The 288,358-nt window shown below is 44.0% G+C and overlaps 1 long non-coding RNA gene across 1 annotated transcript; it reads left to right on the top strand.

The window, feature by feature from the left end:
* The first annotated feature begins 152,091 nt into the window (after positions 1–152,091).
* Positions 152,092–277,822, top strand: LOC122459752. Its single transcript, XR_006280629.1, has 2 exons — positions 152,092–152,239; positions 277,709–277,822. It is a non-coding gene; the product is annotated as an uncharacterized LOC122459752 (long non-coding RNA).
* The last annotated feature ends 10,536 nt before the right edge of the window (positions 277,823–288,358 follow it).

Here is a 288,358-nt window from a genome sequence, read left to right as displayed (position 1 = left end):
TTGAGACCTCAGTTTGGGACTGTTCTACAGATTTGTCACCTACAAAGAATAGCTCTGATGTGGGGATCTCCCTCACATCCTCTGCAGTGAAGAAAATGCAAAGAATTCAGTTAGCTTCTCTGCAGTGTCCTTATCTTTGTTGAGTGCTCCTTTAGCACTTCAATCATCCTGTGCCCTCACTGACTGTTTGGCAGGCTTCCTGCTTCTGATGTATTTTTTTAAAAAATGCTGTTAGCTAGTTGTTATTCAATTTTGTCTTAGGCTGCTTTATTATACTTTCACTAGGATTAGACTTCCTATTTTTAAAGGATGCCTTGTTGCCTCTTAGGTAGGGTAAACCCACATTAGGCACCTCACAACCTGATTTCACTTCCTGTCATGCAGCGTCCAACCATTTGAGCATCTCGATATCTTAATATCCATAGCAGAGAGCATATTGAGTTCTTTTCTAGTGGTCTGGCTAACTCTCTGTACCATATATTAGGATGGACCAAATTAAAGTTTTATACATTCTACCATTTAACTTAATTGGCATCTTTTTATCACAGAGAACTGGAGTCAGCTAGCACCATTTGCAGCTTTGGTACAATGGCAGGCATCACTCAGGAGGACACCATTATCAGCAACCACTGATCATAGATGCCACAGTTCAGGGCAACTGCACCTGTATTCCCCCTCCATGGTCTACTAAGGGCACCCGCTCTAGGCTCCTGACTCCTCAGCTGTCACATCTCTTGAGTAGAGACCTATGACTCTCTCTCTCCAAGCTTTTCCAGGCCCCACAAGTCCCTACCTATCCTGTGATAATCCCAGCAAGCAACACTGCCGAAACAGGCCAGTGTCTGTGCTTTTCTTTCTCTCTGAAGGCTATGAACAACTGTAATGGCCAGCAGTCAAAAGTTCCCACATACCTCATCAGTTGGTCCAAACTTCTAGTAATCTCTGTCACATGCCTCTGCATGATTTCTTCCACAATAACACCAACAGCACTTCAGGACACTGAACTCCCTGAATAGTAGATTTTGTAACCCTCCACCATGATTTTAACTTTACAAACTTTTGTTTTAGTCTCTTACACACATGCCACATTTATTCTTTGCCTCTTTAAGATCTTTCATAGCTCCAAGCTTCTTCTGGTCAGTGTTCCTATGGTCCAACTTACATATCTCAGTTTACTCCGCTTACTCTCTGGCTTCTTTAATTGTAGAGGCCCTTGACGAACTGCAGTAGTCAGGCAAGGCTTTTGTACGCCACTTTCAGGGAATGCCCTAGCCCTCTGGAGTACACTTGACATGGACATTGGTTCACATGAACATATCTGTTGGACAAGCTTTAGAGGTCAGCTGTTCGAGTCTGACACCCTTGGTTTGAAATCAGAGTTTTCCTTCTCCTAGTTAAACTGCCTATTGAGGCTATCAAATCCCACCTGTGCAAGACTTATTTTATGATGGTCTTTATTCATCTTTACATCCATATTGTAGGGCTATGTGTCATTTTATAGAGGTAGCTATGCCACCAGCTACCCCACCAGAACTGGCTGAGAGATGTCACCAGGTGGTCCATGACTGTTTATTGGATATTTGCAGCTGTTATACATTTGCAGGATGTTCTTCTATCCACCAGCTGGGGTCACTCCTGATGGGAATTGGTCTCTCTTTCCCCAGTATTTTATAATTATATATGTAATATCTCTAGGTGTTCCCTCCTGTGTGGTTTGCATTTTTCCACAAATGCTCTAATTTTTCACATGTGAGGCATGGTTAATCACTTTGGGCCGCTGTAGTGAGGCAGAGTGGCTTCTCACGGAGCTGGAGGGGGAGAAATCCTCTCTGATCCCTAGTGGGAGGCCTCCGGCTCGGCTCACCCCTCCCGCTAGAAGCCAAGGGGTGGGACAGGAGGTATGAAAGGTGAAGCCTCTAACCCAGTTGAGTCTGAGCCAGGGAAGGGAGCAGACGTCTCCAGGCTGCTGCAGAGCCCTGGAGTTCAACCCGCTCTGTGCCACGCCCTGCACCTGAAGGAGACTGACCCCGCTGAAGAATTGCCAGGTCTGCTGCTTGCTGCATATTCTGAAAGGATGGAGTAGACCTGTGGAGTGCACAGTGACCCAGGGAAACCAGACTGAACTCCGGTTTGGTTGTTGCCTGAATATACGGCAGCAGATTTTGGGTGGATCTCTGCTGACCCAGTGGCAGAACACTTCGACACGATTAGAACCCTGGGCTGGGACCCGGTGGAGTAGGGTGAACCTGTGTTGCCAACCCTATCCCTGGGGTCAGCCTCCCCACCTTAGGCCAAGAGGCCTGTGTTTGTCCTCCGTCTACAGAGCCCGGATGTCAGACTGTTTGTTTGCTCTGCCCTGACTAAGGGCCTGAGCCTCAAGGCTGTTTGTTGGCCCTGCCTAAGAGCCGTAACTCTAATCCCTGACAGGGGGCAGCACCCCAGAGATGTAATGAGGCAGAGTGGCCTCCCACTGAGCCAGAGGGGTAGGGACTGCCGCTAACCCATTACAGCTGCACATTGAAAACACCACCAGAGCTGGTGCTTGAGGAGACTGAATTCCTGGGGTGATCACCTTACCCACCTGGTAAAAATACGACTTGGGGTAGTCACAAAACTGTCTCCTGATGTCACCCAAGTTGGACAAAACCATTCTATGAAGCGAGCTTACTGGATTTTATTTGACAAGAGCAGCAATTTCAGCTACCACAACATCGCTTAGCTTAAAACCATGGTAAGGTTTCTGTGAAAACCATCATCTCAAACCTCCCATTTGTAGGTAAAATCATAACTAGTGATTTTTTTTATTTTATTAGTATTACAGGCGTGCCTGATGACCCAAAATGAGATCAGGCCCCCATTGTGCTAGGTGCTGTACAAACAGTTTAGTAATCATTGTATCATAAAAATGTAGGGTTGGCAAGGACCTCAAGGGATCATCTAATCATCCACCCACACTGAGGCAGGATTAAGTAAACCTAGATCATCCCCAACAAATGCTTGTCTAACCTGTTTCTAAAAACTTCAATTGACAGAGATTCCACAATCTCCGTAGGTAACCTGTTCCAATGCTTTGATCTCTCATACAATGGGGATATAAGCACTGCCCTATAAATATAACTTTGTGGCTAAATACCCTGAAGATTGTGAGGTGCTCAGACCCTGTGATAACAGGGTCAGATAGGTGACTTAGCTAGATAGGCACCGGAGAGTTTGTCTATTAAGAATAGAAAAAGAAGCAACATTACTTCAACTGCATCTAACCACCTTGCTAACCTCACTTGTTAAAAAATCCTGATGCAGACACTAAAATGTCATGATAGTGGCTTAAAAATAATGAGATTTTAAACAATCATTTTGGTGGGTTCTTCTGATTTTTGGGCTTCTAGGTGTTATATTTCCAACCTTTTCCCTGCAGGGCTAAAAACTCACTTCCTATTTTAAAAATCAAAGCTGAGATTTTCACAAAATAACATGACTCCAAGATGTGAAGCTTAACCCCACCCCCAAACATTGCAAAATTCACTATAAAATCATGAGAGTTGGCAACTCTGCCACTACCAATAATCTGGTCCCCTCCAAGTCAGGGTTCAGAGCAGGCCATGGCACAGAAATGAAGCTATGGAAGGATGTGACGATTGCTTTCAGCTCCAAAAAACAAGTCTCTGAAACCTATGCTAAAGGAGAGTTCATTCTTAACTGAACTTAACTCTTACTTAGCAGTAACAAATCTCTCTATATTAGGTGCACTTTCCCCACGTTCAGTATCCAGCACTGTTTCACATCCCAGATTGAATTTGCAGGTCTGACAATTAGGGGCAGAATAATATCCTGTTTTTTTTAACTGAGCATGTTTGTTATCAGTGTTAGTGAGAAACAATAAACATTAAGGTGCCACTTCTACAGATCCAGTTTTCAGAGCAGGCTCTCACTTCAAATTTTTATCTCCGTAACGTTCTGATTCATCAGCATGTCAGAATCACTTTTTGTAAACATTAGAGAGTCTACATAGAGCTGCATCTGCTAGAACCCCCAGTCCAATGGGGTTCAGGATACACACGGTCCAGTGGCCTCTTTGATAACTTGAGCTGATAAGTCTCCTCTGCTGTGTTTTGGAAACTGTTGTTAAATTTCTCCCACCACTATCCCTTTGCTTGGTATATACAGAAGTGTGATGATCACAGCAAATTTCCAAGAGTTTGAAAAGCAAAACAGGAGAAGAGAGAGAGGCGATAACAGGTAAGAGAAGAGCAGTCAGGGGAAGTGGGATGCGCAGGTGCAGAGAAGCATGGTCAGTTTCATTATGAGAACAAAAAAGCCAAGGGTAAATATACAAAGGTTAGTGTGGGGAAAATAATGTGAAAACCAGTAACACTCTTCTACAAGTTATCTGTAAATTAATAAAGTGGGAACTGGAATTGGAAGATCCAAGATGAGGGATTAGCTGGGGAGATAAATTCTAAAGTAATTCAACCGATGTTGCCCCAGATGTTTATGCAAGAAATTAGGTCCTAAAGCCTATTTCAAATGATGATTAAATCTTACACATACTTTCTAGTTATATACTTTTCAGTATGAAAATATATTTTAAAGGAGTAATTTATTTTATTCATTCAAGCGAATGACTGTAAAAATTAAAGGAAATTGTACTTTTGTTCCTCGACATGTAGGGTTATGTTTGTTTTTCTAAAAGCCATCAATGCTGCAAACACATACACACATGAGTAGTCCCATTGACTTTATTTGTAAAATTAAGCATATACACTAGCATTTACAAGATTAGGGCCCAGATTAGTTCATACATCTTTTATGTTACCTTGTTGGATGAGAGCCTTCAACACCTCGATGTCCCCAAAGGTAGAACAGCCTTAAAGGGACAAAAATACCAAATGGTAACATAGTCCCGGTGTGTCCAGTGTCAGAACAGTCAATTCATGGAAGCCTACTGGTTGCAAAGCAAGTTGCTATTGTACCGTGGAAGCTGGCTATACTAGACTGCTGCAGCTCCACTAGAAACCACATTGAAGTTGGAAAGTCCACTGTTGGGGTTGTGGTTGAAGAAGTTTGAGGCGATTAACACATTGATGTCCCCACATTAAGCCCAAAGCTGCCTGCAAAGAGTTGCAAAGGGATCTCAAAAAACTGGATAACAAAATGGCAGATGAGTTTCAATGCTGGTAAGTGCAAAGTAATATTAATTGAAAAAAATACTCCCAGCTATACATGCAAAATGATGGGTTCCAAGTTATCTGTTACCCCTCAAGTAAGATCTTGGCGTCTTTGTGGATAGTTTTCTGAAAACATCTGCTCAATGTGCAATGCAGTCAAAAAAGCTAACGGAATGTTAGAGAAGGGATAGATAATAAAGTGAAATATTATATTGCCACTATGTAAATGATATATCCACACCTTGAACACTGTGTGCTCTTCTGGTGGCCCTCTCTCTCTCTCTCTCTTAGAATTGGAAAAGATGAAGAGAAGGGCAAATGATGGGGGGTATGGACCAGCTTCTCTGCAAAGAGAGATTAAAAAGCCTGGGTCTATTCATCTTAGAAAAGAGCCAACTAAGGGGGAATCTGATCGAGGTCTATAAACTCAGACCGGTGTGGAGAAAGTGAATAAGGACGTGATATTTATTCTTTCACATTACACAAGAACTAGGGGTCACCTTTTGAAATTAAAAGGCAGCAGGTTTAAACAAACCAAGGGAAATACTTATTCACTCAATGCAATCTGTCGAACTCATTGCCAGGGGATGTTGTGAAGGCCAAAACCATGATTTAAAAAAAAAAAAAGAATTAGATACGTTCATGGAGGATAGGTCCATCAAAGGCTCTTAGCCAAGATGGTCAGGGACACAAACCATGTTCTGTGTGTTCCTAAGCCTCCAGCTGCCAGACTGGATGGCAGGGGACGGATCCTCGAAATTGCTCTGTTCTGTTCATTCCCCCTGAAGTATCTGGCCCTGGCCACTCTCAGAAGAGAGGATAGTGGACTAGATGGACCATTGATCTGACAAGTTTAGCTATTCTTATGGTCTTATGTGTGGTTCCCATAACAAACATTCCTGAAATAGTCGCTGTGTGATGGTGTAACGATGCTGGTTGTGGCGGGACCCTCAGGACAAATTGCTTAAAGCAGGGCAGTCATAGCCCAAGGCTGGGGTTTTGCCATCTCTAAGGCAAACCAAATCAGCCAGATAGAGAGGACTTTGGTTTTACCCCATTGGCTAACCACAAGTCACACAAGCAACTCCCTTAGAGACTCCAGTTTCTCAGTATCACCACCAGTGTCACTCATTATGGGGACAGATGGTTATGAAAACCAATACCCCAGTAAAAGAAAAAAGGTTCTCTCGATCCCAAGGGACCAAGCCCCAGACCCAGGTCAATATACAAATCAGATCTTACCCACAAATCATGCTGTTGCCAATCCTTTAGAATCTAAACTCTAAAGGTTTAGTCATAAAAGGAAAAAGATATAGATGAGAGCTAGAATCGGTTAAATGGAATCAATTACATACAGTAATGGCAAAGTTCTTGGTTCAGGCTTGCAGCAGTGATAGAATAAACTGCAGATTCAAATCAAGTCTCTGGAGTACATCCACAGCTGGGATGGGTCATCAGTCCTTTGTTCAATGCTTCAGTGGAGCAAAGTTCCTCCAGAGGTAAGAAGCAGGATTGAGGACAAGATGGAAGAGCTGCAGCAGCTTTTTATATTCTCTTGCCATGTGGTCTTTCTTTCTTTGTTCCAAAGACAAGCTGTCCATCACATGGCATGAAAAACCTTAGAGTTCTGTCCATAGGCATGTCCCTGCCTGCCTTGCTGAGTCCCAAGGCGTGTCTGCCTTCTCTCAATGGATCAATTGTATAGCTGATGGTCCTTAATAGTCCATCAAGCAGGCTAGGCAGGGCTGACACCAACTTGTCTGAGGTGTCACTCAGAAGCATAGCGTAAGTTTGAAATACATACAGTATAGTGCCAATATTCATAACTTCAACTACAAAAATGATACACACATATAGAAAGCATAATCATAATCAGCAAACCATAACCTTGTCTTAGATACCTCATTTGACCCTCTTTATATAAGATCTGGTGCCACTACAGGACCTTGGTTGCAACGATGATCTATACGGTTCCAGATTATGTCAATAATGTCACAGATGGGTTACATAAACTCCATACTGGGCGCAAAAGGGCTAAAGGACAGTATTGTGCCTAGTAGCCCCACCTCTCTGGGCCTGCAGAGCATGGTCCTACTAGACGAGCAGGTTAAAATTAGCTTAGAACCCCAGACAAGGGGGTAAGAGGGAATAGGCTGGAGGAAGACAGGCCCTTCTCTTGAAAACCACATAGAAGGTTGAGCCTGACATAGGACTACGGTTCTGGTGAGCCCCACAGACACTGCCTTGTCCCCCACACTCCTTTTTTGAGAACCAGCAGGTGTTGCAGGGTTCTGCTCATTTGAACATGGTTAGATTCCTGATTGTTTGGACTGTAGGGGACAATGCCTCAAGCTGAAGGAGAGTGTAAGTAGTATGTGGCCCAGGGCAGCGGCTTGGATTCTCTGTGCAGAAGACTCAGCTGAAGCTGCCTTTCACAGTGCAGGACCTGCTGGAGAAGGTGGGCCAGGTGCCCCACCATACCCCAAACTGCATTGCTAGGCTCTGAGGCAGGCCGAGACCGTGACTCCTCCAGCACAGGGACAGGGGCCCAGCCTCTCTACCCACCCTCTTTTGGAGGGCAAGAGACTGTAAACCAGATATATTAACCACTAGGCCCTCTGACCCGGTGAACATACCTGAACTGCAAGCTGATTTTCAGTGGATGGGGTTCCCAAACTGTGCAGGGGCCATCAGTGGCACTCATGTGCCCATAATTTGCCTACCACCAGGGGCAAGTGAGTGTGTGAACTCCAAACTATTCCATTGTTCTGCAAAACTTGGTGGACCACAGAGGAAGATTCATGATTAATGTGGGGAGCATGGAAAAGGTTCATAATACCAGGGTGCTGAGGGGATCAGGCTTGTTCTTGAAGGACATGCAGAGACGTTTTCCCCCATAAATGATATTGTTACTAATGGTGTATCTGTGTCAACTGTTATTTTGGGGGACCCACATACCCATGTCTGGCATGGCTCATCCATGGCCCAACAAATATGGCCCTGGAAAAAGGGAATTCACAATTGGTAGGCTCAAGGCTCATTAGTGCTGCCTAGAACCCATCTGGTCACGAGGGTGGCCATCTCCACTTGTATGATCCTGGCCTGCTGCTCACTGCATAACATTGTGAGGATAAAGGCTGAGTGGGTTCAGGACTCTTCTGGTTTGCAAACTCTGTACAGGCAGCCAGATCCTACACATTCGCACAGTAGTCATGAGTCCAGGCAGGCAAGGGAAATTAGAGATGCCGTATGTGCACAGATCCTGGAAGCAAAGGGGCACAGAGGATGACATCTGCCTTGTGCTTCTACTGAGGGCCACCTTTACAGCTTTTCTGCGAAGCTGCTTTAACTGTATAGGAGGGCACATGCCAATATAAGTATGGGCAAAGTGCTTCTGAAGGGTCTTGGTATCAGGTTATTTGCAGTTGCTGAAGTTGTTCAGCTTGTTGTGCATGTTACATTTAAAACCCATCATAACTGGATACCTAGAATGTGCTTACAGACTGGGGTGGGGTTTCTGGTATGGAAGGTTGTGACAATGGTGTGATGGGTTCCTCAATCAGTGTGGTTTTGCTTCTCACTGTTGACACCTGTATGTAACCCAGCTCAACAACTTTGATGTGCTGTCACTATGTCTTGGGATGGGTCTGTGGATGGCAGAACTTACAGCCATTGTTTCATTACATTGCTTCTCACTTTAGATGACTTTATCCAACTGTCCAACTCTGTGGGAGCCCCACTTAACTGAATTTATACAATGGTTTAATGGGTTGTTTCACAGTTGCTGCTAGAAAGGGTTGCCGTCTTTTTGTGACCTTCTGGTTTTGAATTACTTTAGTCAAGAATAATAGCTCCATATAAGCACAGTGGCTTGTCTCTTTCACCAACAGAAGCTGGTATAAAATATTACCATTTATCTTTATTAAATAACACAATTCACAGATGAATGGGACCCTTTTGTCACCTTTCCTGGAAGTGGTTTAAAACAAGTGTTGATCTGTTGATGGTGACAAATACAGCTATTGTGTGTCTTTATTCGTCTTCAGTGCTTAAGTGCCTCCCACAATTTAAACCTGTATGGAAAACCCTGTTTAAGGTGTGTATGGGAGGGTCTGCTGTGGGGAGAAACGCAGCTACGATGTCTCTTTTTTGACTTTGCATTGTCGCAGGAGCCTACTACAACTCACAGTTGTTTTAGACCCCCCATAACAGGTCTATTGGAACGTGTTTGATGTGCAGGTGTGTAGGAGGGGTGTTGGTGGTACAGGTCACAGGCAGTCACCATGTAATAGCTCATGTGTTCTGTTTTTTTGTTTTGGTTTTTGATTCTACATGTTCAGGAAGGCATTAAGAAAGACAAATATCTGCCCTTTGATGACTATTTCGGGGGCATCAGCTCTGAAAAATAGCAACTGGATTCCAGCTTAAAAAACATACCCAGCACTTTCCCCATCCCAGATGTGTGTCACTAAGATTTATAATATTTCTGGTTTCAGAGTAGCAGCCGTCTTAGTCTGTATTCGCAAAAAGAAAAGGAGTACTTGTGGCACCTTAGAGACTAACAAATTTATTAGAGCATAAGCTTTCGTGAGTTACAGCTCACTTCATCGGATGCAGCTCACGAAAGCTTATGCTCTAATAAATTTGTTAGTCTCTAAGGTGCCACAAGTACTCCTTTTCTTTTTGATAATATTTCTGAACATTGGGGGCGATTTCACAAGATTTCCACAGTCATCCAATATCATGTTCTACACTATTAGATAACATGGGGTAGAAAAGCTGGGTCTCATTCCACATCCACAGACACAGCTTCAATTCACCATACACAGGAGAAAAAAGACGCACTCACAGTGAAATAAATGTTACTGGAACTGGGCAAATATATTAAAAGTGTGATGGGTACAAGTATAAGAACAGCAATGTGCACCTCAGTCTTAACAGGCACAGAATCACACAAATGCAGATATCCCTGTGGTAACAAAATATTTCTCGAGGCACATATAAAAATACAGTTTCCCAAGTACAGTTTTCTGTGAAATACTGAGGAAGACAAGAATTTAGAAATACAACAACAAGCCAGTTCTCAAAGTAGAAAAATATCAGCTGAGAGTTGCACCCAAAGTTTAATCTCTTTGAACAGTTCTCCTCCTCAGCCAGGGGAAACAGCGAGACAGGATGGCTGGCAGAGCTCTGTGGGGGTAGGGTTACCAATGTGCATGTTTTCCCAGACAGAGCCTCTTTTTTGAGCCTCCTTTCTTGTCTGGGCAGAGCAGACAAGCTGCAGCTCAGAAAGAGTCCCCGGTTGGTTTGCTTCCCGTTTGGTCCTTCCCCTATAGCCTCAGCTGATTGGTCCATTCCCCGGCAAGCCACAGCTGCCAGGTCCTTCCCATCCAGGCCCTGGCTCCCAGCCTTGGGGAGTGGGTCCAACAGGGAGATGCTGTCTAATGACTGTGGCTATGTCCTGGGTTTGTGCCAGTGACCCTGCCACCGTGACAGGGAGCAACACTTCCCCCCATCTCCAGTGACTGCTCCCTCCGGCGGTGTTCTCATTCTGGGACCCTGAAATATGGTAACCCTACGTGGCGGTTTCTCTGCAAAGCAGTTGCAGGCTGGTGACTGTGGATTTCCCAGCATACCTGCAGGCTTCGTGTGGTCATGCTTCACAGATGGGGTCAGGTGGGAGAGGGGAGTGTTTGGATGCAGAACTGACAGCGTAGCAGCATCCTGAGCTGCAGATGGAGGAGTCCAATAGACGGTTGATGAGTGGGTACTGAGGCCTCAGCAGTAGGTGGGCACTGCACTCTGTCAGATACCAGTCCAGTTAGCCAATCCAGAAGGGTATGTTTCCGTGCTCTACGCTGCCTTGCTTCTCCTCCAGGAACCAGTCCAAAAGCCTCTTATCCTGCCGCTGAGCCTGCTCCTCTTTTGTCCTAATGAACTCAAACTTCTCTAGATTTCTCCCCTCCATCCCAACAAGCGGATCCTTCATGGCCCTTCTACGTCTTTCTCTGCTCTCTCTGTGGTTCTGGTGCTGTGCTCTTGATGGGATGGGTATGGTCTCAGGAGCCAATGGTCCTGCCAATTCAGTGAGAAAGAGCATTCTAATTTGGGACTTGGGGAAACACTAAGTAATTCCTCCCCCGTAACATTGCTTTAGAAGGCTACAGTTTTATACATTTAAGCATCTAAGGAATGTTGTGCCCTGGTTCTCAGAAAGCAGTTGCTGCTGCTGAGGCAGGAGCAGAGGCAACAAATGGTGAGATTCTAACACTTTATATTTTTAACAAATTAAAGTGTCCCCTGTGTCATTAGAGAGTGGGGAGTGGTAATTCCTTCCCAGGGCAGTGTTACCAGTTGCATTTTGTCCCTTTGCCCCTGGTCTACCTTCAGAGAAAATAGTGGTATTTCAAGTATGGGATTAGAAGAAAGAGGTGGCTTTTTCATCCTGTGTTGGGGATCCTTCAATAGCTGTGCCAGGGAGGTGTTTATAAGACTGGACACCCCCACTACTTATTATTGAATTAAAGGGTTTGGTGAGTGCTCCAGGTGAATCTCAAGGACCAACTGAAATCCATGCAGAATAAAACATTCACTAGATTAGCCTTCCAGGCATGGGAGAAAATGAGAGCAGAAATCAACCTAATTCTGTGCTAGGTTGGAAAGCTTTCATCCAGAAGAAGATATGAACCATGAACCCTGCCTTCTTGTCCCTAGAAGCCCTGCCTATGTGCCTGCCTGATGGCTCTGAAATGGAGCGAGAGACACACCGGAACATTACCAGCTGTCCTGGAACCTGGCATAGTGCTATAAAACTTCCCCTCAGGCAATTGTAAAGGTATATTGCATCATTTTCGATTCTCCCATGAGAGAAGACCTCAACATTCTGCTCTGTGCAGCCCCAGAAGCTTGACTGTGTGTCAGGAAGGATAGGAAAAAGCAGTGAAAGACACTGCAACTATATTAACTTTCCTGTCACCCATCACTGCAGTGGAAACCTTCCCTCAGACAATTTTGAAGGTGTGCTGAACGATGTTATCTTCCCTCAGGAGGTGCAGACCTCAAACTTTCCCCCCTTATCCACTACACAGCCACAGGATGCTCACTGCCTGACAGGTGGTTGAGAAATGGATAGACACAGAGACACGCTTATCTTCACTTTCCAAAGTATCTACAGAATGTGGTTTGCAAGGAAAGTCACATGCCCTGTTCTTCAGCAATCACTAAAGTTAAAGTCTGAGAAACCTGTCATGCTGGAGGACCATTTTGGAGTCAGGCATAGCAGGGGCTGGCTGGAGGTAGGTAAGTTTGAGGAGGATCATATAAGTATGGGGCATGACAACAGTATGGCTTCAGCACTATACTGCACACTGACAGAGCAACGCATGGCACGTTATCCAGGGAGGAAAAAACATATGCCTATACCTTCAAATGCTCTTGATCCACAAGAGGGGAGAATGGGGAAGCATTCTAACTTACCATCCTGGGGTTCTGATCCATGCCGAGGCACCAGGCCCTCTTCTCGTCAAAGGTTTCTGCAACCTGTACCTCTAGTTACACCTCTTCCTCTCCTTCCAGGTGTTTCCAGCTGCCTCTTCTTCCTTGTGTAGCCAATTATTTTAGATTATTGTTCATTTATTGTGTGATCATAGCAGATTGGGGTTGGAAGAGACCTCAGGAGGTCATCTAGTCCAACTAACCTGCTATTTCATATATCATCATTGTGTGCCTGGCTTGGACCAGTAGGACATCATGAGCCATGGCAAGCTCAGTGTTAGGGGCCCTTACGAGCACATGGTCCAGTTCCTTGTGTCCACAAGTCCACCTGAACAGACCGTTGGAGTCATGGGCCTTCCCGTACAGGAACCCCAGGTACTTCATCCATTGCGTCACTGCACAGCAGTCCAGTAAATGCCCAACTCCATCAGCTTCTTTGCAATGTCACAGTACAGGTGGATGTTCCTGCTGCTCTGGTCAAAATCATACAGGATGCTGTATGTTATTCAGCCTTTATCACAATTCTGGCATGCTCTGTCCTGATCTTGGACTGCTGCCATTTTCACCTGCAGTAGTGAACTTCCAAAAACTGCAGCAGAATGCTGGTGAGAACTGGTCAGTGCTGCAGCATACTACTGCCACCACTGTAAACAGGGGGAAAGGGACCTTTTATAGCTTGTGTAAGGGTACAGTGCATTGTGGGAATGGGAGTGGAGAACTATTGAAATTTGAAACCTGGTATCCAGGTATTACCTCCATTCACACTGCAAAGTGGGCCAGGTACAGGGCTGTGTACTAAAACGTGTACTTATCCACACCATTCAGGAGACCTCAGGAGACCTGAGACACATACCTCAAGGGTTTGAGAGTGGACAATAGGGGGCTTATGGCCTGGACGCATGTAGAGTCCCCAGTGCAGAGATACCCTTAGAATGCCTCAACCTTACTTCGTTTACTTAATTTGACTCACAGCCATACAACTTTGTTCCACTGAATCTGAGGGCAAGGTGGTATAATTCCCATGAGGAAAGGCCAGAAGAGCGCAGTGTAGGAGGGAAAGCAGCTAATGGGAAGAGGTGGGAAGGTGCCTCACAGTACCTAAACTCACATTGTCCAACTATTCTGCATGTAATGTATACCATCCTTGACTTTGTTACATGTCAGGCATGGGTGGAAGCAAGACTAAGGGAGTTTTAAAGAGTTTAATGGTGTGAGTCTCAGCATCAGGCCACCTGATTGACACCACCTTATATCACCTGAGATTTTGGCCCTCTGTTGCCCTTCTGCTCCATTAAACGATCAGAGGAATGAGTGTGGTAGTGCTATTCCTGTGTGTGGGCATAAGTTTTCTGCTCTTTGTGATGGGAACAGGGATTAGTTACAGTCTAGATTACCCTCTTCTTCCTGCAGTGTGAACAAAGGTTGTATTTCCTTGTCTTCCTCAACTCCCTCTTAAGTGCTGGCTGCTGAGTCAGTCTCTGATGCCATCCTTGCTTCCAAACTTTGACCTTCTAGATGGAGCAAATTCTTGCTCCAGCTTCATCAATGGCCTTTCTCATGATCTCTATTGACCTTTCTCTGAGATGCAGCTATTGTCTAAGACCTGCCTTTTGAGGTAGGGCTGGTTTGTTCCGAGTGAGTGCCAGATACTGCTCCTCCTTTGTGATCTTTGCAAAAGGGGAAGGATGCCTCTATGCAATAGTCTGTCAGTCAAGGAGAGCCATTCATGGCTTAAATATCAGGCATACTAGAATTTAGGATGATTATTATGAAACAAAGGTTATGCTTCAGTCATCTTTATATTCAGTTCTCCTTGGGAAAGCAGAGAAAAGTTGTTCTTTATCACTGAAAAACTTTATACTCCCTTGCCCCAAGGAAGTTAAGAGACCTCACATGGTATTCATTCCTGGCTGGGAAGTATCCATTGCTAACAAAAAATCAGCCACCATGTTGACCAAAGCCCTGGAGGCCTAAAGAACTATGCAGTATATTCAAAGGGGACAAATTAAATAGGAATTAGAAATGAAAGCTGTGTTATGGTTATGTAACCCAGGACAGCCTCATTCTCCCATGACGTTCTGCTCATAAGATCTCTGACCTTCTAACAGTTTGCCAGCTCTCTTGCAAACCCACCAAATGTGTTTTTGATTAAATGTCCCCTTTGAAAGTAGTCCCAAATGAGTTATCCCTCAGTATGAACTAGTGAAAAGGAGCCCAAATAGGCGGACATTACTCTGGGTCAGATTCTGGCACTGTTATTCACATCAAGTAGCACTTTGCTCCATGAGTCATCCCATTGAAATTAATGTGTGATAGTGTGTAATGGTGACAGAACCTTGCCCAGAGTAAGGGATGCAGGATCGGGTCCCTGGCCTTTTAGATGAAGTCAATTGACAAACTGATCAGGTGCTAATAGCACATAGGGAGGGAAGGAAATAGTGATTCCTTTTTTTTCCTTTGTCAATTTGCCTTTATCTTGACTCTTCCACATTTGGAAATAGGGAGGGGGTAAAGCATTGTTATGAGATTTTCAGCACACTAAACAAGAAGGCCATCCACTGATGTCCATAAACAGTGTGCTGGCAGCTGCTCAGTGTTAAGGGCACCATGCATTGATGGAAGGCATCTGCAACAGTAGGTGTCATTTGGAACCTTAACAAAGGATGACAAGAGTCATGAGCAGCTCCAGGGAAATGAAAGATGAGGGATGAGGAATATAGATTACTGTGGAGTAAATAACTGTCAAAACACACTTGATTTGCAACCCCTTTTTATTTTCTGTTATTGGGGAATAAGTCCAAATCAGGTTAATTATACATTTCCTTTAAAGAAACATAAGAACATAAGAATGGTCATACTTGGTCAGACCAAAGGTCCATTCAGCCCAGTATCTTGTCTACCAACAGTGGCCAATGCCAGGTGTCCTAGAGGGAATGAACCTAACAGGTAATGATCAAGTGATCTCTTTCCTGCCATCCATCTCCACCCTCTGACAAACAGAGGCTAGGGCCACCATTCTTTACCCATCCTGGCTAATAGCCATTAATGGACTTAACCTCCATGAATTTATCCAGATCTCTTTTAAACCCTGTTATAGTCCCAGCCTTCACAACCTCCTCAGGCAAGGAGTTCCACAGGTTGACTGTGTGCTGTGTGAAGTAGAGCTTCCTTTTATTTGTTTTAAATCTGATGCCCATTAATTTCATTTGGTGGCCCCTAGTTCTCTAATATTATGGGAACAAATAAATAACTTTTCTTTATTCATGTTCTCCACACCACTCATGATTTTATATAACTCTATCAAATCCCCCGTTAGTCTCCTCTTTCCAAGATGAAAAGTCCTAGCCTCTTTAATCTCTCCTCATATGGGACCCTTTCCAAACCCCTAATCATTTTAGTTGTCCTTTTCTGAACCCTTTCTAATGCCAGTATATCTTTTTTGAGATGAGGGGACCACATCTTTTATGCAGTATTCAAGATGTGGGCGTACCATGGATTTATATAAGGGTAATATTCTCTGTCTTATTCTCTATCCCTTTTTAAATGATTCTTAACATCCCGTTTGCTTTTTTGACTGCCACTGCACACTGCGTGGACGTCTTCAGAGAACTATCCATGGTGACTCCAAGATCCTTTTCCTGATTAGTTGTAGCTAAATTAGCCCCCATGATACGGTATGTGTAGCTGGGATTATTTTTTCCAATGTGCATTACTTTACATTTATCCACATTAAATTTCATTTGCCATTTTGTTGCCCAATCACTTAGTTTTGTGAGATCTTTTTGAACTTCTTCACAGTCTGCTTTGGTCTTAACTATCTTGAGCAGTTTAGTATCAATGTTGTGTGTGCTTGGATGGGGGGTTCCTCTACACACTCCATATGAAAAGCTTCTGTATATAACCCAAAAAAAGAAACACCCTCCTAAACAAAGCAACCTTCTGTTATTTGGCACAAAGCTACAGGCCAGTTTAGATGCCAAAATATCTTTCAATACTCCATGTTAAAGGCCTATTGGAAAACTTAATATTTAACATAAAAGAGGGCGAGGGATTAGTTTAGGCATGGTAGAATAGTATCACAAGGAACAATGAGCTGAGACTAAAGAAATTTAAAACAATAAGTTTAAAGAAAGGAAAATCAATGAACTGAAACTAAAGAAATGTATGCTAGAAAAAATTCTAGCCATACATTTAGGCAGTGGAATAATCTTTCTAAGAGGAATTCAAGGCACCGGGTGACAGTGAAAGACAATATAATTTTCTTTTGGGTGGGAGAAGTGTGAATTCAGTGTCCTATAATATAAGAATGTTCCAAATTATAAGATTTAGCTCAATGGGAGCACATAAAATTGGGCCAATTAGTGTTACAAGCTTTTATACATACTTGAGAGGATTGAGCTTGTGCATATCTTGCTCACAATGGGGAGCATTAATTAAAATGGGACTACACATGTATGTATCGCTACTCACCAACACGATAAGGGCTATATGCCCAGGCCCTTAAATGTTAAGGGAAAAAGCACATTCTGACCTTATGTGCTAATTCAGGAAGGTGGAATAGAAAGCTTTAGAGGCCTCATTCATTTCTACCCAATAACCTGCCAAAAGTCAGTCTGTGTGTACATGGCTAGAATGCTAGCTTGAATTGGAACATCTCTGTAAATTGTTACCTTAATGCAGGGCCAGGTTTGTTATAGAAACCCAGAATGTGGTACATAAAACAAGAATCACCTTTGAAAGAAAGAACAGTAAAATCATCAATACAGAGCACAGTGTGTATTTCTCTGTGTTTTTTGATGCAGGCTACATTTCCACACAAGATAGCAGATACCTCAATAGCAAAGATGGGGACTTGTGTTCATTTAAAGGTGCAGTACTCAAATCAAGTCACAACAGATACGATTTATGCATGCCATCATAGGCTTACTTAATCTTCGGATGAGTGTTCAAACTTGGTTGTAGATTTCATTTTAAGGTGCCCTTAAATTTCTGGAGTATTGCGTCCAGTTTTGGGCCTCCCACTACAGAAAGGATGTGGACAAATTGGAGAGAGTCCAGCAGAGGGCAACAAAAATGGTTAGGGGGCTGTAGCACATGACTTATGAGGAGATGCTGAGGAAACTGGGCTTATTTAGTCTGCAGAAGAGAAGAGTGAGGGAGGAAGTTGATAGCAGCCTTCAACTACCTGAAGGGGGGTTCCAAAGAGGATGGTTCTAGACTGTTCTCAGTGGTGGCAGATGACAGAACAAGGAGTAATGATCTCAAGTTGCAGTGGGGGAGGTTTTGGTTGGATATTAGGAAAAACTTTTTCACTAGGAGGGTGATGAAGCACTGGAATGGGTTACCTAGGGAGGTTGTGGAATCTCCATCCTTAAAGATTTTTAAGGCCCGTCTTGACAAAGCCCTGGCTGGGATAACTTAGTTGGGGTTGGTCCTGCTTTGAGCAGGGGATTGGACTAGATGATCTTCTGAGGTTTCTTTCAACCCTAATCTTCTATGATTCTATGATTCTATGACTAATTCTTCGCAGCCTTTGGGACTCTTATTGTCTCCCGCTGTCTGCATCACTCAGCCTTTTTAAGCAGCAAACTAAACACCTACAATATCTTTGTCACTTAGCTCACAACAGAAATGTGGGTTGGGAAATGTCATGGATTGTAAGATGCTGAGAGATGCCACAAAAAATGCTTTAGACATAGAAATTGTTCTGTTAATTTGTGATTTCCAGTTTATAAGGAGAGAGAGCTCAGACTAGCATCAGAGTTAGACAGGGCCAGAGATATATTTAATGTTTGACTTGGGACACTTTGTGTACTGTGTGATATAAGGGTGATCATGGGGTTAGGTGTAAATAACCCCTGTTATTATTGTGGGTCCCTCTGCAAAACATTTTATTAAGGCCATTCATTTTTGAGCCGTCGGTAAATTTCTAAACTGAGTTTGTAATCAAAAATAGCAGATGTAACCAGGCAAATAAAAGGCAGCTAACACAACTACTGAGGGTATGTCTACACTACAAAATTAGGTCAAATTTATAGAAGTCAGTTTTGTAGAAAGCATTTTTATACAGTCGATTGTGTGTGTCCCCACACAAATGCTCTAAGTGCATGTAGTCAGCGGAATGTGTCCACAGTACCAAGGCAACCATCAAACTTCTGGAGCATTACACTGTGGGTAGCTATCCCACAGTTCCCGCAGTCTCCGCCTCCCATTTGAATTTTGGGTAGAAATCCCAGTGCCTGATGGGGCTAAAACATTGTCACGGGTGGTTCTGGGTACATATCGTCAGGCCCCCCTTCCCTCCCTCCCTCTGTGAAAGCAAGGGCAGACAATCGTTTGTGCCTTTTTCCTTGAGTTACCTGTGCAGACTCCATACCACGGCAAGCATGGAGCCCGCTCAGCCAACCATCACCGTATGTCTCCTGGGTGCTGGCAGACACGGTACTGCATTGCTACACAGTAGCAGTTTATTGCCTTTTGGCAGCAGACAGTGCAGTATGACTGGTAGCTGTTGTCGACATAGTTCTGGGTGCTCTTTTAACTGACCTCGATGGAGTCAGGGGCGCCTGGGCAAACATGGGAGTGATTCAGCAAGTCATTTCTCTTTTAAGTTTCCTTTCATGGCCACTGAGTCCTACTGGCAGTGCACTGTCTTTTAATCTGCAGCCAGCAGAAGACGATGGCCAGCAGTCATATTGCACCGTTTTCTGCCGAGCAATCAGGAGATAACGATGGCTAGTGGTCGTACTGCACAGTCTGCTGCCAGCAAGATGTATAAAGATAGATGAAGTGGATCAAAACAAGAAATAGACCAGATTTGTTTTGTATTCATTTTCTCCTCCCTCCCTCCGTGAAATCAACGCCCTGCTAAACCCAGTTTTGAGTTCTATCCTTGAGGGGGCCATTCAGTTTCTTGCAAAGCCACCCCCTTTATTGATTTTAATTCCCTGTAAGCCAACCCTGTAAGCCATGTCATCAGTCACCCCTCCCTCCATCAGAGCAATGGCAGACAATCGTTCCGCGCATTTTTTCTGTGCAGACGCCATACCACGGCAAGTGATCTGAACCAGATCAGATCACTTTGGCAATTAGGAACACATTAAACACCACACATATTATCGAGCAGTTTATGCAGCATCAGAACCTGGCAAAGCAAAACCGGGTGAGTAGGCGACGTCAGTGTGGTGACGAGAGTGATGAGGACATGGACACAAACTTCTCTCAAAGCACGGGCCCTGGCAATGTGGGCATCATGGTGCTAATGGGGCAGGTTCATGCCATGGAACATCGATTCTGGGCTCAGGAAACAAGCACAGACTGGTGGGACAGCATAGTGTTGCAGTTCTGGGACGATTCCCAGTGGCTGCAAAACTTTTGCACGCATAAGGGCACTTTCATGGAATTTTGTGACTTGCTTTCCCCTGCCCTGAGGCGCAAGAATACCAAGATGAGAGCAGCCCTCACAGTTGAGAAGCGAGTGGCAATAGCCCTCTGGAAGCTTGCAACGCCAGACAGCTACCAGTCAGTCAGGAATCAATTTGGAGTGGGCAAAACTACTGTGGGGGCTGCTGTGATGCAAGTAGCCAACACAATCAAAAATCTGCTGATATCAAGAGTAGTGACCCTGGGAAATGTGCAGGTCATAGTGGATGGCTTTGCTGCAATGGGATTCCCTAACTGTGGTGGGGCCATAGACAGAAACCATATCCCTATTTTGGCACCGGAGCACCAAGCCGGTGAGTACATAAACTGCAAGGGGTACTTTTCAATAATGCTGCAAGCACTGGTGTATCACAAGGGACATTTCACCAACATCAATATGGGATGGCCAGGAAAGATACATGACATTCACATTTTCAGGAACTCTGGTCTGTTTCAAAAGCTGCAGGAAGGGACTTTCTTCCCAGACCAGAAAATAACCGTTGGGGATGAAATGCCTATAGTTATTCTTGGGGACCCAGACTACCCCTTAATGCCATGGCTCATGAAGCCATACATAGGCAGCCACCATTCAGGAGCTGTTCAACTACAGGCTGAGCAAGTACAGAATGATGGTAGAATGTGCATTTGGATGTTTAAAAGTGCGCTGGTGCAGTTTACTGACTCAGTTAGACCTCAGCGAAACCAATATTCCCATTGTTATTACTGCTTGCTGTGCGCTCCACAACATTTGTGAGAGTAAGGGGGAGACGTTTATGGTGGGATGGGAGGTTGAGGCAAATTGCCTGGCCACTGGTTACACACAACCAGACACCAGGGCGGTTCGAAGAGCACAGGAGGGCATGGTGCACATCAGAGAAGCTTTGAAAACCAGTTTCATGACTGGCCATACTACGGTGTGAAAGTTCTGTTTGTTTCTCCTTGATGAAACCCCCCGCCCCTTGGTTCATTCTACTTCCGTGTAAGCTAACCATCCTCCCCTCCTCCCTTCGATCACCGCTTGCAGAGGCAATAGATTCATTGTTGCTTCACATTCATGCATTCTTTATTAATTCATCACACAAATAGGGGGATAACTACCAAGGTAGCCCAGGAGGGGCAGTGGAGGAGAGAAGCACCAGGAGGGGTGGTGGAGGAGGGAAGGACAAGGCCACACAGCACTTTAAAAGTTTAAAACTTTAAAACTTATTGAATGCCAGCCTTCTGTTGCTTGGGTAATCCTCTTGGGTAGAGTGGTTGGGTGGCCAGAGGTGCCCCCACCATGTTCTTGGGCATCTGGGTGAGGAGGCTATGGAACTTGGGGAGGAGGGCGGTTGGTTACACAGGGGCTGTAGTGGCAGTCTGTGCTCCAGCTGCCTTTCCTGCAGCTCAACCATACGCTGGAGCATATTAGTTTGATCCTCCAGCAGCCTCAGCTTTGAATCCTGCCTCCTCTCATCATGCTGCCGCCGCCTTTCAGCTTCAGCCCTCTCTTCAGCCCGTCACCTCTCCTCCCGGTCATTTTGTGCTTTCCTGCACTCTGACGTTATCTGCCTCCATGCATTTGTCTGTGCTCTGTCAGTGTGGGAGGACAGCATGAGCTCAGAGAACATTTAATCACAAGTGAGTTTTTTTTGCCTTCTAATCTTCACTAGCCTCCGGGAAGTAGAAGATCCTGTGATTCTTGAAACATATGCAGCTGGTGGAGAAAAAAAAAGGGACAGTGGTATTTAAAAAGACACATTTTATAGAACAATGGGTACACTCTTTCACAGTAAACCATAGCACATGTGCTTTCGTTCCAAGTTCGCATTTTGCCTCCTCCCACTGCATGGCTAGCCCCTCCCTCTTACCCCCTCCCCATGGCTAACAGCGAGGAACATTTCTGTTCAGCCTCAGGCAAACAGCCCAGGAGGAATAGGCACCTCTGAATGTCCCCTTAAGAAAAGCACCCTATTTCAACCAGGTGACCATGAATGATATCACTCTCCTGAGGATAACACGGAGAGATAAAGAATGGATGTTGTTTGAATGCCAGCAAACATACACTGCAATGCTTTGTTCTACAATGATTCCTGAGTACGTGCTACTGGCCTGGAAGAGTAGTGTCCTACCATGGTGGACGGAATAAGGCTGCCCTCCCCAGAAACCTTATGCAAAGGCTTTGGGAGTACATCCAGGAGAGCCATGAATGCCAGGGAAAATTAATCATTAAACATGCTTTCTTTTAAACCATGTATAGTATTTTAAAAGGTACACTCATCAGAGGTCCCTTCTCTGCCTGGCGGGTCTGGGAGGCAGCCTTGGGTGGGTTCAGGGGGTACTGGCTTCAGGTCCAGGGTGAGAAACAGTTCTTGACTGTCGGAAAAACCAGCTTCTCCACTTGCTTGCTGTGAGCTATCTACAACCTCCTCCTCATCATCTTCCTTGTCCCCAAAACCTGCTTCCATGTTGCCTCCAACTCCATTGAGAGAGTCAAACAACACGGCTGGGGTAGTGGTGGCTGAACCCCCTAAGATGGCATGCAGCTCTTCATAGAAGCATTATGTTTTGGGCTGACCCAGAGCGGCCGTTTGCCTCTCTGGTTTTCTGGTAGGCTTGCCTCAGCGCCTTATGTTTCAGGTCCCTGTTATGGCCTCTGTCCTTCATGCCCTGGGAGATTTTCACAAATGTTCTGCCATTTCGAAAACTGGAACATAGTTCTGATAGCACGGATTCCTCTCCCCATATAGCGATCAGATCCCGTACCTCGGTCCATGCTGGAGCTCTTTTGTGATTCTGGGACTCCATCATGGTCACCTCTGCTGATGAGCTCTGCATGGTCACCTCTGCTGATGAGTTCTGCACTCACCTGCAGCTTGCCACGCTGGTCAAACAGGATATTGAAATTCAAAAGTTCGTGGACCTTTTCCTGTCTACCTGGCCAGTGCATCTGAGTTGAGAGTGCTGTCCAGAGCGGTCACAATGGAGTACTCTGGGATAGTTCACGGAGGCCAATTCCATCTAATTGTGTCAACAGTACCCCAAATTTGACCTGGCAAGGCAGATTTCAGCGCTAATCCTCTTGTCGGGGTGGAGTAAGGAGATTGATTTTAAGAGCCCTTTAAGTCGAAAAAAAGGGCTTCGTCGTGTGGATGGGAGCAGGGTTAAATTGGTTAAAACACTCAACTCCTAGTGTAGATCGAGGCTTAGTATGGTTTTGCTGTCTTGCCTGAATATCTGCACCATTTCTGCAGCACCACATTACTGACTATTGTCGAGGAACATGACCAGACTCATCTTTCATTGAGAGCCTTACCACTGGTACCAATGCTCAATGCTTGCAGGAAACTTTAGTGGACAAACCCACCTCTGACTTCATGGAACCTACTGGTGAGGATGTGTTCCTGATATGAGTATCTTACAGCGCTAGCTAGAGATCTTTAGCTCAAACTGCATGAGCTCATGGTTTTACCTCCGAAGATCCTTGGTTCAGTCCATGGTGTGTTGGATAGGATGGTGGCTGTCACCTATGCATTCCACACAATAAGTCGAAATGCATCTGTGTACCATGCTCCTCCAGAGGCAATGGGGGCTTCAGCAGCTGGTTATCTGCCACTGCACTAGAATCACACTACTACACTTACATAGTAAGACGTTGAATGATGATTGACAGAACAGTCGCACTGTCTGATGGAGCTGTTGGGATTTTTCCATCAGACTGGTTTTCTGATGGAAAATGCTGTTTCTACAAAACTGAAATTATTTGTGGAAAACTTCAGTTTAGGGGAAAAAAAAGGTTTTCCATGGGAGTCGCATGACTGTGGGTGTATCATAGGAGATGTAGTCTGGCAAGAAAGATTGCCCATAGTGGAGAATGGAGGGCTTCGTTCTCCCAATTTACAATTCCCATGAAACAAAGCTTCACAATAGGACAATTGTTGAATTGACTCAAAACAAAGCAATGACATCTCCAAACTGAGATTTTTCAGAATATTTCTTTCAATGAAGTATTTTGATATTTCAGTTTTTCATCCTGATTTGGGAAGAAAACAAATGTTGAAAAATATCAGCATTTCCAATAGGTGAAAATTTCATATTTCACCTAGTTGTGATGTCTAAGAACCTGATATTGGCTGCAGTTGGAAAAATAGGCAGGTGAACTTCTTTATGAGAAACTCCAGTTTTTTAGATGGACACTGGAATTGCTGATGAATTTCTAGGACTCCATGTGTGTTTGAGATTGACATTTGCCTGTTGACTTGCATGGAATTTTCTTGAGAAATGAATGCAGCATTGAATTCTAAGAAGTGAAGAATAATACTGTCATGTTGCACCCCATAATGCTTTATGGGAATATGCTTATGAATGTACATATGACACAATTGGAATATGTTTTATGCTAAATATGCCATGTAAGATATCTATGTAAAGGTTATGTTCTACTGAATATATTCATCCTATTTGTATGCTGTGTCATTATTGTATTCAAAGTTATGAATATTGGCTGTATACTTGTTTGATTTTAAATAGCCTTAGTAAGGCATTTTGTCAGCTTCTTTAGAAAGGAATTTGCAAGTTAAGTGCCCAATCAAGAAGCACTTAACAGACAATGGATCTTGGAAGGCTCCAATCCATATAAGAAGCCTACATGAGGACATTCAAGGTAGCTTGTGAACCACGGCTGCTACCTGTAAGTTCTGAGTCATGCATGGACATGTGACTTGCCCATGTGACTCCAAAACTCCATCTTGTAGCTGGAATTCTACACAGAGGGAGGGAGGGGTATCCACCCACAAGAGAAAGTCTATTTAAACCCCTGGGAGACCCCTCCATTTTGTCTTCAGCTGGCTCAAGAGATACCGTCTCCACCCCCAAGATACCTGAAAGAAACTGGAACAAAGGACAGTAACTACAGGGGGTGTGAGTGATTGCTGGACCCAGACTAGAAGGAGACTAGTGTGTAAAAGGAAGCTTACTGGAACTCCTCTGAGGGTGAGGTCTCTGTTTGCAGGTAGGCCTTCCTGTGAGTCAGACTGGGAGGAATGAAGGCTTGGAGTCTCACAGGAAATGTGACCATGTCACCTGGTACTGAAATCCATCTTAAACCTGGGGATTTTCCATTAAGAAGGGGGGGGACCCAGAGAGACAAAAGATTCCTGCCTTGTGCCAAAGCCATATAAGGGGGTGGAACAGAACAAAGGAGGCTGCAGTCATGAGAAATCCCATAGCTACCACCTGAGCTGGAACAAGGGCTGTACCAGGGGAAAGGATTGTGCCCAGTCTAGGAAGGTGTCCAGTCTGTGAAAGAAACTTATTGAAACATCTCTGAGGGTGAGATTTTTATCTGTATTCAGTTTTATTACTGTTTTAGGCTTAGACTTGCATATTTTATTTTATTTTACTTGGTAATTCACTTTCTTCTGTCTGTCATTCCTTGGAACCACTTAAATCCAACTTTTGGTATTTAAAACAATCACTTTTTACTTATTATTTAACCCAGAGTATGTATTAATACTGGGGGGTGGGAGGGGGTGGCAAATAGCTTTGCATATCTCTCTATCAGTTTTATAGAGGGTGAACAATTTATGAGTTTACCCTGTATAAACTTTATACAGGGTAAAATGGATTTATTTGGGGTTTGGACCCCATTGGGAGTTGGGCATTTGAGTGTTAAAGACAGGAACGCTTCTTAAGCTGCTTTCAATTAAGCTTGCAGTTTGTGGGACGTGGTTCAGACCGGGGTCTGTGTTTGTGGCCAGCAAGCATGTCTGGCACAGCTAGGCAGGGCTCTGGAGTCCCAAGGTGGCAGGGAAAGCAGTCTTGGCACATCAGTTGGCAGCCCCAAGGGAGTTTCAGTGATCCAACCAGTCACAAATATTACATCTGATTAATACTTCAGGAGGAATTTAGGTAGGTAAAATACTACTGCATGTCTAACAAGTTAACTCCTGCCTATTTTAGTAATCTGAGCTGAGGCCCAAAAAGGAAATGCATAGTAAGGCATCTCATTCATATGATAAGGACCACACGTAAACCATATCTCCTCAGATATGCCCAGTCTCTGTCCACATCCTTTCCTAGCTTGTGCGCATATGAGAAATGGGGTGCGGTTGCAGAGAGCTTGTGAATTACTGTAATTCAGCAACCGTGTGCACTTTGCTCTACACCAGGGGTGGGCAAACTTTTTGGCCCAAGGGCCACACTGGGGTGGCAAAACTGTATGGAGGGCCGGGTAGGGAAGGCTGTGCCTCCCCAAACAGCCTGGCCCCCACCCCCATCCACCCCTCCCATTTCCTGCCCCCTGACTGTTCCCCTCAGAACCCCTGACGCATCCAACCACCCCTGCTCCTTGTCCCCTAAACACCCACTCCAGGGACCCCCTGCCCCTAACCACCCACCTGGGAACCCAACCCCTATCCAACCCCCCTGCTCCCAGTTCCCCAAACCCTATCCACACCCCCACCCCCTGACAGGCCCCCCGGGACCCCACACCTATGCAACCCCTCCTGTTCCCCATCCCCTGACTACCCCACCCCTGCAGAACCTCCACCCCATCCAACTGCCCCCTGCTCCCTGTCCCCTGACTGCCCTCTTGGACCCCCTGCCCCTTATCCAACCCCCTAGTCCTGGCCACCTTACCATGCTGCCCGGCCAGAGCCAGACACGCTGCCGCTCTGCTCAGCAGGAGCTTGCAGCCCCGCCACCCAGAGCACTGCCCACGTGGCGGCATGACTGCAGGGGAGGGGGGACAGCAGGGGAGGGGTGGGGACTAGCCTCCCTGGCCGGGAGCTCAAGGGCCGGGCAGGACAGTCCCACAGGCCATAGTTTGCCCACCTCTGCTCTACACCATGCAAAGATTTGCAGGTTCAATGGAAAGTTCTTGAGAGAATTCAAGTAAGATAAGGCACTTCTACCTCCATGCCAGTTTCTGACCATGGCTCATAGCAGAATTGAATTGCTGTAATATCTATTACCTCTTTGGTGATTTTAAGGATTGAGTAACTTTCCTGAACTAGATGGGGTGAAAACAATGACACTTTTGGGATCTGGAGACAAACCACCACCAATTCTGGCTTTGTAAAAACCGAAACCAAATCAAAAAGATCAGGCTTACATCTCAATAATCGTGTGATAAAAAAATAAAAGAAAAAGATGTGCTAAATAGACAGCCACCAGAATCATGCAAGAGATATTGAAGCCAATATGAGTCCAAATTTCAAAAATTACTGTGGAATAAAAATTCCAAAATATTTTGTTTTGGAAACAATAAAACGACCAAATGAAAACTTTTGTTTAGATAATGTCGAAACATTATACTAAAAATAGATTATGCAGCCTAGAATGTTAAATATAGTATATAATATTAAAATTAATTACAAGGTACAAGATTACAAAATTAAAAGAAATATTTTCTGTCAAAAAACATTCTCACAAAATGCTTCAGTTTTGACAGAACAGCATTTACTCACAGAGAACTATTTGAAAATGTTTCAACGATCTCTGATCCCAACAGTCAAAAATAACTGTGAGTGGCTTGACTCCTGGTGGAGGTTGTTTGTCAGGAAACTCAATGGCCAGCTGACAAAATTGCAGGATAATTAAAATTCTCATTTGCTTTAGTTGCACAGTAATTGATATTGATAACTAGGTGTTTCCCCCCTCTTAACACTGGCTGTGTGCACTTATATCTTCTCTATGAGAATTCAAGGGTTTGATCCTGTTATGTGCTGGGCACCCTTGGTTCACACTGAAGACAATGGGAGTTGAGGATGCTGAGTACCTCACAGGAAGTACCTCACAGGAAGTGTAAAATCAGGCCTGAGTGGTGCAAAGAACCTGACTTCTGAGGCTATACAAGACTCATGGTTCCATTTAAATAAAGATGTCTAGCATGGCTAGTGAATTACACACCAAAGGGAGGAGAGGAGAGCGGCTTAATTGGGAAGATGATAATTAAATATTTGTGGCACAGGCAGCATGAATCATATGCTCAAACAATAGAACTGACAGATAATGGGCCAGATCCTCAGCCAGTGTAAACTGGAATCGAGAGGAAGTATCATCCTGTGCTGAGACCACAAGCCTAGAACGAGGAAGATCTCTGTTCAAGTCTCCGCTCCGCCAGACATCCTGTGTGACTTTGGTTCTCAGTTCCCTATCTGTTGCCTCAGTTTGCCCCATTTCCATTTTGTGAAATGAGATAATAATAATGAGGTGCTCAACTACTATGGTAATGACAGCCATATAAGTAGCTTAGAAAGATAAGTCCATTGAAATCAGTGGGGCTATGCTGATTTGTACCAGCTGAGGATCTGGCCTAAAAGGTCTAAAAGAGATTTCTCTTGCCTGCGGGCCCAATCTTTAAAGTCAAATTGGAATAGAGCTTGTTCAGCACCATTCAGGTTGCAGGATCAGGCCCTTAGTTTCCTTTGCACTTAATTATTTTGCATTTGTTCAAAAAAGAACAAATTAAATTAAAAAATAATAGCAGAAATATATTAAACACCAATGCAGTCTAAATAGCTGACAATGAAATCTTGAAGTCTAAAACTGTAAGTAAGTTTTTACTTTGAAGTGTCTTGCTCCTGTTTTCTATTCTCTATTGTAATTGTAAGGTAAAACTTCTGAATTCAGCGTGCCCAAAAATACAAAGGAGAAAACAACTTGATTATCCCAGTGGAAGAGGTAGTTAAGTCTAATAACAGAATCCAGTAATGCAGCCATAAAAGAGGAAGATTTCTTGAGATATCCTGTAGTGTGTAGGGGCTGCTATGCATTGAGCCTACTTCAAAGGAACAAGAAAAAGCTAAGTAAATAGTAGAGATCTGCTATCATAATTTTTCGTAAAAATGTGCATGGAAATCATGAACTGCTAGGTTCATCTATTGCCTTGCACCTGTAAGCTCCTTTGCCTTGGCAGTCTCCTTAGCAGGGACTAACATCATTCCAGATTCTTTCAAACTATCAGGTAGCTCTGCAAAAAGGTGGAATTGCCCCCAGGATGTCCCCAGCCACCTAGTTTCAGCAAACCCAAGCCAAGGATATAAATATGCTCAGTGGAATACCTACAACATTAATACTCTGCAGCAGCATCTAGCTTCCCATCTCCCAGGTTATTTATTACTTATACAGTAGCACCAAAATATTCTGATCAGGATCAAGAACCCATTGTGCTAGGTGCTGTACAAGTATAGAGGCAGACACGAGCTCTTTCCAAAAGGCTACGTCCAGTGCTATATATCTATATTAAGCATTTTCATACAAACGATGATCCGCAGATTCTGTAGAACCACTCTTTGCACTTTAGGTTTATTGAAATTTCCCCCCCAAGTGCATCATTTATATATCTTGAAAAAATTCAACTTTTACTTTAAGGGCCTGGGGCCTGATCCTGCCACTCTTCCTCACACAAGTAATCCATTCACGTGCATCACCTTTACTCACATAAGCAGTTTCCCTGACTTCAATGGGGGATGTGCAGTGAATTGCAGTAGGATTTCAATGTGTGGTACAATCTGATTCCTGATCCAGAGAGGTGAGAACTAGAGGGCTCTCAGCACCTGCCAAGAGGCTTTTAGCACATTACAGGATGTTTACTTCAATTAGACTGCAACCTGCCAGGCTTAAATCCATTGGCATACATGTAAAATGTGAATAATTTGGGCCAGGTTTTTCCAGGTGCTGAATTTAAGTCCCAAGAAGGAACTTGGCATCTTTCAGCATTAGACCCTTTATGATTTACTGGTATTTATCAATTCTTATTCTTCCACTGCTCATGCAACAGAGGGATGAGGCAGCGATCATGAGCACATGCATGCGTGTGTCTAAAACCCAAATCTTACAGCAAGAAAGATGAGCTCATCATCAGCATAATCGTTTGACCCAGATTCCTCTCTGCAATAAATTGCCTATAGATCAGCAGGGGCGCATGGGGAGGAGGGAGAGTGAAGCTTGCAATTAAAGCTGACAGGAAGTAAAACTAAAAGCTATTTATAGCCTACTACCAAGCAAGTGTACAGATGAACTCAGTCAGGTATTATGAGGAGAAGGTGACAAATCATGCAGTAAATGGGAAAAGATCTCAAAGGTGGGACATGAAACTTAATGCAACTTTCCTAATGAGCACTAGGGGCCTGATCCAACACCTGAGGAAGTCAATAGCATTCTTTCCATTAACTTCAATGGAAGCTGAATAAGTATCACTGGCCAAGATAATGATATTATTATCATTTATTATTTGTGTAGCAGTAGTGCTAGGAGGTCCAGTCATGGACCAGAATCCCAATGTGTGAGGTGATGTACAAACATAAGAACATCCACACTGGGTCAGACCAATGGTCCATCTAGCCCAGTATCCTGTCTTCTGACAGTGGCCAATGCTAGGTGCCCCAGAAGGAATGAACAGAACAGGTAGTCATCAAGAGATCCATCCCCTGTCATCCACTCCCAGCTTCTGGCAGTCGGAGACTAGGGACACCCAGAGCATGGCGTTGCACCCAATCTTCCCTCTAATTTTTCACATGTATGGAATGAATTTTGTTATGTGCACCAATATGGAGGTGATGTATGGCGGGGATGGGGCTGAGGGGTTCGGAGTGTGTGAGGGGGTTCAGGGTTGGTGTGCGAGCCAGGGGTGAGGGCTGTGGCTGGGGGTGAAGGCTCTGGGGTGGGGCTGGGGATGAAGGGTTTGGGGTGCAGGCTGCCCCAGGCTGCTGTGGGAAGAGAGGACTCTCCCTAGTCCTCTCTTGCTGCAGCAGGCAGGGCCTGGGGAGAGGCGCCTCTCCAGTGCAGGCTCCTGTGGCTGTGCACCTGCGTAGCCCTTGATAGCCTGCTGCACAGCCGCGCAGCTTAGAGGGAACTTAGGTTGCATCCCTGTCCATCTTGGCTAATAACCATTGATGGACATATCCTCCAGGAACTTAACTAATTCTTCTTAGAACCCTATTATATTTTTGGCCTTCATAACATCTCCTGGCAATGAGTTTCACAGGTTGATTAAGCATTGTGTGAAGAAGTACTTCCTTTTGTTTGTTTTAAGCCTGCTGCTTATTAATTTCATTAGGTGACCCGTGGTTTTTGTGTTATGTGAAAGGGTAAATAACACTTTCTTATTCACTTTCTCCACACCATTCATGATTTCTTAGACCTCATATTCCCCTTAGTCATCTCTCTACCATGCCAAAAAGTCCCAATCTTTTTAATCTCTCATCATATGGAAGCTGTTCCATACCTTTAATCATTTTTGTTGCCCTTTTCTGTATCTATTCCAATTCTAATATCTATTTTAAGCTGGGGTGACTAGAGCTGCTCTCAGTATCAAGTTGTTGGCGTATTATGGATTTATAGTGGTTATGTGACCTTTTCTGTCTTATTATCTATCCCCTTCCTAGTGGTTCCTAACATTCTATTAGCTTTTTTGACTGCTGCTGCACACTAAGCGGATATTTTCAGAGAACACCAAGAATGACTCTAAGATCTCTTTCTTGAGTGGTAACAGCTAATTTAGGCTCACCATTTTGTAGGAATAGTTGGGATTATGTTTTCCAATGTGCATTACTTTGCATTCATCAATGCTGAATTTCATCGGCTATTTTGTTGCCCAGTGACCCAGTTTTGTAAGATCCCTTTGTAGCTCTTCACATTCTGCTGTGGACTTAACTATCTTGAGTAATTTTGTATCTTCTGCAATGTTGCTACCTCCTGTTTACCCCTTTTTCCAGATCATTGATGAATATGTTGAATAGCACTGGCCCCAGGACAGATCCTTGGGGACAATGCTCTTTATGTCTCCCCATTTTGAAAACTGACCGTTTATTCCTACCCTTTGTTTCCTGTCTTTTAGCCAATTATGGATCTATAAGAGAGCCTTCCATCTTATTCCGTGACTGCTTGCTTTGCTTAAGAGCCTTTGGTGATGGACCTTGTCACAGGCTTGTTGCAAGCCCAAGTACACTCTATCCATTGGATCACACTTGTCCACATATTTGTTGACCCCCTCAAAGAATTCTAATAGATCCGCGAGGCATGATTTCCCTTCACAAAAGCGACTCTTGACTCTTCCCAAACAAATTGTGTTCATCTATGTGTCTGATAATTGTGTTCTTTACTCTAGTTTCAACCAATTTGCCTGGTACTGAAGTTAGGCTTACTACCCCAAAAGCATCATAGACTTTAAAGTCAGAAGGGATCATCGTGATCATCTAGTCTGACCTCCTGCACCTTGCAGGACACAGAACCTCACCCACCCACTCTCGTAATAGACCCCTAACCTGTGGATGAGTTACTGAAGTCCTCAAATTATGGCTTAAAGACTTCAAGTTACAAAGAATCTACCATTTACACTAGTTTAAACCTGCAAGTGACCTGGGCCCCATGCTGCAGAAGAAGGCAAAAAAACCCAGGGTCTCTGTCAATCTGACCTGGGGGTGGGGGGACAGAATTCCTTCTCAACCCCAAATATGGTGATGAGTTAGATCCTAAGCATGTGCGGAAAACCAACTAGCCAGACACCTGGGAAAGAATTCTCTGTAGTAACTCAGAGCCCTCACTATCTAGTGTCCCATCACTGGACATTGGGATTTTTGCTACAGGCAGTCACAGATTGACTACATGCACATTGTAGGCAATCTCAACATGCCATCCCCTCCATAAATGTATCAAGCCCAATCTTGAAGCCAGTTAGGTTTTTTGCCTCCACTGGTCCCCTTTGAAGGCTGTTCTAGAACTTCACTCCTCTAATGGTTAGAAACCTTTGTCTGATTTCAAGCCTAAATTTGTTGGTGGTCAGTTTATATCCATTTATTCTTGTGTCCACATTGGTACTTAACTTAAATAACTCTTCTCCCTCCCTAGTATTTATCCATCTGGTGTATTTATAGAGAGCAATCATATCTCCCCTCAGCCTTCTTTTGGTTAGACTAAACAAGCCAAGCTCCTTAACTCTCCTTTCATAAGGTAGGTTTTCCATTCCTTGGTTCATCCTAGTAGCCCTTCTCTGCACCTGTTCCAGTTTGAATTCATTTTTCTTAAACATGGGAGACCAGAGTTACATACAGTATTTCAGACGAGGTCTCACCAATACCTTGTCTAATGGTACTAACATGTCCAAGTCTCTACTGGACATACCTCACCTGATGCATTCTAGGACTTCATTAGCCTTTTTCATGGCTGCATCTCATTGGCGGCTCATAGTCATTCTGTGATCAACCAGTACACCCAGGTCTTTCTCCTCTTTCACTTCCACCTGATATGTCCCTAGTTTATAGCAAAAATTCTTATAGTTAGTCACTAAATAAGGTCAGGAAACCCTGACAAAAACAATAAAAAGAAAAAATGTATCTGTCAGGAGCACAGTTGGCTCCCAGCTTGGTCACTAGGAAACCCATAAAGCTTGGCTGAACCCAGAGAGCTTTCTCCAAATGGCTGTGCATCCTGATTGGGCAGGCAAACCTGCAGCGCACTACTCAAGCCTTGCAGCAGCACACCAGCTGCCCAATGCATACTAGGACCACACCTGTACTAGCCCTGCTCCTGCCTCCAGCCCTTGTTTCAGCCATGACCTCTGTCCCATCCAGGCTAGTCTTTTCTCCCCTGCCCTGCCCCCAATCCTGGCTCTGGTTCTAACCTTTGGCTTAGCTTCTTAACTCTGACTTGGACATACCCTTCAGCTTGGTGTCTTCATCCTGACTCTGCTTCTGACCCTTGGCTTGGCTCCTCAACTCTGGTTCTAGCTTTTCCCTCACTAACTTCAGGATCTGTGCTCACTACTGCTCCAAACTGCCACAACAACCACCTGACAAGGTTCACTCCACCCACTAAGTAGGCTGCCCATGCCCCCGCAACTTACACCATCTAACCTTGTGCTCTTCTCTGGCTCTTCCATTGTGCCTTTTCTGATCTGTATCTGACCTTAAACCTGGATCCTAATCCCATGGAAATCAATGCCAACATTCACATTGATGTCAATGGGTGGAAGGTCTTGCCTTTAGATTGTGTGCTCTTCAAAAGAGGGTCTGGTTTTATTTTTCCATTTTGTACTGTGCCAATCATGTTGTTGGCACATGATAAATAATGAACAATAATGGTTTTTCAGATTCTTTAAGTCCTTCTTTCAAGAACTCAGGTTCAGATTATTGCTGGCTGTGCCTTGACTAGTATATATTTTAAAACTTTTTTGATTGATTGAGGATCCTTTGAAGATCCCTGTCATTTGGTAATAGAGCTATCCAAGGCCCAGTGTGGCTTATTATTTTACAGACCTGTGCACATTTCTTTATTATTCTTTATAAGCGTCAAATCATAGAAACTGGAGATGGAAAAGAAGTATTAGCATAACCTAATGCGTTACCCAGCCAGTCCAGGATTGTTCCCTACAGCATCATATTCCTCCCTGCTTGTCCAGTTTAGTGTTAAATATGTATATAGTACAGACATAAAATTACTATGGGATGAAAAGTGTTCTGTTCTATTTGTGTAAAGTTATTGTGAGCATACACCTTTCCCAAACTGGTTTATAGACAACTTCCAAATAGTATATAAAATCTGAATGCCCTTCTGGTTTGGCTTTATTACTGAAGAAAACAATACAGTCAAAGCTTTTTTATCCTGCATGTTGGGGGAATGGGGGATGCCGGTAAGTGAAAAATGACAGTTAATTAAGAGGGAGGGAGTTTGGGTATGGGGGGGGGTGCGGGGCTGGGGGTTGGGGCATTTGAGGAGATGGGGGGTGTGGGCTCTGGGATGGAGTTTGAGTTTGCAGGGGCAGGGAGCTGGGGCACAGGAGGAGGTGCAGAATGCCAGATCTAGGGGGTGCTCTTCTCTGGCAGCTCCCCACAAATGGCAACTTGTCCCTGCTGCTCATAGATGGAGGGGTGGGAGGTGGTTCTGCGTGCTGCCCCCACCCTGCCCCAAGCGCTGGCTGTGCAGCTTCCATTGGCCAGAAACCGCAGCCAATGGGAGCTGTGGGGGTGGCGCCTGCGAGTGGAGGCAGCACGCAGAGCCACCTGGCTACACCTCTGCCTAGGAGCAGCAGGGAGAAGTCACCGCTTGCGGGGAGCCACCTGAGGTGAGTGCCCCCAGGATCTGGCATCCCGCACCTACTCCCACACCCAAACTCCCTCCCAGAGCCCACGTCCCACACCCCAAACCCGCATCCTCTCATGCACTCTGAACCCCTAGTGGCTGTTCTTCCACCTAGGAGCAGCAGGGGCATGTCGGTGCTTCTGGGGAGCAACACAGAGCCAGGTAGGGAGCCTGCCGGGCCTGTGCCAACTGCATAGGTGGCATGTGAACTGCAGGCTGGGGGAGGCTAGCCCCTAGCCCCACCCTTTCTGCCCAAGGCCCTGCCCCTTCTGCGAACCCCCCCATCAGAGCCTGAAGCCCCTCCCCACTGTGGCCACCGGCCTCTGGCCCAGGCTACCCACCCCCCCAGCTCTGGAGTGCTGGGAGGGCAGGCGGCACAGTCCCAGCCCAAGCCAGAGCAGGCAGGAAGCAGGAGTGTGGGCCTGAGGGTGGGGAGTGGATGGGGCTACGCTTGGCTGTTTTGGGAGGCACGGCCTTCCCCAGCCTATGGTACCTGCCACCCATCACCAACCAGACTATAAACTGGAGTTTCTGTGAAGATCAGAAATGATGGTATATAGAGCTTTCCTGTTGGTACAGGGCCAGATAACACAGCTGTTACTATAATAAGATATCATAAAGTTCAACACAGACATTCTCCTTAGCTTTGGCTGCTCCTGGATTTCCTCACTCAGAATTGTTCAGTGTGCATCCTAGATCCCGTCTCCTCAAAAAGCCACTCCCACTTCTCTTATATTCTTGGTGGCAAATAAGTCACCTATCTCCAATAAGTCAGTAGAACACTGTTAACCATATTCCAGCAGGATCAACACGAAGTGGGATGTTTCAGGAAAATGTTGTCCAACGGGTATAGTTATGTAGATTCCCTCCCCCCCATTCTGATAGAGGATCATACGTCTCACCAGCATCCTATTATAATAATTGGGCCTACAAATTTATCCTAATTGTAAGGTCACTGTGAGAAGTAAGTGAAAAGTCACAAAGCCTCACACTAACCTAGAAAAAACAAATGTTGATGGGAAAAGATGCAAAAGGAAGCCAGAGAAATTGAATTAGTACAAACAAAGAGGCTTGGTGATATACGTCAAGGACTGTGTTAAGATCATGCCATGTAACCAGGAGAAGTGTGGAACTGGAAACCAGTAAACCAAAGTTGGTGTGTTGGAAATGAGGCTTAATTGGTGGACAAAATAATGAGAGATGGACTATTACACTCATCATTCCCTTCTTAAAAGGTAAATGCTTGTCGGGGATCATTAGGAGAGGAAGCTGTTGGCCAGCAACCACTGCAGCAAGCTTTAGCATCATGGCTGCCACTCTCACAGGCTTCTGGGACCCCCAGAACTGCCATAACACCACTGGGCCTTCATAATTCTGATCCAGAGAGCTGTCCTGACCAGACCAGACCGGGGGAGGTGCCCAGATAACATCATTACTTCCACTGGCTCTGGCTACTTCCCAAACACCACCTGGATGTGAGACTTTGTCATCTTTCCACCACTTGTGTGTCCTTTTCCTTCTCTCCTGCCCCCAACCTTATTCCTTTTCTTTCCTATATCTCTCCTTTTGCCTTATGTTTCATAAGAGTCTGGTTTCACTGGCCAAGACTGTATTTTGCAACAAGAAAAGGAGGACTTGTGGCACCTTAGAGACTAACAAATTTATTTGAGCATAAGCTTTCATGGGCTACAGCCCACTTCATTGGAGGCATTCCGATGAACACGGAACACGGCTCTAAACCTGTGACCAGAAAGAGGCAGGTAAAAGCAATGCCCTAAACTGCTGGATGCTGGAACAAGTTTGCCCGGTCTCAGAGCAGCTAATAAGATTGTGTGATGCTCCTGTGTTTCTCCAGCAGTGAAGCACAAGTGAAAGTCAACACAAGAGTCAGAAGCTGCATTTTCTCGCTTTCCTATTGTTTTCTCTACCCTTTTGTGTATTTTTCTCTTGCTTTGTTTTTTAGGAAGCAGGACTGGACTTCAGCTAGAGCTCTAGCCCATTTCAACTAATTTCTTCTCTTTTTCCCACAACGGACAATAATGACAATTTTAATATCATCTCAAAGGATGTCCCTTTAAAATCTCTGTCCAGCTGAAGGGAAAGGGAGCAAGGGAGGCAGTTAAAATAAAAGCTTTATTTAATATTTTACATGTCAAATGCTTTTCCTATGTCTGTAATAAAAGGTTAAAAGGATGTTTAATGGTGTGTGTGCCATGGCACTGAGCAGGCTGCAGTCTCTGTATAGCAAACCCCAAACCTTGTTTACAACTGTTTAATATTGTACAGTGACGGGCTCACGTTAACACCTTTAACTCTTTAGTTAGATGGCCTATTTAGTCCATCAGAATTAATACTATAATCCAAAAGAGAATGGAATTTCTAAATCTGTCATTCAATTTTTCTTTCATATGGCAGCCTACTTCTGGGTCTCCTCGCTGTTCTTATGTAAAAATCAACGATGACATTATTGGGATTTCTACAGTTTAGTGCTCTGTAACGAGTCACATTAATGTGAGCTGCATACATATGCAGTTTTGAATTTGGGGTCTTACAATGAACTCAGACCAACAGCAACAAATAGCAAACCACAATTAAGTGAATTAATTCAGATAACAGCATTTATAAAGCTGTATTTTGCCTAGTAAATGCTATCTTCTGCTCTCAATGCCATAAGGAAACAAATGATAATTAGTTCAGTGGCATGATGAGCTCAAAACAGCATTTCCATTTCCACTTAATCCTTTCAAAGCCTTCCCTGCCCCTTTTCAATTTTTGTTTCCTTTAAAGGATCAGTGTACCACTGAGTTCATTTTATTAGCACCTATCTGATTAGATTATTTTTGCCTAACTGCTGCAATGCCATTTAAATATTTTTTCTTTTTTTCAGGTGTCCAGTTATTAAATTATCTATAGTATTCTTGATTTAGAAGCACAACTTTGACAGTTCTTTAATGACTGGAAGAGTCACACAGGATATTTTATCAATCTTACTTCTTCATATCACACTCCTTTATAGTTTCTGGTCCACCATCAAGACAGTCTGATTGCCCTACACTTTGCTACAAAGAAATTTACAGTGAGTTTTGGTGTTCTTTAAAGTGTGCCTGCTATTATTTCAGGGTGAAATTTCACCAAACATCTCTGCCATTGTAGTGTCTCAACCCCGATCTACATGGTACGTCATATTGTCTGGTTTTATGCACTAAGATCAACAACAGTTTTACAGTACAAAAGATAGAGGTATACAGCAAAGATATCTTCCAAGGTGAGACCATGCCAGTTTCAAATAATGTAAGGAGAAACATAAATTATCTTTCCATGTGCCTCCAAACAAGGTATTTTCTGCATTCAGTTTAAAATAACAAGCTAATGCTAAGAAGAATCCCATTAGAGAATGACAGTGCTGGTCAGAAACCAAATGAGTTCTATCATGGTTCTGCTACTTAGTATTATACAAATGTAGAGCTGGAAAAGATCTTGAGAAGTCATCAAATCCAGTCTCCTGTGCTGTGGTAGGACCAAGTAAACCTAGACTATCCCTGACAGGTTTTTGTCCAACTTGTTTTTAAAAGCTTCCAGTAATGGGGACTCCATGACCTCCCGTAGAAACCTATTCCAGAGCTTAACTACCCTTACAGTTAGAAAGCTTTTCCTAATATCTAACTTAAATCTCCCTTGCTGCAAATTAAGCCCATTACTTCTTGTACTACTTTCAATGGACATGGAGAACAATTGACCACCGTCATCTTTATAAAAGACCTTAACACAGTGGAAGCTCTACCCCAAGTTGAGAGGGTTGGGTCATTGATCTCTAATCAGTCATAGATGAGGAAGGTTGGCAGCATGGTCTTAACTGTCTACATGAAGCCCCAGTGGGCAATGTTTACAAACAAATGTGATTCTTTATTCTTTGTAGGTGTTATTAATCACTTCCTTAAATAATTTAACTGACCCACCAGCCATCCTGCCTTGTGTGTCACCTACTGTCAGGATTCTGAATGTGCTGCCTATGGAGCCCAGTGATTTATCTATTCTGAACTTGAGTATATTATTTCATTGTGATGGTGCAGTGGTGAGGCAACTAGCCTAGGATTTTGGAGATGTGGGTTTAAATCCTTGCCCTGGTACCTGTCTGTGCCTCAGTTCCCCAACTGTACAAGAGGGGTAATAGCCTCACAGGGGTGTTGAAAGGATAAATACATTAAAGACTGTGAGGTCCTCGGATGCCATGGTAATGGGAGCCTGTCAAGGTTCCTTCCCCACTCTGAACACTAGGGTACAGATGTGGGGACATGCATGAAAACCTCCTAAGCTTACTTTTAACAGCTTACGTTAAAACTTCCCCAGGGTACAAACTATTTTACCTTTTGCCCTTGGACTTTTGCTGCCACTACCAAACGTCTAACACCGGTTATTGGGAAAGAGTTTGTTTGGAAACGTATTTCCCCCCCAAAATCCTCCCAAATCTTAACCCCCCTTTCCTGGGAAAATATTTGATAAAAATCCTCACCAATTTGCATAGGTGACCACAGACCCAAACCCTTGGATCTTAAGAACAATGAAAAAGCATTCCGTTTCTTAAAAGAAGAATTTTAATAGAAGAAAAAGTAAAAAAGAATCACCTCTGTAAAATCAGGATGGTAAATACCTTGCAGGGTAATTAGATTCAAAACATAGAGAATCTCTCTGGGCAAAACCTTAAGTTACAAAAAGACACAAAAACAGAAATATACATTCCATTCCGCACAGCTTATTTTCTCAGCCATTTTACGAAAACAGAATCTAATGCATATCTAGCTAGATTACTTACTAAGTTCTAAGACTCCATTCCTGTTCTGTCCCCAGCAAAAGCATCACACAGACAGACAGACCCTTTGTTTCTCCCTCCCCCCAGCTTTGAAAGTATCTTGTCTCTGGTCATTGTGGTCAGGTGCCAGCTAGGTTATCCTACTTCTTAACCCTTTACAGATGAAAGGGTTTTTCCTCTGGCCAGGAGGGATTTTAAAGGTGTTTACCCTTCCCTTTATATTTATGACAGAGCCACATACATATTTAAAGATACTGATGTTATGAAAACGTGAACCATTCAATGGTATATGAGTCTTTCTGAACCTATGTTTGTGGACTGTAAAAATAACTGTGCAATTAATCTTTTTCTAACTGCTACATGATACTGTTTAACATGTAGATAGATGCAAATAAAAACAGTTTGAAAAAGAACTGCAGACTGAAGCCTCAAATGTGAACCCATTTGAATTTCACATGTCATAGTTTCATTATTGGGATCTGTACCCAATAATCTACAGTTTTGTGTCCTGAAAATACTCACAGTTGGAACAGGCCTGTTTTCTAGTTTGGCTGCTGCTGAAACGTAATGAGATTTCTGCCATTCATTCCATCCACCTTGATTATCCAAACCTCATCTAAAATAAGGCCTTGTTCCTTAATGTTCATGAAAAGATCCTTTGCTTATTCAAATGCCCTTTTAACTGAATTACTTAATTATACAATGAAATAAGGGACACTGATCATTTTGCGATACTGCCTATTTGCATATAATTCAATTACATAGGAATGTGGCATCAGAGTTATGTTGGTATAACACCCTGTGCTCATCACTGAAATCTGTAGTGTGTAGTGTACTGAATGAGGTTTGGCCAGCTAATGCATGAGCCTATCAGATCTCCCAAGCTAAGCAGAGATGAGCGGGGCTAATACTTATGGCCAAATCTTGTTTCTATTTAAATCAATGGGAGATTTTAGCCTTTAGAAAAGAGGTGTCTAAGCAAATCCCAGGATGCTGGAGAGTCTGTAAGTATTGGCGAGTCAGTAAGTAATAATGAATGGAAGAATTATATAAGAAGAAGAGTTTCTTTGTGGAAAATAATACCACTGCAATGCTGACAATTATCAATATTGTTTTTAATTCTCCAAAGATATGATTAGAATATTTTCTCAGAGTCTTTTCCAATAGAGATTGATCACAGATCTCAGAGCTGAATTATTTAACTTAATTTAAATTTGAGATAATTAAAATTTGAAGCACCCTTGCCCCCTTACCTAAACCACACAGGTAATCCATGTAGAAAGTACATTAAGATCCTCCACTGAAGTACACTAAGTGCGTGCAAACCCTGTATTCCAATCTTGTGCAGATATAATCAGTAATACTCTTGCATGTATAAGAGAGTAGCTGAATCCTACACAAATTCAGGGTACATTTTAATTCCATTGGAAACACAGGAGGAAAGCATCCGTGTCTGCCAAGGGAAAAGGACAAAAACTCATTGAAACTTTTTGAGGATGGGGCAAATAACAGCGATTTCAGCAAATGACAAATGTAAAGGCATATTTGACTGTGTCCCTTTAAGGAGAGAAGAAGTCAGGAGCGATTGTATTTCTAAGTGCCTCAGGCAACTCTACATGCAAAGTGCCATAACAGAAAGACACACTTGCTCCATGTGCTTTTATTTTATTGGTTTTCTACCATTGATCCACAACAGATCTTGACATCTTTTACTCATGCAGTCCTCTGACAGACTTCAGTGGAAGTTAGCCTGAGCAAGGACTGCGTAAGTACTTCAAAGGAAGAATCCAGAGGAAGACATTAGATGGTGACTTTTCTGTTACTTTCCATGGGGATTATTTGTTAGGACTATATGTCACAGTGATGTTATCTGATTAGAGTATGACCATGCAAATCAGTGTTGCTACTACTGTTAAGTAATTGTAACGAATCTTATACAAAGTGTGATGCATGGCCAGAAAGGGTTAAGCATCCTGCCATTAGAGACGTGTTAGAAAAGTACGTAAATGGTAATTAGGGCCATTCCATTTTAGATAAGCTAGAACTTTGAAATGCAAACCTGTATTGTTAGAGAATTGGAGGTGATACTAATTGTATGTAAATTTGTTAGTCTCTAAGATGCCATAAGTACTCCTTTTCTTTTTGCGGATACAGACTAACATGGCTGCTACTCTGAAAAATAATTGTATGTGTTTACTTATATCTTGTTAGACGTTTGCCATGTAAACAGACAGTTCCTGTCTGTCACTATAGCTATTGATTCAGAGATCAAAAGGGAATATTAACATTTAGATGAATTCTTGGGTGAAATAATGTCATTGTCTACATCTCTTTAAAGTCTGTGAAAAACTGCTTAATGGATAAATTATATTAATCCATGTAGTTAATTACTGGAGATGCTTAGGAAATAGATCTACTTCAAAGCCTCAGTGATTGCCTATTGTTCGCTTAAGGACTCCATGCTGCTAAGAGAAGGCCTGGAACTCTATAAAGATGTCTTGGGTCCTGAACCTTTTTATCTCAGATCCGCTTGATGCTTCATGCAGGGGACGCTTAAGTCCTAAGACTGAGATCTCTAGAGTCCTATTTGGATCACCCTGAATATGGACATTGGACTATAACCTATGAACTATTTCTGAAAGAACTCTTTGCAACTACAAAGCTCACCATCTCTACTATGAATCTGATCTCAGAACTGTACTCATATCTGTATGTATACTGATCTTTTAACCAATACTCTCTCTCTTTTCAAATAAATTTTAGTTTAGTTAATAAAGATTGGCTGTAAGTGTGTATTTGGGTAAGATCTGAAATATTCATTAACCTGGGAGGTAATGTGTCCGATCCTTTGGGATTGGTAGAACTTTCTTATATGATTAATAAGATTTTCATTAATCCTCATCATGTTTGACTTGGGTGTATGGGTAGAGGCCTGATGCTGGGACGCTCTAAGGGAACTGTGCTGTTAACTTCTGGGTAACCAATAAGGTTTTATAGAAGCTGTTTTGTGCTGCTTTGGTAAATCTAAGTATTGGAATATCCACCAGATTTGGGGATTGTCTGCCCCATTTTTTGCAGTTGACCCTAATTGAGTAACCTCAGTGCGGCTCCTTGGGACCCCCGGTCACAGTCACCAAAACCAAACATGGTCCTGCCTGACGCTCCTCATTCACATTTTTAGGAAAACAGAGATGATGTATCCAGATTTACTGCAAAGTCCATTTGAATCAGTGGGTGTATAACAGCTGCTCCCCAAATAACATGATACCTACCATATGGTGGCATTTAATATAAGTTATCTGGAATGAAGAGTCCTCCAAAGATTCATGATGTTACTTTTATTAGGACACATGCCAATTAGCAATGGAAAATTAATTAGGGAAGTTGAAAGGCATTCTTCACCTGCTGCCTTCCTTCTTCATAGGGACAGATATCGTGGTCTGGGATTACTAGGGGCTGGTCCTGCATACACTTACTATCAAGTTGTCACAGGGTAGCTGGTCCCTATGAGCAGACCTGGCCCAGCTCCCCAGTGTCAGAGCAGATGAGCCCAATCCAGCCAGTTAAAAGGGGCAGGGCTACAACTGAGCCTATAAAGGGCTGCTAGAGGCCAGGCAAAGGGGGAGTTTAAGCTGTGTCTAGGGAAGGGAAGCCCTGGAAGATTGAAGCTAATTCCTGTGGTGAGTTCCTGGAACAAGGGACCAGGAGCTCAGGGAGGCATCTCCAGTGCTACTTCTCTAGGAAGGAAGAAGAGCTGACTAGAAATGGGAACCTGCCAGAAGCATGAGCACAAGAGACCCCTGGCAAAGGTGGCCTGGAAGCCTCAAAGCAAAGGGTGAGTTAGATGACTATTTTCTGTTTGTTTACACACTTATGTTGAGAAAATAAACTTACTCAAAAGAGGCTGGGCATGGCAGGACATACTTGGCCAATAGGTGGAGGGGGAAGAAGCATGGTGACATAGGCACAGGCTGAACTATCAGGAGGGGTCCGACTGACTTCTCAGTGACTTTGATGGAATGCTCTTGATCCTATGGATTGTGCTTGGTAGTAAGTGTTTGGCGGATTGGCCTCGTAGTTTGCATTAGCTCATGTTTAGGCACTTGCAGCACCTTTTCCATGGGGAAGAAAGGGATTTTGAAGCATTTTTTTGTAGGAACTGAGGGTATGTGGCTGGGAGCAAGCCCTCCAGCTGGGTGAACAGACATGCACTACCGGGGCTTGAACTAGTGCACTAAAAATATCAGTGTGGATGATGTAAGTCGGGCAACAACTCGGATTCTGAAGTCCACCTGATTCTCTGGGTCTGAGCTCGGGTGGCTAGCCTGAGTCTTCACCATAGCTACACTGTCCACACTGCTATTTTTTTAACACATTAGCTCAAAGCCACTAGTTTGAGGCTGTCCACCCAGCCTGGGAGGCTCGTTCCCAGCTGCAATGTGGCTATACCCATAGTGTGACAGAGTGGGATACACCTGCGTCAAATTAGGAGTTCTATTTTGCAGTATGTGTGCAAATATGAAAAGGAGGACTTGTGGCACCTTAGAGATTAACAAATTTATTTGAGCATAAGCTTTCGTGAGCTACAGCTCACTTCATCGGATGCATTCAGTGGAAAATACAGTGGGGAGATTTATATACACACACAGAGAACATGAAACAATGGGTTTTATCATACACATTGTAAGGAGAGTGATCACTTAAGATGAGCCATCACCAGCAGGGGTGGGGGGAAGGAGGAAAACCTTTCATGGTTACAAGCAAGGTGGGCCATTTCCAGCAGTTAACAAAAATGTTTGAGGAACAGTGGGGGGTGGGGTGGGGGGGAGAAATAACATGGGGAAATAGTTTTACTTTGTGTAATGACTCATCCATTCCCAGTCTCTATTCAAACCTAAATTAATTGTATCCAGTTTGCAAATTAATTCCAATTCAGCGTTCTCTCGCTGGAGTCTGTTTTTGAAGTTTTTTTGTTGAAGGATAGCCACTCTCAGGTCTGTAATCGAGTGACCGAAGAGATTGAAGTGTTCTCTGACTGGTTTTTGAATGTTATAATTGGAAATATGGAAATATAAGTACTTTGCATAAGTCTGGACCCACTGCATAGCAGCCTATTGTACTGCACTCCAGAGAGCTGAAGAGGATGGGAAAGGTGTTTGACACCTCATTGAAGGACTATCACTGAGAGCCACAAAAGCTGCAGGCTGGGCCCATTGACTTTGATTATCTGTTACCACTGGCCTACCCATGGAACAATGTTTTTTCTACATAGGGGTCCTGGAGGATCAGGAACTTCTCAGTGTGAATACATTGCATAGAGATGGAGGCACTATTTATGAGCAAGGCTCCCCTCGGTGAAGGGAGATGGACCATCAGCAAGTAGGAGAAGGCCTTGCAGGAGAGAGAGGGCAGGCAGAACACTGCCTAGTCTGAAACACTGAGGAAAGATGGGCGCACAGAAGGGGTGAGCTCAGGCTGGAGAGGATGCATCCATTTTGTTACATTCAAAGGTCTGCAGCTTTCAAATGCATTAGGAGTAAAATCACAGAGGTCGAGAAATTCCTTTACTAAGCCTATGTTTCCTACTTTCCTGCCATATTGTCTCTAAAGGGGTTAAGCTAGAAGCCCTGAGTGCCCACAGTCTAGCTACAATTCTGGGGCAGCATGTGCAAGTGAGTAGGGAAGGCTCTGGCAGTCTCAGACACTGGTGCCAAGGTCTAGGGTGGCTGAATGGTGGAGTTCCATGTCCCAAGAAAGGGCATCAGACAAGAGCCTGGGTGCTAGAAACAGTGATTAGACTCTTCTCAGACCCAGCTGGTTTGGAAGCATGTGGGACCCAGCAATTGGGTCCACTCGCATCAAACTGGTGACCATACAGTGGAGTACTGGGCCAGTTTGTAACGCACAGAATCATAGGACTGGAAGGGACCTCAAGAGGTCATCTAGTCCCGTCCCCTGCACTCAAGGCAGGACTAAGTATTATCTAGACCATTCCTGACAGGTGTTTGTCCAACCTGCTCTTAAAAATCTCCAATGATGGAAATTCCACAATTTCCCTAGCAATTTATTTCAATGCTCAACCACACTGACAGTTAGGAAGTTTTTCCTAATGTCCAGCCTAAACCTCCCTTGCTGCAATTTAAGCCCATTGCTTTTTGTCCTATCCTCAGAGGTTAAGAAAAACAAATTTTCTCCCTCCTCCTTGTAACAACCTTTCACGAACTTGAAAACTGTTATCATGTCCCATCTCAGTCTTCTCTTTTTCAGACTAAACAAACCCATTTTTTTCAATCTTCCCTCATAGGTCATGTTTTCTAGACTTTAATCCTTTTTGTTGCTCTTCTCTGGACTTTCTTCAATTTGTCCACATCCTTCCTGAAATGTGGTGCCATGAACTGGACACAATACTCCAGTTGAGGCCTAATCACCACGGAGTAGAGTAGAAGAATTACTTCTCCTGTCTTCTTTACAACACTCCTGCTAATACATCACAGAATGATGTTCGCTTTTTTTGCAACACCATTACATTGTTGACTCATATTTAGCTTGTGGTCCACTATGATCCCCAGATCCCTTTCCTCAGTCCTCCTTCCTAGGCAGTCATTTCCCATTTGTATGTGTGCAACTGATTGTCCCTTCCTAAGTGGAATACTTTGCATTTGTCCTTATTGAATTTCATCCTGTTTACTTCAGACCATTTCTCCAGTTTGTCCAGATCATTTTGAATTTTAATCCTATCCTCCAGAGCACTTGCAACCCCTCCTAGCTCTCTATCCCATTATCTAAATCATTGATGAAGATATTGAACAGAATTGGACGCAGAACTGATCCCTGCGGGACCCACTTGTTATGGCCTTCCTGCATGACTGTGAACCACTGATAAGAAGTGGGATCCCACAGGGATCAGTTCTGGGTCCAGTTCTGTTCAATATCTTCATCAATGATTTAGATAATGGGAATGGTTTTCAACCAGTTTTGCACCCACCTTATAGTTGCTCAATCTAGGTTGCATTTCCCTAGTTTGTTTATGAGAAGATCATGTGACACAGTATCTAAAGCTTTACTAAAGTCAAAATATACCACATCTACCGCTTCCCCCTTATCCACAAGACTTGTCACCCTGTCAAAGAAAGCTATCAGGTTGGTTTGACACAATTTGTTCTTGACAAACCCTTGCTGACTTTTACATAATAGTTACATGACATAGGAAGTCTCCCACTGGATCAGACCCAAGTCAGTAGCAAGTCTCTGCCAGCATCCAGTACCAGAAGCTTTAGAGGAAGGTTTAAGAACTTTTTTGCAGGTAGATGTGGGATAATCTACTCCACACATCAATCTCATCCTTTAAAAATCTTCCCATGTACATAGAATATTTCTCCTGATTTCTTTAAAGGTGACTGAAGTTGTTTGGAAATTTTCTATCAACACTTTTTTTTCTGGCAGAAAATTGGGTTTTTGATGAAACAAAAATTTTCATGGGGAGTGCTTTCATCAGAAATGCTCAATGTTTCACCAGAAAACTGAATTATTTTGGTGTTTGATTTGCTACAATCTTCATAATCCTAAATTCCTCAGTCAAGTCCCTTCCTTTTACATACCCTAGTCTCAGATCCATCTAATCAGAAGCCAAACCTCTCTCGGTAGGGCATTCAAAGATCAGGGAAAACAACGTTCAGAACTACTCACTGCTAGGACCTGTTCCTCCATCTTGTTGCATAGCAGCCACGAGTGTTAAGGCTATTTTCAGATTTCACTCTCAACATCTTCCATTATGACAGGTTTCAGAGTAGCAGCCGTGTTAGTCTGTATTCGCAAAAAGAAAAGGAGTACTTGTGGCACCTTAGAGACTAACAAATTTATTAGAGCATAAGCTTTCGTGAGCGAAGTGAGCTGTAGCTCACGAAAGCTTATGCTCTAATAAATTTGTTAGTCTCTAAGGTGCCACAAGTACTCCTTTTCTTTTTGCGAACATCTTCTATTGTGACCTAATCGTTCTAGGCTGTGGTCCCTGCATAAAAGGAGATTTCTTTGAATAACACTTATTTCTGGCAACAGTCTAATGGTTTAAAATGTTCCATACTCAGGAACAAAGAGCAGTGGAACCTTCCTTAAGGAGTGTGTATCTCATTGATAGAGAATGGCTATGGATGAGTCACCCCCTATAATTGTGAGTGAATTGCAACGAATCTTCAGCAGAAGGGCCCATTCATACAATGCTGACTCCCCCTCCCTTTTCCAGTGTGAAATGCCATCCATTGAGCTAAACCGGCTCTCCAAAAGAATAATATTCAATTAAGCTGGAGTGAGTGAATAAGCTTGTGTAAAGTGATGGGGGTTCACCGCACCTTGGCATCGACTTTTGCTGCATCAAATAAATCTGTTTCCATTTCAATTCAATTCAGTTAGATTTTGTTGGCTTGACGAGCTATATGGGGGCTGCCAAAACATAAGGAAAAACAAGATCCTTCAGATAACTGTCAGTGGAAGGGGATAGAACCCCCACATTGTGTCTGGGGTGTGACCCCCTGTATCTATATACAATTACTGTCCCTTACTCATCTGGTACCAGGTTGCTGCATAATGTGATGCTGTCTCTCTCCTTTCTCTTAGGATCAGATACAGTTTTTCCACCTCACTTTTAAATAAGATTTTTATGCTTCCTAATAATTTGAAGAAATATTTTTCTCACACTTCCAGTTTCTCCTCTGTCACACGGGGCTGTACAGTTCCTCTGCTCTGGGTTTGAACGGAGTCTCGTTCCCCCCAGTTTCAACCTCGCGTTTGAAATCAGTGGGAGTTAGGCACCTAACCGCCTTACAGGTGCTTTTGAAAACCCTACTAGGGTCTATCTGCATCTTTAGATGTTTAAAAACGAGAGCTGGTCAAATATTGTCTAACCGAACCGTATCCTGGGAAGGTATCGATTTCATCAATACTTTTGCAGGAAATTATCAAAATGTGTTTCAATGAGGTCAAAAAGTTTCATCTTGTTTTTGACCTTTTTATGTTATACATTATATATTATAAACTAGTAGCTGAAAGCCTGGGCTGTCACATGGGTGTGGCAGTTTAGCCAAGTAATCCACCCTCTGTGCAGTCTCTGTCACACAACCAGCGAAACTGTTGCATGAAAATTAGCTTCAGAATAAGGCTGCTGATTGGTTTTGTTACCTCTGATATCACAGTGGTTTAGGGCTCTTGGAATGGCAGAGATACATGCCTGACTGCAATGACACACTGCATGGGTATGATTAAAATTGAAAGTAACTGACTGCAAATCCCAGTAGTGTTTGAATCTGGTGATATTCTGAAGAAAAAGAGCTCTCATCCCAGCTTGTAGCTGTTTCTGTCACTTCACACTGACTCAACAGACTCTCTGAATAGGCTGCAGAGTGGCTGAATAGGATACAGTGTCACAATCCTGGAATTCACATTAATTATATTCTAGTTTATATTATAATTAATGACAAATTCAAAACAAAATAAAGTCCAAATGAAATGTTTCTACCTAAGAATAGGGTAGGAATAAAATATTTTTGGAATACATCATTTTGTAAAAATGCAGAGACTTCAATTTTTTGCCCCAACTCCAAATGAAACAAAATTTCAAATGTTCAGAATTTCTGATGGGATGAAAATTCCATTTTTCAACCAGCTTTACTAAATACCTTGGAAAATCTGGGCCAGGGTGCACTATGTACACCTATTAAATACAACAAAGATCTAACCTTAAGTCTAGACAGGCCTGGAGGTCCAGTTTGCTCCTATTATTCATATGGAACATCTTCCTGAAAGCAGAATGCCTACTGAAATCCTAACCAGTCCTGACTCTGCTGAGAGTTTTGCCCAAATAATGGGCCTGATTCTCCTCCCTTTTGTGTTGTTTTTACAGGAGTGTAATTTCACTGACTCCAGTGAAGGTTCTCAGGATTGACACTGGTGTGAGCAAAAGGCAAAACAGGCTGTATGATTGCTGTACTGAGTCCAAGGATTGCAGGATTGGGTCTATTCACCTCTGGTGTAACTCCCTTGAAGTAAACGAGTTGGAAGTGGACCCGGCCCATGGTGCGTAGACTATCATTAGCTAAACTACAAAAGTGGTTTTAAGTAAAGTAATGTAACTTATCCTGGTGATCTGTGTGTGCCTCTTTGTATTTTAACTGCAAAAAGCACATTTCAATCTCATTGAAGAAGTTGCACTAGTAATTTCATATTATTCAACCAAAAATGTTGTGTGCAACCAACTCACGTGCACTCGGAAAGTAGACAAATAGCACCCTCTGCAGTGAGCGATGGGGAACTGAGAGCTAATCTGCATCAAAGCACATTACTTGGCACATAACTGGCATTCCTTGCCCTGAAGAAATGCCCACCCCCTGACCTCTGCTGGTAGAACACCATTTAACACTCAGTTCTCAGTTGGTGGCACAGATTGTGCACCATTTGGTGCTCATGTGAGAACCCAGTCAGACAGATGGATCAGGCAGTGGCTCAACCAGCACTAGTTTTATGCTTCATACTGTTTCATTTCAGTCTTGTTTCTCTGTAAAGGTCACCTCCTCTTCTCAAACAGACTCTTCAGCTCAAGTCTGACTCTGGAGCTTTCATAATGGTATGAAGATTTGACCTCTTTGACCTCTGCTGTGTTAACAGAAGCATATCTTCCAGGGGCAAGGGATAGCTCAGTGGTTTGAGCATTGGCCTGCTAAACCCAGGGTTGTGAGCTCAATCCTTGAGGGGGCCATTTAGGGAAATGGGGCAAAAATTGGGGATTGGTCCTGCTTTGAGCAGGGAGTTGGACTTGCTGAGGTCCCTTCCAACCCTGATATTCTATGATATCGAGGCTTCATTCCTCACAGCTATTTCTTTCTCTCCATTGCCACTCTGATCTGGCCTGTCTATTTTGTGGAGCAGGGTGTTTAGCCATTGACAGGACATAGAACCTCATTAACTCAAACCTGCTCCTTTAATAAAGGAGGCCAGTTTGCTCTCTGGAGTGCCCAACTGGTTGTCCCCAAATTTCTTCCCAACCAATTCCAGTAATTTTAATAAAAACAAAGTTTATTTGTCATAGGATAGAAAATCAACACAAAAACAATCATTTAGTAGATGATAAACACAGTTAAGACTGAAAATTGCAAAGAATAGAGCCCTGAGCTTAATCTGTTAGACACTTTGAAGCACTGAAGAAGAACAGTCTTGTAGTGAAGGTACTGGATTGCAACCCAGGAGATCTGGGGTTAATTCTTGATTCTGCCACAGGCTGTCTGAGTGACCCTGGGAAATTCTCTTAACCGCTCTGTGCTTCACTTTATCCATAGGTCAATTAAGGTTAACAATTCTTGTTTCCTCCCATTGTTTGTATATCTTGTATATTTAGAATATTTAGCCTCCAAAGGCAAAGTTAACATAGATTTTATGTTTTCAGTGTTGTTGTAGTTGTGAGGTCCTAGGATATTAGCGAGATAAGGTGGGTGAGGAAATATCTTTTATTAGACTAACTTCTATTGGTGACAGAGACAAGCTTTCGAGCTTACACAGAACTCTTCTTCAGGTTTCTATGTAGGCTTGAAAGCTTGTCTCTCTCACCAATAGACGTTGGTCCAATAAAAGATATTACCTCACTCACCTTGTCTTTCCAATTGATTGTATGCTCATTTACAGAGCACAGATGAAAGGTTTCATAAAACAGCTCCTTGATATCTCACTGGCAATGGTGATGACATACCCCAAACTTGAAATCTTCCAGGATGATAACTAGCATTAACAAGGCTTCAAAAGCAAATGCCCCAAAACTCATCCCCTTATTTGCCTATGTAGGACTTTCACAGGTCATCTCTGGTCCAACCCATATAGCCAGTCACACCCTGAACCCGATCTTTTGCCTCAGTATTAAGATTGATGACCCAGTCACTGCCTGGGATGGACCATCACCTCATTAAGGCAGTGGTCCAGCTCCTAGGCAACAAGAAAGACCAATGTTTCTGATTTGACCGTGAAGACTCATGGACTCCAACAGACTCAAAAACCTGCTAAAGGACAGCCTCACTCCATCCACAGGATGAAGAACCAAGGACCTGTTGAATCACTATCATTCTATACTAGCCTCGACTACTGCCATGCTGGCCCCCAAATGGCCCCTCTATCCCCATTGCCCCACATAGATCTCCTTGGTTTTCTGATACCCTGCACTGGAAGAAGAAAGAGGGGTGGAAACTCAAGTGTTGATATTGAAAAACAAAGTTTGATACAGACAGGATGAAACATAACACATTTCTCAAAGCCTATGCTGAGGCTCAATTACAGGCCCAGAGAACTTTTCTATCAGCCTCTACTGAAGCTGCTCAATCTCTCCCCAAAGAGCTACCCAGGGTGGTAAATTGCTCCATCAATCCTGAATGCCTACTATCTGCATCAGAGCCAATCACCAAGCTCTGTGAAAAGCTCTCATCCTACTTCACTGAAAAGATTGTGCACATTTGGGAAGCCTTAAAAAACAGCATGGATCCTCTTCACCTCCATCCCGCAACCAACAGCTCACCTGCCTTCCCAGAGCTCAATACATTCACTCATCAAGAAGTTCTGGATACCCACAAACGAATTTCAACCCAAGACATGAATGGCATCCATGTCCTTCCTGGCTTGTGGAAGAGACTCATGAACAATGGATGCCACTCCTGACCGACATGTCTAACCATTCACTCAGAGAAATAATCTTCCCTCTCTCATTTGAACACACAAGAGTTCAGCTGATGCTGAAGAAACCCAGCCTGGATACATCAGTCACAACGAATTACCTCCCACGTCTTAGCAGGCTAACCACTACTATCAAGATGGCCTCATACTTGGAGATGATAAGATCAAGGATGAAGACCAGCTGGCTGAAGCTGAACCTGAGTGTCACAGGATGGCACTGGGCCTTTAAGAGAGAGCAGGGTCCTATGCACCTGGAACTCATCAGCTGCCTCACAATTAAACTTAAAAGAGGGCACCTGGTCCTGAAAAGAGACAGACCCAGGGAGTCAGAGCCGCCTGGAAGTGAGGAAAGGGGGCTGGAGAGGGTCGCTTGAGAGTCAACAGATTGATAGCTGCTAGAAGCTAGTGACTGGAGGACATCCCTGGAGGAAGCAGAAGGTGTTTCGGGGGGGAAGGCAGGAGAGTAGCAGAGGGGTTTGCTGGCTGACCTCCCTGAGGTAGGGCCAAAGCACTGTCGAGGGCTGAAGGCCAGAGAGCAGCAGAGGAAGGAGTCTGATGAATCTAAGCCAGAGAGCTGGAGCTGAGGTTGTTGAAGTCAGGGAAGCAGTGGAGGGAGTTTACCTGCTGATGACATAGCTCTGTCTGAATGGTGGGTTAGGGAAGTATAACTACATTGCTCATGGGTATGGATTTGTCATACACCTGAGTTATGTAATTATACAAATATAGGTCTGTAGCGTAGCCCAGACCTTAGCTTTAACCACAAGACCATGATCCTTTCTCTGTGATCAGCTTGAAGAACTTACTTCCTCTCTTTTAACTGTTTAACTTTCCCATCCCCTTAGAAATAACAAGAGTGACTAGAGTTGTATTTTTCATCCCAAAAACATGTAATTAAGGATGAAAGAGCTGAGAACAGAGTCGGGCTATTGAATATCTTTCTCACTTAACTGTATCTCTCTAATGTAATGCTGTCCCAAACTAAATCCACAGTTTGTCATGGAGCATTAACTTCAGAGCTTTAAAGCTTACTTTATAGAAGAACAAAATAAATTAGGATTAAGCTCAAATGTAATTAAGGCAGTCATTTTTCAAATCTGGCTCACAATGATTTTCCACTTCTACTTTATTACCTTTAATAGCAAAGACTTTCTTGTCACCTGGAAGCTACGACTGGGGTGATGCTCTGGGAATGACTCCCCAAGCTACTCCACTCCAACCTCCAATGCGTGCTGTGCCTGCTTTCCATAATCTAGCCCTTCATTGTAGGTTTAGGATGCTACTGTTTTTGCAGACCTCTAACCTGGCATTATTTGGGATTGTTTCTCACGCAGATGAAAGCTCTTATTCCTTTGCATTGTTGCCGTATTGAAATCTCACGACAACCTGCATTTATGCATGTGGCATTAAAGTTGGGCAAACTTTTTTTTTGACCAATAGTTTATTGATGAAAAATACAGTTTCAGGTGATCCAAAGCTATTCATGATTTTGGACAAATAGTTTTGGCCCTTCACAAAACAGGCAGAGGGAGGAGTGTTGCTTCAGTGCGCCTTCCCTCTCCCACTCACTGTGATTTTTAGCCCAGTTAAAGCACTCACCATGGAGATAGAAAACACAGGTTCAGATTTCCACTCTAGCACGGACCTCAAATGGACTTCTTTGATTCACCGATAAATTCTGAAATTTTAGATTTGGTTTGACCCAAACTGATTTTTTTTAAATGGACCTGAAAAAAATAGTTATTCACTGGGCTCTATTTAGGATGTATTCCCATGACCTCACATGCTTTGCTGGTTTGGGGCCAGAAGGTTCAGCATATTGCAGGATTGAGCTCAAAACGGGTATTAACCTGAACTATTCTAGTCTCTGGAAACTGTGAGAATATAGAATTCTGATGTGAAGAGACTCTCAAAATTCTCAGCATTTCCTTCTTCCAGTTAGTCCAGTAATACCACAACAATGTGCTTTCTACCCAACTTTATTTGGAGACTGTAAAGCAGCACATGGAACAAAGTGTACTACCACTTTAAAGGACAGGATGGAGCCTACCACCTGGGGATAATCAAGGAGGCCCTGTCCTGGGACTGAGCCATATAAACAGGAACAGAAAGCAGAGAAAGAGAGGAGCAGAAGAAGCCAGGTAGGCTGCAATGGGTGGCAACTGCTTTCTCAGACACCAGAAGACAAGCCTAAACTGATTCAGAGATATAAGGTCAGGCTTGACAAAGCCCTGGCTGGGATGATTTAGTTGGGGATTGGTCCTGCTTTGAGCAGGGGGTTTGTTTGTTTGTTTTTCCACCAAATGCATCCGATGAAGTGAGCTGTAGCTCACGAAAGTTTATGCTCTAATAAATTTGTTAGTCTCTAAGGTGCCACAAGTACTCCTTTTCTTTTTGCGAATACAGACTAACACAGCTGCTACTCTGAAACCTGTTTGTTACAATGTTTCCTGTCCTGGAAACCTGATTAAAAGGGACATATTTTGTTTACAAATGTGTTTGCTTCTTCTTGCATTGGGCGGACAAATTAAGTCAACTGCTGTCTTACCAAGGAAAATTAAAGTGGGGCACATCTACAGTGCCCCAGCAGGCCACAAGGGGATGCTCTGGGGCTGCCTGTACCTTGCCAGAGACAAAATTACAAGGAAGACCCTAAAAGAGCCTTGTAAACTTGTCATGAAATTCTACCAGTCCAGACACCATCCATCCATTGCCATGATGAGTGATTAAAAGAGAGAGAGAGAAATTATATTCATGTATTTAAAAAATATTATTCACTGTGGGCCAATTCAATTTTGCAAGACTGCCCTCAGTGAAATACAAGCCTTGGTGATGGAACAAAGGAAAAAGCATCAGGAATAAATTCTAAGAACAGGCTCAAAAAGATCTTCTTATAAAAGTTGCTTTTGGGGTAGATTTTAGAATTTGAAGTGGGGTTAATTATACTGATTCTAGCTGCGGAAAAATGTTCAAATGAATAGTTTATTCCCTGGAAAATGCACTTTCAGGCAGACCAAAAGTGTTCACAATTTCGGGTCAAATTTGGCAAATAGTTTCAGCTGAAAAAAAGTTTTGTTTTCTGAAAAAGTCAAAATAGCTAATTTTGACACTTTTTCTAAACAAAATGCTTGGCTTTTTCTTTTGAAACAATGTTTCATTTTGAACTTTAGCTAGTTTTTTTTTAAATTGCAAAAAATCATATTGGGTCAAACCAAAATATTTTGTTCAACTCATGAATGGATTTTCCAGTTCAGTTGTGAACTGGTATTCCTGTGGAACCAACGTAAAACAAATAACGGGCGCTTGCAGAAATCAAAGCTAGCAGGAAGCACTAAGAGCTAGCTAGAAGAATTTGCTGGAGTGCATGGAATGGCTTCAAACATTGGCTTTTGAGGTTTGTTCAATTCAGAAATGCATCTGGATTTTTCAGTTCAGACTCCAAACAAAAAAGTCAGTTATCTGTTCTGCTATAACCCTATTGACCTTTGTAAAGCACTTTGAGAGCCCTGGATGAAAAGCACTAGATAAGAGCATCATTATTATTGTTAGACTTATTTTATTATTAATAATACTAACTCCATAACAGCTGAGTGCATGGAATGGCTTCAAAAATTAGTTTTCTAGCTTGTAGATTTCTGCTTAATATCCCTTATTTGGGTCCACAGACTAGAAAGTTTTCCTATGGATTTTTTCTTTTTCATCTTTATCTAATTTTATGAGTGGATATCACTAGTAACAAATAACGAAGGCCATCACTTCTCAAAGTAAACTAATGGCCTTTGAAAGCAGTAATGTTTTTATATTGGCTTTGGCTCCTGGATATGTCATTCTAAAAAGCAAATCCTTCTAGCTAGCTCTTAGTGCCTCCTGCTAACTTTGATTTCTGCAAGCACCAGTTATTTGTTTCACTTTGGTTCCACAGGAATACCAGTTCACAATTTCTCACCTTGGAAAGCCGATCCCACTTTTCACACCAACATTCCATTCTGACACCAACATTGCCTTCTAGCAAAAGGCTACATTTTTTTTTAATTCCAGGGCTTTGCAGGTCAATTTCCCAGGGGAAATCAGTGAGCTGGTGTCTATATACTGAGTATAATTTGCTCTATTTATATACATACACCAGTCCAGGACCAGAGACAGTACAAACAGCATGGAAGCAAACCTCTGTTCTAGAAATTTCAGCTCACATGCCAGTCCCCAGTTCCCAGGAAACAACTCTGCACCATCTACTAATTCTATCAGAGAGCAAAGCTTCCTGCTGCTTGCAACAGCTTCTCCTGTACAGTGCCTTGCATAATCAAACCAAAAATAGAAGCATTTCTTCCAAGATTAAAAACTAGGCGTAGTGGGGCAGCTGCCCCACTTCATAAGAAAAAGGGCTGGAACAGACCAGAGAGGCTGTGCAGACCAGCAGCCAATCAGCAAAGGCCTGTGGAGAGCCAATCAGGGTGAATGAAGAGGTAGCCAATCAGAACCTGGCTGGGCCCTATATAAAGGCTGCCTAGCAGAGGAGAGGGCAGTCTTTCCCTGACTAGCAAGGGAGGAGGACTGGCACGGCACGGCACGGCACGGCACGGCACGGCACGGCACGGCACGGCACGGCACGGCACGGCACGGCACGGCTGAGCTGAGCTGAGCTGAGCTCTGGCCCAATTACCTGCAAGGCTGCAGCCCCTGCTACAAAGGGTTGAGAAGGTGATTGGGCCAAGGGGAAGCGGCCCAGGGAAGATAAGCGGACAAGAGGGGAGAGAAGGAGGGCAGAGAGAGGCTGCTGCTAGAGGGTCCCTGGGCCCCCCCCCCGCCCCTTCCACCTTGCACTGCACCTGGCCACAGAGGACTGTGGCCGAGACAGACTGCAATTTACCCTGAGGTGAGGGGCTAGACTTTGGAGTTGTGGTTGGCCACTGAGGCAGGTGCAAACCAAAGGACTGCTGTTGATCCCCGCCCCTTGGAAGGGGGTGAGAATGGAGTAGTGGACACTGCTGGAGGGCAGTGTCTTGAAGCATACACCACCGAGCGGGGAGCAAGGTGGTTCTCAATCAGCAGAGCAGACAATGGGCGAGACACCACGAGCAGAGGGCGCTCAGCAGCTGATGAGAGCGAATTCCCCACTCCACCAGCAGTGGTGAGTCCTGACCCATCACACTAGGTCACACACTAAGAAAAAGAACTTGTAAGACTATGTGTAACAATGTAACCTGGTGACTCCTACAAGAACAGTACTTTGAAATCAGTTGTCCACTACCCAAGAGGAAAAACTGGGTTTGATCCATCACCTATGGACAAGGTTGAGGAATCAGTCTTTTGCCTTTTCCCTTTAGTAATGTTGTTGGAGCTGAGATTGAATTTTCCCAAACTTTGTGGGTGCTTGGATACAGTACTTTGGTTCAGGCTCATCTGTAATCATAAAGCTCAAATGTCAAAACATAAAGAGGCAATACTCAAAGCACAACTACCTCTATAAAAAGCTCCCAATATGAAGGGCTAGGTTGTGTTGCTTAGGTACTGGCTAGCATTGAGGGCAATGGAGCACTCCACTGTCCCAGGGGAAAGCTGGGGAAGGGATTATGGTTTTGGAGGTACCAAGCTTCCCCAAGGTCCTGCATACACGAGGAGAAGGCATGCTGCACCACCTGAGGGATCAACCTGCTGTCCATCTGGTGCACCTGGCCAACTTTGTGAGTCACTGCAGAGAAAGAGTCTATGGCTATGCCCCTTCTCTGTCCCTCCCCTCTTTGTACTGAGGTATTAGGAGGATGCAGTCCCTGCTGATGGGTAGGTAGAAGGCTGCTTGTGCCACCAGCCCATCCATGTGCTAGGGCCAGATGCACTCTGTCCTTATATATGAAAGTAGGCCTTTGTGTAAACAGGGTTAGCACTTCCCATGTACCATGTGCTTGAATTGGTTCAACAAGATTACACAGTACTCTTCTGAGGGCACTATATACCCTAAAACAGACCAGGCCCACTTGGAGGTCTTGTACTATTCCTCTTAATGCAATGCATCTTGCTCTAATCTCTCAACTGGAGATAGGTTCTGGGCCTGGTCTCTTCCTGGGATCCTCATGAACGTTGGTGGGTCAGATAAAATAGACCGTGGCTCCAACCAAATCCTGGTTTGGGTTTTGACTTCCATGGTATGTCTGGGTGGAGCCATGGTATGTCTTCACGGGGTCCATGAGTGTTCATTTTCATTAGCTGCACATTAGTGGGGTGGAATATCCATCAACAGTGACGACTTGCATTAGCGTCTTCATTGCCTCTTCATTTAACTAACCTATCCATTAGGCTGTTCTGTAAATTACCTTAACTGGTAGTTTTCCTAAGGGTGGCAGTCAACACAGAGTTGTGCAAGTGTTTGTTTATCTATCACAGACAGCTGCAGCGGCACAGGAGCTAGCAAACAGAGCTCTAAACAGGGGAGTTTGTATTGTGGTGCTTGTTTGGGGTTTGCTTTTGCTGGGGGAGGGGCAGTCTTTTTGGTGTGACTTGTGTTTCCCAGATTAACAGGATTTAGGTGGGAAGGCGATGACAGATACAGAGGCAGCTGTGGGAGTGACTCCTGTAGTGGAAGACACATTGAGGATGACTGGATGTGGAAGCTGTGGTATGTACATGATCCTGGAGGGGGGAACCAGTAAGAGTTTTTTCTGCATGAAATGTCATCTGATAGAGCTGATGGAGGAAAAGATCCGAGGTTTGGAGATGCAGGTGGAAAGTCTGGTTGAGTTTAGGAAGGGATTTGAGCAGATGATGGAGCAAAGATATGAGGTATCTGAAGGGAAAAGCTCAGGCTCATGGATGGAAGCAGGGCTGGGGAATTTTGAGGGGAGACTGGGTGAGGAAAGTGGTCAGTGGAAGCATGTGACTAAAAGAACCAGGCAGAGGAAAAGACGGGCTAGTGAAGGAGAAATAGAGCTTAGGAATAGGTTTGCAGAGTTGGAAAATGAAGAAGGGGTTCAGCAGGTACTTGTTGAAGGTGGAAGGGTAAGGAAGAAGAGAAGAGAGGCTAGTCCTATAGGAAAAGTGGAAGAGTCAAGGGAGACTACACCAAATATGAGCCCCAGGAGGATACAGGATGGGTTGAAGAGGATTGTAAGGGAAAATAGGAATGGAAAGAACTTGCAGCCAGAGGGAACAGGGGAGAGACTGGAGAATAGCACCATCACCAGGAAAAGGCAGGTCTATGTGATCGAGGACTCTTTATTGAGGAGAATAGACAGGCTTGTAACTAGAGCTGATCCAGAGAATAGAAGGGTGTGCTGTCTTCCAGGTGCTAAGATACGGGATGTAGACCTGAGGTTGAAAAGGATCCTAAAGGGAGTGGGAAAGAATCCCCTAATTATCCTTCATGTGGAAATAAATGATACGGCTAGATTCTTGCTGGAAAGATTAAGGGAGACTGTTAGGCTGGGGAAGACGCTTGAGGAAATTGAAGCTCAGGTGATCTTTAGTGGGATCCTTCCTGTTCCTAGAGAAGGGCAACAAAGGTGTGACAAGATTATGACTGTCAACAGATGGCTTAGGCAGTGGTGCTATAAGGAGGGCTTTGGGATGTATGGCCACTGGGAGGCATTCACGGACAGAGGTCAGTTCTCTCGGGATGGACTTCATCTGAGTAGGGAAGGAAATAGACTTCTAGGATCAAGGCTGGCACAACTGATAAAGAGAGCTTTAAACTAGGAATTAGGGAGAGATGGTTGGGAGATGTCCAGGAAATCTCCACGCCAGATTTTAGCATTGAGAGGGAAGAAGATGAAGTAAGAAAGGATACAGCCATGGGTAGGAGAATGTATATAAGGAGCGAGGGCGGTGTGGATACTAGTCTAAAGGTTATACTGGCTGTAGAATGACTGTGCCTAATAGGGTACAAAATGTGAGCGAGGCCAAACAGCAAAAATTAAGATGTTTATACACCAATGTGAGGAGCCTAGGTAACAAAATGGAGGAACTAGAGCTACTGGTGCAGGAAGTGAAACCAGATATTATAGGGATAACAGAAACATGGTGGAATAGTAATCATGACTGGACTACAGGTATTGAAGGGTATGTGCTGTTCAGGAAAGACAGAAACAAAGGTAAAGGTGGTGGAGTAGCATTGTATATCAATGATGAGGTAGAATGTAAAGAAATAAGAAGCGATGCAATGGATAAGACAGAGTCCGTCTGGGCAAAAATTACATTGGGGAAGAAAACTAGTAAAACCTCTCCTACGATAGTGCTTGGGGGGGATCTAATATGGATATGGATAGAGCCCTTTTTAATGTCTTTAATAAAGTAAATATTAATGGAAACTGCGTGATCATGGGAGACTTTAACTTCCCAGATATAGACTGGAGGACCAGTGCTAGTAATAATAATAGGGCTCAGATTTTCCTAGATGCGATAGCTGATAGATTCCTTCATCAAGTAGTTGCTGAACCGACTAGAGGGGATGCCATTTTAGATTTAATTTTGGTGAGTAGCGAGGACCTCATAGAAGAAATGGTTGTAGGGGACAATCTTGGCTCAAGTGATCATGAGCTAATTCAGTTCAAACTGAATGGAAGGATTAACAAAAATAAACCTGCAACTAGGGTTTTTGATTTCAAAAGAGCTGACTTTCAAAAATTAAGGAAATTAGTTAGGGAAGTGGATTGGACTGAACTTACGAATCTAAAGGCAGAGCAGGCCTGGGATTACTTTAAATCAAAGCTGCAGAAGCTATCGGAAGCCTGTATCCCAAGAAAGGGGAAAAAATTCATAGGAAGGAGTTGTAGACCAAGCTGGATGAGCAAGCATCTTAGAGAGGTGATTAAGAAGAAGCAGAAAGCATACAGGGAGTGGAAGATGGGAGGGATCAGCAAGGAAAGCTACCTAATTGAGGTCAGAACATGTAGGGATCAAGTGAGACAGGCTAAAAGTCGAGTAGAGTTGGACCTTGCAAAGGGAATTAAAACCAATAGTAAAAGGTTCTATAGCCATATAAATAAGAGGAAAACTAAGAAAGAAGAAGTGGGGCCGCTAAACACTGAGGATGGAGTGGAGGTTAAAGATAATCTAGGCATGGCCCAATATCTAAACAAATACTTTGCCTCAGTCTTTAATAAGGCTAAAGAGGATCTTAGGGATAATGGTAGCATGACAAATGGGAATGAGCATATGGAGGTAGATATTACCATATCTGAGGTAGAAGCAAAACTGAAACAGCTTAATGGGACTAAATCGGGGGGCCCAGATAATCTTCATCCAAGAATATTAAAGGAATTGGCACCTGAAATTGCAAGCCCATTAGCAAGAATTTTTAATGAATCTGTAAACTCAGGAGTAGTACCGAATGATTGGAGACTTGCTAATATAGTTCCTATTTTTAAGAAAGGAAAAAAAAAGTGATCTGGGTAACTACAGGCCAGTTAGTTTGACATCAGTAGTATGCAAGGTCCTGGAAAAAATTTTGAAGGAGAAATTAGTTAAGGACATTGAAGTCAACGGTAAATGGGACAAAATACAACATGGTTTTACAAAAGGTAGATTGTGCCAAACCAACCTAATCTCCTTTTTTGAAAAAGTAACAGATTTTTTAGATAAAGGAAATGCAGTGGATCTAATTTACCTAGATTTCAGTAAGGCATTTGACACCGTGCCACATGGGGAATTATTAGTTAAATTGGAGAAGATGGGGATCAATATGAACATCAAAAGGTGGATAAATTGGTTAAAGGGGAGACTGCAACAGGTCCTACTGAAAGGCAAACTGTCAGGTTGGAGGGAGGTTACCAGTGGAGTTCCTCAGGGATCGGTTTTGGGACCAATCTTATTTAATCTTTTTATTACTGACCTTGGCACAAAAAGTGGGAGTGTGCTAATAAAGTTTGCAGATGATACAAAGCTGGGGGGTATTGCCAATTCGGAGAAGGATCGGGATATTATACAGGAGGATCTGGATGACCTTGTAAACTGGAGTAATAGTAATAGGATGAAATTTAATAGTGAGAAGTGTAAGGTTATGCATTTAGGGATTAATAACAAGAATTTTAGTTATAAGTTGGGGACGCATCAATTAGAAGTAACAGAAGAGGAGAAGGACCTTGGAGTATTGGTTGATCATAGGATGACTATGAGCTGCCAATGTGATATGGCTGTGAAAAAAGCTAATGCGGTTTTGGGATGCATTAGGAGAGGCATTTCCAGTAGGGATAAGGAGGTTTTAGTACCATTATAGAAGGCACTGGTGAGACCTCACCTAGAATACTGTGTGCAGTTCTGGTATCCCATGTTTAAAAAGGATGAATTCAAACTGGAGCAGGTACAGAGAATGGCTACTAGGAGGATCCGAGGAATGGAAAACTTGTCTTATGAAAGGAGACTTAAGGAGCTTGGCTTGTTTAGCCTAACTAAAAGAAGGTTGAGGGGAGATATGATTGCTCTCTATAAATATATCAGAGGGATAAATACAAGAGAGGGAGAGGAATTATTTCAGCTCAGCACCAATGTGGACACAAGAACAAATGGGTATAAACTGGCCACCAGGAAGTTTAGACTTGAAATCAGACGAAGGTTTTTAACCATCAGAGGAGTGAAGTTTTGGAATAGCCTTCCAAGGGAAGCAGTGGGGGCAAAAGATCTATCTGGCTTTAAGATTCTACTTGATAAGTTTATGGAGGAGATGGTATGATGGGATAATGGGATTTTGGTAAGTAATTGATCTTTAAATATTCAGGGTAAATAGGACTAATCCCCTGAGATGGGGTATTAGATGGATGGGATCTGAGTTACCCAGGAAAGAATTTTCTGTAGTATCTGGCTGGTGAATCTTGCCCATATGCTCAGGGTTTAGCTGATCACCATATTTGGGGTCGGGAAGGAATTTTCCTCCAGGGCAGATTGGAGAGGCCCTGGAGGTTTTTTGCCTTCCTCTGTAGCATGGGGCATGGTTGACTTGAGGGAGGCTTCTCTGCTCCTTGAAGTCTTTAAACCATGATTTAAGGACTTCAATAGCTCAGACAATGGTGAGGTTTTTCATAGGAGTGGGTGGGTGAGATTCTGTGGCCTGCGCTGTGCAGGAGGTCGGACTAGATGATCAGAATGGTCCCTTCTGACCTTAGTATCTATGAATCTATTTAAATGTGTGCACACACTGGCAAATCTAGTCATACGCTCTAGGCACCCTAGATATAACTCAACTAAAGTGCAGCAGAGGATTCCAATATAGCCTACCACCAGCAAATCAAGAGCTCAAGTGGAGAGGAAGCTGGGATCCAGTGCATAGGGTATTAACTAGGATGTGAGAGACCTTGCTGCAGCACAGATTACCTATGTAACTTTGGGTTCGTTGCTTAGCCTTGCTGTTCCTCAGTTTCCCTTGTGCACAATAGCACTGCCATGCCTCCCTCGGGTGTTGAGATGCTCACTTACCAGCGCACAAAGGACCATATAAGTACCTTAGATAAGTAAATCACACTCCTGCTGAAGCAATTCCCCGTTCTTTTAACCCGTCTCCCAGACTTCTGTATTCCAAGGCTATCAAATTCTGACTATTTGGGGAAACAAATTCCAAAGCTGTGGGTTGCTAGCAGCTCCATCTTTCCTTTATGCATAGATCGTTTAGGAGTGAACAGACAATGAAAACCTTTGTATATTTTTTTAATCCTACTGTAAATCTCTACAGCAGGATATATCTCTTGTTAGAGGGAGGTCTGGTAGCAAGCACCACCTTGTATTAAGGTAGATCATTTTCCATTATAAGATACCTATTTTCAGTTTATAAATTTGCCAAACTTTAACTATTTGGGCTGAAATTTTCCATGTGGGGTGTCATTCTCACTTTTGTGGAAGATTTTAGCCAAAATGCTTGAGCCATTTCCAAGAATGAGGCTAGGAAAACTCAATTGTTTTGCCAATGTTACATTTTTTTGGATGCCTTTATGTGAACAGCTCTTGGACCCTCATGCTTTGAAGCAGAGACTTGAAATTTGGCAGTGAGGTGGTCTTTGTGTTGGATGTGCCCAAACCCATCACAAAGCTGATGTCCGCTACCTGCATTTTATATTAGTTTAGGACTAGTCTTGCTTGTTTTTCTCTTTTCAATTTTTATAATAAAACAAACTTCCCTCGGGTTTAGATTTTGTTTGGCAAGAAGAATTCTTTCTGCACTAGCCCCTGTCAGGCCAACCTGTCACAAGTGCCAAAGAATAAACTCAAACAACCAAGTCTGGAAGCAAATCTTCCAAAGAAATCTTTTAAATCTAGTATGAACCTCATGTTTCTTTGGGTAAACCAGGGGCTTCTCCCCCCACAGCATCTCTCTGTGTGTACATTACATGGATTGGTGTGGTGGAGTTAGTAAGAATCCTGCACATAACAATTCTAGGAATTCTAAAATATTTCTTTGATACATATGCAGAATATTGCGTATGTTGGACCTTGTACTGATTGGTGATGCAGTCTGGGATAGCAAGACTAGGAGTTCAGGATTGCAAGTCAGACAATTCCAGATGGAGGTCTTGGTGTTGCATTTTAAGGAGGTGGCTCAGAAATACTATATCTGGCATTGTTTTGGAGGAAAAATAAGGCCTGTGAAATAATTGTTTTAAAATAATAACAATAACAGTGACTGTTAAATAACAATTCTCCATATCTCATTCATTGGGATATTTTCATTTGTTATGTGCCCAGATGAGTGCATAAAACTCATTAGACAATGTTTAAGGCCTTGATGAATTCTTGTCTAATTATGAGTATGGGGGAACACTGTTGTACTTTTTTTGGTTGATTGGTTGGCTAGAAAGGTGCTGGATTGACAGCTGTGGCACCCCCTGTTCAGTGTGTTCTCAGCTGTCCTTGACCTGTTAGCTTTGGGACAGAAAAGCTGGATGCTTCCGTTTGGCATTTAGACCATTTCTGACCCTTTGGGATAGGCCAGAAATTTTCTTGCAATAACCACCCAAAACATGCAGAAGTGGTCAAATGACTGTAAAATAATAAATACTCTACATCTTTGTAGCAACTTCCATCCTAGTTGCTCAAAGTGCTTTAAATCTGTCAAATAACTTCACAACCTCTGTCAAGCAAGTATTCTCATTTTACCAATGGAATGGCTTAACCTCTCCTACAAGCATCATAATCTCAGGAAAAATCGAGGCAAAGGTTTATTATGAGCAAGGACATTAATCAATGAGAAAAGCATGAATTCACAGTAGCCTTGTAAACATGTAAAATATGTAGTTAGTAGAAGAGAGAGAGCAGGAAAGTAAGCAACGTGCAACAGACAGCTTGGGTGTTGTGTGTGAACAGCTCCTGATCTGTGTAGAGACTGGTTCCCAGAAACTAATGAACAAATCATAGTGTGATCCAATGCAGAATACAAGGCACATCTGGCGTCTGTTTTAGACTGTGTTTATAAGCTGATTAATAACTATAATACTTTGGATGTGTTGTATACCCTGTACCCATCCCTATTTGTGAGTCTGATCAGCTCTGTGTAGTGAGATTGCATGCCAATAAAGAATCTTCAGTGACTAGTTTGGAATCAAGCTGAGTTCTTGGGAACTGAGTGGATAAAGCCACCCCAACATACTCTTAACTGGATAAGGTCTCAGAGGCCACCCTAGAAACAGGTAAGAAAAATATAGAAAGTGCCTTGCTCAACTTCATATAAGAAGCCCTTGGCAGTGCTGGAAATATAACCCTGGTCTGACTCTTAGCCCATGCATTCCACTAGGGGAGACAAACCATATCATACCCATCATTCCTTTCTCATGCACCCACCATTTTGGTTCCACATTTCCCTTAGAACTTGACTTACCCTCAACTTGGTGGCACTCAGCATCTTTCAGGACCAGGCCGCCAGGCACTACACTAAATTAGGCTGCAAAAATCAACTGATCCAAGCCTGAGGTCCTGTCCCTCACTAAATTCTGTCTGACAACAGTCTTTGGTCAATGGAAACTGTCATATGTGAAGAAAAATCTGCAGTCCCCTAGAATGAAATAAAACAGAGCTTTCAGGAGTAGGTCAGACAATGGGACTGAAGTTATGTATTATAGAATATAAGGGTTGGAAGAAACCTCAGGAGGTCATCTAGTTCAACCCCCTGCTCAAAGCAGGACCAACCCCAACTAAATCATCTCAGCCAGGGCTTTGTCAAGCCAGGCCTTAAAACCCTCTCAGGATGGAGATTCCACCACCTCTCTAGGTAACCCATTCCAGTGTTTGATCACCCTCCTAGTGAAATAGTTTTTTCCTAATATCCAGCCTAGACCTCCCCCACTGCCACTTGAGACCATTGCTCCTTGTTCTGTCATCTGCCACTACTGAGAACAGCCGAGCTCCATCCTCTTTGGAATCCCCTTCAGGTTGTTGAAGGCTGCTATCAAATACCCTCCCCACTCATCTTTTCTGTGGACTAAATAAGCCCAATTCCCTTAGTCTCTCCTCAAAAGTCATGTACCCCTGCCCTCTAATCATTTTTGTTGCCCTCCGCTGGACTCTCTCCAATTTGTCCACATCCTTTCTGTAGTGGGGGGCCCAAAACTGGGTGCAATACTCCAGATGTGGCCTCACAAGTGCCAAATAGAGGGGAATAATCATGTTCCTTGATCTGCTAGCAATGCTCCTACTAATGCAGCCCAATATGGCATTGGCCTTCTTGGCAACAAGGGCATACTGACTCATATCCAGCTTCTTGTCCACTGTAATCCCCAGAACTTCTGCTTAGTCAGTTGGTCCCCAGCCTGAAGCAGTGCATGGGATTCTTCCATCCTAAGGTCAGGACTCTGCACATTTCCTTGTTGAAATTCAGCAGATTTCTTTTGAACCAATACTCCAATTTGTCTAGGTCACTCTGGACCCTATCCCTACCGTCCAGCCTATGTACCTTGCTGAGGGTGAAATCCATCCCATCATCCAGATCATTAATGAAGATGTTGAACAAAACTGGCCTTAGGACCAACCCCTGAGTCACTCCGCTTGATACCAGCTGCCAACTACACATTGAGCCATTGATCACTAACTGTTGAGCCCAACAATCTATCCAGATTTCTATCCACATTATAGTCCATTCATCCAGCCCATACTATAACTTGCTGGCAAGAATACTGTTGAAGACTGTATCAAAAGCCTTGCTAAAATCAAGGTATATCATGTCCACTGATTTCCCCATATTCAGAGCCAGTTATCTCATCATAGAAGCAATCAGGTTGGTCAAGCATGACTTGCCCTTGGTGAATCCATGCAGACTGTTCCTGATCACCTTCCTCTCCAAGTGCTTCAAAATGGATTCCCTGAGGACCTGCTCCATGATTTTTCTGGGGACCAAGGTGAGGCTGACTTGTCTGTAGTTCCCCAGATTCTCCTTCTTCCCTTTTTAAAAGATGGGCACTATATTTGCCTTTTTCCAGTCGTCCAGGACCTCCCCCGATCGTCATGAGTTTTCAAAGATCATGGCGAATGGCTCTGCAATCACATCACCCAACATCCTCATCACCCTTGGATGCCTTGCATCCGGCCCCAAGGGCTTATGTAAGTCCAGCTTTTCTAAATAGTCCTTAACCTGTTCTTTCACTACTGAGGGCTGCTCACCTCCTCCCCATACTGTGCTGCCAAGTGCAGCAGTCTGGGAGCTGATCTTGTCTGTGAAAACTGAGGCAAAAAAAGCATTGAGTACTTCAGCTTTATCCACATCTGTCCCTAGGTTGCCCTCCTCATTATGTAAGGGTTCCACACTTTCCCTGACGTTCTTCTTGTTGCTTACATACCTGTAAAACCCTTCTTGTTACCCTTCACGTCCCTTGCTAGCTGCAACTCCAATTGTGCTTTGGCCTTCCTGATTACACCCCTGCATGCTTGAGCAATATTTTTATACTCCTCCCTAGTCATCTGTCCAAGTTTCCACTTCTTGTAAGCTTCCTTTTTCTGTTCAAGCTTACTGAAGATTTCACAGTTAAGCCAAACTGGTCACCAGCCATATTTGCCATTCTTTCTGCACATTGGCATTGTTTGTTCCTGCACCATCACTAAGGTTTCTTTAAAATACAGCCAGATCTCCTGGACTCCTTTCTCCCTCATATTAGTTTCCCAGGGGATCCTGCCCATCAGTTCCCTGAGGGAGTCAGTCTGCTTTTCTGAAGTCCAGGGTGCATATTCTGCTTCTCTTCTTTCTTTCTTTTGTCAGGATCCTGAACTCAACCATCTCATGGTCACTGCTGCCCAAGTTGCCATCCGTTTCTACTTCCCCTACCCATTCTTCCCTGTTTGTGAGCAGCAGGTCAATAGAAGCACAGCCCCTAGCTGGTTCCTCCAGCATTTACACCCAACATTTTCCAAAGTTGTCTCCAAAGTTCTAAAGAAGTTTTCCCCAACACTCTCCAAAACTTCCTGGATTGTCTGCACTTCCTGCACTACTGTATTGCTCTCCCAGCAGATGTCAGGGTGATTGAAGTCCCCCTGTATCAACCAGGGCCTGTGATCTGTATCAATTGAATTATACAGATGGAAATACCATGATCTCAACATCTGGAAAATAGTTAATATGGTTTTAAAACAGCCACTGAACTGCATTTTTATTATTTATCCCAACTGATTCATTTGCTCCCACCAGAGCATTTCCACATAATGGGAAAACAGGTCTCAGAAATTCTCAAGACAAATTAAAGAAAAATCCTTTGCAACAAAGAAGTATGGGAGGTTCCTGGGGCCAGATCCCCAGCTGATTTGATTTGATGTCAATGGACTTCTGATAATTTTACATCAGTTGATCTGTCCCTTGCCATGTAACAAAACTGACTTTAATGGGAGTTGAGGATGTATTGTCGCATCACAGGAGCAGCACTAGAAGTTTTGGTATGGCCAAATCTCAATATTTAATCATTATTAGGCTGTTTTGTTCAATTATCAATATCTGTGTTACAGTACCATCTCAGGGCCCCAAACACGAGGGTCACCCATTGCATTAGGTTAGGAATAGACACATAACAAAAAATAGTTCTTTCCCCCCCCCCCCCCCCCCCCCCCCAAAGTGCATGCAGTCAGAGTTCAAGATACAAAGTAAGAGGCGGGTGAAATAAACTAAGAGCTAATTCCTCAAAGCACATAAGCATGTGTTTAAATCTACTCTGTTTTGCAAAGCACTTAAGCGCATGATTAAAAGATAAGCACATTTAAGTCTGTTCTTGAATGTCCTTCTGAATAGGAATGCTTTCCTGAATCAGGGCCCGGCAGGGGCAGAAAGTGGAGTAAGTCAATCAGAGCTTTATTTTTTGTTCTGATTGTAATGTCCAGTAGTTCCAATGCCAGGGAAAACAGTGACATTGAAAGTCAAGCTACTTTTTTGTAATTGAAGCTTTTCTTTCTTTTCTCTAATTTAGTCACCTGATAAAGCATGGCCTGTACATGTTTTCTCTATCTCTGAGTTCTTTTTTGCCTTCCAAAGGAAGGAGTCTACAGCTCATGAACCTAAATTTAAGGCTTTTAGTGGGGATTACATTGAAATTCCTTGCCTGGCCTTTGCACAGCTGTTGCAAAACCAACTTTATTGTTCATGCAAAGTCAGCCGCATGAGGATGAACTCTCATTAGTCTGATGGCAATTTATCCAATCAGTCTAATTGATCTGGCTTTATAGGACCAGCCAAGAGCTTCCACTTCTCCCACTTCTAAGAACTTTTTTAGTTAGAGTCTTGATTACTCTCTTCCTCAATAAAACAAAAATGTGTTTTAATCCCTGGGGAAATTATTTCTCCCATCAAGTCGTTCACAAGGGACCCGGGGGGGGGGGGGATTGTAATGGATCCTTGCAGAAAGTACATGAGTTTTCAAGGCCAAGAAAACACTCCCTTCCCACAGCTGGGGATCAGCAGCAGCAGAACGATTGTGTTTTACAAGGCACATGAGCCAGACAGTGCATCAGTTTAACCATCCCTGTCAATTGTTCCTCATTTTGAGACCTCACACATTTTAGTCCACATAGGAAAGCCTTTACTGGGTATATTTATTGCATTGCAGACAATGCCTAGTTTAATTCTTTGGATTTTGAATAAAGCTCTGCATTTGTAACTATTTTATAACTTTGCCTGGGGGAAAACTTTTGTTGGCTCTTTCTTAACAGTGAACATCAGTTAATTTAGTAATGGGGGGGGTTAGGGGGAATCTGAGCTGTTTTCCGCCCAGTTGTGGATAAATGCTATACGTGCATGTGATGGGAAGCGATTTCTCACGGATGAGCATTGCATGGAGCTTCAGAGAGCATGCCTCACTGGGAAGAGGCTGTTACTGTCAAAGGAATTTTGCATCTAAGGGCCAGATCCTCAACTTGTGTAAGTCAGCATAGCTCTCTTGACATCATTGGAGCTTGGTTTATTCATCTTGGGATCTACCTCTAAATCCTTCTAAGTGATAGAACTGATGTGGGCAGCATGTCTTCACAGGAATGCTAACTTTCTTGTTTCCTTCCTGTGCCACCCTAATAAAAAGGTATGCATAAAAAGGTCTTGCCCTACAAATAGGTGGGACAGTCAAGGGACTGAGTCTTCAGCCCCAGGTAGGCTTGGTGTCTGGGCAGCTTGAACAAAGCTGGGTGTGGGGACGAGAGGCAGCGAGGGTCCATTGTGACCCCTCCTAGAAAAGCACTGCATTGTCCTTACTCCATTTTGCACAAGGAATGTCCCTTGCCCTTCTGGACATTTTCCAGTCCCTGGACACTTATGCAGCAGAAAAGTATTATTTCCACTGCATTAGGGTCTTGTAGGAGTGGAGCTGAATGAATAATTCCTTTTGCATGTTTCAAATTGACCTTTCCTTTAAAGTTGTTTCAAAATGATATTTTAATTAGAAAATGTAATTTTTAAATGAAATGCTGAAATGGTTCATTTCAGAACTGTTGAAATACTCTCAGATTTTAAGGCCAGAAGAGACCAGCATGATCATGTAGTCTGACCTCTTGCACATCGCAGGCCATAGAAACACGCCCACCCACTCCTATAATAAATCCAAAACCTCTGGCTGAGTTACTGACTTCCTCAAATCTTGATTTAGAGACTTCAAGTTACAAAGCAAATCTACCATTTACTTTAGTTCAAATCAACAAGTGATCCAGGCCCCATGCTGTAGAAGAAGACATAAAAATGCTAGGGTTTCTACCAATCTAACCTGGGGGCAATTCTTTACCAGCCCCAAATATGGTGACCAGTTAGACTGCTGAGCATGTTGGCAAGACCCACCAGCCAGACACCTCAGAAACAATTCTCTGTAGTACCTCAGAGCCCACCCCCTCTAATGTCCATCTCCAGCTGCTAGAGATACTTGCTAATAGCAGTCACAGGTAGGCCATGTGCCATTGTAGGCAATCTCAACACACCATCCCCTCCATACATTTATTAATTTCAGTCTTAAAACAGGTTAGGATTTTTGCCCACATTACTCCCCTTGTGAGGCTGTTCCAGAATTTTACTGCTCTGATCGTTAGAAATCTTCATTTAATTTCAAGCCTAAACTCATTGATGGCCAGTTTAGATCCATTTGTTCTTGTGCCAGCATTGGCCCCTAACTTAAATGGATTTTTTTTAATTGAAAACAATTTGATAATTTGACCCAAATTAGCTAATAGTTTCAGTGCTCAAAAAATGCATTTTTCAACAAATTTACTGTTTGCAGAGGTGAAAGTGGGCTGGTGTGCTGTACCGGTAAGAAGTGACCACCAGTACTGGTCCGTACACAGCTGACATTAAAGCTCTGCCACGGCGGCCCTGCCGGTAGGGACCCTACTGGCAGGGCTGCCAACGGGGGGGGGGGGGGGGAGAGGGGCAGCTGCCCCAGGGCATGGCAATTTAAAAGGGCCTCGGGTTCCAGGCCGCCACTGATGCTACCATGACAGCAGCCGGAGCCCCAGACCCTTTTAAATCTCTGCCAGAGCCCCAGGAGGTGTGGGCCAGGCAGCGCAGATGGGCTGCCCCTTCTAGCCAAGGCCCTGCCCTTTCTGTCCAAGGCCCCACCTCTTCCAGGGCCCCATACTGTTAAGACATCTGTGCTACTTTCACCCCTGACTATTTGCCAAAAACCCTTCATCCAGTTCTACTTGTGAGTTTACTTATGGCCTGTTCCATAGCCCATTGAGGGTCTTCCAATTGACTTCAGCGGGCTTTGGATCAGGATCAGAGGTGCTACAGGATTTGGGTGTCTCTTTGCAGTCCTGAAATACTGCCGTGCTCACAACAATAACAATGTACTTGGTTTTGTAAGGTGGCTTGCATTAACAAAAGGCAAACTGATTAATCAAAAAATGCACAATTGTACATGAATGGTTGTGCAACTATACTTAAGACTAACAGGGCCTGGCTGTCCCCTCACACCCATCTTATATCAGTTTCATTCTATTGACCTCAGTGGAGCTGATCTTGATTTAGTGAAAAAAGATCAGAATCAGGGTCCAATACATTAGAAACATTACTGAAAGTAGTCTGGAGGTAAACATGTCAAGCAATCTGTATAAGAAAGTATCAGTCAGCAAAGTTAGTTCTTAATGTGGGACTCCACAGTAATTTTAAAAATGGGAGTGGAAAATTACTTACCACAGGTCTGAAATTACATGAAGTATAAATCAGTGTAAAATGTGTCTGCTGTCCTTTCTTGCACTCATTCAGTCAAATTCCATTTCCCAGGGAGTCCATGGTTTCATTTTGTACTCCAAATCCCAAAGTAACAAAGCTCTACTCATCTTAAATCAGTTTAAAATATTGCCGAATGCCATGTGTTTACTACACTAGGGAGAAAACATGTCTGGTTATAATGCTATTAATGTTTCAAACACTAGGCACAAGTTGTGACTGAAAAGATTTTTTTTTTTAAAATTGCATGCAAATATTATACAAGAAGAAATTTATATTGAACCACATCATTACTTTGCCATTACAAGAAGACTACATATACACAAATATTCAGCTTGTAATAAACCCTGTTTAATATTTGATGAACATTTTTCCCTGCCAAAGTAGGGTTTAGTAATCTCTGAACAGGGCCATCACTAAATATAGCCAGTTTTTTTTTTAAAGAAAATTCAATTATTAAAACCCAAAGGATGCACAAAGTCTTCAGTCTTGAGCATGAACTGTTACGGTGCCAATGGGATGGGTCCTCCATATATTGTGTGTCCACTACTGTCCTCTTGTCTCTCCCCACAATTTCCCTCCCTCATTATGTTCTGCACACAATACCCATCATGACTTGGGTCAATTTAGATGGCAAGCTCTTAAGGGTAAAGACTGGCCTATATTTTATACTTATGTAGTGCCCGGTACAATGGGACTCCAATCTTCATTGGGGTTTCTGGACACTACTACAGTGAAACAGTGGCAGACCATTTGTGTGCTGCACTCTTATGTGCCTCTTAAAATCTTGGTAGGGAAGTGACCCAAGATCTAAGCAAGCAGGATGGGATGGCTCGACTCTTCTTTTGTGGAAGAAATGTCATTCTCTAAGTGAAAGTGAGAATACAAAGTATAGGCCTTCAATATCTCTAATGACATGCCTTCTAGAAAGCTGGAATGCCAAGAACTGAATTCTGCCATCTGCACTTTGAATATAACAATCAGGGCTCCCAGTCATATGGATGTCATCTGAGTTGGTTACAACATGCTTATAATTTATACCACAGGCAGACCCTAACCTAAGCATATTGCAATGTTGGTCTGAAAAGTGTTATGAGTGCAGAGCATTATCATCTGTGGTGATCTGGGGAAGCAAGCTGGCAGTGCACCTGTCTACAATACATTTCAGTGCCATTCAGTCTTTTACCATACCAAGTCCCCACAGAGTTTAAAGCTCAATATAAACTTGGCAAATGTTTTGCCCATGATGGTCATTAAGGATAATTTCTACCAGCTGTAAATCAGAAGGACCACTAGTTTTGACTTCTTCTTTTGGCATGCTGTCCAAGTTTTCTGGGAAATCAAGTATAACAAGCTGGGGTTTTTTTTTTTGTTGTTCCCCGCATCCAGTATACATACTGTTTGTGTGTCTGTGTGTGTCTGTGTGTGTTTGAACTCCCCAGTTCCTTAGATCCAGAGTGGTGTTGGATTGCTACATTTAAGTGTGCTTATTCCTCTGCAAGATTAAAAGAAGACTAATTGTATTTCTGTGAGATTTTTCTTACATAAGACTTGTAAGGACAATTCTAGTAATTCAAACCACTAGAACAGTGGTTCTCAACTCGCGGCCCTTGGGCCACTTGCGAACCAATCAGCACAGAGCTGCAGCCCATGTGACATCCTCAGGGCCATACAAGTCATGTATATATTGTGTGGATGTGGCTCAATGATAAATAGGTTGAGAACCACTGTTCTAGAGGTATCTTGGCAACCAGAGATATGTGGAAATCAGGTGTTCATGCTGATGCTTTTAGATCTTTTACTTGCTTTTGGTACCACTGGTCATGAACTGTCATTGACTTACTATAGTATTTGCATTTTTAAATACCATCCAGGACTTCTATATCCAGGGAGAGTTGCACTTATACCTTTGTATAAATCAAAGCTATCCCAGCTGTAATCTGGGGGCAATTCGAGGCAATTTAGGTTCTTATTCATGGGATTCAGCTGTCAAGAATTGCTACAAGGGAGCAGCACTTGCCCACACCAAGTTTTTGCAACTATTTCATTTGCATTGCAAGAATCCCCCCACCAGCCATTCTCCATCCCAGAGCCTGGACTGGGGAAGTGTAGGCAGCTCTATTGTAACTCTTGCACCTGGTCCACAATGGGGGGAAAGCACTGAAACATCACCACCATCAATTTTAGTGCGAACTCTACTCTCCATTTTTTCCAAGGTGCTGATCCGATCATGTTGTTGTTGTTTAGATGACAATAACTAGAGATGCCAGCTGAGCTCAGGGCCCCACTCTACAAACACTTTCTGAGAGAGTTTTCCCCCAAAGAGCTTACAGTAAAAACTGATAAATGGTTGGAGGGAAACAAAGGCACAGAAAGGACACTCAGAAAATCAATGGCAAAATTGGGAATAGAGGCCCTGATGAGTGGCCTATCCATTGCTTCCAGTCTGTGCAGATTTACACTCCTGTGAAAACCTTTTGCACATGTACTTCTTTACACAGGAGCTGGACAAAAGGCTTACGTGCCTGAATTGTATTTCTTTGGCCTTGTAATTCATCACCATGACTATCTAACTGTATGGGTCCTGGGACTCCAACATTACCAGAGAATACATACAATGGGACAAGGAGAGTGTAAATTATTAATTTTATTGCAGTGTCGACGCATAAAGGGATGCGGCACTTCCTATTGATGCAGGAGGAAATATGAGAAAAACGAAACTTGTAGAGCACAGCCAATCAGGGCATGTTTGTAAAATCTCATGATCAAAACAAACAAAAGCCACCCACATAGTCCATTTTGCAGCACTAGTTAAACATATGCTCTCAGAATTCCTTGTTGTGCAAAAATGACAGCTTCTTGGTCTTAGAAAACAGACACTACTGGAGGCACCATGAACCAAGTTGCCATGCCAAGCAGAAGGGCAGCATACCAAGAATGACTATGCTCAGGTTCAGAGGGAATAATATGATTTGTTCTTTCACCTAAGATGGAATTTAAAAAAAAGACAGGTGAATTTATGCCATTTCTGAACATTTTAATATCTAATTTAAGGGAGATGCTTTGGGAAAATACTGTCTGATTGGATTTAGTCTGATTTTTACTGATGTGAGTAAGGCTGAAAGGCAATCATGACATTAAAGTAATCCTGGCAAATAAAAATGTTTGTAATAAGGAATTTTTGGTGCCACTTCTCTGCAGGACAGATTGTAGGGTTTGAGCGAGTGGCTGTTGCTGAAGGAGCAGCTGAGCCATGCTGCAGCGGGAAACCCCAGGAGGAAGTTTAGCTGACTTGGCCAGAATTCCTCTGGAGGCTCCCGGGAAACTAGCATATGCATTCCATGAGAGCAGAGGTGTGCATCTTCATTTCAGTCGGCTCACTCAAACGGGCCATGCAGGGGGCAGGTGGAGTCCTGGCCGCAGTTTTGTTGTGATACTAATGAGGAGTGATGGGGTCAGCCGATTTTTTTCCCCCCCTTTCTTTTATCTTTATAAGTGGGATGGTTTGAACCAGTCAATATATAAGTGGGCATGGGGCGGAATGAAAACACCATTTTCATGCAGAGAAATGTATGCAAAGAACTGCAAATCCGTCTGCTGTTCAGAGGGATTAAACAGTTCAGTATAATTTACTGTGGCAAGAGTGTCAATTTTAGAATTGCTAAAACTTAAGCCTTGTCTACACTACAAAATTAAGTCGACCTAACTTACATCAGCATGCAGCCACCTCAGTGATTACATTGCTTGTGCGTGTGTACACTTTGCTCCTTGTGTCATCAGTGCACATCCTCACCAGGAGCGCTTGTATTTTCAGTGTGGGGCATTGTGGGATGGCTCCTGAAAGCCAATAACAGTCGACAAAAACAATACAGTGTCTACTGACACTATGTTGGCCTAACTACATCGACCTGACTCTACGCTGCTTGTGGAGGTGGAGTTAAGTCACCAAGGCAGTTACAATGGCAGGAACGAAATTTAGGTGTGGATATTTCCCTAGTTAGCTCAGCATAAACTGCTTTGCATCGACCTAACTCTGTAAACTAGATCTTAGATAATTTCTTAGTGTGATACATTTATAGGCTGAAAATGTATATCAGTTACTTTGTGGGTTTCACCATCGTGTCAGGTGCATAAATAAATTTGCAAAGGAGATTGTTTGGATACTTGATAAGCATGTACTACAAGCACAGACCATACATTTTACTTTATTTGTAAGCCTGTGAAACTAGAAATGTGCTGTTAGGTCTGACTCACTTTAGGTCTCACCACTTTCTTAGACAAAAGATTTATATTGATTTCTAATACACGTTTAAAACCTTTTAAGTGTTTAATAGGTTGTGGGGTTTTGTTTTGTTTTACTAACAATGTTTTCATTGCTCAGATCCAGAAGAATGAGACCCAAATCTTTGGGTTACTAGCATATAAATCAGCTTAATTAAAGCCAGTGAATAGAAGAGATGGAAAAATCTTGGCAGTAAGATCGTCAACTGGTGAAGCAGTCAATTAAAATCGAGTGAATTCCAGAATCAATGAAAAGAGCTTAGTGTAGAGTTTAAATTGTAAGATAATGAAAAAGAGAGCATTTACTACTGCTAGAAAAAAAGATTAAAAGTTAATTAACATAGAGGTCAAAAGGCTTGTATTTAATGCAAGTAAAAGTTTGCCCAACAATGGAAAACTACAATGGCAAATGCTGAGTTTTATGTTTAATGAAGAAACATCAGACTAAGATCACAAAGAAGGCTTTAGCGCCACATAGTATTTCACCTCTTCTTTTATTGACTGGGTGTGTTGCATCACAAATAGAGGCATACTTCCTTCACTGAAGTCCTTTTAATAGTGCTCTGTCATTTTCCCAGGCTACATATAGCAAACCTACATTGACCGTGTTTGTTTCAATGCAAATATGCCAAAGCACTTGGCAAACTATCTACTTAAGAACTGCTTTGACCACCCGCTGTCCTGCAGCCACCTTGGCTATTGAATAGCAACACTATACAATAATGTAGAGCAGAAGGGAGGAAGAGAGCTGTATCCATTGCTGCTGCAAGGAAAGTTTAAATAGGCAAAAGCATAACTGCACAAGTGGATTTGGCTAGGGCGCTGAGGTTACCATCCCTACAGATGTAAGAAGTGCCAGGAGATTTTAAAACAATAATGTGTGGCTAGGACATCATCTTTATCTCACCTGAAAGACCTCACAGTGGGCTATAAAAACTAGCCAAGCTATTACTTCTCCATAAAACTAGCCAAGCTATTACTTCTCCGCTGAATGAGAGAGAAGAGTGGCACCTAATGAACTGTAAGAGCAAGTCCTGCAGCACTGCAGGGTTTCTTTCCCATACAAGAACTGACCTGGCTTATCTTGTGTGACCTTACTCTGATCAATAGTTCTGATGACCCACCTACTGGAATAATTAAGGGGATCAGGACTTGCCCCTGGATAAGGGTATGACTGCTTACGGATCATGATGTTGCTGAAGGGGTTTTCAACCATCATTGTTATCTATAATGACATCCCTTATTGTGCTGAGAGTATACATTTATCATGACTCAAATGTCTGGCTCACATGGGCAGAAACTACTCCACTTTAACCAGAGCAAATCATTCTAAGGAATAGATGAGAGCATCTGTCCACTGTGCCCACCATTGTCAGATGCTCCACATTATAGCTGTCACAGTTATGGGGCTAGTTGCACCTCTGTCCTCTGTCTAGTCTCTGAGTGCACCCCCTCAGGTGTTTGGCCTCTTGCCTTTACCTGTCTCAGGGTGGAACCTCACCATTCTTCCACTCTTAGGGTATGTCTACACAGCACTGGGAGATGTAATATCCATTATGAGTGGACATACTGTCCCTAACCCTGATTGAGCGGGCATGTTTAAAAATAGCAGTTTGGCCATACTGGCTTGGGCTAGCCATCTAAGTATGTACCTAAGATCTCAGACAGGGCCATACTATATAAATGATGGGAGAGTGCTGAATAATGAGGAGGACTGCTCCAGAAAAAATGTGGATCACTTGCTAAGCTGGGTGCAACCAAATAATAGGCATGTTATAATATGTATAAATGTAAAGTTATACACTGAGGAGCAAAGAATGTAGACCATACTTACAGGTTGGGAAATGCTAATCCAGGAAGCAGTGACTCTGAAAAAGACATGGGGGTCACAGTGGATAATCGGCTGAACATGAGCTCCCAGTGCGGAGCGGGGGCAAAAAAGAGCTAATGCAATCCTGGGAGGCATAAACAGGGGCTTCTGGAGTAGAGTAGAGAGGTACTTTTACCTCTGTATATGGCCTGGTGTTCCATTGATTGGAATACTGTGTCCAGATTCAATTCAAGAAGGATGTTGATCGTTGGAGAGAGCTCAGAGAGAGTCACGGGGAATGATAAAGCATTAGAAAACGTGCTCATAGTGAGAGACACAAGGAGGCCAATCTATTCACCTAACAAAGAGAAGGTTAAGGGGTGACCTGAGGGAAGTTCATAAGTACTTATGTGAGGAATAAAAGTTTTGTAATAGGCTCTTCATCAACAGACAAGATCCAATCAGTCGACGTTGAACCTTGGCAAATTCAGACTGGAAATGAGACACACATTTTTAACCATGAAGGTAATTAATTATTGTTATAGTTTACCAAGGGCCATGGTAGATTTTCTGTCACTGGGAACTTTAAAATCAAGACTGGATTTTTTTTCTAAAATATATTCTCTGGGTCAAACAGGAATTAATTCAGGGAAGTTCTATGGCTGTGTTATGCAGGAGGTCAGCCTGGATGATCACAGTGGTCCTGTCCTGGTCCGGCCAATCTGTGAATCTATAAACCGATAAGATCTTACGGAAATGAAATAAGGTTCCACAGAAACTACTCTGTGAGCCTATAGGATTTGATAGGGTATGAAAATTCTAAAAAGGAGTTTACTAGTCCTTTCATAATTACGATGCATATAAATGCAATACATTTCCATAGGGTGGTTTAAAAATGTCTATACATGGTTGGCAACATTTATTACATTCTATAGGGTCTTTTTGTAAGTCAATGGCTAATTATAAGAGGGGAGAAGGGGGGCACAGAAGATGTAAATGAATTTAACCATTCTCATTGGTAACATATTTAAAATGCAGAGGAAGTTCCTGGGGGTACCTGTTCCTTCAAGACAAACTGACCCTTCCCTGCACCCTCTGATTTTCAGACTTATAGCAACTATTCAGATACACAAGGACTACTACCTGATATAGGGCCTGATCCAAAGCCCATTGAAGCCAATGGGAGTCTTTCCATTGATTTCAATGGGCTTGGGATCAGACCCCCACTAATGCATCGCACAGCAACCACAGATCATATAACCTTGCCAGGAACAAGCACAGTGATTTTTCTTGATGATTAGAGCCTATCAGGCTGTCTTTAACCTTTACTCCACAGATGCCTGGGATGAAGAGCCGGCAGGGGGCCATCAGGCATTGTGGAATGGGTCTGCACTTGAAGAGTTGGAGGACGGAAGCAGTGAGATATATAATTCAGTTCTGCCACAGGAAGTTCCGCAACAGCTCGACTGGGAACCAAGTTGCAACCACATCTTCTGTTCCTACATAGCTTTAATTGCCTCCCATTAGACAGACCGCAAGAAAAGTCATTGGGCCTCTGGAGCCAAATGGCAGTGATGTAACGGCCACTGTGACCCCAGTGTTAAAATCCCACTGGAAGGTGGTTCTTAGAAAGTCTCTTGCTGAAGTTGAAAAACTCTTTAAAGCTTCTAATGTGCTGTATTTGCTGGGGAGAATTTTTTCTTCCCTGCTGATGTAACTTTTTAGACCATGGCTGCAACTTTCATGCTGCTTTGTGGTTATTTCTGATTGACATCAACTGGTTATTTTTTAGCCTTTTGTGCGCAGAGTTTGACTTTAGCTGTAGGGTGATTTGTCAGATTTGGTGCTGTCACAATAGCTCTTTGTATACATGAGGTTTTCTGTGGTTAGGCAGCTCACAAACCTGGTGATCATTAACCAAAACCAGGAGGCCGTATCATCTAATGGATAGGGTGCCAGACTGCACTCAGGAGAAATGGGTTCTGTTCCCGCCTCTGCCATTGATCTGCTGTGTGATCTTGAGAAAGTAGCTTTCCCTCTCCGTGCCTCAGTTTCCCTATCTATAAAATGGGGCTACGTACTTATCAAAGGAGAAAGGTCACTGAGATCTGTGGATGATAAAGTTGGGTTACCGTTGTCAAGAGGAATGGCCCCTGTAGGACCCTGGTCCTGTCCCCATAAGCAAGTGGGAATTGAGTGTTCTCTCTATCTTAGGCATTTCTAATGGGAACCTCACCTGAGTATTTAGGTACCAGATACAAAAAAGCGATATTGCCATTGTTTATAAACAGGGCAAGATGAAGGTATCCAGGGCTCTAGGCACAGTATGACAGGAAGCCCCATGCTTTGCCCTGATGTGACTGCCCTCATGCTGTGGCCCTACCACCAATCTGCACCCAAAGGCACAGGAAGCTACTCTTCCATACCTGGTAACACTCCATTGAGATGCCTGGGGCCTTTCAGGATACGTCCACATAGCAAGTAGCATCCTGTGGTGGTGAGTCTCAGATCCTGGGTTTACAGACTAGGGCTCATGCTAGAGTGCTAGAAATAGCCATGTAGACATTTGGACTTGGGCAGGAGCCCGGGCTCTGAAGACCACCCCTCGTCCTAGCAGTGGAAAGTGTTCTTTACTAATAACACACTTTGGGGGGAAACACTTGCCATATTTAGGCAGCTGCTTGAAGACAGAAAAATTACATTCTGTCACTTTGCATGAAGAGTCATCTAAATTCATGCTCTAGAAGATTAACATTGATTTGGGAAGTGATTTTAATTTCCTTAACCACTGCGAGTGACCTCGACCAGTGCTCCTCAAAGTGGTGGTCCGCGGACCGGTGCCAGTCCATGAGCCATCGGCTGCCGGTCTAACGTGCACATGGGGGGGGAGGGAGGGCAAATCTGCCGGTCCCTCACATCAGATAGGCGTCTAGGTCAGTGTTTCTCAAGCAATGAGCCAACGCTCCCAGCTGCTGCCACCGTGGCTCCTCTCTTGTTCCTGGAGATCAAACTGTGAATAAATCATTCAGTTTCAGAAATATACCCATTCCCAAGCCCTCTCTCAATAGCAAATACCAACCACAATGTGCTTAGAACAACAATATGGTACTCCCATCAGCCAAGAGGAGTAGCTTTTAATACAGCAAGTGTGACAGAAAAGGTCTTCCATTTGTCTGCAAACTGAAAGATTATCCAAATCTCTCATGCCACCCAGTCCCATCTAATCCCCACAAGTGAATTATTTCCTGTTTGATTAAGACTGTCTACACTGCATCCGGGATCAACTGGCGGTCAATTTAACAGGTCTAGTGAAGACCCACCAACTCGACAGTAGATCGTTCTCCAGTCAACCCCTGTACTCTACCCCGATGGAAAGAGTTAGGTAAGTCGATGAGAGAATTTCTCCCATTGATAGTCCTGCAGCATAGACCCCCACAGTAACTCGAGCTAAGGTACGTTGACTCTAGCTACATTATTGGGGGGGATAGGATAGCTCAGTGGTTTGAGCACTGGCCTGCTAAACCCAGGGTTGTGAGTTCAATCCTTGAGGGGCCATTTAGGGATCCAGGGCAAAAATTGGGGATTGGTCCTGCTTTGAGCAGGGGGTTGGGCTAGTTGACCTCCTGAGGTCCCTTCCAACCCTGAGATTCTATGATTCATGTAGCTGGAGTTGCATAGCATAGGTCAACTTACTGCAGTAGTGTAGACCAAACCTGAGGCTTCTCTCCAGTCAACACATGGCTCTATTCTCAGCCACTCTTGACTTTTACCATTCACTAGGCAGCAGCAGGTCCTAAGAATTATTTTGGAGAAGTTCTATGGCCTGTGTTACACAGGAGGTTACAATGGTCCCTTGAAATCTCAGAATCTTTCTTTCCTTTCATATCCCAGTCTTCACAGGTGCCGTTTCAGGAAGCAAAGTTTGAATAGCCTTTCTGCTTAGTATTCATTACTTCTCCCTGAAGCACAGCACTCCTGTGTCACATCTGCATTTCACTTGGGAGTGACTGCACTGTGCCCATGCTCTGAATAATAGGAAAAACGTTTTTGCACAGGTACCATGGGTAGCAGATGTGCAGTAGTAATAAAGCTAATGCACTCCATGGGGTTGGCTGCTGTTTTACAGGTTTCCCCATGGAGCAAGAGGCAAGCTATGCCATGACATTTTGCCTTCCTTTTAAGAACAAACATTGAACTGGATAACTCTGATCAAGCTGTGGATGGCACAGGGATGGAGCAGAGACAGTAAGAATGCCTCTGGGCCATGTTTGTGGCTTCCTTATCCTGGGGCCAGCCAGAAGACACAGTTAAACCCTCATTTACACTTACGATACCCCAGACTCGGACATCAGACCCCTGTAATCTGTATATATGCGTCCCAGGCTGATCCCTAAGGACAGGCAAGGCCAAAGTGGGGTTTGCACCAATTGAGAGGAGGCACAAATATCTTATCTTATTCAGTGGAAACTCCAACTAAGGCCCTGGGGTGGGTTTTCTGCCACTCACAGGGGCTGAACAGGTTAAAAAGGACCAATTAGCTGCATAGGCTACACCTGGAGGAGAGCCAGGGCTGGATAAAGTCTAACTGAAGATGAAGACCAGCTTGGCAGGGCAGGCTGGGTTTGTATGAAGACAGGAAATTGAGAGCAAGAGGGAGCTGCCAGGAGGAACTTTTGCTTGGCAAACAAGCTGTATTTTGTTTGTTACATGGTGGAATTTAGCTGACAATCTGATGGTGCATGAGGCAGAATCATGTCCAGCTCCCTCTCCCACATCTGTGTTAGAACATCCCAGGTTGGGTCTGCTTCAGATACTGAATCCTTGAGCTCTGAATCTAAAAGTATGAGATGTTATTGCTTGAGCTAAAGAACATATCATCCTTGGCTTGCAGGTGGTTGCAAACTCAAATCTTTGTGCAATGTGTAGCCACTAGAAGAGAATGAAGAGCCACGTTGCATCAGTCTGAGTTACGGCTTCATGGCCAAGAGGAGTAAAACCATCTGTGTGAGCCAAATCATCCCCTTCCATGGTAATCTCATAGGATGCATGCAGGGGTCTGGGAAACTAGGAGGTGCCCAGTGTGTCTTCTGGAAGAGGCAGTATGCTGAACCCTGCAAACCTCACCCGTCAAGAGTCTGATTCTTGGCTCACTTAAACCAGTTTTACAGCCATGTCTCATGGTCAGGCATGGAATTTCTCCTGATTTACATCAGTGCAAGAAAGAGGAAAATCTGGCTTCAGAGCTCCAAGTCTAACAAGCAAATCTAAACAATCAGTTTCCTACAAATCCATTTTTCAAGGGCATAGGGCTTGGAAGACTTCAAAGAAAGGAGCCCTGGAATTTGTAGGAATGACCCATATTTGCTACACTGTTCCCCTCACACCTTCCTTAATCTGGTGGCATCCAGACATGAGCAGCTGCAGAGGGCACTCAGTGGGTGCGACTGCTGTGGAAAGCAGCATTAATAATCCCCACTGCATTTCTAATCAGACGTATGATGGGTCAGAGGATGATGCCATAGACCAGTGGTTTTCAAACTTTTTTTTCTGGAGACCCAGTTGAAGAAAATTGTTGATGCCCATGACCCAACAGGGTTGGGGATGAGGGGTTTGGGGTGTGGGAAGGGCTGGGGCAGGGGCAAAGGATTGAGGTGCAGGGAAGAGGATTCAGGGTGGGGCCAGGGATGAGGTGTTTGGGGTGCAGGAGGGGGCTCTGGGTTTGGGGAGGGGCTCAGAGCTGGGGCAGAGGGTTGAGGTCCAGGAAGGGGTCAGGTCTCTGGGCTGGGAGTGCAGGCTCTGGGGTGGGCCAGGGATGTGGGGTTTGGGGCATGGGAGGGGCTCAGGCAGGGATCTGGGCTGGCAGTGCAGCCTCTGGGGTGGGCCAAGGATGTGGGGTTTGGGGCATGGGACGGGCTCAGGCAGGGATCTGGGCTGGGAGTACAGGCTCTGGGGTGGGCCAGGGATGCGGAGCCCCATGTGCCCCCCCAGCCTAGGAGCCGGACCTGCTGCTGGCTGCTTCCGGGGCGCAGCATGGTGTCGGAACAGATAGGGACTTGCCTCCTTAGCTGGGCCGCTCCGCCGACGGGACTTTTAACATCCCAGGTGGCAGTGCTGACCAAAAGGACCCAGGGCCTTACATGCCATGACCCAGTACTGGGTCATGACCCGCAGTTTGAAACCCACTGCCCTAGAGAACCATTGGTTCTCTGCTCCATCCCAGCCTGCTCGGCTGTGGATACAAACTCAACAGCACTCCATGCATACCAAGTTGTTCAAGGAAGACATTGACATAGAAGCCGCTCTCCTTCCTTTCACACAGCCTAACCCAGCTCTGCCAGGAGTGGGGCCACGACTGGGATGATTCCAACCAGAGCCAGTGAAATAGGCAGATGCAACAGTTGAGAGACCCACAGAGCAGGTCTATTCAACAAGGGTGCCATGGGGGAGACTGTAAAGGCACAAATGGGAATTTCCTTTCAATAGGAATTAGGAGCCTAACTGCTCTTTGCACACCTCCCCCATTGTTCGTTCAGAAGGTCACTTCTTTCAGCCGTAGAACTCACAGACAGAAGTTTTATTTTTTCAGAGAGACAGACGCCGATTGATCCAAAGTCACACAATGAGTCAGTGGCAGAGCCGGGAACAGAGACCAGGTCTCTGAGGCCAGAGCTCGTTCTACTGAATCACTGGCTGCCTTAATAAAGCTTTTCCTCTGTCTCTTGCTATAGTGCGATTCATAATTTCCTCCCAACCTTTCTCCTCTTCCCCCCCCCACCCCTGTTTAGCTCTGAGGTTGTTCAGATGCTACAGAGGTGTCACTCACCAGCCTCCGGTAGTTTTCTATGCTATCCTGTATCCTCCTGGTGAATCCTCCTTAATTTGTAATAGACATATGTTTTGTTAAACCATAATCAAATTTTAAAGCAATGTGTGAGTGAAGTGCAAAGCTCCCTCCTTAGGGATTTGTGTCCCCCTCCTGCCCCCATATGACAGAGATCCAGGCAGGTTTGTCAGCTCTTACTCACCATCACCTCTCACCTAAGCAGGTGGGGGGAAGGAAGGGAAACTGAAGAAGATGCAGCCTTAATGGAGTGACAAACAAAGCACTGACTGCCAGAAACATGCTGGAGATTCTGTGATTTGTAACACTCAGCCTTGATGTTTCGTTTTTGCCTCCCCACCCACCAATTTCTTACAACGAACTCATGAATACCAGGGAGAGGGATTAGGGGTCCTATCCGTCACAGAGGAGCAACAGGTGGTTTTACCTACAAGGAAGGATAAATTCTCTATGAAGGACTTAAAAGGACACCCTCCATGCTGACCAGATGTGAACAAAATAAGAGTGCTATATTAACCCGCCTTTCCCCTTCCTGCTTTCCTGTTTTAGATCCAGTTAGATTGTTAGATACTCAGTTAGATGCAGTGAGGTTTTCAGTTCTGCTGTGTTAGGTCAGCAAGGGGCAGTGCACAGGGAGTCCTGAGTCCACCAAATGCATCCGATGAAGTGAGCTGTAGCTCACGAAAGCTTATGCTCTAATAAATTTGTTAGTCTCTAAGGTGCCACAAGTACTCCTTTTCTTTCTGAGTTCTCCTGTAATTCTGCAGACTGGAGAAAAAAGCAGGAAGTGCAGTGTGACAGGGACAGGGAGACTCTAGAGGTGGCTGCGAACTTGGGCTGTCCCATGCAGGGTTGCTCTACATGAAACCTCAGCCCTGTGAGGGCAAGAACCCCTAAAGAACGCAACAATGTAAATTTGGCCAAATGATAAGACTGAAATAGTGCAGTGGAGGCTGTACCTTTAGCAGTTAAAATCTGTGAAGATTCCATCTTCCCTGAGCACGCTTCATCCCCTTGCAGCTGCTGTGTACGACTGGACTGTGCGTGTGACATCCCCACAGAGTGATTGAACATGCTTCCTGGAGCCCAGGTCTACAAGAGTGAAGCTAGATCAGGGCATCGGCAACTTTTGGCACGCGGCCCATGAGGGAAAGCCCCTGGCGGGCCGGGCCAGTTTGTTTACCTGCAGCATCCGCAGGTTTGGCCGATCGCAGCTCCCACTGGCCGTGGTTCGCCATCCCAGGCCAATGGGGGCTGCAGGAAGCAGCAATGTTTCCTCATTGGCTTGGAACGGTGTACTGCGGCCAGTGGGGAGCTGCGATCGGATGAACCTGCGGATGCTGCAGGTACACAAACCATCCCGGCCGCCAGCATATTTCCCTCATGGGCCGCGTGCCAAAAGTTGCCGATCCCTGAGCTAGACTTTCCTTTTAATGGCAATCTCCCAGTTATGCTGGACTGGGCACCAGAACTGAGAGCCTGGAGCCTGTCTCTCTTGGTGGTGTCAATGACCCCATCCGCACGCTTAATTTGTGCCAGGGCTGAGCCCCCAGCACCTCTAGGCTTGGCAGTTCAGAGCCCTGGCGCCTCTGGGCTTGCTGCGTCAGTTATAAAAGTTTTTTAAAAAAGTGCTTGAGCCCTCGCACCTTTCATTACAAATTAAGCACTGCCTCCTGCAAAAAACTAGCTGGTGCCCAGACTGCTGCTTGTCTTGAATGCAGAGGAGACAAGAGACAGACTGGGTGGGAGGAAGGAAAGGAGAAGACGACTGGGAATAGAGGAGGAGGAGAAATTGTGCTTGGGATCTTGTGGGGAGACTGGGATTGGGAGCCATTTGGATGTAGGCGGAAACTAGAGATTGGACAAAGAGCTTGGGGGAGGGGAAGACTGAGTCCATCTGAATAAGGAGATGGGACTAGAAATCAGTGTGGAGGGAATAGGGGAGAAAAGACACATCTGATAAGGAGCTGGCAAGTCAAGAGAACTGTGACTGTCTGAGCAAAGAGAATGGGACAAGGAGCCATTTAGGGGGAGAGGGGAACAAGGAGCTGGAGTGCTAGCAGTGGGACCATTATTAAAATTCATCCTTGTAGGTAAAATGTCAGCCCCAATGGTTAAAGGGTCATTTAAAGGGTTGTCTTGGGCAAACTTATAAATAGGCAGCGCTACCAGCCCCATCTCTCTCTCTCTCTCTCTCTCTCTCTCTCTCTCTACTTGAGGCTCTCTCATTGGGAAGGTGAGTTTTAATAGGCTGTAGTGATGACCGTGCAAACCAGGATGGGAAAGGCATTCCATACATAGGGGACATGTAGTGATTATTAATATGTATGATAGGTGGTCACAGGAATGGGAAAGATGGGAACCAGCACTGATACCTTGGGTAGTCCACAGACCTTAAGAGGAACTATGCAGGTTGTATCATCTGAACTTTTGTCCTCTCAGGATTCAACACAGATGGCCATTTCAGAGTAGCCATTTCAACGCAATGTTGAATTGGGTCTTTGAACTGTCCTGGAAATGGCAGGTGTAAGTAACGGTATTTTCCTTGGATGAAGGAAAGAGAACAGCCGTCACGCAGCACGTTCCCCTTTCATGCACGCTTTATTAACACTCTTCATTTGCAAAGAACAAGGAGAAACAAACCATTCGAGATGGAGGCAGAATCAGGGAGCTCTAAACCCTACAGCAAAATATGCTCTCTTACAGTTCAGCAAATATTTACAACATCCTTCAGGTATGTAAACTATTAGCAAAATAGCACAATAGAAGGAAAGAGTGCTTCAGAATAATTACTCAAGGATTTTGGCATTATCCAGAGATGTTGCTCAGTTTAGTATTTGTGCCAGTGGCAGTACATCTAACACTGGATTTAAAAAGTCACTGTTTTTATGATTGATTTGAAAACCAATAGCAACGATAACTTCTGAGTGAAATGTTTCAAAGTAGTCAGCCGTGTTAGTCCTGTATTCGCAAAAAAGAAAAGGAGTGCTTGTGGCAACTTAGAGACTAACAAATTTATTTGAGCATAAGCTTTTGTGAGCTACAGCTCACTTCATCGGATGCACAATGAGATTATTGAACTTTTTGCTCATGCAATTCAGCGGAAAATAGTGTAACAAGCCCTAGAAAGTCCATTCTTTGGACTAACGCAGATGGAATGACAGATAGTACATGTGAGCAGTTTTCATGTAACTGCAGTTTACAGATAAAACCTCTTAACATATAAGTAGTAATATGGGATTTACAGTGCGCCTGACACCACAGGCAGAAACTTTATTTTTGTGTATCAAAGATGTTTTCTTTTGACTGTATCTGCCTCTCGAACGTCTTGTTTTGACGGTGCAAGCAACATGACTGGTCAGTTCTTGCTGTGCAGGCTCGACTTAGAGACATATGCCCTGATTCACCTACTGTAGTAACCATTCACTGATTTTGTTCTGTAAGAGGTGAGCCGGGAAGTACGTCTTGTGGCAAACACACTAAACTTTGTTCAGGAAGTGTCCTGTTCTTATTGGAGAATCTGCAAAGTGTAAACACATATATGAATCTGTCCTTTTGCTGCGGTGAAGTGGTAGCAATATTTTAGGTCTGTGCCTTCCTATATGTGCTTTCGTAACGTGGCAATCAGCCGTGTCTGTTCCACGTAGAGTGTATTCTTGAAGACCCTGCTAACCCTCCAGCATGACAGCATGTGAAGCAAGACGTAAGCAAAGACAGCTGGGCTTTTTCAAATGAGCTAAAAATACAAGACATACAGTTGTTCTCCTGTGGCTGCGAAGCTGTATTTGGACCCGAGAAACATGAGATTCATAGATATTAAGGTCGAAGGGACCATTATGATCATCTAGTCTGACCTCCTGCACAACGCAGGCACAGAATCTCACCCAACCCACTCCTGCGAAAATCTCTGACTTCTGTCTGAGCTATTGAAGTCCGCAAATCGTTGTTTCAAGAACTTCAAGGAACAGAGATCCTCCAGCAGGTGACCTTGTGCCCCATGCTACAGAGGGAAGGTGAAAAACCTCCAGGGCCTCTTCCAATCTCCGGAGGAAAATTTCTTCCCGACCCCAAATATGGCAATCAGCTAAACCCTGAGCATTGGGCATGATTCACACAGCCAAAGGCCTTCAGAGTATTAATGCAGGAGCACTTGAATGTGTAAAATTGTTAACAGAACAGATAAGTGTAGTAAGACAGGATGCCACAGTTCAACCAGGTGTCAAGAAAAGAAAACTGCAGCATACAGGGAATTCTTATTGATGCAGCAAGGGGAAGATAAACTCTGCAGATGTCGAGGTAAACTCTCAACTTCACCTTCCACATCAATTGCATAAATCCAAACTTTGCATGCAATTACAATGCTGGGTGATCTCACCAAAGAAAAAGCATTCGGTGCTGTTCTGGAGATTGCAGCATTTTTTGGAACTCGACAGCCCCAAACAAGGGAATTCTTTAAAGAAACTGTATATTTCATTAAACTTTGCCTGTGTTTACCAGTGTCAGTTGCTGGGTCGGAGTGATTTTTTTCTACCCTCGGTCTCCTTAAAACTAGGATACGTAGCACAATGACCCAGAAGAGACCAACATACTTTGCTCTAATGCACGTACCCAGTGAAATTCTGGACACATTAGATGTCCATTCCCTCATGAAAAAGTCCATCAGCCCGACACCGGAGCGCAAATCCCCTTGGAGCGTTCTGACTGTCTACAACTCCGCTTTTTTATTGAAAGTAAACAAGTCATTTTATGTTCAACTATTTAACTGCAGAATAATATGCTGCTTTTCTTCAAACTTATGTTAAGCATGTTATAAACAATGAAGTTAAAGCATTAAAAAATAAATATGTATTGATATGTGAATGATGTTGGCTTCATTTTATTAACATACTTTAACATAGTAACTGCATAATGCATAGTCTTCCTTCATATTTGGATTTACAGCAGAGGTTCCCATCTGTGGGGCATGCCCCCAAGCAGTGCCCAGAAACATTTGGGGGGTAGGGCTGGGGCCTGGGCCAGCCCCGGGGGGTGGAGAGGGAGCACTACCTGGCTCTGCTTCCTGGCCTCAGCCTGGCTGCTGGCCCTGGCTGCCAGTCCAGGGGACTCTGTTCCTGGCCCCGCACCTGGAGTGTCCCGCTGCTGCAGGCCCCCACCCCGGGGGCTGTGTTCCTGGCCCCATGCCCAAGGTCCCAGCTGCAGGAACCCACGCCTGGAGCTCTGCTCACAGTCCTGTGCCCAGGCTCTATTCCTGGCCCTGCACCTGGGATCCCAGCTGCCGCCGACCCCAAGCACCCAGGGCTTTGCTCCTGGCCCCACATGTGGGGTCCCAGCTGCAGCCCGACACCCAGAGTTCTGCTCCCGCCCCCAGCTGTGGTCCCAACTGCACCCCTCTTGCCCCATCTGTGTCCTCCCCCCACCCATGGAGCCATGGTCCCGCTCCTGGCCCCAGCTCTGGGAAAAGGGGGGCACAGATATGGCTAAGTGGAGGTGTGAGGTAAAATTTTGGGGGACCACTGGCTTTCAAGCAACCCCCACTGGTAAAAAGCCTTCCCACACCACTGCAGACCACCCAGAGGAAAGGGCACAGTGTAAGTTGTGTTGCTGTTATTTGTTTTGGCTTTGAGTGCCTTTTGGGGGGAGGAGGGATAGAACCAGGAGTGAACTCGTGGAGGGCAAAGGCTCTGCAACCCCAAAGGTGTTGGAAGGTGGGCGGAGCGTGGAAGACCAGGTGGGAGACTGAGGCTGAGTGGTTTCTATGCTGCACCATGCTGGAAGGGGGTATTCTGGGGAGGATGTACCACAACCTGGTATTGTATAACAGAGTTGCCTCCAGAGCCCTGTAACTGGGGGGCAAGGCTCGGTAGCTCTGGGAGTCCCTTCTCATGCATGTCTTATGTTCCTAAAATGTCATCTTTGGCACTCAGCTGATTACTGAAGGGGTCAGGAAGGGAATCTCTCTCCCCAGTAAAAAAGAAAAGGAGTACTTGTGGCACCTTAGAGACTAACAATTTATTAGAGCATAAGCTTTCGTGAGCTACGCTCACTTCATCGGATGCATCTGATGAAGTGAGCTGTAGCTCATGAAAGCTTATGCTCTAATAAATTTGTTAGTCTCTAAGGTGCCATAAGTACTCCTTTTCTTTTTGCAATACAGACAACACGGCTGCTAACTCTGAAATTCTCCTCATTGTATTCTGTTTGTGGTGTATGTGTGGCTTTTTTGCTTCTTTCTTCTGAAATGTCATGGCTGAAGAGGGGACACTAGACAGAGAGGGCTGGTGCTTTAGAGGTGGTACAGAGAATTCATTCCTCAGATGCTATGGGTGGGAAACCTGTAAATGCTCTGTCATAAATATAAAGGGAAGGGTAACCACCTTTCTGTATACAGTGCTATAAAATCCTTCCTGGCCAGAGGCAAAATCCTTTCACCTGTAAAGGGTTAAGAAGCTAAGGTAACCTCACTGGCACTTGACTCAAAATGACCAATGAGGGGACAAGATACTTTCAAAGCTGGGGGGGGGCAGAAAGGCTTTTGTCTGTCTGTGTGGTATCTTTGCTGGGAACAGATCAAGGATGCAAGCCTTCCAACTCCTGTAAAGTTAGTAAGTAATCTAGCTAGAAAATGCGTTGGGTTTTCTTTGTTTTTTGGCTTGTAAATTTGCTGTGCTGGAGGAAATGTGGATTCCTGTTTTTGTGTCTTTTTGTAACTTAAGGTTTTGCCTAGAGGGATTCTCTATGTTTTGAATCTGACAGCCTGTAAGATTATCTTCCATTCTGATCTTAGAGTTGTTCTCTTATCTTTTTTTGTTCTTCTAATAAAGTTCTGATTTTTAAGAATCTGATTGGATTGTTTTGGGTCTTAAAATCCAAGGGGTTTGTGCTCATCTGGTTTATTCTCAAGCCTCCCCAGGAAAAGGGGTGTAAGGGCTTGGGGGGATATTTTAAGGAAATAGGAACTCCAAGTGGTCCTTTCCCTGTTCTTTGTCTAAAACAGTTGGTGGTGGCAGCGTTTTACTTAATCCAAGGGCAAAGACTTTGTGCCTTGTGGAAGTTTTAACCTAAGCTGGTAGAAATATGCTTAGGGGGTCTTTCATGCAGGTCCCCACATCTGTACCCTACAGTTCAGAGTGGGGAAGCAACCTTGACATGCTCTTACCCCAGGCTGCACTTTCCACTCAGCCAAACCTGGCAGGGTGACTGCTGCCAGTTCCTGAGCTGTGGTAGTACAATATGTTTGCTCCTCCTTCCTTGGGATACAAGACCATCAGCAGAGGGTGGGAAAGGCTGGAGGAAGCAGCCAGATGGCAGAAAAACTAAAAAAGCACCGAAGGAAGCCATCATTTCAGGAGTCTCGACTGTTGGCGTGAGTGGAAGCAAGCTGCTCTGCAGTGGAGAATGCCTGGGGGAGTGCACTGAACCCACAAATCCTCCCACATCTACTCCTAGGTCAGCTCTACCCACTTTTGGGGTTGCAGACTTCTTGATGAATGAGGGTTCACAGACTTCTTGATGAAAGAGGTTTCATTGTTGCAGCTTCCTCCCACCCACAAAAGATCCTCCCACAGTCTGCACTGGCAGGACAAATCAAACTTTAGTGCTTAGGTGTTTGAAATGTACAGGTCTGAAGGTCCCTGCCCATACACTGCTGACACTCAATCTCTATCTTCCCAGGGTGATTCATATGGCAGAGCCATCTAGCAACTCTTCATGATTTATTTTCTGTCCTACAGAGCACATCACCCACTTCCTACAGTTCCACTCTTGCCAGTTCACCCCAGGAGTCGGAGAGAAGCTGCATACAGCAGGATAGCTCAGTGGTTTGAGCATTGGCCTGTGAAACCCAGGGTTTTGAATTCAATCCTTGAGGGGGCCATTTGGGGCAAAAATGGGGAATTGGTCCTGCTTTGAGCAGGGGGTTGGACTAGATGACCTCCTGAGGTCCCTTTCAGCCCTGATATTCTATGATCACATTTAGGTTAGTGGGACACAATTAACTGAGCGGATACCAGCTCTCCAAGCTGAAGACTGGTATGAGATTTAGTGCATGTGACTTTGTCAAGGTTCCTTCCCTGCCCTGAACTCTAGGGTACAGATGTGGGGACCTGCATGAAAACCTCCTAAGCTTACTTTTACCAGCTTAGGTTAAAACTTCCCCAAGGTACAAACTATTTTACCCTTGGACTTCCACTGCCACCACCAAATGTTCAACTGGGTTTACTGGGAAAACGTTGTTTGGGAACGTCTTTCCCCCCAAAATCCTCACCAAAACCTTGCACCCCCCTGCCTGGGGAAGGCTTGATAAAAATCCTCACCAATTTGCATAGGTGATCACAGACCCAAACCCTTGGATCTTAAGAACAATGAAAAAAGCATTCAATTTCTTACAAGAAGAATTTTAATATACGAAAAGGTAAAAAGAATCACCTCTGTAAAATCAGGATGGTAAATACCTTACAGGGTAATTAGATTCAAAACATAGAGAATCCCTCTAGGCAAAACCTTAAGTTACAAGAAAGACACAAAGACAAGAATATTCATTCTATTCAGCACAGTCTAATTTCTCAGCCATTTAAAGAAATCATAATCTAACGCATACCTAGCTAGATTACTTACTAAATTCTAAGACTCCATTCCTGTTCTGTCCCCGGCAAAAGCATCACACAGACAGACGGACCCTTTGTTTCTCCCTCCCTCCAGCTTTGAAAGTATCTCGTCTCCTCATTGGTCATTGTGGTCAGGTGCCAGCGAGGTTATCCTAGCTTCTTAACCCTTTACAGGTGAAAGGATTTTTTCTCTGGCCAGGAGGGATTTTAAAGGTGTTTACCCTTCCCTTTATATTTATGACACGCCCCCCAAATCACAGCTAGGGTGAAACGCTAGCTGGGATTTCTTTCTGGAGCTCTAGGAAAAAACAGAGTGAATAAGACACATGCACCTCTAAATATGCTACCAAGTATATAATGACTAACAATATTTTCCACATCTCAAGGATGATTTTAACCAGTTGATTCTAGGAAACTTTCACGGGAGAGTGCATCAGCCACTTTGTTAGAAGCTCCTGAGATGTGTTGGATGTCAAAATCAAAATCTTGGAGAGCTAAACTCCACCAAATAAGTTTTTTGTTATTTCCCGTAATGGTATGAAGCCACCGTAGTGCAGCATGGTAGGTTTGCAGGTGGAAACGCCATCCCCAAACATATGGCGGGCTTTTCCCAAGCGTAGACAATGCGTAACATTCTTTTCACTGACTGACCAGTTGCTTTTCCCTCTCAGACAGTTTTTTGTTGAGAAACACTACAGGGTGGAATTTTTGATCCGGTCCTTCCTGCATTAAAACCGCTCTCACACCACTCTCGGACGCATCTGTGGTTACTAGGAACGATTTGTCAAAATCTGGGGCCCTTAGTACAGGGTCAGACATGAGTGTCGCTTTAAGTTGGTTAAAGGCCTTCTTACACTCTTCGATCCACTGAACAGCATTTGGCTGTTTCTTTTTGGTTAGGTGTGTCAGTGGGGTGGCGATTTGGCTGTATTGCAGTACAAATCATCTGTAATAACCGGCAAAGCCTAAGGAGGATTGAACCTGTTTCTTTGACTTTGGGACTTTTGGATAGCATCCACTTTGGCCTGTAGGAGTTTGATAGTTCCTTGACCCACCTGGTGTCCAAGGTAAGTCACTCTGTTTAAGCCTATTTGACACTTCTTAGCCTTAACAGTTAGTCCTGCCTCCCTTATGCGCTCGAAGACTTTTTGTAGATGTTCCAAGTGTTCTGCCCAGGAATCCGAAAATATAGCCACATTGTCAAGGTAGGCGTCTGCATATTCTCCTAATCCCTAGGAGACCATCTACAAGTCTTTGGAAGGTGGCGGGTGCATTCCACAGCCCGAAAGGGAGTATATTAAATTCATACATCCCGACGTGTGGTGAAGGCTGAACTTTCCTTGGCAGATTCATCTAGTGGGACCTGCCAGTACCCCTTGGTTAAGTGCAAGGTAGAGATGAACTGGGCCCATCCCAGTTTCTCTAATAGTTCATCTGTGCGTGGCATTGGATAGTTGTCTGGGCGAGTTACAGCATTTAGCTTACGGTAGTCCATGCAAAAACCTATCTCCCCATCTGGTTTGGGAACTTGAAGCACTGGAGATGCCCATGCGCTGCCAGAGGGGCGGATTACACCCATCTGTAACATATCCTGTATCTCCCGTTCTATAGCAGTTTTAGCTTGAGGAGGCACTCGGTAAGGTTGGACTTTAATTGGGTGAGCATTACCTGTGTTCAATGGAGTGGTATGCCCATTCAGTCAGCCCTGGGGTGGCTGAGAATGTCGGTGCATAGCTAGTGCACAGCTCCTGGATCTGCTGTCGCTGCAAACGCCCGAGGATCACGGAGAGGTTCACCTCTTCCACGCCCACCAGCACTTTCCCTTCATAGTAGACACCTTCAGGCCACTCAGTGTCCTCTCCTCCCTGTGCTGTAAACAGACAAACTTTTAATTGTCTGGAATAAAATGGCTTTAGAGAATTAATATGGTATACCTTAGGCTTTCGGTTGGAGGTGGGGAATGCTATGAGGTAATTAACAGCTCCCAGGCACTCCTGGACCATGAATTGCCCTTCCCATGACACTTCCATTTTATGGGCCTGGAGCATCTTTAAGACCATAACCTGGTTTCCTATTTTGAAGGAATGCTCTCTGGCATGTTTATCATACTAGGCTTTTTGCTCTTTTTGAGCATTCTGTAGGTTTTCTTTAGCAAGGGCTAGAGAGATTTGGAGGGTGTTTTGTAGGTTGGTTACAAAGTCCAGAATGTTAGTTCCTGGAGAAGGTGTAAATCCCTCCCATTGCTGCTTCACCAACTGTAATGGCCCCTTAACCTCATGGCCATATACAAGTTCAAATGGTGAAAACCCTAAACTGGGATGTGGTACAGCTCTGTAGGCAAAGAGCAACTGCTGCAACACTAGGTCCCAATCATTGGAGTGCTCATTTACGAATTTATGTATCATGACCCCCAAAGTTCCATTAAACTTCTCCACCATGCCATTTGTTTGATGGTGGTAAGGAATGGCAAGCAAGTGATTTACCCCATGAGCTTCCCAAAGGCTTTCCATTGTTCCTGCCAGGAAATTAGTTCTTGCATCTGTGAGGATGTCAGAGGGCCAACCTATCCTGCAAACATGTCTGCTAGTGCCTGGCACACACTTTTAACTCTGGTGTTGCTTAGAGCTATTGCTTCTGGCCATCGGGTGGCAAAATCCATGAAAGTATCCACTGACGTATGTACTGTTTTCCTCTGGGTGTCTTTTTCGGAAAAGGACCCAGAATATCCACAGCTACTCGCAGAAATGGAATTTCAATGATGGCGAGTGGCTGGAGAGGGGCTTTGACCTGGTCTTGGGGTTTTCCCACTCTTTGGCATACCTCACAAGACCGGACATAGGTAGAAACATCCTTGCCCATTCCCTCCCAGTGGAATGACCTCCCAAATGGTCTTTTGTCCTGTTCACCCCAGCATGGCCACTAGGATGATCTTGGGCTAAGCTCAAGAGCTTGACCCGGTACTTAGTTGGAACTACCAACTGTCTCTGAGGATGCCAGTTTTCCTGGTGTCCACCAGAAAGAGTTTCCTTATATAAGAGTCCACTTTCTACAACAAACCTGGATCAATTAGAAGAGCTGAGAGATGGTGGGTTGCTCCGTGCCACCATCCAAGCTTTCTGGAGGCTTTCATCTATTTTCTGTTTGATCTGGAACTGTTCCGTTGATGCTGGAGACATCAGTTCCTCATTGGATTGTGGACCTATGCTTGGTCCCTTTGGAAGTGATGTAGGGGATGGGGCTGTTTCCGTTGACTGTGAACCGCTCTCCGCTGGTGCACTATGTTGGGGTTCAGGCTCCAGCTGAGCCTCTTGTGTAGGGTTATCAGCTGCTGCCAGTTCAGGTTCGGTGGGGCCCTCTGGGGTTGGGGTTGCAAGTACTGGATTCAGTGCTGGCAATGGGTCTGGTGCTGGTTGTTCTGCCAGTTCTGGTTCTGGGACTGGCTCTGTCTGGGTCTCTGGGACTGGGTCCTCTACTGCTGTTGCAGACATTGGCCTGGGGTCCGGGTCCATCACCTCTGACTGGGTCCTGGTAGAAGTTTCCAGAACAGCGCTAGGCATGACGGCTGGTTTAGTCTTGCTGTGGATGACCATTCCCACCCTCTTGGCTGACTTCACATGATTGGCCAAGTCTTCCCCCAATAGCATGGGGATGGGATAATCATCATAGACTGCAAAAGTCCACGTTCCTGACCTGCCCTTGTACTGGACAGGCAACTTGGCTGTAGGCAAATTGAAAGAATTGGACTTGAAGGGTTGAATCGTCACTTGGATCTCTGGGTTGATTAAATTGGGGTCCACTAAGGAAGCATGGATAGCCGACACCTGTGCTCCGGTGTCCCTCCATGCGGTGACCTTCTTCCCGCCCACACTCACAGTTTCCCTCTGCTCCAAGGGTATCTGGGAGGTATCTGGGCCTCAGGACCTCTGGTGTGATTCCGGTGCAATGAACTGTAATCTGTTGGGGTTCTTGGGGTAGTTTGCCTTCACATGCCCCAGCTCGTTACATTTAAAACATCATCCAGCTGATGGGTCACTGGGGGTGAGGTGGTTGCTGGAGAACAGTGTGGCGGGACGATAAGGTGTCTGGAGGGTTCCTTGGGGGGTAGATGGGGCCTTGGGCGGCCCCCGGTAGTAGGGTGTGGTCTGAGGTTGTCCCTTATGGTATCCGCTCCAACTGCGACCAGTCCTTTTGTTCTCTGCCACCCCCACCCATTTGGCTCCAATCTCCCCTGCCTCGATTACAGTTTAGGCTTCCCATCTAGGATGTATCTTTCTATTTCCTTAGGAACACCCTCTAAGAATTGCTCCATTTGCATTAGGAAGTACAAAATCTTCTGGAGATTTAACACTTTCTCCTGATATCCAGACATCCCAATGTTTCACAGTGTGGTAGGCATGTTGGGTAAATGACATGTCTGGTTTCCACCTTAGGGCTCTGAACCACTGATGGGAATGCTCAGGCATTAGCCCCATCCTGACTCTCGTCTTGGTTTTAAACAGTTCATACTGGTTCATGCGTTTCCTTAGGCATTTCAGCCGCCACCACTCAGCTAAGGGTCCACTGACCGTGGCCTCAGCTCTACCATGTATTGGTCTGTAGAGACGCGTACCCAAGGCAGGCTTCTCAAGTTTTCTAAGAAGGCCTCAGTATCATCGCCTGCCTTTTAGGTGTGGAACTTTCTGGCAATGGGAAGTGGTACCTGGAGAAGGATTGCTAGGGTTTGTTGTATATTCTGCTGAGCCTTTGCTTTCTCCATCTCCAGTGCATACTTTCCTCTTTGTCTTTGGCCTCCACTTCTTTGTCCTTGGCCTCCATTGCTTCCTGTGGCAGCCGCTGGGGGTGTTCTGCCTCTTTCACTGCCTCCTGGTCTTTGTCCTTTGCCTCCATTTCTCTCCGCAGGAGTTCTATCTGTCTTTCATGTTCCTTTGTTTTTCCTCAGCCTCAAATCTGGCTAATTCCAGCTTTTGTTGAACTGTGGAGTCTGTCATCCTAACCTCTCTGTTTTTAACTAACTTTACACCCGAGAGTTAGACAGAAAACCAAAACAGAAAAAAAACTTGACTTGTAAAATTTTGCTGTGCTGAAGACGATACCTATTTCTCTGATAGTGATTGTCAACCTACAGAGAAAATCCTAGAAAAAAAAAACAAAAAACCCCCTAACACCTTTGTCCTCCAGGCAAATAGGCAGAAAACCCCTCTAGTTGCTCTTAGGAAAAAAAAAAACTTCAGGTCTGTGAAGACTGGTGAAATTTCCCTGCAGGAGGTTAACTATCCTGCCTTAGGTAGAGAAAACTCTAGCTCACAAAAGGCAATTCCCTTTTCTCTCTGTTCTGGCCCCAAAGTAGAGAAAAAAAAACCCTCTAACTGTTTTCAGTTTAACCTGTTTTTACAGCAGCCCAAAGGCAAAAATAGTTCCTTTTCAAATCTGTGCTTCTGGTTCAAAAAAATCTCAAATGATTTCAAGTTGATCCCACCACTCTGCCACCATGTCCAAGGTTCCTTCCCCACTCTGAACTCTAGGGTACAGATGTGGGGACCTGCATGAAAACCTCCTAAGCTTAGGTTTAAAACTTTCCCAAGGTACAAAACTATTTTACCCTTTGCCCTGGACTTCTACTACCACCACCAAACTTTTCCCAGTAAACCACTCGAACTAGAGTTCAGAGTGGGGACGGAACCTTGACAGACTTCCATATATATATTTGGAGGAAGACAATGCTTTTGTCTTAATGGGTCATGCTAATGACCAAAAGAGTGTGTTGTGTCTAAATGAAAAGTGCCTGGATCTTGGCATGTGTTTGTGTTTCAAACATTTGGATTCCATTTGGTGAATTTCACATCACCCAAACTGACAAGCAATAGGGCAGTGACTAAATCCAGAATTATATAGGGCAACACAGGGCAAGCTTTTCCAAAACCCTGCCAATACCCTTCATAGGACATACCAGAGCCTCTCCTGAGCACAGACAGCAGTTCATGCCAAATAACATGAACTGATTCCCCACTACCTTGTGTCATAATTTAGGACCCAATCCTATGCCCCTGAAGTCAATGGCAAGACTCTTCTCAATGTCAGGGTGGTGAGTGCCCACAACCCCAACTCAAGCCAATGGGAAAAGTGGATGTTCAGAAATGGTGGGGCCCCTAAAGTAGTGGCTGCTCTTGAAAACTTTGGCCAGAGAGTTGAATGTTTCCTGAGGTTCAGGGGGCCTGATTCTCAGTTCAGCTAAGCCTCTTTTAGTTATTTAGTTGGTATTGTCCTGCTTTGAGCAGGGGATTGGACTAGATACCGCCTGAGGTCTCTTCCAACCCTAATCTTCTATGATTTTTTGCATTATTTTGGCAGTGGAAGGGGTCTTAAATGCTCAGGAATAACCCCCTCAGAATACTACTGTGCAAGGGCCTCCCTAGCTCGTGTAGTACTGGCATAGGAGTTCTGCTCTCAGCCCCCCTGTAAACCAGAATACACCACACTACAGGTATTCTCTGCTTCCCCAAGCGCATAAGATAGGAAGCCTTGAGAACCAGCGTTTAAGTTGTAGCATCCCAGAGATTGTTGTAGCTTACATGGTGGACTGGATAGGCCCCTGCATGACCTTAGCATGTGAGGAGTACAAAGGATGCTTCAAGATATCTTTGCCACCACATACTCTCTGTCCCTACCCCCAACCATTTGAACAAAGTAACTGAGACCCAGACTCTGGAATTATATCAACCGGAGGAGCTGGCTGTGAGATCTGGGTGGAAAACAGTGTATCCAAGGTAAGATTTTCATCTGAAGTGCTGTAGCATTAACTGATTGTAAAATAAAATAGTAAGATCGAGCTTTTTCCCGGTTATTAACATTTAAGTCTAAGGTGCTGCATTTTTATGAGCCTTTGTTTTTATTAACAAAGGAGACATCTGCACTACCAGGCAATTCTGCCACTGAGGAGAAATAAATTACAAATGGGAGGTAGCAAGTTATATGGCCATAACGCTCAGCAAACTCAATATCCATTATCAGGTATTTGGCTGCAACTTACGACAAAGGCTTCTTGTCTGGAAGATTGTTGCTTTGCATATAGAGCCTCAGAATTCTGGGCAAGCATATGACACAGCATTTGCTTTGTGAAACTGATGAATTGGGATGTCAGCCCAGCACTTACATATGATAACAGCGTGTTATAAAATCATGAAAGCCATCATTAGCAAATCTTTGCACTGCTCTGAATTCCTGCCTGTATTACAGTGGGAGGTATTGTTTGAATCCTGTCCAGATCGTCCCCCTATAACATCTCTTAAATGCACACCTTCATCTCTGTCCTCGCTGACAAAACTCTAATGCAGGCTTCGGGAATTGTGTCTCTGGAGCGGGGAAAAAGAGGGAGCTTTAAATAGTCAATATGTAGCAGTTATTCCTTGTTGAGTATTCTCACTATGTCTCCTTCCCGAGCTGAGCCTGCAAAAATTACACCCTTTCATTGGCATGTTAGCTCTATTGTCACATCTGCTTGTCCTCACCTTCCAACACGTATATAGGATTAGCCCCAGTAAACTCAATGGCACTACTTCTGTGAAAGAAGTTCTCCAGATCTTGTCTACATTATTGGGCTAAATGACCTAAGTTATGCTATGTAGCTTAGTTCGACTTACTACAGGGTGTAAGCTGTGCTGCATCGACAGGAGATGCTTTCTTGTCGACTTACCTTACTCCTTTTGTTCCGGTAGAGTACCGAGTCGACAGGAGAGCAATCTGCGGTTGATTTAGCAGGTCTTCACAAGACCCACTAAATCAACCCCCGCTGCATCGATCACAGCAGTGTTGATCCCCAGTAAGTGTAGACATGGCCATAATCACATAAGTACTTGCAAGATCAGGGCCTAAGGTACTGCTCATGAGGAAGAGGGGCGGAGTCTGGCCAATATACAGTAGTTAAAAGGGTCTTCACCCTCCCAATATGCCTTACATTACTATGGGTTTTCTACTTAGTGCCACAGAGCAGTCTACAGGGGTGTGAAATGCAGGACACTCTAATAGCCCTGAGTTGCCCTGCTGACATGAACTAAAAGTTACCTAGTGAATACTGATATAATCTCAGGCCTATGTTAATGCATACTGGATACCTTTTAGTTTCCTCAGCAGTGTCTACATGGACTCTCAAAGTTCCATCCAAGCTGGGAATCCATACACTGAAAAATATTTCTCCCACAACACTCGAGCGATGGTGGTGGCCTTCTGGTCACACGTGGAATATGCCTGCACATACCATGGAAAGTGGTCAGTTACTACTAAAATGGTACCAAAAGTCTTTCTGTCCACTTCTAAAGTCAATACATATCAGCTCCTAAGGGTTGCTACTGGTGATATTCTTCAGATACGCTGCTCTAGTGGACAGAGTTTTCCTTTGAACAAACTGAACACGTCTCACATTTCCTACAAATGTTCTCAACCATCTGGGGCCAATAGAACTGACTATGAATAAGTTCCTGGGTGCTCTCTGTTCCTAAATGTCCAAAGTCATCACACACCATGGGCCAGGCCTCTGTACTTTTTTGGTAGCACTGGTTGTGTTACTTGATTTTGCAAAGGATTTACTGTGATTTGGTGCAGCACTCCTGGAATCAGTTTTAGTTTGCTCCATTGTCTCAATAGTAATTTACCCTCAGGGTAAATGGAATAATTGCAGCTGGGTTTCTTTCCTCCCTTTCTGCAAGTAGTGTGTCACACCAGCAAAGACACCACAGAGTTCAGAGGTGAGCTCACATGAGTTCCCGTCGAGCAATTCCTTCACTGATGCTGCCGCAACTGGTTCACAATTGCCGCCATTCACTCTGCATTGTTGCCTGCTGCTGCCACTGCACCATCATTCACTCCCCTACCATCATTCATCGGGCCACCCTTCTCTCCACCATGCCATCATCTGCTCTGTCGCTGATGGCCCTGTGCCGTGACTTTCTGCTGCCCCCTGCCTCTCTACTGTGACCTCTGTGAATTGGTCTCTTGTGGTTCCACCCAGCTCTCAGTGATTTCAGTTCTCAGTGAGGGAACCTGATTGCTAGTGCACGCTGGGCAGTCTCTTTTGCAGAAACACTGTTCCACAGCAGATCTAAGCCGCGCTGAGACATGAATATTAGTGATTTCAGCTCTAGTGATCACTTAACAAAACAAAAGAAAAGGAGGACTTGTGGCACCTTAGAGACTAACAAATTTATTTGAGCATAAGATTTTGTGAGCTACAGCTCACTTCATCAGAGGCATCCGATGAAGTGAGCTGTAGCTCATGAAAGCTTATGCTCAAATAAATTTGTTAGTCTCTAAGGTGCCACAAGTCCTCCTTTTCTTTTTGTGGATACAGACTAACATAGCTGCTACTCTGAAACCTAACAAAACAAAAGACTCGAATTAGCTCTATTTTTAAACAGTGGAGAGAGGCAGGTTAAATGGTGCTTAGGACTCTTAGGAGGATCCCACACCTCCAGGCAAGAACACCTGTCCCCATTCCCTCTCGCTCCACTGGGATCTGGCATCTGAACCCCTGGCTTAATGAGGGGCCCCCTCAATCATGACAGGCTAAGTACAGTTCTGCTGCCCTTTACTCATACTGTAAGGATAACAACATTTCATTATCCCTACATTCAATACTAAAGTGATTTGTAACCCCAACACCAGCCAAAATTGATCACATGGGCAACCACAGTTCTGTCTGCTGAATACCTAGGCAAAGTAGGTGTGTTCATGTTAATACAGTCTTGTCCAGAAGCCTTTCCCTGGGAAAGCAGCTTCAGATCTTACTTACACTTCCATTCACATTACAAAACCAGAACCTAAATCGGAGGTCTTAAAGTACTTGACAGAATCCCTTTAAGTCCACAGAGTCATACTGAAGTTTATGAGAGCAAAATTGCCAAAGGATGCTCACTACCCTATTGTCTTTGTTTCCCTGTATTCCTCAGTTGGTCTGGATCCATCTGTTGTCTCTTATGTTACAGTTTGGGTATGTCTACATTGCAGAGGCAATACCAGCATAACACCAAATTTGTTCTGTGCTTCTACAGCCCTTAGTGCAGTGGGGTCCTTGTTTATGGCTGGGGCTCCTAGGTGCTACGGTAATACAAATAACATTTCAGAAATGATATATATTCAGATTGCAGCTACCCTACTTTCCAAGGCAGATGAGCACAAGAAGCTAGTAGTTTGTTCTTCTCTAATATCTCTGTTCCTGTAATCATCACCACTCACAATTCTATGTCCACACAGGGCAGCAGCTATCTAGCTGCAGAGAAAAGAAACAGGCCAAGATATGCCATCTACTTTTGTTTGTTTTTCATATGGATTAACTTCATTGTATCTAAAATCTCACAAAGGCACCTATTACGCCAGTCATTTCAGGAAGTTTATGCCAACATTAATAGCAAAAGATCCTTCCACTATGATCATCTAATACTTACACTGTGCTGAATAGCCCAGTCACTGCTATTCCCTTCAGGTTCTTATGCTATCCTTGTCCCTGTGGTGACATGTGACAAAGGCACAGCTGTTATACAAGTATTAGACCAATGCAAACACTTAGGAACTCAGCAAACGGTGATTCTCCTGGGACACAGTCTCCTTAGATTTTGACACACTGCTAAGATGGTGAACTGGGACAACCACCAACTTGGCTGACACACAAGGGATTGAATGGGGGACTCCAGCACTACAACAATGAGCTACTACAACTCAAACTAAAGAGCCAGGCCTTCAAGCTCAGGGAAGTCAAACTTCTGTGTGTCAGGGAGTGAAGGGGACACAACAAACACTTGACCAATGTGTTACACAACCATCTGTGGACAGGGGAGGGAACAGGGTCAGTGAAAAAGAAAGTATCATTCGATTTAATTTCCCACTATGTATAGGTATTATTTCCTTTTAAATGGCAGTAGGCTATACCCAGACGCCATCTGAAAATCCAGGTCCAGGACATTCCAGATTAAGTCACTGCTGCTTTTAGGTACTATTTCAATAACCTCAGAACAGTGCTTGTTGTGCATGCAAAATTTAGGCACCGCTAGTGGGGAGCTCAGAATGCCCTTACTTATCAGTTTTTGTCTAGCTTTCACATTATTTTAACTCTGTTTTTGCAAATTTGACCTTATGGATAAAACACAGGAGTAGGAGTCAGGTTTCTGGGTTCTATTTGTGGGTCTGTGAGAAATTAACTAGAGTTTCCTGAATACACTGTCTTACTTTTCCATTGTTATGTTGACAGAGAGGATAAGTCTGTACCAAATTGTGAACTACATTTTTTATTGCAACTACCATATTGTGCTATGTGCTGAACACGTCTAACCTTGCCAAACGTAAGTCTATGGTGACGTATTCCAGACAGTGACCCTGCCCAGGAAAGGTGCTTGATGTCTCCTTGAAGGTCTATCCCTGAGGAGGCATACTGGAGCAATCTAGGGCCATCAACTTTGATTGTCTCTCAGGTGCTGGCACAACCCCATGGAACAACTGGTTTTCTACACAGGGGCACCAGCATGGCTGGTAGAACTGCAAGTTCTCAGCATGAGCAAACAGTAAAAAGAGAGAGATTTTATTTAAGAAGGGGTGCTTCTCTGAGGAGCAGGACAGACCATCACCACATGTAATCAGGAGAGGCTAAAGAGAAAGGAGGGACTCTGCCTAGCCTAAAATGCTGAGAAATCTCAGGACTTTTATTATTTTGCAAAGGTATGTAACTCCAGTGGTTTTGAAGAGTAAAGTGACAGTGGTTAAGAAAATCCTTTGGTAAGCCTGTGTTCCTTGCTTACCTGCTACATTGTCTCTGAAGGGATTAACTGGAAGCCAGAGAGCCCACAGCTAACTGGGACTCTGAGGGAGCATGTGTGCTTACAGTATACTGGTGTCACCTGCAAAATTCTCTATATTTGTTGGAACAAATGTCCTGGTTTCTTTCTATTACATGAAAGATACTTTCCTTGAATTGAGAGCTGGTATAACTTGACCTACTGTTTTTTCTTCTTCCTTTCTGTGCTTGTGTTTAGAGGAATGATTGTGTTGATAAAAGCCTGATGGAAACAGAACATGGGTTCTGCTTTACCCACGTGGGGCTTTATTTCTTTGGAGAGGACGTGCACATTCCACTTAACTTCACCAATTTTGTTTTGGAACAGCTTGTGGGATCTGATTGTCTACTGAAGTTGGCACTTGGATGGCAGACCTGCAGGGAAAACTCAAGGACTAGCAGAAATTTTGGTGGTGAATGGCTGGTTGTGCTTCTCTCTCTGAGTCACTGTTAAACTAGTATCCAAACCTGGTATTAGAGAGCAGTTGGCTGCAGAAGATACCGCCTATGGATGAGATGGAATGAACAGATGGTGAGTACAACACCTGCAGTCATTAAAGATCTTAGCACATGTTTCAAAGAACAGAGGTTTTAATTACAGTGTCCTGGCTAAATTCCAATTATATTCTGCCTAAGCTTCCCATGAAGTTGCATTTGGAAATTTTACTGTCCACTTCCTGTTACGCTATGCAATGTGTAAAAAGACATGCCAACAATTCCTGATGTTTCACCCCAGCTGTGTCTGTGAATAGATTCATATATAGACATTTTGCACCACAATCGCAACTGAGGACGGCATTTCTACTCAGGATGTGCTTAAGTACTGTCCGGAATAGGGATGGACTTAAATACATCCTGAAGTGGTTTCCTGAATTGGGAACTGTGACGATCTTTTGGTCTGAAAAAATCTTGCATTAGCCTCTCCATAGTTAAAGTTGTAAACAGCTTCTATTAGAATGCCTGGTTTCAGCCTCCACTCTACTGGTTTGGAAAATGGTTTGGCTGGAAAATTTCCAGATTTACTCTGAAGGCGAAGAGGAATATTTCTGCTAAGTTTAGACAATTGTTGTCAAATGTTTTTTGTGGGCAGGGTGACATATTTAATTACCCTTCATAAAGATGCAAAGCTCTTGTCTTCAGGCATCCTATAGTTAGGGATTATCTACACAGGGAAATTTACTGGCATAACTATACCAATATAATTTATACCAGTTTAGCTAAGCCGCTATACTCCTATGGACACTTGTATCTCAGAATGAGTGGCCTGTTACTACACCTTCAAATGTCTGATAGTGACATCTCTTTACCAACCTGTGAACCTGCTATATTAGAAGAAAAAAGCTCTTCAGATTTCTAACATGATTCTCAACAGCAATCACATGTACTTCCAAAAACCAACACACAACCCGCATACCCTATTGCCCATTGATAACCGCATTCTTTAAGAGATAATATTAATATACTGTATTCAAGGTCATAAAATGAGTTAGAGCTAAAGTTGCTTTTGTAATTAAATACGCATTATTTTTTGCACTTAAGAATAATGTATTTGGTTATGCTGCAGAATGTGTAAGATTCATCATGGCTTTAACTTCACGTCTTTCGTTTAAAGTGTTTGGGTCTCGCAAGTGATTCCCTGTTGTTACTTAGCAACCTTACAGTGCTATTAAAAAGTGTTGTCCTTTAGGAATGTATATGAATATGGGTAAGATCAAACCTTCTCCAGACTCAACAACCAGCTCTTTATGCCAGCAGTTTTCCTCAGATTGGATTTTGCAACCCTATGCGCTGATTCCTGCAATGCGTCAATGAGAATTTTTTTTTCAAACCAGTGAATAATTCATGCAGTGTCATTGAAACACATAAGGCAAACAATACTTTGCATTTCCACAGCACTTCCATCAGAGGATCTCATGGCTTTTTCATCAAAAGCGTCCACTAATTATGGATGCCTTGCTTCTGGGACGTGACACGCTCTGGGTCGGTTTTTTCCATCTGCAGATCCATTCAACTTGGATGGAATCGCTGGTGCTCAACAGCTCTGAAATTCAAGCTCAACGAGTTCAAGCTGGGCACCCAGCTGACAGCAGAGGGCTCTTTAATCTAGCGGACAAAGGCAGAGCAAGATTCAGCGTCTGGAAGCTGAAGCTAGATGAATTCAGACTACAAATAAGGAGCTTTTTTTTTTTTTTACAGTGATGATAATTAACCATTGGAACAACTTATCAAGGGATATGGTGGATTCTCTGTCATCTGAGGTCTTTAAATCAAGACTGGATATCTTTTTAAAGAATACACTCTGGCTCATCTAACACAGATAGGATTGATGCAGGAATCACTAGGTGAAATGTTATGGCCTATGGTATGGCGAAGGTCAGATTGGAGGATCATATTCTGGTTTTAAAATCTATGAAACAGGAAATTACAGTTAAAGGACACTCCTGAAAATGGTCTACTTAGTCAAGTCCCATAACCAGGGGGGCTGGAACAATTTTTATGGTGAGGGTGCTGAGAACCATTGAATCAAACTGCAAACCCTGTAATGGGTTCAAGTCAGGGGATGCGGCAACACCCCCAGCATCCCTAGTTCCAGTACCTACCCCATAACACCCTTGAGAAGCAGGTAGGTATTTTTCTCCATTAACCTGTCACTATCCTTTTGTACTGTCACTAGTCTGTTGCATGTGGACCCAACCATGGGTCCCATGTGTTTTTTAAGCTGACTAGATCTGGGTAGAATCCAGTCACTGTTTCAAGCTCGGAGTCTATAGGGAATACTCCCTGGCTCAGGCTAGCACCTCAGACTTCCAGAGCCCTCACAATCATCCTTCACTTCAGCATCGGAGGGCCATTTGAAAGAAGACCAACAGCTTGTTTCTTAAATTGTATCAGCCTTCAGACAAGGGCATTCCATTGCTATGCACGTGGAAGAATATACCCTATCTTTTTTTCTAGATGCAGTTGTCTTAGGATATTGACCACTCTGCATTCAGGAGCAAGTCTTGCAGCCGAGGTCCAGATTTGTGCTTGCAGAGCTTGAGTTAGTGTAACGCTGACAGACCCCATTCGGTGGTGGCTGGGGTCAAACCTGGGACCTCTGGAACTTAATGTTGGAGTCTGTACTGTATGAGCTGAAAGACGCATCTCTTTTTGCCAAGACTGTGGCAGGCTCACCACTCTCTAGATTGTCTAGCTGCCACTAGAGGGGGACAAAGTACCACACCAAGCAGGCCTGGGTTACACTAGCACACTAAAAGGGCTGTAGAGACATTGCGGCTCTGGCTGTTATGCCTGTTTGCATGTATCTCCTCTCCCCAGGCTTAAGAGCCAGTTTTCAATACTGCTAGGAGGAAAGGTCAAGACACTGCCCTTGACAGAACAGAGTGCACCTGCTTTCAGCACAGAGTGCAAGGCTGTGGCTGTTATGTGTCATTTGCTGGAATAGCATGAAAGAAGTCTCTTCTGTAAGCCCCTCTAGGCAGCAATGATAACCCTCAGGAGGAGCTACTCTGTTACCAAAGCAAGACAAAGAGCTGGAAGAAATGAATTTGGATCTCTGGAAATTTACAAGCTAACAGAGCAAAATAGACTTACATTACCTGGAGAGCTCTCCCTAAACCTAGGTCCCAGTTAGAATGTGCCATGATATGCGCTTCATCCAGTCCAATATACCAGGACCTTTTAGAAAGCTGATGAGTAACCAGCTGTACACATGGGTACATAGCAGTTTATCTATCGGTCATACTTAAGGTGTGGATCACTTAAATTAGATCAGACTGAACAGGGTGGCATTTGAAATGTTGAGTTCTATAGCAAAGCCAACCGCTACCACAATAGTTTCAAAAAGTCCCTTGCAGATCTGTGCACGGATTATTATTATTTTACAGTGTCCATCAAAAAAACCCCAACTATGAATCTTAAGGCCAGAAGGGACCATTAGACCCTGTAGTCTGGCCTCTCGTATAAGGCAAGCCATAGAATTTCATTGAGTTACTCCTCCATTAACCCCCAATAGCCCAAACTTGGTAACTACTTCTTCTTGTTGCTTCACTGAGAAGCTTCTGCCTGGAAACTCCTAGTCCCCAGTTCCTGCTTGGCTCTTTTTTTTTTTTACAGTGTTTAAGAAAGAGCACCTATGCCTATACTCACTACCATAGTATCGCCAGTCCAGAAAGTTCAAAAAGCATGAATCCCTCCCCAAAAGATCATGAAACTGGCTTAAAAATCACGAGATTTTTTTTAATACATTTTTGGTACCTTTTAGTCACTTTTTATGTAGCTTTTATGATGCACTCAATTTTTCAAGCTTTTCTCTGCACCGCTGAGAGCTAGAACCTTAGATTTTAAATAAAAGCTGAATTTCATTTACCCAACAGTCTGCGGTTGCTGGAGCTTTGAATAAAAGCTCAAGTATCACAAGACTTTTTAGCAATAAAATTGAGAGAGCTGACAAAATTATTGCTGGCATGCTGGCTATAATAGTACTCCTGGAACTCTGCTCTGTATTGACTCACGCACTGAAGGTAGTTAGGATGCACGAGAGAATAAGTCAGTGCAGAATTTGGCTTTCTGAGAATTACAAATAAGGAAAAAAATTACTAAAAATATCATATAAACTCTTTAAACATGAATTAATTCATTTTTTTTCAGTGCAATGGTGTGTACATTTTCCCCCTTAGATCCTTAAACCTCATCTCTAAAGGATATGGTAGGTTTTGAGAGATGATGATGGCAGCTGAGGGTGTAATGGCTGGATATTGCTGGGACTGCTCCTCCCCTTCACACTTGAACCCCAGCACCTCTAATTATTATTGTCCCAGTTTTACTTGTGCGTAAACTGAGGCACACAGTGGTTAAGTGACTTGCTCAAGATCACTGAGGAAATTAGTGGCAGAGTTTAGAACAGAACCCAGGAATTCTCGCTGCTAGCTCCCTTCACTAAATATGTTACCAAATAGGAAGTCAGGTACCTAGGGGACAGCGGGAAGAGGTTTAAATTATATTGACCTGAATTCAAGAATTTAGGAATGTAAAAATAGAAATCCAAAGACCCAGCTAGAGGAGGAACTCATATCTAAAATTCTAATCCAAGACAGGGATCAATGAGAGAGCTGGCTGGAAGCCATGAGGCAGTAGAGTGATGAGATCTGGAGAGAGAAATGTCTGCTCTAGAATGGGGCAGTTGACTGGAGATTTGTACTTGTGGATTGAGGAGGAAGGAAGGGCAACACTGTGCTAGAGAAAATGGAGGGAGAGAGCAGATGGTTGAGTAGGGCTGGAGAAGTCTAAGGGGGTAGAGGAAAGAGGGACTGAACTGTACTGCACTCAGGCAGGATGAATAAACTCATTGTTTGATGTGATCGCTGGGGTATTTATTCATTGTCTCCCTCCAGGTCTTTGATGTGGGACCAGAAAACAATGTTAATTAAAAGCAGGTCCCAAAGGCAAGGACAGTTTTTAAAGAGTCCGTATAAACCTGGAAGGGTGTGCATGGCAAGAGACTGAAAAAACAGTTTAAAATTAATTTCCACAGGCGATTTGAAATCTGAGAGATCTGCTCTTAAAAAGCACAGTCCTTGGGCCAAATCCTCAAGTGGTGTAGATTGACAGAGATTATACTGCAGTCAGTGAAGTTATCATGATTTACACTGGCTCTTTCAGGGGTAATAACACTAAATTAAAGGATGCACTTTGAGAGAGCTTCGTACCAAACCAGAAGGTTGAATGGCATCAGAAAGAGGTTCAGGGACTCATTTTTCATTCTAGCAGCTGAAATTCACAGCTGATTGATTTAACCTGTGTGTTTCATTTCCCTTACAAAGCTACCTGGGCTATTGTATTAGGAACTTTAGTTTGCAATATGACTTGTGTTCATTAGTTCCCCAGCAAACTTTCCTATAACATTTTATGAAGGGAATTTGCAAGTGCAAGTACATTTAAAAGGAGACGAAATGGTCCTGAGGAAAAATGCTGTAAAATACCAAGAGAAATATAATATAAGATGTAAATATGTCGTCTTTTCATTGTAGTATTTTCTTATCAAACATTATTTGTATGATAGTAGTGCCTAGGAATCTTAACTAAGATCAAGGTCCTATTGTACTAGGTTCTTCACATACCCATAATCAGAGCCCCTGCCCCACATGGTTTATAATGTAAACAACAGACAAAGGAAGGATTAGTATTCCTATTTTACAGATGAGGAACTGAGGCACAGAGAGATTAAATGATTTGCCCGTGGTCACACAGGGAATCTGTGGCACAGCTAAGAACCCAGCTCCCAACTCTGGTGCCTTATCCACACGACCCTTGCTCTTCCCTGTTCTGCCTTTCCTTCGACCTCATGCCCCTGTAAGCTGGAAATAGGAGGCTTGACATTCCAGATGCTTGGAATTCAGGGCTGGCTAGCTGTAGCCCCTTGTCAGTGACTATTTCTTCTGGAACAAGAAAAGATGTTCTGTGACCTGCAGACCATGTGGGTCAAGACAGTCATTGGCTTTGACAGAGCTAAGACAGCTACAGGGAGCCCCATGGGAGAGATCTGTTTCTGCAACTTTTAAAGAGATATTCTGCACATTGAAAATCGCAGCTGGTTGTAATTAACTCTATGTCTGACTTTGCCATAAGATCTTTCTGGTAACCCTTCACACAAGTCCAGCCCAGGGCTACCCTCTCCACCCAGATCATGATCTGCTCCTCTTCTCTACTTGTCAGGCCAAACCTGCGAGCCCTTATCTTTATGGAGTATCCAAGCTCAGTAAGCTAACGGAACTCCTAGCATCCCAACCAATATGTTCCAAAGGGGAAAAGACTTCACTGTATCTGAATGTGGTTGTCATCTCAATCTTCTTTGTGAGAAAGAATCCTCCTGATTCTGTATCTAAAGCCAATTAACGTCTGAGATAGCACTGGGGTCCAATAACGGTCCATTGTTTTCTTATATCCTAGGTAATGTGGATTCTACCAGCACTTGGGGGTGCAGAAATGTCCTCCAAATGTTCTGAAGTAGGGGAGGCAGGAGGAAACGAATTTCATCTGTTCATCATCATCATGTTCCCATTACACCTCCGGTGTTTAAGGGCAGCGACAAAGCTCCTCCACTCCTGTCTGTTTCTGGCAAATCTTTCAGTGGTTCCCCAGCCATGCCCCAGGTTTTTCAGCTCGACTTCCACAGCTCTTCGCCATATTGTTTTTGGGTAGCCTCGTTTTCGTTTGCTTTCAGGTGTCCATCTTAGCGCTATTCTGGTGATGGAATCAGTTTCCATCCGAAGCACATGGCCAATCCATCTCCAGCGTCTTCTGGCAATGATGGTGCTCAGATCCTCTTGGCTGCACTGTGTCAATAGATCTTGGTTTGAGATTGTTCTGGGCCAAAAGATACGGAGGATTTTTCTGAGGCAGGTTGTACGGGATGAAGACAGTTTGGACATGTCATATCCATTTTATCATAGTAATACTAATGCATACAGCTCCAGACATGAGCATGGCACTTTACAGTCAGGCTAATCTCGGTTAGACTAGTCTAGACCAGGAGCAGCTCTTCTGCAGCCAATGGAGACCCACCTGATTGAAACTAGAAAGTGAGACCAGCATCGGGTTCTTTCTCGACGCATTCTGTGATAAGACCATGTTCTGAATTGCTTGTAACTGTGCCAAACTTAAACTGTTTGCACTTAGATTTCCCATGCTGGGTGTCTGCCTCTGGCTGATTGTGTGTGGAAAACTTCAGCTAGAATGGTTCAGGTGTTTCCAAGAATGAAGTTGAGAGAAAATATGCTGTTTTGCCTATGTAAAAAAATTCTTACAGCCATTTCATTGATAAACTCTTATATTCCATGCTTTGCAGCAGGGAGTTGAAATCTGGCAGAGGGGTAACCTTAGAATCATAGAATATCAGAGTTGTAATGGACCTCAGGAGGTCATCTAGTCTAACCCCCTGCTCAAACCAGGACCAATCCCCAACTAAATCATCCCAGCCAGGGCTTTGTCAACCCTGACCTTAAAAACCTCTAAGGAAGGAGATTCCACCACCTTCCTAGGTATCGCATTCCAGTGCTTCACCACCCTCCTAGTGAAAAAGCTTTTCCTAATATCTAACCTAAACCTCCCCCACTGCAACTTGAGCATTACTCCTTGTTCTGTCATCTGCTACCACTGAGAACTACCTAGACCATCCTCTTTGGAACCCCCTTTCAGGTAATTGAAAGCAGCTATCAAATCCCTCCTCATTCTTCTCTTCTGCAGACTAAATAATCCCAGTTCCCTCAGTCTCTCCTCATAAATCATGTGCTCCAGCCCCCTAATCATTTTTGTTGCCCTCCACTGGACTCTTTCCAATTTTTCCACATCCTTCTTGTCGTGTGGGGCCCAAAACAGGACACAGTACTCCAGATGAGGCCTCACCAATGCTGAATAGAGGGGAATGATCATGTCCCTCGATCAGCTGGCGATGCTCCTACTTATACAGCCCAAAATGCCATTAGCCTTCTTAGCAACAAGGGCATATTGTTGACTCATATCCAGCTTCTCATCTACTGTAACCCCTAGGTCCTTTTCTGCAGAACCTTGTGTGCCTCTTGCTGTTACCATGAACCCCCCCCCACGTTTGGACAAGTTATGAGCCTCCAAAAAAAACCCCTCAGTTTACACATGCTCAGCAGAGACTTCTTAGTATTTGGCAGTTAAATTCTCCAATGAATTCATCTGTACCATGCAAGCTCCATTGCCCATACAGCTCCTGTGTATGACCAGACTACATGTGGCCTCCCCACATAGTGATTGAGCATGGTCTAGGATGGGGCTCCAAGAGCTGAACAGGATATTCCCTGCAATTGCTCCCTCTGGCTGCCAGTGGCCACTGTGGATGGTACCAGGCAGCAGAAGTGAGAGGCAATCAGACAGTGTGAAGCACAAGGAGGCTGCAGCCTGATGGAAATGCAGAGGAGTGAAGATGTGGGAAGAGAATGAGATTCAAAGCAGGAAGACAAAAGCAGGGTGTGGGGAGGACAGTGGATAGGAACAGGAAACAGGCTGCGGGGACACAAGGGCAGGTGGGGGGACAGATGATGGGTGGGGATAGGAACAGGAGTAGGGGAGAGGGGCAGGAACCAGGGGGTAGCAGCAGTGTGGGGATAGGGTCAGGAGCAGAATGGGACAGGAAGCAGCTGGGAGATGGGACCTGTAACCACGAGAGAACACTCCCTTCAGGAGCCTGGAACTGAACCCACTATTCCCAAGTAGCATTGCTCCATGGCCAGCTTTTAACTGGCCTGGCTGTTTTTTTTTTTTTTTACTGCCTTGGTAGTTGCTGGTGAAAATGTGCCTTCTCCTCTCTCTTTTAAGTTGCACACATGTGTGACCATACAGCAATCTTGGAAGTACCATGGTCAAGTCCCATGGCTTCTGGGAGCCTTGCCAGATGGCAGCTGGGTCCTGCTCTGTAGGCTGGACCCCCAACATGCCAAAACCATGGCTCCTGCTCTTCTCAGCACCGGGGACTGAGAAGTGGGGCAGACAGACCCAAGGGTCACTAGCAGGGAGGAGTATACGATTAAAGAGTGTATCATAATGCATATTCTGAATTAAGGGTACAGAGGCATTTCCTACCTTCCAGATATCAGACTTTCCACCTTTCACATTCTTTTAAGTTCTAGATATTTATACTACAAGCTCTTTCTTTAAAACTGTAGCAGGAAGCTAGGCAGGGTACATTCTAGGAAAGGTTATATAGTGTAACAGGGTTTAGAGAGAGGGGAGTACCTTTAGGGATAATACTGTTTTCTTGACTTTAACTGAAGTCCCTTGTACTGTAGTAGAATAAAGTGATCTTTTAAGAGATCCTTTACTAGTAGAAGTGAGTTACTATTGTTACATAATACACTGTGCTTGTTACAATAGTAACTCAAGGTAAAGTTTTCAAAAACAAGGCACTTTTGAATATTTTATCTCACGTGTCTAAAAAACAAGACGGGCCTTTGTTCCAAGACGATAGTCTTACTGCTCTGCAATCTGATGTTTGTTCCCCGGCTCTCCTTTCATAAAACCCAATTCCAATTAGAGAAATAAAATTGTTTATTTTTATTTTACAGGCTTTGTTTTTTTGTGACATCCGTCCAAATGAACTTTTGGCATTCTGTGGTGTTTCTGAACATATTCTCATCCAGGCTTCTGCGTGGGCCAGGCCTTGTAATTGATTCAAAGTTGCATGACGGGACTTGATGTTTTCTTTCTTGTTCTAGAAATCCAAATTGAGGATTTGTTGGTTTGCCTGCTACCACTTTCTTGACACCTTTTCCTTAAAGAACAGATTTGATTAGATGTGAAGAGTGCTGTGGTGTCGTTGCTCTTTTCATATAATTAAAACTTCTGAAAAGTAAAAGCCTGCAACTAGTTCTGTGTTGATGCCAGGGCTTTACCTTTTGGCAGCTGCTGAGAGTAGAACATTATGTCTTCGCTAGGGTTATAATTATTTGCATATAATTGCTCACTTAAGAACACTTTAGATTAACAGATTTTCAATTCTATACAAGATTTTCCCTAATCAGGGAACTGCTAGGTTCACGGGTTTAATTATAGATACAGTGCAGCAGCTATATAGATATAATACAGCATATTAAAACATATTAGGGATATGATATAGATAATATAAATGTAGATTTGGGAGCCTAACCTTGGGCATTCAGGTTGAAAATTTTGGACAAAATAGCAGAAATTTAGGCTTCAAAATCCACATATATAGTTCTGAAGATGTAAGGGTGGATTTTTTTTTAAAAAAATGAGGAAATGTGGCATTTAAATTGGCCAGAAGCAAACTATGTTCTATTGAAATAACATTGATGCACCAAAAGTCACTAAAACTAGCAGGGCCCCAAAGAGAAAATCAGAGCAAGTTCTCCTCTTTTATCTGTAAGAATACTGAGTATTCAAAAACTCTTCTAAGTACCCTTAATGACTATGTGCAAGTTGGGCCTTCATCATCTTCTATCTCATATCAGATACTCTGAGGTTTTTTCACTGTGGATCTCTTCTTCCAGGAGGAAATTTTCAAAAGTACTTTCATAATGGAGGCTTGTTTCACACAGTTTTTGTACTACTGTAACTATTTTGGTCTTAATTTTAACAAATATTGTTATAGCAGTACAAGACATAGTGTAGACACAGTTATAGTGGTAAAATGGTGCCTTATACTAGCACAACATATTCTGCTTCCCATACAGGAATAGTTATACCAGTATATACTGATATAACTGCATCCACACTAAGGAGGTCATATTGCTTTACATATACCAGTGCTAACCCTTTTGGTCAAAGTTTGGGCCTGTTTCTGTTAGGAGGAGAAATTGATGGTGTCTTTTTTATTTACAAAATAAGTGTGAAGTCCTGTTTCTCTGAACATAGGAAGAGGAATCGAACAACAGAAGCTATGGTTGGAACTGGGAGCAAAGAAACTATCGGACAGAACTCAGCCTAAAAACTCTCAAGGCTTTTCTCAGGATCACATTCTCAGTGCTTGTTTAGCCTGTGTCTGCTGTTTTCTTGCAGTATTCCTCCTGAATCCTGATGTTTTTACCTCTTCTCCCACACACACATCAACCAAACAAGACTCAGTGAAAACCCTCCACCTACATAGTTCTATTTCTTGCGCAGACTCATATGCCTTGGCTGGGCAGTGACACATCTACTTTAGTTTGATGCCCAAATTGTTTCTGACATTAATCCTGAATGAAAGGCATCTCTTACATCATGGAAATTGGTGAGTGTTTCACTCAACCCATAACAGCATAGTTAATGTGGTACAATTGGTGTGTGTACACGAGCCCTTAGAAACACAAGTCTGAATGACTTAGCTGCTACTGAAAAATCTCACTCTTAGTTCTTTATCTGGAGTTTTGTGTTTCCATGTACTTAACAGTATTTTATTTCTGAAAACCTTGCCATCCTTAATGATATTTTAATAGAGATTTCATATTTGTTTATAAGCCCATTGTAGCATCAGGGGTATCAGAATGAAGGCAAGACCACATTGTCTTAAAATACACATATTGCCTCTATATTTTATACTTTGTAGTTATTTTTAAGGTTATCAGACATCACCAGTTAATGGAACCCATCAAATGATCACCATATTTGCAAAATGTATTCAAAACCCGTGTTTCTTGTTTCATAAAAGTCTCCTCCAGCCCAAGATATTTTTCATAGCAAACCCTCAAAGATTTGTCAAGCTCTGTTTGAAACCAGGGAATCTCATACCTCATGTTTTGTCAACACACACACCCACCAGATGGTTACTTTTCAGATAAAGTGATTAATAAATTTGCCAGGAAAACTCTCCTATGAAACTTCAACACGTTTGCTTAGTAACTGTCTTTTGGTCATGAGAGCCCTCTAGAGGTAGAATTATGCATTTAAATGTAGAGTTACACTAATTAAACTCAAAAAGAAAAGGAGTATTTGTGGCACCTTAGAGACTAACAAATTTATTAGAGCATAAGCTTTCGTGAGCTACAGCTCACTTCATCGGATGCATTTGGTGGAAAAAACAGAGGAGAGATTTATATACACACACACAGAGAACATGAAACAATGGGTTTATCATACACACTGTAAGGAGAGTGATCACTTAAGATAAGCCATCACCAGCAGCAGGGGGGGGGAAGGAGGAAAACCTTTCATGGTGACAAGCAAGGTAGGCTAATTCCAGCAGTTAACAAGAATATCAGAGGAACAGTGGGGGGTGGGGTGGGAGGGAGAAATACCATGGGGAAATAGTTTTACTTTGTGTAATGACTCATCCATTCCCAGTCTCTATTCAAGCCTAAGTTAATTGTATCCAGTTTGCAAATTAATTCCAATTCAGCAGTCTCTCGTTGGAGTCTGGTTTTGAAGCTTTTTTGTTGAAGAATAGCCACTCTTAGGTCTGTGATCGAGTGACCAGAGAGATTGAAGTGTTCTCCAACTGGTTTTTGAATGTTATAATTCTTGACGTCTGATTTGTGTCCATTCATTCTTTTACGTAGAAACTGTCCAGTTTGACCAATGTACACGGCAGAGGGGCATTGCTGGCACATGATGGCATATATCACATTGGTAGATGCGCAGGTGAACGAGCCTCTGATAGTGTGGCTGATGTGATTAGGCCCTATGATGGTATCCCCTGAATAGATATGTGGACAGAGTTGGCAACGGGCTTTGTTGCAAGGATAGGTTCCTGGGTTAGTGGTTCTGTTGTGTGGTTGCTGGTGAGTATTTGCTTCAGATTGGAGGGCTGTCTGTAAGCAAGGACTGGTCTGTCTCCCAAGATCTGTGAGAGTGATGGGTCGTCCTTCAGGATAGGTTGTAGATCCTTGATGATGCGTTGGAGAGGTTTTAGTTGGGGGCTGAAGGTGATGGCTAGTGGCGTTCTGTTGTTTTCTTTGTTGGGCCTGTCCTGTAGTAGGTGACTTCTGGGTACTCTTCTGGCTCTGTCAATCTGTTTCTTCACTTCAGCAGGTGGGTATTGTAGTTGTAGGAATGCATGATAGAGATCTTGTAGGTGTTTGTCTCTGTCTGAGGGGTTGGAGCAAATGCGGTTATATCCATAAACCTGGAAATCCTGGACGCCCCATCATCTCAGGCATTGGCACCCTGACAGCAGGATTGTCTGGCTATGTAGACTCCCTCCTCAGGCCCTTCGTTACCAGCACTCCCAGCTATCTTCGAGACACCACTGACTTCCTGAGGAAACTACAGTCCATTGGTGATCTTCCTAAAAACACCATCCTAGCCACTATGGATGTAGAAGCCCTCTACATCAACATTCCACACAAAGATGGACTACAAGCCGTCAGGAACAGTATCCCCGATACTGTCACGGCTAACCTGGTGGCTGAACTTTGTGACTTTGTCCTGACCCATAACTATTTCACATTTGGTGACAATGTATACCTTCAAATCAGTGGCACTGCGATGGGTACCCGCATGGCCCCACAGTATGCCAACATTTTTATGGCTGACTTAGAACAACGCTTCCTCAGCTCTCGTCCCCTAATGCACCTACTCTACTTGCGCTACATTGATGACATCTTCATCATCTGGACCCATGGAAAAGGAGCTCTTGAGGAATTCCACCATGATTTCAACAATTTCCATCCCACCATCAACCTCAGCCTGGACCAGTCCACACAAGAGATCCACTTCCTGGACACTACGGTGCTAATAAGCGATGGTCACATAAACACCACCCTATATCGGAAACCTACTGATCGCTATTCCTACCTACATGCCTCTAGCTTTCATCCAGATCATACCACTCGATCCATTGTCTACAGCCAAGCGCAACGATATAACCGCATTTGCTCCAACCCCTCAGACAGAGACAAACACCTACAAGATCTCTATCATGCATTCCTACAACTACAATACCCACCTGCTGAAGTGAAGAAACAGATTGACAGAGCCAGAAGAGTACCCAGAAGTCACCTACTACAGGACAGGCCCAACAAAGAAAACAACAGAACGCCACTAGCCATCACCTTCAACCCACAACTAAAACCTCTCCAACGCATCATCAAGGATCTACAACCTATCCTGAAGGAAGACCCATCACTCTCACAGATCTTGGGAGACAGACCAGTCCTTGCTTACAGACAGCCCCCCAATCTGAAGCAAATACTCACCAGCAACCACACACCACACAACAGAACCACTAACCCAGGAACCTATCCTTGCAACAAAGCCCGTTGCCAACTCTGTCCACATATCTATTCAGGGGATACCATCATAGGGCCTAATCACATCAGCCACACTATCAGAGGCTCGTTCACCTGCGCATCTACCAATGTGATATATGCCATCATGTGCCAGCAATGCCCCTCTGCCATGTACATTGGCCAAACTGGACAGTCTCTACGTAAAAGAATGAATGGACACAAATCAGACGTCAAGAATTATAACATTCAAAAACCAGTTGGAGAACACTTCAATCTCTCTGGTCACTCGATCACAGACCTAAGAGTGGCTATCCGTCAACAAAAAAGCTTCAAAACCAGACTCCAAGGAGAGACTGCTGAATTGGAATTAATTTGCAAACTGGATACAATTAACTTAGGCTTGAATAGAGACTGGGAATGGATGAGTCATTACACAAAGTAAAACTATTTCCCCATGGTATTTCTCCCTCCCACCCCACCCCCCACTGTTCCTCTGATATTCTTGTTAACTGCTGGAATTAGCCTACCTTGCTTGTCACCATGAAAGGTTTTCCTCCTTTCCCGCCCCTGCTGCTGGTGATGGCTTATCTTAAGTGATCACTCTCCTTACAGTGTGTATGATAAACCCATTGTTTCATGTTCTCTGTGTGTGTGTATATAAATCTCTCCTCTGTTTTTTCCACCAAATGCATCCGATGAAGTGAGCTGTAGCTCACGAAAGCTTATGCTCTAATAAATTTGTTAGTCTCTAAGGTGCCACAAGTACTCCTTTTCTTTTTGCGAATACAGACTAACACGGCTGCTACTCTGAAACCTGTAATTAAACTCAAGTGAATCAGGAAAACTGCACACAAACAACTCCACATTACATCTGGCGGGCTGACAACTGGGTGTCTCAGTCTCTCTTCTATATTCACAATTATTTAAGAATCTGGTTCAATAAAGGGTGGAATTTTCATCCCAGCAGAGTTACTAGATTTATAATTTAAAGGGATGCTGCACTTACACTGAATGTGGCTTCTACCACCTATCAACAGTAACAAAATGCAGTTAGTTTCCAGAATAGATGATGACATTTAGGCTTATTTTTGGTCTCACACCAAGTCAGGGCAGAGCTGATCATAATCTGTATACTGCTGGGCAAAATTCTTCCTATACAACTTTTTGGAAAAAATGCAGATTCGGCCACACCAAAACCTTTTTTGAAAATTCATGTTGGTTTTGCTGAATTGTTTGGGTCGGGGGGGGGAACCTAAAGCTAAAATAAAATTGACATATCAAAACATTGTGTTGATATTTTCTAAACACAACTCTTCAGTTTAAAAATTTATTTTATTTAAAAAAAAAAGTTTTAAAAGGGTCAAAATCAGACCAAAATGTTTATTTTGGAAAACCAAAAAAAGCCTTTTGAGTCAAAAATATTTTAGTTTGTTTTAACATTTTTGATTTGCTGAAAATTTAGAAAGATTTTGTTTTCAATTCAACCCAAACCAAATAAACAAAAAGGGGGTGGGGGGTGAAGGGAATTGCCAGCACAACCAAAATATTCTATTATTTTCACATACTATACTGTTGTAAGAGCCAGAATGTGAACTTTCATCCAAAAACAAACTAAAAACCACAATGTTTCTAACCCATATAGTTGTAGACAAAAGATTGAAAATGTGACCCAAATTTGACCTAAAGGGTCAGACACCAGGCAAAGACAAAGAGCCAAAATGTGTGTTTGTCTTAAAAACATGAGATTTAACAAACAATCTCATGATTTAGAAACCTGACTCATGATTTTTGGCACTACTGTAAAGTGTATATGCTACATGAGACGGAATTACTTAGAGCAACATATAAGTTACAACCAATGTATACTATTGCATGAGCATTTCCAAGTCTCACAGTAAGTGTGAGTCATGATATTTGGTGAAAAAGAAAAGGAAAAAGAAAAAAAAGAAAAGTGAGCTACAGCTCACTTCATCGGATGCATGCTGTAGCTCATGAAAGCTTATGCTCAAATAAATTTGTTAGTCTCTAAGGTGCCACAAGTCCTCCTTTTCTTTTTTGCGATTACAGACTAACACGGCTGCTACTCTGAAACCTGTTATGATATTTGGTGCTTTTCTTAGAGTTCCAGCTTTTGGAATCATATGATTAGATTGCAATTTGAGCTCTCTTTGAATATAGATATTCTAGCCTGCATGGTTGCAGAAGCGCTTGGAAATGAGATCACTGAAGGCTCAGAAACCAGAAAGCCAATTAAAAGCATCCACATTTTTTACTTCTAAAACCCCCATTATTTTTAAAGCCAATTTGATGATTTTGGGGTGTCGGGCTCATATTCAGATGCTAGGGATTGGCAATACTGCTTTACAAAATAGTTGGTGAAACTGTATGAAATAAGTCCAAATGCCCTCCATAAGTATTTACTTTTAAAGATAGCTGAATATTTCAGCCACTTGTGACATTTTGGGGTAATTACCCAAATCAGTAAGGCCTGTAACCTTGGGTTTCTTTGTGCTGTGCAGCTTTGGTTCAGAGACCCCTGACACAAGGTCTCCCCATGAGCACGTGGTCTCCCCCTGGCAGGGCCAGATTAAGACCTTTAGAGGCCCTAAGCATGGAAAAGATTACGGTGCCCTCCCCATATATAATTCAAAATAAAAACAATACCATACTGTAAAATAAAATTTTATTTTTCAAAATGACACAAAACTTACATGTATGCTGAAATTAAAATAGTTTCTTTCTAGATTTTCTGATTGCAAAATTCTGGATATGTTCATCGAAGCTGACTCGACAAAGCATGTCCGCTTCCATACACGATAGGGAAAGTGAATCAAGTCTATCCTGACACATTGTTGTTCTCTGAGGGTTTTTTATTTTTTTCATCTGAGAAAAAGAGCATTCTGAGGAGCAGTTAGTAATCATCAATATTAGAAAAATACGTAGTGCAATCTCTACATTTGGAAATACACATTGTATTCCATCTTTCAGTATTATGTCATGAAGATCAATGTGACTGAATTTCATTTTTCCTGTTTCATTAAACTTTGCGCGCATATAACAGTGGAACTGCCGGACTTCTCCACAAAGATTCATGTTCAAGTCAACAGGGTATGAGTCAACTAGCTTTTGGGAACCTTGTGAATATTGTTCGTCAGATAAGTCCATACCATTTAGAAAAGAAAATCTACTTGATACTTCTTTGTACACTTCACCTCTCCTTGTCATATGAGCTTCAAGTGTATCAATTATAGCATAGTAAGTAGATATGTGAAATTTGTCTCTAGGATTCAATGCTGTTTCTGTTGCACTGCTATTATTTGCTTGTTTTTTCCTGATTTGCTTGTAGGACTGGGCTTCTTTGTAGTTAGTATCAGTCAAGATATCTTTTGATATGTCTTCAAATCTTTCAGAATCATTCCTCAAAGTATGTATGTGGTCTGCTAATGATTGACAGAGGTCTGCACATGTTTTCAAATCCAATTCTCTGAGCCGGTTCTGTGTGAACACCTGTCTTGAGAGATGATCCTCCCTGCTCTTAGGTGTGGCTGAAATCATAGTACAGGTTATGAGCACAGTTTTCTATATACATAAATATATAGATTCATAACCACACTCTGTGCACATATCTTAGGACTATCAAGTTCAGACGGTCACAAAGTTTTCTAAAAGACCTTACTCTGTACACTTTAATAGTACAATACAGTGTGTGACAGTTGGTTCAATGGCTCGTTTTGGGGTTTAAGCTTCTGGTCTCCTTGTGGGGTGTCTGGACCCTGATTGCCACAGCACTATGGGCCTGATTCACCAGTTTGACATTGCCATTAAAATTCCATGCTGAACATGTCTGTATTACTGAGGCTCATGTTATGCTTGATGGTATTTATTACTATTTGTGTTGCCATAGAACCTAGCAGCCACAATCATGAGCCAGGACCCCACTGTCCTAGGTGCTGCACAGAGTTTAAAATCTCAGTAAGGATTAAGAAGGTGAATTGTTAGGAGATTTTCATAACATGTGATGATTACTCCAAGGAAACTCAGGATTCTGTGTGTGGGATTATATGTAGATGGCAATAGTGGGCTTGATTTACCACTCCATCACTGCAGGTCTCAGTGCAGTACAATACAGAAATGGAGCTTCACCAGAGACTGCACTTGCCTTGAAGCAGACTGTGCTGTTGAGAAACAGCTCTGAAGGAGATGCAACGTTGTACGCACTAGTCGTGTCAATAAAAATGTGTGCATTCTTCTCTAAGAAATGAAAAGTTGCAAAGGCAGTTGTCAGTCCCCCCCAGTGATGTTCTCCACTGGGGTAGATTGTGCCTACCTCAGGGACAACTTTGTCTGTAAGAAGGTGCCATTTTACATGAACCTAGATTTACAAGTGCCCACTGACCACAACTGGAGCCAGATTTCCAAAAGAGCTTGTTTATACACCAGGACATTTCCTAGTGTTCTCAGCATTCAGCTGTGGCACTTCTGGCCTGACTTCCAGTACTTAAATCATGGCCCCATTGAATTACTTGCATCTTGGATGCTTTGATTTTTCTCTTTGCACTTGTGTTGGCTTCCCTGGAGCCAGATCCAAAGCTCATTGAGGTCAACAGAAAGTCTTCCAAAGCCCACTGAAGGCAATGGATCAGGACTGTTATGCATTATTTTCCCAGTGAATAAAAGTCCAATGCCTTTATACATCTACAAGTACATTAAAGAATGCTGCTGCTCTGTGGTTTTATTTCCCACTTTCAGAGACTTGATAAAGTGTTTTTTAAAAGTGGCTATTTTTCAGTTCTTTTCCTTTTCTGACATCTCACTGAAGAGTTATAAATTGCAATGCCTGGTAAGCAGCATTGTAAGCTAGGGTGGAAAGTCATATATTCTTTTACCTCAGTGTCATTTTTAAATATAATGTTAAGCTGAGGGGTTGGGTGAAACCTCACTGAAGCTGGTGAGCATAACGGCCAGCCATCCTTCAGGATAAATAAAAGAAGCAATTAAGCTTTTTTTTTTGGAGAAAGCTGAAACAACAGGAGCCATCCCCCAACAAAGGCCACATGCAAGGCCGGTGAGTGAGTAGCTAAGCTGTGTGAATGGACAAGTGTCTCTGGAGGCTGAAAGCAAACAGAGGGCTGGGTATTGTGTGTGTGTGTATGTGCACACACACAGATGCAGCCAAATACGCCACAGAAGCAGACCAAAAAAGGCAGCACAGTACAGGACAGCCACAGAAATACCTTTGTAGTATGATCCGGAAAGAAAGCGAAGACAGCTTTTTGGATGAAGTGCTGGCTGGAAATTAGGCTTTGAAATATTAAGCAAGGAAACTGTCTCCTGTTTGATATTTTTACTGTGTTCAGGGGAAACAGGGCTTTGTGTATAGTCTTTGTAAATAAACAAGGTTGCATCTACAAAATACCCGACCCCACCACTTAGTTCTCCTCCTAATGAAAACCACCCACAAGGCCTCAAATATTGGCTAACCCCTTAGCTCTAAAGAGTAATACTAACAAGAATGTTTACACTGATAAGAGGCACAACACATTTATCTGAAAAACTGAGTCATGATGATAAACATGTAACAAATTATGATTCAGATACAAGAGCCAGATTCTGCTTTAAGTTACCTCCATGTTGATTTGGAATAATTCCATTGAAGACACATGATGGTGTAAATATGGAGTAATTCATAATAAAGAGCAGAATCTGGTCCAAAGTACCTAAAACCGTACAGAGAGTAGCATGCAGGCGTCTAAAGTATCGACCGTACGCCACATGCCATCTTTTAAGGTCTTTGAGATGTTTGGAACTATGTGAGGCATTATGCAGCACTTATTTCATTTATGACTAAATTCTCACTGCAGAACTAAATAATTTTTCTGAGAAGGTTGGGGGGGGATCATTTGGTTGCAAGTCCTAATAAGGCAAGGAGGCATTTCACCAAATAGAAGAACATGACTGAGCACTGATGAGACAAATTATAAAAACAGGAGTATGTACATACTAGCCCAGCCACACTTAAGGCAACAATTTAACAATTGAGTAACTCCAGTTTAATAGTTACAGAAATAAAATGTGTGGCATTGTTTTGACACCTTGTGCACAGATACAATTGTTCATAAAATTACATCCCCATGCTTTAGTTTGCCCCGTGCTGAAAAGGCTCATGCTCTGAAAAGTGGAGTGTTCCCATATTTCACCAGTCTTTGAAATAAGTTGTTTGCAAAGTGTGTAGAAGATAAAGTACCATTATATATATCCTAAGAATTATGAAACAATTCATCCTGATTAATGCTCATATGTTTTCAATACACAATCTGATAATCTCTAATCAGACCTGTAATGTTATCATGGAGGATCAAGGGCATGAATGGCAGTTGGGTGCCTGACTCCCAATAGTGTCTCTACAAATCTCCCCATTTACCCATTTGGGTAGTTCATCCAATAAGGAATTTGATTTAAACTTTAGGCTCTTGGAGGCAGAGACTGTCTTTTACTATGTGTAGACAATGCATAGCACAATGTAGACCTGATCTCAGTTAGAGCCTCTAGACACTAATAATAATATTATGGCTTCTTAATCAACTATTTAGTATAAGCTATAGAGTCACATTGCTACAATTTAGTGTATTTTTATTGGTTAATTAGCATGAAGCCAGATAAACTTATTTCTGTTACCTTCACTCTGTCCCCTATGTAAAGTCTTGTTACCCTCACTTAAAGTCATATCTAAAATTATGCCCCAGTCCTGCCATTGGAGTCATAATGGTGGACTCTTGTGCCCATGCATAGCTCCACTGGTTTCCAGAGGACTCCACACAGGCATGAGGGTGCATCCCTGTAGATCCAGCTTCATGATTGGGACCTTTTAAAGCTCTTTGTGATAGAGACTGTCTTTCTATTTGTTGTGTCAAGTGCCCAGCACTATAGAAATAATGTTACCCCTTTCGACGCAAGTGGGTAGCCAAGTTCAAGGTGTTGTTGGGTTGTTCCACTTAGGAAGAGAAATTGCAATAAAGAAAATAGCTGATTCCATCAATCTTAGAAAGTATACCATAGGAACCAAATGTAACCCAGGCCTGCTTGGTGTGACATGCCGTCTTTCTAGTGGCAGCTAGACCAGCTAAAGATCGATGGGCCTGCTACAGCCTTGGCTAAGAGAGATGTGCTTTTAGCTCATAAAGTAGAGGTTCCTGCATTAAGCGCCAGAGGTCCAAGGTTTGATCCTGAGGGCTGGGGTATGTCGGCATTACACGAACAACAGCGGATGCCTTCACTTACAGCCTCAAGCCTCTTTAGTCAGCACCAGACCTAACCACCCCCACTCTAGACTTCTCTCAAAGTCCCACAATATGTTTGTCTAGGCTGTATCTGTTTCTCTCTGTGTGCTGTCTCCTGCTTCTCTTTTCCACCCACCCTCCTCTGGTCAAATACCTAGAGGATCCCTCCACCCGGTCATTCATATTTCTGGGCAGAGCAATGTGACTGTGTTTTGGATTTGTAGGCTACTATTATTTCAGTCACTTCTTCAGATTCATCCTGAATGAAAGATGATGTTATATCCAACCTATAACAACAAGGTTTAACTGAACCTGCAAAAATAATCAATGGGAAGTGTTACTATGGATTTCCTCAACTTTAGGTCTAGCCCTCTAACAATGCTGGAAAAGTATGTCTGCTGCCCTATCTCACTTCCCAGTTTACACACCCTAGCAACAATTGATAATATTTATGTCATAAAGAACAATAATGCTTCCTTATGCTTGAGGACATTCATAAAGGAAACACTGTAATGAAATGCCTATGGAATCACACATTTGATCCAATCTGATCACCAAAATTGTTCATTGCAATTAACATGACTGGAATGGTGACCTAAAAGATGTATTACACCAGGCATGTAAACTTCATCAGCAAACAGCATGCTTGTTTATTTCTCTGCAGCCTGCTAGGTGTAATCTAATTTTGTAAATGGGTTCATGCCATTAGTTTTAAAACTGAAACTCCTTTTTTTTTTTTTTTTTTTTTTGAAAATCTACATTACAGATCACTTTTCCCTTTGCACTTAGGTAAACACATATGAAAACAACAGCTGTCCGATAACACTTAAGTCTCTAGTTTGATGTGGGACATGGAGGCAGCCAATACATTACAAACACTACATTTAATTACTTCCCACTAGCTTTGAGGGCTGCATGCAACCAGAAGCTGACAAAATGGAGGAAGCCAAAATGCAGTTAGGTTTAAAGAAAATATACCAGTGACAGATAATAATGAACTCTGGGCGAGCAATAACGGCTGTTTAATTGTAACAGCAGCAAGACTGTTTGTGTTGTGATGCAAAGCTCTGAATACAGTTGGGCCAAGACAGTGAATTTCCAGCTGATGTCACTTGGTTTTACGTAGGGAAACAACTGCTGATCAGAATCTAGAACGGTCTCTTTTGGTACCATCATGGGCTTAATTCTGTGACCATTCTCCACTGGCCCTGACTTAGCAGCATTATGATTTATAGAGTTTAAGGCCAGAGAGACCATCAGATCTAATCTGAACCCATGAAGAGCACAGGTCACCATCACTACCCAGCATCCGCACACCAAACCAACAACCAGAATTAGGCTAAAGTATTACAGCCCACAGGATATTAAGCTATTGTGTGCCACAGGCAGAGAACAGGAGGGACCAAAGTACACTGATGTCCTATGCCCCTGCACTGACAGGGAATTGATTAAGTGAGACATACCCAGATGATTCTGTATGATGCATGGAACCTCACAGCTATATTAAGAACCTTATTATACACTACCTCCCATGTACACTAAGTACACAAAGAGCACACTCATTGCTAAACCCATTGAGCCATGCCTGCTCCAGACTCCTTTCTCTGCCTCTGGAAGGCACTAGGAGAGAGCCAAGGGGTCTGTAACTATGCCTATTTGATAAACTCTTGGCCTAAGGTGAAGGAAGTTACCACCCATCCACACAGCAGCCAGTCACAACCTGCCTCTGAAATTTGTCCTGATTATTGTGGCCTTTTATGTTCTACCAGACAAAGGACACCTCTCCATAAGCAACAGTGTTTCTCCTTGTACTCATAGATAGAATCACAGATTATCAGGGTTGGAAGGGACCTCAGGAAGTCATCTAGTCCAACCCCCTGCTCAAAGCAGGACCAATCCCCAATATTTGCCCCAGATCCCAAACAGCCCCCTCAAGGATTGAACTCACAACCCTGGGTTTAGTAGGCCAATGCTCAAACCACTGAGCTATCCCTCCCCCCTCATTATATTTCCTTGTGATTTAATAACAGAAGTAGCACTCAAGGTTACCATGCAGTCCTATTAGCATACTGGGGAAAGAACTTTATGAACAAGCCATGTCTGAAATAAATTAGATACACAAACTTATTCTGGGTGAGAATCAAGTCAGAGGCTGGTTAGCATCCCACAGTAACTTATGCCCTGTCCTGTCCTACCAAGTTCCATGCCGGTGAAAAAGTTTAAGTTGCAGAAACTTGATCCTGTGGTTTAAAAATATTCACTAGTGTATGAAAAGATATGGAAGGGAAGGAAAATGATAGATTTTAAATGAGAAAAGTAAACCATTTTCCTTCTCATCTCCAGGCAGCATGTGTTTGGACACAACCCCAAAGTAAAGTTTTGTAGTTGGTATTTTAACTCTGTAAACCCTTCAGAATAAGTAGACAATGTCTATTGTGTGTATTATTCAGATTCTAATATATAATCAGTATTGTTAAATCTATTCACCGAAATCTGGGTTATTGCTGATTATGTACTCTGTGTATCATATGTCTTTTAAAAACAAACTTTATATTTGTAGATAATCTAATCACTATACCCAGATGTACAGACACTCTTTTCCCAACCTATGTATTATATATATATTTTTAACATTAGCTTTAATAAAAATTTTAAATCGGTCCTTCCATCACCGCTGCTGTGCCCATTCCACAGAGGAGTCTTTTACAGCTGCCAGGTAGGAGAGCTCAGAGATTAACGCTGAAGGACCCAAATTCAAAGCCCGGTGATGACCAAGACAAATATTGTTTCAGAAATGCTACATCAAAATTCTCTTCTTCCAGGTTTGTGTAATGTTACAAATAGTTTTCCCCACCCCTCATCCCCTTTCAATTCCTTCTAGGTCAATAATTGATCTCATCTGATCTGCCCAGGCAGAGTTTACTAAGGGTGGCTACACCAAGAGCCAAAGAATTCTTGAACACAATTTCCTTTGTTGCAATTAATAAATCACAAGTAATGAACGTTACTTGAGCTCTCTTTCCAAATGCTTGCAGATCTGAGCTCAGCAGGGAAATTGATGATCTCTAACCCCTGACCCTTTCAGGATCATCAGCAAGTGAAGAGCCAGTGCAGCACTACAAAAACGGATGTTTGATAACATGTGCTACCTTCCTATTACCAAGAGCTCCGACACAGAAACGCTGGGAGAAAATATATTTAAGCAAGTTGAGCCAGCACATAACTCCACGCATCAGTCTATGGTAATTGGCCCAGATAGCTGCTGCAATTACAACCAGGTCTCTCCATGCTGTGCAAGAAAAGTGAATTGCATTAGGGGGCATAAGTACCTCCTTTCTGACTGCAAGGAATCTAGATTCTATTTTCAGTCTTGGTTCCCGTGTGGATACTTATCTCCAAAACAAGCAACCCAAAATATGTCAAAATCTGAAGGGCTCACTTAGATTTACTTTAGGCTAGGACTGTGTGAAATATTCAGTTTGACCTTCAAGGGAACTGAGAGTCAGCCTCCGTTTGGAACCAGCTATGGCTTGCATTCATAAGCTTTCTGTCGGACTTTGGACGCAAAGGTTTTTTCGCTTTAATTAGGTATGTGTTGCTGCTCACTGGAGCATTGCTGTGGAAGATCACATGGTATAGGTCATATGCCATGTTCTGACATTGAATCTTACTTCAGAAGCCAGTGAACCAATATTGACCCTGTACCAATATACTGCATTCAAACAAGCAGAGCCTGAAAACTAGAGCTGGTTGGAAAAATGAGATGAAATTTTTGCAAAAAACTTTATGAAATTTTGTCCCCTTGGTTTTTTGTAGTCTAAAATTGTGATGAAAAAATTATTCAAATTCCGGCTACTATTTTTCATTAAAATGTCAATATTTTGAAAATTTCAACCAGCTGTACTTAAAATTTAAACTTACTGTATTATCTCAGAAAGATATCCAAACCGATTTGCTTGAACTAAATATGTCAGCTGTAAGACCGGGGAGTCCATGAGAACCAGTTGTTGCTATGAAAATACACACAGAATATATCTAGATTTGTTACTGCCTTTGTCCCTTTTATTCTCATTTCCAATTTTGTGGAGCATTGACTTAAAAGGAACTAATCACAATCTTCACTTTAAGGATATATGTTAGTGTTCTGCTTGATCAGGACCAGAGTGCTCAGCATCTTGCAGGATCAAGCTGATGCTGCTTGATTTATGGTTCCTTTGAGCGTCTCCTCTTATTCACACTAATAAATACATCTCCAGCCTTACAGACACTCACTAAAAAAAATTGATAATGGGTTAGCTTCAAGTTTTAGAATATAATGATGAATACAAGGGGCTTATAGATAACTTTTCAACACTAGAGCTTAAAGGATTATGCAAATGTGTGTAAGCACTCTATTTTACAGATGGGGGAACTGAGGCACAAATGGAGTTAAGTGACTTGCCCAAGGTCACACAGGAAGTCAATAGAAGAGCAAGAAATGGAACTCAGCTCTTATTGCTCCAGTCTAATGCCCTATCCATTGAACCATACCTCCTTACATTGTATTTCAGGCTAGAAAGCCTCCAAGAACAGTCTTTCTCATTTCAGAGTGGTAGCCGTGTTAGTCTGTATCAGTAAAAACAATGAGGAGTCCTTTTGGCACCTTAGAGACTAACAAATTTATTTGGGCATAAGCTTTCATGGGCTAGAATCCACTTCATCAGATGCACAGAGTGGAAAATACAGTAGCACGTAGTACATGTAAAGATGGGAGTTGTCTTACCAAGTGTGTGGGGGTGAGGGTCAATCTAACGAGACAATTCAATTAACAGTAGAATACCAAGGGAGGAAAAATCACTTTTGTAGTGGTAATGAGGGTGGCCCATTTCAAACAATTGACAAGAATGTGTGAGTAACAGTCTTTCTTATATTATTTTGACATATTTCCCCAGCCTGGTCAGAATCAGGAACTAAAAATAATTTACTTTTTACTCGAGGGGTGCGTGTTAATTAGCATTAGAATGACACCCCTGGAGACTGAAGAACATATTCATCCACAAAATAGGTGTAGCACAGGCAATGCCAGTGAAAGCTTCTGTACCTTTCCCCAGTCTGAAATCTGTGTGAGGGATAGGTTGCAGTCCTTTGCCTCTCTGCTTAGAGTGCCACTTGTGACAGTATTTTTATTTTTAATGTGGCTACTAGTGCACTGGGGCATGGACTGAGAGCACAGAATTCATTTAATCTGGACCGCTGAACAGCCATCAGCTGGTAATAGCTTTTTCTCACTGCCAGCTCGAGCTTGATTTGAACTGGCCTACAATAGGGTGAAGATTGTGTATCCCATTACCAGTCTCTGAGCTATCCAAACCCTTTTGCATTACATTTTCCCTTTGCTTTCCACAGTAGGTTCAGACTTCTGGTCTGCACTTACAATATTTCACACAATTCCATTCGTCTTAGTATCTCTTTTTCATTTCTTTGTTCATCCACCTTTGCTCCCCACCTAACTGTCCCTTTTGTATCTTGTTTCCATCTTTGTCTTAGATTCTACTTTGTAAGCTCTGTAGGCCTTGCTGGAGCCCTAGCTAGGGTGACCAGATGTCCCTATTTTATAGGGACAGTCCTGATTTTTGGGTCTTTTTCTCATATTTTCAATAGGCTCCTATTACTTCCCAATTTTTCACACTTGCTGTCTGGTCACCCTAGCGAAAAGCATGAACCAAAGTAGGCCTTGTCAGAATAATAATACTAGGTACCAGCTAACCAAGTAAGCACATTTCTGAGAGGATGGTACAGGAACACACAGAACCCTCATAAAGATAAGGATGGGATGACAGGATAATGGATGAGGATGTTGTGTTCAAACTATTAGGTGCAAGGAACATATGGAATGTAATATGTAACATCTTTGTATCAATATGTGGAAGGAGGAGCATCTTTTTATTGGCCTAAGGCAGGATATTATGTTTATTGATCTTATACTTTGTGACGGGCATACATACGTTAGTGTACCTGTAACCTGTTGGACAGGGCACTAGGACCTGGGAGTTCGCCCGGGGAACTCAGTGGGCTCTTCGCCCAGGGAGAGCCCACTGAGGCTTACATCTTGCCGGTTTCTCTGAGTAGTTACTACAACTCCTGAGGAAGCTCGCAGAAGGAAGGTAATATGGATGGGGAGTATTCAGCTGTTGTGACCTGCACTGGATGTGCCATGTTTGTCTTTCTTCCACAGGACAGAAGCAACTTTGTCTGTACAAAGTGCAAGCTGGTCTCCATATTGGAAGAGAAGGTTCAAGGTTTGGAGCAACAGGTATCGACCCTGCGTTGCATAAGAGAAACTGAAGATTTCCTGGACAGATGTCAGGATATGCTTCTATGGACACAACGTTCTGAAGATTCAGAGCAGGCTGCACTGTGGGGACAGGAGGATGGTGAAGAAATTTGGCAGCATGTGACCTCCAGAAGAAGAAAGGGGAGCGTCCATGTACCAGCAACGCAGATACAGGTAAGTAACCGTTTTCATATTCTTTCCACAGGTACTAATGCGGAGAATGGACTAGATGACACATCTGAGGGAAGGGAACAGAAGGAGACTTCGCCGATTGGAAGCCATGAGATGCACTGTCCTAGTGTTGGGGGTTCCACGACCACCGCTCCCAAGAGAAGGAGGCAGGTGGTGGTAGTCATGGACTCTCTCCTCAGGGGGACTGAATCATCTATCTGCCGCCCTGACTGGGAAAACCGAGAAGTCTGCTGCTTGCCAGGAGCTAGGATTCACAATGTGACGGAGAGACTGCTGAGACTCATCAAGCCTGCTTGATGGGAGTCTGCTATAGACTACCCGACCAGGGGAATGAGGTGGACGAGGCTTTCTTCTGGCAACTCACGGAAGTCAATAAATCACAGGCCCTGATTCTCATGGGAGATTTCAATCACCCTGATATCTGCTGGGAGAGCAATACAGCTGTGCACAGACAATCCAGGAAATTTTTGGAAAGTGTAGGGGATAATTTCCTGGTGCAAGTGCTGGAGGAACCAATAGGGGCAGAGCTCTTCTTGATCTGCTGTTCACAAACCGGGAAGAATTAGTAGGGAAGCAAAAGTGGATGGGAACCTGGGAGGCAGTGACCATGAGATGGTCGAGTTTAGGATCCTGACACAGGGAAGAAAGGAGAGCAGCAGAATACGGACCCTGGACTTCAGAAAAGCAGACTTTGACTCCCCCAGGGAACTGATGGGCAAGATACCCTGGGAGAATAACATGAGGGGGAAAGGAGTCCAGGAGAGCTGGCTGTATTTTAAAGAATCCTTAGTGAGGTTACAGGGACAAACCACCCCGATGTGTAGAAAGAATAGCAAGTATGGCAGGCGACCAGCTTGGCTTAACAGTGAAAACTTTGCTGATCTTAAACACAAAAAAGAAGCTTTCAAGAAGTGGAAGATTGGATAAATGACCAGGGAAGAGTATAAAAATATTGCTTGGGCATGCAGTAGTGAAATCAGGAAGGCCAAATCAGACCTGGAGTTGCAACTAGCAAGAGATGTTAGGAGTAACAAGAAGGGTTTCTTCAGGTATGTTAGCAACAAGAAGAAAGTCAAGGAAAGTGTGGGCCCCTTACTGAATGAGGGAGGCAACCTAGTGACAGAGGATGTGGAAAAAGCTAATGTACTCAATGCTTTTTTTTCCTCTGTCTTCACGAATAAGGTCAGCTCCCAGACTACTGCACAGCACAGCATGGGGAGGAGGTGACCAGCCCTCTGTGGAGAAAGAAATGGTTCGGGACTATTTAGAAAAGCTGAACGAGCACAAGTCCATGGGGCCGGATGCGCTGCACCTGAGAGTGCTAAAGGAATTGGCGGATGTGATTGCAGAGCCATTGGCCATTATCTTTGAAAACTCATGGCGATTGGGGGAGGTCCCAGATGATTGGAAAAAGGCTAATGTAGTGCCCATCTTTAAAAAAGGGAAGAGGAGGATCCTGGGAACTACAGGCCAGTCAGCCTCACCTCAGTCCCTGGAAAAATCATGGAGCAGGTCCTCAAGGAATCCATTCTGAAGCACTTAAAGGACAGGAAAGTGATTAGGAACAGTCAGCATGGATTTACCAAGGGCAAATCATGCCTGACTAATCTAATTGCCTTCTAACTGACTCTGTGGATGAGGGGAAAGCAGTGAACATGTTATTCCTTGACTTTAGCAAAGCTTTTGATACGGTCTCCCACAGTATTCTTGCCAGCAAGTTAAAGAAGTATGGGCTGGATGAATGGACTATAAGGTGGATAGAAAGCTGGCTAGATTGTCAGGCTCAACGGGTAGTGATCAATGGCTCCATTTATAGTTGGCAGCCGGTATCAAGTGGAGTGCCCCAAGGGTTGGTCCTAGGGCCGGTTTTGTTCCATATCTTCATAAATGATCTGGAGGATGGTATGGATTGCACCCTCAGCAAGTTTGCAGATGACACTAAACTGGGAGGAGAGGTGGATTCGCTGGAGGGTAGGATAGGATACAGAGGGACCTAGACAAATTAGAGGATTGGGCCAAAAGAAATCTGATGAGGTTCAACAAGGACAAGTGCAGAGTCCTGCACTTAGGACGGAAGAATCCCATGCAACACTACAGACTAGGGACCGAATGGCTCGGCAGCAATTCTGCAGAAAAGGACCTAGGGGTTCCAGTGGATGAGAAGCTGGATATGAGTCAACAGTGTGCCCTTGTTGCCAAGAAGGCCAATGGCATTTTCGGATGTATAAATAGGGACATTGCCAGCAGATCGAGGGATGTGATTATTTCCCTCTATTCGACATTGGTGAGGCCTCATCTGGAGTACTGTGTCCAGTTTTGGGCCCCACACTACAAGAAGGATGTGGAAAAATTGGAAAAGAGTCCAGCGGAGGGCAACAAAAATGATTAGGGGACTGGAACACATGACTTATGAGGAGAGGCTGAGGGAACTGGGATTGTTTAGTCTGCGGAAGAGAAGAATGAGGGGGGATTTGATAGCTGCTTTCAACTACCTGAAAGGGGGTTCCAAAGAGGATGGATCTAGACTATTCTCAGTGGTAGCAGATGACAGAACAAGGAGTAATGGTCCCAAGTTGCAGTGGGGGAGGTTTAGCTTGGACATTAGGAAAAACGTTTTCACTAGGAGGGTGGTGAAACACTGGAATGTGTTACCTAGGGAGGTGGTGGAATCTCCTTCCTTAGAAGTTTTTAAGGTCAGGCTTGACAAAGCCCTAGCTGGGATGATTTAGTTGGGGATTGATCCTGCTTTGAGCAGGGGGTTGGACTAGATGACCTCCCGAAGTCCCTTCCAACCCTGATATTCTATGATTCTATGACCATGCCTTGTTGCAATAAAACTTTGCGAGCCTTCACCACTGAACTGAGCCTGTGATATTTCTTTATACGGAACACCAGTGTCTACTGAATCACAAGCTACAATCTCCATTGGTGCAGAATATGCAGGAGTCCCAAATGCAGCAGCACTAACAAGCTCTTTGGGCTGTGTTTATACGGTGCCTTGCATAGTGAGGCCCTGCTCCCTGACTCCTGGGTGCTACCAAAATATAAATAATCTTCTGGACACATTCCATTCTGGCCCTAGCAAATATAGAGCTCCACATGCACCAAATGACCAGTTGGTCTTCACGGAAATCTTTCCATGAAGCCTTCCAATGACACATCACATGAATAATTCTCATTTAGGGAAAATGAGCCTATAGCAACAAAATTCACAACATTCTTGAGCTTGGATGTTTATGTGGTAACTTGGTGTGCTGTATGCCTGACGTTGTTTGTCTATTTCCCACTGCAAGTGTAATGCTGACAGACGCCGGTTGTCAGTGGGCAGGATCGAACCGGGGACCTCTGAAGCTCAGTGCATGAGCCTCTTCCTCATGAGCTAAAAGACGACTTACTGTTACCAAAGGCTGTAGAGCAGACTTATTTTTATCTCTCTTTCTCTAAGTAGTCTCAGTGCCACTAGAGGGGACAGAACACCACACCCAGGTGGTGTATAGGTTAAACAAGCTCTGTGGAACAAGGACTGTGTCTTTCTCTCTTTTGTATAGAAATAACCATACTGTCTAGCCTCACTAAATAATAAAACATGACTTGAAAGCAAGTGAGGCCACCATGCATGGACAAACATATGTGGGCTAAATTTTCAGCAGCCCGAAACAAAGCCTTTGAATTTACACAATCCTTTGCAGAGTCAAATACTGTGATTGCATATGCAAATAGGGTAGGTAGGCATCTAACTACCTCTTTTGTATAGAACTAAATCAAGATGCAGCAAAGCACTTAAGCATGTAGGCATGTCCCATTGAGTTTAATGGAACTATTCACATGTTTAAAAATAAACACATATGTGAATGTATCACAGTTACAGGATTAGCTACACCTTTGACCGGTCTTCAGCCTCTTCTCAATTGACCTTTCAAGTGACAGGCCCTAAACCTTTGCTCCTATCATGGTATAATCCTGCAATTTTCCCACTAATGAGCAGGACTCCAAGCTACTGCACATATATTTACCAGCCAGGCAAGTCAAACTGAGTATGACACCTTCAAGAGAGTTCCCTTCAGGACATGTGACAGGTAGTATAATATTTGCTTAAAGATAGCAAAGAATTTATTGGGACACTCCAAATAACAACTCCAGCATGCATAGGAAAGACTTACTTCCTCCTAGCTCCCTTCTACTTCCCTCTGAACCAAGGCCACATTATAACATCTAAATGAGACAACTTAACTCTAAGCTAAACATACAGCATCACCTGTTGGTGGAGGTGCTTTCACTGATCATTACAGTCAGTAAATGCAGGTAACTCAGAACAGCTTCTTCCAAACACAGTATTATTTATTTATCCATCCATAGGAACATCACATTCAGAGAAAGGGGTTCAAACATTAAAGGGCCTACATGCATGTCTTACCTAAAGAGTAACATTTCCCTTCCTGCTTAGGCTATTCCAGCTTTTCCGAGATGTAGTGTTCTTTTTAGTGCTCTAATGAAGGTGCAGAGTATGAGAAAGATAATGCTTTATTGACATTAACACCTACTCTGTTCCAGCATGTCTGAATAGGAGGGAGAGCTGCTAAGAAACAAACTGAAACCTTTTCAGGTAAATAAATCAACTCAATAATAATAAGATAATATTTAGTCCTGCCTTGAGTGCAGGGAACTGGACTAGATGACCTCTTGAGGTCCCTTCCAGTTCTATGATTCTATGATTCAAAGCCCCTGGGGAGAAGGGGAGAGAGAAAGAGGCATCACAAACTAACTTTTAAAGAGACATGATCCTCATACCAGATAACCCTGCTTCTGGGAACTGGGGTTCCATTTAAGTCCCTGGAGACACCACTCACCCCTGTTCTTCCAGGGTCCCCTTTTTATTCCCTTCCAAGTTCCTTTGCCTTGAATTTCCTGAACCTAATCAAACTGGTTCATGCACTCCACCAAGGGTTGGGACTAGGATAGACTTAAAATAAGTTAGTTTTCTGCATTGACTGGTAAGTACTGGTGATTGGCTTATCTGAAGCAAACCCCCCCCCCCATGGAGTGTCCTCTTTTTTGAATGTTCAAATATGGTAACCCTAATCTTCTTATAAGGCCTAGCTCCACCTCCTCTGGCCAGGAGGCAATTAGTTAGTCACTCCCACCCCCCAGGTGCAAAGCATGGCTAATTAAAGTTCTTTCCCTGGTTTCGCAGGTGGTTGGGGTTGAACCTCATCACGAAGCATCAGACAAGCAGTATAACAATAATCAAATAAACAACAGTATACATAATATTCATAAAAAATAATAAAGGTAGTTCCTGCATTTTTTAGAGTGCTTTGCTGCAATGGGGCCATGGAAGCAACTTTTTGAAAATTTTGATCTATTGTTATTATCTTGCATTTAAAGTAGATAATTCTGTCTTCTGCATATTTGAGAAAACAAAGAGGAGTCTGGTGGCACCTTAAAGACTAACAGATTTATTTGGGCATAAGCTTTTGTGGGTAAAAAAAACACTTCTTCAGATGCATGGCTCCATGAATCTGTTACTTTTTAAGGTTTAGTTTTTAACAATGCGGATTCCGCATTGTTTTTGTGGATACAGACTAACATGGCTACTCCTCTGATACTTCGTATATTTGTGAAAATTCAAGGGCATCTTGAGGGCAAATAGCATTACGGTCCATGGGGAAATGGCTTTTGTTCTGAGTTATCTGTGACTCTTTTCTAGAGAGGGGTGTCTTTTGTTTCTCAGGAAGTCTCTCTTAATCTTTTTTTTCCAAATATCCACCTAAAATTTCTTAGTCCCACTCTTTCTTCTTCCTCTTATGTGGCATCTCCATTACCGGAGGTTTGCAACAATGGTAACCCATTCTGCACGATGCTCTGCTGATTTTTGTATGGATCAATAGTCCTTCTGATTCACCTAATATACCACATCATTCATCCAAGATCCTCTTTTTCTGCCTTGTGTTCTTCTGCCATCATTTTTTCCTTCCAGTGCCCATAAATATACATTTCCTGTTAAATTCTTAAAAATGTATCCTGCAAATCATTTTTTTTCTTTTCATTAGATCTCTGGCTAGAGTTTCTTGTGTTCCAGTCATCTATAATACTTTTTTCCTTGTTTACATGATCTATCCATGATATTTTCAGAATTCCTCTATGACACCATAATTCCAAGGATTGTAGTTTCTTTATTATCGATAGTTTGTCCATGTTTCAGAGCCATAATTTAACACAGACCACTCTTTACAAAAGGAATTTCTCTGTGTTCCAAATAGTTATATTATGTTAAATAAACAAACAAACAAAACCCCCCAAACCTATATCTAGCTGCATTTTTATTGTAAAAGATATTTTTTATGAATCCTGTCGTCGTCATCCTTTTAAAAAGTCAAGGTAACTCATCTGTTTTAAGTAGATTAAATATATTTTTTCTGTTAAAAAATCTAGGACCCAGTGGGAAACTCTTATCCATTCAAAGGCTTTTAATTTGCCTGCAGAGCAATATCAGAGAGAGAGAGAAAGAGAGAGAGAGAGAGGAGTGCTCTCACCCCCAGTCAGTCTTGCTTTAAAAAAGCACTGATGAGCTTCAGAACAGAGATAGATTTCACATGTGGATTGGGACTCAGATGATTGACCTTTTAGTCAAGATTTACCAAAAAGTCTCTCAGACAATAGCAAATGCCGATTTCCTTCACAACAGGGGATTTAGAGTCAGCATTCTGGGGAGAGATTGACATTTGTGGCATGAACCCACTCTGCACATGAAACTTGTTTTTTTAAAAGAGTGACCCTGCAAAACAATCAAATCACAATTAGTAAAGATTTCCTCCAATAAGGAAAATCAAAGGCAATACGGAGGGATCACTGTTTCTAGATAGTGGCATTTTTGTACGTGGTACTTTATTGACAAATTAAATACAATGTACTTGCCTTGAGATCCAAGGGCCAAATCTTGCTCCCCTTAAACCCAATGGGAGTTTTTACATTGCCATTTCCAGACTTAAAATAATTTTAAAGGAGCAGAGTTTTATTCATCATTGTCATCTAGTGGTTAGCGCATGTGCTAGGTGTTAGGAGCCCTGAGTTTTAAACCCAGCTTTGTTACCGTCGCACTGAGTGGTCTTGGGCAAATTATTCATCCTCCCAATACCTCAGTAAATCCTTCTGTAAAATAGGAATATTGCCTTCGTCACAGGTATGTTGTGACACCTAGGTTATTAGGGTCAGCTTCTGCTATGCTTATTCAGGCTGAGTAGCACTTTACTCCATGGCCTTCAGTGTGGCCAGTCATATGATAAGTTTCAGTGTGAGTGAGGGCATAAGAATCGTGGCCTTTATCATTCATAATGTTTTTGCCACTTCAGAAATACCTACCAGCTTATTTAGTGCTTGACATGTTTAGTGCTTGACATATTTAGCACTGTACATCCTGTTGCCCCTCAATGCTCCCATAAGAGAAGCATTATATTCTCAGCATTTTATAGCTGTAGAAAGTTTTTTTTGAAGCAGGGGGCGGTGTCTGGCCCAGCCAGGGGAGCAGCTGGAGTAGCAACAGCGAGAGCTCAGGGCCTAGCAGCACCAGGAACAGGAGCAGCCAGGCCCTCCCTCCAGGCCAGAGGGCTACAGGAAAGTGATCCTATTGGGATCCAGGAAGTGGGTGGGCAGAATTGCCTGAAGCGTCACTGCGAAACTGGGGCTGTCATAAATATAAAGGGAAGGGTAAACACCTTTAAAATCCCTCCTGGACAGAGGAAAAACCCTTTCACCTGTAAAGGGTTAAGAAGCTTGGATAACCTCGTTGGCACCTGACCACAATGACCAATGAGGAGACGAGATACTTTCAAAAGCTGCGGGGAGGGAGAAACAAAGCCTCTCTCTCTCTCTCTCTCTGTCTGGGTGATGCTTTTGCTGGGGACAGAACAGGAATGGAGTCTTAGAACTTAGTAAGTAATCTAGCTAGAGATGCGTTAGATTCTGATTTCTTTAAATGGCTGAGAAAATAAGCTGTGCTGGAGGGAATGGATATTCCTGTTTTTGTGTCTTTTTGTAACTTAAGGTTTTGCCTAGAGGGATTCTCTATGTTTTGAATCCAATTACCCTGTAAGGTATTTACCATCTTGATTTTACAGAGGTGATTCTTTTTACTTTTTTTTCTATTAAAATTCCTCTTTTAAGAAACGGAATGCTTTTTCATTGTTCTTAAGATCCAAGGGTTTGGGTCTGTGGTCACCTATGCAAATTGGTGAGGATTTTTATCAAACATTTCCCCAGGAAAGAGGGGGTTAAGATTTGGGAGGATTTGGGGGGGAAAGACGTTTCCAAATGGACTCGTTCCCAGTAACCGGTGTTAGACGTTTGGTGGTGGCAGCGAAAGTCCAAGGGCAAAAGGTAAAATAGTTTGTACCTTGGGGAAGTTTTAACCTAAGCTGGTAAAAATAAGCTTAGGAGGTTTTCATGCAGGTCCTCACATCTGTACCCTAGAGTTCAGAGTGGGGAAGGAACCTTGACAGGGGTCAATGCGGGATGAGAACCTAGCTCTCTCCAATTCCCAACTTCTTGCCCATTTCTCAGTCCAGACCAACTGCCTTGAGAGTAGCCCACTATCGAGCGTGGTGCATTAGAAAAGGGCAGACCTCAATAGGTTTTAGACTTAAGTTTTGACACAAATAAGCACCTAACAGTTCAACTACTCATGCAAACACTCCAATCTTCTTTAGTTTGTAGAAACTGAGTAGGAAAGCCTGCAAGATCAAACCTACTCACTAAATTGCTGTACTTCTGCTTTAAACATTTCAGAACCTCAGTAAAGGTTCTATTTCAATGTAGGCATATGTGTGGGGGAGGGGGTTATTTTATCAAATGACAGTGAAACATGCTTTCATTGACCAACCCAGTACCAGCAAAAAATTATCTGAGACTATTCTTTAGCTACAGATTCAATAACGTTGTTCTGGAAACCTTGAGGATTCTTTAAAGTTGATTTTTTAAAAAAAGTATTTCTGGAGGATGTAAAACAGATAACTTGCATCCAAGAGTTTTAAAAGAGCTGGAGGAGGAGCTCACTGGACCATTAATGTTGATTCTCAATACTTTCTGGAACACTGAGGAAGTTCCAGAAGAGTAGAAGCAAGCTAATGTGCCATTTTTTAAAAAGGGAGAACGGGATGACTCGGGTAATTATAGGTCTGTTAGCCTGACATGAATCCTGGGCAAGATAATGGAATGGCTGATAAGAGACTCAAATAATAAAAAATGAAAGGAAGTGAAGGTTGCAGGGTATCCATATGTCTGGATTTTCCCAGCAGCCTCCCACCTGGGTTGGGAGCTGAAAGCTGGAGCCAAAGCCTCTTCCTGGGTCGGGGACTGGCAGCTGGAGCTGCAACCTCTCTACGCCAGGGGGCTGAGAGCTGGAGCTGCAGCCTCCCCACCCAGATCAGGAGGTGACATCCACCCTCACTTCTGCACTGCCTTTGGAGCTGGGCTCCCAGCCAGAAGCCACAGAGCTACCTGCAGCCCGGGGAGATTCCCAGAGGTGGGTCTGACTCGGCTCCAGGAGTGGTCCCTGCAGGGGAAGAGGAAGTTCCATCCCACACCAGCCAAGGCTGGAAGTAGCAGCTGCAGCCCAGCACATGGTAGGAGATCCTCGTTGGGGCACTCCCAAACCTGCACCTCCCCTACAATAGCCAGATTTCATAGGGGAGATCAGATTTCATCATCCGTGACACATTTTTCATGGCCGTGAATTTGGCAGGGCATTACTTATAAGGACAAACTCAAGAAAATATCCCCAGTGGCCAGTGATGGGACATGAGATGGGGAGTGCTCTGAGTTACTACACCAAATGCTTTCCCAGGTGTCTGTTCTTGCTGACATGGTCAGGGTCCTTCTGCCATATTTAGAGTCGGGAAGGAATTTTTCCCCAAGTTAGATGGAGACCCTGGGTTTTTTTTGCCTTCTTCTGCAGCACAGGGCATGGGTCACTTGCAGGTTTAAACTAATGTCAATGGTGGAGTCTCTGTTACTTGAAGTCTTTAAATCATGGTTTGAGGACTTCAGTGACTCAGCCAGATTATAGGTCTATTATAGGAGTGAGTGGGTGAGGTTCTGTGGTCTGCAAGGTGCAGGATGTCAAACTCGATTATTATGACGGTCCCTTTTGGCCTTAGTCTATACATCTGTGAATCATTTAGCTCAATCTATTTAGTTTAAAAAGGAGAAGGTTAAAGGGTGACTTGATTTGTTTATAAGTACCAACACGGGGAAGAAATTTTTAATAATGGGCTCTTCTATGTATCTAACAGAATCCAACGGGTGGAAGTTAAAGCTTGACAAATTCAGACTGGAAATTAATTAATTGAAATTAATCATTGAAACATCTTATCAAGGGCTGTGGTCAGTGTTCCCTCTAACTTTTCCCTCACATGTGAGGAGTAATTTTTGTTATGTGCACCAATATGGAGGTGAGGGCTCCGGCTGGGGATGCAGGCTCTAGGGTGGGGCCAGGGATGAGAGGCTCAGGGCTGGGGCAGAGGATTGGGGTGCAGGGGGTGCAGGCTCTGGCTGCGGGTGTAGGCTCTGGGGCTGGGGCTGAGGGGTTTGGGGTGTAGGAGGGAGCTCCAGGACTACGACAGGGAGAGAGGACTCCCCCCAGCTCTCTCTCCTCACAGCAGCACCTGGGCTGGGGCGGGGAGAGGCACCTCTCCCTGCCGCAGCAGCGGGGTTGGGGCCATGGGAGGTGCCTCTCCCCCAGCCGCGGCAGGTCTGGGGCAGGGCTGGGTTCGTGTCAGGGGACGGGCGCCATGGCAGGTCGGGCCAAGGCTGGATTCATGCTGTGGGAGGGGCACCCTGGCTGCGGCAGGCCTGGGCAAGGGCTGAGTTGGGGCTGGAAAAAGGGCACCCCGACTGTGGTAGGTCCGAGCTGGGGCTGGGTTTGGGATGCCCCTCCCTTGGCCGCAGCAGGTCTGGGCCTGAGTTGGAGCTGGGGGAGAGCCACCATGGCTGCAGCAGGTCCGGCCGGCCGGGTTCCCTGACCACCTGCGGGGCACTAAATAGGCTGCTGCACGGCCGCGTAGCTTACAGGGAATTTAGGTCGTGGTGGATTCTCCATCACTGACCAATTGTAAATCAAGATTTGCTGCAATTCTAAAAGATCTGCTCTAGGAAGTTCTAGGGCCTGTGTTATACAGGAGATCAGATGAGATGATCATCATGATCCCTTATGACCTTGGTATCTATGAAACAACAACAAAAAAGGGGCCCAGATCCTCAATATTCTTTAGGTACCTACTGCCCACTCCCATTGAAAACCATGGGAGTTAGGTGCCTAAATCCCTGTATAGATCTGGGTCTTGGTTGTTAGATTAGGCTTTACTGTATTACAGCGTGTTGCTACTACTAATAATCTTCCCCCTCTTGAATGACATATGACACTGTTTCTTTTCCTTTTTGACTAAAAGGATCCACAGCTGTCCCCCTTCTCAGATAAATGCTTGAAGCGTTGAAGGATAAAAATAACCTGTGGCACTATTCTGTAGTCATGGCAAAAACTATCTTTTGATTATTCCCCCTCAACATTTACGATGTGGGGAATATGAGTCATTCTGCAGTCAGATGATCATCTCCAAAGCTATTTATGGCTTCTCCAGCTATGGCACATATTTAACAGAAACCTGTCACTTTTAGTTCCCTGTGTGCAAACAAACATATTCTCTAGGCATGAATTTAAAAAAAATGTTAATCTCATGATTCGTGACCATTTTTAAAGCCTTTTGAGAGATCAAGGAGGCTCTTTTTTTTCAGTGTGGCTAAACTAGCAACACATTCCTCCTTCAGAAAGAAATGCAGTTTACACTTTGCAGGGAATTAACAGGGAGCAGAGGAAGGTGGAATCCATCCCAGTAGCCGGGTAGCAGATCTGCCATGCTGCAGCTGCTATTCCAGCTACAGGCTGGAAAAGTGAGCACTGCACCCCTGGGTCTGTCTATACTGCGATCATAAGGTGTCATCACAGCTCAAGTAAATATACCTGAGCTAGCTACCTCAGCTACTGGAGCGGTGAAACTGGAGCGCCGAGGTCTTCAACAAGGATTGTGCAAGCCCACCCAGAACCCTGGGGCTTTATTCACAGGGCTAGCCCATGCTCGGGCACTTCACGCCAATACCAGAGCTAGGTAGGTTAAATCTCAAGTATGTCTACTTGAGCTGTAATCACACCCTGTGATTGCAGGATAGACAGACCCTGTATCTACAGACACCCTGTAAAAGCTGTGTTGAGTCATCAGATCAATCGTTACTGGTTTTATTTATATTAAAGTAGCGCCTAGAGTGGAGGCTCCAACTGAGATCAGAGCCCCTCTGAGGTAGCCACAGTGCAGACACACAGTGAGCGAGAACCCTGACCCTAAGTGCTTGCAATCTGAATAATAAAATCTGCATCTTTAGGCACCTGTCTACCTTTAAAAATCTGGCCCTCAGTGACTTGCCCAAGGTCACACAAAAAGCCAGAACTGAACCCACATTTTCTGAGGCCCAGGCAAATGCCTTAGCCTCAAGACCATTCTTCCTCATATATAAGTATTGTGGCCAGGCTTTCAATAATCCACTTTCCTAGCCTATTTGTCGCTGCATAGAGAAGCCCCCCGGCAGTACATATGAAGTGAAAAGGTGGTCGTGACCATTCCTTCCCCACCAAAGGTGGGGTGTAAGCAATGCAAAGGGACTGATGCTGACTTTCCATAGCTGGATACATTTTGTACATGTAGAAATCAACCATACCTGAAAATTTTAAAATAATCATGAAGGAGAATCTAAAAGGATTTCTCTTCTTCATTGAAACCCTAGCCTTGGGCATCAAGTCTCCTGAATGTTACATGAAGAGTTGGTATCAATAATAAGTGGATTACTTTGCAGGTAAAGACTGGAGCTGTGTAAAAAAAAGTGGTGGTTTCAGTGTGGAGTGTTTGTGCAAACAGTTTTGTTTGTTTCAGTTCACCAGAGATCTAACCCTTTGAGTTTTAAGGTTCAAACACCCAATCTCAGTGAATTTCTCCAGATTTATAACAAAAGTCTACAAGACAGTCATTTGTCTCCAAGTTCATGGTCTGTGAAGCTTAGCAGATCTCGCATTGCATCTGGACTGAATGTTGAGTATGAAATGGAACACAAACCCAGTGAATTCATGTGGGTCTGGGTTCCTTGACAAAAAGCGCCTATTACTCTAGTGTGAACACATGCCATGTGGTTATGCTTGTGGCGATAATACTGTATCTTCCATGAATACAATAGAATCTTTCTTCCTAAAGGATCCTGAATATGCAAATTTTACATGGAGATGTAGATATCATTTCACCCATTAAGGCTCTAATTCAGGACAACACTTAAACTGATGCTGAAAGGTTTTTTTTTTTTTCCTGTACCAGGAATTGATGGTCTGAGACTGTGGTATTTCCCTCCTGTAAAATTTATAGTGGAGAGCACCTAGGCTGACAGAAGATGGCCCATGTAGGGGGTAACTTGGAAATAAGAAAGGGGCTAAGGCATTTAAATGCTTTTGCCCTTCCTTGGGGTTAGAGGTAAGAGTGACAGGAATGATAAAGGTACTCTAGGCAGACTGCTGGCCTGCAACCAGACATTTGGTTAGCTGTGTTTTGTTTTGAAGTTTACCTGTATGTGCATGCACTTAGTCCTGAATATCACAATCACATATACAGGATATGACAGATTGGAGGCATGTCTCCATTTTGTTCTCTGAATATCATTTTGATTGTAACCTTCCCTGTAACCTTCTCTTTGCATAGGAGCCTCCAGCGTGGGTAAAGCCATCCAGGTGGTGTTGAAAGCCAGCCAGTCCTGACAAGGACAGTCTATTCTGGACACTATGGGCTTGTGCCAGGGAATGGGAGACTTCTTCAGCCCTAACAAGGGCCTTCGACTCTGAACAACTCTTCCCTAGTGGAACAATGGGTTTGCTGCCAGAAGGGGTCATTAATTTTGGATGGACTCTCTACACAGAAATCAAATGCATCCGATGAAGTGAGCTGTGGCTCACGAAAGCTTATGCTCAAATAAATTTGTTAGTCTCTAAGGTGCCACTAGTACTCCTTTTCTTTTAGTCTCTCAGGAGTGGGCTTGAATCGCCGATCTCAGCACATGGCTGGAAGAGCTGCCACTGACCACCTGATTAAAGAGGAGAGACTTTATTTAAGGAGGGAAGCTGCTCCTCTGAGGAGGGAGGCTGCTCCATCACCACAGGCAGAAAACCAGGCCAAGGAGGCAGGAAGAGCTGATCTGCCTACAGATTTGGCCAGACTCAGGGTGGTGAGAACACGGAGGGGGATTGTGTTCAGGAGTTTGTTATTTTCCATGGATCTGAAAGTCTCTTGTGCTTAGTTAAGAGTAAAATGTATTTGTATAAGAAATTCCTTTGCTAAGCCTGAGGGCCTTGCTTTACTGCCATGTTGCCCCTGAAGGGTATAACTAGGAAACCAGAGCATCCAGTCAGGCAGGCTTCGGGGGGAGGAGGGGAGAATGTGTCTAAGAAACTGGGGGTCCAGGGGGGCTGAGGTGCTGATTCTGGGGTCTGGGCAGTTGGACTGTGGGTCCCATTGTCCAAGAAGGGTGTCAGACATGGGTCTGCACCTGGGAGTGCACCTGAGAGACCCAGAGCCAGAACAGTGAGCATTAACTGCCCAGGCACATGGGTTTTAGAGAGAGGTGGGACTGAGCGGTTGGATCCAATCACAACTGACTGGTGTCCATCCAGAGAGTGTGATGGGACCTGATTGTGGCACAGAGTAATTAGAGAGACAACCTAAGACAGGTAACTCTCTATTTAAACAGCTTCACAAGCATCCATCTTTACGCTCATTTTACCTCTCTAGAATTGCTTCGATGGACAGCCTGGTTCTCCATGGCATTGCAGCTGCAGTAACTCCCTCTAATTCATTTTTTCCTCAGTTCCCCAGTGGATGACTATAGCTCCTCCCCCTGCCCCCATTCCTTTCCTGCCAAAGTCACCTTTTTAGAGTTAGCTCACAGTGCTTAAAAGATGAATGCCCACTTCAGTGAGGAGACAATGTTCTCTGATGAACCATGTGAGGAAATTGCAGAGGGGAAGAATTGGATTCCGATTGCATAATTTCCAAAAAATACCGGCAGGCCAAACACATTTGTATAAAATGTGACCCATAATTGTTATCAGAACAGATTGGCTATGATGAGGCAACAGTAAAAGCAGTTCTTTTATGGCAATCGAAACCCTTTCTGGAAGCTCAGGGACCATTTAAAATTGAGACAAATTTGAACAAGCCAAAGATGAGGCTCTGTGGGATGCCCATGGTTAAGTTATCAGTCATATAAACATGCTTGGAATACTTAAGCTGTGATATGAGCATGCAGAAAAGATATGGCACTCAGGTTAGCATCAGCATGGATGTGAGCTACAGTTGCTTCTTACAAAGAGACAGGTGATTGCACTGTCAGAAGTTGCCTCTAAATCATAAAGTACAATCCTCTTTTAACAGCCACTTTTCCAAAAGGAACTTGACATGATCAGTACGTTCAAGGAGAGCAGCTGAGGAGAGAATGCAGAAGTCTGTATCAAGTCTGATATTCATTAGGATAAAATTACCCAGGACCACCTCAAGAAAGTAATGCAGATGAGCAAAAGCATCCCATGTAGTATTTTTAAAAATTGCCAGTTGGGTTGAAATAAAACAGTAATTATTATTTGAAATCAGCTCTGCAGATAGCACTTCCATGATGTGTGACATTTTGTTCTGGTGACAGCCAGAGAAAAGATACTCAGATGCTTATGAAGGCAAAGATAAGAGATTGTAATAGACAATACTGCCTAATGTAGTTTTCATTATAATATTGGCTGAGTGTATAACAAGTTTTGTGTTTGCTATGTCCCAGGTTAATGAGGAATCAAGTCACTGAGATTCGACAGTGAGCTGAATCTATCTGAATCATGTCAGTACATATATCTGGGGCTTTATTGCTCAGGTTTCCCCAGTATGCTTATTCACATGCATACAGAGAGGATACAGAAAAGAGTCACATCAATGATTTGAGAACTGGAGAAAATGCCTTACAGAAGACTTAAGTGGCTGAATTTGTTTATCAAAAAGATAAACAGGTTCTTCATGGGAAGAAAATAGTGGATGCCAGGGCCAATCAGAGGGGGGCCAGAAGGCCCATTTGGCCTAGGCCTCAAGCTCAAAAGAGGCCTCAGATTTAGACACTTGTTAATTTTTTGGCATCTGATAAGTTTCACAACTTGCTTTTATGCACATGATTTTTCCTCAATAATTAGTGCATGTGCACAGGGAAAGGCTAGAAAAGCATTTGTTCAATAAAACAATATTCAGATTTTGTCTCGCTCTCTTTTTTTGGCGCCTTATTTTGTTTTCATGTGTTGTCATTTTTAATTTTTATTATGGCGAGGGGCCTCAAAAGCTGGAAGTGGCCCGGGCCTCTGTGGGCCTCTGAGAGGGCCTGGGGGGTGCAAAAGCATTCTTTAATCTAACAGGAAAAGTCATAACCAGAACCAATGGCTGCAAGTTAAAATCAGATAAATTCAATCAGAAATAAGGCATACATTTTTAACAGTGAGGGGCACTAACCCTTGAAACTAAGTATCAAGGGAAATGGTGGATGGATCCAACATCCCTGGGTGTCTTGAAATCAAGATGGGATTCCTTTCTGAAAGACATGCTTTAGCAAGTTACTGGGCTCAATACAGGAGCAATGGGGTGAGATTCTTTGGCTTCTGTTATATAGGAGGTCAGACTAGAGGAGGTAGTGGTCCCTTCTGGCCTTAAACCTCTGTGAAATCACACAGCATTGACTAAATTCCCCAAGTCCTACCCTAGCATGCACTGGGTGAAATTTAAAACGGAGGATAGATTATCTGAGATCAGTGTCATTTTGTGTGGTTGGTGCAAAGTCCTGGGCCCTGAAATAGAGTGTAGAGACCCCATGTTGTGGCAGCCAGGAAGGGGTTAATAGATGATCCAGTTACCTTTCCAGCTGTGACTTACTAGCCAATTAACCCCAGCTGGGACAAAAGACAGCAGCTGAGGCAGTGTAGGGTGATTGAGAAAGTACACCAGTAACAAGCTGGGTAAAAGATACATTGAGAAATGCTACTGAAATGCCAAGGTGAGATAGCTTGAGACTACAGCTCTGGGACAGACATCTACAAACAGGCAAAGGTAGGAGTGAGAACTCTGCTTTGGCAAAGATTGTAACTTGCCAGACATAGTTTTAGTCTTAGAAGGTATTTTTACTTTTACTTTACAACACTACCCCCTGCTAACACAACAAACATCCATAAGTAAGAGTGCCAGGAGAGGATAGTTTAATAAAGGGGCATGTGGAGAAGGATGGGCTTAAGGAGTTCAAATTGTGGTGTTTAGTCTTTGATGTATTATAGCTGTGATTGTGGCAAGGTTTGTGCTGGTGGGTGGAGAATTAAGGAGTTTGAGTTTTGTAACTGCTGAGCTGTGTGAGAACTCCTGACGCACTTGTTGGCTTTGCCAGTAAACTCTTCAAGGATCTGCCTGTCCAGATTTTGCTTTGTGGGTAACAGTGAATCCCAATTTCCCAAGGATGTCTTCCTGCAGTGTCCAGGCCTCTCCTGGAAAACTCTGAGGTTGTTAATCTTGTTGCTCCTTTAAAGAGATAATACACTGCAATTCATGAATTTAACTGGGGTTTGACAAACACTCATTTCAGTTTTCAGAGTAGCAGCCGTGTTAGTCTGTACCCGCAAAAAGAAAAGGAGTACGTGTGATACCTTAGAGACTAACAAATTTATTTGAGCATAAGCTTTCGTGAGCCTCTCTTGGCTCAAAAGTAGCCCCAGTCAATGCGGCATAGGCATCAGGAGCCATAGGCTAAATAGTTCAGAAAAAAAAAAGGCTTTCCTGGACCTTTGCTTGTTTCTAAGACTAACTGAAAACTCAGTATTCTCAGTTGGGTACAGATGACTTCCAACATGCCCAAACTTTGATTGTTATTTATTATGATAGCCCCTAAAAGCCCCTATCAAAGACTAAGACCCCATTGTGGTAGGCATTGTACAAACACAAAATAATGGTCCCTGCCCCAAAGAGCTTACTATTTAAGTATAAGAGGAGACAACAACTGGATACAGACAGATGGAGTACAAAGAAACAAAACATTAGATAGCACGATTGGCAGTGATCTCAGTACTCCAACAGTCTGGCCCTTGTCCAGTCATTTTTTTTGTAAACCTCGTGGCAAAGGAGATTTTTAATGAAAGATAATGAGTGAGTCTTCTAACTCAGTAGAGGGATCTTCTCTCAGGTGTGAGGAGCAGCATGGGAGAAAGCACAAAGGTTCTTGGTTTGACAGTCTTAATCAGTGGTCTTTAAATGAGGTCTTTCAAATCCAAATCTGGGTCCCTATCTCAATTTTGTGAATTGTCCAAGTCTTTCTAGTGTCCCTTACCAAAACCTATATCCAAACACGCACTAATTTTGGGATGTCTGCAGTCTTGATCTGTGTTGCAGCTTCAGCTTATCTCATGTTATTTCCAGGTGGATCCAAGTCAATAAGTTTTAAAAAAACACTTGGAGAAACACCATTCTTGTGTGCGTGCCAGCAGGTACTGGAAAGGCTACTGTTGGGTGATTATAGAGGGAGTCTTCTGAATAACTCATGAACGTGAAGAGTAAACCATGACAATATTCTAACTCTAGCTGTAATGATTTGTAAATCCAAATAGTAGATCAGTTTCCATTTTCAAAGTAACTTCTGCTAGGAAAGAGGCCAGATCCTCACTTTTTTCAAATCTGTCCAGAACTACTCAAATTAAAGAAACCCACTCTGTTTTTAGAAGGAAGCTAAGACCTTTGTTTACACTCCGAAGTTCACAGAATCAAAGGCTACGTCTTGGTGTGTGAGAATTCTGAACACTGGCCTGTATCCTTCAAGTTCTATGCCCCTGCCTTGTCCCATTGACTTCACCTGCTCAGAAGTCCATTTGATGAGAACTGTAGTTTGTTCATTTGCATTAGCATCAGGAAGCTGTTCGTTATGCTCTTATGTCTTCATTAAAAATGAATTAGCAGCATGGTAAAATATTAGAGCACTATTTTTATCTAAATGCAGCATTGCTGGATGTTTTCCTTAACTTCTGGGAAAGTGTGTATAATAGACCATGATACTTTGAAAGGTAATTGAATTTACGGTTCATGTAATTTGACCATAAATTATCCTTTGTGGGAGAGGAATTTACTTACTAATAAATTGACCAACTAATTGCTTTTTGCTGAAGTTGTGTCATTTGTTCTGCATGCCAAGTTGCAATTTCTCTCTTTAAAAGTCATACTTGCCCTTAGCATGAGAATAATTTGCTATATTTACAAGAGCATGACTGCCTGTTATCCAGATGCATTAACATTTCCCTAGCAGCTTAAAAACAACAAGTTCAAGTGTAGCTTTTTAATTTTTTTCCCCTGAGCCTGCTCTGCTCTCCCAGGCTGACCTCCGTAATTAAAGCTAAATGATTGTCTACTTTGAATGCCAAGTGCACTTGAGATCCTGACACTTGCCACATGTTTTGGTGAACAGGTGTTCACCTTTCCATTTACAGCTTTGTAGAAAGACCACCCTGTCACAGCCTGTTTTACCTGTGGGCTTTAACGTTAGGAACCTCTAGCAGACCCAGATTCCATTGTGTGCTTTTGATCAACAATATGTCTGTGGTAAGGTGGTCTTTTTAGAGACCTATAAATGGAAAGGGAGGCTGGTCTTGTGGTTGCATCATTGGTATGGGATTCTAGACAGTTGAGTTCAAGTCCTGGCTTTGCCACAAACTTCCTATATGGCCCTGAACCAATCAGCTCCCCTCCATGCCTTAATTTCCCAATATATAAACTGGAAATAATAGTACCTACTGTGTCATGTCTACCTGGAATGAAATTTCTTTGGAGCCGTATTCCTGAGGGCATTCTGCATTAAAATTGTGTCAGTGAATAAGTGCAGAGGCAGGGAGCACAGGCCATTGGCTGCACGAAGGTAGGAGACCACCCTGCAGCCTCCCCGGGAAACAGACTCCGTGGTGAGGCTGCACCTGACCCTGACACAGCACAAGGCCTGGGCCTGCCCCTCTGTACCTTACGCACCAGGTGTGGGGCAGGCACGCTCAAGCAGGCAGTGTGGAGGGGCTCACTGTGGGGGGATCCAGGTGTGGAATGAGAGGATTCTGTGTGGCACAATCTGGGTGCAGGCAGCTCGGGGGGGGGGGCTAGGTGTGGGGTATGTGGATGCACAGAGGTTTATGGAGGGGGGGTTTCAGGTTTAGGGTCAATGGGACTCTACAGGGGTTTCCAGGTGAAAGTGGTTGGGGCTCAGTGAGGGGCTCAGAAGGGAGGGTCTGAGTACTGGGGGAGTGGGGCTTGGTAGGCCTGGGTGTATCTAGTTGGGGTTCAGTTGTGTGGGGATTCAGGGGGGTGAGGCTCATCAGGATGGGGGTTTGAGTGCAGGGAGCTCAATGGGTGCAGGGGTGGGGGTTTGGAGGCAGGGGTTCTTCATGTAGGGGGCTCCAGATGCAGGGGTTGGGGTTCAATGGGGTATGGAGGGCTAGGGGGGTTCTGAGTGTATTGGGTGAGGCTTGGCAGGGTTGTCTGGGTATAGGAGGTCTGGATGCACTGGGCTTGAGCAGATGGGGGAGCAGTTCCCCATACAGTGATCCCTCCCCCCACAGCTGAGGAGCGATGGGGGCAGGAAGCAGGGGAGGATGCTAAGCTTCCTGCAGCTGGGGGAGGTTTCTGGCGATGGGTCTGACACAGCCCCAGCCATTCCTTGCAGGGGAAGAGGAAGTCCCGTCCTTTCCTGCCCTCAGCCCAGCCAGGAGTAGCAGCTGATCCTGACTGAGGGTAGGAGTCACTGGTTGGGGTTGTCCCCAGCCCTGCAGTGACTTACCTCTCGGCCGGCTGCTCGGGGTGCTTGAAACGATGTACCTGCACAGCTAGGGAGTGGTGTGTGACTGCTCTTCCCATTTCCCTGTCAGTCATTTTTCTACAGGAAAGCAAAGAAATCTGCGGGGGACATGAATACTGCACATATGCAGTGGCGCAGAGTTCCCCCAGGAGTAGAGCAGGGATTGTCTTCAGTAGCCGACACAATGGGCCTCTGATCTTGGGTCTGGAATATAGGGGCTACTTTAACACCAATATATTGATTTGGAAAACTGAGGTCTGTTGGAAGAGGGTTTTCAGGGGAATGAGTGGCAGAAATGAAGACCCTAAAAGTGAGGCACCTGAAGGACGAGCTATTCCTGTCAACCTTCCAGAGGCTGGTACCCTACAGTGGTAGTACTATTTCTGCTGGGAATCTTTTTCTGCTGAAAATGCCATAGGAACAAAGCATGAAAGAGATCTGTCACCCCCCCTCCACTTTACCTCTACTTGCCGTGATGAATCTACCACACCTTCATGTTTTTGTTTTATCCTTATCCCTTTACTTGGAGTGACTGCGGAGTAGCAGTCTCCATTAGGCCACACTGGCGTTAATTGGGAAGGAGCCCGATGGAGAGGCAACTGCTCCCAGGAAACTGAAGTCATGTGATCCAGTTGCCACAACAGCCTGAGCGGGACTAGGAACTGCTGAGATGAGAGGAAACCTATTCTTAGCAAAAGATCTGTTCTATTAATTTAGATGGAAGATGTGGGCCCAAAGCATTGAAAGTGTTAACGTGACCATGTTACTGTCCAGCTTTGAACAAGGTTCAGGGTCTCGTATACAGAGACCATAGCCTGCTTAGTACAATGGCAAGTACATTACTAAATGATGTTTAATAAAGATACAGATAAGGAAAGAGTCAAAGCACTTGAAATGTAAGGCTTTTATTTTAATAACATTTCTTGTTTCCTTTCTCTCTAGCTGGGGAGTGTTTAATGGAACCTTAAGGGAGTCTTTTAAATGGTATTAAAGATGGCAATCTTTCTTTTATTGGGTAGTCGGGGAAGAGAATAATTTGGCAGAAATCAAATGGAACTGCTGCTGTTGCTGTTTGTTGAAATCTGATCCTGTTTCTTAAATGACACCACAAGATGAACATAAAAGGGAAGAGAAAAGAACAACAGATAGACAATGCAGCTTCTGTTCTTGGTGTGGCCTCTTATTTGCAATCTCACTTCTGGAGAAACACAGGCCTGGCACATGATCTTATTTGCCATTCCAAAACCTGACAACTTGAACCAGCATCAGGCCAGTTAGGGCATTGTTTGTTTGTTTGTTTTTTTAACTTCCTTTCTGGTCAGAGTTATAGAAGTGTAACAAAATACACTGTCTTGGCTGACTAAGTCAGACTCCTATTAGACAGAAGACAAAAGAAGAGGTATAGGTTTAAAAAAAAGGGGGGGGGGGGAAACAAAACATGGTGTGGTGGGACGAGGTGCCAAAGTCTCTCATCCCTGGAGGTGGCTGGGATTTAACCAGAGTTAGTAGAGGTGGCAATATCATCTGAAGCCCCCTCTCTGGCCAGGTCTGGTCAAGACATCTCAAAGGCCCAACAGTAATGGTAGATAAAAGACAGTGGGGTCCCAGGAGACAGCGAATGGTAGAAGCCACAATGGTAAAGCTTTCTCCATTGGTTGCTGGCAGACAGCTACTGCTTTAGCTAATTTCCCTCTCTTCTCCCCCCACCCCTCACAGTTTCTTTAAGAACCCAGAAGGGAGTGATGCATGGAATAGCATCTCCCTCATTATTTTGTCCACCAATTAGGCTGAATTTCTGACACCCAAATTTTGGGTTCATTGATTTTTGGGTTCTACACATTTTTGTTTCCCTGACATGACCTTAACACATTCCTTGAATTAAATCAGTAGGCCTCTTTGTTTGTACTAATCCAGTCTGTCTCCCTTTTTCACCTTCTCCCATGAAAATTTATTATCATGACACTTGGTGAGAAGTGAGTGGAAGCTCACAATTGAGTTTACAATTAGGGTAAATTTGTAGGCCCAATTATTACAACCGGTGCCCCACATCAGCTCCTTACCAGTGAAACTTCTGGAGTGCAATCTCAACTAATCTAAATAACCTTATTAAGGCTTTCATGGGCCTTCATGCTGGGTTCTTCTCCATTATACCATCCCTTCCTTTGTAGCTGCTGCAGTCATATTTGCTTACCTTGGACCTGGCAACTTCTGGAAAGACCATTATGCTATGGCAAAATCAACTGTACCTAGGAACAGAGAATCTTAACATCTTCCTCCTCTCCCTCCTGGTGTTAAGGTTCTTCATGTATGATAACTCCCCCCGCAGCCATTCTGAAATGAACAGAGGTGTTCAGACACTATTATGTGTGACCAATACCTACATAGACGTGGGCCTGAGCCAGAATCCTGGAACTGGACCATTTCAACTTGGAGGATTTGGATAATTTATTTGCATTACTGAAACACCCTCATCATGGACCAGGACCTCACTGTGCTAGGTGCTATATAAACACAGGACAAAGATGGTCCCTGCATCCAAATAGCTCCCAGTCAGAGCTTTCTTCCAGCCAAGACCACAAGGAAGAGTAAAATGTCCTTAGACCCCAGGAAGCTCCTGTGCTAATAACAAAGATCTTAGGCAGCACAAAGCAGCTCATGCCGCATGCTACACAGTGGAGGAATATGCACATAAACATTACAGTAGCATTTCAGCCTATTGTGGAGTGGGCCCCCTGTATCCCCTCCACACCCACCAAGGCCACTGATTTAACAGCCTTGGTTTTGGCAGCTGTTGTTCTTACAGGGCCCTGGAGGAGCTGCTAGTTGAGAGAGACCAACATCCATTTGATATATTTAAAACTTACAAAAGGTAACTAACTGCAAAGGACTAAACCAAGACACAAGATAGGATCAGTGGCAGATATCCTTTTGGAAAGCTGCCACCTCAAGCTTCCATCACACACTGTGAGGAAAGAGAATGGGCTTTTTTTCTGCAGAGTCCCAGAACTCTTTCCTGTCCAGTCCAGTCCAACCAGGTACCCAGTGATTTTAATTATGGCATAATTATGATTCATTTTGTTCAAGATGGGTCATTTGAGGTGTTATTGGAAAAATAATGAATTGCTGAATATGATTATCCTATTTGTATGTATCATTTTGTATCTGTAGTTATGAATATTGATTATGTATCTGTATTTAAAATGTAGTTACACCTGGGTGACACCCACTAGGCAAAATGCTATTAGGAAAAACTATAGGCCGTAAGAGAGGCTTATGCCCCACCTGATAAGCCTTCTCAGGAAGGTAACTAACTGCAACTGATAATTCTCTAGACAGCGTGTAAGTAATGGCTGCTATAACTCTGCAAGGGCATGTGACCAGGCCACATGACTCTGGACTCCATTTTGTGATATCTGTATTTTTCCACAGACTGGTCTGGGACCCAAGCTTAAGAGAGTTCCCACCATATGCTAAAATTAATAAATCAGGGAGAGACATCTCTCTGGTTTTTTTCCTCCCCACACAAGAAAACTCCTGGAAACACCTAAGGAACAAAAGACTGAACTGGGGGAAATGCTGGACCCAGGCTAAAGGGATTTCTAGCCTCTGTATGAAAACCTGGGGATCCCAAGCTGCAAAGCAAGTGTAGCTTGGGCCTTGAGAATCTGAAAGCCTGCTTGTATTATAAACCAAAGTGAGAATTTGCTAATTCATATCCTAGCTTTCTAGTATCTTAGGTTTAGTTTACATTTTTGTTTATTTACTAGGTAATCTGCTTTGATTTGTTTGCTGTCACTTAATCTATATTTTGTTTTTCCTTCACTCAAACTCACATGTTTAGATAAAAAAGAAAAGGAGTACTTGTGGCACCTTAGAGACTAACAAGTTTATTTGAACCACAAGTACTCCTTTTCTTTTTTGTGAATACAGACTAACACGGCTGCTACTCTGAAACCTGGTTTAGATAAGTGCTTGGAAATCTTATCTCAAGGGGCAAAAGCTGTTGCATTTCTTTTCTACATTGAGGGGGAGGCAAACTGGATAATAAATTCATACTGGTCAGGGTTTTGACCAGGGCAGGATGGTATACTCTGGGGTCCTAGGCTGGGAAGCTGGTGGTTATTTTGGCTGCAGTCTCTCTCTTGTTGGTTCATGAAGTGGGTGGTCAGCCTGCATGTAACAGGTAAGGACACATCCAGCTGCAATATGAATGCTGGTGGAAGTGCAGGACCAGGAACGGGTCTGCAGCTTGTCACAGCAGCACAGTGTCAGAGGGAGCCCAGGCTGGTGTGTCAGAGGGATCCGTGGTACCCCAGTTCCAGGGGGCACCCTGGGGGGAACCCATCACAGATGCTTCCAGAGTTAGGTCAATGTAAGCTGCCTTGCACTGGCCTAACTCTGTAGCACAGAGCAAGCCTTAGTATACTGGGAGCTATAGTCCTGTTTCCTCACAGGCTCCTCAGTAAAGTGGCAAATGTACACAATGGAAGTAAGTTTTAAGGAATAAGTTATTAGACTTAATTTGAGTGATGTTTTCTGTGTAGAAATCCTGCACTAGAACTAAAGGGGTGAAGGAGCAGTTCTGGGATCAGGTGACTCAGCTCAGCTGCACCTCAAAACCATGTCTCAGATGGTGGCAGAGCTTAAAAGGGAGCCAGAAAGCTCAGAAGGGAGCTGATGGCAGGGAGAGACCTAGCCTGAGAGCTCCTGGGAAAAGGCACTGCAGAAACCTTTGGCCAGGGGGGAAAGAGTTGCTTGCTGAGAGCCTAGAGGGGCCAAAGCTTCAGTTATATTTTCTTTTACTGTTGTGAGACACATTGTGTAGGACGTTGGCAAGAGAGTGGCTGGTAGGAAGTGGCCCGGAGAGGCAGACTTAAGGTACTCCTGCCTGCTGGACACTGGTACCTCTTACAGGGCCTTGAGCCTGAGCCTGGATTCCGCCATCAACCCTTGTCATTAGGGAGGGCATGAAAACCTTCACTTTTAGACTCTCCCTGAGGGAAGGAAAGGGCAAAGCACTTTGGAAACCCCTGGCTGGGATTGAATGCCTGCAGGGGTCAATAGATGGATACCCAATCTTCCCTGGAATCCTGTCACAGTGGAGAGGGATCAGATGGACTAGTGACCTGACCGGAGAGTTGGGTCAACCTCCATCAAAAGAACACTACAGGGTGGACAGCGGCTCAGGGAAAAGATTAGAGTCATGGCAAACACAGGTCTTAACCACTAGGCAACTCCACCAGCAAACCCCATCCATCACATTCTCAGTCTCTTTTGTTGATTTTTTGCTGACACTATTTAAAAGAAAAGTAATAATTACTCATCAATTAACTGACTTAGGTCCTCTTAGTGTAATTTGCAAGCACCTGGGACTAACTCATGAGCTCTGAAATATTTTATTACCTGGTGAGCAAATCTTTTGTTTTATGGACTTTTATTTTTCTTGTTTCATGTTGAGGATCAAAGTGCACAGAAACCCAATAAAGATTCCTCAGCTGTGGCTAAAATAAAAAGCATCAGAACAATCCCAAATATGAAAATCTTATTAAAGCTTTTATGATTTTCACTGAATGAGCTATTTCTCTTGACTCACACTAATCGTGTAAGATGTAAAGAAAGTTAATTATCTCCATTCCTCTTGAAATTTCATCCATTAGTTTATTTCTGAATGATAGCAAGGATTTCCCCCACCCCACCAAATTGAAATGGCCATCTTCATTCCTCCTCCTTTGTTATGGTGATTCCTGTAAAGTATATTTGGTACATAATTAAAAATTTAACAGCATTGTAAAACTAAATTTAAACACTTTTTTTTTTTTTTTTTTTTTTTGTAATTCAGATTCCTCTAGGGTTTCTAGAACTTCAAATCCAGTTCTGGTTTTTAATTTCAGCCACATTTGCTCTGCATGCAAGATTCATCTGTCATCCAAAACTACATTTTGGAGGCATAGGCTTCTTTTGATCACCAAGTTTTAGATGTATCTGCTTCCACTTCTTTGATGTTTTTGAACTCCTGGCCAATTATAAAATTTTACTTCTGAGTTTGCTATTTTGAACATTTTGAGATGAACTACAATAACTCCTGAGGCTGAAAACCCTATGAACAAATTGCATTTTAACGGCTTATTCGTATGATATTGGAGCAGCTTGCAATACTAAATATCATCCATAAGAAGAGATGGATAAGTAATTGAACAGAGTACTAATGGCCAGATATATTGCAAATGTGATAAGTCTGCACTCAGAGTAGTCTGATGGAAATGTCCTGCTGCTAGAAAAGGGCCACTTAGGAACATCTTACTTGTGTGAGTAACTATTGGCATTGTGAGAAGGGATCATAAACTGGCCCCAGATCTAAACTGGTTTGTCTCTAGAATAAAAATGGCCAACATTTATACTACATAATGGCTGTGCAATGCACACAGATGGGTGTGTAACAGCAGTACGACCAAGCCCACTTAACAGTGTAGCCTACCTTAATTCATTATTTCTTGTGGATTATTACAAACATTGCAGAAGACCATCCAACGTCATTGAAACTATGCTAATAAAGGCAAGGACAGTGAGTTAATAGTGTTGTCCCACTGTTTTTTTTTTTTTTTGCCACTGAGGCCTGTAGTAGCTAATAATCAGAATTTGGAATATATCTATAGAAGTGAAATACTTCACCAGGAAATCTGTCATCTTCATGACATTATTGGGGGAAGGGGAAAAAGTTAGTGACAGCTTATAGTCATCGGAGCAGAGAGCATAAGGAAAGACTTATCCAGTTACAAAAGTTATTTCAGAATTCTGCCTATTAAAGGTTTCCTAGCCAAGTCATGGAAATAAAAATCCCTGATCCAGAAAAGCCCATCAGCCCGTGATTAACGTTAAGCATGTGAATAAATACCAGTGAAGCCATGTATTGAAGGGCTTTGCTGGACGGAGGATAAAAAGCATTTGAAACACCACAAGGCACCTTGGTGGTGCTTGGAGCTTCTCTGTTATTGATTTGGCCATAAGAGGGTACAACAGGGTGCATGACTATTTGGGCTATTATCTAGATATAGGAATTAGTGGATTGTTTTGTCCAGCTGAGTTTCTGAGTGTGTCTATAATCATTATTCTGTGCCTAGAGTATTAGATAAATGCTCTCAGCTTCTCTCTCAGCTATAGGAATCATATGCAAATTCATTTCTTCCCTCCCCAGTCATAAGTCAGAAAATGGTGCTTACAGGTCCCTTGTTTATATTTCTGTTCTCCACCTCTTGTTCTTCTCCATCAAACTCTCCTTTTAATTGTGCTTGATTTTTTTTAAAGAAATAAATTAAAACTATATTACATGACGGTTTTGTTTTCTTGCTAACTTCACAGATGGTGAAGCCCCAATTCATTGAATGCTGGTATCAACATTAATCCTATCCTCTTCTCTATGCTAAATAAGACTTATCCTGATGGAAAGCCAAGCATATTTGACAAATATTTACAATTCACAGACAAATAGGGTGATGCATAAAGAATATGACTTTTGCTCTTCCAGATGGTGAGTTAAGGTTACAACACTGAAGATGAGCCCCCTGGGGTTTTACTTCCTCCCCTGCCGCTGACCAAATATTTTACCTTTTGCAAGTCACCCAACTTCTCAGTGTCTCAGAATATTCATTTGCCAAATGGGGACAATGCTTATCTACATCCTGGAAGAGCTGTGAGGCTTATTTCTTGAAACTTTGTGAAGTATTTTAGGAGCTTAGCGTGGAAGGTAGCAGAAGTTCAATTCAAATATCTTCAACCTTTGTTAGTCTCTAAGGTGCCACAAGTACTCCTTTTCTTTTTGCGAATACAGACTAACACAGCTGATACTCTGAAACCTTAGGAGCTTTCATTAGAGGATAGTTAATAGTTTAAAATCCATGGATTTGACATTTTCCCAGCAGTTGAGAGTAAATAAGAGGCTGCAGATAATCATGAGTGGTGTTAGCTGCAAAGGGAACCTTCTTGCCTCTCCTTATCATAGGTCTGATGTGTAGAGACTACCTGCTCTCATCCATACTTTCCCCACGCATTGGTACTCCACTCCTCCAGATTGATTTAAAGCAAGAGGGAGCCTCAAACCTTCAGGTCATACATCAATGTTTTATTAGGTATATTTTGTTGCCTAGCATCTAGCTGGGCTGGCTAAGCATATTTGTCTGTATCCTCCAACATCCCTCTGGTGCATAGGTCATCCACCAGTTTTCACCATTTATTTTGGTCTTGTGCTGGCATCTGTCATGTTGATGGATATGGCTCCTTTCACTGTTGTTCTGTGTAACATTTCTCTTGGTTGCCCTCTCTTCTCTTCCCAGGTGGTGTCCATTTAATTATTTTGATGTGGAAGTTGTGTCAGTGGCATCCTTCAAAGTATGTCCTAAATAGGTCCATTGTTTTGGGTTGGTTTGTTTTGTTTTTGCCACATTGGGTGTTTTGTGTTGGGTTGCTCACATAAAATTTCTGATGTTGCAAGAAACTTTTTTTCCAGTGGACTCTGAAGATCTTCCACAGGCATTCACTTTGGAATAAGCTGATCTCCTCAACTTCTGTTACAGATATCCATGACTGTCCTCCATAAAGGGGAACAAACATAACACCAGTGTTAAAAAGATATGTTTTTGCATCAGTGCCAATCATTCTATTTTTCCAAATCTTTCAAGTTTATGGAAGTTGTTTGTTTGCATTGAGAGAGACAAGGTTGGTGAGGCTTCTTTTATTGGAATGACTTCTCTTGGTAAGAGACAAGTTTTGAGCCACACAGAGCTTTTCTTCTGGTCTGGAAAGGATACTCCACAGCATCACTAAAAATGCAAGGTAGAACAGATGGTTTAGTATATGTAGTTAATGCATATTGGAAGGGGCCATTCAAGATAGTGGCCCGTTAACACTTGTTAAGTAATGACTATCAAAAGCAACACCTAGCTTGGTGTCACCATCATTGCATATCTTTCTCCCTAGACAGGTTAAAATGACTTACAAGTGTTTCTCCATCCACTCTGATGGGCTAGCAATATATTTTTGTCGTCTTCTTGTTTTTGCTGGGTCCTTTCTTCCATGTGTTGAACTTAGCAGGAAAATGTCAACAAAAACAAGGTAATCCCAGTTATCAATTGTCGTCTTAGTTTACCTTCCCCATGACTTAGTCAATAGCCAGTGGAAACAACATTGAGAGCATAATACACCCTTGCTTTACGTTAGTTGTCTCTGCAAACCATTGGCCGATGTTGCCATCATCATTTTTGCTGGTATTCCATAATATGCCCTAGTTTTCTAAGGACTTTCTCTGTGTAGGTTGTCAAAAGCCTTCTGGAAATCTACCAAAAAAAAAAAATCTCGAGTTGCTTGCTATTCCACACTTTTGTTCTCAGACATTGTTCTATAAGACATAATGGTCTGCATATGATCTCCGTTATCTAAAACCTTTTTGCTCCTGTGATATCCTGTCCCTTTAAATTTTCTGGGACCCTTTTCTGCCCCTCACCCCTCTCCAGTGTGTTAGTTTGTTGCCAGAGAACACAACAGCATACAGCTGTGTATCTATCTGCTCCCTTTGTCTCCTTTTTTACTGGGTCCAAATATAATAGTTCCTATCTAAACTGGCGATCTAATTCTTCCTTGATATACTCAGGATTATATTGCACACGATTCTTCCAGGCTCTGAGTAATGTGATTCCTCTCCAGTTATTGCAGTTGGTAAAGTCACCCTTCTTTGACAATTTTACTGTAAGGCCTCCTTCCACAGGGTGGGTTCCCTTTCATCATTCCACATTGTATCCAAAAACCCAAGGAAAGTCTGGAGGCTGTTTAGTCACTTGCTTTAACCATCTAAAATAACATTATCCCCTCTATTTACTTTCCCATTTTTAAGTTGATCAGAGATTTCCCTCCCCCCCAACTTATTCCCTTGTAAAAGTTACTTAGCATATTATGTTTCTGCAAAAATAAATCCTTTACTGCTGGTCAGCACCCCCTCAAAGTTATTGTTTCAGTCCATCTACAGCCACAGAAAGATGATGTTGTATACACTTTGCAGATTAACTCTGACCCAGAAGGAGCTAGTAACATGATATTCTGAGTAGTTTCAAACTGGTCAACAGCTAAGAAGCTCATTTAACAATAGGAACAAGAGACCCTGAATTATCAAACTGTGCCAGACACGACTCCTGGTAGAAGAAAGAGATAGCGATTGAACGTACCAGGTTTGTGAAATACTAACCTCTGGAACCTAATCAATGGGAAGCAGAGGACTGGACTGATCCCTGCTGCCCTTTTTGCCTGTGGAAATGATCCACTTCCCAGGATATCTCCCCCTCAGCAGAATTTAGTTTGTGATGTATTACATTAAAAGATGAGTTGCGAAGTAAAAAACAAGGGTGATCTGATGATTGGGGTCTACTGCAGAGCATCTAACCAGGAAGAAGTGGATGAGGCTTTTTTTTTTTTTTGTAAACCAACAAAATCCTCAAAGCACAGGACTTCAGCTACCAAGACGTCTGTTGAGAAAATAATGCAGCAGGGCACAGATTATCCAACAACCTCTTGGAATGCATTGGAGAATATTTTTTTAATTCAGAAGGTGGAGCAAGCTACTTGGGGAAAGGCTGTTCTAGATTTGAGTTTTTGACAAATAGGAAGGAACTGGTTGAGAATTTGAAAGTGGAAGGCAGCTTGGGTGAAAGGGATCATGAAATGGTAGAGTTCATGATTCTAAAGAATGCCAGGAGGGAAAAGAGCCCAATAAAGATGATGGATTTCAAGGAGGTGGACTCTAGTTAAATATAGGAAGTTGGTAGGTAGAATACCATGGGAAGCAAGTCTAAGGGGAAAAACAGTTCAAGAGAGTTGGCATTTTTTTTCAAAGAGACATTAGGAGCGGAAGAGCAAACTATCCCACTGTGCAGGAAAGACAGGAAGTATGGCAAGAGACCACCCTGGCTTAATCAGGAGCTCTTCAATGTCTGAAACTCAAAAAAGAGTCCTACAAAAAGTGGAAACTAGGTCAGATTACAAAGGATGAATATAAACAAAAAACACAAGTATGTAGGGGAAAAATAGAATAAACTAGCTAGGGACATAATGGGTAACAAGAAAAAATTCCTCAAATACATTAGAAACAAGAGGAAGACCAAGCACAGGGTAGGCCCATTACTCAGTAAGGAGAGGAAAAACAATAACAGAAAATGTGGAAATGGCAGAAGTGCTAAATGACTTTTTGTTTTTCATCAAAAAGATTAGTAGCAATGGAATGTCTAACATAGTGAATGCCAGTGAAAATGAGGTCGGCTCAGATGCTAAAATGGGGAAAGAACAAATTTAAAAATTACTTAGACAAGTTAGATGTTTCAAATCACCAGGGCCTGATGAAATACCTCCTAAGATACTCAAGGAGTTGACTGAGGAGATATCAGAGCCATTAACGAATATCTTTGAAAAGTCATGGTAGATAGGAGAGATTCAAGAGAACTGGAAAATGGCACTATATTTGACCATCTATAAAAAGGGGAATAGGGACAACCTGGGGAATTACAGAGCAGACAACTTTTCTTCAGTACCTAGAAAGATAATGGAGCAAATAATTAAACAATGAAATTTGAAAACCTCTAGAAGAAGATAAGGTAATAAGTGACTGTCAGAGTGGATTTGTCAAGAACAAATCTTGTCAAACCAACCTAATAGCTTTCTTTGACAGGGTAACAAGACGTGGATTATGGGGGAAGCTGTAGTTGTGCTAGATCTTGACTTTAGAAAGGCTTTTGATACTGTCTTTCATGACCCCCTTATAAACTGGGACTGGAGATATGGGCTAGTGTCATTCGGTTGCACCATCGAAGGAGCAGCTTACATGCCAGAGGCTGTGTGTGAACAACCCAGGAGTGGGGGCTCTCACAGCAGAACAGGGTAAGGCTGGCTCCCAGAATCAAGGATTGGAGTGGCCTAGCAGATCACCAGTACAGATAACACCAGCGGGGACTGTCACCAAGCTGGAAGGGGTTGCAAGTGCTTTGGAGGATAGGATTTAGAATTCAAAATGATCTTGGCAAACTGGAGAAATGGTGTGAAGTAAACAGAATGAAATGCAATAAGGACATAAGCAAAATACTCCACCTAGGAAAGAACAATCAGTTGCACACATACAGAATGGAAATGATTGCCTAGGAAGGAGTGCTGAAGAAAGGGATCTGGGGGTCATAGTGGATCACAAGCTAAATATGAGTCAACAGTATTTTAAAAAATATTTGCTTTTTTTTTTAATCCTGTATTAGCAGGAATGTTGTAAGCAAGACACGAGAAGTAATTCCTCCTTACTCCCCACTGATTAGGTTTCAGGAGAGAGGTGGAAACATTGGAGAAAATCCAGAAAAGAGCAACAAAAATTATTACAGATCTAGGAAACATGACCTATGAGGGAAGATTGGGTTTGTTTAATCTGGAAAAGACTGAAGAGAGACTTAGCCATTTTCAAGAACACAAAAGATCGTTACAAGGAGGAGGGAGGTAAATTTGTTCTCCTTAACGTCTGAGGATAGGACAAGAAGCAATGGGCTTCAATTGCAGCAAGGGCAGTTTAGGTGGGACATTAGGAAAAACTTCCTAACTGTTAGACTAGTTAAGCACTGGAATAAATTGCCTAGGAAGGTTGTGGAATCTCCATCATTGGGGATTATTATTTTTTTAAGAGCAGGTTAGAGAATCACCTGTGAGGGATGGTCTAGATAATACTCACTCTTGCCTTGAGGGAAGAGAACTAGACTAGAAGACCTCGTGAGGTCCTTTCCAATCCTATGATTCTATATCCGCTTTGTTGTGATCATGGATAGATGTCTAAATGGTCTCTACCAGACAGACTGCAGACTCAGTCCTGTCATACCATCCAGAAAAGATCTCAGTGAAAACAAGCAGAACTGCAGGATATGAAAATACCAGGGACAGACACTCTAGTTACAGAGTCAACTGTCTGAAATCAGATACCCTCTGAATATGTTAACTGAAGGGACTTGTATTAACCTTGCACAAGTCACTAATTCTCTCTCTCTCTCTCTCTCTACTTCAATTTTCCATCTGTAAAAGGGGGTAATTCTTCTTCTTTTCTAACCTTTGTTTTCCTTGTCTATTTGTTTAGACTTTAAACTCTTCTGGGTAAGGACTGTATTGTACATGTATTGTGATGGGGCAAGGCCAGATGGCTATAGAAAAGTAGTCTTATTGGGATCTGGGAAGTGGGCGGGCGAAGCCCGTCCACTGCTAAAGGATCCCCCCTAGCCTAAAAGGGGGATCCACAGGACCTAGATGCCTAAAAAATTCCGGGGGACAACTAATAAAAAAACAGGGATAGGAGTGCGGTCAAAGGGTCAAACGAAGGGAACCGGACGGGGACACCGAGCAGAGAACCCCGGACAGCGCCCACTGCTCCTCAAAGGCGTCAAGGGAATCAGAGGACGCCGCCCAGAGGAACTCTGCCCGGATATGTGAACGGACCGAGGATCGGAAATAGGCCCCACAGTCACAGGAGACTCCATCGGCCAACCTCCTCAATCTGGTTTTGTAGATGGCCATTTTAGCTAGGGCCAGGAGGAGGTTGACCAGGAGATCCCGTGACTTTCTGGGGCCACGGATAGAGAGTGCATAAATGAGAAGGTGAGGGGAGAAGTGCAACCAAAAACATAATAAAATATTGGTGAGGAGCCGGAATAGGGGCTGCAGCCTGGCACACTCCAGGTAGACATGTGCCAGGGTATCCCTCATGCCACAAAAGGGGCAGGTGTCTGGGATTGTGGTGAACCGCGCCAAGTACATGCCCGTGCTCACGGCTCCGTGAAGGAGCCGCCAACTGACATCTCCAGCGGGCTTTGGGACTAAGATGGAATATAGGCTGGCCCACCGGGGCTCCTCACCCTCCGAAGGTGGCAGGAGGTCCCGCCATTTTGTATCGGGGCGGGACACGAGGGTGCGGGCGTGAAGGGTGTGGAGCACGAGCGTGTAGAGATGTTTTCTTGGCACGGTTTGAAAGCAGACGGGCTGCATCTCGTGCAGCCGGCTTCTAGTCAAAGGGTGAAGGGATCGGTTGGGTCCACGGGGCAGGGGTCCAATTAAAAGGTCCGGCGGGCCTGGGGTAGTGGGTGGGCGGGGCATGCCCTCGTGCAGGACCCGGTCGAGATAAACCCGAGCAGTGGGCGGCAAAGCGGCCTTCACCTCCTGAAGTATGCGCCGGGGAGTACAAGGTCTGGAAAGCCCCATGCGCTGAGCGAAGATTAGGGGATCCAGCCAGTCTCCCCGGTCATAGTCCAGGAGGTCTCCGACTCTTGTGACCTCTGCCAGGACCAAACTCTGGCGCACCGAGTGGGACTCTGGAACCTGCAAATGGAGCTGGGAGTTGTGTAGCAGGGGCTCCGCGAGGAGATCTGCCCCCTCGGTGGCCGCCACGGATCTGCTCGTTGTAAAGAGTTTCCAGGTCCGGAGGAGGTCCTGGTAGAAGACCGGCAGCCCGAAGAGGTCTCGCGGAAGACCTCTCGGATGGAGATAAAGGAGCTGCCGGTCGTATTGGAGCCCTCGGAAGTGGCGCAGGAAGGCGTGCGCCAGTTTGCTCCACGCCGGACTACCTGCACCATAAAGGAGCCTCCGCAGGGTCTGGAGGCGGAAGACATGGACCTGAGTGAGCAGACATCTTAGGCCCTGCCCTCCCTCCTCCAGAGGTAGATGGAGAACCCCTGCAGGGACCCAGTGCAGTCCTGACCAAAAGAACTCCAGAATCGATGTCCGCAGGTTGGTCAGGAAAGCCGGGGCCGGGACCAGGGTGTTGAGCCAGTAACAGAGCATGGATAGGACTAGTTGATTAAGCACTAACGCTCTCCCTCGAAGGCAGAGGCACCGGAGTAGTCCTGTCCATTTCCGGAGCCGCTCTATCACCCCGCCCTCTAAATTCTGCCAGTTCTCCGGCGGAGAGGGATGCGTGGCAGAAAGGTAAACGCCCAGATAGAGCAGCGGTCCCGTGCTCCACCGGATGGCTTGAAGCACGGGTGGGTGGGGGCTCGCCTGCCGCCAGTCCCCTACCACCAAGCCAGAGCTCTTGACCCAGTTGACCCGCGCAGAGGAGGCTGCTGAATAGATGGCCTGGCAAGCCTCCACTCGCACCAAGTCGCCCGGTTCCTGGACCATGAGGAGCACGTCATCAGCGTACGCCGACAGGACCAGCCGCAGCTCCGGCTCCCTCAGCACCAACCCTGTCAACCTCCTTCGGAGGAGACAGAGGAAGGGCTCGATCGCCAGAGCGTACAGCTGGCCTGAGAGGGGGCACCCCTGCCGTACTCCTCGCCCGAAACTGACCGGTTCGGTCAGGGTCCAGTTGAGCCTTACCAGACACTCTGCGGAAGCGTACAGCACCCGGAGAAAATTCACAAACCTGGGTCCGAATCCAAACACCTGTAGAGTGCTCAGGAGATACCCGTGATCCACCCTGTCGAACGACTTCACCTGATCTAAGGACAGGAGGGTGAACGACAGACCATCCCTACACCCAAGATCCAATAGGTCCCGGACCAGATATAGTTTGTCGAAGATGCTGCTGCCCGGGATGGTGTAGGTCTGGTCTGGGTGGACCACGTCCGCCAGCACGTACCCTAGCCGCAGGGAGATGGCTTTTGCCGCGATTTTGTAGTCCGTGCTGAGGAGCGAGACGGGACGCCAAATTCGTAAATCACGGAGGTCCCCCTTCTTCGGCAATAAGGCAAGCACGGCTCGCCTGCATGAAAGAGGGAGGACCCCGCTCTGCAAAGACTCGGCCCAGACGGTGACTTGGTCTGGGCCCAGGACGTCCCAGAACACGCGGTAAAACTCCACGGTCAGCCCGTCCATGCCCGGAGATTTATTGGTGGGCATGCGACGGAGGGCTTCCGAGAACTCGGCCAGAGTGAGAGGCAGCTCTAGCCAGTCTCGGTCGCCCACGCTGACCATCGGGAGCTCCTCCCAAAGCACTCTGCAAGCGTTAGGGTCGGTCGGATCCGGGGAGAAAAGGCTCGCGTAGAAGGCTCTCGCCCTCTCGCACATCTCCACCGGATCCATGAGGGGGGTGCCGTCTTCTGCCAGTAGGCAGATGATATGTTTCTTAGCCCCCCACTTTTTCTCCAGGGCGTAGAAGAAGCGGGAGCCGCAATACATCTCCCGAAGGAGACTGATGCGGGATCGAACAAAGGCACCCCGGGCCCGATGGTCCTCGAGGGTCCGAGCTCCTCCCGCTTCTCCCGGCATGCTCCGCAGAGGGGTGGATCCTCGGGGCTGGCGGCCAGACGCCTCTCCAGCTCTAAGACCTCCCGTTCCAACTGCTCTATCGCTGCATCCCTCCGTCGGCTGGTGCCCCGGGTGTAGTCATGGCAGAAGAGCCGGGCGCACACCTTCCCTAAGTCCCATCACCGCCGCGCCGAGGGAAAGGCACGCCGCTGCCCTCGCCAGGCCAGCCAGAACTCCCGGAAGGACGCCACGAAGCCCGCATCCTCCAGCAAGCTGTTGTTAAAATGCCAATAGGCCGGCCCCGGCCTCTCCGCGCAGAGGGAGGCTGTCACGGTGGCTATGTGATGGTCAGAAAACGGGGACGGCCGGGTGCTGGAGGAGTGGGCTCATGAAAGATGAAAGCGTGATAAATAAATGCGATCCAACCGGGAGTGGTGCGACCGATGGGCCTCCACCCGGACAAAGGTGAACGTGGAAGTGTCATCCGGGTGGTGGTTGTGCCAGACGTCCACCAGGGAGTGGTGTTCGACTATCTCCTGGAGGACGGCGACGGCGGCCGGGCTCTGCTCGGTCCCCGAGCGGTCCCGTTCCTCAAGGGTGATGTTAAAGTCCCCTCCCAGGACCAGGCACTCCTGAGGATCCAAGGTGCCGAGGAAGGCGGATGCCTGCTGATAGAATTGCAGCCGCTCTGGGCTCGCTGCTGGGGCATAGATGTTGACGAGGTTGACTACGAGCCCCTCCATGCGGACCCGGAGCTGCAGCAGGCGACCCCGCACAGCCTCGTTGACCCCCAGCACCTCGGGCCGTAGGTCGGGGGAGAACAGGGTCGCCACTCCACCCGTATGAACTGTGAGGCGGCTAAAGTAGACCCTGTCCCCCCAATCCAGCCGCCAGCTGTCTTCGGCGGTCGGATCCGTATGGGTCTCCTGCAGGAAAACCACAGAGTACCTCCCCTCTCGAAGGAAGGAGAGCACCTGGGACCTGCGGAGACCCATCTTACAGCCACGGGTGTTCAATGTTGCGATGGTGAAGGGTGCCATGAGGAGGGCTGGGGGGGATCCTCACCGGTAGGGACGCTCGCGGCTCCCGGTGGGACGCGCAGCAGTCCGTGACCCACCCCGTAGGTGAGTAAGGAGTCACGGAAGTGGCGGACCCGCTGGTAGGCCGCGGCACCCTGTCTCCCGGTCCTTTTCCCATCCCCCATGAGGGCCCTTGCGGCCCGGAGGATTTGATTAAAGTCCCCCCATCGCTGGAGGGCAAGCTGGACTTTGTTGCGGGAGCCACGGACATCTTCTAGGAACTCCCGCAACTCCTCTCGCAGCGTATGGGGGGCTGGGGTTATGGTCTGGTTACTCCCCGACGGTTCCCTTGGTACAGCCCCCTGGCCCAGCGAGATGGGCAGACAGGGTGCGGACCCCCGACGGGGCTCCTGATGGGTTGACCTGGATGCTGGGGTGATAGGGGGCGGCGGAGGGAGGATAGCAGCCCTTGGTGGGTCGGGACGGGTAAACACAAAGGCCACTCCCTGGGAGTCATCTGTTGGAAAGGGGAGGGAGACAGTCCCAGGGGTGGCAATGATATCTCGGGAGGTGGGCGGGATAAGGGCAGGGGCAGGGGTAGAGGTGAGAGTCTGGGTCGAGAGAGGGCTCTCACTGATGCCGGGCGCAAGCTGTCTGGTGGATTTGGCAGCCACGGCATCAGGAGGTGGACTTTCTTCTGTAGGGTCCTCTCTCGGAAAGGAGGTCGAATGCTCCTCACCAGCGAGGGATGCCCTTGGTGGCTCAGGTTCCAGCCACGTGGCACTGGCCGTCGCCTCAACTGGCTCGGCGGCTCTCAGCGGGGTGCCCTCTGCAGCCGGGTTGATGGAGGAGTCCAGGGGCTCCTCGGAGGTGGGAGCAGAAGCAACGGTTAGGGGGAGGGAGTATGGGGAAAGGGGGGCTGGAAAGAAGTCGCCCAGATCGAGGCCCGCTGGCATAGGATCGTCCTCCCCTTGGGTGACCGGGGTCAGACCCAGGGCCTCGATCTCCTCATATATAGAGGGGAAATTATTTTCCGCTACCCCGGGATTCTCCCCGCCGGCACCTGACGCGATGGTTACTTCGGGGCACACGGGGGTTTCAGATGGTGCCTCGGGGGTCTTGGAGGGGAGGGACACCCGTGGAGGGGAGATACCGTCTTCCAGTGCTGCCACGTTTTCCCCAGCCGGCTCTGGTGGGTGGAACACACCCGTGGGTAGAGCGGAAGGCTCGGCATCGGTGCCCCCCTTCCTGGTCTTCCGGGGGGCCTCCGCATCAGATGGGAGGAGCGGAGCTCGAGCCTTCCGCTTGCCCCACTTCCCCTGGACTAGGGCCCAGCCCTCCATGGCATCATCCGGGGGCTGGCTAGCAGGGGTTGTGTCAGGGGGCAGAGGCGATGGCTCAGGGACTCGAGGGGGTAACGGTGGGGAAGCCCAAGGGAGGGAAGATTCCCCTTGGGGTGGGCCCTCTCCCATACTTGGCGGTGTCCCTGCCGCACCCTCCTCCACAGGCCCCGCCAGATTGCAAACAGCGGGGGCGGGGTTCTCCCGCTCGTTTGGGCATAGTGGGGGAGGTACCCCTTGGGCCCGAGCGGGAGCAATGGTGGACTGGGAAGGAGGAGGGGCGGTTTCGGGTGCCGGGCAGCCAGGGGCGTCGGCGATGACGGGGCCGGTGTCCTGCCGGGGCTCGGGTGTCCTGGATGCCCCTTCTTCCCGGGCCAGGGGGCAGTCCCTCCGGACGTGCCCCATCGCCCGGCAGAGGTAGCACCGGGCCTCCCCCGTGGAATAATGCACCCTGTAAGGGGTCCCCTGGTAGGGGACTAGGAAGGACCACTCGAGTGCCTCTCCGTCGCGAGCCGCCGGCGGCAGTTTAAGCTGCACTTGCCGGCGGAAGGAGAGGACGTGACGGAGGGTGGGGTCTTTGCAGCCCAACGGGAGAGGGCTGATGACAGAGATGGGCTTCCCCAGGGTAGAAAGGGTGGGTAACAGGGCGGCATTGGGGAGAAAGGGAGGGACGGAGGTCAGGACCAGGCGGACGCCCAGGTCCTCTAGTGGCTCTAAGGGGACGAACACGCCCCCCACCGCCAGGCCCTTCTCCACCGCCTCCTGGGCGGCGGCCTCCGCTGCTAGGAAGAAGACGACCTTGCCATACATTTTGGAGGCCGCCACAATGGCCGTGGGCCCCACCACCCTCGCCAACGCCTGCACATAGGTCTCCACGTGGGGTGAGGCGGGCACCAGGAGGCAACGGACGCCGTGCTTCCTGGTCATGGTGGGAAAGGGGCCCCGGCCGCTATAGATGGTAGCGGAGGCGGTGGGCTGGAGAAATGATGTAGCGGCAGGCGGGGGGGCTGCTGCCACCTGGGCGTATGCTCTAGGGGCCGGGGGAGGGACACCTGCAGAGCTGGTGGAGGGAACAGCGGGGAGGGGCGCCCCATCTGGAGATGGGGCCGGGGCATCGGGGACAGCCCCTGCCATGGAGGGCCTGGTCTTTTTAGCGGGGCCCTTCCCCTTCTTCTTCCCCTGGCCCTTCCCGCCGGCTGGGAGGACTCCCCGCAAATCTGAGGGGGTGATAGACGTGGCAGCAGTGGAGGTCACCCCGGTGCCCGTCGCTGCTGGTGCCCCAGCGGGGGCGATGGCAGATGGTTCGCCAGCGGAGGTAGAAGCTTGGGGGGGTGACAGAGGGGTAGGCAGGGGAGGGGGCGCTTGGGCTGCTGGAGGGGTTTCACCCGTCTCATCCCCCGCCATCATGAACAAGGAGGAAAGGGGGACACCAACAGGAGGAGGGGAGAGGGGAAGCAGGTCGACCACTCATCCACGCTAGGCTGCAGGCAGGTGAGGAGGGCGCCAAAAGGGGTGGACTGGACGGGGGGCAATCAGGGGTTAGGGGTCAGTCACCGACACAAGGAGGAATTCCGGCTCCTCTTGGTGCACTATGGGGGGGGGGGATACAACAACATTGCGAGTGCAGTGAAGAGGGTTGCAACTGAAATGGGGAGTTGCACAAGCGCATGGGAGGGGGCACGGGCACACGGAGCGAGGGGCTAAGCGGTCTGGGGGTAGAACAGGGAAACCAAGGGGCTAGCTTCAGAGGCTGGGGCGGGGCAAACAAACAAAGGCTGCAGAAGGAAATGGGCGGGGCAGGCAAACAAACTGAAGCTAGTAATGGGGGCTGGAGCAAAAGAGGAGGCAAAGCAAGTGGCAAATGGGGCAGGTAGTAAAGGGCAAAGCTGGGGGGTAGGCAGTCCAGGGGGGGCACATGTGCCCATGTGCACTTGCACAAGTCTTTTTTAGCTTGCTGCTGCTTCTGGCCCAAAGGGTGGAAATGGGCGTGGCAAGCCAAGCAAGCAGCTGAGTCCAGAGGCAGGAGCTGAGGCAGATGGTATACAGCCAGTGGGGGTGGTGGAGGGGGCAGCGGTGGTAGTAATAGTGGTGGGGGTTGGGGGGAACACACAGATGGATCGGGGGGCAGCTCCACGCCACACCCCCGGTGTCCCTACAAACACAGTCAAAACCCCCACCCCAAGAGCACAGTTTGAAATTACTCAGTCTTAGGCCCCCTCCACGGTGGTCTGCAAAGTCTCTAGGTGCTGCCCCACTGGCAGATGATCCTCTTCTTCTCCTCCTCGGGCTTCAGCAGCTCCAGGCAGCGGCCTCTGCAGCAGCAGCAGCTCCAGGAACTCCAAGTGGTCATCCAGGCAGGCAGAATGGACCTCTCTCAGGTGCTGGTGCTGGTATCCACAACAGCAGTTGCTGGGGTCCCTCACTCCTCCCCTCTGGGGAGTGGGCTAGAAGCCCCTTCCCCACCCCAGGGTTGCAGTTGCAGCAGTAGCAGCACCCAAGAGTGGGGGGTCCAACAGCCAAGTAGCAGAGAAGGGGGGGTGGGTGTCTGGCCCAGCCAGGGGAGCAGCTGGAGCAGGAGGGAGAGCTTAGGGCCTAGTAGCAGCAGGAGTAGCAGCTTCCCACCTCCCTCCAAGCTAGAAGGCTATGGGAGAGCAGTCTTATTGGGATCCGGGAAGTAGGCGGGCGAGGCCCGTCCACAGCTAAAGGATCCCCCCCAGCCTAAAAGGGGGATCCACAGGACCTAGATGCCCAAAAAATTCCGGGGGACAACTAATAAAATAACAGGGATAGGTGTGCGGTCAAAGGGTCAAAAGAAGGGAACCGGACGGGGACACCGAGCAGAGAACCCCGGACAGCGCCCACTGCTCCTCAAAGGCGTCAAGGGAGTCAGAGGATGCCGCCCAGAGGAACTCTGCCCGGATACGTGAACGGACCGAGGATCGGAAATAGGCCCTACAGTCACAGGAGACTCCATCGGCCAACCTCCTCACTCTGGTTTGTAGATGGCCATTTTAGCTAGGGCCAGGAGGAGGTTGACCAGGAGATCCCGTGACTTTGTGGGGCCACGGATAGGGAGTGCATAAATGAGAAGGTGAGGGGAGAAGTGCAACCAAAAACGTAATAAGATATTGGTGAGGAGCCGGAATAGGGGCTGCAGCCTGGCACACTCCAGGTAGACATGTGCCAGGGTATCCCTCCTGCCGAAAAAGGGGCAGGTGTCTGGGATTGTGGTGAACCGCGCCAAGTACACGCCCGTGCTCACGGCTCCGTGAAGGAGCCGCCAACTGACATCCCCGGCGGGCTTTGGGACTAAGATGGAATATAGGCTGGCCCACCGGGGCTCTTCACCCTCCAAAGGTGGCAGGAGGTCCCGCCATTTTGTATCGGGGCGGGACACGAGGGTACGGGCGTGAAGGGTGTGAAGCACAAGCATATAGAGATGTTTTCTTGGCGCGGTTTGAAAACAGACCGGCTGCATCTCGTGCAGCCGGCTTCTAGTGAAGGGGTGAAGGGATCGGTTGGGTCCACGGGGCAGGGGTCCAATTAAAAGGTCCGGCGGGCCTGGGGTAGTGGGTGGGCGGGGCGTGCCCTCGTGTAGGACCCGGTCGAGATAAACCCGAGCAGCGGGCGGCAAAGCGGCCATGTGGGAGAGCAGTCTTATTGGGATCCGGGAAGTGGGCGGGCGAAGCCCGTCCACTGCTAAAGGGTCCCCCCCAGCCTAAAAGGGGGATCCACAGGACCTAGATACCCAAAAAATTCCGGGGGACAACTAATAAAATAACAGGGACAGGAGTGCGGTCAAAGGGTCAAAAGAAGGGAACCGGACGGGGACACCGAGCAGAGAACCCCGGACAGAGCCCACTGCTCCTCAAAGGCGTCAAGGGAGTCAGAGGACGCCGCCCAGAGGAACTCTGCCCGGATACGTGAACGGACCGAGGATCGGAAATAGGCCCCACAGTCACAGGAGACTCCATCGGCCAACCTCCTCACTCTGGTTTTGTAGATGGCCATTTTAGCTAGGGCCAAGAGGAGGTTGACCAGGAGATCCCGGGACTTTGTGGGGCCACGGATAGGGAGTGCATAAATGAGAAGGTGAGGGGAGAAGTGCAACCAAAAACGTAATAAGATATTGGTGAGGAGCCGGAATAGGGGCTGCAGCCTGGCACACTCCAGGTAGACATGTGCCAGGGTATCCCTCACGCCGCAAAAGGGGCAGGTGTCTGGGATTGTGGTGAACCGCGCCAAGTACACGCCCGTGCTCACGGCTCCGTGAAGGAGCCGCCAACTGACATCCCCGGCGGGCTTTGGGACTAAGATGGAATATAGGCTGCCCCACCGGGGCTCTGCACCCTCCAAAGGTGGCAGGAGGTCCCGCCATTTTGTATCGGGGCGGGACACGAGGGTGCGGGCGTGAAGGGTGTGGAGCACGAGTGTGTAGAGATGTTTTCTTGGCGCGGTTTGAAAACAGACCGGTTGCATCTCGTGCAGCCGGCTTCTAGTGAAGGGGTGAAGGGATCGGTTGGGTCCACGAGGGAGGGGTCCAATTAAAAGGTCCGGCGGGCCTGGGGTAGTGGGTGGGCGGGGCGTGCCCTCGTGCAGGACCCGGTCGAGATAAACCCGAGCAGCGGGCGGCAAAGCGGCCTTCACCTCCTGAAGTATGCATCGGGGAGTACAAGGTCTGGAAAGCCCCATGCGCTGAGCGAAGGTTAGGGGATCCAGCCAGTCTCCCCGGTCATAGTCCAGGAGGTCTCCGACTCTTGTGACCTCTGCCAGGACCAACCTCTGGCGCACCGAGCGGGACTCCGCCACCTGCAAACGGAGCTGGGGGTTGTGTAGCAGGGGCTCCGCGAGGAGATCTGCCCCCTCGGTGGCCGCCACGGACCTGCTCGTTGTAAAGAGTTTCCAGGTCCGGAGGAGGTCCTGGTAGAAGACCGGCAGCCCGGAGAGGTCTCGCGGAAGACCTCTCGGATGGAAATAAAGGAGCTGCCGGTCGTATCGGAGCCCTCGGAAGCGGCGCAGGAAGGCATGCGCCAGTATGCTCCACGCCGGACTACCTGCACCATAAAGGAGCCTCTGCAGGGTCTGGAGGCGGAAGACATGGACCTGAGTAAGCAGACATTTGAGGCCCTGCCCTCCCTCCTCCACAGGTAGATGGAGAACCCCTGCAGGGACCCAGTGCAGTCCTGACCAAAAGAACTCCAGAATCGATGTCCGCAGGTTGGTCAGGAAAGCCGGGGCTGGGACCAGGGTGTTGAGCCGGTACCAAAGCATGGACAGGACTAGTTGATTAAGCACTAACGCTCTCCCTCGAAGGGAGAGACACCGGAGCAGTCCTGTCCATTTCCGGAGCCGCTCTATCACCCCGCCCTCTAAATTCTGCCAGTTCTCCGGCGGAGAGGGATGCGTGGCAGAAAGGTAAATGCCCAGATAGAGCAGCGGACCCGTGCTCCACCGGATGGCTTGAAGCGCGGGTGGGCGGGGGCTCGCCTGCCGCCAGTCCCCTACCACCAAGCCAGAGCTCTTGACCCAGTTGACCCGCGCGGAGGAGGCTGCTGAATAGATGGCCTGGCAAGCCTCCACTCGCACCAAGTCGCCCGGGTCCTGGACCATGAGGAGCACGTCATCAGCGTACGCCGACAGGACCAGCCGCAGCTCCGGCTCCCTCAGCACCAACCCTGTCAACCTCCTTCGGAGGAGACAGAGGAAGGGCTCGATCGCCAGAGCGTAGAGCTGGCCTGAGAGGGGGCACCCCTGCCGTACTCCTCGCCCGAAGTTGACCGGTTCGGTCAGGGTCCAGTTGAGTCTTACCAGACACTCTGCGGAAGCGTACAGCACCCGGAGAAAGTTCACAAATCTGGGTCCGAAGCCAAATGCCTGCAGAGTGCTCAGGAGATACCCGTGATCCATCCTGTCGAACGCCTTCTCTTGATCTAAGGACAGGAGGGCGAACGACAGACCATCCCTACACCCAAGTTCCAATAGGTCCCGGACCAGATAGAGGTTGTCGAAGATACTGCGGCCCGGGACGGTGTAGGTCTGGTCTGGGTGGACCACGTCCACCAGCACGGACCCTAGCCTCAGGGAGATGGCTTTTGCCACGATTTTGTAGTCCGTGCTGAGGAGCGAGACGGGACGCCAATTTCGTAAATCGCGGAGGTCCCCCTTCTTCGGCAATAAGGCGAGCACGGCTCGCCTGCACGAAAGAGGGAGGACCCCGCTCTGCAAAGACTCGGCCCAGACGGTGACTAGGTCTGGGCCCAGGATATCCCAGAACACGCGGTAGAACTCCACGGTCAGCCCGTCCATGCCCGGAGATTTATTGGTGGGCATGCGACGGAGGGCTTCCGAGAACTCGGCCAGAGTGAGAGGCAGCTCTAGCCGGTCTCGGTCGCCCACGCTGACCGTCGGGAGCTCCTCCCACAGCACTCTGCAAGCATTAGGATCGGTCGGCTCCGGGGAGAAAAGGCTTGCGTAGAAGGCTCTCGCCCTCTCGCACATCTCCACCGGATCCGTGAGGGGGGTGCCATCCTCAGTCAGTAGGCAGATGATATGTTTCTTAGCCCCCCTCTTTTTTTCCAGGGCATAGAAGAAGCGGGAGCCGCAATCCATCTCCCGAAGGAGACGGATGCGGGATCGAACAAAGGCACCCCGGGCCCGATGGTCCTCGAGGCTCCGGAGCTCCTCCCGCTTCTCCCGGCACGCTCCGCAGAGGGGTGGATCCTCGGGGCTGGCGGCCAGACGCCTCTCCAGCTCTAAGACCTCCCGTTCCAACTGCTCTATCGCTGCATCCCTCCGTCGGCTGGTGCCCCGGGTGTAGTCACGGCAGAAGAGCCGGGCGCGCACCTTCCCTACGTCCCACCACCGCCGTGCCGAGGGAAAGGCACGCCGCTGCCCTCGCCAGGCCAGCCAGAACTCCCGGAAGGACGCCACGAAGCCCGCATCCTCCAGCAAGCTGTTGTTAAAATGCCAATAGGCCGGCCCCGGCCTCTCCGCGCAGAGGGAGGCTGTCACGGTGGCTATGTGATGGTCAGAAAAAGGGGCCGGCCGGATGCTGGAGGAGTGGGCTCGTGTAAGATGAAAGCGTGATAAATAAATGCGGTCCAACCGGGAGTGGCGCGACCGATGGGCCTCCACCCGGACAAAGGTGAACGTGGAAGTGTCATCCGGGTGGTGGTCGCGCCAGACGTCCACCAGGGAGTGGTGTTCGACTATCTCCTGGAGGACGGCGACGGCGGCCGGGCTCTGCTCGGTCCCCGAGCGGTCCCGTTCCTCAAGGGTGATGTTAAAGTCCCTTCCCAGGACCAGGCACTCCTGAGGATCCAAGGTGCCGAGGAAGGCGGATGCCTGCTGATAGAATTGCAGCCGCTCCGGGCTCGCTGCTGGGGCATAGATGTTGACGAGGTTGACTACGAGCCCCTCCATTTGGACCCGGAGGTGCAGCAGGCGACCCGGCACAGCCTCGGCGACCCCCAGCACCTCGGGCCGTAGGTCGGGGGAGAACAGGGTCGCCACTCCACCCGTATGAACTGTGAGGTGGCTAAAGTAGACCCTGTCCCCCCAATCCAGCCGCCAGCTGTCTTTGGCGGTCGGATCCGTATGGGTCTCCTGCAGGAAAACCACAGAGTACCTCCCCTCTCGAAGGAAGGAGAGCACCTGGGACCTGCGGAGACCCATCTTACAGCCACGGGTGTTCAATGTTGCAATGGTAAAGGGTGCCATGAGGAGGGCTGGGGGGGATCCTCGCCAGCAGGGATGCTCGTGGCTCCCGGCGGGCCGCGTAGCAGTCCGTGACCCACCCCGTAGGTGAGTAAGGAGTCACGGAAGTGGCGGACCCACTGGTAGGCCGCGGCGCCCTGTCTTCCGGTCCTTTTCCCCTCCCCCATGAGGGCCCTTGCGGCCCGGAGGATTTGATTAAAGTCCCCCCATCGCTGGAGGGCAAGCTGGACTTTGTTGCGGGAGCCACGGACGTCTTCTAGGAACTCCCGCAACTCCTCTCGCAGCGCATGGGGGGCTGGGGTTATGGTCTGGTTGCTTCCCGATGGGGCCCTTGGTACAGCCCCCTGGCCCCGCGGGACGGGCAGACAGGGTGCGGACCCCCGACGGGGCTCTTGATGGGTTGACCTGAGTGCTGGGGCGATAGGGGGCGGCGGAGGGAGGATAGCAGCCCCTGGTGGTATTTATGGGGGTGGTGGAGGGGGCAGTGGTGGTGGTAATAGTGGTGGGGGTTGGGGGGGACACACAGATGGATCGGGGGGCAGCTCCACGCCACACCCCCTGTGTCCCTACAAACACAGTCAAAACCCCCACCACAAGAGCACAGTTTGAAAATTACTCAGTCTTAGGGCCCCCTCCACGGTGGTCTGCAAAGTCTCTAGGTGCTGCCCCACTGGCAGATGATCCTCTTCTTCTCCTCCTCGGGCTTCAGCAGCTCCAGGCAGCGGCCTCTGCAGCAGCAGCAGCTCCAGGAACTCCAGGTTGTAGTCCAGGCAGGCAGAATGGACCCCTCTCAGGTGGTGGTGGTATCCACAACAGCAGTGGCTGGGGTCCCTCACTCCTCCTCTCTGGGGAGTGGGCTAGCAGCCCCGCCCCGGGGCTGCAGTTGCAGCAGTAGCAGCACCCAATTGTGGGGGGTCCAGCAACCAGGTAGCAGAGAAGGGGGGGTGGGTGTCTGGCCCAGCCAGGGGAGCAGCTGGAGCAGCAGGGAGAGTTTAGGGCCTAGTAGCAGCAGGAGTAGCAGCTTCCCACCTCCCTCCAAGCTAGAAGGCTGTGGGAGAGCAGTCTTATTGGGATCCGGGAAGTGGGCGGGCGAGGCCCATCCCTCTCTGGTTTTGTAGATGGCCATTTTAGCTAGGGCCAGGAGGAGGTTGACCAGGAGATCTCGTGACTTTGTGGGGCCACGGATAGGGAGTGCATAAATGAGAAGGTGAGGGGAGAAGTGCAACCAAAAACGTAATAAGATATTGGTGAGGAGCCGGAATAGGGGCTGCAACCTGGCACACTCCAGGTAGACATGTGCCAGGGTATCCCTCACGCCGCAAAAGGGGCAGGTGTCTGGGATTGTGGTGAACCGCGCCAAGTACACGCCCGTGCTCACGGCTCCGTGAAGGAGCCGCCAACTGACATCCCCGGCGGGCTTTGGGACTAAGATGGAATATAGGCTGGCCCACCGGGGCTCTTCACCCTCCAAAGGTGGCAGGAGGTCCCGCCATTTTGTATCGGGGCGGGACACGAGGGTGCGGGCGTGAAGGGTGTGGAGTACAAGCGTGTAGAGATGTTTTCTTGGCGCGGTTTGAAAACAGACCGGCTGCATCTCGTGCAGCCGGCTTCTAGTGAAGGGGTGAAGGGATCGGTTGGGTCCACGGGGGAGGGGTCCAATTAAAAGGTCCGGCGGGCCTGGGGTAGTGGGTGGGCGGGGCGTGCCCTCGTGTAGGACCCGGTCGAGATAAACCCGAGCAGCGGGCGGCAAAGCGGCCATGTGGGAGAGCAGTGGGAGGGAGAGAGAGAGAGAGTCGCTCCAGGCTAACAAATCCCTGGTACCAGGTTAAGTAAAATGGAAGCTGCTCCAGGTCAATTAAGACACCTGGGGCCAATTAAGAACTTTCCAGAAGGCAGGGAGAAGGCTAGGTTCATTGGGACACCTGAAGCCAATCAGGGGCTGCCTGAAACTAGTTAAAAGCCTCCCAGTCAGTCAGGTGGGTGTGCATGTCAGGAGCTGTGGGAGGAAGTTGTGCTGTTGGAGAGGCTGTGTAGTACACACCATATCAGGCACAAGGAAGGAGGCCCTGAGGTAAGGGTGAAGTGGAGCTTGAGGAAGTGAGGGCTGCTGTGGGGGAAGTAGCCCAGGGAATTGTACATGTCATGTTTCTAAAAGGTCAGCTACCATAGCTGATACTATTAGGGTCTCTGAGCTGGAGCTCGGAGTAGAGGGTGGGCCTGGGCTCTCCCCCACACACACACCTTTGCCCCCTGATTAATCACTAAGACTGGGAGACAACAGAGACTGTGCAAGGAAGGATAATTTCTCCTCATCTCCCTTGCTGGCTTATGATGAAAATGGCTCAGTAGACTGTGACCCTTGTCTCTAGAGAAAGAACGGTTACATGGAGGGTCACAGTGAGCTTCTGAGGCTAGTGAAATCTGCCAGGATACGCGGGACCCACGGAGGCAAGGACAGAGCTTTGTCACAGTATATACCACTGCTTAGCACACTGAGACCCTGTGCTTAGTCAAGTTCTATGGATACTATGAGTCCTGTTGTAATATATAAAAAGCTTCTTATTAACTAACCACATGGAATAGGGAAAATAGACATTTGTCGTAGCCTATGGCTAGAGCTGCTTGACGCTAAGATCCCATTGTGCTCGGTGCTATACAAACACAGAATGAAACAAGTCCCTACCTCAAAGAGCTTTCAACTGACAACAAGAGACAAATGATAGCTACAGACGGGTTAGTTCAAGGGAACAATGACACAAAACTGGTCAGCATGATCAGCAGTGGTCTCAGCTCACCAGCAGCCTAACCATTGTCAAGTTTTGTTTTGTGGGGTTTTTTTTGTATACATAACTACAAAGGAAAGCTTTTAAGGAGGGATTTGAAGGAGGTCAATGAACTGGCTTGGTGGATGTTTACAGGGAGTTCCATGATAAATATAACTCTCCTCTTTTTATAATGAAACCTTTATGCATGGACTTACTAACTGAAGTCTATCAGCATGCCTCAGTGTCAGTGGAGGGGTGTGTGTGGCAGGAGAGGTCTGATCAACATAATAAGGAAAGAGAATCTCTGTAGCCAGTCCCTTCTGTCATACAGTACAGAATGTTTTTGCTGGGGCTTGATAAAGTCTGCTGTCTCTCTGTTGAACGAAGTATGAGAACTTGTTTCTTTAGATCCTAGAATAAGGAAAGATCCCTGCTGCACAGAATATACTACTAGAGGGGAGAATATTAATGGTGTGGAAATACTGGCCTGTCACTTCCCTTGCAAATAAGATAAAATAATTGTCTGTAACAGTTGCAAGAACGGGTTTCAGAGTAGCAGCCATGTTAGTCTGTATTCGCAAAAAGAAAAGGAGTACTTGTGGCACCTTAGAGACTAACAAATTTATTAGAGCATAAGCTTTCGTGAGCTACAGCTCACTTCATCGGATGCATTTGGTGGAAAAAAAAAGGTTTTTTCTACCAAATGCATCCGATGAAGTGAACTGTAGCTCACGAAAGCTTATGCTCTAATAAATTTGTTAGTCTCTAAGGTGCCACAAGTACTCCTTTTCTAGTTGTAAGAACATAACTGTAACAACACTGTGCTTGAGGAGGATTGTTTTGAGAATGTTCAGGTGTACTGCACTGTTGGGACTGATCATTTGCAATCATAAGGCAGTGCTAGATGAGCAAATATGATGTCAAATGAAAATAAACTACTTTCTTTAACCAGATAGAACCTCCTTCTCTTCCATTTTCAAAGGCTAGCCTATGGATTATATAGGGCCTTGTTCTGCATTCTTTAGTAACATTACCTAGCATTTATGTATCAGAAAAGTACTACTGAATTAAATGGAATTATTCAAGGAGTAAGGTACCATTCAACATGAGTAAGGATAGCAAAATTGGACCCCAAATTATTGCTACTTGAAATCTGTATCAGATTGACTTAATGTCAGTGGGAGTATTTCACACATTGGAGGAGATTAATAATGTTAATGATTAATCATAGAATATCAGGGTTGGAAGGGACCTCAGGAGTTCAACAAAGCAGGACCAATCTCCAATTTTTGCCCCAGATCCCTAAATGGCCCCCTCAAGGATTGAGTTTTCAACCCTGGGTTTAGCAGGCCAATGCTCAAACCACCGAGCTATGCCTCCCACCCTTCCTTGCTGCCATCTCCCTTAATATCAAAGGCTTGTGACTGGTTTCAATGGATTTACCTACAATACGTACTAGGAATAATTACATGAAATTGAGATGGTAAAATGTGGCTTAATAGCAGGCAGAAAGGTCCTGACACTGAGATGCATTAGAGTACAAAAGTTTCCAAAGGGAAATAGTAGAAGGCTCACTACTTTGAAATTTCCTCAGCAGACTTCACCAAATGATGGCAAATGTATTGTAGGGAAAATCCAGAGGGCATATTGATTGGGTGACCCAATAGGTCTATTCCATTTGTAACTTCCAGGGATGTGGCTATGTCCTTAATGATGCAGTCTAAAATTCAAAAAACTTATTAGGCTAATGGATGAGTTCATGAAATGTTAATAAATGGCATGTTTTTTTCCTTACCTCTTAACACGGTTGCAGAGCCGCCGGGGCGGGGGGCAAGTGGGGCAATTTGCCCCAGTCCCCAAGCCCCACAGGGGCCCTCACAAGAATGTCTGAGGTCTGAGACAGGGAAGGGGCCCCCGAAATTGCTTTTCCCCAGGCCCCCTGAATCCTCTGGGTGGCCCTGCATGGTTGCTCTCTGTACCCAGTCCATTTTGCTTGTGAACCCTCAGGAGCTTGTCCAAAGATGACTGATTTCAGGACCTTAAGTACCACCATCTGTGACAAAAAACGGAGATAGAAACTATTACCGTTGGAGCTGATTGCCATAAATGATTAGTAAAAACTAGTGTTTGTAAGGAACCCCAAAACAACAATGCCTAAAATTCTGGCACCATCTTAACAAGATATCACAAAATAAATTGGTTTGAAAGAGATTTGAATTTCAAAATATCGTTCCTTAATGTTGTTTCAAGTAATATCTGGAGCTTCAACTAGAAAAAATGAAAACATTTATTACTAGGAATAAACGTGAAACCTGGTTTGAGGAATATGGTGGTAACTTTGGCCCACTTGTGGAATACAAAAGAGGACATAGTGGAATCTGCAAAATCTCAGTCTTTGGGTAAAGTGCAATTAAAATAGCTAGCTCCTAAATGTCATTACTTGTTCCATATGTTATCCTTGGATAGCCTAGTTACATTCTTTAAATAATAAGAAACCTCCATCTCAAGATTGTTTTGGATAACAAAAGGCATAGAATAGAAAACTAAGATTCTTGCAGTTGAAGAAAATCATAGCTTATAAGGCTGGTAAGAACCATTGTGGTCATCTTGTCTGACCACTTGTATAATATAACATAGACCATTAGACTGGGCTATATTAATTCTTATTTGAACTAAAGCAGATCTTTTAGAAAAACATCCAATCTTGATTTTAAAATTACCAGAGAAAAAGAATCCACCACAACCGTTGGTAAATTGTCCAATGGTTAATTACACTCACACTGTGTGGGGCGGGAGGAAAGGGGGAAAAGGGAGTCGTTTTTGTTTTTTTAACAAAGTGTGCCCTATTTCTTGTCTGAATTTGTCTAGCTTCATGTCTAGCCCCTGGATCTTGTTAGCTCTTTTGCTATGTTGAAGAGACCATTATCAAAGTTTTATTCCCTAGGAAGGTATTTTGAAATGTGATGGAGTCGCCCCTTAGCCTTCTCTGTGCCAAATTAAACAGTTTGGGGGAGTTTAAAATTATCCAGTGTATGCCTTGAACAAATCCAAATATTGATATCATCACAGACTGTTAGGATATAACAGATCCATGAAGACATACCACTGTGGTCAAGATGTCGTCCCAAAGAACAGGATCATAGGGGGCTAGCGTTTACCTCCAATAAAGAAGGATTTAAACTAAAGCCATGTAGCAAGGCACATCTCAAATCTTGGAATAAGTATCACAGAATTTTGAAAATTTAATCAAGGTGACTTTTTCTTAACTACAGTATTTGGAATAAGTCTTATATAAAAATAGCCAGAAGAAAAGTTGGGAATTCCCATCAATCTCAAAGATTTAAATCTCTCCTAAGATCTCTACTACTGCCATGATGTTGTGCCCCCTCCCCCCGCCCCCATCCTTTTTAGCCATCTAATGGCTGGGTAGAGGGACAGTTAGCTTTGTTTTATTAAATATGTGACAGATTCCTATTGAATGAAAGTTTGCTTGTATTTTATTATTTATTTTCCCCACAACCTGGCTCTGTCTTTGTGTAAGATCTTTTGGGCAGGGAGTGTCTTTATATATATTTGGACAGCACTTGGCACGTGATGGGTGCTACACAAATAAAAAAAACCACACTATGTAGAGTTTATGGGACACATCTCAAATGACCAAAATAATCTAATACCTAAGTGGTTTAAAATAAGCCTTCAGAAAACACAGAGCATACATCTACAACTGGTTATTAGACCTTGAAATCAAAATTTGTTTGAGCAAAAACATCACCTCTAAGGAAAAGGCATGGAATTATATCTGGTCCTCCACCTGTAAAGCATGCTGGAATGCCAATTGTAGGATAACACATCTTGGTCCTTTTGAACAAACTGTAGAGGACCCCTGAAGTTTAATCCCGCAGAAATCAAACACTGTATTTTGTGTCTGCACCTGGTTATTGGATGTTGCCACTGAAACTCTTAACAAAATCTTGGCAGCAAAACCTAGTATCCGCTGAAAAGAGAAAATCTGGAATATCTTTCTGTGCTAAACCTACAGCATAGAAATGGATTCTAGCCTCTGATCGACAGAGTTTAAAACTCTGTTCAAGTTTTACTGGACCCCTGAGCTGTAACAGGCTGGGGCTTCAGGCTCTCTGATCATTGCTGTCAATTTGTGAAACCATTTAAGAACAGCTTTGCACTTGTCTGGGAACCGTACATAAATGAAAGGACCTTGGCTAAACATTCTTTCAAATAAAGTACACTTTTTAAACACAGATGTCATCTGACAATACTGCTCTGTATACTGGGAAATGCATACGCCTTGTTAACTTACAAAGGGAGTGGATTTTATAGTAAAGTACCATTACCAGGTCATTATTGTACATACCATGGAAAGTCATCGAGGAGCCCTACGGAGATCAGCCTCCCCATTGTGTTAGGTGTGTCCGTACACCTAGTAAGAGGCTGTCCCTGCTCTGAAGAGTTTACAGTCTAAATAGACACAGGATGGGAAAGAAAGCAAAAGCGAAGTGATTTTGGCCAAGATCACACAGAAGATCAGTGGTAGAGCTGTGTTAGGACCCAGGCCTCCTGCGTCCCAGTCAAATGCTCTGTCATCTGAATGATGCTGCCTCCTAACTATTACTAATAAATTAATAAACTGGGATTGAAATAAATTAGCAAGGAAAAGAATAGTGGTTGCATTTTGGGGTTTTTTTTTTTGAGCTAACCTCCTTCACTTTCACCCCACCAGCTCCGTTGCTGTTACAGCAGACACTGTTCTATCCCTTATCTCGGCTCAGAACTCCGCTCAGCCTTAGTAGGTGCTCCACATGCTAAACAAAGCTGGACTTTGGCCAAATGAGTGCAAAACCACACAATTTCAAGAGTCGCATTGCAAGGCCCAGTTAGTGTTAGCCCTTATTGTGAATGCATCCTCTTTTTAAATATGCAAGTGTGTTGTGCTCAATATTCCATTGTCAGGTGCCTGATCTTTTAAAGGGAGTGACGTCTTAGCCCATCTGTGATACAGCCAGTTTACCTCTCCAGGTGGAGAGAATGAAATTAAATTGTGACATATGATCAAGTGATTAAACCAGGCCTCTGTTGGGAGTGAGGAATGGGGGAGGCAAACAAAGCCTTGGAACAGCTGCTCAAAGTGGGAGGAGGGTCTGGGCTTATCCTAAAAGGGGGGAGAAGAATGGTCCTCTCCAGAAGCAGGAACCTGGGTAAACTTGCACAGTCTGGGGGAGGACTGTGACACTCTTCACCAGGAACTACAGCCTACAGACCTGCAGGGAGGAGGAATTGTGCCCAGCTGGAGTTTGGGTGGAAGAGACTGGATTATTTCAGTTTAAGTGTTTTAAATCAATCAAGAATCAATTTGAGCAAAACCAAAATAAGTGTCCGTGCCGTCTCCTACGTTGGTTTAACTAAATGGGTTTAAAATCCAAACTCATGCAACTTTTTTTATTTTAGACAAGGCCTAAGAATAATCCATTTTTCCCCAGCAGACTTAGTTAAACCCATTTGGCATGTTAACTACCTGCTTTTTAAAAGTCTTCCAAACTTTTTGTGAGTACCAGATTTTTGTTTACTGGTCTAAAAAAATAAAATAAAATAAAAATGATAGCTCTATGCGGATGAGTAAAGAAGAAATCAATTCATTGCAAAACCTCCTACTTTCACTTATGTTGTCCTGAAAAGGAATAAAAAAAGCACCAGATCAGCTAAATAATGGGTTGGATAAGCCCTGGGAAATCCAACATCAAATCATCAAATCATGAGTTTTCAAATGATATCTTACACAGTATGCTTTGTAACATTTAACATAGTCTTGTAGAAGGGGTGAACACAGAATATACAATTGTACATAAGGCTAATGAGAACTCATTCCTGAAACCAATACTCGTTTTTTCTAACATGAATGAAAAGGTCATAATAGCACCAAAGAGTCTCTAGCTATGAAAAATGGTTCCTGAACGGGAGTCCAAACAATAATTTTTTAAAAAAGTTTTGAAGTATGAAATAACTTGTCCTAGTTTACAGACGGCTAAAAATGCTTATTATAATTAACTTAATTTCATGATGGTTTTAGTTACAGTCATGGACTTGAAGTCAGTAATGGATTTCCAAAGTATGAAATTTTGGCAAAATTCTCTTTTACTGAGATTACTTTGAAAACATAATTATCTAGAATAGATTCAAGTAGTAATAAATTGTGGGGGGGAGAGGAGAGAAGGGGAGATACTTACAGTGTAGGGAAAAATCAAAAGGGAGCTATTTTCCCATCTGTGCAAAAGGAAATTTACTTGTGCAACTCCCGTTTGTTTAACTCCCCCACACATCACTGGAGAAACAGCTCTCTGAGTCTCTAATCTGATTGTAGCTTGCAATAAGACAGAAAAAGATCTGAGACTATAATAACGACTGGATGATCAAACAGGTCCTAAATTGCAAGTTTTCTAATTTATTCTAGTGTGTGCTGCTGTTTGTACAATAGTTAACTTTCTAGGAGAGTTACTTCACATCAACTACTGTAGCAATCGGCTCTCTAAAAATAGTATTTGTAGTAGGAACTGTACTGTTAGAGATTCTGTTCTTTCCTTCCCCCCAGTTCTTACTGAACCACTGGAAGCTAGGTCCATGTGTTAGAGTACGAATGTTAAAAGGTCCTTTTTAGTAATTAATCAGAATTTAAAGATCTGCTTCCCATGTATTGATGTCAGATTAAAAATCATCTTTAACTTTCCAGCCAATTTTGTAAAAACTCTGACTCAGAAATGAACGGCAGTCTTATTGTGGTTTTCTGTGATATGCTAAAAGAGTAAATTCCACATAAATTCTTCACTTGTTGCACACTAATCTTGATTCATTAGAAATTATTATCATCACATGATTGTAGGCATAGGCACTGACTCCATGGGTGCTCCAGGGCTGGGGTACCCATGGGGAAAAAATAATACGTGCTTAGCACCCACTGGCAGTCCTGTGGATCAGTGCCTCTCCCTCCCCCCCCAGCACTTCCCACCTGCCGCGGTCAGCTGTTCAGCAGTGTTCAGGAGGCGCTGGAGGAGAGGGGGAGGAACAGAGGCAGGAACAGGCAGGGGGAAGAGGTGAGGTGAGGGTGGGGCCTGGGGCAGAGTGGGGGTCAAACATGCCCCAGGAATAGAGAAAGTCGGCACCTATGGTTGTAGGATTTTTTTTTCTTTTTGTATTTGTATTTCATGGTTAATTCTGTGGAAAACTGGTGATTAGATCATAGCAATGAGAGATGGAAGATCCCTTTTAAAATCATTGCATTATCCCTCTCCCCTTCAAGTGCAGTGTGTAGTATGTGTGTGTGTATAGATAACTACAGCTCTTCACCCAAGGTTTAAGAATCTGAAGTGCCTTCCAAAATCTGAGGATGAGGTCTGGAACATGCTGTCAGAAGTCTTAAAAGACCAACACTCCCATGCAGATACTACAGAACCCGAACCACCAAAAAAGGAAATCAACCTCCTGTTGGTGGAATCCAATTCAGATGATGAAAATGAACATGTGTCAGTCCCATACTGCTTTGGATTGTTATCGAGCAGAACCTGTCATCAGCATGGAAGCATGTTCTCTGGAATGATAGTCAGAGCATGAAGGGGCATACAAATGTTTAGCATACCTGGCATATAAATATCTTGTGATGCTGGCTACAACAGTGCAACGTGAACGCCTGTTTTCACTTTCAGGTGACATTGTAAATAATCGGGCAGCATTATCTCCTGTAAATGTAAACAAACTTGTTTGTCTTACTGACTGGCTGAACAAGAAGTAGAACTGAGTGGACTTGTAGGCTCTAAAATTTTACATTGAAGTAAAAAATAAAACAGTTATGTAAAAAAAATAATTCTACATTTATAAATTGCACTTTCGCGATAGAGATTACATTACAGTACTTGTATGAGGTGAATTGAAAAATATTATTTCTTCTAACTTTTACAGTGCAAATATTTGTAATAAAAATAATATAAAGTGAGCACTGTACACTTTGTATTCTGTGTTTTAATTGAAATCAATACATTTGAAAATGAAGAAAAACATCCAAAAATATTTATAATAAATTTCAGTTGGTATTCTGGTATTCTGTTATTGTTTAACAGTGTGATTAAACCTGTGATTAAGTTTTTGAATCGAGTTAATTTGTTTTGAGTTAATCACTTAAATTAACAATGATTGACAGCCCTACTCACAATGTAATGAACCTGAAATATTTGAAATACACTTTGAATTCATAAAAAGGACAAGATTTTGAGTGAAATGGAAGATCTAAATTTTCAAAAGTCACTAGTCATTATTGATGTCTCAGTCATTGGGTGTCCAGTCTGAGACCTTTTTGAAAGGCCTGGTTTTTTAGGTGGGTGCTCAGCAATTTCTGAAAATCAGATCCTGAAGGTGTCTCAAAGCAGATTTCCAAAAATTGCCCTTCTGAAAATGTAGGCCAGAGTGTTTTCTCAAATGGTTTTTCCATATCCAGTGATAATCCAATGAAGGGTGTGCGTGTGCTTGCTGTGACAGATGTGAGACCTGGGAATCCTGAGGTCTTCAAAAGATTATTATATTGAAAGGTGCCAGGCAGGCATGGACTACTGGGACAATAAATGTTAAATGTGTTTTGGGGGTCCTGGCTTACTGAGCTGGTTTCCTGGGGAATCTCTGAGCCATGGTTAATGCAAATTCCCCAACACTGATTAGGCAAAAACCCAGAGGTTGAAGCTTCACCCTCTGAGAAGAGGGCCGCTTACTCGTGTTACCTGTTACAGGAGGCAAAAGATCAAGGTCCTGAACCGATATACAGAAATAGCTTCCCCACATAGATATGTATGTATAGACTGTAATGAAGTCAGCCCCTTAAACTTCTTTGTTAAACTAAATAGACTCAAAGAGTTCAATCTATTTAGTTTAACAAGAAGAAGAAGATTAAGGGGTAACATGCTCAGTCTAGAAGTACCTACGGGGAACAAATATTTAATAATGAGCTCTTCAGTGAAGCAAAAAAGAAGTACAACATGGTCCAATGGCTGGGAGTTGAAGCTAGACAAATTCAAACTGGAAACAAGGCAGACATTTTTAACTGTGAGGTTAATGAACCATTGTCTTATGGTGGATTCTTCATCACTGACAACTTTAAATTGAAGTATGTTACCATTCCTGATTTGTGTCTATTTATTCTTTTATGTAGAGACTATCCTGTTTGGCCAATGTACACGTCAGAGGGGCACGGCTGGCACATGATGGCATATATCACATTAGTAGATATGCAGGTGAATGAACTTTTAAAATGATGAATGTCATCAGGAACATGAATACATTTAAAAACAAACAAACTTTTAAAACTATGCTCTAGGCATTATTTTGGGGGAGTTCTATGGCCTGTGTTATACACATGGTCAGATAAGATGATCATAATGGTCTCTTCTGCCCTTAGAATCTATGAGCTGTCCCACGATGGTTCTTGTTAGATTTCAGATCAAGAACAGGAACTTCTAAGTAAGAGCGCAAACCCAGTTGAGGGGTTTGAAAGACTGACATCTACCAGAACTCTATTTTCGAGTTGGGATTACCTTACTATGCATAAAAGACCATTTATTGTCTTGTGTATATTTTATGTGTGATGCTTTTGCCCTAAGAATGAATGTACTTTGCTTTTTGGAGGCTGGTTAATAACTGGTATACACTGTTTTAGCCCCTGGAGAAAGAGCAAACCACAGTCTCGGCCCCCAGTCAGACCTGCTGAGAAAGTCAAAGTGAGGTGCAGAGGAAATGAAAGCCTAAACCGCTGCTCTGGAGTGCAAGAGACGTGAGTTTTTCCCAAGAGAGGTGATAGCTAGGAGGCATGAAACCTTAAGTGAGTGCCATCAAGGATGCCACGGAAGGGCAAGGGATGAAGCTAACCATCTGGAGCTGGCCTCATCTGGAGTACTGTGTCCAGTTTTGGGCCCCACACTACAGGAAGGATGTGGATAAATTGGAAAGAGTACAACGAAGGGCAACAAAAATGATTAGGGGTCTAGAGCACATGACTTATGAGGAGAGGCTGAGGGAGCTGGGATTGTTTAGTCTGCAGAAGAGAAGAATGAGGGGGGATTTGATAGCTGCTTTCAACTACCTGAAAGGGGGTTTCAAAGAGGATGGCTCTAGACTGTTCTCAATGGTAGCAGATGACAGAACGAGGAGTAATGGTCTCAAGTTGCAATGGGGGAGGTTTAGATTGGATATTAGGAAAAACTTTTTCACTAAGAGGGTGGTGAAACACTGGAATGCGTTACCTAGGGAGGTGGTAGAATCTCCTTCCTTAGAGGTTTTTAAGGTCAGGCTTGACAAAGCCCTGGCTGGGATGATTTAACTGGGACTTGGTCCTGCTTTGAGCAGGGGGTTGGACTAGATGACCTTCTGGGGTCCCTTCCAACCCTGATATTCTATGATTCTATGATTCTAACCCTGAAATTGTGACATGAGCACAGTGCTTCTGGAAGGTGCCAGACTGATGGATCTGAATACTCTGTAGGGGGCTGTAATTGACATAGCAAGATATTCGATCATAAAGGATGAGTGCCTGTGCGTTATCAGTTCTAATGTATTTATAGTGATCAGCATTTGAGTCAGGAAATACTTGTTCCAAAGGAGAGTCTGAAAGAACTTTTGTATTTCTCCAGAGAAATAGCAAAGCAGGCTTCAATCAGTGGATGGGTTTCTTTATCTTGGTTGCATGTTTTTGGAATCCACCTGCCTCCATAGATGGTAGAGCAGGATAATTTTTGTCAAAGCAGCTTTTTTTAGCATTGACTTCTTTGCTGCCAAAGAAAGTCATGGAATGAAATTGATGCTTTGCAGAAGATCTGGCAAGCCTTCTTCCTCATCTCTGTAGAAATCCTCACCATCTTTGCAGCAGCCCAATACCAATTATTGCAGAACATTTTGACCATTTGTTTGATCACTGATATTTGGAGCATCAAGTAGGAATATTTTTATTTGGTGCACCTTCCAGGCACAGTCCATGCACTACTTTGTCTCCCTCTCAGGTTTCCATAAACCATAGATTGAGAATCTCCAAGTTATACGGCCCTCTTCTTTCTCTCTCCCTTCAAAAGCGGGGTGATGTGGCTCAGTCAATTGTAGAGCTGATTGAATTCTTTTTGGCTCTTTGTCCAAAACAAACATTTTCATTTTGGTTGAAACTTTCCAGTTTTTCCAATAGAAAAACTGGAACATTTCAAAACACCCAAATATTTTTATGTTTTTTTTTTAAAGTGTCACCCCTAACTAACTCAATATATTCCCCAGACTGGCTTGTGAAAACAAACAAACCTGTAGTCTTGGCTTTAGGTTTTTTGTTGAAAAAATGAAAAATATTTACAAGAACAGAGATGGTGAGGGGTAAGGTAGTGGTGGTGTGGGAAGTGAGGTTCAACACAATTAAAACTAAAACCCATGAAGAATTATTGCCTTTTTTGATCAGCTCAAATTAATTTCTTCTTGCTGGCTCCTGCTCACTCTCATTTATTTCTGACCTTCCCAGCAACAGCCTCTGTTCTTGTGTAGTCTCTTGGATCCTGTTGCGTTACATCAGCTTCAGAGAAGGCAGCAGCTTCTTAGAAGGTATCTGCTCCCCTCAGCATTAAAGCATTAAGGAGGAGAATGGATGTGAGAGACAGCAGCTGGGTTTATTTATCTTAATGAAGCAGCCTTAAACTTCAGCCCCCACAAAGCAGGTACCTCTGGGGCTGAAGATAAATGTTATTTAGAAACCTATTGTTTTGTTGAATGTATCCGTCAACTGATTATTGTGCTTAGCCATGTTGCTTCATCTTTCTCTCTGCTGAAGGTACAAGTGCAGCAATCCTCCATTCTCCTGCTCTACTTGTTGACTTTGTATTCAGGGGAAAAGCAGTTTTTGTTCAGTTACCCAAACATGAATGTAATTGCAATATTAATTCTGGAGGAGGATGTTGTTGCTCTGCTGGATGAGTGACACTTTGGAAAAGAGACGAGGCGGTGAGGTAATATCTTTTACTGGACCAACCTTAGTACAATAAAAGATATTACCTTACCCACATTATCACTGTAATGTCCTGGGAACAACGCCGCAAACAATGTTGGAAAAGAGACAGTTGTCAATGGACAGACTTTAAATGCTGATAATCAGGATTGTTTTTAATTCAATGTAGATATTATTTACCTCACATTGACTCTGGCACCTTCTGCTACTTGTGGGAAACAGATTTACTGTCCATGAGTAGGACTGAGAACCAGGTGTTCCTGAGTTCTGTTACCAACGTGACCATCAATGACCTCTACGGGCTTGAACAAATAACCTATGGCTAGATTCTTAAAGGTATTTAGGTGCCTGTAGATGTAGATAAGCATCTAGGGTGGGATTCACAAAGGTATATAAGTACCTAACACCCACTGGAATCCAATACATTTAAATATCTGGCCCTTAAGCTCTCTAAACCAGATCTTCAGGCATACCTCCTTAGTAATAAGCCCTGATATGGTCCCTTCCATTTGAAGATCACAGATCATTTCACAAACACTAAGGGCCAAATTTTGATGATAATACACATTTTCAGTAGCCCCTTACTCCACAAGTAGTTCTGTTGACTTCAGTGGAAAGGTTTTGTGGAGTAAAGGTATCGAAATCTGGCTGTAATTAACTAACCATAAGTGTCATCCCCAGCTTACAAATATGGAAGCAGAAACAGAGGTGAAATGGTTTACCCGAGATAACATAGCAAGTCAGAATTCAAATTAGAACCCAGGCCTCCTGATGCCTAGTCTTGAGCTCTAACCACTGGACCACACTGCCTCCCTCATGAGACTGTGTGCTGAAGAACAAAGATAAGTACAGTCACACCCTCAGCCTTTATCTGCCAATGCAGCAGCAACCAAAATGGGAAACTTCTCTCCATTTCTTTTCCTGTAACCTACTCCTTATTCCTTGGAATTGCTTCCAGCTCCCAGTGTGTGTTAGTTTGCCTCCTTCTCTTCCTTCAGATCCCTCCTTAAAACTGTGCACCTTCCTGAAAGCCTTTCAGTGATAATCCACTCTAATGTTAAAAACAGGTGGGCCACTTTCATATTGGCCCCTCCACGTATGTCACTGATACCTGAAGTGTGTTAACACTGTCTGCTTTGGGGAGGTACAATGCCTTTTCTGCTGCTCCTTCAAGTGTTTTTTTGCCATGTGGTAGAGATCTGTGCTGACTGGCCTGGACTCAAGCTCTGCTGATGTCTCAGACTATGGTCATTACAGCTGCACAGGCTAAAATGTGGAGGAAGGATTGTCTTGTGGTTTATGACTCAGGAGATCTCATATTAGTTCCAGCCAATGTCATAAGCTCTGTGTGACCTTAGCTGAGCCGTTTCTCTGTGAAATGGGGTGACAGTGTTACCCAGAGTTCTTTCAACCCAAAGCTCTTGGTAACTTTTACTCTATGCGAGGTGGTGTCAGGAAATAAATCAGGGGAGACATGGCCATCCAACCAATAGATGGCCGGCACAAACAGGACAACACAAGAATGCTTTCACTTAGAGCTAAACTTTACTTAGCCTCAAGCACTTACATACATCCACAACAGGTTAGTAAAACACCCCCAACCCTCAATAATTACTGAAGCTGAGTGTGGCTCTTGAGTGGCACAGCAACAGCCCGTCTACTGGTAGGGAACACAAGATGTGTCCAGAGGAAGAGTCCCTGAAGGGCCCCTTCTGAGGAGTCCACCTACCTCAAACTTTCCCCCCTTATTTATAGATTAGTAATACAATGACATATCACTTAAAGAAAACTTGCTAAACAAGCAGTTTCTAAAGGTCAAGCAAGAGGTTTCCTTCTGCTCATCAATTAACCAGCTGTGGGTTTTTTCACAGTGCGCATGTGCTGGAGCCCTTACAAACACATTCCCGTGGGCACATATAGACAAGCTTCCTGTTTTTCTAAGATACATGTATCAGCAGTTTCAGCATTCTTAGCAGGAAGGACGCGGGGTTAAGCTGCCCTTTCTGTAGCACCCAAAACTCCCTCCCCTCCTACCTTGGTTAAGCTAGGGCCGCTGCATAGCTAATTTATGGCCTGCTGACTTGGCTACTGTTAACAATAAGCAATAGTGATCCAGGCACTTTACTGATTTGCCAAAATCTCCCCGTACAATAGCACTTCCCTATCTCACAGGGTGTTGTGAAAATCAATTTATTAATGCATATGAGGTGCTCAGATACTATAACAAGTATCTGACCAAGTAGGCAGTGGGATAATTATACATGAATGTCATTGTACATTTGTATGTTGCTGATTGCAAGTCACAGTGAAATTTGTGAGGTACACAGGCTTGTTTTACCTTCACCTTTACCTTACCTTCAGGTGAAGGTGGAATTAGAGGGAAATAGGTAAGTAGGGAGATAACAAATGAGGAATATAAAGACTTTTTTCCTATGGTAGAGCAAGCAAAACATTGACTTAAACATGAAATGAGAGAGAGAGAGAATATATGTCATAACACATTGGTTTAGAAGAGACTGCACAAATATTTTGATTCATTAACATTCATTCATTTTCGGTCTAAGCTATTTCCCAAGCAGATTAATGTCATCGGGAACATGAATATATTTAAAAACAACGTTACAGCCAGCATAGCTAAAGCCTTGTTTAAAGAATAAATGAGAAACAGCAGTTTGTAATGGCAATTCATCTCCCATAGTGTGTGGCTAATGTGAGGAACAACATTCAAAGTAGGTCTGGCACTGGGGGGGGGTGTGGCGGGGGGAAGACAGACTCTCTGCAAATGGGAAGAATGCTGGCACACTGAGCCTAGAGGCAACATGTCAGTAAATCAATCTGACAAGAGATAAATGAAGGCATCTCGGTATAGATCTGACAAGCAAAATTGTTACACAAGAGAGGGGTGGCTGTGTCATTTAGTCTCTCGGGTTGGGCATCACCCAGATATATGTGGAGAATTGATCCAAAAAGCAGTGGTAGTGTTTCTCAAAATGTGTAAATAGAGCAGAATAAGGGATATAATAATTGTTCAGAACCTTTGCCCAAAACACCAAATGGAAACCCCTGCGATTTTGAAAAATTCATCCATATGTAGTCACTTAACTTTAGGCACCCAGTGTTGAAATTATTGGCCTAGGGATTGAACACACTATTTCCCCTATTATCAGAAGGGTAGCCACGTTAGTCTGTATCCACAAAAAAAAGTGAGGAGTCAAGTGTCATCACTTGCCGCATAACCTCAGCCGTACAGAACGCAACGCCATCCACAGACTCAGAAACAATTCTGACATCATAATCAAAGGGGCTGACAAAGGAGGTGCTGTCGTCATCATCATGAACAGGTTGGATTATGAACAGGAGGCTGCCAGGCAACTCTCCAACACCACATTCTAAAGGCCACTATTCTCCGATACCACTGAGGAGTACCAAAAGAAACTACACCATCTGCTCAAGAAACTCCCTGCTATAGCACACGAAGAAATCTACACAGACACACCCCTAGATCCCTGACCAGGGGTATTCTGTCTGCTACCCAACATCCACAAACCTGAAAATCCTGGACGCCCCATCATCTCAGGCATTGGCACTCTTACAACAGGATTATCTGGCTATTTGGACTCTCTCCTCAGACCCTACACTACCAGCACTCCTAGTTACCTTTGAGACACCACTGACTTCCTGAGGAAACTACAATGCATTGGTGATCTTCCTGAAAACACCATCGTGGCCACAATGGATGTAGAAGCTCTTTACACCAATATTCCACAGAAGGGTGGACTATAAACTGTCAGGAACAGTATCCCTGATGAGGCCATGGCTCACCTGGTGGCTGAGCTTTGTGACTTTGTCCTCACCCACAACCATTTCAGATTTGGGGACAACTTATACCTTCAAGTCAGCGGCACTGCTATGGGTACCTTCATGGCCCCACAGTATGCCAGCCATTTTTATGCCTGACTTAGAACAATGCTTCCTCAGCTCTCGTCCCCAGCACCTCTCCTCTACTTGTGCTACACTGATGGCATCTTCATCATGTGGACCCACGGGAAGGCGGACCTTGAAGAATTCCACCTGGATTTCAGCAATTTCCACCCACCATCAACCTCAGCCTGCACCAGTCCACACAAGAGATCCACTTCCTGGACAAATAAGTGATGGTCACATAAACACTACCCTATACCATAAACTTACTGACTGCTATACTTACCTCACATGCCTCCAGCTTCCATCCAGGACACATCACACGATCCATTGTCTACAGCCGTGCCCCTCTGATGTGTACATTGGCCAAACGGGACAGTCTCTATATAAAAGAATAAATAGACACAAATCAGGAATGGTAACATACAAAAGCCAGTAGGAGAACATTTCAATCTCCCTGGACATTCAATAACAGATTTAAAAGTAGCCATCCTTCAACAACAAAAATTCAAAAACAGACTTCAAAGAGAAACTGCAGAACTACAATTCATTTGCAAATTTAACACCATTAATTTGGGCTTCAATAGGGACTGGCTGGCTCATTACAAAAGCAATTTTCCCTCTCTTGGCATTGACATCTCCTCATGAATTATTGGGAGTGGACCACATCCACCCTGAGTGAATTGGCCTTGTCAGCACTGGTTCTCCACTTGCAAGGTAACTCCCGTCTCTTCATGTGGCAGTATATTTATGCCTGTATCTGCAATTTTCACTCCATGTGTCTGAAGAAGTGCGGGTTTTTACCCACAAAAGTTTATGCCCAAATAAATGTTAGTTTTTAAGGTGCCACAGGAGTCCTCGTCATTTTCCCTACGGAATAAACACTTTGCAAATCCATAGGCATGATTAAGATTCATTGGGTCACACAGGTGTTTATGAATCAAATGCCATGTTTCTTGCTTCTATCTTTCGTTCTTTAGTCCTATGCTACTGAAATGAACAGTCACAGCACTGTCCTGATAATTTTGGGAGAATTGCATACCAAGGAAAGCTTAGAATATAAGGAGTACTTGTGGCGCCTTAGAGACTAACAAATACAGACTTAAACGGCTGCTACTCTGAAACCTTAAAATATCTATCTATCTATCTATCTATAATTTAATTTATCACAACTAATCAGTTCCTTTATGAAAAGCAGCTACTGGCTTACTGCTCGTGATTCACCATAGAGGAAGTGAGTTGTGCACATGCTTTACTAAGTATTTGGGGATAAATTCTGCACTTAACTGCATGTTCAAAGATCCCATCGAAGTAAATGGGAGCTGTGTGTGTGTGCATCAGAGGGCAAAATCTGGACCTTGATTCACTCTGCTAGTTACAGAAGTAAGAAATATGTATTCGTGTTATGGATTTTGTTTTATCATACTGTGTGTGTGCTACAGTATTTCTGTGCTTCAGGGACTCTTCATAAAGAAATATAGGCACAAAACATATATTCTATTAATGTTCATATTGTCTCATGAGGGGCAAATTATATTCATTATGGTGTTACCATGAGGGTATTTTTGTCCCATTTCTTAATTATATTTTAAATATTTATCTTTTCATGAATATATTCTTTTTAAAAAATTGTACTGCAGAAGCTATTTGCTTAAAAACAGAATACCAAGTACATAATTTCATATAAGAAGTTAAGTTTCCTATCATTAAAGTCTTTTAGCCAGTCCTGTCAGTAAAGAGCTATATTTTGCTGAGGTTCAAATGTGAACAAACCCAGACCCATCAGACCAAACTCAATCAAAAATCTGACGTTCTCTAGGTTTGGTGGATTTTTGTCTTTTGCATCAATCATACAAAGCCACAACATTTGTACGGTATAGCATCAATTGTGAAACCATAACATTTGGCTTGTAAGGTTTGCACAAAGCTGACCTGCAATTTTTATAGTTAACAGACCCCACAATGAAACTGAATAGGATCGGTTTGAGTGCTAGTTGCAGAGATTCAGTAGAGTTTTACTGGGAGCTTAAGATGTTACCATCTGATGGCTGTTGAGCAGCCTAGGTCATGAGTTCTCAGCCACAGGGCTGTGAACAGGTTTCAGGGGTTGTGATCATAATTTCTTTTCTTATGGCTAAATGGATAGGTGTAGGGTGGAGGTCTCAATATTTTTTTCAGGTGTAACATGGGGTCTTCTGATGGAACAGACTGAGAGCATTGGCTTATTGAATTAATTTGATTTTTCTCTGCAACTTTACTTTTTGAGTAAAAAATACAATTGTAAGAGACTAAAATGTATCAGCCTCTTTGTATCAGTATCTTAGGCACTTACATCGCCCCATTATTTTAGTAACTGAGCACCCTGTCTACAGCGTATTTATCCTCCACACTCCTGTGAGGAATGGCAGTGCTATTTTCCTCCATTTGACAGATAGGGAACTGAGGCACAGAGAAACTTAATGACTTGACCAAGATCCTCCTGGGATCTGTGGCAGAGCGAGGAATCATACCCGAGTCGCCCAGTCCCAGACTAGTGTCTACTGGGTCATTTTTCCTTTCTAAAAGCTAACGGTTGCATAGCTTTGACTTCTTCCACAAAGGCTTTCCCAGGATTTGACCTCAGGCCCTCTAATGTTGTAAGCAAATGCTAGGCAAGTGACTACACTTGCCTATCTCCATCTTCTTTACTTTATAATTTACATCACATGGTGTTAAGCTGAAGAGAAGAAGGCTCTTAGAATAAGATAAAGAGTGCCCATATGTTCCTGTGTAAACAAGTCAGGGAACATTTGGCTTCTTCACCTTGGAAAGGCCATGGATTTAGCATCTCTTAAATGGAGGACTTAATTTATTTTTTCAATTCCTTATGGTATTTGGCATGATGCAATAACCTGGTTTTCCTCTGGTTTTAGTCTACTCTTCCAAGCGGCATTTTCATTCTGTATTTTGTGAGGTGTCCCCAATGGCAATTCATAGCCATTGGAATGAAAGCCATTATGGGGATTAGGGGAAGCAAAAGTTCTGTGCTTGACACTTTTTATAAGCAGTTCACTGATGCAAAAAGTTTAAGGATGCTATACACTCCCCTTGTACAGATTTACCCTCCTTTTCTGCAAGTACATTCAGATCATGTAAATTCTTCCAGAAAGCAGGTAACACACATGCTGCAGCAATATGAGTAGAGCCAGATGGACGATTCCTGTGTAAAAAAACCCCTTTTTTCATCAAAAACAGGGAAATAAATAGTCAGAAAATCTAAAGTGTTCAGGTAAAGTCTTCTTTCCATGAAGACCTTTATTTAGGTGAATATCCAATTTTCCATTTTAAAAAAACAAACAAAAATGTTGACCAGTTCCCTAAGACTTTCCCTATATTCACCAATATGCCTCAACTTTGAGCAGTCCATAGCGTAAGAGTGCTCCTGGATTTCTCTCTCTGACACTAAGCTCTCACATGGTGGCATTGGTGAGACAGCTCCGTGGTTCTGTCCCATTCTGATACATGTTCCTGGGTGTGAAGCCTTCAGTGCTTGGGGAAACTCCAATTAGTACAGATCACTGCAGTGCATCACCTCCAACACAGGCTACTGCAAGCACAACTGTCCTCTGCTCTCAACGGTGGTTTCCCACAGAATTCCAAACAAAATCCAAGATCTTGGCCCTTATCTTCAAGGTGCTCTATGGTCTGGGCCCAGGGTCTCTAAATGAACAACTCAAGCTTTGCGATGAAGATCTTGCTTGATAACATTGCTCCTCAGCTACAATGGAACTCCCAACAAGGAAGTAACGCTTACTGGGGAGGGAGACAGTGCTTTCTTGGGGGCTGGCCCAAGACCGTGGAATGAATTCTCCCAGGAACCAAGAACTATCACAAACCTCACCACCTTCTGCTCCAAGTGCAAGGCACATTGCTTGATGTTGCCATTTCTATATAAACAAGTGTGTGTGTGTGTGTGTGTGTGTGTGAAAATCCAAAACAAAACACTCCCCTGCACATACTCCTTCCCTTGTGGAGAGGATTAGAGAACTATCACGTGACAGATGTTAGCAATATTGATTGACACATGATTGGAAGGCGCTCAGATGCTGCTCTGATTAACACAGTATAAGAACCTATATAGAATAGAATAGCAGGTGGAACACCATCTATAATGGGCAAACAGGATTGCTTTCAGTGGCCCCTCTCTAGTGAGATCATCTCACTATTTCCCTGTGCTCCCCCGTTTCCATCTGTTGTCTCTTGCCTTACACTGTAAGCTCTTAGGGGCAAGGACCATAAGCGACACATAAACTGCCAGCTGGGGGAGGATATCCCCTAGCCCCGCCCCTTCTGCCCCCCTGCCTGAGCTCAGAGCTCCCCCACAATGGTCACCAGCCCCAACCCCAGGCTAGCCTCCGGCCCCAGCTGCGGAGCATCAGGAGGTCGGACAGTGCAGCTTCAGCTCCTGGAAGTGCGGGCGGCATGGCCCCAGCCTGGGCCACTGCACAGGGGGAACTGCAGAGGGGGGGCCTGGGGTCAGAGCATGGCTGGGGCCACACCTGGCTGTTTGGGGAGGCCCAGCCTATAATACCCACCACCCATGGCAAGGATCATCTGTTTATTTGTACAGAGCCCAGTAGTTGCACTCATTGCACAATACAAATAAATAATCAGTCAATGCCTTTTTTTGTGTGTGCTGTAGCTACCTATCTACTAGGCAGCTAACATAAAACATTAACTTGTTTCAGCCACTGAAGAAATGGTAATAATGGCATTATTATTGAACAGGGTCTAGGATTGCTTAGAACAGTGTTTCCCAAACTTGGGACACCGCTTGTTCAGGGAAAGCCCCTGGCGGGCCGGGCAGGTTTGTTTATCTGCTGCGTCTGCAGGTTCGGCCGATCATGGCTCCCACTGGCCGCAGTTTGGCGCTCCAGGCCAATGGGGGCTGCGGGAAGGGCAGTCAGCATATCCCTTGGCCCACGCTGCTTCTCACAGCCCCCATTGGCCTAAAGCAGCGAACCGCGGCCAGTGGGAGCTGCGATCGGCCAAACCTGCAGACGCGGCAGGTGAACAAACCTGCCCAGCCCGCCGGGGCTTTCCCTGAACAAGCAGCGGAACAAGTTTGGGAAACACTGGCTTAGATATTAGTTGCAGGACATACAATTCCTATTTTTAAAAATATCCAGTGACGGGGATTCCACAACCTCCCTTGGAAGCCTGTTCCAGAATTTAACTACCCTTTATAGTTTTTTTGTACTATATCTCTAATATAAGTCTCCCTTTAGATGGGTTAGGCCCATTATTTCTTGTCCTACTTTCTCTGGACATGGAGAACAATTGAGCACTATCCTCTTTTTATAACAACCCTTAGCATATTTGAAGACCGTTGTCAGGTTCCTCCCTCAGTCTTCTTTTTCTCAAGACTGAATGTACCTGGTTTTCTTAACTTTTCATTATAGGTCATGTTTTCTAAACTTTTGATCCTTTTATTGCTCTCCTCTGGACTCTCTCCAATATAGCCACGTCTTTCCTAAAGTGTGGGGATGAAAGTTGGACACAGTACTCCAGCTGAGGCCTTACCAGTTACCTCCCTTGTCTTACATATTATGACCCTGTTAATAAACCTGGCATGGGATTCCTATTCACTGCTGGGGTGCCTCCTGGTGACTCATCTGAGAATTAGCTCTTGTGCAGCCTGACCTCCTCCTTCAGTTTCTTGCCCCATGGTCTAGAACTGTCTCTGTGTGTCTCTCTCTGGAGCCAGGTTTCTCCCTCTTCATGACACAGGTTGCTCTCTCTTTGTGGATTGGCCCTCTGGCCCTGTCACTATAATTTTCCCCTCTGGAGTATCAAAATCCTCCTGAATGATCTATTTCAGGTAATCTGTCATTCCACTGCCCAGACTGTGCTACTTCCCGGTGGCTGATAGGGGAACCTAAGACTTTGCACTACTCTGGTTTCCAATCAGGGATTGTATGTTCAAAAACTATTTTCTAAGCAATCCTAGACATTGTTGCTATTTCCCTAGGCTCCTTCCTACCTTTCGGTCCCCCCTCTGGGTCACCATAGAGCTTCCTCTGCTCCCTGTGGCTATTTCACTGCTCTCACATTCTTAATGGGCCACCTCATTACCACTACAAAAGTGATTTTTCCTCCCTTGGTATTCTACTGTTAATTGAATTGTCTCGTTAGCACTGACCCCCCACTTGGTAAGGCTCCCATCTTTTCATGTACTGTGTATATATACCCACCACTGTATTTTCCACTCCATGCATCTGATGAAGTGGGTTTTAGCCCATGAAAGCTTATGCCCAAATAAACGCGTTAGTCTCTAAGGGTGCCACAAGGATTCCTTGTTGTTTTTATCAGAATCTGTATCCCAAGGTAGGATCTCAGGGCTTATTCCCCCCTATAACTACCCATTGTCTGTTGCCAACTCCCCTCCTATCTAGGGAGTGACTGAAGAGTTGCTTCCTTTGGTTCTTTTAACACCATCTTCCTCTGTTTATGCCTGTCCCAGCTCCTCCCCCATCTGGGCTTCATCAGCCATTAAGCCTTATCAGTTCCGATTCTCTTCCAGGTGCAGACGGTCATGTGGTTAACTGGCCCTTTTTTCTACTCAGGTCTCATGTGGAGTAGACACCCCATCGCAACACCCCAGAATATTTCCATTTCATAGTTATGCATATGATTTCCCCCCCACTTCCTAAGTGTAGTACTTTGCATTTGTCTTGATTGAATTTCATCTTGTTGACTTCAAGCCAATTCTCTAATTTGTCAAGGGTTTTTTTAATACTACTTCTGTCCTCCAAAGTGATTGCAACCGTTTCCAGTATGGTGTCCTCCTGAATTTTATGAGCATACTTTCCACTCCATTATTCAAATTATTAATGAAAATATGGAATAGTATCAGACCCAGGACAGACCCCTGCAGGACATCTCCAGATACATGCTTCCAATTTGATTGTGAACCATTGGTAACTACTTTTTGAGTACACTCATAAGAGTGGCTGTACTGGGTCAGACCAAAGGTCCATCAAGCCCAGTATTCTGTTCTCTGACAGTGGCCAATGGCAGGTGCCCCAAAGGGAATGAACAGACAGGTTATCATACCCTGTCACCCAATCCCGGCTTCTGGCAAACAGAGGGTAGGGACACCATTCCTGCCCATCCTGGCTAATAGGTCCATCAATGGCTATCTTCCATGAATCTTATCTAGCTCCCTTTTGAACCCCATTATAGTATTGGCCTTCACAACACTCTCTGGCAAGGACTTCCAGAGGTTGACAGTGCATTGCATGAAAAAAATACTTTCTTGTGTTTTGTTTTAAACCTGCTACCTATTAATTTCATTTGGTGGCCCCTCGTTCTTGTATTATGAGAAGGAGTAAATAACAATTCCTTATTTACTTTCTCGATACCACTCATGATTTTATAGACCTCTATCATATCCCCACTTAGTCACCTCTTTTCCAAGCTGAAAAGTCCCAGTCTTATTAATCTCTCCTCATATGGAAGCCGTTCTATACCCCTAATCTTTTTTGAGATGGGGTGACCACATCTGCATGCAATATTCAAGGTGTGGGCATGCCATGGATTTATATAGAAGCAATATGATATTTTCTGTCTTATTATCTATCCCTTTCTTGATGATTACCAACATTCTGTTCACCTTTTTGACTGCCGCTGCACATTGAGTGGATGATTTCAGAGAACTATACACAATGACTCCAAGATCTCTTTCTTAAGTAGTAATAGCTAATTTAGACTCCATCATTATATTGGATGGATAGTTAGTATGTATAGTTAGTATGGATAGTTAGGATTATGTTTTCCAATGTGCATTACTTTGCATTTATCAATGTTAAATTTCATCTGCCATTTTGTTGCCCAGTCACCCAGTTTTGTGAGATCATTTTGTAGCTCCTCACAGTCTGCCTGGGACTTAACTATCTTGAGTAGTTTTGTATCATCTACAAATTTTGCCACCCCACTATTTACCCCTTTTTCCAGATCGTTTATGAATATATTAAATAGGACTGGGCCCAGTACAGATCCCTGGGGGACACCACTATTTAGCTCTCTCCATTTGGAGAGCTGAGCATTTATTCCTACCCTTTGTTTCCTATCATTTAACCAGTTACCAATCCATGAGAGAACCTTCCCTCTTATCCCATGACAGCTTACTTTGCTTAAGAGCCTTTGGTGAGGGACCCTGTCAAAGGCTTTCTCAAAATCTAAGTACACTCTATCCACTGGATCTCCTTTGTCTGCATGCTTGCTGACCTCTCAAAGAATTCTAGTAGATTGTTGAGGCATGATTTCCCTTTACAAAAGCCAACAAATTATGCTCATCTATGTGTCTGACAATTTTTTTCTTTACAATAGTTTCAACCAATTTGCCCTGTATTGAAGTGAGGCTTACTGGTCTGTAGTTGCCAGGGTCACCTCTGGAGCTCTTTTTAAAAATTGGCGTCACATTAGCTATCCTCTAGTCATTTGGTACAGAAGCTGATTTAAATGATAGATTACAGATGACAGTTAGTAGTCCTGCAATTTCACATTTGAGTTCCTTCAGAACTCTTGGGTGAATACCATCAGGTCCTGGAGACTTATTACTGTTTAGTTTATCAGTTTGTTCCAAAACCACCTCTAATGACGCCTCAATCTGCGACAGTTCCTCAGATCTGTCACCCAAAAAGAATGGCTCAGGTTTGCGAATCTCCTTCACATCCTTCTTCTGCCCCTCCACCCCCACGAACATGGTACAGTTCTGTGGTGACCTAGAATCCTATTTTCGACGTCTCCGACTCAAGAAATATTTCCAACACACCTCTGAACAACATACTAACCCACAGAGACCTTCCTACCAACACTTCTAAAAGAAGGATTCTGGGTGGACTCCTCCTGAAGGTGGAAACAACAGACTGGACTTCTACATAGAGTGCTTCCGCCGACGTGCACGGGCTGAAATTGTGGATAAGCAGCATCACTTGCCCCATAACCTCAGCCTTGCAGAACACAATACCATCCAAAGCCTCAGAAACAACTCTGACATCATAATCAAAACGGCTGACAAAGGAGGTGCTGTTGTCATCATGAATAGGTCGGAATATGAACAAGAGGCTGCTAGGCAGCTCTCCAACACCACTTTCTACAAGCCATTACCCTCTGATCCCACTGAGGGTTACCAAAAGAAACTACACCATTTGCTCAAGAAACTCCCTGAAAAAGCTCAAGAACAAATCTGCACAGACGCACCCCTGGAACCCCAACCTGGGGTATTCTATCTGCTACCCAAGATCCATAAACCTGGAAATCCTGGATGCCCCATCATCTCAGGCATTGGCACCCTGACAGCAGGATTGTCTGGCTATGTAGACTCCCTGCTCAGGCCCTTCGTTACCAGCTCTCCCAGCTATCTTCGAGACACTACTGACTTCCTGAGGAAACTACAATCCATTGGTGATCTTCCTGAAAACACCATCCTGGCCACTATGGATGTAGAAGCCTCTACATCAACATTCCACACAAAGATGGACTACAAGCCATCAGGAACAGTATCTTCGATAATGTCATGGCTAACCTGGTGGCTGAACTTTGTGACTTTGTCCTCACCCACAACTATTTCACATTTGGGGACAATGTATACCTTCAAATCTGCGGCACTGCGATGGGTACCTGCATGGCCCCACAGTATGCCAACATTTTTATGGCTGACTTAGAACAAGGCTTCCTCAGCTCTCGTCCCCTAATCCCCCTACTCTACTTGCGCTACATTGATGACATCATCATCATCTGGACCCATGGAAAAGAAGCCCTTGAGGAATTCCACCATGATTTCAACATTTTCCATCCCACCATCAACCTCAGTCTGGACCAGTCCACACAAGAGATCCACTTCCTGGACACTATGGTGCTAATAAGCGATGGTCACAGAAACACCCGCCCTATACCAGAAACCTACTGAGCGCTATTCCTACCTACATGCCTCCAGCTTTCACCTAGATTACACCACACGATCCATTGTCTACAGCCAAGCTCTAGGATACAACCGCATTTGCTCCAATCCCTCAGACAGAGACAAACGCCTAAAAGATCTCTATCAAGCATTCTTACAACTACAATACCCACCTGCTGAAGTGAAGAAACAGACTGACAGAGCCAGAAGAGTACCCAGAAGTCACCTACTACAGGACAGGCCCAACAAAGAAAATAACAGAACGCCACTAGCCATCACCTTCAGCCCCCAACTAAAACCTCTCCAATGCATCATCAAGGATCTACAACTTATCCTAAAGGACTACCCATCACTCTCACAGATCCTGGGAGACAGGCCAGTCCTTTCTTGCAGACAGTCCCCCAACCTGAAGCAAATACTCACCAGCAACCACACACCACACAACAGAACCATGAACCCAGGAACCTAACCTTGCAGCAAATCCCGTTGCCAACTGCGTCCACATATCTATTTAAGGGACACCATCATAGGGTTCACCTGCACATCTACCAATGTGATATATGCCACCGTGTGCCAGCAATGCCCCTCTGCCATGTACATTGGTCAAATTGGACAGTCTCTACGTAAAAGAATAAATGGACACAAATCAGATGTCAAGAATTATAACATTCAAAAACCAGTCAGAGAACACTTCAATCTCTCTGATCACTCGATTACAGACCTAAGAGTAGCTATTCTGCAACAAAAAAACTTCAAAAACAGACTCCAATGAGAGACTGAATTGGAATTAATTTGAAAACTGGATACAATTAACTTAGGCTTGAATAGAGACTGGGAGTGGATGGGTCATTACACAAAGTAAAACTATTTCCCCATGTTATTTCCCCCCACCCTGCACTGTTCCTCAGAGGAAATGGTCCACTTTGATTATCACTACAAAAGGTTTTCTTCCTTCCCCCACTCCTGCTGGTAATAGCTCATCTTAAGTGATCACTCTCCTTACCGTGTGTATGATAACACCCATTGTTTCATGTTCTCTGTGTGTGTATATAAATCTCCCCACTGTATTTTCCACTGAATGCATCCGATGAAGTGAGCTGTAGCTCATGAAAGCTTATGCTCAGATAAATCTGTTAGTCTCTATGGTGCTACAAGTACTCCTTTTCTTTATCCTCAATAGTGAAGACCAATGCAAAGAATTCATTTAGTTTCTCCACAATGGCCTTATTGTCTTTGAGTGCTCCTTTAGCATCCCAATTGTCCAGTGGCCGCACTGGTTGTTTAGCAGGCTTTCTGCTTCTGATGTGTTTAAAAAAAATGCTATCACTTTTTGAGTCTTTGGCTAGCTGTTCTTCAAAATTCTTTTTTGGTCTTCTAATTATATATTTACACTTCATTTGCCAGAGTTTATGCTCTTTTCGATTTTTCTCATTAGGATTTATCTTCCACTTTTTAAAGGATGACTTTTTGCCTCTCACTGCTTCTTTTACTTTGCTGTTTACGGTGGCTCTTTTTTGGTTCTCTTACTATGTTTTTTTTAAATTGGGGTCTACATTTAAGTTGAGCCTCTATTATGTTGTCTTTAAAAAGTTTCCTCGTAGCACTCTTTCAACCAGTTGTGCATGCACCTTCTAGTAATTTCATGTAGACCACATTTCTCCAGTTGGCTTATGAGAATGTCATGCGGGACTGTATCAACAGCCTTACGAAAATCAAGGTCTATCATGTCTACTGCATCTCCCCATCCATTAGGCCAGCAACCCCTTTCAAAGGTGGAAATTAGGTTGGTTTGTCATGATTTGTTCTCAACAAATCCAGGCTGGTTATTCCTTATAACCCTATTACCCTCTAGGTGTTTACAAACTGATTATTTAATAATTTGTTCCAGTATCTTCCAGGTATTGAAGTTACACTGACTGGTCTATAATTCCCCAGGTTCTCTTAGTTACCTTTTTTAAAAAATAGGAACTATGTTTGTAGTTCTCCAGACATCTAGGACATCACTCATCCTCCTATGAGTTCTGAAGATAATTGTTAACAGTCTGAGATTGCTTCAGCTAGTTCCTTAAGCATTCTAGAATGAATTTCATCAGGTCCTGCTGGCTTGAATACATCTAACTTATCTAAATATTCTTTAACATATTCTTTCCCTATTTTGACTTTGTGTCCAAATAGTGTGAAGTAAAACAATTTATAATTTTTGAATTCAGACTCCCTGAAACTTGCTTGAGGCCCCCCAGTTGAGAACCACATAAGTAGAGGACCTACACTTTCCTTAGTCTTTCCTTGCTCATAATGTTTTTAAAGAATCTCTGATTACCTTCTATGTCTCTTGCTAAATTTAATTTATTTTGTGGCTTAGCCTTTCATTTTGCCCCTACATGCTTTTGCTATTCTTTTGTATTCTTCTTAGCAATTCATCCATGTTTCCATTTTTGTAAGATTCCTTCTTGATATTTAGGTAATTTAAAGAGCTTCTGATGGAGCCATGTTGATTTCTTACTATTCTTCCTATCTTTCTTTTGCTGTGGGACAGTTTGCAGTTGTGCCTTTAATCCTGTCTGCTTAAGAAACTCCCAGCTCTCCTATACTCCTTTATTCTTTAGATTTTCTTCCCAAGGGACCTTACCTAAAATTCTCTGAGTCCGTTAATCCTTCTTTTCTGAAGTCTATTGGCCTTATTTTGCTGTGCTCGCCCCTTCCTTTCCTTAGAATAATGAAATATCATTTAATGATCACGTTCATCCTAATGGCCTTCCACCTTCAGACCTTCAATCAATGTCACCCTGATGGTAAGAATCCACCTCCTCTTCCTGATTTCATGGTCTATAGTAGGCCCCTACCATGGGTCACCCCTATTTTTTTTTTACCCATTTTATCTTCGCTCAGACTTTCAGCTGGTCTGTCTCTCACCTCTTTCTGGACCTTAAAACAAGTGTGTACCTTCTTGATGTGCAATGAAACACCTCCTCCCTTTTCCCCCTGCCATCTGTCCTTCCTGAACAAGCTGTAACCTCTATCCCTATATTCCTGTCATGAGATTGTCATAATTTAGCTTATGTACTAATACTTTTAATTCTGCCTGTTTATGTCCCAATCTACTTGCATTTGTGTATAGATGCCTAAGATGTTGTTGAAGTGGGTTTTTTACCCATGAACGCTTATGCCCAAATAAATCTGTTAGTATTTAAGGTGCCACCAGATTCCTCGTTGTTTTTGTGGATATAGACTAACACGGCTACTACTCTGATACTTAAGATGTTGAGCAGATTCCCCCCCACCGATTTCCCTGTTGTTACTCCTCTGACCCTGTGTGCTACCCACAATATCTGGCCTTCTGAGGTCATCTTTTTAATGCTTACCTATGGGCTTTTGTCACTTATCCTTTTGAACTTAAATCCCTCTTCACTAGGTTGGCTAGTTAGTGTGCAAAGATGCTGTTCGTCCTCTTGGCCAGCTGGACCCCATTTCTTTCCAGCACCTTCCCAGAACTGCTCCCATGGCCAAGGAAGCCGAAACCCTCCCATTGACACAATCTGTGTAGCTATATATTCATCTCCAGGCTGCAGAGATATATCCAAAGAGCATTGCTGTGTTCTCTTTCTTGTCAGCTGCCTCTTTAAAGCTTCCCTTAGGAAGTTCCAAGTTAGTGACTGACATAAAAGGGCTGTGTTATCAAATTAGTGTGTGACATTTAATCTGCACCACACCTACTGATACCAAATTCTCTAGGCTCCATTTTGCATTCCTGACTTCCATTTTGATTAAGCAAGAGTCACTCCACCATTGGAAGCTACAGGTCACATGATATTACCAAGCATGTTCAGTCAAAAATAGGGGAAAGGTCAGCTGAGTTTCAAAAGTAGGGGAAAGATCAAATGAGGTAAGCAACCAAAGTAGGGAAAAGAGCAACTGATCATAACTCTGAGGTAAATGATGGCAGTGAGCACGTGTGGAATGTTTTGAATGTTGACACGCATTCAAGAATGTTTGGAATGTTGGTACTGAGTATATGCAGTAAAGATTTGATGTCTTGTCTAAAAATAGAATTGAGAAACGGTATAAAGGTCAGTGTGTCAGTGGGCAGCTGACAGGATAGCTGAAGAAAGGAGTAGGAGGTGAAGAGTGGAATAGAGCGGAGTGGACGTGGTGGAGAAACACGGAGCAGAGCAGAGAAGAACAGCAGTGGCAGAATCAGCAGCAGCACTAACAGGAATAACCACCAGTAGCAGGAGTCCTGTGTCAGCAGACAGAGTAAGCTTGTCAAGTTATAATTGTAGTATAGTACAGTGTAGTGTTAGTGTGTGGATTAATAAGGATGCATGTGTGTGCATTGATTGTGAAAGAAATGTATAGGATTTAAAACATTTAGAAAATGCTATCAGCAACCTGTCACAGACTGGCCATTATGCTTTGGAAAAAACAAATATCTTTGTGTCAGTCATTTATCAGAAGGCTGTATCTGTATCCTCCAGGTATTATCTTAGCCACCTTGGATGCAAACTACTAGCTTTGGAAAACAGATTTTGGTTGTAAAAAGTGCTGTTTTGAAGGACTCCCTTGGTAAACCCAGGGTGGGGGCAATAGATTAGTTATGTTCTGGGGGTACCCTAACTCTGTTTGTGGGGCAACACCACAAGCTGGAATGGGAGTGGAGCAGCTAGAACCTCCATGGACCACTTTGACAATGGTGATGCTTTCCACTTCCTAGCACCTTTCCTTAGAATATCACAAAGGTCTTTATAGCCATTTAGCCTCATCACACCTGTGAGGTATGAATTTCTGTATCAATGTCACAGAAGGATAAACTGAGGCACTGAAGTCAAGTGATTTACTCAAGGTTACACAGCAAGTCAGTGTCAGGACTGAGTCTTGACCTCTTCTTTCTCTAATCACTTGATAAACCTATTTCATATGCTACCCCCATGATCTTTCCTACAAACAAGTTCAGCTTGCTCTTACTCCAGGTGCTAAATCCATGGTCCCATTGAAGTCAAATGGAGTTTTGCTGCTGTCAGTACAGACCAGGATTTGGCTAGGAAGGCCTGATCCTACAATTGGATTGATTTCAGTGGGGCTTCAGGAGGGCAGACCATATGTCCCTGCAGAGCAGATTTGCCCATGCAAAATTAATAAGATATCCTTGTAAGAATTCCAGTGCATCCCAGGCTACACCACAAATTTTATTAAATTCAGATAACATTGATTTTCAGTTGCTGCACTGTCTAAATACACAATATAAATCCACTGAGCCACTCACCCACAGCTCTAGATAGTCCTCAAGTAGAAAATTAAATTTGTTTCCCCAAATGCTCATCTTGCTTCTGTTTGCAAGAAACCATAACAGGCTAGATCCTCAGCTGCTATAAGTGAGCACTGTTCCATTTACTGTGGTGAAGCCATCCTGATTGGCACCAGCTAAAGATCCCACTCACAGAGTGGGTCTAACATATAATTATAAAACTGGTATTAGTGGCTGAGGGCTTCTTATGAGTTCAGTGATGCTTTCACAAGTAGGTGAGCTGAAGGGTAAGGAAAAATTCCTGTGGCAAGTAATTGTTTAAAGGTGCTGTTAGCAAGGGGTGGAGCAAAAGGGTTGGAGAGGGATGTTAGGATATAGATATTCAGGCCTGTCTGTAAAGGCCTATACTCTAAGAATTTAGGTGTATTCTTATCACTTGGCTAGTTATAGAGGTATAAAAGAAAGAATCAAAATCACTGTCTGCCGGTGTAAGGGCCTTCTCTTACTGTGACAGTCTGAGGCTCTGTGCTTAGGCTAAGATCTCTGGCTAAACAGCAGAGGCAGCCATAAGCTGGGAAGCGACCGGTCACCTCCTCACATTCCAAACTAGTCACATTGAAATAAGGCAATCTGGGGCTGTTGGAAAGGTGATCTGATCTATCACCTCCAGAAAAAGGGAAGAGCCTAGAGGATGTAAAAGGAAGTTTAATTTGATAGTTTTCTGTTCAGTAAGAACTCACTTATCAATAGACACAGCGGGAAACCCTTATGTCTTTATAGATGTAGTTGTGAGATCCTCACTTCTGTATTGTTTTGTCATTATAGTTCCCACTTTGCTATTGTTTGCATGGTCTCTGTCTGGTTCTGTGATTGTTTCTGTCTACTGTATAATTAATTTTTCTGGGTGTAAACTAATTGAGGTGGTGGGATATAATTGGTTAAATAATCATGTTACAATATGTTAGGATTGGTGAGTTAAATTTCAGTAAAATGATAGGTTAAGTTATAGCTAAGCAGAACTCAAGTTTTACTATATAGTCTGCAGTCAACCAGGAAGGGTGTGGGGGGAATGGGAACAGGGAATGGGGGTAGGGAAATTGGAATCATGTTTTGCTAAGGGGGGGAATGGGAACAGGGACACAGGTAAGGGTCTGTGGTGTCAGAGCTGGGAAGGGGGACACTAAGGAAGGAAACTGGAATCATGCTTGCTGGAAGTTCACCCCAATAAACATTGAGTTGTTTGCACCTTCGGACTTCGTTGCTCTCTGTTCATGCGAGAAGGACTAGGGAAGTAAGTGGGTGAAGGAATAAGCCCTGTAACAAGGGACACCACTGAAGCTGGAGACCCCATGAAGAATTCTCCCAGACTCCACCTGTGCAGTGGGTGTGCTTCCATATCCACACCTAGAGAGCTTTGTGAGTTGCTGTAGGAGATGGGGCTAAGGGCATGTCCTTGCCTTTCAACCCAGGTATGTGTGGGGCGGTTACAACATAGCAGGTAGCCCACATAATTCTAGTCAACCCCTCTGTAGTGGTGAAATGGGGTATGTGCTTATCTATAAGTACCCCTGTAGACACAAACAGACTAAGGATCTGTGTGCTTTATCAGTATTAAGGTACTAATCCCCACAACACACTGCTGATATAAGGAAGCAGACAATAAATAAAAAGTGTGAGTAGAGCAATGGACTGAAATTTTGGGGACCAGGTTTTATTCCCAGCTCTGTCATTGACCTCTGGGTATTTCACCCCTCTCTGCTTTGGTTTCACCAACTGTAAAATGGGGCTAATGATGCTGATGATCTCTTTTATAAAATGCTTTGAGATCTACTAAGGAAAAACACTGTAGATGAGCTAGTTGTTGTTGTTATGGTTAAAAGATTATGTTTGCTACCATTTGCAATGACTTAATTCTTTCCACTTGCATAGAAACACAGGAATTACCATATTGGAGCAAACCAGTAGCCCATCTAATCCAGTAAACAATCTCTAAAAGTGGTCGGTACCAGGTGCTTAAATAGAAGGTGGAAGAAACTCTGAAGTGGGCAATAGTAAAATAACCAGTCTACAAGGAGAGTTTCTTTCTAACCCTATCAATGACTGTTTTTATTCTATATAGGTTTTTATGCTGTGCTCATCAGTATAGTACCCGAGCACTTCTTATGCCCTGAAGCATGAGGGCTTATGATCCTTCCAAACTTACTTTGTTTTAATCCTGATGAAAGTTGTGGATATTCTCCTATCTTGAGGGGGGGGGGGTCGTGTGCACACTTCTGTAGGCTGAGCTGATTGTGCATACCAGGGCTCCTTGCATCCCTCCATTCCCACCCACAAGTTGCCTGTGTGCCACCCTCCCATCCTCCACTATTTCAGGCAGAGCTCTGTCTTCTTCCCATGTTGGAGTGTAAACACCCTGCACTGGCAGCAAAAGAGTAATCAGGTGCCTGAAGGATAAATTAGCCCACTTGGTGGCACCTAGAGGGTGAAGAAAACCAATTCATTAGCTGGGGAGGAACTCAGAGCAGGGGGAGAGGGCTGTGAGAAAGAAAGCTAGGAGAACGGTAAGCTTTGGGGAGCTCCCCTAAGAAGGAAACTGTGATAAGAGGCCAGGAAAGAAACTGAGAAACCACAGGGACAGAACAGACCCTACAGGGAGCCTTGATAAAGGGCAGGGAATGCCTTGGGAGTTGTTGCTGGCTACCAGAGCCCGAAAGGACTCTGCAGAGCCCAGAAAGTCTCATAGACCCTAAGGCTAGAAGGGACCATCATGGTCATCTAGTCTGACCTCCTGCACTTGCAATCCACAGCTGGAGTGGCTGTTGGCAGAGGCTTTTGTTAGGGGGAGAGCCCCTCATACCACGTCCAGTCATGAATGTATGCAGGGGTGAGTCTACTGCTCCTATACCAGAGTCTCCCATTTTCTCCATGTCAGGGGCTCTGTGTGTCCCCTTCCACCATGCTAATATCCCTCACTCTCAGCACCATGACAGGCAGTCTGGTCTGACTCCTGAAAAGCAGGTTCCCCCATGTTCTGCATCATACCAAGAAAGAAAAGGAGGACTTGTGGCACCTTAGAGACTAACAAATTTATTTGAGCATAAGCTTTCGTGGCCACAAGTACTCCTTTTCTTTTTTGCGAATACAGACTAACACGGCTGCTACTCTGAAACCCATCATACCAAGGGCTCTGTATATATGTCTCTTCCTCCTCCTTCTGCCCCCCTCACCTTTCTTTTCCCCTGATTTGAAAAAGACAGGTGGGCAGTCAGTGCCCTCTCTTCCCCCACCTGGAGGAGGCTTTGAGGAGGTAAGATGTCAGGAAGGAGGAATGAATAAAGCCTTTGCACCCGGAGCCCTCTGCCTGACCCTGCTGGATAAGTATGTGCCCCATGGCTCCCAACAGGCAGAGCAATTATTCCCCTGCCGCCATTCAGGATGCCAGCAGGTTGAACTCTGGGAGGATGAGCAGGGGTATTGTTATGCTACAAAGTGTTAATGGCTGCCACCAACAGATGACAGCAGCTCCATGTGTCCCCCATTGTCCCCTCTTTCAATGTTCTGATTGTCCCACCAATCAATACAGTTCTAACCATTAATACCTGGTGTTCCCTGAAAATTTAGAATAAATTGGATGCGGTATTCAAAAGTTACCATGTTGCAGATGGACAAACAGAAGTGCTGTCCAGTTGAGAATAAGGCCTCACAAGCTTGCCCCATAATAAATGTCTAATTTTCTTTGAGCCCTGTTAAATTCTTGGCCTCTGTCTTGTGTCAGTGAGTTCTATGGACTAATTAGACAGTGTGGGGGGGGAATATACATGTTTCCTTTTTGTCAGCTTTAAATACAACAGAAAGCAATTGTGTTCTCATGCTACCACGCTCCCATTTAATTTACACTAGCAGGAGTCATTCAGCATAGCTTGCTTAGCTGAGTGCTACTCATGTGCATACTGGTGGTAAGGAAGATGGCAAACCTCCTTTTACAATAGACAGTGAGTTTATACCTAACTCTACGCACACTCACATCAGCCTCTATACGTAGCTGCTTGTTTGTTTTGGTTTTGCTTCCTTTATACTGACTTAACGACTTACATAACAGTTGTCATGTTTTGCTCAGCTGAACTGCCTTGAGTATGTAAGGGGACTGTTGCCCCCTTACTAACATTCAGTGGGGGTGTTTTGGTTGGCTAGCTCCCAGTACTAAAAAGGGGAAAGGGTCGATGGGGAATCAGGACCCTGAGACTGACAGCCCCCAGGAACAATGGGGAGAGGCCAATGCTCTAGGTCAGCCTGAATGACAGGGCGAGCAGGCTAATCAGAGAGTCAGGAGGCCAGGGAGGTCCCATCCTCTCTGTGAGCTGGAATTGCCTGGGTCAGACAGAGTGGGGCGGAGCTAAGGAGAAAGCAGGGACCAAAGCTGAGCTGTGCCAAATCCAGAGAGAGCAGACCGTGTCCTGGGAGCAGAGCTGCAGCCCCAAAGCCAGATGCATAGCCCAGAGAGAGCAGACTTGCGCTGGGAGCAGAGCTGCAGCAACCAGAGCCAGAGGGGCCAGAAAAGCAGCCCAGGAAGCAGGTCAATGTTGGGAGCAGAGTCACAGAAGCAGCCTGCAGAGCAGACCTGTCCTGGGAGCAGAGCTGCAGCAACCAGAGCCAGAGGGGCCAGAGAGGCAGCCCAGGGAGCTGGAGGCAGAGCAGCAGCAGCAGCAGTGCAGAGACAGAGTGGTGCAGCTGGGGCTGGAGCAGTCTGGAGCTAGGTGCGGTGAGCAGCTGGGGAGAGCAAGGGGGACCCTGGGCAGAGGGCCCAGCACAGGGAGACGCCTCAGCCAAGAGGCTCTGCAGGCCAGGCTTGGATCGTAACCCCGACAGGGTGGGGGCAACGCTGGGAAGAAGGGTCCTACCACTTAGAGCCTGAAAGCGTGTGGCCACCACCAGAGCGAGGATCAAACCCACAGCATCCCTGCAGCACAGCCAGGGCCTGAGAAGAAGGCCTGGGACTTACAAGGAGCAGATTGTGAACTGCCCGGACATTCCAGAGAAACTATTTGTGATGTTCCCTGCCACAGAGCGGGGTGATGTGTTTCCTTTAACCTTTCCCATTTTTCCTTATTCTTTTTAAATTTCATTGTTGATTAAATAACTTGCATTTGCTTTAACTTGTATATAATGGTCAGTGGGTCAGAGAAGTGCCCAGTGCAGAGAGAGTACCCTGGAGTGGGGACACCCTAGCCCCTGTCCTAGGTCACCACCGCAGGGTTGGGGGTCGAGCCCCCCAGGAATCTTGGGCCCAGCCTTGTTGGGGTTACGAGGACTCTGCGAGACAGGAAAGTGGAAGGGGAGTCCCCAAGGGCAGGTGGGCCACTGGGTAAAGGAAGTGGGAGCGAGGACTCAGATCCTTTCGCTAGCCCACTTCACCAGGGTAGTGCAGAAGCCAGGAAAGTTCCCCACAAGAGTGGGACTATTCCCTCGCTTACATGTATGTTCCCTGAATCCGGATGCATGATGCTTTTCCTTCTACCTTGAATGCTGATGAATAAGTCAGCTGTGCCTTTGACGCAATATACTAAACAATAGATCAAACCAATGCATGTATTTGAGCAGAATTTCTGGTGGTTGGCACGTTTCCATGACAGCTAAAGTGAAGGGTCTCTGGACATGCTTAGTGCACCCTCTTGTGTTTGTTTGCTGTAAATACATGATTTATTTAGAGGTACAGTTGATCCACATTTCATTGATTTCACATCCTCACCGGTGTCTAAATTCTGTGTCAGTCAAGGCTTCTTCATTGGTGTCTCAGCAAAGATTGGGGTGGGAGAAAGAAGAGACACTTGCATTTGGGAGTGGAAGGAGTTCGTGGCAACTCAATATTTGGCAGAAGTTCATGTACGATCCTCAGCTGCTGTAAACTGGCGATTCAGTGATTTCTCAGAAGATTGTGTCAAATCTTCAGCTGGTGTAAATTGGTGTAGCTCTATTGAGATCAGTAGAGCAATGCCAATTTATACCAGCTCAGGATCTGGCCCTTGATATAACTGCTTCATGACTGAGAAAGAAACAAAGTGAAAACAGCCTGGGAAATTAACTCACATGCTGCATGAAATAAAAACTTTTGTTTTAATCTCCAGCCACTCTGAATAATTTACGTATGCATTCAATTCACAATCCTTTTCTTTAGGTCTTAAAAGCACATTGAAAGGCTTTTCAGATCATGATCAATTGTACATGGAATCTAAAGAGATTTTCCAGGTTCTCCTTGGTATGCTTGTTGGCCTGCCATGGGCAAATTGCCCATGTCTTTCTTTCTGTTCGGCTTTTTACCACTTCCAGGCAAGGAAGAAATCCTTCAAAAAATTATCCATTTTGATGTTGTCAGCATAATTTCTTCTTATTGATTTTCCTTTCTGGCTTCAGCCCTACTATTGCAAGTCTACCATAGTGACAGCTTTTGAAAGAGCCTCAACTGGACATCTGAGGTGCCTATTTACAGTGAGAAAATGATTTACAATGAGAGACTTCCATTCCCTTCTCAGTTATGCTAAATGGAAATTTAAACTTACCTGAACAAAGTTGCCCTCAAATTTTCTTGGTTGGTTCATTCCCACTCCTCCCCCTTTGCGTTGACTGATCAAGGCTTATAAGGTGGCCAATAAATCTTTGCACAATGAGGGATAAAGTATATTCTTACTTTATGTGCATGGCACTGTGTCATAAATATAAAGGGAATGGTAAACACCTTTAAAATCCCTCCTGGCCAGAGGAAAAACCCTTTCACCTGTAAAGGGTTAAGAAGATAAAGATAACCTCGTTGGCACCTGACCAAAATGACCAATGAGGAGACAAGATAATTTCAAATGCTGAGGGGAGGGAGAAACAAAGCCCCCCCCCCCCCGTCTGTCTGTGTGATGCTTTTGCTGGGGACAGAACAGGAATGAAGTCTTAGAACTTAGTAAATAATCTAGCTAGCTATGCGTTAGATTCTGATTTCTTTAAATGGCTGAGAAAATAAGCTGTGCTGGAGGGAATGGATATTCCTGTTTTTGTGCCTTTTTGTAACTTTGCCTAGAGGGATTCTCTATGTTTTGAATCTAATTATCCTATAAGGTATTTATATCCTGATTTTACAGAGGTGATTCTTTTTACTTTTTCTTCTATTAAAATTCTTCTTTTAAGAAACTGAATGCTTTTTCATTGTTCTTAAGTTCCAAGGGTTTGGGTCTGTGGTCATCTATACAAATTGGTCAAGATTTTTATCAAACCTTCCCCGGAAAGGGGGAGAGTAATGTTTGGGAGGATTTTGGGGAGGAAAGACATTTCCAAACGGACTCTTTCCTAATAATAATAATACTGGTTAGACGTTTGGTGGTGGCAGCGAAAGTCCAAGGGCAAAAGGTAAAATAGTTTGTACCTTGGGGAAGTTTTAACCTAAGGTGGTAAAAGTAAGCTTAGGAGGTTTTCATGCAGGTCCCCACATCTGTACCCTAGAGTTCAGAGTGGGAAAGGAACCTTGACAAGTGTGGCTGGGTCTATCAGGCCTTCTCTGCCTTTAACTGCAGGCTTCAGTGCCCTGACAAAAACCCATTCAAGTGGCGCTACCAACAAGACTTAGTCCCCCAAAAGCCTAGACACAGACAAATTGGGAGCCAGCAGGCGAGTTAAGAAGGCTTGGCTGGCTGCTTCCTTTCAGATTCCTTCAAACTGCTTGGTTTCCACATTTTAAGCAAAGGCCTGGACATGGCCTTGAGGTTCGGGAATAATGGTGTGGTTAGTACTGAAAACTGAGTTGCTTAAGCAACTTTGCTTAAAATGCAGAAACCAAGCAGTTGCCGCTTCTGTAAGTTTGCTAATTTAAAGGTGCAGACAGCCAAGTTCTGTTGTTTAACTATTTAAAGACTGATGCTGAGCTCATGGTACTTGCTGTTCTGCTCTGGGCAGGCAGCTATAGGCATGCATTGAAGTCAAAGAGGACAGAGAACAAAATAAGGTCAACATGTGCAACACTGCCAAAGTTTTAAGGGGGACTGCCAAAATTCTGGGCTTAGTCACATCCAGTGCAATGTCATACTTTGGCTCATTTATGTATCTCAGGCCTTAATGCTGCTATTATAAAGAGAACTACATTGATAGACAGTCAAAAAATGTCAAAATTTGAAATTTTCTGACAAAGAAAGGGGACAAACATTTGTGAAAATCTTTGCAAACAATATCCCCCCTTTCTGATTGATTTTTGTGATGCAAAACCTTTCAAAGGTGACTGGAGAAAATTCCTTCACCTCAATCTTGTGCTGTCATCCAAAAATCTCTGGGTGTGTCTGAACAGTTAAGTCAGTATCCAAACTCAACGGCAGATTTCTTACACAGGTCTTATGTCTGTTTTGTAAAGCACTCAGCAAACTGTTGGCACTCAGCACAATCACCTGTAAAGAAGGTCAAGAAAGAGGCACCAGGCACTATGATAAAACCACCAAACACATTTCTGCTTGTCAGCTAAACAGGCGTCTCCATCTGGATGAAGGCACAGTGCAAAAATGTGAATAATATATATGATACTTGATGCTGCCTCAGCACTGGGGTCTGGACTCTATGACCTCCTGAGATCCCTTCCAGATCTACATTTCTATGATTCACTATTTTTTTTTAAAGAAACCGGGGTGGGGGGAAGAATTATGGTTAATTTCAGATGAGGCATGAAACATAACTTTGTCATAGTTGGTTACCACAGCAACAGTGGTCAATGTGTCAGACGACAAGTACACGTTAGACAAAATAAACTGTTTCTGAAAAGTGTGGGATAAACAGTTGGATTTTGTCTTAAAATGGACTCTTCAGCATTTGCTTTCTGAAAGAACTTACATGGAGAAAAAATAAATACACATTCACTTCATGCTAGAAGAAAAGGAGTACTTGTGGCACCTTAGAGACTAACAAATTTATTAGAGCATAAGCTTTCATGAGCTACAGCTCACTTCATCGGATGCATTTGGTGGAAAAAACAGAGGAGAGATTTATATACACACACACACACAGAGAACATGAAACAATGGGTTTATCATACACACTGTAAGGAGAGTGATCACTTAAGATAAGCCATCACCAACAGCAGGGGGAGGAAAGGAGGAAAACCTTTCATGGTGACAAGCAGATAGGCTAATTCCAGCAGTTAACAAGAATATCAGAGGAACAGTGGGGGGTGGGGTGGGAGGGAGAAATAACATGGGGAAATAGTTTTACTTTGTGTAATGACAATACACAAAGCAATACAGCGGTGCATAGACAATCCAGGAAGTTTTTGGAAAGCGTAGGGGACAATTTCCTGGTGCAAGTGCTAGGGGAGCCAACTAGGGGGAGCGCTTTTCTTGACCTGCTGCTCACAAACCGGGTAGAATTAGTGGGGAAGCAAAAGTGGATGGGAATCTGGGAGGCAGTGACCATGAGTTGGTTGAGTTCAGGATCCTGACGCAGGGAAGAAAGGTAAGCAGCAGGATACGGACCCTGGACTTCAGGAAAGCAGACTTTGACTCCCTCAGGGAACAGATGGCCAGGATCCCCTGGGGGACTAACATGAAAGGGAAGGGAGTCCGGGAGAGCTGGCTGTATTTCAAGGAATCCCTGTTGAGGTTACAGGGACAAACCATCCCGATGAGTCGAAAGAATAGTAAATATGGCAGGCGACCAGCTTGGCTTAATGGTGAAATCTTAGCGGATCTTAAACATAAAAAAGAAGCTTACAAGAAGTGGAAGGTTGGACATATGACCAGGGAAGAGTATAAAAATATTGCTCGGGCATGTAGGAAAGATATCAGGAGGGCCAAATCGCACCTGGAGCTGCAGCTAGCAAGAGATGTCAAGAGTAACAAGAAGGGTTTCTTCAGGTATGTTGGCAACAAGAAGAAAGCCAAGGAAAGTGTGGGCCCCTTACTGAATGAGGGAGGCAAGCTAGTGACAGAGGATGTGGAAAAAGCTAATGTACTCAATGCTTTTTTTGCCTCTGTTTTCACTAACAAGGTCAGCTCCCAGACTGCTGTGCTGGGCATCACAAAATGGGGAAGAGATGGCCAGCCCTCTGTAGAGATAGAGGTGGTTAGGGACTATTTAGAAAAGCTGGACGTGCACAAGTCCATGGGGCCGGACGAATTGCATCCGAGAGTGCTGAGGGAATTGGCGGCTGTGATTGCAGAGCCCTTGGCCATTATCTTTGAAAACTCGTGGCGAACGGGGGAAGTCCCGGATGACTGGAAAAAGGCTAATGTAGTGCCCATCTTTAAAAAAGGGAAGAAGGAGGATCCTGGGAACTACAGGCCGGTCAGCCTCACCTCAGTCCCTGGAAAAATCATGGAGCAGGTCCTCAAAGAATCAATCCTGAAGCACTTAGAGGAGAGGAAAGTGATCAGGAACAGTCAGCATGGATTCACCAAGGGAAGGTCATGCCTGACTAATCTAATCGCCTTTTATGATGAGATTACTGGTTCTGTGGATGAAGGGAAAGCAGTGGATGTATTGTTTCTTGACTTTAGCAAAGCTTTTGACACGGTCTCCCACAGCATTCTTGTCAGCAAGTTAAGGAAGTATGGGCTGGATGAATGCACTATAAGGTGGGTAGAAAGCTGGCTAGATTGTCGGGCTCAACGGGTAGTGATCAATGGCTCCATGTCTAGTTGGCAGCCGGTGTCAAGTGGAGTGCCCCAGGGGTCGGTCCTGGGGCCCGTTTTGTTCAATATCTTCATAAATGATCTGGAGGATGGTGTGGATTGCACTCTCAGCAAATTTGCGGATGATACTAAACTGGGAGGAGTGGTAGATACGCTGGAGGGGAGGGATAGGATACAGAAGGACCTAGACAAATTGGAAGATTGGGCCAAAAGAAATCTAATGAGGTTCAATAAGGATAAGTGCAGGGTCCTGCACTTAGGATGGAAGAATCCAATGCACCGCTACAGACTAGGGACCGAATGGATCGGCAGCAGTTCTGCGGAAAAGGACCTAGGGGTGACAGTGGACGAGAAGCTGGATATGAGTCAGCAGTGTGCCCTTGTTGCCAAGAAGGCCAATGGCATTTTGGGATGTATAAGTAGGGGCATAGCGAGCAGATCGAGGGACGTGATCGTTCCCCTCTATTCGACACTGGTGAGGCCTCATCTGGAGTACTGTGTCCAGTTTTGGGCCCCACACTACAAGAAGGATGTGGATAAATTGGAAAGAGTACAGCGAAGGGCAACAAAAATGATTAGGGGTCTAGAGCACATGACTTACGAGGAGAGGCTGAGGGAGCTGGGATTGTTTAGTCTGCAGAAGAGAAGAATGAGGGGGGATTTGATAGCTGCTTTCAACTACCTGAAAGGGGGTTTCAAAGAGGATGGCTCTAGACTGTTCTCAATGGTAGCAGATGACAGAACGAGGAGTAATGGTCTCAAGTTGCAATGGGGGAGGTTTAGATTGGATATTAGGAAAAACTTTTTCACTAAGAGGGTGGTGAAACACTGGAATGCGTTACCTAGGGAGGTGGTAGAATCTCCTTCCTTAGAGGTTTTCAAGGTCAGGCTTGACAAAGCCCTGGCTAGGATGATTTAACTGGGACTTGGTCCTGCTTTGAGCAGGGGGTTGGACTAGATGACCTTCTGGGGTCCCTTCCAACCCTGATATTCTATGATTCTATGATTCTATGACTCATCCATTCCCAGTCTCTATTCAAGCCTAAGTTAATTGTATCCAGTTTGCAAATTAATTCCAATTCAGCAGTCTCTCGTTGGAGTCTGTTTTTGAAGCTTTTTTGTTGAAGTATAGCCACTCTTAGGTCTGTGATCGAGTGACCAGAGAGATTGAAGTGTTCTCCAACTGGTTTTTGAATGTTATAATTCTTGACGTCTGATTTGTGTCCATTCATTCTTTTACGTAGAGACTGTCCAGTTTGGCCAATGTACATGGCAGAGGGGCATTGCTGGCACATGATGGCATATATCACATTGGTAGATGCGCAGGTGAACGAGCCTCTGATAGTGTGGCTGATGTGATTAGGCCCTATGATGGTATCCCCTGAATAGATATGTGGACAGAGTTGGCAACGGGCTTTGTTGCAAGGATAGGTTCCTGGGTTAGTGGTTCTGTTGTGTGGTGTGTGGTTGCTGGTGAGTATTTGCTTCAGATTGGGGGGCTGTCTGTAAGCAAGGACTGGTCTGTCTCGTGTCTACTTTGTATAGTAGGGGTGCTGAGACCCATTGAACCCAACTGTAAACCCTATCTATGATTGAAAACACTTCAAGCCAGGGGGTGTGATAGCACAGTAGTTCCAGCAGTCCTGGCTGTGCAATTGTTTCATTGCTGTGTAGACCTTTGGGGTCAGGCTCGAGCCCAGGTTCTAGGACTCTGCAAGATGGGAGGGACCCAGATCTTGGGCTCCAGCCTGAGCCTGAAAGTCTACACAGCAACGAAACAGCCCCGCAGCTTGAGTGCAAGTTGACATACTGTAAGTGACTTGTTTTGGACACACACTCAGCTATCCTTTCAAACCACATACTTTTGTACACCTACCATATACATAGAAACAAGCAGTAGTTGGAACCACTGTTATCTGATTGGCTCCATCACTCAATGGCACATGTTACCGTGGGTTTTTTGTGTGTGCAGAACGGATACAGCCTCAGATATGGCCTTTGTTCCTACTAATAATTGTTAGTGTTTCCAATTTTTGACCAGCTCTGGTAATCAGTATTTTCCATCCCCTGGGAAATTACACTATTTTGACCTTTTGTTTTTACCCTAAATTAGGGGCAAAAAGTTCAAAATTTTTCATGATGCAGAAAGCTTAAAAAAATTAAAATCAGAAATTTCAAATCCTTTTGATTTAGCTTAGTTCGACTGTGAACTGTGTCGGCAAAGTGCTGTGGTGCCTCATGGGAATTGTAGTTCAGAAACCTCATGTCTCTCTTCTCCTCTTGAGTCAGACTGCTCAACCAGATTACATCCAGTGATGAGCTGCCAGAAGCTCAAGAACCAGTTCCTTCACTCGCTCCAGGTCTTTGTCAGCACTTTGGCGGCATGTCCTTCAGTCCCTCCGGGTCTTTGGTGGCACTGAAGGACCCGCCGCCGAAGACCCGGAGCAAGTGAAGGACCCGCTGCCGAAGTGCCGCCGAAGGCACGGAGTGCCGCCGGGTCAGTAAAAATTCACATGGGAATCTCCCCAGTAAAGAGCTCAGGCGGGACGGACAGGATGGTCCCACGGGCCACATCCTGTCTGTCCCGCCTGAGCTTCTCCATCCTTTTAACAACCAGTTCTAAACCGGCTTCAAAATTTAACAACTGGTGCGAACCGGCTCCAGCTCACCACTGATTACATCTCTCATGATGCCCCATGGTTAATAGATTCCTATGATGCCCTGTGACAGTTCAACCATAGGGGAGATTGTGGGGTGTCATAGGTTATTGTAACGGTTGTCTGCCTCTTTAAGGGCCAGAAGTCTGTGCTATCAGCCCTGTTTACGAATCAGATGTGGGTGGGAAGGGGACAGGTGTGCCCTATTCAATGCTGCAGGAGAATTGCAAGAGGGGACAGTTGATGGGGGAGCTGCCAGAGGGATAGGGTCTTCTGTGCCTGGCCCTGAAGGAAGAGGCCAAACCCTGTCAGTCAGATGGGGACAGGCATCTAGCTTAGGAAGAGGCAGACAAGGGGAAGGACTTTAGGGAAGAAGGCTGAGGGTCAGTGGCTTGAGGGGAGGTAGGCCTCCAGGAGAAAGCCCTGGGAGGTTGTGCTCTATAAGAGGAGCAGGGAAGAACTCTGCAGAGCCCAGGTGAGGGGGTGAAGAGTCCATAGAAAACTGAGCCTCAGAAGAGAGCTACACTTTACGTTCTGTTATATTTACTTTCCACTTGGGAGAGTGGAACTGAGGATAAGCCCAGCTGAGGTAGAAGATCTTTTGATCTGGTGGTATGTGAGACATTTGGTTTGGACTTTGTTTACCCTGGTAGTGGGGATGGAACTGAGGGTGAACTGGCTGAAGGGGCCAAGTCACCATACAGGATGCACTGAAGACTGAAGGAGACAGGGCTGAGTTGCTGCAATGCCAGGTCGTGTTAGGCAAGCGCGCTTCTGGAATGGTGAATCTTATTACAGAGATATAGTTCATATTGATAGGAAAATCCCAAACCAGCTCTACTTATTTTATAAACGGTCATGGTGGTTTATAGACAAATGAACGAATGTAGGTCAAAATGTGGTCTGAGTTACACCAGTGTAAATTTGGAATAACTACAATGAATGTAACTTCCAGAGGAAGAACCATCAGTAGTGGCAGGAGGTGGTCAATCCTATGTGGGTAGCTGTGTTACCCTCGATATAATGCAGTTTATGATGGTCTGATGTTAGTAGCATCATCCTAAGACTCATAACAATAAAACTCCTGCAAGGAAAGCTTTGATATTCTCTAAAACCCACAGGGAATTCCAGGATTCAGCATTTTATGCCCCGGGAAGGTTTGTGTAATAAAGGATCACAAGGTACCTACAGGATTTCAAACATTGAACTCTCCACTCTTGCCACTATACAGAATCATACAAATTATAGAAGCCCTGTTAGGTTGTCTAGCACATTTTGTGACAAGGTGGGACTTCTCCCTGCTATCCACTCTATTGCAGTATGTTGTCCAGAGCAGTTTTGAATGTCCCCAGTATTTCTAACACATCCTTCAGGCAGTCGAATACCGCCTGAACCTGCACATTTCTCTTGAGAGGTTCTGGAGTGGAGCTGAGCTGAGCACCTTTCAGGAGGTGCTCTGTCTCTTGAAGGGTCAAAGCCATACATCTCTATTAGAGAATTGCTCCTGACATTAAAGCTCGTGTTTCCCTTTGCTTAATTTAATCCTACTGCTGCTAGTGATGCCCTGTGGGCCACCTTAAACAATTCCTCTCCATTCATGATGTTTACCCTTCAGACTTACTCTCCTTTTCCTTAGTTTGACATCATTGTTCTTCTGATCTTCTCTCAAAAGTCAGCCCCTCTAGCCTTCTAGTCATTTTTCTTCTTGGAATTCCCTCCAATTTGTCAACATGTTCCTGGCTTGAAGGTGCTTAGAAGTGAAATCAGCTTTACGCAGGTAGTCAGCATGGCTGCCTTTTATAGGTGGCTATAGTTTTTTTGCTACTTTGCCTACCATTATCATTTCTAGCTCAACTTTCTTGCTTTTACCATAGACTCATAGACTTTAAGGTCAGAAGGGACCGTTATGATCATCTAGTCTGACCTCCTGTACAACGCAGGCCACAGAATCTCACTCACCCACTTCTGTAACAACCCCCTAACCTATGTCTGAGCTATTGAAGTCCTCAAATTGTGGTCTAAAAACTTCAAGGTGCAGAGAATCCTCCAGCAATCTGCCCTGGAGGAAAATTCCTTCCTGATCCCAAGTATGGCAATCACTAAACCCTGAGCATGTGGGCAAGACTCATCAGCCAGACACCTTGGAAAGAATTTTCTGTAGTAACTCAGATCTCACCCCATCTGACATCCCATCACAGGCCATTGGACATATTTACCGCTAATAGTCAAAGATCAATTAATTGCCAAAATTAGAATTTCCCATCATACCATCCCCTCCATAAACTTATCAAGCTTAGTCTTGAAGCCAGATATGTCTTTTACCCCCACTGCTCCCCTTGGAAGGCTATTCCAGAACTTCAGTCCTCTGATGGTTAGAAATCTTCGTCTAATTTCAAGTCTATGCTTCCTGATGGCCAGTTTATATCTATTTGTTCTTGTGTCCACATTGGTACTGAGCTTAAATAATTCTTCTCCCTCCCTGGTATTTATCCCTCTGATGATTGCTCTCTATAAATATATATCTTCCCTCAGCCTTCTTTTGGTTAGGCTAAACTAGTCAAGCTCCTTGAGTCTCCTTTCATAAGACAGGTTTTCCATTCCTCAGATCATCCTCTGTACCTTTTCCAGTTTGAATTCATCCTTCTTAAACATGGGAGACCAGAACTGCACACAATATCCCAGATGAGGTCTCACTAGTGCTTTGTATAATGGTACTAACACCTCCTTATCTCTACTGGAAATACCTCTCCTGATGCATTCCAAGACTGCATTGGCTTTTTTCACAGCCATATCACATTGGCAGCTCATAGTCATCCTATGATCAACCAATACTCCAAGGTCCTTCTCCTCCTCTGTTACTTCCAACTGATGCGTCCCCAGCTTATAACAAAAATTCTTGTTATTAATCCTTTGCTCTTTTCACTATTAAATTTTATCCTATTACTATTACTCCAGTTTACCAATCTCCTTAAAACACATTTCAGGGTAGCAAAGATTTGTTCTTGCTGGAAACAAGGATGTAGCTGAGGGAGCATATTGAAAACGTTTTCCCCAAACATTCCAACCCCCAACTACATGCTTATAGTTTCTGAATATTTTACACTACTATTGGCATTAAAACACCTGTTGTTACCCCTCTCAAATATTCATCAGAACAGCCTGAGGCAACAACTTAACAAACACTTGGGGATGCTTCCTAAGGTTACTTATGAACATCTGAATGGTTAGATGCCTGAAGCATTAATAAAACGTAAACTGTCCATGTGAAATAGTGCTATTACAGAAGGGCACAGGAAGGACATCAGTTTAGAGAAGGAAAGGGGAAAAATACCTTTCCCAGCCTGTTAAAATGTCAGCTGCAGTCTAATACCCAGACTTAGCCAAGCGCTTTGAAAGTAAATTGCATATGTAAACAATGGGAGGCAGTTGTGGGGGCAGAGAAACCTGTACTGTTTTATTATTTTCATAATATTCACCATCTCTCAAAGTGAAAACCAACAACCCAGCTTGCTATCAATAAATATTTAGCCCTTTCAAATAGCAAAATAAGGCTGAATCTGCATCAGTATTATTCCCCTTTCTAATGTTTTCATTAAGACAAGGGTTACACAATACATATTTTTGATTTATCATGCACCCTTAATTAATTTACATTGTATGAACATATTATTATCTATGAAAAGATACCTTTGCAGAGTCCTTAAAACCTCATTATCTTCTGCTTAATATCCATTTAAACTTGAGTTTTATTCACAAATGCAAATTACAAACATTCTTAATTGCATGTCACAAATCATTGTGATTACAACTCCATTTCCTCTGTCTTGACGTAATGCAGATTTAATATTTTGCTAAATCACCAGCCTAGATAATGCATAATGACTTATCACTTATACGGAGGCAAATCTTTCCCATTGTACTGTGGATTTGGTCAATATGTGCAGCGAGGAAAGATATCTTGCAACTAGCAGGGACAAATTAATATTAGCCATTCTCATGGCCCAGTGTAAAAGCAATCCAGCACTCACTTTCAAATAGCAATCAGTAAGTAATCCTTTGTTAAGGAAAATAAACGCCATAATGCACATTTCAGCTTTATTTTGTGCATCGGTGTCCCATAGAAACGATATCCCAAAGCCTATTCAGTCTTAAATGATACAATTAAAAGGAACATAATAGCCAAGGGAGAGAGACTGGAAGGTCCAGATTGTGTCAATTACATATCTGGCCTGCTTTGGATGCAGCAAAATCAGAGTGCAATTCTAGGCTAGATCGTGTCTTTAGGAACAGCCCTGGTGAATGGGTGTTGCGTAAGATGTACTACTCCATTTGCTGCCTAAGGAGGGATTATGCTTCAGAGATGCCCCTCTCAGTCATAATGCCTCTCCTGTTTCCTCCTTACTCTGAGCGTGGAAGGGTAGTCATTTTTCTGCTGGCCTATACCATTAATAACTTACCACTACTAACCTTCCTCTGCCACACCTGTTCCTTATGAATTTATGCTGGACAATGAGTATGGAGTGTGGAGAAGAGGCTGAACTCAATCCCTGCCCAACTCTGATGGGGAGGGAGCAAATGAATACATAGATCTGCTGACCATTACGTGCTGAAACATGCCTTCTGGCTGAGCTAGAGCCCATCTTTTAGAAAGACATCAATCTTGATTTAAGGACTTCAAAAGATGGAGTCTCCACCAGACCCCTAGAGAAGCTGTTTGAATGGCTAGTTACCCACACTTAAAAATTTTCACCTCATTTCTAGTCTGAATTTGTCTAGCTTCAGTTTCCAGTCTTTGACCGTGGTTATATATTTGTCTGCTAAACTAAAAAGCCCTTTTCTATCAGAAGTCTTCTGCCCACATTGGTGCTTATCACCTGCTTAATCTTCTCTTTGATAAATGAAAGAAATTGACTTTACACATTTGCTGTAAGGCAGGTTTTCCAGACCTCGCATCATCCTTGCCGCCTTTCTCTGAACACTTTCCATTTTGTCAATGTCCTTTTCAAAATATGGACACCAGCCCTGGACACACCAATGCCAGGTGGAACCCAGATGTACAGAACAGTTACAGGTGACAGGAGCTGTAGAGCAGAAGCCTGAATATGATGGGACAGGGAAGCCACTGTTAATTGAGGGAAATTAGCTAAAAGGGGAGTTGAGAGACACAGGGCCTTGAGCAAGACCACTCCAGAACTTAAATATTGTATGTGTTTCCTCTAATGTACTTAGCTAACTTGACAGCTGAAATATCCCTCTGCCCATTTTTCACTGTAAATACTTTATTTACAGATTTATAGCTGGTATTTTGTCTCTTACTATTACCGGCTTATGGAGTTGAAAGTAATTAATCGTAATGAATAGAGACTCTGCCGATGAAGGAGGGATGTGCAGTTCTGCAGGCTGTTAGTGAATAAAGACACTTTAAAGGCATTCTTAATTATTTGCTATTTGTCACCAGTTTTCAAGCAGAAAACCTCCAGTTCACCCAGCTGCAAAATGGGCACCTGATCCATTGGGCTAGGGCAGTCAAAGGCAGTCAGACGTGATGATGGCCACATCACTTTCTTGTGTACTGTTGGCTGTGAAACTGACATGTCTTAACCACATCAGCGCAATGAGCCATTGGCTTGGGGGAATGTGACATTGCCCAGGATGCAATCTGGCCTGCTGTGTCCCCTTAGCTCTCCAGCCTTTACACTGCTTTGCTGGTGAACTGCAATCCCTCCAGGCTCTGCTCAGACACATGTAAAATCACTCCCACCTGAATGCTATGCCCAGCCATCTATGAATTACATACAGGGTGACACCTGCATATCTCCAATCCCAGGCTTTGCTGCCCCAGAAATGTGTGTCCCACGCTGTTCTATATCCTTCTGGACAGAGTAAGCTCATAGATAGTCTATCATTCCAACACTGGGAATGATTACACATCAGGCTTGTTGACTTGAGCACCTGAGAGATTCCCAAGCACTTCAGAACACACTGGTTTAGATAAAACAAGTTTATTAACCAGAGAAAGATTGATTTTAGATGAATACAAGTGATCAGGCTTAAAAATCAGAATTGATTACAAAAGAAATAAAAGGATGAATACGCAAGCTAATTCCTAAACTTTACCAAGGCTAATAGGTTTAAAATAGGGCTGTCAACCGATTAAATAAATTAAACACGATTAATTGTACTGTTAAACAATAATAGAATACCATGTATTTAAATATTTTTGGATGTTTTCTGTATTTTCAAATATATTGATTTCAATTACAACAGAGAATACAAAGTGTACAGTGCTGACTTTATATTTATTTTTGATTACAAATATTTGTGCTGTAAAAAACAAAATAAAGAGTATTTTTCAATTCACCTCATACAAGTACTGTAATGCAATCTGTTTATCATGAAACTTGAACTTACAAATGTAGAATTATGTACAACAAAGTAACTGCATTCAAAAATAAAACAATGTAAAAGTTTAGAGCCTACAAGTCCACTCAGTCCTACTTCTTGTTCAACCAGTCACTCAGACAAACAAGTTTGTTTACATTTGCAAGCGATTATGCTGCCCGCTTCTTGTTTACAATGTCAATTGATAGTGAGAACAGATGTTCGAATGGCACTTTAGTAGCCAGCGTTGCAAGATATTTACGTGTCAGATATGTTAAAGATTCATTTGTCCTTTCATGTTTCAACTACAATTCCAGAGGACATGTGTCCATGCTGATGACGGGTTCTGCTCGATAACGATCCAAAGCAGTGCAAACCGATGCATGTTCACTTTCATCATCTGAGTCAGATGCCACAAGCAGAAGGTTGATTTTCTTTTTTGATGGGTTGGTGTAGCGGGGTGACTACCCTGGTTCTGCCCTAAAGGGATTAAAGCAGCCCGGGAGAGAGCTGTGAATGGGAAAAGTAGACTGATGGGGAAAGCAGCCACAGCAGTGGTCAGTGCAATCAGGGCCCAGCTGGCCCTTATAAGAGGGCTGAGGGCCAGAGGCAAAGACAGACACTCTCTCTAGCTTCCTAGAGAGAGAAGGACCTGGCTGCCTGGGAAGCTAAGAAGGGTACCTAGGGTGGAGCAGTGCTGGGGAAGGGCAGAGGGAGCTGGGGAGCTCCAGCCTAGCAAAGCCCCAGGCTGCAGGCCTAGTGAAAGGCTTATGAAAGGGTACTGAGGCTGCAGAGGGGCAGCCCAGAGATAGGCAAAGGCAGCTGGTCCAACCCCCCTTGCCGATGGTGAGTGGTTCATAGACTGCAGTCTGCCCCAGGGAGCAGGGGCTAGATGGTGACTGGCAGTGGCCACTGAGGCAAGGTGGGGCTAGAGGGTTGGGGGATCCCCTGAGTGAGGAGACTCGGATTGTGGGTTACTGCTGGGGTGGAACCCTGATGAGGAGGGCACCGGGGTCCAGGAGGGACACAGGGGCCAGTGGCAGGTGAGACACAGGGCTGCAGAAGACACTCCGGAGGCTGGAGATCTAATTCCCTGGACAACCAGCAGGAGGAGCCACAGTGGTGAGTTGTCACCCCTCGACAGTTGAGTTCTGTAGTTTCCTCATCAGAGTGTTGCTCTTTTAAGACTTCTGAAAGCATGCTCCGCACCTCATCCTTCTCAGATTTTGGAAGGCACTTCAGATTCTTGAACCTTGGGGTGAGTGCTGTAGCTGTCTTTAGAAATCTCACATTGGTACCTTCTTTGCATTTTGTGAAATCTGCAGTGAAAGTGTTCTTAAAATGAACAACATGTACAGGGTCATCATCTGAGACTGCTTAACATGAAATGTATGGCAGAATGCGGGTAAAACAGAGCAGGAGACGTACAATTCTCCCCCAAGGAGTTCAGTCAAACATTTAATTAACGCATTATTTTTTAACAACTGTCATCAGCATGGAAGCATGTCCTCTGTAATGGTGGCTGAAGCATGAAGGGGCAAACAAATATTTAGCATATCTGGCACGTAAATACCTTGCAATGCTGGCTACAACAGTGCCATGCGAATGCCTGTTCTCACTTTCTGGTGACATTGTAAATAAGAACAGGCAGCATTATCTCCCATAAATGTAAACAAACTTTTTTGTCTGAGTGAGTGGCTGAACAAGAAGTAGGACTGAGTGGACTTGTAGACTCTAAAGTTTTGCATTGTTTTGTTTTTGAGTGCAATATGTAACAAAAAAAATTCTACAATTGCAAGATGAACTTTCATGAAAAAAGAAAAGGAGTACTTGTGGCACCTTAGAGACTAACAAATTTATTAGAGCATAAGCTTTCGTGAGCTACAGCTCACTTCATCGTAATGCATCCGATGAAGTGAGCTGTAGCTCACGAAAGCTTATGCTCTAATAAATTTGTTAGTCTCTAAGGTGCCACAAGTACTCCTTTTCTTTTTGCGAATACAGACTAACACGGCTGCTACTCTGAAACCTTTCATGAAAAAGAGATTGTATTATGGTATTTGTATGAGGTGAATTGAAAAATACAATTTCTTTTGTTTATCATTTTTACAGTCCAAATATTTGTAATAAAAATATAAAGTGATCACTGTACACTTTGAATTCTATGTTGTAATTTAAATCAATATATTTGAAAATGTAGAAAAACATCAAAAAATAGTTGTTAAATTTCAATTGGTATTCTATTGTTTAACAGTAGGATTAATCGCTGTTAATTTTTTTGAGTTAATCGCATGAGTTACCTGTGATTAATTGACAGATCTAGTTTAAAAGCAAGAAAGGATTTTTTTCTCATCAAATGCCTATTGCAGTCTCTTCTGCCTGGGAAACCTCCAGCCAGGACCACTGCCCAATTCAGTTATGCTTCTTTTGTCTTTCAAGCAATCTCAGTGCTGTGAGTAGAGATGGAGGGGGAGAGGGGATGTGGAGGTCACTGTCTCTTATCTTTGTACCCTCCTCCTTTCTTTGAGAATTATATCTCAGACAGTGTCCTGTGTACATGAGGTTTGAAGTGTTTCTGGGATGAAATATAAATTATTTGTTTATACCTTCCCTCCTGCTGGTGTTTGGCTAGTTAAGCAGATAATGGCTCTTTAGCACCTTGCTGGTGTGCCAGTAAGCCTTTGTCTATAAGAAAATGGTTTGTGAGCATTTCCCAGAAATACAACATATTTCAGTAACAATCATATAGCATAATCTCATAATTTTACATGAAGTCATGTTACACACACTTCAACAGGATAATAATATTCAGCAGATTATGAGTTTTCAAATGGTACCTCACAAGGCATACTTTGTACAAAATATATTATAACCTTACAAAAGTGGTGAACATGGGATACATGGTGTCAAAGGGAACTTTGACTTTGAAACCTCTGCTAATGGTACCCTTGCAGTACTTAGGAGTTGTAATCAAATGGAGATTGATACCAGGCAAAAAAGATGATCTTTAACCCATCACCTTTATGCTACATTAGATTTTCATGGTCTCAATTTGAAGAGAAGAAAGATAAGCCTAGGACAAGGAGGAACTGGATGCAAAGATCTAGGTAAAATCTAAGCACCAAATGAGAGAATTAAAGCTAGGATAGTATAGCTAAAAGAGGAGGAGTAAAGGCAGGGAAATAAAGTAAAAAATGATCGGAGACCTAGAAAAGCCACTAGACAGAATTTGTGGAGACAAACTTTAGAAATGTACAAGTCTTTTAGGAAGGACAAAAGAACAACTACAAAACTTCTGGGGTAGAACGCTGTTCCCACACTGAGTTATAATGACCACATCATGACAATAGCTGTGCTCAGGGTCCAGAATGATGGGGTGAAGTTAAGCAAGAAAAGAAAAATGTAGAAAAAATGTTCCAACATAGTAAGATCTATCAGACTGGGGAATATCTTCTAAGGCAGTGGTTCCCAAACTGAGGTTCGCAAAATGTTACAGGGGGTTCTCAGGAAAAAAATTCCCTAATGGTGGAAAGAGCTGTCTCTAGGGACCCCAGGCAGCACGTGGTCAGCAGCCCGGAGCCCCTGGACTTCCAAGAGCTAAGCAGATCAAAGCAAGCATCTCTATCACACTGAGGAGATTTAAACTTCAAAACTCCTTATAAGAAATGGAAAGGGAGGTGGATATTTTTTGCTGCTTTTAAAATTAAATAGGCAGCTAGTATTGTTTTTAAAATTATTATGAAGAACAAGTTTAAGCTTTGTTGTAACTTGCGTTGTTTGCCTGGACTTCTCAAGACCTGAATGCTTGCATAGGAGGAACTCTTTGAGTTGGCTTCTTAAATATCTTCATGTTGTTTTATATCTGATACTCATTGATGAAATATAGGAGCCTTGTCGTATAACAGGCTTATTCAAAGTGATACTAGCTACAAAAGTGAGATCTTGGAAGAGTGTTGCCGTTTTCATAATGTAGTAAAAATACTGTAATGATTAATAATAATAGTGTGTAATAAGCATGTCATAAAAACAAATGTTATATTTCCAAGATCACTGCTTTTATAATTTATACTCAGGTAAAGGAGAAAATCCCTGGAAATATTCATTTTTAGGAGGGGGTTTGCAAGACTTGACAGTTTATTGAAAGAGGTTCACAGGTTGTTAAAGGTGGGAACCACTGACCTAAGGGAACAGATGAAAGACCAGTCACTTCAGGCAAGCCTAAGATGCAGAATCTATAGTGCTTGTAAACTATAATAAATGGATTGTATGTTAGATTGGAGAAGACATTCTAGTTTCTATGAGCTAGATTGTAACTTGAGCTACAGACACATGGAGGAGAATAAGAGGGCGTTATTTATTTGTGTTTATTACAGTACTATCTAGTGGCCAACTGAGAATGAGGCCATACTACACAGCTTCAGAGTAAGAGGCAATCCTGCCCTGAAGAGTGACAACAGCTCCTGAAGTTAGTCGTAGAGTGGTGCAGCCCTAGATTGCACCTATAGTCACAGTCCAGTCCTATTATATTATATATCCTAATATCTGATAAATAATACATAATGGTACAAACAGGGACCATGCTATAAGGCATGTACACAAGGGAGTATAGTTACGGTTGAGTTTTCAGCCTTAACATTGATTTTCTCTGTTTGAATATTTACAAGAAATTATTATATCCGCACTGTAGTAAAGATTATTTAAAAAAAATCATTGGAAAGGCAAGTCCTTCAAGTAAAAATTTGCAATATGGGATAACCGTCAAGGTACAGCACGCTAAGTGTTTAGTACTAACAGCCTCCTTGTAAGTGCCATCAGAGAAAACAATCTTTAACATAATGATCCAGAAAGTAGGCTTTGGAAGCAATTGAAGACACGGCTCTTTGACTCTATAAGGAAGGATAGGCTGCAGATGAGAAATGCTGTGAGACAGGACTGTGTCTATTTGAAAATGGCGTCTGGGGGATGTGTACAGAAACAAAATTTGATACATATGCTATGGGCCCCTTTGGGTCACTGTTCTCTAGTGATTTTTTTAAAAAAAGTCATCCTATCATGGAAGTTTAGAAGCACTGTACTGCTGTTTGCTGCTGCTAAAAGGAATGTAGGTACACAGAGCATCATAGAAGTTCCTTTAGGCTGGCACTCCTTAACCAAATCTCTGGCCTGTAGCCCCATGATCATTCCATTCTGAAGGGAATGTGCTATGAGCAAAACTGCATGCAGTGAACTGTTTTTATTCAAGGCGAATCTTGGGCCTGTCTCCATGACGGTGGAAGCTTCCTTGGCAATGGAACTGCCATTCAGTTCAGGCAGGGCAGGACAAGAGTTGGCTAGTGATGGGCCTATGACTGGGGAATCCTCAGATGCATGTAATCCCTTATCCTCACCAATGGGAATGGAGCATTTCTCCAGCTATTCTTATGCCCACCAGTGCATTTCCTCAGCACCCAGCCCTGTTACTCACGCTACGTGTTGTACAGAGAATCTACCCCGACCGAGTATGGATGTGCTGAGAAAGCTGTTTAGTACACTCCATTTAATCAGTGTGTGCTTAATCGGGATGGCTCTTTTAGTGGGATATCTCCCATGTAACCAGTTTTGCCTAATGATACTCAGTGCAATAACCGATGCTTAATTAGAACAGTCATAGCTATCACAGTTTAAAAATGGATAAAACAACTTAAGTCATCTCATCCCTCTCCCTCTGAATACAGCATGCGACTTAAACTTGTTGCCGTATGTTGTGGTTCTGGCTTTTGAGTGAAGTGTGGCAGCACAGAAAGCAGGACTCTTGACACCAGCTTTTGAGCAAGTAAATACAATGAACCTCAGCATTTATATAAATTGCTTGAATAAATGATCAGCAGAGGGATCAAGGTCCCTGATCAGCGATAGCTCTGCTTCCTCACATTAAAAATTGGAATCACCTTAATCAAGGGAGCCTAACAGGTGATTGGTTGACTGATCACAAGCAATCCCAGCTAAGGGTCTGATCCTGCAGTCCACAGCCAGACAAAGCTCCTATTTATTTCCCTAGTTGATGTTCTTACCTAAGGAATGAGCCTTACATACAGCCACGTAAAATATCACACACAAAGAGACAAGAGCATCCTTATGAGGGAGGTTAAACAAAAGAGAATTGCGCCAGAAAGAAAGAAAAAAATCCAGTGCAGAATGGGCAACAATTTAAATAAAAGAGGACGCATATTTAGAACTATCTGATATGTATTACACTCAACACAGAGGAAAGGAAAGTGAACAAGAAAAGCCTAGTTGCAAACACAGAACAAGAAAATCTGGATTACACCCAAATGAAGCAAGCGCATGCCCATTTCAGTTGGGAGTGAGAACAGAGATCATAACCAAACAAGATACTTCAATGGTAGAAGGTCAAGATTCACATGTGATGGGATCTACCTACTAGTGACTAATGAATCACTTCATTTTATAATCCCTGAGAACCTCAACCCCCTCTGTCTGGTATCAGCTGCCACAAGTATGATGGCAATGTGGCTGCAAGTGTTTTGGGATGGGGAAGTAAAGATTGGTGTTTGAGATTTGTACACAGGAGAAATCTGATAAGAATGAACTAATCAGTTTGGGTAACATAACAACTGTGATCTGAACCTTTATCCACTGCCCTCCCCAAAACACCAAAACCTAAACAAACACCAGACCTTCTGATGATGAAATATTGGTGCCCATCACTTCTATCCCTCCATCCAGGTTCTAATCTAGTTCTTCTATCCTGTTAATTGTGCACCTGAAACTCCCTCTGCAGTCATAGTGTTTGTTCCTCAAGTCATGGAGCGTTGTGCACATGCTACTGACGGTATGAGCAAGCCCTTGGCCTGCTTCTGCTATGGATGTTTGAGTACCTCCAGTAGTATCCTCCACTAGACAGCTTGTCTGGGTGTGGATGCTTTCTGGGGGGGGATGCAGGGTTGTGAGGTATCTCACTACTACCTGCCCTTAGTGGGAGGGATCTCTGTCTGGGCCTCCAGAGGTCAGCTACCTGCGACCTCTGCCCCAAGCAACACAAGCATTCCCCTCTCAGCCCAGTGCAGACTTCACTGTCCCTCATGTAGGCTAGCAATAGGGATGTTCCAATGCCTGAGTCCTCTGTGGCCTCCAGCCCTTGATATACTGGATACTCGCAGAATTACCAGGGTTGCTTTCCCCAAAGAATAGTCTACTGTGGCTTACTAGTTACACCTTAGAACCCAGCTCTGCTTCACACACAGTAATGAGATTTTTTTTATAGAAAAAGCAATTATAACAAGGAATAGAGATTCACGTGATACCAAACTGAACTGTTGGAAAGAAAGGGTTACGTACAAAATCAAATAGTTTTTTCCTGCAGCCCCTGGAATGTATTGATTAACATTTGTTCTGAATTCAAATGGTCATCCATTGTGAACCATATAATACTGAATTTGCACATGTCTGGTCAGAGAGAGAAAGAGAGAAGCATCTCTCCCTCCGCTCCCCTCCCCTACCTTATAGGAGTATGTGAGGTTTCAGAGTAGCAGCCTTTTGGTGACCTGCCATAACTACAAGGCCTTAAGCACATAATTTCCAACATGTGTATACACACACACACACCCCTTCTTAAATATATTCCACACACACATTTTGCAATGACTATGAAGACCAGTCTTCAGTAAAAACCTTACATTACAGTCTTTGGTGAACTAGAATATAAATACCAGACCCTAGGGCTCTCTGTAACTTGTATGCCCTCTGTGCCCTCCACAGTTGGTTGGCATCAAGAAGTCCTTGAGTCACACTGGGCACCTCTAAATTGTCTGTGCTTGCTGTCTTTTCTGTGGTGCTCCTACTAAAGAAATTGCAGAGGAATCAAGGGGGCTGGCACTGCATTCTGAATGGTGAAGGGATGGCTGGAGAACCTGCTGCTATCAATTCCTGCTGCTAGTATAGGGGCCACTACCATGTCTCACCTTTGAACAATGCTACCACAGGAAGGTGAACCTCTGAAGCTGCTGTTAGTTTTATACCTTCCCTGTAGAAAAAAGTACAAGGTCAGTGAGTGGGCAGAGGTTCAGATAACTTAATAATGATTTAAGAGTCATTCATCACTAGCATTTAGGAAGGTACCCATGTTGGAAACTGGCCAGATCTATGGAGTTAATACCCTTAGGCTTGCTTGGGGAAAGTGTCCCAGGATTGTTGGTGATTATAAAGGTCAGGGTCTTGCTTTTTAGAATCTGATTAGTTCAGTCAGCTCCTCTCACCAGATTAGATATCAGTTCCATGCTGATTCAGAGGGAAGAGCACCCTCTACTGAATTGCCAATGCATCTTTGTGGCAGCATTAGGATTTTTTTCAAAAGTCGCTCATCCTGTTTTAGCCTATAGAATCTGAGAAGGGCAGAGCCTCAGCTATTAATGACTTCATTTCAGTCCAGGCAGCATAGCACAGATAATTTGATGTTTACTCACATATGAAGAGAAGCTCTATAGCTTGAGCCTGAATAAGTTATTTTAGATTAATGGAAACAACAAAATAAGAAAGAACGAATATAAAGTCTCCATGAAATAGAGAGAGTGGTGCACAACTCGATCGGTAACAACAGGACCTTGAACTGAATCTGTTCTCCAAAATAGAAACCCTCATAGCAGAGAGATAGGCAGATATCTTAACATTTTGTATGTACACAGCAAATAGGGGGAGAGACTGCTATAAACTTCACAGCTACTTGTTGAGTTAGTTACTTTGTTACTTTTGAGATAAAGTCAGTCCTCATCAATATTTAACAGAATTTTCTACTGCTATATAGTTAGGAGAAGGATGATTCCTGACCTTTTTTCTCATTCATGTGCCCAGATATAAACTATGGTCTATTATATCTCCCATTAAGAGGGAAAGCTAAGTTTAATAACACTCCTGGATGGCTTGTCAGTAAGATGTGAAGAAAGGATCATTTGATCTAAAAGCATCAGCTGCTTCTATTCCAGCTAAAGGTTCAAGGATCTGAGCTAAAGGCCGCTGAATTCAATGAGTCTTTCGTTGACTTTGGATTGAGTTTACCTCCATTATTTGGAAGCTATAGAGAACAGGTAAACCTCTAATGTGGATGAGCCATTAGTAAAGGAAACCCTGATTTGTGTTCATAAGACTTCCATATATTTGAAGAGTTGTTTCTGTTATACACAGCTGACTTCAGACTCTTGTAATTTTCTGTCAAAGATTTCCCTTTCAGGCTGGACCCTTCCATCATTGGTCTCAGCCAAATTTTGATCTTTTTTTTTGACTATCTGAGGCAACTTCATTCAGCCAATTACATATATTTTCCCATTTCAAAGAGAATTCTACCCACACTTTTTTTAAAGTCACAGCTAAAGTCAAAACAGCTGCAGCTTGAAAGCTGGCATGTAACTACCTCTTAATGAGCATTAGCACTTTTGCTAGGATTGGGGAAAAAAGGAAGTTCAAACATCACATTCAAAGAGTTTTGGTGGGTGTGTGATAAGAAATAGAGCTTAACATAGCCTTGTCCAGGAGGAAACTAGATATGTAAATAAAATCATACATTATGTTATTTTAGTGTCTTTCCTATGTTTGTACTGTATCCTTCAATGTTAGAAATTCCAAACTTTTTCAAAAATAAAACCAAAACATAATTGGGTATTTTCTATTGTTTCAAAGATACTACCCCAACTCACATTGGGTGCTTTACAGACACACAGTAAGAGACAAAGACCTTCTGTCCCAAAAAGCTTACCATCTAAATGGACAAAAAGTAGGGGAAAGGGATCAAATATACAAGTGTAACCCTTCTGCCAGGTGGAACCAGCAGAAACCAGGGCTGGGTACAATATCTAGGGGTTCCTTTCCATTGAAACAACACAGAAGTGGATTGAGCCCCCACCCAGTAACCTAGGAAATTTACTCACCACCCCTGGGTGCCTCTGAGAGGCAATACATCCCCACTCACAAGCACAGAGTCTGATTGTAGAAAAGAAACTTTTAATAAAAGGAGGGAAGTAACTGGATGTTAATTTGGGAAAACACAGCAGACAGGGTTCATTAACATAAACCATGATTAAAAGACTCACTCTCAAGTAGATTGGGTAGTGTCCTTTTCCCCTCAGGTCCTTAAGTCCAGCCACCCAAAAGTCCCTTTCACATGACCGTCATGTGCCTAATCCTTCTGTGCATCCACTCATGGTTGCTGTCCTTGATCAGTGCAGACCCAGAGTTCAGAGGGGCATCTGCAGAGTTCACCTCCCACCCTGCGTGGGGTAAAGAGGTACCTTACTCGCTCCACTGCTTGGGCACTCACTTGCTGCCCCTCTCTGCCAGCCACCCTACTGGCCACACTTGCTTGCTGCTTCCACCGGCTGCCTGCTCATCGCTCTCGCCACGCCTCTCCACCAGCCGTCCTGCCGGCTGCTCATCACGCCTCTCCACTTCACCAGCCACTCATTCACAAGCTTCTGCTGCCACCTGCCTCTCTGCTGTGACCTCTGCACATCAGTCTCTTAGTAATTTTCAGCTCTTTGAAGGCTGGGCAGAAACACTGCCCCATCTCAAGTGAGTTGAGCTCTCAGTGATTTTTAGGTCTTAGCAGGCAGGGCAGAAACACAGTCCTACCACAACTGATTTCAACTCTAATTGGGCATTAACATAACAGAGAAGCTCTAAAGAAGCCTATTTAGCTCTATTCTTTGAACAATGGGAAGAACAAGTTAAACCAATTTAGGGAGGACCCTTGATAAGAATTTGCAGCCTCCTGATTGGGGATTCCTGTCCCCACCCCTCTTACTTTCACAGGGCTCTGGCATTTGAGCCCCTGTCTTAAGGAGGTCGTTTCAGCTGAAGATGACTCCCCTCATTTGGGACAGGTTAAGCACAGTCCTGCTTTTCTGTATTCCAAATGACATTATTGTTGTAATTACAACATTTTGGTAACAGCATTTCACTACCTTTGCATTAAGTACTAAAGTGATTTGTACCCAACACCAGCCAAAATTGTTTACTTTGACACTGCTCTATGTGCTGAATATCTAAGCAGAGCAGGAATAAACTGTATTTACATAAACACATCCAAGTCTGTCCCCCTCCCAGCAAGCTGTCAGGGAAGCATTCAGATCCTGCTTACACAAGCATAAGCTTGGGAACTAAGTTGGGGCGAGATTAAGGCCAGGTTTTTCAAAGGAGCCTATCTCAATTAAGTGATCACTCTCCTTACAGTGTGTATGATAAACCCATTGTTTCATGTTCTCTGTGTGTGTGTATATAAATCTCTCCTCTGTTTTTTCCACCAAATGCATCCGATGAAGTGAGCTGTAGCTCACGAAAGCTTATGCTCTAATAAATTTGTTAGTCTCTAAGGTGCCACCGGTACTCCTTTTCTTTTTGCGAATACAGACTAACACGGCTGCTACTCTGAAATCAATGAGAGTTGAATGTTAAACTCACTTGCAATCCTTTGAAAATCCCAACCTAATGGATTAGAGTTAGAAACAGGAAGCCTGGGTTAGAAGCAAGACTCAAACCAAGGTTTCTCAAATCCCTTTCCAGCCCCTTAGCCACAAGACCAACTCAATTGTGACAGTTGTCATGCTGCCCCGTTAACTAGTGGAAGCAGAAAACTGCTTCCAGTCAAACAGTAGCAGCAAAAAAGGCGGGAAAAGTCAGGACAAGGTTGACAGTAATGTCATTGAGTCATGAACAAATGTTTTATGCACATAAAATTTATATTTATGTATGTTATTACTTTAGTTCTGCCTCACATATAGCAAGCAGGGCAACAGGAGTGATTTTGTAGGAAGGATTTGTACGAGGACTTATGAGGAGAGGCTGAGGGAACTGGGGTTATTTAGTCTGCAGAAGAGAAGAGTGAGAAGGGATTTGATAGCTGCTTTCAACTACCTGAAGGGGGGTTCCAAAGAGGATGGAGCTCGGCTGTTCTCAGTGGTGGTAGATGACAGAACAAGAAGCAATGGTCTCAAGTTGCAGTGGGAGAGATCCAGGTTGGATATTAGGGAACACTATTTCACTAGGAGGGTGGTGAAGCACTGGAACGGGTTACTTAGGGAGGTGGTGGAATCTCAATCCTTAGAGGGTTTTAAGGCCTGGCTTGACAAAGCCCTGACTGAGATGATTTAGTTGCGGTTGGTCCTGCTTTGAGCAGGGGGTTGGACTAGATGACCTCCTGAGGTCTCTTCCAACTCTAATATTCTATGATTTTATAATTCTATGAAGTGGAGAGGAATGAGTTTGAGGAGAGGGTTTCAAGTGTAAACCACATGCCTTCTGGATGTGGTGTTCTGTCCTATCTAGTGGCACTGGGACCACTTAAAGAGAGAGATAAAATGAGTCTACTCTACAGCCTTAGCTAACTGCCAGTTGACTTTTAGCTCATGCTCATGCACTAATCTCCAGAGGTCCCAGGTTCGCTCCCGCCCACCAACAACCAGAGTCTGTTGGCGTTACACAAGCATGAGGGACAGCTTAGAAGAAGGCATGGAAGCACCTGTGGGACAAGGAGATACATAGATTATTGAATTCTGATGATACTGCAAGAGCGGAGGGGAGGGTTTGAAACTATACCACGTCCACAATGTAAGCAGAGGCTGCGTGATAAAGGGCCACTACTAAAAGGGAATTACATTAAATGCGCTTTATAAACATGAGGGTGAAGTTATTGCAACATAAATAATGGTAGGGCCTGTGTGAAATTCGTTAGCTGAAGAAGAAAAAACCTAAAATCCTTTTGTTCTCATGTGGTTTTCAATGGGAGGGACTGAATGATTAAAAATAAGACCAAGATTTTCATCTTACTTCCAGACATGCCTCTCAGAAAGGACCTGATCCAAGGCCCCCTGAAGTCAAGGGAAATACTCCTTCTGACTTCAGAGGGTTTTGGATCAGGTCCTAAGGGTATTATTGTCACTTACATTAACTTTACAACCCTTTAACACTGCAAGAGCAATATAAAGCAGTCTTAGTGTAAAGGAGAATCAGGCCCTAAATGAGGAAACAAATAGAGAGAGAGAGAGAGAGAGCGAGAGAGAGAGCTTCCTCTGGAGATGATCCCATACCCTGCAAGCCTCCATTCTTGGTTTGAGAATGAAGTAGCTTCAATGCATCTTGCTTGTAATATTGCCCAGAAGCCATCCAGTATGGAGAGGCAACCTAGCAGGCTCTGCAGATATACAGGTGCATATTGTTAGCATGCTACCTAATCCTGCGTTTATGACTAATAAAATCCAGTATCTAATGCTAGGTGGGTTGAAGCTTATTCGGATACTCTCTTTCCCTGAGTTTATAATTCCTTGCATAGATAACATTTAGTGCCAAAGATAAAATGTGCTTAAAGCAGAAGAATTGGCTGATGAGTAATCCCTGCTTCAAAATGAGAAAGCAATAGCTATTACCCAGTTGCATGGTTTTTTGCTCTGTGGGTTTCCTCTACAGGGTGGTATAAAACTTCTAAACAATCTGCCTAATGATAATATCCACAAAATGAATTTCTTCAGATTGGCAATTAAAATTAAATTTAACAGAAGGTCTGACGTGATTAATGAAACCTTTGGGAAAATTCAATTCCTCTTCAGGCCCTAAAACATACATACAAGCTGATATCAGTACGATATGGGTCTAATTCCTAATTGTGTGTGTGTGTCATTTTTTTTACCCTAATGGTTTATTATGATTAATGGGATCTGTAAACTTCAGCGCCACACAGCAGATATTTTTAAATAATATTGAAATCACATTTCTGATGTTAGCTATCAGGAGGAAAAAAATGGTTCATGGTTAGTACAGTAATGAGGAGGCTAAGTTGATTGAGTGGCTAATTCCACCCTCTTGAAGCAATGCAGTGTGTGCAAGACCATCTCTATGCGGGATTATTACTGGAAAGATATTTGCGATGAGCCTGACCCAAAGCCCATTGAAGTCAATGGAAAGGCTCCCATTGACTTCATTGGATTTTTCCCCTCTTTATGGGTACACAGATAAACCTATTGGCACATTTCCCCAAAATACCAACATGATCCCACAATCATAGAATTCAAAGACAGCTACAGGCTAGACTGGCAGGTATGGATTGGCCCGGCCAGTATGTTCCCATTAAAAAAGTGTGTTAAATACATAATTACATATACAAAACTATATTCAAATAACAGAACATTGTGATGTCAAGCACTCAAAAGTTGAGAAGTGCCAGAATTGAGATTTCCTGTGCAATCTTAATTTGCTCTCCCTTGTGTATATGCATTATGAGATAGCCTGATCGCATGTTATTTTCCCCACAGGATGACTGCATCATTCAGGTCATGGGATGAATGGTGCTCATTTAATGAGCAGTTCTTTTGTTTTATCTTCCTTGTTCACTGTGTGACCTCATGCTGGGAGAGGTAAAACATTGTTAGTAGCTGACAAAATAGCTACTTGCTGGCCTATGTGAAAAGGAGTTCAGTGGTCTCAGTGCAGCTCCTATATGTAATCTATCTATGGCATTCGTATCACCATAGTATGTGAGCACCTCATAATCCTGAATGCATTTACATTCACAGTGCCCCTGGGAGATACAGAAGTGCTATTGGCACCTTAGAGACTAACAAATTTATTTGAGCATAAGCTTTTGTGAGCTACAGCTCACTTCATCAGATGCATTCATCGAATACATCCAATGCATCCGATGAAGTGAGCTGTAGCTTTCGAAAGCTTATGCTCTAATAAATTTGTTAGTTTCTAAGGTGCCACAAGTACTCCTTTTCTTTTTATTAAAATTCACGTAACATGAAAAAAAATCCACCTTGTATGAGGTTTCTACCTTAGCTGACATGTTCCTATTAAAAGCACAGTCTTCATGTGTCATCTGAGTGTAATGTGACAATGTAATCAGACCTGACAAATCATCAACTTGCCACGTCAAGCCAAGGAAACTTGAAGGACACTGTTAAATTTTTTGCAGCTTTTAAATCTTTTACATTTTCATAACAGGCAGTGCAAGTCCTAGGTCTTTTCAAGGTGGCACAATGCTCTTTTATCATTGACTTGCTCAGAAGTCTGAGGCTAGAGACTGGTAAAGAGATGCAGGGTTATTTCAGCTGTCTCACTCTGATGTCAGAGCTTGTGGGTTCTATGAACTGAACAATAGAAGGGGATGGTCTTTTTCTCTGAGGTACTAAGAAGTTTGGCCAGGGACAACCCCTACAAGAAAAATCCTAACAGCCAAGATCAGGAGAAAACTTATATTTCATTTGTACTTATGTTAACATTAAAGGCAAACCTCAGAAAGCAGGCAAGATAGGACTGTATCTAGTGGGTCAGTGCTAATGACAGCAGCATGGAAACTCCACTTTCTTACAATAAAATTTATTTGTTTTAAGTTAACAGTGGATTGGGCACATGGGACAGAAGATAGAACACTTGCATGATATATGGCACATGGCCACTTTTCACTGTCACCCCTTGAAAAAGCCTGGCACTGTCACGGCTAAATTGGGCTCCTTGGAACTATTGATGCTGAAATGGACTCTGGATGATGAGTCTCAAACCTGAGAGGTTTCAAAAGGTCCAGTTTAGGCTCACTAGAGCAGGGAGGGCCTGGGGCATGAGTCTTGAGTGTGACTACTTGTGAATTTTTGGGGAACCTGTGACTCCATCATTGGCTGAGCAGGTCATGGGCCAGCCCCATCTCTCTACTAGTGGGAACAGAATGGGGAAAAACATCTGGTCTCATTCACTCCCCCTACCACTTCCTATCTCTGCATGAAGACTGGAGGGTGAGGAAGTTCACCGCCTGCATAACAACTCTTCATTGGTAATGTGACCTCAAGCATAGACCACTCAGCCCTGAATATCTGCCTGTAGCATCTTGGAATCCTCTCTTTACTGGGAACATGTAACTGTTTGACACAGAGAAGGGCTCAACCTGCAAAGTCCAGTTCCAGATCCTCCTTTCAGATCACTTAAAGTTCAAACAGATATAACTCCAGGATTTTGGCTTGCCCCATGGTACAGACATAGAGGGGGAACTTGCAAAATGAAGGTCAGGATTTTGAACCTTCCTAAGGTTCGTGGATGGATGTTGGGTCTGGGGGAGGTGAGGATTGGCATGGGTTGTCTGTAATGGGAATGTCCAGAAGTTAATCACATTTGGTTTGTGGGTAGTATCTCAGTTCACTTACAGGTCTGATTCTCCTCTTGCTTGTATAGGTTTTGCACTGGTGTAATTCTACTCTTTCCAGTGGAATCACTGCTGATTTACACTGGTTTCAGTGAGAGGAAAATCAGGTTCCTTCCTCTCACTTCTTTTCCCCTCTTCTTCTTTTAGTCTATTTTCACCTTCCTCTTCTCCTTTTTTTATTCCCTCCACTGGCTTCAGTAGCTTAGTCCATGCCAGTTGTTTGGTTTGTGTTCACCTTCTGTATAATTGGTTCTGAAAGGCTTAAGGTAAACAAAGAGGAGCAACCTGATAAACAACTGCTGCCAGAAAGCCAAGCACAATAAAAGATAGCAGTAAGGAGCAATATTTGAGAGTAGGATGTAATTTTAAAGGTCAATAATGCACCAAGGAAATTTTGCCTGAAGCATGGCTCACATTGATAACTGAGAGTTTGGTATCTTTGGATTTTTTTTTTTTTTTGTGAACTGCTAAATGAGTTTAACAGCCTACCTCTGAGTTTATCATTCTATCTCCCATATCTTGCTTCAAGCTAACATCTTTCCTTTTTCTTCTTCTTCTTCTTTCCAATTTATCATCCAAGCTGTTAAAGTCTTTTTGCACGTCCTGAAGTTCATCTGTTTAGCGTTTATTAAAATTATTTTTCATTTCTAGATCTGGTGGAGTCAACATGTGCCAGGGCTCTCAGTAGCCACGATAGCAAGAGTGAGTTTTGCCTTTAGATTGTGAGGCAGTGTGGTCTAGTGAGAAAGGATCAGCCCCTAGCAGATGAGAGCTGTTTCCATTTCTGTTAACATCTTACTGTGTGACCTTGGACAAGCCATTTCACCTCTCTGGACTTCTGGTTCCCCCTCCCATTCTTCCTCTGTCTCTATTTAAACTGTGAGCTCTTGCAGGTAGAGTCTGTGTGTTATACCAATAAAATAAAAACCAGCAGGATCTTATTAAAGGGGATAAGACAAAATGTCACATTTATTGTGAATACAAAAAGAATCATAGTAGGCAGTCAGTTATAGCTATAACATTTCATTCAGTTTCACATTCATTCACACATTCGTTCATACACACACACAGGTTCTGCAGCTGCTGTATAGTTACCAGTCCTGAATGTAGCTTGAGTTCATGGCTTGGGTTCGTAGCTTGTGGCAGCTAACTGGCCAGGAAAGACGGGCACAAGGAAGAGCTGGGTCTCTGTTGGGCATGCACCGATGCCCTTCCATGTTGGCAGCAGAATGTTACCCTTCAAAGTCTTCCATCTCACCCATTCTTTTTGTAGGCTTTAGTTTGAATCCAGAGTCTATAGATCTTGCTCTGTCATGCTGCCTCTGGGTTTGGTGTGATTGATCACCCGTCAATTGCAGACATGACTTTGAGCCTAGGACCTGACTTTGATGTTTCTTCAATTGTACTTTTATTCTTTTCTTTTGAGGGTGGACTCCTCTTACTTTGTCAGGGCTGTTGTCTGCATCTTCAGCTCTTGGATGTTTACACTTTATTTCATCAGGACAGGCTGGAGCTGGAGGTTGATTCCATCATCCATACATACCTCATTCACACATCTAAACTAAACTAATAGTAGGTTTTGCAAAAATGAAGGTTGCAGCAAGCTTTTACAAAATGAAGTGAGCATTTTAAAATGGAGTTTGGGACAAGTTAAAATGGAGTTTGAGTTACAATATGGACAAGTGTAAGGAATGGCAAACAGTGAACAGAAGTTACAACAGAGACAAGTATAATGACAAGCAGTGAGCAGAAGTTACAATGTTGAAACTGGTTTCAGAGTAGCAGCCGTGTTAGTCTGTATTCACAAAAAGAAAAGGAGTACTTGTGGCACCTTAGAGACTAACAAATTTTGAAACAGTGTAAGTTTCAGCAATTTAAGCAGCAATTGGATTGAAAGTGAAACTCAATTAGCCAGTTATTGGGGTAACTGGTTTTATGAATGAATGTTGTTTCATTCATAAAAATTTGCTTATGAAGTTATATTAATAAAGTGAACAATTAAAAACAATTTCATTGATCAGTTCTTACACATGTGTCTTACATTGTGCCTAGTGTAATGGAACCCTGATCTCAGTGGGGTTTCTGTCATTGGGGTCTGATTATCTGAATGGTGTAGGACACATGGATTTCATTCAAGAGTTCGAGAGTTCAGCTAATCAAGAGGGTAGGAGCCATTCAGCAGAGGGATTGCCTCCCCCCTGGCTTGAGGCTCTTCGTTCTCCTCCAGGCAGTCTCTGCTCTATTATCCGCACCGATGCATCATCCAGACTGGGGACAAGGAAGGGATTCGGTTAATGCAGAGGTTCAGATAACATGTTTTCAGATAAACTGGATTATACTGTACTACTCATCATATTAAAAGCAAGCAGTAAAGGGAACCCTCAGAGCATGAGGAAATCCCCAAATCTGCATGTGCAAATGAAAAATGCAGATGCAGAATAGGAAATTAAGAGGCTGATTCTCCACTGCTCAGTACCTTGTCATCATTTGCTTCTGTACAAAATGAGTGTAAAATGCTACCACTCCGATCCAGTAGCATTTGAAACTCTCTTTGTATTCACTTTGCACAGGAGTAAATGACAACACAAGATACTAGGCAGTGGAGAATCAGCCAAGGTGTATGTCTACCCAGTGTTGTGAGTACCTTTGTGAGATGCTCCCTTATCTTCTGCAAAGCCCGGGTCATCATGTATGTGACTAGAACCTTTCAGATGTCCTCAGCAAGGGCCTGGGATTTAGCCCCCTCGATAGGAGCTAGGGTTAGTGCGTGCATAGCTATTCATTTGCCTATGATAGGGGTTTTTTGGCTTGGGTTATACAGAAGGTCAGACAAGATGATCAGAGTGGCTCTTTCTGGCCTTACAATCTATGACCTCCCTCATTGTACCAATATATTTCTACAGACACAGACCACAGGCAGATTGCACAGCTCATGCCAAGTATCATGCCTTAGAGGAAACAGGACTATAAAGACTGAAGATATATTGGATGTATCTTTTAATTAAAGCTTTGGAGAGACTCCTGAGCCAATAAAAAAGCCCATAAAGCATTCAAGTAAAAGCCATTACTATTATAAAGTTCTAACATTAATATTACAAGACTTCTTGATTTTTTAATTTGGTTGTTGGGGTTGGTTATTTTTTAGACTCTTCCTTGTATAGGGCTTGTCTCTGCAAACAAAGGTCAGAGGAAGATTGCATTTCCAACTGAGCTCACTGCATCTGACAGGCAAACACAAAAGGCAGTTAATACTATTAGCACTAATTAATACTGCTAAAAGAACAATGCCCAGAAGGCAGCCACATATGGATCTTAGCAAAGAGAGATTATTTTCTTGTATTAACTAATTATATGGTGCTCTAGGTGATTTCTCTCCATCCTCACAGTGAGATATGGTAGCACAATAAAGTGTCAAGGCTTTAAGTTGGCCCTATCTAGGACTCTGTGAGCCTAACTGCTATTCATATACTCATGTTATTAGGCTTTCATGACACCAATTACCTTCCTATTAAAGATCTGAATTTCCTGTGCAGAAATTCACTTTTGCCTTTTCATTAAGGTTTTATTTTGTACCTAAATACTCGGCTCAGTAAAACTCAGCAGAAAATTCAGGCCAAATTGAAGTGTTTCTCAGGATGAGTAAGGCTATAACTTCACTGCAAAAGAACAACAACAAAAAACCCCAGGTATTGTGGAGTTTTTTGCGGCGGAGTGGGGGTTACAGCTGGATAACCTGAATTAACTATCCCACTGTATAATCATAAGTGGAGACAAGGTTCCTCTAGTTTTTAACCATAACCTTGGTGAGGTCAGTATTACTACCCCAGCATTTGCCTACAATTATGAAGGTTGCGGATTCGAGTCTCACTTGATCTCACGCTGAAAGGCTACTCCAGTTCAGCCAGCTGCAAAATGGGTACCTGAACCATTGCATTAGGGGAGTCAAAGGCGACCGGACGTGATGCTGGCCACATCGTTACCTTTTGTACCACTGACTATGAAACTGACGTGCCTTAACTGCATCAGCCTGCTGAGCCATTGACTTGGGGGACCTTTGAGATGGTTGATCCGGGTAGTTTACCCCACAGTAAGAGAATAGGGCCTTGTCTCCACCAAGATTTTACAACTAGTTAGTTAACATATTAGTTCTCCTATGGTAAAAATGCACCTTTTTTGAAGACAAAGCCTGAATGAATGCCTTATGCTCTGAATAGGGCCCTCAACCTTTCAGAATAAGCCTTGCAAGAATACTAGATCAAGATTGTACCCAGTTAGAGCAGGTCAGAAGTTTTGTTGTTGTTTAACAAAAAATGGGATTTTGACATAATGGAAATGCTCATGAAAAAACATGTTGTTGCTGAACATTTTCTGGTTTTCATTGAAACCCAAATTTCATTTTTCTGTCACCTTAAGCCAAACAGTTTCAGTTTTACACCAAAACATTTAAGTTTTCAGTGGCTGAAAACTGCAGTTTTCTTTTGAAATGAAAGGAAGGGATTGGAGTTATTACTATTCATCCAATCATCAGGTTGTAAAAGAAAAATATAGGGTGGGGACACGATATCTAAGGCTTGCGTATACAACGGTTTTATGATTAGTGACAACACAATAAAGTCCCTCCATGTTACTGGTTACTCTTCCGGCTGATTGTCTCCATTTCATTAACCTGACTTTGCATCAGGCTGTGGTGGCCAGTTCATCTGTCTCATTTACCCCATCTAATTGGTCCAGCACTGTATGTACACTCACCAGGGTTGCAATATCAAAGACTTGCACACTTGCACACATATCAATGTCCCCCAAAGTAACAGTAAGCTGTGTGTGGAGCCCTGCATGACTGTGTTGTTTATGGTAGCCTTGATTTGAATGTGGTCTCATTGACCCCAAATTCTTAATTGTACTAAAAGGTATCTTCTTACATGATTTAATACACTGAGGCTTTTCCTCATTACCCATAGGGGACAGGACCATGTCAAATCATAGAAATATAGGGCTGGAAGGGACATCAAGAGATCATCAGGTCCAGCCCTTTGCACTGAGGCAGCACCAAGTAAGCCTAGACCACCCCTGACAGGTGTTTGTCAAACCTGTTCTTAAAAAAAATACTTCCTTAGAAGCTGAATTTGAGAAGCTGCCCATCCTTTATGATATCAGGAATTTTGCCTTACTTAATGCTTTTGAGTGTTGTGACTATGATGGTTGACACATATCTCCTATAGGCAGAGCAAATAATTTTCCTGCCCAACTGTCGAATCATAAAGTCAGACCCCAGGATATCTTTTGGTTCCAATAAAAGGGGACACACAAAAACATGAAGTCTAAACATTGATCCTGTTGCTACCAGAAGAGGTTAAGAAATTAAAGGAACAAGGTTACTTGTAAAATTTTCAAAAGCAAAGGGTTTTCCTGAAGAGAGAGGAGGAGGAATACGGGGTGGTTGTTGTGGGTGTTGTTGTTGTTTTTACATATATAGGATTTAAAAAAACCCACTATATCTGTTAACATATTAAATGAATCGCCTTCAACTAATAACGTACATTACCAATAAACAAGAAATGAAACATCCTCTCTCTCTCTCTCTCTCTCTCTCTCTCTCCTCTTTCTAATGCTTTCATTTACCCCTAAGGGTTTTATTTTGCTCTTTCTCCTACTTCCCCTGCCATACTTTGAGGTCAGAAGGATGTTGAGCAGGATTTTGTTTTTACCCTATTTTCATTTATTAATTGACCTTTTCCATTTACATCAGGCATAGTCCTTTTAAACAGATGCTGAACTTTATAAAAGCACTGATAGGCTCAAAGGGGCAGCTAATTAAAATGTATAGTTTAATTGCTAAACAACAAAGCCAATTGACAGTAGTTACTTGTGTTTGACTTGCATTTTTCTTTAGAGTTTAAGATTGATTATTCACATTTAAAATAAAAAAATCAATACTTTAAATGTAATTTTTTTTTTTACATTTTTTTGTCTTAGGACTGGGAGCCAGGGTCAACAAATATTAATAGTCATTAAACCAAATTTTAGATTAACAGCAATTTGTTTATCTGTTTCTTTTTTTACAGACAAAGACTTCCAGGAAAGACACTTTTTTTTTTCTTTACTGCAACATGTTGGCCTCTGGCCAAAGAGTCTTAAATGACATTTTTGCCCTTTGCTCTTCACTATCCCTGTCAGCTTTTCAACTTGGACCTAATGATTACGCAGGAATTACACTTAACCGCAGAAACCACAGAAACATTTAATGACTTAATACCTTTATCATTAAATTATATGGTGCATTACTTGAGTAATACCTTTATTCCAACGAGGTTACTTTATCTCACCTTTACACCTTAGAGACTAACAAATTTATTTGAGCATAAGCTTTCATGAGCTGTAGCTGTAGCTCACGAAAGCTTATGCTTAAATAAATTTGTTAGTCTCTAAGGTGTCACAAATACTCCTTTTCTTTTTGTGAATACAGACTAACACGGCTGTTACTCTGAAACCTGTCACCTTTACAGTGATTTAACTCTTTAAGGATTAAGGCAGATTCTTATGGGAATCTTTTGAAAGCCAGTTTATTTTAGACACACATTTTACATACACCTCCATCCTCCTAAGCAGGGAGTTTTTGTTAAAGCCTTCCACAATTGTACAAATGTGTTGCCTCGCCTTTTAAGTGTTCTGCTTAAAATTTAGATTAATTTACTTAAATTAATTTTTAACTTAGACTCATGTGATTACATGGACATCTCACTCCCTCTGCAGAAAGTGGGGTGATGTGCATGGATCACGCCCAAATGTCATTTTGCAAAAGCATTTTATGGCAAATTCACATTTTTAAATTATTTAGTTGGATAGCAGCAATTTTTACCTGCTTTTTAACCAATAGCCAACTGTATTTTTTTTCAACTTAATGTAAAATTTGTTAAAACCACACTGCTTTTCTTTTTAAATTAATCATTTTGGTTAGAATTAATATTACAATTTTCTTTTAGGAGTTTTGTCTGGATCTCTTATTAGACTGATGTTGTTTTTATTCCACGCTGGTAGTTTCTTCAGATAATCTTTTTTATTTGTGCTTGTACTTCTACTCAGTAACCATAGTTGGTCCCACTCATAGTCAGATTTCTGATAATAAGAAATGTTTTCCTTATGGGACCCAGATAGGGTGGAGCAGAGAGTCACAACACTATGGGCCCCGTAGCAGCGATCTGTCCCTTCAATACATGAATTTGCTGCCTTAATTCTTCCTGCTCCTTTTTACACCTGATTCCCCTGTAAAATGGCATAAGTACTTTTTAAATGCTCAGCTTGCTCTTTCTAGGATGACCAGATGTCCTGATTTTATAGGGACAGTCCAGATATGGGGCAGTCACACTTTTTCTTATATAGGTGCCTATTACTCCCATCACATCCTGATTTTTCACACTTGCTATCCAGTCATCCTAGCTCTTTTCAGCTAACCTCCTGTTCTATCTCCTCTCCCCATCCTGTGGTCTCCCATGTTTGCACTGATCTTGGCAGTCTTTTGAATTTCTCTTTGATTTCTTGTACATGGTAGGCTAGTGAAGCATTCAGGCCTCTAGCATTTTTCTAATTGCTATTTTAATTCTACATTTTGCTGCCTTTCCTTCTCTAATTTCTCCCCCAGCTCCTTAAGCTTCCCCTTTATTTCCTTTACCCTGTAGTCGCAAGCTATGGCAACCAGGAGAAGACACTGCATTGCTTTGCCTTTAGTTCTCTGTCCTGTACCTTTCCTTTAATGTCCTTTGCAAACAGTGATTCCATGGGACCCCACGGGTCTGGGTGGCACACAGTGTCCAACGCTCTGTCTGCACCTCCACAGAACCAGATAAACTTTTTAACTAATGACTCTAGAGTTCCCTTAACTTAATAAACTGACATTATGCTACTATTTTTTACTGAGGGTGGTGTTATGCCTTTCTCCCTTCTCTTCTATTGATATATGTATTCATTTTGCTATTATTCCTTTATGGTGGTTCACCAGGCAGTGTTTCACTTAGTTATTTTATATGTTCTGGTTAAGCCCTTATCTCTTATTTTGATGCTTCTGTATCTATGTATCTGATCTGAAAGGAGGGTGTGCTATGCTCCCGAACATCCAGTCAGAGTCCCACCTCTACTCTAACTAGTCCTGCTCCTGGCAGGTAAATTGCAACTCCATCCTGCCAGATCAGTCAATGGCCACCTGTCAAGGTCCCTGATCTTGCACAACTTATTGATAATTAATAATAGATCATTAATAGATAATTAGTAATATATTGATAATCAATAACCAATTGATAACCAATAACTGAGAACAATTTTAACCAAGACTGCATGTTTAGTGAGCGGGGTTTTCCAAGAGTCTCGTTCCATTTAATCCTAACAAACGGATAAATCAGCTTTGAATTTATTGATTCAACAGCAGTTTTAAAAATACACTAAAGATTATTGCTCAGCAAAATTCCGCTTCTTACAATTAGCTCAACTGCAAAGCACCAGGGGACCCTAGCTCCCAGATGAATCTTAAGTTCTCCCTTTGGACTATCGCACAGTTTTTTTTCCTACACACTGTGGACAGATGCATAAAAAGACAGGCATCCTGTTTCCTGGTGTAATTTGGTGGTCTGTATCAGACATCAAATAACATCCCATCTTGTGCTTCATCTATTGGACATTGATCCATAAACATTCAAGATCATTTTCTTCTGAGTTATTAGTGACTTGGAAAAAGGTAATGACATTTTTTGACAAAGCCCTGGTCTACACTATGAGATTACGTTGAATTTAGCAGCGTTACATCGATTTAACCCTACACCCGTCCACACGACGAAGCCATTTTTGTTGACTTAAAGGGATCTTAAAATCCATTTCTGTACTCCTCCCCTATGAGGGGATTAGTGCTGAAATCGACGTCACCAGGTCGAATTTGGGGTAGTGTGGATGCAATTCAACAGTATTGGCCTCCGGGAGCTATCCCAGAGTGCTCCATTGTGACCTCTCTGGACAGCACTTTCAACTCAGATGCATTAGCCAGGTACAGAGAAAAAGCCCCAGGAACTTTTGAATTTCATTTCCTGTTTGGCCAGCGTGGCGAGCTCATCAGCACAGGTGACCATGCAGTCCCAGAATTGCAGAAGAGGTACTGGATCTGATTGCTGTATGGGGAGACGAATCCGTGCTATCAGAACTCCATTCCAAAAGACTAAATGCCAAAATATTTGAAAAAATCTCCAAGGGCATGATGGACAGAGGCTACAACAGGGACCTGCAGCAGTGCCGTGTGAAGAGCCCCAGACATGCCGCTTCTATGATGAGCTGCATGCAATGCTAGGGGGTGCCCCTACCACTACCCCACCCCATCTGTGGATACCTGCAAGGGGGGAGTCTCATGCAACAGGGATGAGGATTTTGGGGATGAGGAAGATGAGGAGGAGGAGGATAGTGCACAGCAGGCAAGCAGAGAAACCATTCTCCCCGACACCCAGGTACTGTTTATCACCCTGGAGCCAATACCCTCCCAAGACAGGCTCCTGGACCATGAACCCGGAGAAGGCACCTCTGGTGAGTGTACCTTTGTAAATATAATACATGGTTTAAAAGCAAGCGTGTTTAATGATTAATTTGCCCTGAAGACTTGGGATGCATTCGCAGCCAATACAGCTACTGGAAAAGTCTGTTAACGTGTCTGGGGATGGAGCAGAAATCCTCCAGGGATGTCTCCAGGAAGATCTCCTGGAGGTACTCCCAAAGCCTTTGCAAAAGGTTTCTGGGGAGGGCAGCCTTATTCCTTCCTCCCTGGTAGGACACTTTACCCCGCCAGGCCAGTAGCACATAATCTGGAATAACTGAATAACAAAGCATGGCAGCATATGGTCCCGGTGTTTGCTGGCATTCAAGCAACATCCGTTCTTTATCTCTCTATGTTATCCTCAAGAGAGTGATCATCCCAGAGAATTGCGGGGGGGTGGGAAGGTGTAGTTGGGTTTGTGCTGCACATTAACCCAAAAACCACAGCCCCTCCTTTTAAATGGCCAACCCAACGGGTGCTTGGTATGGGAAAAGAGGGCACCTCTGTTTGAAACCATTTCCACATGTTATGAAGATTGAAGAAGCCGAAAGACTGTGGCTTACCATGGCTGCCTGCAAGCCGAATTCTGTTGCCCAGCCCTGCATGTGTGATCTCTCATACCAAACCGGCAGGCCCTCAAAATAAGAGGCAAAATGCAACCTTATACCGAAAGCACATGTGCTTGTAATGTTAACAGCTTGGTTCACCGTGAAAGAGTCTACCCATTATTCTCTAAAATGTGTCTTTTTAAATACTACTCTCCCTTTTTTTCATCCTGCAGCTGCAAATGTTTCAACACTCCCCCATCATCTCTGTCACAGAGGCTAGCGCAGATAAGTCAGTGAAAAAAACACACTTGCGATGAAATGTTCTCTAAGCTCACACTGTCCTTCCACACTGAAAGATCCCAGCAGAATGCGTGGAGGCAAACAATGGCAGAGTACAGGAAAGCAGAAAATGAACGCAAGGACAGCAGGGACAAGCGAGATGAGAGGTGGCAGGAGCAAGAGGAGAGGTGGCAGCAGCATGATGAAAGGAGGCAGGATGCAATGCTGAGGCTACTGGGCGATCACAGTGATATGCTCCGGCATCTGGTGGAGCTGCAGGAAGGGCAGCAGGAGCACAGACTGCTGCTGCAGCTCCTGTGTAACTGCCCACCCTCATCCCCAATTTCCATAGCCTCCTCACCCAGACACCCAAGAACGCGGGATGGGGGGGCCCATCCGGGCACCCAACCACTCCACCCCAGAGGACTGCCCAAGAAACAGAAGGCTGGCATTCAATAAGTTTTGAAGTGCAGTGTGACCTTGTCCTTCCCTCCTCCCCTCATCCACCACCCAACCTGGTGCTTCTCTCCTTCCACACCCCTCCCGGGCTACCTTGGCAGTTATCCCCCTATTTGTGTGATGAATTAATAAAGAATGCATGATTTTGAAACAACAATGACTTTATTGCCTCTGCAAGCAGTGATCGAAGGGGGGAGGGCGGTTCGCTTACAGGGAAGTAGAGTGAACCAAGGGGGTGGGTTTTCATCAAGGAGAAACAAACAAAACTTTCACACCGTAGCCTGGCCAGTCATGAAACTGGTTTTCAAAGCTTCTCTTATGCGCAGCATGCCCTGCTGTGCTCTTCTAATCGCCTAATCTGGCTGCACATAATCAGTGGCCAGGCTATTTGCTTCAAGCTCCCACCCCACCATAAATGTCTCCCCCTTACTCTCATAGATATTCTGGCGCACACAGCAAGCAGCAGTAACAATGGGAATATTGGTTTTGCTGAGGTCTAACCGAGTCAGTAAACTGCACCAGCGCACTTTTAAACGTCCAAATGCACATTCTACCAACATTCTTCACTTGCTCAGCCTGTAGTTGAACAGCTCCTTTCTACTGTCCACGGTGCCTGTGTACGGCTTCATGAGCCTTGGCATTAAGGGGTAGGACATCCCCAACAGTTATTTTCTGGTCTGGGAAATAAGTCTCTTCCTGCAGCTTTTGAAACAGACCAGAGTTCCTGAAGATGTGAGCGTCATGTACCTTTCCTGGCCATCGCATGTTGATGTCGGTGAAACGTCCCTTGTGATCCACCAGTACTTGCAGCACTATTGAAAAGTACCCCTTGCGGTTTTTGTACTGGCTGCCAAGGTGGTCCTGTCCCAAGACAGGGATATGTGTTCCGTCTATTGCCCCACCACAGTTAGGGAATCCTATTGCAGCAAAGCCATCCACTATGACCTGCACATTTCCCAGAGTCACTATCCTTGAGAGCAGCAGCTCAGTGATTGCGCTGGCTACTTGGATCACAGCAGCCCCACAGTAGATTTTCCCACTCCAAATTGATTTCCAACTGACTGGTAACTGTCTGGTGTTACAAGCTTCCAGAGGGCTATTGCCACTCACTTGTGAACTGTGAGGGCTGCTCTCATCTTGGTATTCTTACGCTTCAGAGCAGGGGAAGGCAAGTCACAAAGTTCCATGAAAGTGCCCTTACGCATGCGAAAGTTTCGCAGCCACTGGAAATCATCCCAGACCTGCAACACAATGCAGTCCCACCAGTCTGTGCTTGTTTTATGGGCCCAATTGGCATTCCACGGCATGAGCCTGCCCAATTGTCACCAGGATGTCCAAATTGCCAAGGGCCGTGCTTTGAGAGAAGTCTGTGTCTATGTCCTCATCACTCTTGTCACCATGCTGCCGTTGCCTCCTCGCCTTCTTTTGCAGGTTCTGGTCCTGCACATACTGCAGGATAATGTGCGAGGTGTTTAAAATGCTCATAACTGCGGCGGTGATCTGAGGGGGCTCCATGCTTGCCGTGGTATGTCATCTACAGGAGAGCAGGAGAGTTGCAGCAGAAGCGGTGGAGGATGACAGATGCCATGAGAATAGATATTTATAGAGAACGATGAGAGAACCTGCGAGGTGGATCCATGAGAGCAGGAGAGTAGAATTACAGTGGAAGCGGTGGAGGATGACAGTTAGCACCGCGCACATTTCCCGAGGAAGAACACACGTACCCCGGAGCCCATGACAGACAACATGGAGAAATTCGCTATTGAGACAATAGCAGCAGAGCAGAGTTGCAGCAGAAGCAGTTTATGACTATGATTAGCGGTCCTACTGCACCATCTGCTGCCAGCAGCACCCAGGACACAACAGTGGCGGTGTCAGTGAGGTGAGCTGAGCAGGCTGCGTGCTTGCCGTGGTATGGCGCCTGTGCGGGAAAAAAGGCACGAAACAATTGTCTGCAGCTGCTTTCGCGGAGGGAGAGGTGACTAACAATATGTACCCAAATCCACCCACAACAATGTTTCTGCCCCATCAAGCATTGGGAGCTTAACCCCGAGTTCCAATGGGTGGCGGAGACTGCGGGAACTGTTGGATAGCTACCTACAGTGCACCACTCCCTAAGTTGATGCCAGCCAAGGTAATGAGGACACACTCCGCCGACATAATGCGCTTAGTGTGGACATATGCAACTGACTGTATAAAATCAATTTCTAATAATCGTCTTCTATAAAATCAACCTAATTTCATAGTGTAGATATACCCAAAGAGTCCTATTCTCCCTCCTCATTTGCTCACTCAGTCCTTCCTAAATGGGTTATAACCATTGATTTTAGCACTCCAGTTGTGTGCATCATCTCACCAGGGTTCAGTAGTACCAACTAGACTGAATGTATACACCTAAATGAGCAATTCCAATTCCCTTTGTTTGTTACCCAGACTCATAGCATTGGTGTAAAGGCAATTAAGGAATTTCCTCTCTTCATGTCCTTTGGTTCCTTGATTAATTTTGTTCTCAACATCTTGCTTAGGATGTGCATATATTCCCTCTTTTTATCCTACCCTTTTGTTATTAATTTAACACTCTCTTGACTACTCTAGCCAACTTGTCCCCAAGGAGCTTTGTTTCCATTCTACTGAGGTGGAGGCCATCCAAACTATAAAGTCCCCTCTCCCTATAGAAGGTGGACCTATGCTCCATAAAACCAAAACCCTCCACCACTTACCTAGTCAGGGCTTCACTTTCAGAATATTCTACCTTCTGTCTTCCTTTGCTTGCGGGACAGGAAGGATCTCAGAGAAGATTGTTTGGACATTCTAACCCTCTGGCCAGTTCCCAGGAGCTAAAATAGTGCAATGACCCTTGATGGATAGACTGTAAAACATAGAAACCAGAATCTAAACATAAATAAACAAATGACTGAAACTCTGTCAAAAACAAGCCAAAGTGTAGTTGTCCCTAGAGCTTCAGAATGGCAGCAGGTAACCCTCCTGGCCAGGTATGTCTGCTCTGTTCAAAAATCAGGCGTGTTCTTCTGGCAATGCTTCCTGTGTTCAGTAGGATGTACTGTCTGTTCCCAGTTACAAATTAATAGATTGTTCAGGCCAGAAGGGATCATTACAATCATCTCATCTGACCTCCTGCATAGCACAGGCCAAAGAAACAAGGGGTAGGAATAAATGGTCCATTTTCACAATAGAAAGTGGTAAAAAGTAAGCCCCCCTCCCCAGAATCTGTATTGGGACCTGTCTTGTTCAACATATTCATTAATGATATGGAAAAGATGGTGAACAGTGAAGTGGCAAGCTTTGCAGACGATATGAAATTAGTCAAGACAGTTAAGTCCAAAGCAAACTGTGAGAAGTTACAGAAGGATCTCACAAAACTGGGTGACTGGGCAACAAAATGGCAGATAAAATTCAACATTGATAAGTGCAAAGTAATGCACATTGGAAAAAATAATTCCAACTATACATATATAATGATGGGATCTCAATTAACTGTTATCATTCAAGAAAGAGATCTTGGAATCACAATTGATAGTTCTCTAAAACTTTATCTCAATGCGCGGCAGCTTTTCCTAATAGAAAATAAGACAGAAAATATCCAAATTCCACTATATAAATTCATGATGTGCCCACACCTTGAATACTGCGTCCTTTTCTGGTCCCATCTCAAAACAGATATGATGGAACTGGAAAAGATTCAGAGAAGGGTAACAAAGATGATCAAAGGTATGGAACGGCTTCCATACAAGAAGAAACTAAAACAAGTATGGCTCTTCAACTTAGAAAAGAGATGAGTTAAGGGGTATAATAAAGGTCTATCAAATCATGAATGGTGTGAAAAAAGTTAATAGAGAAATGTTATTTACCATTTCACAGTACAAAAACTAGGGGTCACTGATTAAATTAATAGGTAGCAGTTTTATTACTAACAAGAGGAAGTACTTTTTCACACAACACACAACTAATCTGTGGAACTCATTGCCATGGGCTACTGTGATGGCCCACAATTCAAAAAAGAAATGGATAAGTTCCTCAGAAGCTGTTAGCCAATATGATCAGGGGCACATCCCAATGCTTGCGGCAACCCTAGACCTCTGACTACCAGAAACCAGGAGTGGAAAACAGGAGTGGATCACTCTATAATTGCCCTGATCTGTACATTTGCCCTGAAGCTCTGGTACAGGCCACTGTCGGAGACAAGATACTGGGCAAGATGGACCACAGTCTGACCTGGTATAGCAGATGTTATGTTCTTATAGGTAAGATATCCCGTGGTGCACTGTCATTAGTGCTAATGAGAACTCTCACCAATGGATCCTTTACCATCAACTTCAAAAGCCTAACTAATTGTTAGAGTGACTTTTCATGTCTTGGCTTAGGGAAGGGAGCACACTGCCCTGTTGTCTTCCTGTCCCTTCCAGAACATTGTTTCAATTCTTCTGAGTACTGAATCCCCAACAAAGACTGTCCATCTTCCTTGGACTGTTGGAGAACTCTCTGTGGGCAAGCTTGCCTTTCTTACAGATTAGGCCAAGCTATCATCCACAGGTGGGTCCTGTATATCTCTCTGTACTCTTGGACCAGCTGGATCTTGAGAGGTATCTTCCATAGTTTCCACTTTGAGAACCTGATATGAAGTGGAAACTTTTAGCGGAGTGGAATTCCTCCTCTTCTCTCTGGTGGCTACGGCCTACCCATCCTCCTCTGTCTCCAGCTGTGAAGAATACCTACATGACATCTTGTCTCTGGTGGTTATGAATTGCCACAACTCCTCTATGACTTCCCATCTGTCTGATTCTTTGGTGGCCAGCTCCTTTCTTCCTTGAATCTGGGGTACTGATGTTTTCTGACTAGGAACTCTTCAGCTTCTCTGATTCTCAGTAGTGTCTCTACTTGCCCCTCCTGTCCAAAATCTTTTTCTCCAGAACAGCCACCAACTTGCACTTCATGCACAGGATATCCCTTCTGACTTCAGACAGGAAAGAAAATTTGGCTCATCTGTTGCAGGTGAAGACCATTGTCCTGATGCTGGCCATCTTGATACTGCGCATAGAGCTGAACTTGAAAGGAAAGCCTCTCACACTCCCTCTCCAAATGTCTCCTGTTTGTGGCCTCTGTTCATGGCTCTCAAGTTCATCTAGCAAATGCCTTTTTAAACCAAGCCACCCTGCTTAGCTCAGCTCCTCCCCTCACTCTCAGGGAGGTGATAAACTACTCAGAGACTTCAAACAGCAGCTACAAAGATCAGAGCCTCATGGCCTTTACCAAAGGCACCAACAAACAAGACCTCTCTCATCTGCGGACTCTGTGCTTGGAGGCACAATTAAAAAACCCACAGATGGACCAAACGCAACACTCACCAAGTCCTGCTGCCTCCAAACAAAGTCCAAACTACACCATCCAAAACTCTCCTATTAGCTGCTGCTGCTAACAGCTCTCATGTTCACCTAGCAAGTGATTTATTTTTATATCAAGTCACGGTGCTTTCACACCTTCTTTTGGAAGGCTATATTGTACTAGATATCTCAGGCTGATGTTTAGCCTACATTTTCCTTATCTTCTTCCCATTGCTTCCAATTATATGCCCTGTACCTGCTAAGTATTTATGGTTTGTACCTTTCAGCCATCACTTATAGGGTCATGAGGTTTCCACACAGATAAGCTAAGATTCTCCTTTTCTTTGTTTAGAAAGCAGTCCCTTCAGCTCCTTAATCATTACTTTTGAGTGTCTCTGAGCTTCCTTGGCTCTGTCTGCCTCTTTCTGGTAATGAGGTATCCTGAACTGAACACAGACAGGGACAATCAGCTCCTTGATGTATAGCAGGATGCCTCCACATAAACAGACCCAGTTCACATCTTCACACAGTCAGCAGCTTTCATATTGAATGAAAGGTTAGAATCTCCAAAACTCAGCAACAGTTGGGAAAAGTAGCTAAATATGGATTTTCCATGCCCTCACCAATTACTCTTACCTCTGTTAAATGCACTTGACTAGTCCCATTGTTGTTTTGCCATTGATTTCAATGGGCCCAGAGTTTGGCTGTTTCCTTCCTCGATAAAAGCAGTATCGTATTTTCAAAATGGAATGACATAAGCAGATTTTTGTCACAGAGCTTATCATCCCCCTGTCCTTTCTCTGTAGTCTTTGTGTAATAAGCTCTGCACTAGTACCTGAGCCTAAAGAAAGATAAACAGAGCTGGTATTAAACAACACACACAAAGCTATTTCCTGCTGCAGTGAATCACTCCAGATGATTCAGAATTTTCAGTTCATTGGATGTGGCTTAGATACTACCATTAACATTACTATGGACTGCTTCTCTTGCCTTGTCCTTCCTTTACTCTTTCTCTGCTATAATCTGCTGCCTTTTTGCTCAGCGTCCCTTATGCCTGAAAGAGACTCCCTGTTTCATCATGCCAGGCATCCAACACTCCTCCTTGGAATTCCTCCTCAAATCGGATATAATTCCATTACCCTTTCATGACTGATCTTTATTCTTTATGCCAGCCACTCATGCAAGTGTGCGTGGTCTTATCTTTGCCCAATAAAACAAAAATTCCAGTACTAGCTTGATGCATTTGCAATGATGAAATCCTCCCTGGTGGGACTCCATTTAAGTTACTGGGGTACCACTGAGGACAATTTAACTGACTATCTTTGCTATTCCATCCTCTTCCCCTCCCTGCACTGCAAATATCTTAATTAAGCTCTTTGGGGCAGAGATGCGTCATTTTATACATACAAGGCACTGGACCCACCTTATGGTGTAGTATAAATAAATAATAAAGGAGTCCTCCAAATCAACTTGTTGTGTGTTTCCAAGTATGTGGAGCCAGGGGGAAGTTAGTACAACGCTGTAGTAGCACTCAGGCAACGTGCAAGTATGCCCAATCTGCTTTATTATCATTAGTTAGTATTTGTTTAAACACAATGTGCTGTACAGGACAGAATTCCTGCCCCAAGGACCTTACTGCATAGATGTCAAGAGAGAATCGGTAACCCACAGGAGGGAGTTAACTTGTAGCTTAATTTAATTATCTTTTATTATTATTTGCTTCATCACCATCATCATCATCATCATCATCATCTCATTTCTTGAGGGCAACTCAGAGATTGAGCATTTAGGAAGGATTTGAACAAGTAGAAGTTGGAGGCCAATGGGCTGTGGAACGTCATTCAATGCAAAAGGGCAGCATATTGAAAGGCATGGAGATAGGAGTGGGAGAAGGAAACAAACAGGACTTCTAGGTTAGCACCCTTGGCAGAGAGAAGCTGGTGGGAAAACATGGAAGGAGACACTCCATTCTATAAGCCGTGGGAGAATTTTTCAACGCATAGAAAAGGGAGAACATTACTTTATGCTCTAGGCAAGGAGAGAGGAAGGCTGGTCTTATGGTTAAGGTTGAGACTCAGAACAGCTATGTTCAGTTCTCACCTCTGTCTTAGCATCTCTGTGTGACATTGGGCAAGACAATTTCTTTGCGCCTCAGTTCCCAACCTGTCAAATGTGCATAATAATACCTTATTTTCTCTCTCTTGTCCATTTATATTGAATGCTCTTCAAGACAGGGACTGCTTCTTATTATGTTTACATACTGTGCCTAGCACAATGAGGCCCCAATCTCAGTTGGGGAATCTAGGCCCTACTGTAATTACCTGTAGGAATACTAATAAAGGGTGCTAGTAAACTTGTTCAAAGAGGGGAGTGAAATCATCAGATCAACAGGTGAGAATGATCATTTGGATTTTGGAGAGCCTGGAGAAGGGTGATTTGGGAATTATGGAAGTTGGTGAGAAGAAGGTTGCAGTAATGAGTGGGAGATAATTAGGGCATGAAGGAGCAAGCATTTTAGCTGCGAAGAAATGTAGACGGGGTCATATTTTAGATATATTGCAGGTAGCAGTGGTTTGATATGTGCCTGCAATCTCTAGTACAAGATTAAAACATGGCTGATGATTACCTAGACATGTGTGCATTCTCGGGGGAGAAACACACCAATTAATGAGAAATATTGAACCTAGAGTCTATCTCAGTCCTCAAGACCTATTACCGATATTGGCAAGATGGATCATTAAAAGCAACACCTTTTGGCTTGATTTGCACAGCACCTGGAAGCAAAGGCAGCATGAAGATGGATGTGTTTGTTAAAAAAGAAAAGAGATTTCAAATGTCACTGTGAGGGTAGTGGGGGAGGGAGGGAGAAACAGCACCTTCCTAGTCCTGTGATGTGCACACAAATATATATATATATATATATATATATATATATATATATATATATATAAAAAAAGAAAAGGAGAAAGTTTTCTTCATTAATACTGGAAGTCCACAGATTGCTGAAAAGTAGCCCATGTTTTGGCTTCCTCAGAATAGACAGTCTGCTGATAAAAATCTGTCAAGGGCTATACCATAATTACAAAAATTACTCATATCCACACCCTTTCCTGACGGCTTAACTCCATTCTACCACAGCCTGCTCCCCATAATTCTGTTTGGCAGGGGGCAATCTTACTCTGTATTTGTTAACAATGAGATATAAGCATTTAGGAAATGTGAGATTTTCCTCACGTATAACATTTGCAACCTGTTACCTAAGCCCAGATTTCAAAGAGAGTTAGGTACCTAAATACCTATGAGACTCTGGGACAAAATGTCTGGGTGTTTTTAATTAGAAAATAAAGCCTCCCAGATATGAAGTGGGGAGATTTTCCAAAGTGCCACAGGATTCTAAGAGATCTTTTATAGGCCTTGGGACATGTGCTCTTAAATCATTCATTCATTCATTCTCCAGCTCATGAAGCATAGAGTGCATACTTCAGATCACTCTTTTCCAGAGAGCCCTGGGTGCTGCCAGTGTTGCAACCTGCTCTGTTTTAAGGCAGAGTTGAGCGAGATCAAAAGACATAACATCCCTTCAGAGTGTGCAAGGTTGTCCATAAGATCTTCTCCAACCAGCTTGAGTTTGCTCAAATGCATAAAGTTGGTGGACTGGCATATGAAGCAGATGGCGAAGCCACCTAATCCAGTATTGAATCACTTGCGAAGACATTGGAGGCTGGTTGGTCTGACACCAGACATCTTCCTTTGTAACGTGATGAAACCATCATATGCATTCAATACATCTCTTAAATCCCTTACATCATGTTTAAAATCGCCCCGTAAGTGAAACTGGACGTTGGTGGGACTCAAGAACTGTCTTCTTTGGGACCTAACTGGAATCCTTGTTCAACTGCTTCTCTTCTATTCAGTGTAGTTTTCATGACTGACCCATTCATGAAGATGGCATTACTGAAGCTCCTGAGTGTTTGGAGGCAGCTCTTACAACTTGAGGAAATCTCCTAGAAGTCCAGGTCTCGGGCCAAAAAGCCTATGATTATTTTAGTGTTACAGAAAAGCTGTCTGGAATTCTTCCTATCCCCCACCCCCTTGGACCCACTGACTCACTACTTCTCCTTAAATAATCATTCTAATACCTAATTCTAATACCTTACCTAGCTTAACTGGCATAATGATCTACCAACAGTAAAGCCCTTTGAAGATGAACGGTGCTGAAATGTTGAACAGACTGCCTAGCCCATGCCGTCCTGGGCATGACCAGCTCCTGGTCTAAAAGGAGGATTTTCATTCCAGATAATCCCAAAGAGTTGTACAGACTGCAGACAGTCTTTAACTGTTGCCTGAGCAATTGCAGAATGGTGCTCGAATGTGTATCTGGCCATTTGAAAGGCAGATGCTGCTGCTTATGGAATCATTTGGAAGCAGCAGAAAAAATGTCTCAACCATTATCGCTGTGTGCTGCACAATAGTTGTGAGACCAAGGGGGAAAGTATTACCGATGGGCGGGAAGCTAAGGTGCAGAGTCTTGCTCCGTGGTTCGAGCAACCAGCAAGGCATCCCATAGAAAACACTTACACCCAGGGGAATATTGTTTATATTTTTAGTCTCATGCTTGAGCATGCGTAGCTGTATAGCCAGCTGCCAATCTGCATTTGTACCTCAATGGAGAGCAGCATTGTTTGTGCCTTGACTGGGCATGCAATGTCTATTTATGCCTCATATAAAATATGAACAGTAGCCAAGCTTCTTTTCCTGTAACTGTCTCAGTAAACTGTTGTATGTCGCACAAATGTGGACTCCTCTGTTCTAACCCCAAAATACTTTTGTTTTGCTTGAAACCATTAAGCTGGACCTCAAGAAAACCGTTCTTGATGCTTAATTATTATATTTGCTCTTTTTAAATCTAGCAATTTATCACTACACTCTTGAATGAACTCATACAGGAAAATGATACAAGACAATAACACCCTATCACCTGTGGGTGAACAGTTTTCAAAAAAAGAAAAGGAGTACTTGTGGCACCTTAGAGACTAACAAATTTATTTGAGTATAAGCTTTCGTGAGCTACAGCTCACTTCATCGGATGCATCTTTGCTTTTTGCGAATACAGACTAACATGGCTGCTACTCTGAAACCAGTTTTCATAAAGCAATCACTCTGTATCTGACCTCTCAGTTCTCATCCTCAAAGGAAACCTACACCACACTTTTCAAAACTGAGCCTGGGAGCTTAAATTCAAAACTTTGCTAGACACTGAAAACAATGGTCCTAATAAAGACACTAGATTTATGGCTTATTACACCAATCTGTAACCTACTAATCCTCCCTTTTTGACCTATGGCTAGAGGGGTACTAATGGGCCACTTCAGTGTGAATGGTCCTTTAGAATATGTGCTAATTACTTATGCTAAACTATCTGTTCTATCTTGTATTTAACTCTGACAATTGGAATACATTTCCCAGACCTGAAGAAGAGCTCTGTGTAGCTTGAAAGCTTGTCTCTGTCATGAACAGAAGTTGGTCCAATAAAAGATATTACCTCACCTACCTTGTCTCTCTAATAGATCTTTTGATGGCATTCTTGAAGGGATGATTAGTAACCCTTGGGAAAGTGATGAAAATGTCAAGGATATGTGAGAAACAGGCAACCTGCCATTGCTAAGATGAATTCTTTGACTTGTTCTATTTTGCTTTGGAGAAAGAAGCTTATTTCCAATGGTGAATGTTCACTACTATACAGAAGAACAATGTGCCCACGCTTGAATCTTTCTCTTTCTGCTTTTAAACTACTGAGGGTGCTTTTTTGACAAATCCACAGACAACTTTGGCACCAATACCAAATAAACTGCAAGAAATCCTGAAAGCAATCAGCTGGAATGTGAAATATTCTTCAAACCAAACTTAACTCTATGGTTCACTGTCATGGGACCACAACCTTGTAACTACATCCTGCCAGTGAGCCTTGTGTAAAGCATCCCGACTGGAAACATTAGGAAATGCTGCATAAAAATTAGTTGCCAGAATAGAGCCAAACATTTGTCTTGTGAAAAAGTTCTTCATGCTTAGAGTTTGGAGGAGTGATACAGCATCTGTTATAATGAAGAACAGGGGCTAAATTGAAGAGTAATGACACCCTTACTTTTGCAAAGTGCTTTGATGTCTATGGGAGAAGAGTGCTGTGTATGTGCTGAGTGTTAGTTCAGTTAAAGTTGCAAGGAAGCTACAAGATCTGCTCTTTTCTTCTCTCCCTCCCTCCAGGTAAGACATACCCAAGGTTCTCATTATTTGTGATTAAGATTCCAAGTTAGCTTTCAGAGTAGCAGCCGTGTTAGTCTGTATTCGCAAAAAGAAAAGGAGTTCTTGTGGCACCTTATAGACTAACAAATTTATTAGAGCATAAGCTTTCATGAGCTACAGCTCACTTCATCGGATGCATTTGGTGGAAAAAACAGAGGGGAGATTGATATACACACACAGAGAACATGAAACAATGGGTTTATCATACACACTGTAAGGAGAGTGATCACTTAAGATAAGCCATCAGCAGCGGGGCGGGGGCGGGGGAAGGAGGAAAACCTTTCATGGTGACAAGCAAGGTAGGCTATTTCCAGCAGTTAACAAGAATATCTGAGGAACAGTGGGGGGTGGGGTAGGGTGGGGGGGAGAAATAACATGGGGAATAGTTTTACTTTGTGTAATGACTCATCCATTCCCAGTCTCTATTCAAGCCTAAGTTAATTGTATCCAGTTTGCAAATTAATTCCAATTCAGCAGTCTCTCGTTGGAGTCTGTTTTTGAAGCTTTTTTGTTGAAGGATAGCCACTCTTAGGTCTGTAATCGAGTGACCAGAGAGATTGAAGTGTTCTCCAACTGGTTTTTGAATGTTATAATTCTTGACGTCTGATTTGTGTCCATTCATTCTTTTACGTAGAGACTGTCCAGTTTGACCAATGTACATGGCAGAGGGGCATTGCTGGCACATGATGGCATATATCACATTGGTAGATGCGCAGGTGAAGGAGCCTCTGATAGTGTGGCTGATGTGATTAGGCCCTATGATGGTGTCCTTCCACACAAACTTCCTCGTGGCTGGACTTTACAAAAACTAGACAAGCCATTTACAAAACACACTTTGCTTCTCTACAAAAGAAAAAGGACACTAAGGTATATAAACTACTATATGCCACAAGGGGCCACAACAGTGGTTCCCGTAACCCACCCAGCAATATTGTTAATCTATCCAACTATACTCTTAGCCCAGCAGAAGAATCTGTCCTATCTCGGGGCCTCTCCTTTTGCCCCTCCACCCTCATGAACATGATACGGTTCTGTGATGACCTAGAATCCTATTTTCGACGTCTCCGACTCAAGGAATATTTCCAACACACCTCTGACCAACATATTAACCCACAGAGACCTTCCTGCCAACACTACAAAAAGAAGGATTCTGGGTGGACTCCTCCTGAAGGTCGAAACAGCAGCCTGGACTTCTACATAGAGTGCTTCTGCCGATGTGCACGAGCTGAAATTGTGGAAAAGCAGCATCGCTTGCCCCATAACCTCAGCCATGCAGAACACAATGCCATCCACAGCCTCAGAAACAAGAATTATAACATTCAAAAACCAGTTGGAGAACACGTCAATCTCTCTGGTCACTCGAATACAGACCTAAGAGTGGCTATCCTTCAACAAAAAAGCTTCAAAAACAGACTCCAACGAGAGACTGCTGAATTGGAATTAATTTGCAAACTGGATACAATTATCTTAGTTTTACTTTGTGTAATGACTCATCCATTCCCAGTCTCTATTCAAGCCTATTTCCCCATGTTATTTCTCCCCCGCACCTCACCTCACCCCCCACCGTTCCTCAGATATTCTCGTTAACTGCTGGAAATAGCCTACCTTGCTTGTCACCATGAAAGATTTTCCTCCTTTCCCCCCCCCCCGCTGCTTGTGATGGCTTATCTTAAGTGATCACTCTCCTTACAGTGTGTATGATAAACCCATTGTTTCATGTTCTCTGTGTGTGTATTTCAATCTCCCCTCTGTTTTTTCCACCAAATGCATCAGATGAAGTGAGCTGTAGCTCACGAAAGCTTATGCTCTAATAAATTTGTTAGTCTCTAAGGTGCCACAAGTACTCCTTTTCTTTTTGCAAGTTAGCTTTGTTAGAGCAGGAGTTCTAGCCTCAATATGCTGGCAAAATTCCAAATGGATAATTACTCTGTGACAATCTAAATTCCTCCTGAATTTTATATTTGATAAAGCACTTCTCACTTCGCAGAGTTACTGTTCTAAGAGTGCTGTCTTCCAAACCAGCAGTAGCTGCTTTTCAGTTTTTTTTGGGGGGGGGATAAATAATCCTCATAGAAATCTAATTTTTAATGAGTGTTTTGGGATCTTTGACTTCAAGGTGCTATGCCCAGTATAGTAAATGTCAAATATGTTTTTCATTTATTACGTGCATGGAATAAAATCCTATAGTACAAAAAAGTCCATCAAATGTGTGGTTTCAATGAGCAATGTAACCACAGGCGCTGGGGGAAAAAATGCTTTGGGCAATTCACATTTTCTTTCAAAAAAATAATTATATCAACAATCTGCTCCATAAATAGCTTTTAATGAAAGAATATTTAAAATGTGTATGATGCATATAAATATAAACAGCTGTTCACCTGCTGAAAATTCCATGAGCAAAAAATCCAAGCCAGTTCAACTGAAATTAATAAAAAGCTGTGAACTTCCTTGAAATGTGTTTTAAAAGTTTCCAGTTAAGTAAATAATTAATTGGTATGAGTTTCTGCTTCAGTTCAGCAATATAAACTTTTGGAGCAAGGTATACATGTCCTTTACTTACTAATGATTCTAGCGGATCAAAGCCCACCTATTACGATGACCAGATGTCCTAATTTTATAGGGACAGTCCCGATATTCAGGGTTTTGTCTTAAATAGGCGCCTATTACCCTCCAACCCCTGTCCCGATTTTTCACATTTGCTATCTGGTCATCCTACTACCTGTGTTAGGTAAGGCAGAACAGCTGAAGAGAATATGTAAACACCACAATAAAACTGACAGCAAGGATACATTAAGATGTTCAGGGATCTAGGGCAGTCTTCCCAAAATATAGTGCTGGCATTATTGTTTGTTGTCAGCAGAATGCTGATTAGTCACATATTGTTGGCTGTTGTCCTTCTTTCCAACTGATAACTCACAGTAGAATAAGCTAACAGTTCCGTAAAAAGTTTCAGAGTAGCAGCCCTGTTAGTCTGTATCCGCAAAAAGAAAAGGAGGACTTGTGGCACCTTAGAGACTAACAAATTTATTTGAGCATAAGCTTTTGTGAGCTACAGCATCTGATGAAGTGAGCTGTAGCTCATGAAAGCTTATGCTTAAATAAATTTGTTAGTCTCTAAGGTGCCACAAGTACTCCTTTTCTTTTTGCGAGTTCAGTAAAAAGTTTCCTACTGTGATTTTTTCAGAATCTCCAAGATGTTACTCAGTCACCGGTGGGAAGAGGAAGTGGTTCATGCAACCATGAAAGGGAGGGGAGTTGGTCTACGAGACAAAGAAAAAAAATGAAGAAAAGAAACAATTAAAAAAATCCTGCACATCATTCATTGTAACGTATTCAGTTGCAAAATGGGAAACGGAGAAAAAGGGGGGAAGGAGTAGAAAGAACATACTGGTTTAAAACCTGAAATTTTCAAAAATTAAAAATTTCCATGAAAAGCCTGAAATATGTGGAAGGGTAGTTACTTCAAACTTTTTCCCAGGTAGTTTTTTTTCTCTGATCGGCTCTGTGTATTTCTGCAGCAGGAAGGATTGTTTGTAAACAATTTCAAGTGTATACATTAGCTGAGGTGTCCAAAGTCTGCCACTGCTGGGCTTTAGATTTTTCTCCATGCCCACACTGACTGCAGCCAGCTGCTTTTCCAGCACCTTTTGGCTCTGAGGGCCCAGGCACCTCAAGCCCCAGTCTAGCTCTTCTGAGGACAGGAGCGAGATCTATTTCAGCAGCTATGTCCAGAAACATCTGCCCAGTGGTACTGATCCACATTAGATCGGAGCAAAATTTTTCATGCAAATAGGGTTTTTTGCTGAAAAATGCAGATTTGGGTCAAGCAAAAGTATTTATAAATTCGGGTAGATTTTTGGCAAATTAGTTTTTGTCAAAAAAAAGAAAAAAAATCAGAAATATCAAGATTCATTTTGTTATTTCCAAAACAAAACGTTTCAACGTTTCATTTCAAAAAGATGTTTCATTTTTGGAATTTTCCATAATTTTGTTTAAAAACACATTTTATAATGTTAACAGCTCCTGCACCTCAAAATGTATCTTTTTTTTTCTTTTTACTTTTTTTTCCCCTGAAAATTTTTAAAAAAATCATTTTTTTGGTTCAAGTTGAAATGATTCCCCCTGCCCTGGATTTGGCACTCGAACAAACCAAAAAAAAATGGTTATTCACGCAGCTCTAGTCCTTAGGCCTCATTAGGTTCAATACAACATATTGCATTTGACAGAGAGAATAGAAAGTTAAGCAGTATAAACTATAACTAATCTAATGACTGGGCAACAGCAGCTTCAGCTAGGCCAAATCTTGTAATTACAAGATAGTGACTAAACAGGATTAAACATCTTACATGTTAAATTTCAGAGTAGCAGCCGTGTTAGTCTGTATCCGCAAAAAGAAAAGGAGCACTTGTGGAACTTTAGAGACTAACAAATTTATTTGAGCATAAGCTTTTGTGAGCTAGAGCTCACTTCATCGGATGCATTCATCGAATATATCCAATGCATCCGATGAAGTGAGCTGTAGATCACGAAAGCTTATGCTCAAATAAATTTGTTAGTCTCTGTGCGCCACAAGTCCTCCTTTTCTTTTTACATGTTAAAGGCTCCTCAGTCAGTTATTGTACTGACTCATGCAGTGTTTCTTAAACTCCCTGGGTGAAACCCTGACCCCAGTGAAGTCAAAGGTAAAATACCCATTGCCTACAATGGAGCCAGGATTTCACTCCCATCTGATGTTTATATTCTTTACATCCCACCACATAATATCTGAGCACCAATGCTTAAGTGAGCCTTTGTACTCAAAAAGCCTTATTGATGTGGCAGACTTCTAGGCAAATAGCCAAGCACAATGAACTTTCAGACATTGCTGGTCCAGTTTCTGATCCCTAATAGAGAGAGAACAGACAGCTGCAGCGGCACAGGAGCTAGCAAACAGAGCTCTAAACAGGGGAGTTTGTCTTGTGGTGCTTGTTTGGGGTTTGCTTTTGCTGGGGGGGTGGTCTTTTTGGTGTGGCTTGTGTTTCCCAGATTAACAGGATTTAGGTGGGAAGGCGATGACAGATACAGAGGCAGCTGTGGGAGTGACTCCTGCAGTGAAAGACACATTGAGGATGACTGGATGTGGAAGCTGTGGTATGTACATGATCCTGGAGGGGGGAACCGGTAAGAGTTTTGTCTGCATGAAATGCCGTCTGATAGAGCTGATGGAGGAAAAGATCCGAGGTTTGGAGATGCAGGTGGAAAGTCTGGGTGAGTTTAGGAAGGGGTTTGAGCAGATGATGGAGCAAAGATATGAGGTATCTGAAGGGAAAAGCTCAGACTCACGGATGGAAGCAGGGCTGGGGAATTTTGAGGAGAGACTGGATGAGGAAAGTGGTCAGTGGAAACATGTGACTCAAAGAACCAGGCAGAGAAAAAGACAGGCTAGTGAAGGAGAAATAGAGCTTAGGAACAGGTTTGCAGAGTTGGAAAATGAAGAAGGGGCTCAGCAGGTAGTCGCTGAAGGTGGAAGGGTAAGGAAGAAGAGAAGAGAGGCTAGCCCTATAGAAAAAGGGGAAGAGTCAAGGGAGACTACACCAAATATGAGCCCCAGGAGGATACAGGATGGGTTGAAGAGAATTGTAAGGGAAAATAGGAATGGAAAGAACTTGCAGCCAGAGGGAACAGGGGAGAGACTGGAGAATAGCACTGTCACCAGGAAAAGGCAGGTCTATGTGATCGGGGACTCTTTATTGAGAAGAATAGACAGGCCTGTAACTAGAGCTGATCCTGAGAATAGAAGGGTGTGCTGCCTTCCGGGTGCTAAGATACGGGATGTAGACCTGAGGTTGAAAAGGATCCTCAAGGGAGCGGGAAAGAATCCCCTAATTATCCTTCATGTGGGAACAAATGATACAGCCAGATTCTCGCTGGAAAGTATCAAGGGAGACTATGCTAGGCTGGGGAAGACGCTTAAGGAAATTGAGGCTCAGGTGATCTTTAGCGGGATCCTTCCTGTTCCTAGAGAAGGGCAACAAAGGTGTGACAAGATTATGACTGTCAACAGATGGCTTAGGCAGTGGTGCTATAAGGAAGGCTTTGGGATGTATGGCCACTGGGAGGCATTCACAGACAGAGGACAGTTCTCTCGGGATGGACTTCATCTGAGTAGGGAAGGAAATAGACTTCTAGGATCGAGGCTGGCACAACTGATAAAGAGAGCTTTAAACTAGGAACTGGGGGGAGATGGATGGGAGATGTCCAGAAAATCTCCACGCCAGATTTTAGCATTGAGAGGGAAGAAGATGAAGTAAGAAAGGATACAGCCATGGGTAGGAGAATGTATATAAGGAGCGAGGGCGGTGTGGATACTAGTCTAATAAGTTATACTGGCTGTAGAATGACTGTGCCTAATAGGGTACAAAATGTGAGCGAGGCCAAACAGCAAAAATTAAGATGTTTGTACACCAATGCGAGGAGTCTAGGTAACAAAATGGAGGAACTAGAGCTACTGGTGCAGGAAGTAAAACCAGATATTATAGGGATAACAGAAACATGGTGGAATAGTAGTCATGACTGGACTACAGGTATTGAAGGGTATGTGCTGTTTAGGAAAGACAGAAACAAAGGTAAAGGGGGTGGAGTAGCATTGTATATCAACGATGAGTTAGAATGTAAAGAAATAAGAAGCGATGCAATGGATAAGACAGAGTCTGTCTGGGCAAAAATTACATTGGGGAAGAAAACTAGTAAAGCCTCTCCTATGATAGTGCTTGGGGTGTGCTATAGACCTCCGGGATCTAATTTGGATATGGATAGAGCCCTTTTTAATGTCTTTAATCAAGTAAATACTAATGGAAACTGCGTGATCATGGGAGACTTTAACTTCCCAGATATAAACTGGAGGACCAGTGCTAGTAATAATAATAGGGCTCAGATTTTCCTAGATGCGATAGCTGATGGATTCCTTCATCAAGTAGTTGCTGAACCGACTAGAGGGGATGCCATTTTAGATTTAATTTTGGTGAGTAGCGAGGACCTCATAGAAGAAATGGTTGTAGGGGACAATCTTGGCTCAAGTGATCATGAGCTAATTCAGTTCAAACTAAATGGAAGGATTAACAAAAATAAATCTGCAACTAGAGTTTTTGATTTCAAAAGGGCTGACTTTAAAAAATTAAGGAAATTAGTTAGGGAAGTGGATTGGACTGAAGAACTTATGGATCTAAAGGTAGAGGAGGCCTGGGATTACTTTAAATCAAAACTGCAGAAGCTATCGGAAGCCTGTATCCCAAGAAAGGGGAAAAAATTCATAGGAAGGAGTTGTAGACCAAGCTGGATGAGCAAGCATCTTAGAGAGGTGATTATGAAGAAGCAGAAAGCATACAGGGAGTGGAAGATGGGAGGGATCAGCAAGGAAAGCTACCTAATTGAGGTCAGAAGATGTAGGGATAAAGTGAGAGAGGCTAAAAGTCGAGTAGAGTTGGACCTTGCAAAGGGAATTAAAACCAATAGTAAAAGGTTCTATAGCCATATAAATAAGAAGAAAACTAAGAAGGAAGAAGTGGGGCCGCTTAACACGGAGGATGGAGCGGAGGTTAAAGATAATCTAGGCATGGCCCAATATCTAAACAAATACTTTGCCTCAGTCTTTAATAAGGCTAAAGAGGAACTTGGGGATAATGGTAGCATGACAAATGGGAAGGAGGATATAGGGGTAGATATTACCATATCAGAGGTAGAAGCGAAACTGAAACAGCTTAATGGGACTAAATCGGGGGGCCCAGATAATCTTCATCCAAGAATATTAAAGGAATTGGCACCTGAAATTGCAAGCCCATTAGCAAGAATTTTTAATGAATCTGTAAACTCAGGAATAGTACCGAATGATTGGAGAATTGCTAATATAGTTCCTATTTTTAAGAAAGGAAAAAAAAAGTGATCCAGGTAACTACAGGCCAGTTAGTTTGACATCTGTAGTATGCAAGGTCCTGGAAAAAATTTTGAAGGAGAAATTAGTTAAGGACATTGAAGTCAATGGTAAATGGGACAAAATACAACATGGTTTTACAAAAGGTAGATCGTGCCAAACCAACCTAATCTCCTTTTTTGAAAAAGTAACAGATTTTTTAGATAAAGGAAATGCAGTGGATCTAATTTACCTAGATTTCAGTAAGGCATTTGATACCGTGCCACATGGGGAATTATTAGTTAAATTGGAGAAGATGGGGATCAATATGAACATCATAAGGTGGATAAGGAATTGGTTAAAGGGGAGACTGCAACGGGTCCTTCTGAAAGGCGAACTGTCAGGTTGGAGGGAGGTTACCAGTGGAGTTCCTCAGGGATCGGTTTTGGGACCAATCTTATTTAATCTTTTTATTACTGACCTTGGCACAGAAAGTGGGAGTGTGCTAATAAAGTTTGCAGATGATACAAAGCTGGGAGGTATTGCCAATTCGGAGAAGGATCGGGATATTATACAGGAGGATCTGGATGACCTTGTAAACTGGAGTAATAGTAATAGGATGAAATTTAATAGTGAGAAGTGTAAGGTTATGCATTTAGGGATTAATAACAAGAATTTTAGTTATAAATTGGGGATGCATCAATTAGAAGTAACGGAAGAGGAGAAGGACCTTGGAGTATTGGTTGATCATAGGATGACTATGAGCTGCCAATGTGATATGGCTGTGAAAAAAGCTAATGCGGTTTTGGGATGCATCAGGAGAGGCATTTCCAGTAGGGATAAGGAGGTTTTAGTACCGTTATACAAGGCACTGGTGAGACCTCACCTAGAATACTGTGTGCAGTTCTGGTCTCCCATGTTTAAAAAGGATGAATTCAAACTGGAGCAGGTACAGAGAAGGGCTACTAGGATGATCCGAGGAATGGAAAACTTGTCTTATGAAAGGAGACTTAAGGTGCTTGGCTTGTTTAGCCTAACTAAAAGAAGGTTGAGGGGAGATATGATTGCTCTCTATAAATATATCAGAGGGATAAATATAGGAGAGGGAGAGGAATTATTTAAGCTCAGCACCAATGTGGACACAAGAACAAATGGGTAGAAACTGGCCACCAGGAAGTTTAGACTTGAAATCAGACGAAGGTTTTTAACCATCAGAGGAGTGAAGTTTTGGAATAACCTTCCAAGGGAAGCAGTGGGGGCAAAAGATCTATCTGGTTTTAAGATTCTACTCGATAAGTTTATGGAGGAGATGGTATGATGGGATAATGGGATTTTGGTAAGTAATTGATCTTTAAATATTCAGGGTAAATAGGCCAAATCCCCTGAGATGGGATATTAGATGGATGGGATCTGATTTACTATAGAAAATTCTTTCCTGGGTATCTGGCTGGTGAATCTTGCCCACGTGCTCACGGTTTGGCTGATTGCCATGTTTGGGGTCGGGAGGGAGTTTTCCTCCAGGGCAGATTGAAGAGGCCCTGGAGGTTTTTTTGCCTTCCTCTGTAGCATGGGGCATGGTTGACTGGAGGGAGGCTTCTCTGCTCCTTGAAGTTTTGAACCATGATTTGAGGACTTCAATAGCTCAGACATGGGTGAGGTTTTTCATAGGAGTGGTGGGTGACATTCTGTGGCCTGCGCTGTGCAGGAGGTCGGACTAGATGATCAGAGTGGTCCCTTCTGACCTTAGTATCTATGAATCTATGAGAAGGGCCTCCTCCCTTAACTTTTGAACAGTAATTAGCAAATTAATGTTTCTTCTTAGACTGTAAATTGTTCACAGGTGTGGCTGCGTCTTCCTATGTGATTTCACAGTGCTGAGCACAATGGGCCCCCAAACCTTGCTTGGGGTTTTTGAGTGACACTGCAGTATAAATGCAGAATAATAATAATAATAATAATTAAATAAATAATATTAATTATAATATCAAAGGGAACTTTGTATCAGTGTACACATGCATTAGGAGTTTCATCCTAGGTGTTGTTTTCTTTCCCAAAGGCTAGCCATCTCCTGCTGTGGACTTGAGCAAACATCCCATTTTGAATAGGTCTATTAGCATTGTAATCACCTCTTTATCTCAGGAAGTGTCTCTGTTTTCCCTAGCTGAGCAGTCATTTTGCATACTTATTTTAGACACCAGCTAAAAATTTAATCCTGCTGTAATAATTACAGTTTTTTATCCAACAATCAAGTTTTAGGTTGCCACAGCAAGGAAGCTTATCTAAGAAGCAAATTATAGTAAGTAATCTAAATTCCAGGCACTGTTATTAGAACATACCTTGGGACATATTTTAGCTAGCATAGGGCTACCATATTTGAACATTCAAAAAAGAGGACACTCCATGGGGGGGAGGGGGTTAATTTGCTCACACCCCGCCTCAACTCCACCCCTTCCCTGCCCCTTCCCCACCCACATTCAACCCCTTCCCCAAAGTCCCTGCCCCAACTCCGCCCCATCACTGCCCCATTGGACCCCTTCCCGAAATCCCTGCCCTGGCCCTGCCTCCTCCCCTGAGTATACCGTGTTCCCCCTCCTCCCCCTCCCTCCCAGCCACGCAAAATAGCTGTTTTGCGGCGCAAGCGCTGGGAGCTAGGGAGAAAAAGTGGGCACTCTCTCAAGTGATCAACATTCACTTTCTTTCTCGAATGATCAACTTTCACGCTCTTTCTTGAACGATCAACTTTTCTCTGGGGAAAAATAATAATGGCAAAATCCCGGATGTTTTTAGATATTTAAAAATTCCTCCCGGACAGCAATTTAAGAACCAAAAGCCCAGACATGTCCAGGAAAATACAGACGTATGGTAACCCTAAGCTAGCAGTGGAGTGATCGAGATAAGACTGCCTTTTAGCCACGGGCCTGATCCCTAGCCCATTGGAAAGACTCCCAGGGACTTCAGTGGTCTTTGAATCAGGACTGCTAGGATTGATCCATTGAAGTTTAGTGGGCATTGGATCAGGTCTCTTTGGATGGTGCCTTCAACTTATTCATTTCTGTAGCAGTTTTCTGACACATACATTATGCATTATAGCATACGAAAGTATTGAAGGGAATGGTGACTGTATAGCAATAGGAATTTAAAGTGTCCCATATATATATATATATATATATATATATATATATATATATATATAATCTACAGAGCTGTATATGTTCTTTGTCTGACTATTGAACTTAAAAACCTTGACTAGTCTGGTAGTCTGAGTACATTAAGATTAGAATGGCAAAGGGTCAGGAGCAAGGACTGCTGCATTTTATTCCTAGCTCTGGCACTGATTCACAACATCTTGAGCAAAGTTATTTATAGCTTCTTTGTACCTCAGCTTCCCCATCTGCAAAATAGTAATAATAATGTCTACCTCACTGGAGCAAAGTGGGGCTTAATTAACCTAATGTTTTAATGTAAAAGCACCTTGAAATCCTTAGATAAAGGGTGCTGTAAAGGGCAAATATAATTACTGTTATTGTAGTGAGGCTGCTATAGAATAATCATAGTGTAATAGCAAGTCCAGTGAACATTCAGGAGCTTGTATGATCAGTTGGTGTGCATAACTGCACAAGCATGATAACAGGCTGTGCAAGAACACATGGTAATTTGCTCCCACATATCAGGGCCCAATCTTGCAAGGTGCTGAGTGCACTGATCTCCCCCTGAAATCGAAGGGAAGCTTCTAAAGTCAGTGGGATCAGAATTACATTAAGCACTAGAAACCTTGCAATGATTTTAGCAATGACCAAAAGCACTATAATCAAACTCTTGTGAGCTACAGTGCTTGTGACTATCACTAAAGAGCATGGGTGTAAATCATTACAGCTCCACTGAAGTCAATGGAGCCAATCTGATTTATACCTGCTGAAGATTTAGCCCAAGGTATTATTCACGCTCTTTTCTTTTTTAAACCAGGACCCCTATGGAAAACATTGAATATATCTTCTATCCAAAATAAAGCAGCTTTAGAAATGCTGATAAGAATTTTTGCCTGCATTTTAAGACTCCTTTGCAGAGCAGTTAGGAAAAAAAGAAGTGTCACGCTTAGTTTATTATTAAACTAGATGAAACATGAATTCCATCGGATTTTAAACAACTGAAAGTACTATGGGTTCCAATGATTACTCTTCCTCCTGTCCTTGCATTCAGTCTCACCTGTGCCACTCTTTTCCAGCCCATCCAAAATGCAGCAACTAAAGTTACCTTTCTTGCCATTCGTCTGACTATGTCACTCCCTTTCCTCTCTCTTGCAGTGACTTCACTCACTCTCCTTCACCTACCACTTTGCCACCTTAACATAGCAACATCCTGATTCTGAGCACTTCACTTGGCAAAGTTAATATTTTTAATGTAGATTAAGGGCCTGACCCAACTGCCTTTAAAGTCAATAAGGTGTGTTTCCATTTACATTAATGAAAGGGTGCAAAACATGCCATATCTACCCCTGTTTAAAGATATGTCCCATCCACCAATCTACAATCTTTATCTCAAGATGCCCAGTTTGGAGAATTCCTGTAAAGAACTCAAAAAGAAAAGGAGTACCCGTGGCACCTTAGAGACTAACAAATTTATTAGAGCATAAGCTTTCGTGAGCTACAGCTCACTATTAGAGCATAAGCTTTCGTGAGCTACAGCTCACTTCATCCGATGAAGTGAGCTGTAGCTCACGAAAGCTTATGCTCTAATAAATTTGTTAGTCTCTAAGGTGCCACGGGTACTCCTTTTCTTTTTGCGAATACAGACTAACACGGCTGCTACTCTGAAACCTGTAAAGAACTCAGTCATCTCCAGATGGCATACCAGGTGGTAGGAAGAGGCTTCAAATGTAGCCAAGGCCTACCTCCTGACAGATCCAACAGTCTAGCCCCCTGATTTGACTTTCCACAACATCTGCGAGTAAAGCTCAATCGCTTCAGATACAGAGAGATCCAATGTGCTGCAAAGGACGAGAAGTGCGGCTTTTCTGACTCTCCCACTTGTGGCGGTGGACAGTTAGAACGTGTAGGCCACCTACTGGTAGGTGGCACCCATTGGCCAAATGCTCCTACACTTGCATAATGCCCTTTCCTTATTTTTGCATGGTTAAGATTTTTGGACTGACGTGCTTCACCTGAGCATCCATGTAAATACAATTTCAATAAAATAAAATGGTAGGGAGATGAGACAAAGAAAACCCGAGGGGCAAGATTCCTTTCCTGTTCGCCACCTTGGTGGGGTATGTGGGTTGCAAAGGCAACACAAGTCGCTAATGGACAATTCCACCTCTGTGGGAAAAATGTAGGGCTGATATAATCTGCCCTGTACCACTGCCCTTACAAGACCCACAAAACAGGCATACAGGAGTGGAGAGGGGATAGGGTGGTCACCATACAGAAATAATGGAGTGTGATACAGCACATCAGGAGCCCAGACAAGGTTTCCATGAATTAGAGTAGCCTTCAGCATTAATTTATGCTCTAATTTATGATGGGACTGCTCCAGCATTCAGGTGATGTAAAGTTGGTTTCAAGTCATATTTGTCCTGGCTATCTCCCTCACACTGCTCCTATGGTTTACATATTATGTAAATATAAGAGGTAAACACCCGAGATAAATATGAAGGGATTGTGCAGGCAGTGCAAACACTAAGGGAAAAAATGTTTAAAGCAATATGTTTTGAGAAAATCTGCTCATGATAAGAACATAATGCAACAGTAGGTGTTACATACGTTATCAGCTACTAAAAACAGAAACTTTGGAGAAAGATTCTCAACTGTGTGTAAGATTCAGCACCCACAGTTGAAATCGGCAGGACTACTGACCATACTAATGTAAGAGGTGTATAGGCTTGGGGCCTATATTTCAGACATAATATAATGGACGACATAAAAAACAAACTGTAGGAAGCAGGAGAGGAGGCGA

The sequence above is a fragment of the Dermochelys coriacea genome, chromosome 4 (assembly GCF_009764565.3).
Source record: "Dermochelys coriacea isolate rDerCor1 chromosome 4, rDerCor1.pri.v4, whole genome shotgun sequence".
Classification (NCBI taxonomy): domain Eukaryota; kingdom Metazoa; phylum Chordata; order Testudines; family Dermochelyidae; genus Dermochelys; species Dermochelys coriacea.
The sequence above is the reverse complement of the archived record's forward strand: the minus strand, read 5'-3'. Positions and strand labels throughout refer to the sequence as shown.